We start from the raw sequence: 223,133 nt of genomic DNA, 5'->3' as shown, positions 1-223,133 counted from the left end.
CAGCGGTCGGGGTCTGCGGCGCGTGAGACTCCCTTCCCCATCCAGGAGGGTCACCCTGCCCTCACCCTTCACCGGGGCCGAGGGGTGTCCATGGAGTTGGGCACAGAAGCCTCCGGCGTGTGCTGCCCTGGGGCGGGGTTGGCGGCCCGTCCAGTCTGGACACATTCGAGGGACAGGCGGGAGGTTCAGTTCTCTGCACGCCTTCAGGGGCAGAGGAGGGCAGCCCCTGGCGGGGGTGGTGTTGGCCATGGGCCGTCTGGAGGAGGCCTTGGCCCCCAGGGCCCGGGCTCAGAACCTGTGCCTGTGCGGGGGAGTGGGGGAGACCACTGCACTGACCCCAGCCGTGACAGCCCCCTCCCTGCGTTTTTTTTTTTTTTTTCTTTCCTGGTAATGCTCCCAAGTAATTAAATCTGGCACATGTCTAAACTAACACATTTTATATTAAATCTCAAATCATGATTTATTCAGACACTTGCAAATTCAGTCAGATTTGTTGCTAAATATCACTGATTCTGTTATCAAATGTGCTGTCAGCCGCTGAGCTCCACCAGCCGAGCAGCCCGGCTTTTGCCACTTGAGGATTGGCAGACACTTGTCTGCAAGGCAGCTGAGACAGTAAACCCTGGGGGACCCGCTCGGCTGCGTCCCTCCAGGAGCGCCGGCTCCCCGGCCCTGGTGCCAGCCTGCTACGCTGCGCCCGGTGGGTGCCCGGGCAGCTTTGGGCAGAGCCCTTGCAGACATGGCCTCCCGCCCTGCCTCCTGCTGGCTGGCGGTTTGGGGCCGGGCCGACGTAGGCACTCACACAAGGGACAGCGTCCCCCCTGCCCTTGGCCTGTGGTGCCAGCCCTCTGAGGCTGCTGGCCAGGGGTAGCCTGGGTCACGCCAGAGCTCGCCAGCCACCCAGGAGCAGGCAGAAGACTGGGCGGTGAGTGAGGGCCGCAGCCTGTCGAGGGCCCAGTCACCAAGGCTTGGTTGGTGCCTGTCGGGGAGGGGCTGGGCTCTTCTGAAAGGGTCAGCCCCGCGGGTCGGCAGTTGTGGGCTTCCTGGCTCGGGTTTGAACCTTTTAAGGGGTGGGGAGGGGGCTGCTGGGCCTGGGGCTCCTCCAGCAGTATCTCTGGATGCTCCCACAAGGCGCAGGCTGCCCTCCCAAGGGCCCCGGGTCGGAGGCTGCTGAGCAGAGCAGTGGACTTGGGGCCTGTGCTCATCTTCACACTCAGAGCCGCTTGTCCTCGTGCGCCGCCAGGAAGGCAAGGAGGGTGCGGGCGGAGCTGCACGCCAAGTGGTCTCACAGAGGACCGCGTGCCTGGCTGAGAGCCGTCTGCCGAGCCCCGGCCCAGCGTCCCTGGGGCCAGCGGCAGCCGGTGGTTGTGGCACCTCTGCAGCCCCGGAGGCCTCCTTTGCCGGCAGCTCGGGTGTGAGCAGGGCCCAGGCAGCCCCGTGTGTTGCAGAGGAAGGCAGGGCCCCGGCTCGCCAGGGCTTCCCCCGCAGATCAGCCCAGGCCCGGAAGGCCCAGCACTGTGCTGCCTCCTAGGGGCGTGGGCGGCCTGCCCAGGGCCTTGCTGACTCCTGCCCCTCCCCAAGTCCCCTCTGGGGGGAAGGAGAGGAGTTGCAAGAGCTTGCCAGGTTCCGGGGTTTAGGGGGGCGGGGCAGAGGCAGCTGTGGGGAGCCGTGTGTGTCAGTCCTCCACGGGGAGTGGGTGCAAGGTGGCCCCTTGGGGCTCAGGTGTGGCCCGGGCTGCCTTACCCAGGAACGCCCCTCACGCCCTGGCGTCTGATGCCGCTGGGCCAGCACAGGTGGCGCTGACTGGTCTGTGGGAGTGGGCGGTAGAGGGTGCAGCTGCTTTTGCCACGAGCGTTGGGCTGGCCCAGGTGAGCTGAAAGGCCGCCGGGCTGGCCCACTGAGCTGGAGCAACAGGAAGCGGCTGCCCTGACCCAGCCCCCTCTGGGCCACCCCCAGCACTGGCTGAGCAGCACGGTCCAGGCCATGGGCCCCGGGGCTTGTGCGTGCTGGGCAGTGACTCAGGCCATGCTAGGGGCATGCAGGGGCAGCTCCTGCCTTCGCCTCGTGTGCATGGTCATCCACAGACAACTCATGGCCACCCCTGGGCCCGCCCTCCAGCCTCGCCGCCGGCTCTTGGCCTGGCACGCTCCGTTCCTGTCTTGTCAGCTGCTTTCAAAGGCTGGGCCACAGGTCCCAGGACACAGGATCCTGGCTTTCCCAGAACTCCAGGACTAAACCTGGAATTGCGAGTTTGCCCGGGGGAAACCATCCGATTATGCTCCTCTGAGCCCCTGTAGCGATGGCCAGGGCAGTCACGGGGGAGGCGGGGCACGGCCACTGCGGCTGGTCTGTGTGCCCCCGGCCAGAGGGACCACCTGTCCCCTGCAATGTGGTGGCGAGTGCAGGCGGTGTCCTGGCACCTGGGTTCCTTGTACCTGGAATGCCTGCCTGTCCCCCACCTCCCGCCAGTGTCCGACCCTGAGAGGTGACCTTGATGGTGGAGCAAGGACAGGAAGGGGATGAAGTCCTGGACTGCCGTCTCTGGACCTCACACAGGGCTCAGAAATAAGTCAGCTCTGAAACCTGTGACAGCCCCTGCCTGTGGCCTGCGCCCCCGACAGCTCCCCTGGGATGGGGATCATCATGAGTGGGGTTTCTGGGGGGAGGGTGGCCCGTCTCCCACGCGGCATGGACGTTCCTTCAGCCCTGAGGGCCTTACCTCACACCCTTTTTTTCTCAAAGGAGAAAAAGGGCAGATCTCAGAGCTGGTGGTGGCACAGGCCTCTGTGCAGACTGAGGGCGCCCTGCTGCAGGCCCGTCGGATGCAGACGCACATCTGGACAGCCACAGGTCTCCCTGGTCTGTCTCCTCCCTGAGCCCGGCAACCCCAACAAGGCTGCAGGCACAAAGGCTGCAGCGCCTGCCAGGCCGCGGGGCCCCAGCAGCTCTGCCGCCAGCCTTTTCCTGCAGACAGGCTTCAGCCACAACCACCCCCAAGTGTGCTTTCTGTAACAAGAACTAAGTGACGCGGCTGGTGCTGTGGCCTAGTCAGTGAAGCCTCCCCCTGTGGCACCAGCGTCCCATATGGGCGCCGGTTCTAGTCCCAGCTGCTCATCTGATCAGCTCTCTGCTATGGCCTGGGAAAGCAGCAAGAAGATGGCCCAAGTCTTTGGGCCCCTGCACCCACGTGGGAGACCTGGAAGAAGCTCCTGGCTCCTGGCTTTGGATGGGCTCAGCTCCGGCTATTGTGGCCATCTGGGGAGTGAACCAGTGGATCAAAGTCCTCTTGCTCTGTCTCTCCCTATCTGTAACCCTGCTTCTCAAGTATGTAAATTTAAAGAAAAAAACTAAGTGATGAGTTTGAATAATTTTTTTTTTGACAGGCAGAGTGGACAGAGAGACAGCGAGAAAGGTCTTCCTTTTGCCGTTGGTTCACCCTCCAATGGCCACCGTGGCTGGTGCACCACGCTGATCCAAAGCCAGGAGCCAGGTGCTTCTCCTGGTCTCCCATGGGGTGCAGGGCCCAAACACTTGGGCCATCCTCCAATGCACTCCTGGGCCATAGCAGAGGGCTGGCCTGGAAGAGGGGCAACCGGGACAGAATCCGGCGCCCCGACCGGGACTAGAACCCGGTGTGCCGGTGCCGCAGGCAGAGGATTAGCCTATTGAGCTGCAGTGCTGGCCAAGTTTGAATAATTTTTTAAAAATAAGAAAATTATTGAAAGCTACTTCTGGGGCTGGCGCTGTGGCTTAGTGGGTGAAGCTGACACCTGCAGTGCTGGCATCCCATATGGGCACCACTTTAAGTCCCAGCTGCTCCACTTCCAATCCAGCTCTCTGTATGGCCTGGGAAAGCAGTGGAAGATGGCCCAAGTCCTTGGGCCCCTGCACCCACATGGGAGACCCGAAAGAAGCCCCTTTCTTTGGATCAGTACAGCTCTGGCCATTGTGGCCATCTGGGGAGTAAACCAGCGGATGGAAGACCTCTCTCTCTCTCTGCCTCTCCTCTCTCTTGTGTAACTCTTTCAAGTAAATAAATAAATCTTAAGAAAAAAAGCTACTTGTAGCTTTCGTAAACTTTGAGAGACTTCTAAAAATCCAAATGAGAATTGTTTAAAACGATGATAGCCCACGCTCACTTGGTTGGAGGCTGACTCACTTTCTCACTTGTTTTGAACCTGTTCCTCATGGCCATGGATTCTCGCAAAGGGAAAACTGGGTTCCTGCTTTTATTTGCCTGAAACTCGATGAGAAAACCTGTTTGGTCTGCAGTGACACATCCGAGGCAGAGTGCGTGGGTCCCCACAGCCTTTATTTTCTGGTCAGAGTCCCAGTGTGCTTCCTGTGTGCTCAAGACAGGGGGTGGACACCGGTGGTCGTCCCTGACTGTCCTGGCGCTGGTGCCTGCTCCAAGGCGCAGGGTGGGAGTGGAGGACCGTGCTCCAAGGCTGGCCACCTGCTTCTGGAAGGTATCTGGCACGAAGCACAGCCCAGGGACAGCTCAGCTGGCCACGGCACCCACCCCCTCGGGAGCAGCACCTCCTGGGCTGCACTGGAAAATAAGTCTCAGCACCGAGTCACAGCCGACATCCTTGCTCCAGACGGTGGTTCTCGACTTCTCTGCCCACTCCCTGCAGCCCAGGGGACCTTGCCACGGCTCACCCCTGCTGGCGTCTCACTTCCTCCCCAGGGGAGCTTAGTGTTGTAAACACGGACAGGTCACCGGCCCCGTCCCTGTGGGAGCTCGTGCAGATACCCAGTGGCCCAGGTCAGCTCGCCACCCAGGGCAGCCCCGCCGGCACACACGGTGGGACCCACACCGGGGCTGGGAGCATGGGTTCCGGCAAGTCTGCCTTCAGAGCTGTGGCACGCTGGTTTCTGGGTGAGGGCACCGACACCCTGGGTCCGTTCTGTGCAGACCGCCTCGATTCTTTCACAGCCACCGTAGAAAACGGGGATTCAAAACGACGGACGACAGCAACCCCAAGGCAGCGGAGGCACAGGCATGCACTGGCTCCTGCCGCCCTTGCCCGGCGGCAGAGGGCGCCTCATCGCCCCTCCTCCGAGGTGGGTGGCTGCAGGTGGGCGAAGCTTAGGAAGACCTGCTCCAGCGAGATCTGGCTCACCGAGTAGTCGTCCACTCCGTACTTCTCCTTGGCCTTCTCCAGGGTACCAAACACCTTTGGGAAACGGTGAGGTCGCTGGTGAGAGGACCCAGGGCTTCTGTGCTGGCCTGGGGGTCCTCCAGCAACAAGCACTGGCAGCCCCGCCCCCAAGATCTGATCATCGCCAGCCCTGCCCTGGAGCCCCCGACAGGAGGAGAGGAGCGAGTCCTCCCAGGGACAGGACGCTGGCTATGCGGGGCAGCCGGGCAGGGGGCCTCCGCCCACAGCTCAGAGTGTGGCCCGAACAAGCCGGGTCTCCCCTCCGGGTCACTGCTCCTTTCTGCACGGAATTATTTTCCACCAGATGTTTTGGGGATAAAACCTAAAGGCTGGTAGGTGGTGAGATTTGGAGGAAAAGCAGTGGTTCTCCGCTGGAAAGAGCCTGGTACCGACCTAGAGAGAGCCCTGCAGGGACTCTGCTTGGCCCGGCCAGCATCTGGAGGGCCCCAGGTCCTGCACTCACCTTCGCCCAGCTGAGGTCGTGGCCGGGCAGGTGGTAGTGGACCATCCCCTGGTGCTCATCTTCCAGGACGCTGCCTGCACAAAGCACAGGCGTGTTCCTGTGAGGAGGGGGCCGGGGCCAGCGGAGGGCGGTCCGGCCCCAGGGATCAGGGATGTGGGAGAGGCAGAGCGGCCGGGAGCGGCTCAGGCAGGCCCCGGGCAGGCTCGCACCTGGGAAGGTCAGGTCCACAAAGGCCTTGAAATCCCGCAGCGCCTCCTGCTGCCCTCTGCTCCGGACCTTGGCCTGCAGGGAGTAGCCGCTGCCGAACTTGCTCTTGAGGTGCTGCGGGCTGCCCAGGCACTTGAACTGACCCTGCACCATGATGGCCAGCCGGGTGCACAGGGCCTCGCACTCCTCCATGCTGGGGACAAGGGGGCAGGCCTGAGACAGTGCTGGGGGTGCCGATGCCCGCCCTGAGAGCCAAAGTCTTGTGCGGACAGGAAGGTGCCGACGCCCAGGCCAGGCCGCTCCCGGTTCAGAGCATGGCCCGTGGGCAGAGGCTGGGAGTCTCCTGGTCGGCTCCGGGCACCTCGGGGTCCCACCCTGCCCAGCCCGTCTGGCTCCTCCACGGACGCACAGGGACACCCCGGCTCTACCTGTGGGAGGTGATGACGACGGCCTTGCCAGACTCGCGGGCCCGGGCCACGGTGTCCCAGAGCAGGCGCCGGGCCACGGGGTCCATGCCCGTGGACGGCTCGTCCAGGAAGATGACCGCAGGCTCTCCGAGGAGGGCGATGCCCGTGCTCAGCTTGCGCTTGTTGCCTCCGCTGGGCACCAGGTGCAGGGCAAGGCTGACAGTTAGCAGGGGCTCCCCAGGCCCCACGACTGCCCCAGGCCCCAGGCTGGGCCTGGCCCCATGCACAGCGGGAGCGCCACCTGTCTACCCTGAAGCAGGGCCTCACGGGAACCGGCAGGGCAGCCCCTGTCACCTGGCACTGCCAGGGTCACGCTACCCGATCCCCACCTGAGCCCCGAGTCGTGGGCAGGAGCTCAGGCCACGGCCTGTGTACCCACTCCCCAGCTCTGTGCTAACAGAGATCCTGGCTCCAGCCCGATGGGCCAGGGCTCAGCTCGCCACAGGGACGCAGGCCGCACCTGTACGTCCTGACCAGCTTGTTGGCGTGCGGCTCCAGGAGCAGGCCCCGCAGCGTGTTCTCCACACAGGCCCCGATGTGGCGCTCGGGGATGCCGCGGAGCCGGGCGTACATGACCAGCATCTCCCGGCCGGTCATGTGGTCCAGCAGGGCATCAAACTGGGGGCAGTAGCCAATCCGCTGCCGCACCTGGGGTTAGGACAGAGCCCCCGAGGGGTGGGTCAGAAGGAGGACAATGGAGACTCCCACCCTGGTCTCTTCCTGCGAGGCTGGCCCGGAGCTGGGCACGGCCCGGGCGGCTGCCCACGGCTGCCATGCGGCCACAGCAGTGCAGCGAGGACGGAGGAAAGACCCGGCTGGCACAGAGGCTCCCGGCCAGCAGAGACGGGCCAGTGAGTGGCCTGGGGCAGCCCTGACCGTGCCGGGCTGCACTGACCACAGAAAGTGATAGCCACGCAGAACTTCACACGGACGCTGACAACAGGTGGGCCCTCGTCTGCTCACAGGCCCCCTACCAAACATCCGACACGAGCGGTGGGGCCCGTCTTGAGAGAGGGACAGCAGCTGGTTTCTGGGTGAGTGCCTGTGTCTGGCAGAACCAGGGGGCTCCGTGGCCTCTCAGTCGCCACCACCTGCCCTGCCGCGGTCAGGCCTGGTGGGGCCAACACTGCTTGGTGCTGTGGATTTGGAGACGGGATTTCCTTTTCTTTGCCTTCCCAGACTTCCAGAATGTGCTTTGAATTGGCCTGGGAAAATGCTGGGCCATTTGCCACCTCATTCTCTCTCCTCCTCCTGGGACTCAGGTTAGATGCAGTCAGGACCCCTCGGGCCGCCTCCGAGCTTCTAGGCCACGCGGTTTTCTGTCCCCTGTGCATTTCCAGCCATTTTGTTTCAGAATCTGGGCCTGACACCTGCGAAGCCGGCCTGTGGGTTTGTTCCCTGGGGGCTGGCCGCTGTGGAGTCTCCCCGTGGTGCCCCCACCCTGAGGCCTTCAAGTCCGACTCGGGAGGTTCTGTGAGGCCTGGGCTGAGGCCTCCCCCGGGAGGGCCCGACCCGGTCACAGGCGTGCTGCTGTCCCTCTTCCCCTGGGCCAGGGGACACAGGGACTTCCTGTGCCGTCCCCGGGAGGGAGCAGGAGTGCTGCCTCTGGTTCAGCCTGATGTGGGGAAAGGGCGGTGGCCCTGGCCTTTCCTTGGGACCCTCTCAGCGTCCACCCCACCCCCCTCCCTGCCCGAGCCTTTTGGGGTTCTCAGATGTTGGCCCCACTTCTCTCCTCTCGTCACCTGCTCAGCTCTGGCCCCGAGCACCGTCTCGTGCTGGCCGTGACTGAGTGCTGTGCCCACTCTGAGCCAGAGAGAGCCCCGCTCCTGTCTCGGGGCTCCCGCTCCTGCCTCGTCTGCCCCTCCCCAGCAGGCCCGCCCCGCACCCACCTTTCCGATGTCGGAGCTGATGCTGTGGCCCCCGACGAAGGCGTCCCCAAAAGTGATGGATTCCTCCCCGGTCAGCATCTTGAACGTGGTGGTTTTCCCGGCCCCGTTGAAACCAAGCAGGCCGAAGCACTCCCCCCTCTGGACGGCGAGGGAGATCTTGTCCACGGCGAGGAGGGGAGTCCGCTGCTCATACACCTGCAAGACGCCCGCAGAAAACCTGCCGTGAAGAGGCCTGGGGGCCCCAGGGGCAGGCAGGTGGCCCGGCGGGGGCAGGGCCCATGGCCCATCACCTTGGACAGCTCCTTGATGATCAGCGGTGCGTCGAGCAGGGGGCCCAGGCTGGGGGCCAGGACCCGGCTCCTCTCTTCAGCCACATCCTGGTCCTCAGGAAGCAGCGCTGTCTGGGCGCACAGTTCTGCCTGGTGGTTCGAGACAGAGACGGCACCACTGAAGCCCGGCACAGGCCCCTCTTCCGAGGGACACAGGGCAGGGGCAGAGGTCCCCCAGGGAGGTCTCAAGGGTCTGAGGTCTCCGAGGTGCACCCCAGCCTCAGGGCCTGCAGGCGGGAAGGGGTGAGGGGCCGCCTGTGCTGGATCAGGAAACACGAGCCCCGAGGGTCTCACAGCAGCCATCGACGAGGGGCTTCGTGGAGAGAAGCAGTGTTGTCTCAAAGAGGCCAGCCGGCCCCGTGGCTCTGTGCAGCAGAGAAACCTCAACAGGCTTTGTTTGAGGGCGGGAATGGAGACGGAACGGACGTGGGAAACACCCCCTGGGGCCCTGCACCCCTTCTTCTGGGCACTGAGGGGCCCCAGACACCACCTCTGCAGGGCACAAAGTCCCAGGCCCCCAGGGCTGATGCTGTGGCACCAGGTCTGGGCACACAGGGCAGCCCCTGTGGGTGGAGGGAGCCGGGCGCCCTGCCGGGTTCGAGTGCTGACACGGAACTGGGCCTCCTGGCTGTGTTGGGTCGGTGGTGATGAAGCCCCTCGTCTCGCTGACCCAAAGCAGCCCGTGAGGCGTCCAGGAGCCGCTCACCAGCGTCCACCTCCTCCGGAAGGCACAGACGGAGTTCCTCAGTCTCCACAGCAGGTCGGTCTCGATGAGGAAGAGCAGGGTGAGGTAGGCGCACCCCGAGGCGGCCATGGAGGTCACAAATCTGCCGACCCCGGGCGCGCTCCACGCGAAGAAGTTCTCCTGGTACACGATGTCTGCGGGCCGCGGGGAGACGCGCTGTGCTCGCAGCCCGGCACGTGTGGCCCCGGCCCCACTGCACGCCCTCCTCCCCGGGTGCCGCCCACGAGCCCGGACACCTCCCATGCTTCCTGGGGATCTGGCTGCAGGAAGTGCCCCTCGAGGCTGGGACGAGTGCTGACCACGCCTCGTCCACTCACACACGCGCGTTCCAGGGTCGGGCGCTGTGCGTGGCCACGGTTTGGAGGGGGTCAGGCTCACACAGTGAGCGATGGCAAACCCAATCCCGTGAGTGATGCAGCAGGCGCAGGGCAGGGACTGGGCTTTGCGGGTGGCCATGGGGCTGCCGTCCGACACACAGTGGGGGCAGCTCCAGGCACAGGGCTCAAGCCCTAACCCCTGAACCTGTGGCTGCGATCTTGTTCAGAAGTAGGGTTGCCGGAGACGGAATTGGTTAAGGGTCTTAAGGTGACAGGTGCCCTCGTAAGAGAAAGACAGAGGATCTGAGATACACACGAGGAAGAGGCCGTGTGAGAACAGAGATGAGACTGGAGCGGCGAGGCCTACAGCTCCCTGAAGGTGTGAGGGACAGAAGGCCCCTCCCCAGAGCCTCTGGAGGGGGCACAGCCCTGCCCACACCCTGGTCTTGGGCCTCCGGCCTCCGGCCTCCAGACAGGGGGAGGACGTGTTCTCTGGTCAGAGCCCTGGGTCCTGGATGCCAGGACAGGTGGAAAGGAGGGCTAGGACGGGCGGGCGGGACGTGGGGCCCAGTGGCCCCGAGTGCGCAGGATGGACGCTGTGGCCGGCCGGGGCGGGTCCGGACACTCACTGAACTTCTTGCAGTAGTGAGCGGCAATCTCCGAGGAGGTGCAGTAGCGTTTGGTCTCATAGTTCTCGTAGAAGCTGCTGACCGCCATTCCCAGGCAGTGGTTGGGCAGCACCAGGAACACCCGGTCCAGGGTTCTGGCAAGTTCTTCTAGTTTTACCGCTGCGGTGAGGAGAGAAGAGGCCAGTCAGCGCAGACGGCAGACGGCGGCAGGGAGGCGCTGGTCTCAGGCGTCCTCGTAGGTCGGGGACCTCCATGGAGAGGACCTTGGCCACAGAGGCCCAGCGAGGCCGCAGCTCCCAGGGTGGCCTTGCGGAAACCGCACGGGGCAGGGAGGCCGCAGAGCCGGCTGGGGCTGGCCGGGAGGCGGGGCGGGGTGCTCCCACCTGGGATGCGCATGATGGTGACCATGAGGAAGGTGGCGATGCCCGACAGGACGTTGAATATGGTCAGCCTGGTGTAGGCGGTGGCCGCGCTCGAGAACAAGAAGCTCATCAGGTACATGAGGGGGATGATGGCCCAGCCGTACAGCAGCAGCAGCAGCAGCGTGCCGGCTGCGTGGCCGTCCCACGTGAAGGCGCGCACGTCAAAGGCCCGGAACACCGCCTGCCATGTGGCACAGACGGGGAGGGGGGACTCAGGCCGCGCAGTGCAGCAGGCGCCCCCCGGGGGCCGGGGAGGGACTGATGGTCACATTCAAATGCCCTCGGGCCCTGGCCAATAAGCTGGCCCCTGTGGTGGCCCTTGTCCCTAGCTGATGCAGTCACTATCAGGATCTAGGGCCCTGCCCACCCGAGCTGGGCAGCGGCTGGGGGTGGGGGGGAGAGAGGAAATGGAGGGGCAACTGTCCTCCGAGAACCAGGGGCTGGGCCTGGCCCAGACTCCCCATCCGGCTCCGGTTCTGTGCACGGGTCCCCTGGGTGACCACCCCCGGCCGTGGCCTGCGGGGAAGGACCCCACACTCACGAGCAGCAGCAGGCTGGGGACGAGGAAGGAGATGAGGTCCCACAGCAGAGCAGAGAGCCAGTAAGTGGCCACGCGGACTCCGCTCACAAACTGGACGTGCTTGGCCTGGACGGCCCTCTCGCTGACCGCCAGGATGGAGAACGTGCTGGTCAGGAAGGCCATGGCAAAGAGCAGGTTGAGGGCGATGTCAAAGCCCTTCCGGCCCCTGCAGGGGACAGGGCCGCTCAGCGCCAGCGCAGCGCCTCTGGGCAGCAGGAACCACGCCCCTGCCCCCCGCGCTGTGCAGCACACGCGGCTGAGGGAGGAGGGCACTGCAGCCCGAGGGTCTCTGTCCTTCTCGTCAGCAGGGACAGCTGTGCCCCTCCCCCAGCCCAGCCGGCCCCAGCCACACCCAGGGACACCACCATCTGCCGTCTCCCCTGGGGACACTGCATGGTCCCAAGCCAGACCTGCCACTAGGCTCCTGGAGTGACCAAGCCCACTGTGTCCTAGCTTCTGCCTCTGGTTGCCCCCAGCACCTGGCCTCTCCGCAGATGGTGCTGGGACAATGAATAATATGTGGCAAAAAAAAAAAAAAAAAAAAAAAAGGAACTCTGAACTCATCATGTTGAGAAATGTGTGTACAGGAAGTGCCTAGAGCACGCACGTCCACAGTGGACAGACGCTGCCTGACCACGACAGCGTGACGACGGCTCCCTCTGGACGCACCATCGGCACCTGACCCGGAATTACAAACGGGCGGGTTCCATGCTGGCTCAGTGACGCCTCCTACAGCTGCTAAGGCAAACCAAGACAGCCTTGTGTCTGGTCCACTATCCCCGGCCAAGCCTGAACCCCTGGGCTGACCCGCGGGTCTCCTAGACTCTCCTAGACTGGGCTACCATGCGGGCAGCACGCCCCCTGCTGGGAACAGAAGGCAGAGCAGTGAGGCCATCTGGGAGCCCGGTGGGAGGCAGGGCGGGGCCCACAGGTGTTTGCTGGCCCTGGGCCGTGCGTACTCGCTGAACTGGTCCTTGGCAGCCTGCAGGGCGCTCCGGGGCTGGGGGTAGTTGGAGACCTCGATGGAGGCGCGGGGGCCGCATAGGAGCTGGAACAGGAGGTTGTCGACGACGGCCAGGGCGGTGGCTGGGGAGTGGTAGGCCTGGTTGTTGAACAGGGCGGTGACCACCGTGTGCTCCCCTGCATCTCCGAAGGACATGGCCACCAGGCACCGCTCGTTGAAGCCGCCCCCCTCCACCGAGGCCCTGAAAATCAGGAACTCCTCCAGGTCACCTGGGGAGCGACAGCACGGTCAGGGGACGCGGGGACCTCACGGTGCCGCTCGGGGGCCTGGCCGTGGGCAGGGCCTCGCGGGGCCTCGCCAGCTCTTCCCTGCTGTGAGGGCCCACCGTGCTGGCAGCCGGCCCCGAGCAGCCAACACCGTCAACCGCGTCCTAAGACGTGCTGGACTCCCGCCCAGGCTTCATCGTCTTTCAGTCCTGCTGGTCAGGGAGGGGGGGTGAGAAGCAAAGCGTCCACCACGTTCTGTTTAACCACAGCACAGCCTGTTGCACGCCTGCGGCGGCTTCCAACCAAGGCCGCCAGCGTCCTGACGGCTCTAAGTTTTCCCACGTCACACGGAGGTGGTTATGACCAGGAAGCACACGGAAAGTAACAAAGACCACGAACTTCCTAGTTTCCGGGAACCAGCACCTGAGGAGGCCTAATCCCAGGGGACAGCTGGCCAGGTCCGGAGCATCTGTGGTTGTCGTGAGGGGTGGGGGCGATGCCAGGGACGCCACTAAACCTCCTATAGCACGAGGGCCGTCCAGGAGCCGCGCCCTGGCCGCACCCCGGCCCCCCACCCCGGGCCCTGGGGGATGCCCCTTACCCAGCACCTCTCGGGGCTCCTGTCCTTGGGCCTGCAGCATGTCTTTCAAACGCTCCGACAGCTGCTGGTCCAGCCTGGACGTCCCAGGAACGGAGAAGGGCACCACGGTTCGGCCGTACTCGCCCAGGGTCAACCTCAGCAGGGGGTCGTCGAGGATCTCCGAGGAGTAGTTGATGGCCAGCAGGGCCAGGGTGACACAGGTCAGGGGCACGAGGATCTGGGCGGCCAGCATCTTCCACTCCCGCCAGCTGTACGTGGCCTTCTTCAGGAACATGGCCCAGAACTGCTGCCAGTGCAGGGCCAGCTGCAGGGGAGACACCGTGGAGCCAGCGTCTGACCCCCACCTCCTGGGAGCAGGTGCTGCCCCCAGGTGGCACCTGCAGCCACACCAGGAACCACGGGGCTGGTCGAGGGGCCTGGGGGCGGGGGAGGCTCAGGACACCACACAGAGCCGTGACCACACAACTCTGCAGGCCCTGTCACAGCCTGTGGGGAGCAGGTCCACCCCCACTGCTGACCCTGTAGCCTGTGGGGGGGAAGTCCACTCCCATTGCTGACCCTGCAGCCTGTGGGGAGGAGGAGGTCCACCCTCTGCCCGACCCTGCAGCCTGTGGGGAGGAGGTCCACCCCTGCCCGACCCTGCAGCCTGTGGGGAGGAGGTCCACTCTCACTGCCCGACCCTGCAGCCTGTGAGGAGGAGGAGGTCCACTCTCACTGCCCGACCCTGCAGCCTACTGGGAGGTCCACCCTCTGCCCGACCCTGCAGCCTGTGGGGAGGAGGTCCACTCTCACTGCTGACCCTGCAGCCTGTGGGGAGGAGGTCCACCCCCTGCCCGACCCTGCAGCCTGTGGGGAGGAGGTCCACCCCCTGCCCGACCCTGCAGCCTGTGGGGAGGAGGTCCACCCCCTGCCCGACCCTGCAGCCTGTGGGGAGGAGGTCCACCCCCTGCCCGACCCTGCAGCCTGTGGGGAGGAGGTCCACCCCCTGCCCGACCCTGCAGCCTGTGGGGAGGAGGTCCACTCCCTGCCCGACCCTGCAGCCTACTGGGAGGAGGTCCACCCTCTGCCTGGCACAGACGCCCTTGTGGACCCTCCTCTGCCCCTGGGGTCAGGGCGGCCGGCCCCGCACAGCGTGCCTACCCCAGTGTTGAGCTTGACCATGCTGGGCTCCTCCTCAATGAGGGCGCCGATGCCATCCGTGGGGTCCAAGGCGCCACACAGGCTGCTGTCCACAGCCCAGTCACTGGCCCTCCTCTCGTGCTGGTACTGTAGGGCAGGCAGCTGGACGGCCTGGATGTCCATGCTGGTGTCCACCAGCTTGCCGACCCTGTGACGGACACACGGGGCACTGCTCATGACCCAGCCCCCTGGGGAGGCAGGAGCCAAGCTGCCCTTCCACTGAGGAGGGGGCGGGGAGAAGGGCAGAGGGCAGCGGCCCTGACGCGGAGCCACCGCCTGACTCCCTGTCTTCATCCACTGTGTCCACTCATTTATTCAGCAGGACTTCCTCTGGGCTATCAGAGTCCACAGCCAGCCAAGCCCAGGGGAGGGGCAGCCAGACGGGGCCCCTGCCCCAGGGAGACCGCCCAGACTCAAGCCAGGGCCTTGCGAGATAGACGGGGGCTCAGGGCTCAATGGCAGCACTGGGGCAGGCTCGTCACCGAGCTGGCCCCTGGTGGTAGAAGGTGTGTGTCTGGGGCACGAGCTGCCGAGGGTGGGGGGAGGCTCGGTGCCCCGGGAGGGACTGGCACCGCGGGAGAGCAGGCGGCAAGGACAGCAGGGGCCTGCCCTCAGTCCATGCTCGAGCCACAGGGAAGCCTGAGCGCCTCCTGACCCTGGCTCTCAAGGCCAGGGCTTCCCGGGGCTGCCCTGTCGTGCCCTGGTCATCAGCGCCACCTCCGGCCGGTCTGCGCCAAGGCTGGAATCTTCTTGGAGGCACGGCCCCCACGGCGGTCTTTGCCGGGACCTTGCTCGCCTGTGAGCACCCCGGTGGTCTCCAGGTGGACGTGACCGAGTGAGGGGTGGCTGCTTTATCGCCCACAGCGCCGAGAACGGGAGTGACCCCAACCCCCAGGACTGACCGCAGGAAGACCTCCTCCATGGTGGTGACGGAGGCCCCGAAGCTGGCGATGCCCAACTCCTTCTGCCGCTTCTCCAGCTTGGCAAAGAGGCTTTCAAACCTAGGAAGGGACCGGCAGTGAAGACAGCGTCTCAGAGACCTTCTAGAAAATTCCCCACACGGCATCCCCTCCCTGTAGGTGGGCGAGGGGCAGGGGACAGCCAACTCCTTGAAATGCCTTTCAAGAAACAGCCAAGGCCGGCTCACACAGCTCAGTTCCCTTTTTTGAGAACCATTTCAATTCATAGCAAAAATCGAAAATCGGGAGGAAGGGAGGGCCCTGTCCAGTCCGCTTTTCTTGGCAACGTCCTCGGGGCACCGGGGGTGCTCACGTGGAACCACAAACCCGGCCGCAAGAAAGCAGCGATTATGCGTTTGATCACAGGGTGGAGAAACCACGGCGCACGGCGCACGGCACACAGGCGGTGGGGCCCCGCGGAATGAAGCAGGTCTCAGGGCCGAGCCGAGGCAGCAGGGTCCCCGTCAACGCTGGAGCAGGCGGCACAGACAGGCAGCACCCGCAGCAGCAGCAGGCGTGGAAACCCCTGCCGCTCACGGCGCGGACGGCACAAACGCCGGCCAGGCCTGCGCCGTTTTCACCCATCCATCCCACAAATATCGGGGAGAAAAGTCCATGCCAGGCTCCCATCCTGCCAGTGGGGAAGGAAGCTCCTGGGGCATCATGGGAGTTTTCCAGAAGGTTCTTTACTGGCCCATTTTCTAGGGGGAACAGGAGTGCATGATGACGGAGTGGGCGTGGAATCGAGGTCAGGGGCCTGGAACAGGGAGTGGCCTCAAAGCCACTTCTCGCAAGGACAGTGAGGTACTTCCGAGACAGAGCCCAGCGCTCTGAGGGTGGCCATTCCCTCCTGTGTCCCGTGTGTGAGTGCACGGGCCTCAGGTCCGAGGTCCAGAACACACACACACACGGTGTCTGAGTCCGGCGGCTCTCCTGAGCAGGGCAGCCCTGCGTGTAACCCATCAGGAGGGAGCCACCTGGCTCACAACGTGTTCCTTCCAGCCCTGCCCAGGGGGCCGGGCACACTGCACCCCGCCAGGGAAACTGACCAGGGATGACCGTCCTGGGGCCCCAGGGCTGACAGCCACACCGAAGAGGGGCAGGGAGACTGGGAGCACTGGGCCCTCCCGGCCCACAGCTGCTTCCCCGTCTGTACCTGTGCGTGCTCTCCTTGGGGAGGATAAAGGAGAGCTCGGCCCCGGCGCTGCTCTCCAGGGTGGCGTTGGGGACGTGGTGGCGCACCAGCTGGGACACGCCTGCGGGGTTGCAGTGCGGCTCCTTCACCAGCGTCATGTGATAGCCGGCGCCTGGAACACGTGGCCAGTGTGAGGCTCTGGGCCACTCCCACTCCTCCAGTCCACACTAGGGGCTCTGGGGCTCAGGCTGGGCAGGTGCGCAGGAGAGGCTGGAGAGGCAGGGTTAGCGGAGCCAGAGCGACGTTCTGTGCTGTCCCCGGGTGAGGCCTCCCACATGCTGGCCGGGGAGAGCTCTCCAGACCCTCCAGGCACTCGGGCAGGGGCTAACGTGGTCATGCGTGTGTGCTGTGGGTTGACGCTGCCCAACACGGCAGGAAGACACAGGTGCGGTGACACCACGCACGCTTCCTGGGCCCCCACCTCACCTCCCCAGCACCTTCTGCAGGAAGTGGGACAGCCTCGTCCACTTCAGAGACGAGGATGCTGGGCCCTGCCAGAGTATACCTTGGCCAGCTGGGGGGCCCGGGCAGGGAACAGCCAACAGCGTTCCTGGGGGCTGAGGCGCAGACGGCACCTTGGCTCCTGAGGCCCGCGCCCCCATTTCTTGTTAACAGAAGAAGCCTTAGTATCTTCACTGTAAGTGGCCCCCCGGACAAGGGGCCCTTCCAGCCTGCTACTGACCACACCGGGGCACCCTCCAGTCAAGAGGGCTGTGCGCTGGTCACAGAGAGGCCAGAAGTGAGGTGGGGCCCCAGGGGTGCTCTAAAGGAAGGGAATGTGGGGGCTAGACACACGACAGCACCACGACGGACCAGGAGGTGACCCTGAGAAGGAAGGCCTGGGTCCTGATCTAAGTCACCACCCCCTGGTCCAGGGCGGTGCGGGAGCCACGCTCACGTGGGAGCTGCCGCGTTGGCGAGGGCACTGCTGTTCTCAGTGGCCCTGGCACTGACCCTCAATGAATCGTTTCTGCTCCACTCCCTCCTCGTCCTCACGGCCCCTCCACCTGGGCCTGGGTTCTCCCTACACGGGCCTTGAGTCCAAGAAGGGCCCTTCACAAACACCAACAGTGGGCAGCTGCCCGTGCACAGCAGGCCAGTGGCATTGACCGCCTGCCCACCTCCCACCTTCACCGTAAGGCACTGACCCTATCCTAGGACAGAGGCCAGACCGCCCACCCGCCTCCCGCGCTCACTGTAAGGCACTGACCCTGTCCTAGGACAGAGACTGGACCGCCCGCCCGCCTCCCGTGCTCACCGTAAGGCACTGACCCCATCCTGGACAGAGGCCGGACCGCCCACCCGCCTCCCGTGCTCACTGTAAGGCACTGACCCTGTCCTAGGGCAGAGGCTGGGCCGCCCGCCCGCCTCCTGTGCTCACCGTAAGGCACTGACCCCATCCTGGACAGAGGCCAGACCGCCCACCCGCCTCCCGTGCTCACTGTAAGGCACTGACCCTGTCTTAGAACAGAGGCTGGACCGCCCACCCACCTCCTGCACTCACCGTAAGGCACTGACCCCATCCTGGACAGAGGCCGGACCGCCCACCCACCTCCTGTGCTCACCGTAAGGCACTGACCCTGTCCTAGGACAGAGGCCGGACCGCCCGCCCGCCTCCCTCGCTCACCGTAAGGCACTGACCCATCCTGGACAGAGGCTGGACCGCCCACCCACCTCCTGCGCTCACTGTAAGGCACTGACCCCATCCTGGACAGAGGCTGGACCGCCCGCCCGCCTCCCTCGCTCACCGTAAGGCACTGACCCATCCTGGACAGAGGCTGGACCGCCCACCCACCTCCTGTGCTCACCGTAAGGCACTGACCCCATCCTGGACAGAGGCCGGACCACCCGCCCGCCTCCCGCGCTCACCGTATTTCTGCTTGAGGAACAGCGGTGACCCGCAGCACTGTAGCTCCCCCTTGGCCATGATGGCGATGCGGTCCCCCAGCAGGTCGGCCTCGTCCATGAAGTGGGTGGTTAACAGGATGGTGCGGTCGCTCTTCTGCTGCTGCAGCAGGTCCCAGACAGCCCTCCTGGAGATGGCGTCCATGCCCGAGGTGGGCTCGTCCAGCATCAGCACCTGGTGGGCAGAGGCACGACCCGGGCCCGGCGGGGTTGAGCTCCACGGCCCGCCGTCCCCGGGGCCCTGCTGTCCCCGGCTTGTGCCCAGTGCCTGCAGATCGCTGGCCCGTGCTGCGTACCTTGGAGCCCGCGATGAGGGCGATGCCGACGGACAGCTTGCGCTTCATCCCCCCGCTCAGGAACCGGCAGCGGGAGTCACGCTTGTCCTCCAGGCTCAGCACGTGCAGCATCTGCTTGACTTCCTCGGGGCACTTGTGGGGCGACAGGCCTTTCAGCTGAGACCACAGGACCAAGGGGGCGTGAGGCAGGCCTTTCTGGCGGGAGGCTGACCCTGTCCGCCCAAAGGCCCTGGCCTGGGAGAAGTCCTCCCTCGGCGCCGCTTTGCTGGAGTCTGCCCGCCCTTAGCCCAGCCCTTCCAGAACAGCTCTCCCTAAGAGGGCCTGGACGCCAGGCAGGTGAAGCCTGGGCCTGCCGGCACCGGCACCGGCACCGGCACCTCTGCGGTCCCGCCCGGCGGCTCACCTGGGCGTAGAAGGAGAGGTGCTCTTCCACGGTCAGGTTGTCAAACAGGACGTCGTGCTGGGGGCACAGGCCCAGGCTCTTCCGGATCTGGGCCATGTCCTGGGAAATCTCGTACCCGCTGATGTACGCCTGTCCGCTGGTGGGGGGAAAGAGACCTGGGGCCAAGCAGAAGATCCCCAGCCCCGCATGAGACTTAACTCACCGGCACCAGGCAGAAGGAGCCCCTGCCTCAGCACACAGCTCCTTTTGTTGAACCCAAGGACCTTGCCCACGAGAGACAGGCCTGCTGACCCTGCTGACCGCCACAGTGGGCTGTGAGGGGCCTGCAGCTGTGAGGAGGGCGGGGGACACAGCCCCGCTCCAGGGCACCCCGGCCGGCCAGAGATGAGAAGCACACACCCAACAGTGGCTCCTTTGAGTCATGTGCGTGTGCCGAGCAAATCGCCTGCACCGAGCCTCGCCCCAGAGCTGAGCCTGTGCCAACCTCAGAGCCGGGGTGACAGGCCAGGGCCGGGCCATGATCACCAGGGGGCGGACCTGCTCCTGTCTGGTTCCAGTCAGCCTTTGGTTCACAGAGCTGGAGGGGCGAGGGTCACTGCGTGTCCCCCTGGGCCTGTGGGCTGGGGCTTACTCCTGGTGGCTGGGAGTAGGCGGAGGGGGTTGCCGGCCCTCACCTGTGAGCATGGACAGGGTGGTGGTCTTCCCCGCGCCATTGTGTCCCAGCAGGACAGTCACCTGCCCCTCGTACAGGTTCAGGTTCAGATCTCTGACCGCTGCCCTGTCCTTGTTCCCCACGCGGAACACCTGTGGGAAAGGCAGAGGCCGCTCTGGACTTCCGGGGCCCTTGGGGGCTCACTCCACAGCCCTCCTGCCCTCTCTGGAAGGCTTGTCCCAGCATCGCCCAACCAGAGAGCCTGGGCGTGAAGTTTCGGGAAGCGCTGCTTCTTCCTGCCACTCCCACCTCCCATGCATCCTATGAGTGCCTCAGTGTCCCTCAGGGACCAGAGGACCCAGGAGGCCAAGGTGTCCAGCACGGCTAAGCAGAATCAGCATTACGGAGAAGCTGGGAGGAGGTACAGCCAGGAAAGCGAGTGCTGACCCCACACCGGGCACTGCCGATACACAAGGGCACGTGGGCTGTGCCTGGACAGCGGTCGGAGAGCACCTGCTGGTGGCCCCCAGGGAAGTGGTACCTTGGACAGGTGTTTGATCTTGATGCCGGCCACCAGGGCCTCGGGTTCGGCCTCACAGTGCTCCGTGGGGAGAGCCTTCTCGGGGTCGGCGTCCTCTTCTTTCCCCAAGGCTGCCCGCGGGCTCCCACACCAGTACGAGGGCTGAGCGGGGGCAGACGTGTCGTGGTGTGTGTGGTGAACAAGGCAACAAGCACACGTCACGGCAAACACGTATCGGCGTTCGACCACACCCCAGCCCTCCAGGCACCCAAGACCAAGCCCAGCCCTCTCCCTAGTCGACTGCTCTGCGACACTCGCTCTTCTGATGTGATGAGGACACAAGCGCCACAGGCCCGCTGTGACACAGAGAGAGGCGTGTGTCAGCGGGATGTTGACACAGGGAGAGGCGACTGCACGGTCCAGGCCAGGAGCCCCGTCTAGTGCCTCCCCCAGCTGCGTCCTCACCCAAGCTGCGCTGGGACCCTGAAGACCAGCGAGAGGCCAGGGGGCCGAGCCCCCCTCTGCCGTGAGGAAGCCTCTCCCCGCCCCGTCTCCGGCCACCAGGCGGCAGGGTCAGTGCCGGGGGCCGGAACCCACCACCGACCCCACACTCGGCCCTTAGGGCAGCCTGGTGCCTACAGAGACCCCTTGATAGCACGGCTGTGTGGGCAGGGCGCTGGGAAAGGCGTTCACCAGAGGGCGAGCCCGGAGCGGTGGTGGCTTGTTCAGCCACAGCCCTGGGACACCACATCCCACTGGGGTGCAGGGACACAGGTCCCACACGGACGTGGTTTTCAAATCAGAATGTGTCTTTCGTTACAAAGCACCGTGGCTTAGCTGCAGGATGTTTCTAAGTGATGAGAAACAGGTGCTTCCGGCAATCGGCATCACCAGGTTTGGTGAAATGCAGTAATATCAATACTCGTCAAATCGAAGAATGAAGAGAGAAGTGACCCTGGGGGCCGGCACCGTGGCACAGTGGGTAAAGCCACCGCCTGCAGTGCCAGCCTCCCATATGGATGCCAGATCGAGTCCCGGCTGCTCCACTTCTGATCCAGCTCTCTGCTGTGGCCTGGGAAAGCAGTAGAAGATGGCCAGGTCCTTGGGCCCTGCACCTGCGTGGGAGACCTGGAGGAAGCTCCTGGCTCCCGGCTTTGGTCTGGCCCAGCCCTGACTGTTGTAGCCAGTTGGGGAGTGAACCAGAAGCTGGAATATCTCTCTCTGTTTCTCCCTCTCTCTGTCACTCTGCCTTTCAAATAAATAAAATAAATCTTAAAAAAACACATAAAACAAAAATGTTTATGTATGTTTAGATAAAATCCTAAAGCTCTACTTAAAGTATATGCATTTAAAGCATCTAAGATGTATTATTAGGTTTCACAAAAAGCAAATTTCTTTTTTCTTTTTTTTGACAGGCAGAGTGGACAGTGAGAGAGAGAGAGAGACAGAGAGAAAGGTCTTCCTTTGCCGTTGGTTCACCCTCCAATGGCCGCCACGGCTTGGTGCGCTGCGGCCGGCGCACCGCGCTGATCCGATGGCAGGAACCAGGTGCTTCTCCTGGTCTCCCATGGGGTGCAGGGCCCAAGCACTTGGGCCATCCTCCACTGCACTCCCGGGCCACAGCAGAGAGCTGGCCTGGAAGAGGGGCAACCGGGACAGAATCCGGCGCCCCAACCGGGACTAGAACCCGGTGTGCCGGCGCCGCAAGGCGGAGGATTAGCCTAGTGAGCCGCGGCGCCGGCCTCAAAAAGCAAATTTCACCCACGTTTTACCACACAACCCCACTTGGTAAAGCAGATGCAGCTCAGGCCCCAGGGGCCACAGGGCGTGGGGTGCCAGGCGTTAGCGCCTCCTGGGGTGGGACGCTCTCGCTTCTCCAGCCGCGTGGCCGCCTGCCCAAGACACTGCATCGTTGTGGCTGGGGCAGCAGGGCTGCCGGTGTGGGTCCCTTCTGCTGGGCCACTGCGGGGGAAGGGCTCACACCTCTCTCTGAACCCATCCCAGGGCCCTGGGGACACACCGTTCACTGCCCTGGACACCGGGCAGGGTTTTCTCTCCCAGCCCAAGCAGGCATCGTGCGTCAGGGGCTTGGAGGGGGCCCCCACCCCAGTGCCGGGGACCCACCCTGCCGCGGTGAGCAGATGGACAAGGAAGGCGCGGGCACTCACCATGATGAAGAAGTACCACGGCTGCGGCACGCCGAACTGCCCCGGGAAGACGGCCTCCACGTACCAGGTGACCAGGCCATAGAGCACGGAGTCCAGCAGCAGCAGCCCCAGCACGTGGCCAAAGCAGAAGTCATCGTCCACGCTGACCGGACTCAGGAGGTCTCGCCACTGGATGCCCGTGCCTACAGAGTGCACCGGGAGACCAGCCGGCACTGGGCAGGCGGGGAGGGCCCAGGCACCCTGAAGCCCCATGTCACACATGTGACCCTGCCAGTCTCTGCGAAGGCGGCAGGACTCTTGCCCGCCTAGCTTTCTAAAGGTCTGGCAACTTTCTCCAAGTCGTTAAGACAGCAGCAGTCACAAAACTGTGTGATACAGCCAGCCAAAGCTCACTACTGACTAGACAGGCTCAGACTGAGTTGATCTCCCTCCCTCTCTCTCTCTCTCACACACACACACACACACGCACACACACACACGCATGCATGCACAGGGCCAGCACTGTGGTGCAGAGGGGTGAAGCCCTAGCCTGCAGCGCTGGCATCCCGTACGGGTGCAGGTTCTAGTCCCAGCTGCTTCACTTCCAACTCAGCTCCTTGCTAATGTGCCTGGAAAAGCAGCAGAAGACGGCCCAATGTCTGGGCCCCTGCACCCATGTGGGAGACCCAGAAGAAGCTCCTGGCTTCAGAGCGGCTCAGCTGTAGCTGGAACAGCCATTTGGGAGTGAAATAATGGATAGAAGACTTTCTCTCTCTCTCGTCTCTACCTATCTCTGTAACTCTTTTAAATAAATAAAACTTAAAAAAAACCCACATGCAGGCCGGCGCCGCAGCTCACTAGGCTAATCCTCCGCCTAGCGGCGCCGGCACACCAGGTTCTAGTCCCGGTCGGGGCGCCGGATTCTGTCCCGGTTGCCCCTCTTCCAGGCCAGCCCTCTGCTGTGGCCAGGGAGTGCAGTGGAGGATGGCCCAGGTGCTTGGGCCCTGCACCCCATGGGAGACCAGGAAAAGCACCTGGCTCCTGGCTCCTGCCATCGGATCGGCGCGGTGCGCCGGCTGCAGCGTGCCAGCCGCGGCGGCCATTGGAGGGTGAACCAACGGCAAAGGAAGACCTTTCTCTCTGTCTCTCTCTCTCTCTCACTGTCTACTCTGCCTGTCAAAAAAAAAAAAAAAAAAAAACCCGCATGCACACAGCGTATGTGTGTGGAAACACACATAAACATGCACACATGTACCAGCACAGAGGTGCATAAACACACATACATGTAAACACATATACATGTAAACACACACACATGCACACATGTAAAAAGTGCCATCTAACGGAGTCCACGACATTTCATCTCTCCGTGGTTTGTCAAGGTCACGGTCCCTGTGTGTCCCGAGGTTCCAGGCACCGGATAGAACTGGCTGCCTTCCAGCCAGGCCAGCATCCACCCTCAGGCCCCGAGAGATCTCTGCTCACGGAAACTCACTGCAGAACTTTGGGGGGAAGGCCTCCCTTTGGAAATGGCTTTTACAAAGCATCTGCACCCCGGACAATGCTCGTCTGCACTTGGTCACGCGCCCCTGCGCACGGGCACACACGCGTTCAGAAGTTGCAGTGCTGGAGGCCTCGGTCAGCGGAAGGGAAACTCTCGCTAGACACAGCAACACTGGGAGCTCCCTGCACAGCTGCAACGGGAGCTGCACCATGCCCGGGTCTCAGGGCACCTCCCAGCCCACGCGTCCAAACCCAAACCCCACCTCAAATAGGTTTGGTGCTGCTCTCGAAGGCCTTATGGGGGCGGGCTCTCTCCTACGGGCACCTGCTGTGTGGGGACCAGGGTTCTTCCAGGCGCCGTCCTGGGAGCACAGGCTGAGCCTCACCAGACGCTGCACCTGCGGGCGCCGTGACCTGGGACTTCCCAGCTCCATACAGCTCTGTTCTTTATAAACTGCCTGGTCCCATGTGTCCTTGTGTGGCAGCACAGACGGCCTAAGACACACGGCTGCAGGAGGGGAGAGCATTCGGCCTACAGAGGACTGCTGGACGGGGAAGGGCAGGGAGTGCGGCTCAGCCCTGGGGAGGGGAGGCTGCCCGGGGGGGCGGAGGCCAGCACAGCAAGGGCCCCCCACGCCCACACCATTCTCAGCCTCCTCTTGGAAGCAGAGCAAGGAGCGGAGAGGCCAGGCCCCAGCGGCAGCCTCCTGCCTGGGAGAGGGGTTGGGGAAGCTTGGAAATGAAATGGGGCCTGTCCTCCACCTCCGGAGAGAGAGGAGGAGAGGGGCTACACAGGCGCCCTCCCCCACCCGTCCAGAAGGCTGGACTCCCTCTGCTGAAACCCAGCGCCCACCGCAGTCAGCCAAGGAGGCGTCCTGTCCGGCCCTCCTGACATCTTAGCCATCAGGAAATTCTACAAAGGACAAGGAAAACGTGTATTCCTGGCTTCACACTTCTCTCCTGGGCCTCCCTACCCTCATCACACGGCTGCAGGAGGTCCTGGGGGAGTAGGGAGGGGCTGTGGTCTACCCTGACCGAGGGCTCTGCATTGACCAAGGCCTTCAGAGGGTTCAGCGCTGTGGTGCAGAGGGCTAAGCCATGGTCTGTAACGCTGGTATCCTGTAAGCACCAGTTCAAGTCCCGGCTGCTCCACTTCTGACCCAGCTCCCTGCTAATGTGCCTGGGAAGGCAGTGGAGGACGGCCCAAGTGCTGGGCCCCTGCACCCACATGGGAGACCCACAGGAGGTTCCAGGCTCTTGGTTTCCACTCTGCCATTGGGGAGTGAACCAGAAGATGGGAGATCTTTCCTTCTCTCTCTCTCTCTCTCTCTCTCTCTCCTTCTGTAACTATGCCATTCAAATTAATAAATTGATTAAAAAAGCCATCAGACACAGTTGCCACCGGGCATCCTGCCCTTTGCCCGCTGAGCCCCAGGCCCCGGCCCACGCCCCGTGGTTTCTGCGGGCTCTGGGACTGCCCCGGACTGCAGCTCCCACTGCTGCTCTGTGCAGCGCCCTTGCACCCGCTCAGCCCCGGCAGCCATCTCTGGCCGTGGCCGTCCCCAGTGGCCGCCGCCGGCCGCACTTCCCACGAGGGAAAGAGGACAACACTCACCTTTGGCTTCAAATTTGCCTATGAGCTGTGCTCCCATGGCCATGGCCACGTTGGACAGGAGGCAGGAGAGGAGTTTCTGGCTCAGCGCCATCCAGTTGTATCGAGGTGCCACAAAGAAGTAGGGGGTGTAGGTGAAGAAGTAGAGGAAGCCGCCTATGGCTGCTGCCATGTTGGCTGCGGGCAAGAGGGCAGCATAGTGCGTGGGTGTGCACGGTCACAGGGTGCAGGAAGCCACCGGTGGGAGGAGCTGCTGACCCCTGTGCCAGCTGTCCACCTGGGGACAGGCGTCCCAGTACTCAGCCTGCTGCCTCCTCTCCCCTGAGACAGCGCCTGCCTGGGGCTACACCTAGTCCCACCCTGGGACCCCCACAGCCCAGCTGCCTCCGACATCGCCACACACCTGCTCCCCACGCTGCCTCACTTCCCGCCGGGTCCACTTGTTCCTTCACTCACTCACCGAGTCCCCAGCTCGCACCCCGCGCTGAGCCCCTCCCAGCTGCACGTCCGTGTCCGGTGAACGCCCTGGGCACAGGGAGAACCCAGACACCACCAAGGGTGGCAGAAATGTGAGACGGGCACACGCCTCACTAACTCGAGGGAAACATGGCCGTTTTGCATATGTATGTAAACTTACAGCAGGTTTACGGTGGCTATCCCTTAAATTGAAAACATCTAGATTTTCTTACATTCATTGCTCTAGAATAAATACAGACAGATATGTCACATAGGAAAAGCCCTTTGGGGCTGGCATTATGGCTCAGCAGTGTAAGCTGCCACCTGTGACGCCGGCATCCCACGTGGGTGGCTCCACTTCCAATGTGCCTGGGAGAGCAGCGGAAGACGGCCCAAACACTTGGGCCCCAGCCAACCCCGTGGAGACTTAGGTGGAGCTCTGGTTCTCGGCTTTGGCCTGGCTAGACTAGCTGTTGTAGCCACTCGGGGAGTGGACCAACAAATGAAAGATTCTCTCTCTCTGTGACTCTGCCTTTAAACAAATAGACCTTAAGAATACAAAGAAAGAAAAGCACTTTGGTGAACTCAATTTTTAAGGACACAAAGGGTCTTAGGATCAAGGAGCCCCAGCAGCTGGACTGAAATCTGTCCCTCCTGCTCCTGTGAGATCGTCCACAGGCAAGGACGAGTCCAGGGGCGGGCAGCGGGAAGGGTGGAGCCGCCGCAGAGGCGGGGGACACACAGCCTGAGAACTGGGCTCTCTGGGGCTGAGACGGCGGAGGCTGCCGGGCGTGGGTCTGACTCCCCGGACGGGAGGCTCAGCTGCAGCCCCACCTCTGGGCACGCGGGCACGCTCACAGGGCTCCACGGGCATCAGAGTGAGCAAACAAGACACAGAATAAGCCGGCCGTGGGACGGAGAGACGCTTCCCCCAAACAGGAAGGGTTTCCCCCAAAAACCAGGTGAAGAAGCAAGACCGGGGGATGTGTGCGAGCCGACCGAGGGTTCACAAAACACGACCACCGTCTCGGAACGAAAGCCGCGTCTGCAGGATGCGCGCTGAGCACGCACAGGCCGGGGCGGGGGCAGGCCGGGATCCGCTAGGAGAGGTTTGTCAAAGCACACATAGGAGCCAGGGGCAGGCCGGGCTGGGCGGCATGGGCGATGCCTCCTCTCGCCCACAGGATGCCGAGCACAGAACAGACATGCTGGCGAGGTGTGGGGAAGAAGGAACCCTGGCGAACTGTGGTGCCAACTCCGGCTGCTCCACGGACCGTTAAACACAGACTCGCTGCCTGGCCCAGCCACAGCCCCGCCGGGCCACAGCCAGGAGGACTGGACAGGTGTTTCCACGCTCTCAGAGCACCGTTCAGAGCAGCTCACACACAGACGACCAGGCAAACAGGAGGGGCTCTGGCTGTGGACTGTCCTCCACCTGCAGAAGGGGAGGGATCCGCACACTCGGTGCTAGGTGAGACCGGCCGTCCCGACAGGACAGACGCTGTGCGATTCCACCTGGGCCGTCACACTCACCTGGACAAGGGAGCCATGGTTCCCAGGGACGCAGGGAGGGGCGGCGGGGCCAGAGTTTCAGCTGGGAGCCATGGGAAAGTCTGGAGCGGGGCAGTGGTGATGGCCGCTCTACAGTGTGAATGCACTGTAGTGTGCACTTGGGACGGCTAAGGAGACACAGGCAGCGCCCACCCCACTGCCCACACACCCACACGCACACACGCACCAGCCACAGAGGTAAAGGGCACTAAGGACAACAGAGAGGCTGGAGCCAAGGCCCAAGAGGAGAGCATTCCAGCGATGCTGGCAGCAGGATCCAATGGGCCCTGAGGGCGGGCGGGCAGGAGCCTTCAGATCATAGCACCCACGCACCCAGGCCAGCGCCAGGCTCCTGCCAACAGGGATGGCCGTGGGCTCGGACAGCGATGGCTGCCCGACAAACCTGCCGTCCGCTCAGGAGGGAGGCAGAATAAAGCCGCCTTTGGGCATACAGAGTCCAAAAACACTTGAGCAACCGCTCACCCACGCCAGTCAAAGAACCATTCCCCAGGGAACGACAATAGAGTGAGTCAGAGGAGCAGGTGCGCGGGGGACGGCTGGCAGCAAACTGCCTGCATTTCCCCCAGGGGTCACATGGACCAGACACAGTGAGACGCCCGGGCGGTGCTAACGAGGACGCGGTGTGTGGGAAGGTGCCAGTCAGAGCTGGGAGGAAGCGGGACAAGGCAGGCAGCTCAGTGGCTCGCACGGACGCCGTGTGTGTGTGTGTGGGGGGGTATGAGGCGGACGCTGGAACAGAGGCACTATCTACACCCTCCGAAGCGCGGGATAAGAGGTACCGCGGGAAACGCCATCAGTCCCCGGAAGACGGCGCAGAGGGAACGGAGCTGGACAGAGGCACCGCTCAGGCAGCACGAGGCCGCCGGACGTCGGAGCACGCCGGGTGGCACGAGGCCGCTGGACATCGGAGCTCACTGGGCAGCACAAGGCCGCCGGACGTCCGAGCTCACCAGGCTCTCCGCCCGACCCCGCACTCTCCTGTCTGGGCCCGCCCGTGTGCTCTGGCCTCTGGCCTGTTTTCAGCGCCGTCCTGTGAGGCTCCCTCGCTGGCCTGCCCTGTAGCCCTGTGACCTGCCGCACACACCGCCGTCCCTGCCTCTCCCCCCCACTGCTCTGCCGTAACTCAGTGCCTGGCTCACCTCCACTCAGATGTGGGGACCCCTTAACCTCCCACAGCCCAGACAAGCCCCCGGCTTCCCCGAGACCTGGTCGTCCACGGTCTCCGGTCCAGGGCAGCCAGACCACTGACCTTTACTGAAGAAGGTGCTGACCATGAAGCTGAAGGAGATGGAAGAGGTGGCGAAGCAGAGCAGGAAGGCCAGCACCAGGGAGGGGTCACTGTTGGTCAGCACGGCCACGCCCGTCTTCACCTGCAGGGGCACGGGGCAGACCGGGGGCGGGGGAGGCCCAAACATCCACAGTCACCAAGGACGCAGCCCAGGGCTCCACACTGCGCCGGCAGCCCGGCTGCTCCGTTGCCACGGGGACCACGCTCACCTTGACGCAGAAGAGCAGCGTCATGAAGGAGACCACGACGAGGAGGACAAGGAAGAACATGAGGAACCATGCGCTCCAGTGCAGCCAGCTGTCCAGTCCCAGCATGCGCATGTACTCCTGCGGGGGGGGGGCTTGCGTCACACCTGCAGCCCTGCACACGCGAGTGCGGCTGTGACCTGGACACCCACGCCGTGGCCTGCAGGCAGCAGCCAGGTGGCAGGGCGCAAGGAATGCCGCCCGGCCCCCTCCCCGTCCTATGCACTGCCCCACTGTCAGGAGGGAGTGCGGCTACTGCGCAGACTCAGCCGCCGCGTGAGCGCCTGCCCTACCTGGTTCACCCGTGGGTCTGCGCTTGTGACTGAGGCGCAGCCTGCTCTACGGCCGCCTCGGTCAGGTTCGTCACAGCACCCAGCGGACCCCCGTCCTCCCGTCGGCTTTCCCGGCCTTTTACGACCTCAGTCGTTACAGACTCCTGCCCTGAGAAGGCTCTCAGTGGCGCGTGGACATTTGCAGCGGAGGAAGCTGAGCGACTCCCGGGTGTCGGCAGGTGCCAAGTTCACCCAGGTGGTCTTTATTGAGGCCGCGTGGCCGCGTGAGCACGCTTCAGGCGGCTCCGAGAAAACGGGACCGAGAGACGTTTGAAACCCACAGCTGGTTTCTCGCAAGACGCATTTCCCGCAGGCTCTGAAGACTCCTCGGGAGACACCATGGTGCCCTTCACGGCTTCACTCCCCACTCACTCACGCCCAAGTCTGCAGCACAGTGGCCCCTGATCCGCACACGGTGCTAGTTAGCCTCCCGTTCAGCCGTCACCGTCCAACAGAGCAAAATCAACATCGTGCAGCCGGCACTGTCGGCCAGGGCCTGTTGCGATGCACCACGCAGCTCCAGGGCCACCCTTCCCTCCTGAGCGCGCCACACAGGAACCGGCACACTCTCCCAGGGCCTGAAAACCCAGACACGTGGCCTGATTTCAAGGAAGCCCCAAGACCGGCGGGAGCCACAGAGCAGTGGGTGTGGGCGGACGGCGGGGCAGCCTGGAAACCACGACCGCGGGCCTCCCGGCGGCACCCTCCCCCCAGAGCACGCGGGCTCACCTTCAGCTTGCGCTCCTTCTCCTGCACCACCGCCCGGATGATGGTGAGCGAGGCGTAGGTGAAGCTCAGCAGCAGCAGCAGGGGCAGCTGGTACTGGATGGCCACCAGGAAGGGGTCGGAGATGAAGGGCGGGTACGGGAACCTCTTCACGGTCACCGTGAGCTGCTGCAGGAGCTGCTGGGCAGAGGCGTTGGCGTGATAGTGCATGATGGCTCTGTCCACGGCGTGCTGCACGGCCAGGAAGCCCTCCCGGACGTACCCTGGGTGTGGAGCAGAGGACAACCGGGGTCGGGAAAGCCACATCTCGGTGCTGCTCACCGGGAGAGCCGCCAGCGCCCAGCTGTGCTGGGGCATCCCTGGAGGGGCCACAGAGGGACTTTGCCTGATGCCCCCTCTGCGGACCCCGGGGTGCCTTGCACTGCCCAGCGGTCCCATGGGAGAAGGGGGGGAGACACATCCCACACCCACAGCAGCTGAGAGGGTGACCCCTAGCAGTCTGGGAGCTGCAAAAAGAACGTCGGCAGGGCAGGCGGAGGTGGAGGGCGGCGCTCTGAAAGGCACCTCCAAGGGGTGGGGGTGGAGGAGTGTCCCCAGGATCGCCATGCCCGTGGCAGCTGAGAACGGCAGGCCCTGCTGAGTCTGGGGGTCGGAGCCGTGCAGGGGCCTCACTGAGCTACAGAGCTTGCAGGACAGCGTCCCCGGGTCCCGCCCCCGTGGCCTCTCTTCCACCCCTTGCTTGCTTTCAAGGGCCGAGGGATGATGCTGGGCCTACGGGGGCAGCTGGCGACCACCCTGCCATCCTGAGCTCCGCGTCACCCGGCAGTCACAGGTTCCGGGGACGAGGCTGTGGACCACGCTGGTCGGGGGGGACTGCGGCTGTGCCGGCCGAGGTCACACGAGGCTTGTGTGCTCTGTAACGTCCCTGCGCCTGCCTCGGGACAGAGGGGACTCAGGCCACAGGAGTGGGTGGCATGGCGCCCTCGGTTACACAGTGCAGTGACTCTCAGAATACCTGAAGTCCTGGGCTCCAGCCTCCCAAAGAGCGAAGGCCCAGCCGCCCACGCACGGCCAGCGTGGGGCTGCCATGTGCGCACTTCTGCTGTCCCCTTGGCTCAGCCTTCTTGTGGCTGCAGTCAGAGCAGGCGCTCAACGAGCGTCGCCTGCTGCGTGCTGAGGCCAGGGCTGGACGGGGGTGAATTCTCATCGCCGCCAGCTGCTCTGCCCCCTTGGACAGATGGGGACACAGAGGCCCGGGAAGTCGCCACACAGCTGAGCTCGGGCCCTGTCCTACAAGCGCCTGGCTGCCACGTGCTGGCACAGTTCTCTCGGGAGGTGGCAGGGGTGCGGACTTGCACCCTTTGTCCTCCTGGCTGGTGGCTGCCCGGCACCAGCCATCACCTGCGATCGGTCTTCCTCCCCATGCTGTGTCTGTGGTCATAAATAAACCACAGAGAACAGCCCTGGGCACTGAATTCTCATCGGGGCATTAATGGGCCCAAGACATGAACATCCAGGGGGCAGCGGGGGCAAAATGGGCCTGGGGTGGAACAGGTGGCTGCAGGGTACCAGAGACCCCATCACAAGACGTCTGCCCGCCTCCGTCACCTGCCACAAGGTCTCCCTGGTCTCCCCTTGCTCTAAGATTCAGAGACCCCATCACAAGACGTCTGCCCGCCTCCGTCACCTGCCACAGGGTCTCCCTGGTCTCCCCTTGCTCTAAGATCCAGAGACCCCATCACAAGACGTCTGCCCGCCTCCGTCACCTGCCACAAGGTCTCCCTGGTCTCCCCTTGCTCTAAGATCCAGTTGCGGCTTCTTCTCTTCTGGAAGACTCTGAGCTTGCTCTGAAGTCTGCCAGCCTTTACCCTGGGGATGTCTTCCGACGTGTTCTAAGCTTTGGAAGTTATCCCTAACGGGAGGGGGATGAGGAGCCCCCAGCCCAGCCCAGGGCTCAGGAGCCAGCGTCTCCTGCTGCAGCCACAAGTGGCCCAAGGGACAGCTGCACACGGTCCGTCCTGAGCCCTGGGTTTGGGGACCTGTCTGGGGCCTTCTGGGGTGCCTCAGACCTCACACCCTGCCTGGCCCTCTTCAGGGTCTGAGGTCTTGCTGTGGGACGTCAGTCCGAGGACAGACCCTGACGTCTCTGAACAGCGCCCTCTGCCTCCCCCGTGCTTAAGGTCTCAGACGCTACTCCACGGAAGGACGTTCGTGCACCCTCCACTGAAACCTCTCACAGACCCTGCTGCCTGCCAGACGGGTTCTCCAGACAACTGGAATGGCCAGTTCAGAACGCCCTGAACCCTGGACCACAGCCTGCAGCTGGCCACGGCCCAGGGGCTTCTTCTTGCGCCGCGTCCTGGTCACTTCCCGGCTCTCCCTGGCTGGGTTCCAAGACACACCAAGCTTCAGAGGAGGCAACCACACCAAGCGCCTGCCAAGGCCAGGCAGTGCAGCGCGTGCAGTGCCGGGGTGCCGGAGCAGCCCAGACGCAGCTCAGAGTCAAGTCGCACTCAGTGGGTTGAACCACGGGTCAGACACGTGAGGACTGCGGAGCTTAAAAAGCCCCTGAAACCATGCACAGAGGCGGCCAGGGGGAGAGGGAGATATGCAAAGCCAGGCCCAGAAGATTCAGCGCCAGCCAAAGCATCCTCAAACCCGAGACGCCAGCGTCTCGCTGGAGGACAGGGGAGACAGCCCGGGCTGTTTTCGGAGTTATCCGAGATTCCCAGGAGCCGATCCGTGATGCTCTTCCTCCCCAGGCCGCAAGGCAGGTGCTCCTGCAGAGGAAGGCGGCCCGTCCCTCAGACAGTGCCCCGGCGCTTCTCACCGGGCTCTCCGCCGTCGGGCGACGCAGGCTCCCTCGGTCCCGGGTTCGGGAACAGTGGGAAGAGGGAGTTGGTGTGCCAGCCCTCGGTGTCTCTCAGGAGAAAGGTGCCTGACTGGGTCCACATGTAGTTTCTCCGCGTGTAACTGAACCGCAGGTGGTATTTCACCTGCAGAGACAGACAGACAACGCGCGTTCTGAGCTCCAGACCGAGGAGCAGACGCCTGCTCAGACGAGGGAGAAGTCGGGGTGGGGGGCATCACCACAGCTGTCACACCTTGAACTCACCCCCCAAGAACACCGCAGGTCCCAGGTGCCTGGAATGCGGGGGCGGGGGAAGCCCTCGGGACACCGCTGGGACACCTAACAACGCGCGCTCACGGGTGACTCGTGGCTGATGGCCCCTGCTCAGGATCACTGGGGCCCCCCGCCCCACCCGAGATGGGACTGACAGCTTTGCAATCTCAGTGCTGCCAGGCAGGCACCAAAAAAAGGTCTTTCCTTTTGCTTTCTCCTCTGGGTCAGACTGACGTCCCAGTACCAGTTCCCTGTCTTTCCTACTCAAGTCTACCCAGAGGCCTGGAGACGGAAAACCTTTTACAAACAAGGGACCCAAAGGGGTGGAAAGGCAGTGTGTACAGGCTGACAGGTTTTCTAGATTGTTCCAGACCAGGCTGAATGTCATCAGGCCCCCTTCAGCAGGGATCGAGGTGGCACTGTGGGACCCAGAGGACTGTCTCACGTTTACTCCCATGCACACAGAGGTGCCTGGAGAGGGTGGACTGGCCCCGGGGAGGGGGCTGAGGCCCTGGTGCCTGGACAGGGGGACCGGCCCCGGGGAGGGGGATGAGGCCCTGGTGCCTGGACAGGGTGGACTGGCCGCCAGGGAGGGGGCTGAGGCCCTGGTGCCTGGACAGGGTGGACTGGCCGCCAGGGAGGGGGCTGAGGCCCTGGTGCCTGGACAGGGTGGACCGGCCCTGGGGAGGGGGCTGAGGCCCTGGTGCCTGGACAGGGTGGACCGGCCCTGGGGAGGGGGCTGAGGCCCTGGTGCCTGGACAGGGTGGACTGGCCCCGGGGAGGGGGATGAGGCCCTGGTGCCTGGACAGGGTGGACTGGCCCCAGGGAGGGGGCTGAGCCCTGGTGCTGGACAGGGGGACCGGCCCCGGGGAGGGGGCTGAGGCCCTGATGACCCGTGTGACAACTTCAGAGCAGGGCGGGTGCAGCGCGAGTCTCACCGCCAGGGGCAGGGGGTCCGTGCTGTGGCTGAATTCGTTTTCGAACACCAGGGCGGCCAGCACGTTGGAGGAGCGGTTGTCGTACCTGATGTAGTCCTCAAAGTGCTTCTCCGAGGGAAAGCCACGGACTGCGGAGAGAGCATGGGAGCCCGCTGCCCACCCGGCCCGTCCACGTGAGGGGCCTGGGAGTTTCGGGTCTTCTGCAGACAGAAACTAGATCTCCGAGGGCTCCGTAAGCCTTCCCTATGACTTGAACCAGCCGCCATCTCTGGCACAGACAGGCGACCCCGAACCCTCACCCTTCTTCAAAGCCGACAGCCGGGCCACATCTAGAAAAGGTGGCTGGCCACGCGCTCGGCCGCGTTTGCCCCGCAGTTGCACTGCTTCCCTTGGCTGGGGCCTGCTCAGGAATCCCTGGGGATTCCTGTCTCCGCTGCTGTCATCGGCCGCACCCCAGAACCAGGCACTGCTTCCCTGGCCCCCCACAGCTCTGGGCAGACGGCTGGCCAGGCCCCAACCCGTCGTAACTGAGAGTCGAGTCGGACAGAGAGGTGCCCGGGGGTCCACGGTGACTCGGCCGGGAGAGGAGTTGCTGGGCACGGCGGCTGCGGGAACCCCTGTGCCCCGGTCTCACCTTTCATGTTGACCACCAGCGCCCTCCTGGCCCACTCGGTGATGGCCCTGGCAGCGTCACTGTGGGAAGGGACGTAGGCGAGCTCCCAGGCGTCCCCTGGTGGCGGGAAGTTGAAGAACAAGGGCAGCTCCTGGATGGACTGGCCCGGGTAGACGGTGGCGTTGGGCACGTTTTCCGACTGGATCTTCAAGCGAAGCCAGATCAGGATCCCGGAAAACAGCAACGGCAGGAAGAGTTCCAGGGCGGTCACCAGCACCTTCCGCTTCTGGAAGGAAAGGCAGCCCCCGGCTGACGGAGCAGTCCTGCCCGCGTGTGCCCGCCCAGCGCCCTCCTGGGCCACACCCACCTGCAGGGTGTAGTTCTTCCAGAGCAGCAGTGCCAGCTGCCGGAGCACGGCCATCTTCGCCAGCAGGGGACGGCGGCCCTGCAGCCAGGACAGACAGCGTGGGCACGCGACGGAAGCACCGTGTCTGTTCTCACCTCCTCCTGAGACAGCTGAGCGCTGGACGCCCCCTCTCCTGCGGAGTCCAACAAAAAGCCTGTCTGGAGGCGTCTCTGCTCCTTATCGATGTGCAGTCCACCACGCTCCGTGACCGCTGAGGGGGACTTGTCCTCTGACCCTCACTCTCCAGGCACCGTCTGTGGTCACTAGGAATTCTCTAGCAGCAAATGCTCCAGCCTGTGGGAGTCCCCTCTCTGACCACTCCATCCTCCACTGAGAGACCCCCGGGGAACAAGACCCGCCCGGGAGTCCCAGCTGTGGCGATAGCTAAGACTTGGAGAGGGCTGTGGGGGAGACGGACGCACAGGCCTGGAACGGGGGACCAGGAGCGGGCGGAGGACTGGTCACCTTGTCCTGCTGGCGTCTGAGGACAGGTGCTCTGGCCACCGTTACCAGCGTGGTGCCGGCACAGGACTAAGCCATGCTTGCCGATTTACGTGATGTGTGAATGTAACGTTTAAATTTGGAGGAGAAAGCTGCTGAGAGATGATGACCAACCACAAGTGATGGCAGAATTTAGATTTATAAAGGCGTCCTCCATTGGTAAACCCACAGCACCAAATTTAGACAGAGCACTTAACCGGGGTTCGCCAGATGCTAACCTGTGAGAGAAGGAGGTGGTCCGAACTAGCTCAGGGAGAGCCCCCAGCGCCCAGGAAACCAAAGGAGGCGGCTCCACCGGCTCAGGGCGTAGAGACAGAGCTGTGCAGCCTGGGGGTGGGGGCAGGACCCTGGACAACTCCTGGGCTCCCCAGGAAAGATGAGCCCCTCCCCACTCAGTGTCCTGGCCCTGGGGAGTGGAGGGTTCCAGGTTCAGGTCATCTACGGCAAACCCTGACCAAAAGCCACCCTCGGTTAGACGCAGGGCGCACAGCACGCAAAGGCCGGCCCCAGAGCTGGGGGCAGAGCTGGTTTGTTTACAGAAGCGATCTCTCTCCCTGCTGGCTCCAGCCGGCGAGCATCACTTCTCTCGGGCGGGCGGTCAGCCTCGCAGGTAAGGCGCCACGGAGGAGGCCGCCGCCCCCATGCCCACGTCCCCCCTGGGAGACCCCTGTCAGTGCAGAGCCGGGGGCAGCAGTGAGGGCTCACTGAGCTCTCAGTGCTCATGGGCAGGTGGGGATGGGACCAGCGGACAGCAGCTCCCTGTGTCTCTCCACCTCTCAAATAAGTACTTTTTAAAAAAGACGCAGCTGGGGCTGGCACTGTGGCATAGTGGGTAAAGCCACCGCCTACAGTGCCAGCGTCCCATATGGGTGCCAGTTCGAGTCCCGGCTGCTCCACTTCCAATCCAGCTCCCTGCTGTGGCCTGGGAAAGCAGTAGAAGATGACCCAAGTGCTTGGGCCCCTGCACCCACCAGGGAGACCAGGAAGAAGCTCCTGGCTCCTGGCTTCGGATTGGCGCAGTGCGCCGGCCATAGCAGCCATCTGGGGAGTGAACCAGTGGATGGAAGACCTCTCTCTCTCTGCCCCTCCTTCTCTCTCTAACTCTGACTTTCAAATAAATAAATGCCTTAAAAAAAAAAAAAAAAAAGAAGTGGGCTGCCGCCGCGGCTCAGTAGGCTAATCCTCCACCTGCGGCTCCAGCACCCCGGGTTCCAGTCCCAGTTGGGGCACCGGATTCTGTCCCAGTTGCTCCTCTTTGAGTCCAGCTCTCTGCTGTGGCTCGGGAGTGCAGTGGAGGATGGCCCAAGTGCTTGGGCCCTGCACCCGCATGGGAGACCAGGAGGAAGCACCTGGCTCCTGGCTTTGGATTGGCACAGCGCGCCAGCCATAGCAGCCATTTGGGGAGTGAACCAACGGAAGGAAGACCTTTCTCTCTGTCTCTCTCTCTCTGTCTAACTCCGCATGAAAAAGAAAAAAAAAAGATGCATCTGTCGATGTGTCTCTCAGACTACTTAAACACGGATGCTTTAAGCAGCAGCCAGTGAATGTCGGTAGAAGACACAACTGGAAGGAATTATTTCAGATTAATTTAAAATCACTTTTTCTTTTCTTCTTTTTTCTTTCTTTCTTTCTTTTTTTTTTTTGACAGGCAGAGTGGACAGTGAGAGAGAGAGACAGAGAGAAAGGTCTTCCTTTTCCGTTGGTTCACCCTCCAATGGCCGCCGTGGCCGGCGCACTGCAGCCGGCGCACCACGCTGATCTGAAGGCAGGAGCCAGGTGCTTCTCCTGGTCTCCCATGGGGTGCAGGGCCCAAGCACTTGGGCCATCCTCCACTGCACTCCCGGGCCACAGCAGAGAGCTGGCCTGGAAGAGGGGCAACCGGGACAGAATCCGGCACCCCGACCGGGACTAGAACCCGGTGTGCCGGCGCCGCTAGGCGGAGGATTAGCCTAGTGAGCCGCGGTGCCGGCCTAAAATGACTTTTAATTAACCACATGGTCCAAATGTGCGGAAATGGAGGCTGACACAGTACGCAGCGATGCTGAGTGGCAGCTTCATGAACCAGCCCACTTCTAGAACTGACGGGGGAGAGACTGCAGTCGAGCAGTGCCGATGACACACACAGCCCGTGGCTATGAACGGCTTCCAGGGGTGCTTCAGGCAAAGAGGGGAGGGGGCCATGCCTGCAGGTGGGGCCGTCCAGACGGGCAGCTGGTGTGGCCAAGGTGAGCTTCCTGCCTCCACCAGGGAGGACCAGAAAGAAGCCTCTGGGCAGAGAAGCCGGGCCGAGAAAGGAAATGCCTCGGCGCTGAACCCTGTCCCCCCCAGGCCCAGGCAGGGAGGGGAGGGCACAAGTCGCGCCGTCCAGAACTGACCTGAATCTTGGAGAGGCTCGGGCCGTGGGTCTTCCTGCAGGGTTATGCGAGCACCGTCTGGAAGGCGGCGGCCCCGTGCAGAGGGCTCCGGGGCGGGGCCGGCAAGCCTCTCGAGTCTGGCAGGGTGGCCCAGGGGTGTGGGAGAGCTGAGGCCTCCAGGGGCATCAGGAGGGGCGGGAGCCTCCCCGGCATGACTGTCCGTCACCTTTGGGCAGATGGAAGGCACGTTCATGCCATCTGCAAAATGGTCAGGAAGCATCTCTCCCCTTGCAAGCATGCTGGCTGACCCGGGGCAGGCCGGAGCGCAGGTGCCTCCGCGGTAGCTCTCGGGTGCCGCCTGGTGCACGGCTACGGAAGACGCTTTGGTGTACGCAGCGCGCTTCCATAGCCTCAGAGCTCAGCCCCGGCTTCTGCCATCAACCCCCTTTGCCAGACGAAGAAACCAAGAGGAAGTCCTGTGGCCCGAGGAGACAGGACAGGGAAGCTGCAGGGCCAGGATCTGAACCTCGGCCCATTGTAAACGCCAAGTGTGTGTTCTTAACCACCGTGGAGCCTCCAAAGGGACTGTCTTTGTAAAAACCTTACACACGGCTCCCCGAACATCAGACACCAACAGGGAACACGCAGCCCGCGAGCTGTACCGCCGCACCAGGCGTCTCACCGGCCTGCTGCCTCGTGTGTGTGGCGCTTCAGCTAAGTCTCACTGAACTCTACTTGCGTCTGCTGTTTGAGCAAAAGCAGCGGAAAAGAGGAAATCCCAGAATTACAAAATCTGGAAAGCTCTCTGGTCATGAAAGCAAATGTACATGGGAAAAGGAAGTCAGAGTGTCTGAAAACACTCCACACGGGCAGCAGGGGCCCTGGAAGCGGGGATGGCCGCGATCCAGGCCTGGCCGCTACTCTAAGGCAAGCAGGCTTGACTCTGGCCGCCCCTCGCCCCCCGCCCCTCCGCCCCACAAGAGCGCCTCCGAGAACTTCCCTCTGAAGAGGGGTCACTTCAGGCCTCCCAGGGACACAGTCAGGAAGGGGAAAGCCAATCACCACCCCCGCCCCGCCCTGAAAGCCCTATTTGCTTACTGTTGAGAAATTAAACATTACTCAAGCCCTCGAGTATCTCATGGTTAGTTTTTAGGTGAGCAATTGGCCGGGCGCAGAGCTACTGCAAACCTGGGGCTCTAATCTCTGAGAATGCTCTGACGGCTCGCCAGGATTCCTCCAAAAACAGTTTTTCCTGTAACTGCCATTGGCTTAAGAGCTACTGGTCGTGCCAGTCTGTGGGCACCTGGTCTTCAGGTGCCACGGCTCGGCAGCCTGCTGGAGAAATGCCAAACACCTCCACCTCTGTGTGTGTGTGCTTTCTCCTCCATTGTGGGCTTGAATTTGACATCTAATTTCTATGTGCCCATTCAATTAAAAATATTTAATATTTATCTTCTTTTATTTGAAAGGCAGAGAGAGAGAGAGAGAGAGAGAACCTTCCACCTGCTGGTTTTCTTCCCAAATGCCTCCAACAGTCAGGGCTGGGTAAGGACGGAGCCAGGAACCCAGAATTCCATCTGGTTCTCTCCGAAGGGTGGCAGGGATCCACGTACTTGAGCCATCACCTGCTGTATCCAAGGTTGCACATCCACAGGAAGCTGGAATCAGGGTTGAGCTGGGACTCAAACCCAGGCACTGATGTGGGACAGGGGTTTCTCAGCGGCACCTCAGCTGCCGGCCAAGAGCCCACCCCTCTAGGTACTCATCCATACGAAGTTATTGTCTCTGTACGTGTGGAGCAGCGTGGCGGTAATGCTTCACACAGGTCACTGCCGAGTGGCCTGGAGACCAGTGAGACGTGGACGGGGTCCCGGCGCAAGGCACAAGGCTGCCCCACCACAGCACACGTCCTGCTGTGTTCTGAGCTCAGGTGTGCCTCCCTCCACAGATGCAAGGCCCAGAGGCCGGTATGTGGGAAGGGGGGCCTCAACAGAGCCCCAGACAGATGTCCCAGTGCCACAGGAGACCGCCAACCACGCTCTGCTCATGCTGCCAAGGCGTGAAACACGCGGCCTGGCAGGCGACCTCCTCAGCTGGGAAAGCATCCTAATATCTGCTGGGGGTGGCCATGGACGCTGCGGGTACACCACCCAGAAGAACTCGTTCAGCAGGCATCTCCCTGTGCTTGCTGTGTGACCGGCACCGGCTAAAGACGTGGGCATGAAAACGCTAACATTCTCAGCCCAGAGTGTGCGGCCTGCAGGTGTACCTGCTGTGACCGGAGCTACGTATCACACGAGACTGGAGGGGACAGGGACCCACTCTGGGCGCCCATGCAGCAGTGACACACAGGGATGGCCCTGGAAGGCTCGGCGAGGAGTGGGCACAGGGTGCCAGCCACGAGCAACTCAGTGGTCAGGCTGGTGAGGGGAACAGCGAACTGTGCCGTGCGGTTGGAACTTCCACACAGAGGTGGCAGCAGGGAATGAGCCAGAAAGACCGGACCCAGGCCCACCTGGCCAAGGCCTCAGGTGCTGTACTGAGAAGGGGGCTGGATGCGTCCCAGGTGCGGCCAACATGTGATCTCTGGGCAGACGGGCAGGGTGCAGGCACTAAAACTCTGTTTTCTTTAAAAAAGGGAAAAAATGGCTGATATTTAGCACTGCACACGGTGGGCCCTGGTGCTTTTGCTGGCCTGTGCGTCTGTGGCTGCAGCATCCCAGTGGGGGGTCCCCGTCTACACGTTTCCTTGCAGTGGCTCACACAGTGGTGGAGTTTACATGCCACAGGGTATCACGGCTGGAGTCAGTTAAAAACAGTATGGGGGGGGGGGCTGGCGCTATGGCGCAGCCTCTTAAATCCCTGGTCTGCAGTGCCGGCATCCCACATGGGCGCTGGTTCAAGTCCCAGCTGTTCCACTTCTGATCCAGCTCTCTGCTATGGCCTAGGAGAGCAGTGGAAGATGGCCCAAGTCCTTGGGTCTTTGCACCCATATGGGAAACCCAGAAGACACTCCTAGCTCCAGGTAGGCGCAGCTCCGCTGTTGTGGCCATCTGGGGAGTGAACCAGCAGATGGAAGACCTGTCTCTCTGCCTCTGCCTGTCTGTAACTCTGCCTTTCAAAGAAATACATAAATCTTAAAAACAAAAACAACAGGCCGGCGCTGCGGCTCACTAGGCTAATCCTCCGCCTGCAGCGCCAGCACCCCGGGTTCTAGTCCTGGTTGGGGCGCCAACCGGATTCTGTCCCGGTTGCTCCTATTCCTGTCCAGCTCTCTGCTGTGGCCTGGGAAGGCAGTGGAGGATGGCCCAAGTCCTTGAGCCCTGCACCTGCATGGGAGACCAGGAGGAGGCACCTGGCTCCTGGCTTCGGATCGGCCATTTCGGGGGTGAACCAATGGAAAAGGAAGACCTTTTTCTCTGTCTCTCTCTCTCACTGTCTAACTCTGCCTGTCAAAAAAAAAAAAAAAAAACAAAACAAAAAAACAAAAAACAAAACAGTACAGGGTTGGCGTCTGGCCTAGGGCTTAAGCTGCTGGTTGGGAAACCTGCAGCCGGTACTGGCGTACTTGGGTTCAAGTCCTGGCTCCACCACTAATCCCAGTGTCCTGCTGAATGCATTCCAGGAGCCACTAGATGACGGCCTGAGTTGGCTCCCTGCCACCCCCTGGATGGCAGACCTGGATTCCGTCCCTGCCTTGTGGCATTGGCCTGGCCCAGCAGTGCTGCTGTGGGCCTCTGAGGAGTCAGCGAGCGGACGCAAGCTCTCTCCCCCTGTCTTCTGCCTTTCAAATAAAGGTCTTAAAAAATAAAAAAAAGTTTACAAAAAGCAGGTGCACTTGACCACAAGGTTTTGTTTCAGACAAGCAGGTTTGCAGGCCAGCTCTTGTACCGGTGACCCGCTGGGGGTTTGTTCACGTTGACTTCTCCTCGCTGCCCTTTGAAAGGCCCACAGGTCCACGACACATCAAGACAACTGCACGACTATGACTCACGTGTAACATACGTGGAGGTGCACAGAGACAAGTCCCAGGTCGACTTGCTCACTCAGCCGCCCCTGTGTGGCTGAGCAGGGACAAATCCCAGCTGCAGCTGCCGCCCCAGAGCCTGGGGGCAGGCCCAGGTGGGGACCTAGCTCGAGGGTCCCCGGCTCTATCCACGGCCGGAGGCGCCGTCCCCCCAGAACCCCCAGCTCTGGGTTTACTGTGATGCCTCAGGCAGAGGCTGGACCGGCCTAAGCCAAGGGGGGCTGTTGGGAGAGTCCCACGAAACGTGGGCTGCCGTCCGTCCACCGTCCTGACCTTTGTGGCGGCCTCAGCCCCACCCCTGCCCTGCTGGCTGCGGAGCTCCTTCAGGCGCAGGGAATGAGGTCAGGAGGCCATCGGCGTCCCTGGGGAGGTTACGTGGCTCTTCGGTATCCAGCAAGGCCTCGCCACAGGCTCCCGGGAAGCAGCCCAGCAGCCTGTGGACGCCAAACCTCTCCAGGTGCACAAATGCCTCTGAGCCACTCAGGGGAGGGGGCACTGGCAGCACGGATGGGGGCTCCCAGGCCTTTCTCTCTGCCACAAGGTGTGGACCTGCAGTGTTCCCGCCAGCCTGGACTGCCACACACACACACACCTGCCTGTCACTTCCCAGCCCACTCTCAACGCCAGGCCCTGGGCACTGGTCTTGTTGCACAATTCACCGCCTGGATCCCCTATCAGAGGGCCTGGACTGGAGCCCTGCCTCCACCTCTGATTCCGGTTTCCTCCTAGTGTGCACCCTGGGACACACAGACCACAGCTCAAGTCCTTGGGTCCCTGCCGCCCATGTGGGAGACCTAGATTGAGTTCCAGGCTCCTGGAACTCGGGCTCCACAGCCTGGCCCAGCTGTGGCTGTTGTGGGCATTTGGGGAGTGAACCAGCAGATGGAAGATTTCTTTCTTGTTTTTAAGATTGATTCATCTATTTGAGAGTCAGAATTATAGAGGAAAAAAACATGGTCTTCCATCCTCTGGCTCACTCCCCAAATGGCCTCAACAGCCAGGGTGGGGCCAAACTGAAGTCAGCAGCCAGGTCTCCCACGTGGGTGCCAGAGGCCCAAACACTTGGGTCATCTTCCACTGCTTTTCCCAGGCCCTTAGCAGGGAGCTGGATTGGAAGTGGAGCAGCCAGGACAGGAACTGGTGCCCATATGGGATGCTGGCACTGCAGGCAGTGGCTTTACCCGCTACACCACAGCACTGACCCCTGGAAGATTTGTCTCTCTCTCTGCCTTTCAAATAAAATGGAAATTGATCAATAAAAATTAGGAAAACAACAACTAAAGTCTGAGGTCCCTGGAGATTCTGGGCTCTGGGGTGGATACAGGGACATTTCCCCAGGGAGTCTAACATCCAGCCCGGGGTGGGGCCTTGTGCTGTCGCTGAAGCTGCTCCCCCCAGCCCCACCTGTGGCCACCACAGCTACTTTGCTGGACAAGCTGTGGCACTGATCTCATCGACATTACGGCTCCTTCTGAATGGACCGTCCCTTCCGCTCCATCCTGAGGCTCCCGGGGCAAGGACCCCATCCACCAAGAGGCCGTCCGCGGGGGCAGGCTCCACAGACCAGGCCCCGGTCATGCTGGGAAGCAGGGCTGCTGGGGCAAAGGCCAGCCCAGGAGTCTACCCAGGCCCTTGCATCCTGCCAGGTCAGGACAGGCTCCCCGGGGTGCCTGGCACAGGCACTACCCCTCTCGTTCCTAAGGCTGTCCTGTCTCAGCGTGGCGGGCGGAGCAACCGGTGTCCCGTGTGTCAGAGTAACCAAGTGTGCAACTGAAAAGCAGTCTCGAGTAAATTTTTAAAGAAGTGGGGTGAGGGGCATTCTCGCGGCACTTTTACCTATTCCCCCCTTTCTCTCACGCTTCCACGAGGCAAACTTTCAAAAACGGCCGGAGTCTTCCCAAGTGTGCAAGAGGCAGGAGCAAAACTTCCTGATTCAAACGCTTCGGGTGCTCAGGAGGACTCAGAGGAAGGTGACCCCTGCGCCACGCCCGGGTCTGCACCCGACCCCGTGACTCGCTGCGCGAGCATTTCCCGGTGCCTGTCTCGCGTGGAGAGCCTGGCCCACAGGCCAGGAGGCACAGAGCAGCCCTCGGAGGCGACAGCTTTCTCTGTGTCACTCCCAAGGAGGCGCAGCGGGCCGCGCCCCACACAACGCACACAGTGCACCTGCCGGAGCCCCGCGCCCAAACCGGGCCCTGCCCTCTGGGGCTTGGGGCCCACCGGGAAGAGAGCCCCAGCTGTAGGCGCACGCACCCCGCCCGCGCCGGGGGCTCCCGCGCCCACCCCAGGGAGGGTGGCGGACACTCACGCCACTCAGGCTGGACCGTCGGGAATGAGGCGGGCGGGCGCAGGCTGAGTCCGGCAGGGCAGGGCGGGGCGGGGGCGCTTCCCTGCCGCTGCGGGCACCTGCGCCGAGAGGAGCGGGGCGTCCCCGCGGCCCCGCCTCGCCCCAGCCGGGGACGCGGGCGCCATGCCAGCCCCCGGCGCGCGGAGGCCCGCGCCCTGCTGCGACGGCGCCTTCGTCCACCTCTCGGCTCCGCACGCACAAAGGGCTCCGCGGGCACCAAGTTTCTGCAGCAGCGCCCGCAGGGAAGTGGACACACCCAAAGCGCCCCGAATCTAACAGCGCGGCGGGGGCTGCGGGAGACGCCTCGGGGCGGGGGTGCGGGGCTGCGGGAGAGGACGAGGGCGGGCAGAGCCGACCGGGCGTGGACGCGGCCCCGGAGCCGCGAGCCTGGGAGCGAGCGCGCGAACAGGGGTCCCGGCGGCACTCACCGACGCTCAGCGCCGGGGCGGCGGCGGCCGGCGCGCGGCCCTCTCGCAGTGTCCCCTCCCTCGGCACCCCCGGTTCTGCTCCAGCCCTGCAGGGGCTGCGGCGGCCGGCGGTGACAGCGCCCAGGCCGCCCCGCCGGAGAGCAGGCACCTGCCACCAGCGACCTGCGGGCGCACGGGGCGGCTCCGCTCCTGCAGGAGGAGCGCCGGCTCGCGCGTGCGCAGACCGTCGCCCCTGCAGGTGCCGGACCACCCCCGCCAGCTTCAGCCGCCTCAGCCTTACCGACCCGCGCCTGCGCAGTGCTCCGCGCCTGCCCTCCGTCCGGAGGGGGGCGCGCTGCACGGCGCGTGCGCATTCGGTCCTCCCTGCGGGTACGCGGCTCCCTCGCACCCACTCAACTGCGCGTGCGTAGTGCCCCGCCCGCGCCCGTGTCCGACAGGGGGCGCGCGGCGCGCGGGACGCCCGGGAAGCCCACACGGGCGGCGAGGCGGACGCCGGCAGGACTCGCTGGCCTACATGTGCTTCCGAAACAGAACTTTGACGCCTCTGGGCCGTTTTTCCGTTTCCCGTTCCTCGCTGTCTGTGCGTGGCCTGGCGCGTTACTCTTGTCACTAAGGACAGCGAGGAACCCTCTGGATCCGGCCCTTCCGGGCTGGCCGCGGGTTTAGGGGCGGTCCGGCATCCCCAGGTGTGGCCGCGTGGTGTCACCACAGGCAGGAGGGTCCCAAAGGGTCGGGGTCTGCTCAGGCCAGGGGGTCCCGGGGGTAGTTTCGGGCTGCAGGGGGGTCGGGGAGGCGCTGGGGTCACCTCAGGCCAGGGGGTCCCGGGGGTGGCCTGGGGTCTAGGTCACCTCAGGAGGGCGGGGGGGGGCACGCCGGGGTCACCTCAGGTAGGAGGGCGGGGGGTTCGCGTGACGGGGTCAAAGGCCACAGCCTCAGGGGCTCGGGGTCACCTCAGGAGGGCGGGGGGGGCACGCCGGGGTCACCTCAGGTAGGAGGGCGGGGGGGGGGTCCCTGGTGACGGGGTCAAAGGCCACAGCCTCAGGGACTCAGGGTCACCTCAGGAGAGGGGGGGCACGCCGGGGTCACCTCAGGTAGGAGGGCGGGGGGTTCGCGTGACGGGGTCAAAGGCCACAGCCTCAGGGGCTCGGGGTCACCCGGGCGTGGCGGGGGCTGGGCGGGTGGGGCCGCCGGACGGAGAGCTGGGCAGCGCGCGGCCAACAGTTTCCGCGGACCGGGTCCAGTGGGTCCCCGCTCCCCGCCGGACCCGACGCCGAGTCGCGCCCCCGGTGAGAGGCCGGCGGCCTGCGCCCCGCCGCTCCTGGGGCTCCTTCGGGCCGTGGGGTGCGGGCGTGTGCCCCTTTTGTTGTAGCCCTGCGCTACCTTGCGTGGTGGTCTGTGGGCCCCGAAGCGGACGCCGAGGACGGGGCTGTGTGTGCCGCCCGGGGTGTCCCGGGTCCCAGGGCGCCTGGCGCGGGGAGGTTCCAGCCAAATGCCTGTTAAACGGAGTCAGGGGGGCCTGCCCGGACTGGTGTGGCGGTGTCGTGTCACCTGTCTGAAGCTCCATGTCCTTATCCCTAGATTTCAACCGGTAACAATACTAATACTAATACTAATACTAATACTAATACTAATACTAATACTAATACTAATACTAATACTAATACTAATATAATGCTAATACTAATACTAATACTGGAGGGTTTTGCTTTTGTTTTTGAGGGTCGTGGGAGCAAATGCCTGTTTAACTGCTTATCACAATGCCTGGCACATAAATGCCAAATACATGATAGAATATTTTCCGACTAGTCTGTCTCATGAGCATGCGGGGAAAAAGATCATCGAAGGCAGTTACCGGATGGGTGGAGGGGAGCAAACACCTTAAAAACGTTTCCCCCTCGGTCACAGATTGCACAGCCCATGTCCCCAGACCCTGTCCTCTGGGCCCTGCCAGAGTGTGTGACCCTGGCCCACTGACTGGCTTTTCTCTTCACCTTGCCTCTTCTTCAATCTTTTTTTTTTCCTCCCAAAAAACCTGTTTTTGTGATTTCCAACTTGGATTGGTTAGAACTTGAAGTTTTCCCCAGCCTTTCCAGTTGTGTATAACCAAATGGAGGAACAAAGCTGTCGGACTCAGAATTTCGCTTAGATGAAAGGTGAGAGGCAGGTTACTGGAAAAGGGTATTTCCTAGATGAAGAGCTGCAAAGAGTACTACTTTTGTATCTTTGTTCTCAACTCTGCTGCCGACATTAGTATAAGCAGTCTAAGCGGGGAGCTGGAGCTCACCAGCAAAGAGGTGGCTGGTACACAGATTTCCGGCTCGGGGTTCCTGTTAAAAATTGTTGCCTACAGTGAGCTGGACCCTTCTGATGCCCTTTAGCAGCTAGTGAAAAAGTCATCAAATTGGACTCAATGCCCAATATTAAAAAAAAAAAAAGCTAGATGCTCCCTCTCTAAGTGGGGGCTGAGTATATAGTATATATGATCATAATTTGTTCAGTCACCCAGGAGAGCTGAGACTGTTCAGGTTGCTGGACTCCTAACACGTCGTGGTGCCTGAATTCTCAATCACATTAGTATACTGCAAATAATCAAGTCTGCCAGGACATTGCTGAGTATACCCCTTGAGGTTACCAGGGCTCAAGTATGTCTTTCCTCAGAATCAGTAGCGAAAGCTATAGTGGATGGCGACACAAATCCTATAGCTTTACAAAAGGTAGAGGACCTAGCTATTACACCAATTGACATATATATATATATATATAAATATAATGATGTGTATATATTATATATTTTATGACATTTTATGTTTTATTGAAGCCAGTTTGGCAGCTCCTAATTTCTTTCAAAGGACCACAAATACTATCTATAATCTATGACTCTGTCTATTGTATACCAGTGCCCAAGTTGCTGGTATTCAGTGTAGCATTTGGGACTAGGACTTCTCTGATTATTTCCACAGGAATGATGTTATAATTCGGGGATGAATTCTAGACTAATGGCTGCACACATATTCCTTCATTCAGTGACTAAGAGGCATTATATAGTGATGCTTAAAACTGCTTATGTACTCTGGCCACACTGCCTCAGACTGAAGTTCAGCTTTTAATGTCTTCGGGCAAATTACTATTTTGTAGCTTAGTTTCCTTATGTAAAACGGGGATCATACATATAGTGCCCACTTCCTAGAATTGTAAGGATTAAGTACTTAGAAAGGTGTTTGGCACAAAGCAAGGGCTGCATAAGTGATCTATCAGTTACTTTCTGAGGGGCTGGCACTGTGGTGTAGCGGGTGAAGCAGCTGCCTGCAGTGCCAGCATCCCATGTGGACACCTGTTCGAGTCCCAGCCGTTCCACTTCCGATCTAGCTCTCTGCTATGGCCTGGTGAAACAATAGAAGATAGCCCAAATCCTTGGGCTCCTGCAGTTGCATGGCAGACCCAGAAGAAGCTCCTGGCTTCAGATCAGCTCAGCTCTGGCTGTTGCAGACATTTGGGGAGTGAACCAGTAGATGGAAGATCTCTCTCTCTCTAACTCTCTGCCTTTCAAATAAATAAATCTTTAAAAAATTACTTTCTGTGCTAAGGATAAAAACATGAATGAAATATATATTTTTAAGATTATTTATTTGAATTAATAATACAGATAAATGGAGAGAGTTATGGAGAGGCAGAGGCAGAGAGAGAAAGAGAGGTCTTCCATCCGCTGATTCACTGCCCAATTGGCTGCAATGGCTGGAACTGAGCAGATCCGGAGCCAGGAACCAGGAGCTTCTTCCAGTCTCCCACACAGCTGCAGGGGTTCAAGGACTTGGGCTGTTTTCTGCTGCTTTCCCAGGCCATAGCAGAGAGCTGGATCAGAAATGGAGCAGCCAGGACTTGAACCAGCTCTCATATGGGATGATGGCACTGCAGGTGGCGGCTTTACCCGCTACACCACAGTGCCGGACCCAAAACGTATGTGTTTTACAGCATCTCACAAAACACATGCTGAAATCAGTTTAACTTTCACTGTGTGCTTCCTCTATGACAGATGAAACTTTAAATAAAAATATGAACAAAACTCTTTCTTTAATAGGGTGATAGTACTCAGCAATATATTGTTAGAAGCAAGGATGTAGCCGGCGCCGTGGCTCAATAGGCTAATCCTCCTGTGTGGTGCTGGCACACCGGGTTCTAGTCCCGGTCGGGGCGCCGGATTCTGTCCCGGTTGCCCCTCTTCCAGGCCAGCTCTCTGCTATGGCCAGGGAGTGCAGTGGAGGATGGCCCAGGTGCTTGGGCCCTGCACCCCATGGGAGACCAGGAAAAGCACCTGGCTCCTGGCTCCTGCCATCAGATCAGCGCGGTGCGCCGGCTGCAGCGGCGGCCATTGGAGGGTGAACCAACGGCAAAGGAAGACCTTTCTCTCTCTGTCTCTCTCTCACTGTCCACTCTGCCTGTCAAAACAAAAACAAAAACAAAAAAAAAAAAAAAAAAAAAAAAAGAAGCAAGGATGTAGCCTGCACCACAGCTCACTAGGCTAATCCTCCACCTGCGGTGCCGGCACCCCGGGTTCTAGTCCCAGTTGGGATGCCAGATTCTGTCCCAGTTGCTCCTCTTCCAGTCCAGCTCTCTGCTGTGGCCCAGGAGGGCAGTGGAGGATGGCCCAAGTGCTTGGGCCCTGCACCCGCATGGGAAATCAGGAGGAAGCACCTGGCTCCTGGCTTTAGATTGGCGCAGCGCGCTGGCCGTAGCAGCCATTTGGGGGCTGAACCAACGGAAGGAAGACCTTTCTCTCTGTCTCTCTCACTGTCTAACTCTGCCTGTCCAAAAAAAAAAAAAAAAAAAAAAAAAAAAGAAGCAAGGATGTGGCAAATAATATAAGCTATAAGTTGTATAAAATAGGAACAACATGAATACCCTACAGTGATTTCTATTGGTGAAAAATTCAAGTGAGGCAGAAACTATAAGTTGTGTCATAATTGTATTTGTCTAAACCAACTCACTTGCTTAAAAATATGGTTATTTTGCTTAGCTTTTGAACTGTTTATAAAATTCAAGGAAATTATTTATATGAACCAGTTACACATTCTCAATTTTAATTCTAGCAAGTGTTACATGATACATGCTTGTTGAAAAATTCAAACTATAAGTCAAACCAAAGTTTTTTTTATGACCACCATCCTCTTCCTTGAACCTTCTCCATGGTCATAGGTTTGTTAAATACACTTCTTAGCATTTTTCTGTTTATTTGCATACATATGTGAGGGTACTTCACGAGGTTTGTGGACAATGAAATTGAAAGATAAATTTATTGAAAAAATTTTGAAACCTGTGCCTATTTTTTTTAAAGATTATTTATTTATTTATTTACAGAGTTAGATACAGTGAGAGGGAGAGACAGAGAGAAAGGTCTCCCTTCCATTGGTTCACCCCCAAATGGCCACTACGGCTGGAGCTATACCGATCTGAAGCCAGGAGCCAGGTGCTTCCTCCTGGTCTCCCATGCAGGTGCAGGGCTCAAGCACCTGGGCCATCCTCCATTGCCTTCCCGGGCCACAGCAGAGAGCTGGACTGGAAGAGAAGCAACCAGGACTAGAACCCAGCGCCCATATGGGATTTCGGCGCCGCAGGCGGAGGATTAGCCAAGTGAGCCACAGCGCCAGCCCCCATGCCTTTTTTTTTTTTTTTTTAAGATTTTATATATTGATTTGAGAGCTAGAGTAACAGAGAGGCAGAGGCAGAGAGAGAAAGAAGTCCTTCATCGGCTGGTTCACTCCCCAGATGTCCTCATGGCTGGAGCTGAGCTGATCCGAAGTCAGGAGCCAGGAGCTTTTTCTGGGTCTCCCACGAGGGTACAGGGACCCTAGGACTTGGGCCATCTTCCACTGTTTTCCCAGGCTATAACAGAGAGCTGGATCAGAAGAGGAGCAGCTGAGATACAAACCGGTGCCCATATGGGATTCCGGTGCTGCAGGCAGAGGGTTAGTCCACTACATCACAGCACTGGTCCCTACTTTTTTTCATAATAGGCATTTCTATGAGGTTTTTGAAGATCCCTTATATGCATGGATTCAAAATTTTTTGCATCAAAATTATCTTTTAATTCCATTTTCCATGAACTTATTTGAAATCCCCATGTATTGATTATCCTATGGATATATAGCATTATTTTATGGTTTTCATAAATGGTTTTCTCTATTTTTATCCTGCAGTTTTCAGATATGTAAGTTGGACATTTGTACCTCTCTCCTGTGTTTGAGAAAGTCGTGGTGGACGGTGGGATCAGGCTCAAAATAACAGGTGTGTTGCAGGTGTTTTCCCTGGATTCTCTTTTGGCTTTTTTCAAAGGAAAGTTGTTGCTGTTTATGTAATTAGATTTATTAGTCTATTTCTTTATAGTTTTCAGGTCATGGGTCATGTTTATTTAAAAAAAACTGTTCCAACACTAAGAATATAAAAATATTTACCCAGTTTGTTTTACAGTGCTTTTATAATTATATTTTATATGTTTAAATCCTTATCTATCTGATATTTATTTTGCTGGAGTGAGTTAGCCAATTTTCTCAACACTTAAAAAATTAATCATTAAAATTTCGATTTACATATAGTAAAATTCACTCCATCTGGTTGCACTGCTATGAATTTTGTCAAATACAGAGTTGTGTTGACTGCCACCACAACCAAATTCAGACACCATCCCCCAAGTTTTCTTGTGATGTCCTTTTCCCCCCACCTCTTAGCAAGCATTTTCTTCTCTGTCCCTACAGTTTTGTGTTTTCCAGAATACCATGTGGATTGAATAATGTAGTGTGTGATCTTTTGTCTGGCATTCTTTACTTAATGCACTTAAGATTCATGGATATTAAGTAAATCAGTAGTTCATTCCTGTTACGACTGAATAGAGTTCCACCAAATGAATGCATCGATTTATTGATTCATGCATCAGTTAAAAACATTTGGTTTGCTTCCAGTTTTTGGTAATTACAAGTAAAGGCTTCTGTAATTATTCATGTGCAGATTCTTGTGTAAAAATAAGTTTTCATTTCTCTTGAGTAAAAACTTAGGCATGGGATTGTTGAGTTGTATGATAGGCATATATTTAGCTTTATCAGAAACTGCCAACATGTTTTCCAGGGTGCATGTACCATTTTACATTCCCACTGGCAACATCTAGAGTTCCAGTTGCTCTGTACCTACCCCAGTGCTTTAGACAGCGTATTAGTCATTCTTACAGTTACGTGGGAGTATTTTATTGTGGTTTGAATATGCATTTTCCTAATGACTAATGATGTTGAGTGTCTTTCCATGGTCCTGTTTGTCATGTATATATTCTTTTTGGTGAAACAACTTCAGATCTTTTCCCATTTTTAAAAATTGGGTTGGGGAGGGCACTGTGGTGTAGCGGGTAAGGACGCTGCCTACAGTGTCAGCATCCCATATGGGCTACAGTTTGAGTCCCAGCTGCTCCACTTCCAATCTAGCTCTCCGCTATGGCCTGGGAAAGCAGTAGAAGATGGCCCAAATCCTTGGGCTCTTGCACTCACGTGGGAGACCCAGAAGAAGCTTCTGGCTCCTAGCTTTGGATCAGCACAGCTCCAACTATTGCCGCCAATTGGGGAGTTAACCAGTGGATAGAAGACCTCTACTTTCAAATACATAATAAATCTTTAAAAAATAAAAAAATGGGTTGTTCATTTTCTTATTGTTGAGGTTTTTCTTTTTAAAGATTTATTTTATTTATTTGAAAGACAGTTAGAGAGAGAGAGAGAGAAATCTTCCATCGTCTGATACAATCACCAGATGGCTACAACAGCTGGACTGGTAGCCAGGAGCTTCATGAGGGTCTCTCACGTGGGTGCAGGGGCCCAAGCACGTCACCCTCTGCTTCTTTCCCAGGGGCATTAGCAGGGAGCTGGATTGGAAGTGCAGATCTGCGACTCAGACTAGCACCCATTACCCACTACACCACAACGCCATCCCCCATATTGTTGAGTTCTGAGAGTTCTATATTCTAGTTCAACTTTTAAGATTTATTTATTTATTTGAAAGATAGAGTTATAAACAGAAAGGGAGAGAGAGAGAAAGGTCTTCCATCTGCTGGTTAACTCCCCAAATGGCTACAATGGCCAGAGCGAGCTGATCAAAAGCCAGGAACCAGGTGTTTTCTCTGGGTCTCCCATGCGGTACAGGGCCCAAGCACTTGGGCCATCTTCCGCTGCCTTCCCAGGCCATAGCAGAGAAATGGATCAGAAGAGGAGCAGCTGGGACATGAACCAGTGCCCGTATGGGATGCCTGTGCCACAGGCGGAAGCTTAGCTCATTATACCACAGTGCCGACCCCAGAGCAAAGGTTTTTAATTTTGGTAAGTTCTTGCCAATTTTTCTTTTAAACTTTTTAAAAATATTTATTTATTTGAGAAGCAGAGTTCCAGACAGAGAGAGGGAGAGTGAGAGTGAGAGAGAGCTTCCATCTTCTGGTTCACTCTTTAAATGGCCGCAACAACTGGAGCTGGGCATATCTGAAGCCAGGAGGCAGGAGCTTCCTCTGAGTCTCCCATGTGGGTGCAGGGGCCCAAGCACCTGGCCCATCTTTCACTGCTTTCCCAGAGAGCTGGATTGGAAGTGGAGTAGCCAGGACTCGAACTAGTTATACATATGGGATGCCAGCGCTGCAGGCGGAGGCTTAACCTGCTACGCCACAGAGCCAGCTTGTCTTTTAAGCTTTTGATGGCATATTTAAGAAACGTTAACAGAGACGTTCTCATGTGTTTTCTTCTGGATGTTTTATTATAGTTTTAGATTTTGGATTTAAGTCTATTATCTACTTTGCATTACTTTTGTATGATCATTTGAGATATTAGTTTGAAGTTTTTGTTTTTTCAAACATGGATGTGTAGTTATTCCAGCACATTTTTTTTTTTTTTTTGGACAGGCAGAGTGGACAGTGAGAGAGAGACAGAGAAAGGTCTTCCTTTTCCGTTGGTTCACCCTCCAATGGCCGCTGCGGCTGGCACACTGTGCTGATCCGAAGCCAGGAGCCAGGTGCTTCTCCTGATCTCCCATGGGGTGCAGGGCCCAAGCACTTGGGCCATCCTTCACTGCCTTCCTAGGCCACAGCAGAGGGCTGGCCTGGAAGAGGAGCAACCGGGACAGAATCCGGCACCCCAACTGGGACTAGAACCCGGTGTGCCAACACCGCAGGCTGAGGATTAGCCAAGTGAGCCACCGTGCCGGCCCCAGCACATTTCTTAAGATTACTATTCTTTGCCAACAATTTGAACCTTTTTCAAAAGTTAAGTGGTCATATTTATGTACCGTCTATTTCTGAACTCACTATTCTGTTCCATTAATCTGTGGCCTTCAATAAAGGGCAGAAGGTAAATGTTTTAGGTTTTGCATGCCAGGAGGCAGTCTAGGACATTGCATAGTTAATTACATAGCAAGAGACAAAACAAGCTTCCATAAAATTTTTATTTATAAAATTCAATAAACAACAATAGAATATAATTTTTTAGTAATGTATACATCTACCAGGAAAAATGATGGAATTCCTTTGTAGGGATGATATATTACTTAACTGAGGTTCAACGTTAATATTCTGTGTCATTAAACCTGATTATGCATGTTAGTTGGTTAGTGCTGATCTATGTGAGATAACTGAGTTTCCCATGAACACATGATTTTAAGTGAGTACACGTGACCTGAAAGAATGCAGACTCATGCTAGATTGTTCTCTGGTGTTTACCTTTTGCCATGTAATTACCCTGCAGATTAGTCACTTCTAATTGAAAGGCAAATGGAGGCTCTTCAATTACACTTTAAAATGATTTTTCTCAGAAAAGATTTATCTGTCTATTTGAAAGTCAGGGTTACAGAGAGAGGGGGGAGAGATAGGGAGAGATCTTGCATTCACTGTTTCACTTGCGAGATGGCTACAATGGCCAGGCTTAATCCAGGCGGAAGCCAGGAGCCAGAGCTTTATCTGGGTCTCCCACATGGGTGTCAGGGGTGCAAACATTTGGGCCATCTTCTGCTTTTCCCAGGCCATTAACAGGGATCTGGATTGAAAGTGGAGCAGCTGGGACATGAACTGTCACCCAAATGGGATGCCAGCGTTGCAGGTGGTGGCTTTCCCGCTACAGCACTACTCTGGCTCCTGAAATGGATTTTGAAATAAGGAAATTTCCTTTGCACTTGGATTGAAGTCCAAAACAAACAAACAAATAGTGTTGAACTGCAGTTTGAGCTTGGAAAATGTATGTGCTACAAATTTGTGTAGGAATGGAGGTTTCATTTACTGTTTTAACTTTTGACAGCATGCATAGTGTTGTGGTTTTACTCTTTCTCCCAGAGTTCACTTTTTGGCAACTTAATCCTCAGTGTAGCCTCGTTTTTAATTTGCCACCTCTTCAAAAGCCTTGCCTCCAAGTATATTCCAAGTATATTTGTCCACGTATATTTTGGACAAACACATTCATCCCAAAACAACACCTTAAGCCAAGTTGAGCTAATCACAAGAAAAACAGCAGAGCCACAGCTGGCCTGCAGACTATGAGCTGGAAATAAATGCTTGTTGTTATAAGTGACTGAGTTTTGGTATTATGTGTCACAGAGGATAATTGCAGCTATAGTGTTATAAATGTATGATTGCATTCGCTCTATTTATCAAGAGGTAGAGAGAGCATGTGCAACTCCCATCTGTTGGTTCACTCTCAAAAGCCCACAAGAGGCAGGGCTGGCACGGAGCAGTATGTCCTTCCCTTTTACGGCAGAGTAATGTTCCGTGGCATGTATATTCCACACTTTGTTTATCCCTTCATCTGCTGATGGGCGTGCCTGCTGTTTCCATAGTTTGTGAATAATGCTGCTGTAAACATTTATGTCCAAGTTTCTGTGTGGACATATGTTTGTGTTTCTCTTTTGTGTATACTTAGGAGTGGAATTCCTAGGTTGTATGTTGTTCTGTTTGACTTTTTGAGGAACTGCCAAACTGTTTTTCATGGCAGCTGTACCCTCTTACATTCCCAAAAAATGCAGCAAGGTTTTAACTTCTCTGCGTCCCTGCCAACACTTATTTTCCACTGTTTTAATTAAGCCGTCCTGGTGGGTGTGAAGTAGCATCTTGCTGGTTTTGATTTGTGTTTCTCTGATAACCAATAGCGAGCCTCTTTCACATGGTGCTTCTTGGCCATTTTCTTTAAGTGATTGTCATTGATAATTTTTGAATTACAACTTTTTTTTTTTTTTTACTTTTTTCTTGTACTCTGAAATTGCTGAATTATTTATTAGCTCCTCTAGTTTTTTGGTGTGTGCATGTGTATTTAATCTGCAGATATAAATAGTTTTCCTTCTTCCTTTCCAATTCATATGCCTCCTGTTTCCTTTTTTTTGCCTAGTAGCTCTGCTAGGAGAGTCAGTACAAAGTGAAAGCAGGTATCTTGTTTCTCATTCCTAACCTTAGGGAGAAGGTTTTTAGTATTTTATCATTAAGTATGATGTTAGCTGTGTGTCCATCATCAATGCCCTTTGTCATGTTAATGTATTTTTTCTTTAAAAAATTATTTTATGGGGACCTGCGTTGTGGTGCAGTGGGCTAAGCTGCTGCCTACGATGCTGCCATCACAGATGAGGGCTGGTTCAAGTCCCATCTGCCGCACTTCCAATCCAGCTCCCTGCTAATGGGCCTGGAAAAGCAGCAGAAGATGGCCTGAGTGCTTGGGCCCTGCACCCACAGAGGACTCCAGCTAGTTCACAACTGCTCTTCAGCACCCTGTCTTGTGATGTGATCCTTCTCTCGCACGTGTGTTCTCGCGCCTGCCTTTTGCCATAGGTTAGGGTCCACAGAAGCTCTTGCCAGTCTGTAGTATGGTTTTTGGCTTTCAGCCTCTAAAATTACTCTTAATTACAGATCTACAGCTTTAGGACTTTTGTATATAGTAATAAAGGATTTACTAATACCATGTGCTTTTTGGATTTAGTTTGGAATTGGAAGCAGAGTCAGTGCTTGAACCCATATACTACAATGTGGGATGCAGGAGACCCAAGCAGCGACCGCTGTGCCAAATGCCCATCCCCTTTTAAATTTATTAAAATTTGTTTTGTGGCTCAACATGTGATCTCTCTTACAGAATGGTCTTGTGTACTTGAGAACAATGTTTATTTTTCTATTTTGGGTTTCAGCTTTATATATACAACCTTTTAAATCTTGCTGGTTTGTGCTGTCGTTCAAGTCTTCTAGTTCCTTATTGATCTTTTGTTCATCTCTGTCCGTTATTGAATTCTCCAGTTGTTATCATATCACTATTTCTCTATTTTATTCTGTCACTATTTGCTTATTTATTTTGGGTACTCCATTCTTTGATGTGTGTATATTGATTGTTGTTATATGTTCTTAATGATTTGGCCTTTTCATAAGTATAAAATGTCCTTTGTCTGTGGTAATAACTTTTTACTTAAAATCTATTTTGTCTTTTATTATAGCCAGCCCATTTTTTAGGTACAATTTACTTATGATATCTTTTCCATCCTTCCACTTTCTGTGTGTTTTAGCATCTACAATGCACATCTTGTGAGTAGCATGTACAGTAGCATGTTCCACATCTGAGAATTCAGCTGACCGCAGCCCGTGAGCTGTGTGGAGACAGTTGTATCTGTACTGACACATATAGACATTGTCATTGTTCCCTGAACAGTGCAGTGTAACAATGGTTTACATAGTATTTATATTATAGTAGGCTTGTAAGTCATTTAGAAATTGTTTTAAGTATATGGGAGGATGTGTCTAGGTTATATGCAAATGCTGTACCATGTGAGAGATTTGAACATCTGCCTTTTTTGGCATGCGTGAGGGGTCCTGGACCAATCCCCCTCAGATACCAATGGACAACTTGTAGTTGTTCCAGGCGGTTTGTGCCAGCCTAACAGGTTTGTCAGTGGAGGGACCCATTTCTGAGATGTCACTCCATATTCACTTCCAAAGATGCTACTTCTGAGAATTTTTTAAAAAGATTTATTTATTTTATTTGAAAGTCAGAGTTACACAGAGAGAGGAGAGGCAGAGAAAGAGAGAGAGAGGTCTTCCAGCCAATGGTTCACTCCCCAAATGGCCACAACTGCCGTAGCTGCACTGATCTGAAGCCAGGAACCAGGAGCTTCTTCCTGGTCTCCCACGTGGGTACAGGGACCCAAGGACTTGGGCCATCTTCTACTGCTTTCCCAGGCCATAGCAGAGAGCTGGATCGGAAGAGGAGCAGCTGGGACTAGAACTGGCGCCCATATGGGATGCCGGTGCTTCAGGCCAGGGCTTTAAACCGCTGTGCCACAGCGCTAGCCCCTTGAATTTTTTTTAAGATTTATTTACTGGGGCTGGCACTGTGGTGCAGTGGGTTGATGCCCTGGCCTGAAGTGCCGGCATCCCATATTGGCGCCGGTTCAAGAGCTGGGTGTTCCACTTCCAATTCAGCTCTCTACTATGGCCTGGGAAAGCAATAGAAGATGGCCCAAGTCCTTGGGCCCCTGCACCCGCATGGGAGACGTGGAAGAAGCTCCTGGCTTCTGGCTTCGGATTGGCGCAGGTCCAGCTATTGTAGCCATTTGGGAAGTGAACCATCGAATGGAAGACCTCTCTCTCTTTCTCTCTCTCTCTCTCTCTCTCTCTCTCTCTCTCTCTCTGCCTCTCCTTCTCTCTGTGTAACTCTGACTTTCAAAAAAATAGATAAATATATCTCTAAAAATATTTATTTATTTATTTGAAAGTTAGAATTAACCCAGTGAGAGAAGGAAAGGCAGAAAGAGAGAGGTCTTCCATCCACTGGTTCACTCCCCAGTTGGCCACAATGGCCAGAGCTGCACCAGTTTGAAGTCAGGAGCCAGGAGCTTCCTCTGGGTCTTCCCACATAGGTATGGGGGTCCAAGATCTTGGGCCATGTTCTGCTGCTTTCCCAGGCCATAGCAGAGAGCTAAATCAGAAGTGGAGCAGCTGGGACTCAAACCACCAGCCATATGGGATGCCGGCACTGCAGGCAGCAGCTTTATGCACTGCACCAAAGCGCTGGCTCCTGAAATTCGTGTTCCTGAGGAAAGGGCCGTGTCCCTATCTTTAAGGATGTAGCATTGTAGGAAGTAAAGCAGAGACAACAGACGCAACATAGCCAAGGTTGATAACGTTCTAGGAACAATAATCATATTCCCCCCGTCCTTATAGGATCCCTGTTTCTTTCATCTCTCTCTCTCTCAAGATTTACTTATGTATTTGAAAGGCAGAGTTACAATGAGGCAAACACAGAGAGAGAGGTCTCCTATCTGCTGATTCACTCCCCAGATGACTGCATTGGCAGGAGCTGGGCTGATACAAACTCAGGAGCCAGGAGCCAGGGATTTCTTCTGGGTCTCCCACGCAGGTGCAGGGGCCCAAGCACTTGGGCCATCTTGTAGTGCTTTCCCAGGCCATAGCAGGGAGCTGTTTCGGAAGAGGAGCAGCTGGGTCTCGAACTGGCACCCATATGCTTCAGGCCAGGGCATTAACCTGCTGCTCCCCAGCGCCGGCCCCAGGAATGTTTTACTTTTATATAAGATGGTTGATAAAAGCATCACAGAGAAGGTGAGTTTTGAACAAAGATCTAAAATAAGTAGGTGCACTAGCCGTGTCCACATAGGAGGGAAGTGGGTACTTGTCCTTGACAGAGGAAATGCACATTTTAAGGCCACGGTTATTTGGTGTGTTCTGGGATTAGCAGCAAGGAGAAAGGAGATGAGTGGAGAGGCGACAGGAAAGCTAGAAACATCTGCTTGCTGGAGAAGTCTGCAGGTCGTTATAAGGCCACACTTTTGCCTGGAGAGACATGGGAAGCATCAGAGTTTCGAGCAAAGGAGTGGATGTGATCTGATCTGAACCACATTGTTATTGCTAAGTGAAAAATAGATTGCAAGGTGGCACTGGAGAAGCTACTGCAGAAACTGAGGCAGGGGGTGATACTGTAAGTGTGGTGACAAGGTATTGAATTTTGGGAATATTTTAAAGGTAGACCCAACAGGATTTGCTGAAACACTGGATTTGGGCTGTGAAAGAGAAAAAATAAGTGAAGAAATAATCCTGGCCGGCACCACGGCTCACTAGGCTAATCCTCCGCCTTGCTAGTGCCGGCACACCGGGTTCTAGTCCCAGTCGGGGCGCCGGATTCTGTCCCGGTTGCTCCTCTTCCAGGCCAGCTCTCTGCTGTGGCCAGGGAGTGCAGTGGAGGATGGCCCAAGTGCTTGGGCCCTGCACCCCATGGGAGACCAGGAGAAGCACCTTGCTCTTGCCATTGGATCGGCGTGGTGCGCCAGCCACAGCCCGCCGGCCGTGGCGGCCATTGGAGGGTGAACCAACGGCAAAAGGAAGACCTTTCTCTCTGTCTCTCTCTCTCACTGTCCACTCTGCCTGTCAAAAAAAAAAAAAAAAAAAAAAAAAGAAAAGAAAAAAGAAAAGAAAAGAAATAATCCTGTCCAACTCAAAAAATGTGACATTAACTGAGGTGAGAGAGACCCTAGGGTGATATTTCTGTTTTTGTTTTAATTTATTTATTTGAGAGGCAGAGTGACAGAGACAGAGACAGAGAGAGATCTTCCATCTGTTGATTCACTCCCCAAATGACCAATGATTGGAGCTCGGCCCATCTGAAGCCAGGAGCCAGGAGCTGCTTCCTGGTCTCCCATGTGGATGTGGGAGCCCAAGCACTTGGGCCATCCTCCACTGCCTTCCCAGGCCACAGCAGAGAGCTGGATTGGAAGTGGAGCAGCTGGGACTCTCACCAGTGCCCAAATGGGATGCCAGTTCCACAGGCAGAGTCTTGACCTACTATGCTACAATGCTGGCCCCAGATAATATGTTTTAGGAAGAGTATGAATAGACCAGTTTTCCCTTGTCCCGTTTGAGATGAAATGTGTGGAGATGGTTTAGGGCTACAGGCGAAGTGCAGGCTAGAGATAAAGGTTTTGAAGCCATCAGCATGTAGATGGATTCAACCCAAGAGCAGAGTGAGGTCACCTAAGGAGTGTCTGGGAAGAAGAAATCTGTCCACAGACTGTGGCTTGGGGGCACAGGGATGTGTGCTGGTTGAGGGAGGTGCAAGAATCATAAAGAAAGAAGTCAGGAGCTGGCTGAGGAGACGCAGTCTAGCCTAGTATCCTAGTCACAGTGAGCTTTCAGGATGAAAGGGCACCCCTTGGCATTCTCTGTTATGCATGACACCCCTGCTTGCTTCCTGACTAGACATGAGCCCTCCTCCAGCTGGCAGAATGGCGGTGTTCCAGAGGCTGAAGCTGCTTCTCTGGAAGAACTTCATCCTGAAGGTGGGTGTGCAGATCTCGGGAAATGCAGTCTGTTGGGAAGGACTGAATGTTTAAGATAATTTGGTTTCTAATGAGTTAAAGAATTAAGAACTTGTGAAGGCCTGTTTCCTATAGTTGAATCATGTTTCCATAGTAATTCCATGAACCTGAGTTACGAAAGATGACATCATTGTTACTGATTTCCTGCCACTGGTGTTATAGAAAAGCTAAAAGTGGATGTTTCTAGCTACTTCTCATTCTGTTTTTTCTTTCTCCTGTGTTGCAAAGGAAACTGGAAGAAGTGACAGGTTCTCCGAGGAAGACATCCCACTCCGAGATTTTGTCTTGTGTCCCTGTTGGCTAACGTGCAGCTTTTGTTTTGGTTTTAGAAGCGGAAGACGGTGGTGACAGTCCTTGAAATCTTGATGCCATTCCTGTTCTCTGCGATCATATTGTACCTTCGTTTCAACAGTGTGCCAAGAAGAAGACCAGCTTCTAACTACAGTGCATTCGATGTCAATTCACTCCCAGAACTCTTCTTTAATTATCCTCAGAAAAGCAGACTTCAGCTAGCTTACATCCCTTCCCAGAGCGAGGCTGTGAAGGCTGTCACTGAGAGGGTGGAGCAAGACTTTGACGTTGAGCTTGAAGGTTAGACACTACATGGGGGGATATTTTTATACAGTACCAGTTGAAGTTTTTTTCTGAGAATCCTTGCAGTAATGATTCTGAATCTGGGGTTCTCACATTTTAAAGAGCATAGAGAATTAATAGTTAAGGGAGGTCTGTCCATGTGGTGCTTTTGTTATTTTAAGCAACACACTGGAGACTTGTATATTTATGTCACAAGGCTAATTAAAATGTTGAATGTTGGCTGGAGCTATGGTGTAGTGGGTTAATCCTCTGGGGCCTCAGCATCCCATATGGGTGCAGGTTTGAGTCCTGGCTCTTCCACTTATGATGCAGCTCCGTGCTAATGGCTGGGAAAGCAGTGCGAGATGGCCCAAGTGCTTAGGCCCCTGTACCCATGCAGGAGACCCAGAAGCAGCTCCTGGCTCCTGGCTTTGGATTGGCCCAGCTCTAGACTTTGTGGCCATTTGGGGAGTGAATCAGTGGATGGAAGACTTCTCTCTCCATCTCTCCCCTTCTCTGTCTATATAAAAACAAAAGTTAAATGTGAAGTTTTTTTTTTTTTTTTTTTTTTTGACAGACAGAGTGGACAGATCGTCCATTTACTAGTTCACTCCCCAAATGATCCCAATAACCAGGATTAGGCCAAGCTGAAGCCAGGAGCCTGGAACTCCATCCAGGTCTCCCATGTGGTACAGGGGTGTAAGTACTTGGGCCATCTTCTGCTGCTTTCCCAGGCACATTAGCAGGGAGCTGGATCAGAAGTAGAGAAGCTGGGGCTCCAAGCTGTGCTCGTATGGAGTGCTGGCATCTCAACACACTGTGCCACAATGTAAGCCCCTATTAAAATTTTAAAAAGCTATTTATTTTAAATATTTTTTGGATTTTGTTCATTTGAAAGGCGGTTACAGAAAGAGAGAGATACATTGCATCCACTGGTTGACTCCCCAAATGCATGCAACAGCTGGGGCTGGTGCAGGCAGAAGCCAGCAGCCCAGAACTCTATCCAGGGTCTCGAGTGAGTGGCAGGGACCCAACTACATGAGCTGCCTGCTGCCTCCCAGAGTGCGCATCAGCAGAAGCTGGACTGAAAGAAGAGTTTCCAGAATTCAAACCTAGATACCCTCTATGGGATATGGGTATCCCAGGTGGAGATTTAACTGCTGTGCCAAAAGCCCGTTTTTACTAATAAATTTTTAGACACAGAGAGAGGTCTTCCTTCTGCTGGTTCACTCTCCAAGTGGCCAAAGTAGCCAAGGCTGGGCCAGACCAAAGCCAGGAGCTAGGAGCTTCATCTGGGTCCCCCACGTGGGTGCAGGGGCCCAAGTACTTGAACCATCTTCCACTGCCTTTTCAGGTCATTAGCAGAGAGCTGGATCAGAAGTGGAACAGGGCTGGTGCCGTGGCTTAATAGGCTAATCCTCCACCTAGCAGCATCAGCACACCGGGTTCTAGTCCCAGTCGGGGTGCCGGATTCTGTCCCAGTTGCCCCTCTTCCAGGCCAGCTCTCTGCTGTGGCCTAGGAGTGCAGTGGAGGATGGCCCAAGTGCTTGGGCCCTGCACCCACATGGGAGATCAGGAGGAGCACCTGGCTCCTGCCTTCGGATCAGCGCGGTGCGCCGTTGGAGAGTGAACCAACGGCAAAGGAAGACCTTTCTCTCTGTCTCTCTCACTGTCCACTCTGCTGGCACTGTAGGCAGCAGCTTAATCACTGTGCCACAACGCCGGCCCCAAACCTCAACTTTTAAGGAAAACAAACCGCAAGGCTTGATCTGTGTCAGACCTGTGTGACTGGGACTTAACTTCTTTCTTTGTCTTCCTTCACGTGACTTCCTTGATGTCCCAAGACAGGTGCTGCAGTTCCCGGGACCACAGACTAAAGTTCTGAACTGAATAACAAGAATCATACGTCTCAACCTCTTTACCTCATTTTCTGTTGCCCTTAAAAAAAAAATCTCTGGTGGCCGGCGCCGCGGCTCACTAGGCTAATCCTCCGCCTAGCGGCGCCGGCACACCGGGTTCTAGTCCCGGTCGGGGTGCCGGATTCTGTCCCGGTTGCCCCTCTTCCAGGCCAGCCCTCTGCTGTGGCCAGGGAGTGCAGTGGAGGATGGCCCAGGTGCTTGGGCCCTGCACCCCATGGGAGACCAGGAAAAGCACCTGGCTCCTGGCTCCTGCCATCGGATCAGCGCGGTGCGCCGGCCGCAGCGCACCGGCCGCGGCGGCCATTGGAGGGTGAACCAACGGCAAAGGAAGACCTTTCTCTCTGTCTCTCTCTCTCACTGTCCACTCTGCCTGTCAAAAAAAAAAAAAAAAAAAAAAAAAAAATCTCTGGGACCAGCTCTGTGGTGCAGCGGGTTAACGCCCTGGTCTGCAACGCCGGCATCCCATATGGGCGCCGGTTCTAGTCCTGGCTGCTCCTCTTCCAATCCAGCTCTCTGCTATGGCCTAGGAAAGCAGTGGAGGATGGCCCAAGTCCTTGGGCCCCTGTACCCATGTGGGAGACCTGGACGAATCTCCTGGCTCCTGGCTTCGGATTGGCACAGCTCTGGCCATTGTGGCCATCTGGGGAGTGAACCAGGGGATGGAAGACCTCTCTCTCTCTACCTCTCTCTGTAACTCTTTCAAATAAATAAAATCTTCAAAAAAAAAACTCTGCACTGGCATGTTTGCTGAGTGAATGGTGGAGTTAGCTGGCACTCTGAAGTCTTCTTAGGCAGAGATGAAGGATCTGGGGAGCTTTGCCTTCACACTAGCCACTCACTGATTGGATTTTTCTCTGTAGTTCTAGGCTTCTCTTCAGTACCTGTGTTTGAAAATTACATAATTAAGGATCACAAAGCTTTCTACATTCTGACAGGAATTGTTTTTCACCATAGATTCAATGACAGCAATGACCCTTTGCCACTTGAGGTGAGAATCTCTTTCCCGTAATAGTCTTGTTGAGCCACTCACCCTTCATGTTCAGGAAACTGATGCTCTCCTGTTTCCCTCGGTGGCCTCGTGGGCATTTCAGTTGCAAGGGGATAAGCGAATGGTCCTATGACAACTTAACACTTTGAGGTCCCTTCTGGTTTTCAATCTTTGAAAGAAAAGGCTTGTTCTGAGCAAGCAACCCCAGGTGTCCAAGAGTTCTCACGGCAGTTGGTTGACTCCAGCACCAGGCACCAGATGTGAATCCCAGCCCTGCAACTTGCCAGCTGTGTAACCTTGGAGAAGTTCCTGGTACTTGTGAGCCTCAGTGTCCATGCTCGTGTGGTAGGGGTATTATTAGTCCCTAACTTACAGAGTTGTTCTGAGAATTAAATGAAGTTGTGCCTGTAAAGTGCTTAGAATAGACACTAGCACAGAGGAATTTTCCAGAGAGATTAGTTATTGTTGTCATCATTACTAATATCACAGACTTCAGATATGGTAGGTCTGTGTGTATATTCAAAGAAAAATCAGTATTTTCAACCCTGAAATATTTGGTTTATGTTTGGGGATGAGAAAACCCTTCATTTATAGCTTTTTGCTCTACTACAGTTTCTCTGATGATTAGCTTTTTTTTTTTTTTTTTTTTTGACAGGCAGAGTGGACAGTGAGAGAGAGAGACAGAGAGAAAGGTCTTCCTTTGCCGTTGGTTCAACCCCCAATGGCTGCTGTGGCTGGCGCACCACGCTGATCCGAAGCCAGGAGCCAGGTGCTCCTCCTGGTCTCCCATGTGGGTGCAGGGCCCAAGCACTTGGGCCATCCTCCACTGCACTCCTAGGCCACAGCAGAGAGCTGGACAGGAAGAGGAGAAACCAGGACAGAATCCGGTGCCCTGACCGGGACTAGAACCCTGTGTGCTGGCACCGCAGGCGGAGGATTAGCCTAGTGAGCCGCGGCGCTGGCCTCTGATGATTAGTTTTTAGAAATATTTTTATTTATTGAAAGGAAGAGTTACAGAGAAACAGAGAGAGAGAGGGAGAGAGGGCGAGAGAGAGAGGTCTTCTATCTGCTGGTTCACTCCCCAATTGGCCACAACAACTGGAGCTGCGCCGATCAGAAACTAGGAGCCAGGAGCTTCTTCTGGGTCTCCCACATGGGTGCAGGTACCCACGGACCTGGGCCATCTGCTGCTGCTTTCCCAGGCCATAGCAGAGAGCTGGATCAGAAGTGGAGCAGCCGGAACTCAAACTGGCGCCCATATGGGATGCCGGCACTGCAGGCAGCGGCTTTACCCACTATGCCACAGCACCGGCCCCTTGATGATTATTTTGAGAATGTAGGTGTTATGTTGGTAGATGGAAGGAGATGTGTTAATACAAGAAGCAGCAGTATGTTTCAAGGACTTACTAATGCCAGGCCATTGCAGGCCCTGTCTCATTTGACCCCACTGTGGTCTGAGGTGAGTGCTGTTGTTATCCCCATTTCCCTGATGAGGAAACTGAGGCACAAAGATGAAGAAACTTTCCCAAGGTGATGTGGGCTCAGGCCCAGGTTGCGTGGATCCAGAGCTCCAGCTCTTCACTCCTGTGCGCTCCCTTCCCGAGGCTGGCTCCGCAGGCCAGTGTTGGTTCTCCAGGATGATATCCAGAGAACACAGGAGGAACCCTGCTGTGGTGTCCTCGCCCTCCCACAGTGGTCGCCGGCACTGGGAGCCCTTCCTCCAGGCACAGCTCTGCGGTCCTGCGCCTTTGCTGAATTCCGGGACCTCGTGACTGAACTGGTTTTCTCTCTGTCTTTCATAGGTTCAGTATAGTTTGCGCTTCAGTTACATTCAGAGGAATTTTTTACCACTTAGGCATTTGTTCATTCTTCAAAATGACCCTGAAGGCTGGTGCACATCCTTTCTTTATCCTCCGAATCCACTCCAAGAACCCCGGATGTACAAGCAAGCTGACGGCGGAAGCCCTGGTAAGGAAGCCCTGAAGTCTGCTTCTCACCGCGGTCCTGCAGTGTACTTGTGGGCTCTCTGGTTTTTCCTGCCTGACATCTAGCTGGACCAGTGTGTCCCCGGCCACTGAGGAAGTAACCTTTCAGAATGTGATGTTCAGTAAAATGCTTACATTCTTTTTTAGAGATTTTATTTATTATTTGAGAGGTAGAGTTATAGACAGGGAGAAGGAGAGTCAGAGAGAAGGGTATTCCATCACCGATTCTCTCCCCAAATGGCTTCAGCCAGAACTGAGCCAATCCAAAGCCAGGAGCCAGGAGCTTCTTCCTGTCTCCCATGAGGGTATAGGGACCCAAGCACTTGGGCCACCTTCTGCTTTCCCAGGCCGTAGAGAGATTCTGTTCCTGCTCGGGGGGTATCTCCAAGCTCTACCTCCAAGGTCCTTAAACTCTGGCCTGTTCATGGGCTGATGTCTCACTTTGATTCTGCTCACCCTGGCTAGAGTCTTCTGTCCCCACTGCCCTATGCCTACCAGGACAGGAAGAGGAATGCCAGGCCCTCTCCTTCCTGGCCTCATTGTCTTTGCTGGATGTGTTGTCGCCACTCCTTTGGTCCCCATTTAGAACTCTTGCTTGGAAAAATGTCCTTTCTTCTCCCCATCTTGCTCAGGATGAGTGGATAGAAAATTAATTCCCGAGGGTTGTGATTTTCCCGTGAGTCCCTCCTTGTCCTGAGATGCAGGTGTGGTCTCAAAGCTGGGGCCCTGGCCTCTGCCATTCTCGCTCCTGAGGAAGATGTGCTTTCTGCCGCAGCACCCTTCAGTGAGGGTGGGGGACAGCCTTGACAGTGACTCCTTCCATCAGCCTGCCCCCTCCCATGGACACGATCCAGCTGGATCTGACAGCAGACACCTAAATGTGTTCCCTGAGCATGCTCCCTGCATTATTGCCGCCCTCAACTCTCACCTCTGGCCACCTCTGGCTTCTGGAGAAGTAGAGGGGCAGCACCAAGGTCAGTTTATCCTCCGCCCTTCACAGTGAGTGCCATGTCCTGAAGAATGTCTGTGTGCCCATCCTCTCATGGTGGCCTCGTGCCCTCCAACTCAGTCTAGGTTTTTGGTGGCTCTCCTTGTGAGGGATTTAAGGTGATGCCCTCCAGGGAACTAAGTGTTCCTAGAAAAACAAATTGGTAACATGGACGTCATTGGAGCATGGCCTCACAGTGGCTTGAGGCCTTCGGCCTGCCTGCATACCCGCAGGGAATCTGAATCCAAATGCTTCCAGTCCCCTGTGCTGCTCCAAAGGTTTCAGCACACAAAATCAAGAATGTGCAAGTTTCCGGAGCGTTACCAGCAGTTTGTTCCCCCCTTTTCTGTCTTGGCAGCGTGGGGGTCTGCTGGGATCTAGGCCATCGGGAGAGCACAGTCCTCGGCTCCAGGGCTGGTGTGCCTCACGTTGGGGCCTGGCCATCCTGCTTGGTGCTGGGGTCATTGTCTCAGAAAACCCCAAAACAGGAATCTTTGTCTTTCTGAAGAGCTGACTCCAGCATACCAATTGCACTGTGTTGAAATGAGAGTTGCTGTGATAAGGCTTGGATCACAGCTGCGGCAGTGACCCAGAAACAGGTCACGGAAGGCCAGGGTGGCTGCGTCTGTCAACTGCTTTGAGTGTAACTCTCTTGTACATGCTGGATGATTAAAACTATAGAACAAGCACCCTTTCCCCAAAGCCTGGGCACTAAGGGAAGATGATGTGGCCCCATGGAAAATTCTTGCATTGTAATCCCTTGTTGTGGCTGCCCGGACTCCTTTACCCTACTTTCTGATCACAGGTGTCATCCCCTCGACCCCGGGGTCTGTGCTGTGACTTCTCGCGCATTAGCATGTGGTCTGTAGGGACACCTTTCCTACTGCTGTCTTGTCTGTCTCTGAATGACTAGCCGTGATCCCTCTGAGGTACCAGTTGCTTTGTGCCCTCAGTCTTTTTAAATTTCTTATGCTTGATATGCACTGTTCTCTTACAGGATACAATAGAGAAGGCTTCCTGGCCATCCAGCATGCTGTGGACAAGGCCGTCATGTGGCATCACGCTCACAACACGGCAGCCGACATGTTTGGCAGTCTCAGTGTGCTGCTGAAGCGATTCCCGTATGGGCCCTTCATTCAAGACAGGTTCTTCCTGGTGCTTCAGAATGAGTTCCCGTTGCTCCTCATGCTCAGCTTCATCTGTGTGGAGCTCGTCATCATCAATTCCATTTCGCTGGAGAAAGAGAAGAAACTGAAGGTAACTCAGTCTCCTGCCCAGATGCTTGTCCTGGGCAGGTCTGTATGGATGCTGCTAATGAAACAATCACCAGAGTAGAAACGAACCCACAGCAGAGGTCACTTAGGTGTCACAGTGATGTCCCAGACTTCGCTCAGTTTGACCTGCCTGCGAGTGAGGTGGTGCATCTGTTCTTACTCTGTGAATCCTTGCTTCCAGCCTGGAAATGTGCAGCCAGGTCATTCCTGGATGGCTAGTACACTGCCTTCCACGGGGAAAGTGTCCAGAAAATGCTTGTGGGATGACTCACTACTGAGTGTGTGCAGGGTATAAAAGCCCACACGAACGCACACTTCTTGCTGTAAGGTAGACAGGAAGTGTTCTTTGGAAGGACACAGTTTAGACAATGGTTGATCTTGCTGAATTGCTCCTGAAGTCTGATTTTACTGTACTTTCAACTCTCCTCTGTTTGTCTACTTTGTCCTTTATTTCTCTCTTCACCTTCTCCTTTGAAAAAAATCTCCTTAATTTTCTTCTCCTTCTGTTGATTCCTGTGACTATTATTTAAGTAGCCTGGTGCTGTCTCCCTGAACCTTGTGTACCCTCACTGACAACGTCTGAGGCTGAAGAGTGGGCTCCTGGCGTGCTGTGTCGACAGTCAGTTGTGAGGAGCAGGGACCAGCAGAAGTTGCCTTGTGAGGCCATCAGTGGTGGGGATGCACTGGGTTCGCGTGATGTTGGTTGATAGTGAGACAGGGGCCAATTGGGAGGCTCTGCACCTACTGAAAAATCCCAGGGTGATGAGGAGTTCCTGGTGTATTCCTGGACTCCCCTTTTAGTTTCCAGACTCAGGCTGTAGATTTACTTTCCCTGTTTGTTAGATTATTTTAGGAATGAACCGGTGGAGAGAGATGGTGGTTATAAAATGTGCTGTTTGTCATTGAATTGGTCACATGTTTCCTATTTTGTCCTTGAGTCTGTTCTGTAGGTTAAAGAATGCTTTTTTTTTTTTAAAGATTTATTTATCTACTGGACAGTCAGAGTTGCACAGAGAGAGAAGGAGAGGCAGAGAGAGAGAGAGAGAGAGAGAGAGCGAGCTTCTATCTGCTGGTTCACTCCCCAATTAGCCACAACGGCTGGAGCTCGGCCAATCTGAAGCCAGGAGCCAGGAGCTTCCTCCAGGTCTTTACCCGCTACACCACAGTGCCCACCCCCAAGAATGCTTTTGAAAAACCGATAACCATCAATAGACTTTTAAGTGAGGACCCAGTAAGGAGTTCAGGTGTTTACCCTCAGGACCGCTGGAGTCATGCACTTATAGTAGGCCTTCTATGAATGAATGAACCAGCAGTATACTTGCGATTGCAGGAGAAGAATCATTTTAATACAAAGTCTGCCTGTACCATAACTAAACCATTGAATGCGGCTCCCTGGCTTGTGCCATTCTTGTAACTCGCTCAGTCTCCATCGCCCTCTACTAGCCAGCTCTCTTTAGTGTTCTCATGCAGTTCTTCATCCCAGTGTGCCAGACCCGTTAGAACTGTAATGTCAGCCTCTTTCCTCCTCTAGGAGTACATGTGCATGATGGGACTGGACAACTGGCTGCACTGGGTTGCTTGGTTCATCATGTTCTTCATCTCTGTCTGCATTGCGGTTTTTGTCATGACCATTCTCTTCTGCATAGAGGTACATGTCTCTTGTCCCTGAAGATGTGCTAAGCTGTGAGTAGGTGAAAAATAAATGTGGTATGGTGTGGGTGGAGGTGCTGATATCCAAAAGGTGACGGAAACACAGTTACGGATGACCACGTGGAAAACCTCGGGCTGAGAGGTGGTGACTGGGGATTTACGCGGTTGGGACCTTAGGTTCAGGGAAAGCTTCACCTTCCCTCTGGCTCATTTGTCTTCAAGTAGTGGATATGAGTGCAGTAATTGTGTTACAGGAGATTGTCGAGATGTATTTTTTTTTACGATTTATTTTATTTATTTGAAAGGCAGAGTTACAGAGAGAGGGAGGGATAGAGATAGAGAAATCTCATGGGGCCGGCACTGTGGCATAGTGGGTAAAGTCGCTGCCTGCAGTGCCAGCATCCCATATGGGCACCAGCTCGAGTCCTGGCTGCTCCACTTCTGATCCAGCTCTCTGCTATGGCCTAGGAAAGCAGTAGAAGATGGCCCAAGTCCTTGGGCCCCTGTACCTGCGTGGGAGACCTGGAGGAAGCTCCTGGATCCTGGCTCCTGGCTTCAGATCAGTGCAGCTCCAGTTGTTGCAGCCAACTGGGGAGTGAACCAGCAGATGGAAGACTCTCTCTCTCTGCTTCTCCTTCTCTCTTTGTGCAACTCTGACTTTCAAGTAAATAAATAAATCTTTAAAAAAAAAGAGAGAGAGGGATAGAGAAATCTTCCATCTGCTGATATACTTCCCCAATGGCCACAATGGCCAGGATCCAGGAGCTTCATCTGGGTCTCCCACGTGGATGGCAGGAGCCCAAGGACTTGAGCCATCTTCTGCTGCTTTGCTTTCCCAAGCACATCATCAGGGAACTGAATCAGAAGTGGAGCAGCCGGGACGTGAACCAGCGCCCGTATGAGATGCCAGCATTGCAGGTGGTGGCTTAACATGTAAAGCTACAACACTGGCCCCCAAACATGTATTTTTCATAAACTTGAGAACATTAAATGTTGTACCCCACAATTACTTGAAAATAGTTGTAAAAAAATAAGAACATTGGGCTGGCACTGTGGCTTAATAGGCTAATCCTCTGCCTGCGGCGCCGGCATACCAGGTTCTAGTCCCGGTCGGGGTGCCAGATCCTGTCCCGGTTGCCCCTCTTCCAGGCCAGCTCTCTGCTATGGCCAGGGAGTGCAGTGGAGGATGGCCCAAGTACTTGGGCCTTGCACCCCATGGGAGACCAGGATAAGTACCTGGCTCCTGGCTCCTGCCTTCGGATCAGCGTAGTGCGCCGGCTGCAGCGTGCCGGCGTGGCGGCCGTTGGAGGCTGAACCAACGGCAAAAGGAAGACCTTTCTCTCTGTCTCTCTCTCTCACTGTCCACTCTGCCTGTAAAAACAAAACAAAACAAAACAAAACAAAACAAAACAAAACATTGTTTTATGACCATGTGCTGTGGTCTGGATAATTAGATGTTGAATGTCTCCCAAAGGCCCATGTGTTAAAGGTATGGTCTCCAAAGTGTCCTGTTAATGGTGCTAAGAGGATGCAAACTTAATCCAGTTGTAGTGTCTAAAGGTGGGGCCTTTGGAAGGTGATTGAATTGAATTGGGTCATCAGGGTGGAGTGTTCATGATTATTTCCTGGTGGCTTCATAAGAGATCATATAGACATAGACCCACGTGCTCCCTCCTGTCACGTGGCAAAAATTCCCTCACCAGATAACCACATGTAACCATAACCCCAACCAGTGTAACCACATAATCTTGGACTGTGGACCTCCAGAAGTGTGAACCAACATAAACCTTTTCTCTTTTTCTTTTTTTTTTTTTTTTTTTTTTTTTTTTTTTTTTTTTTTTTGACAGGCAGAGTGGATAGTGAGAGAGAGACAGAGAGAGAAAGGTCTTCCTTTGCCGCTGGTTCACCCTCCAATGGCCGCCGCTGCAGCCGGCGCACCGCGCTGATCCTGGCAGGAGCCAGGAGCCAGGTGCTTTTCCTGGTCTCCCATGGGGTGCAGGGCCCAAGCACCTGGGCCATCCTCCACTGCACTCCCTGGCCATAGCAGAGAGCTGGCCTGGAAGAGGGGCAACCGGGACAGAATCCGGCGCCCCAACCGGGACTAGAACCCGGTTTGCCGGCGCCGCAAGGTGGAGGATTAGCCTATTGAGCCACGGCGCCGGCTCCTTTTCTCTTTATAAAGTTAACTTTTCTCTGATATTTTGTTGTGGTAGTGAAAAGCTGACTGATATACTACAGCACTGTTATTTTTTATGTTTATTTTGTTAATAGAATTTGGTGTTAAAATTGCCAGCTTTCAATTAATGACTAAATTATAACCCACTATTTGGATATATGAAAATTATCTTCTAAATTACCCATATTGTGGTAGTTTGGACAAAACAAAGACAAAAGTAGCAGGATATATAAAATAAAGGAAATGGCCAGAAGACATATCAAAAGAGATACCAAAATTATCTGTAATAACGATAATGACAAATGGAATAAACTCACTTTTTAGAAGCAAACAACAGGGGACCCACGTCATGGCACCGAGGGTTAGGCTGCCATTTACAATGCTACCATCCCATATCAGAGTGCAGGTTGGAGATCATCTGGTAATGCTTCCACTCCAGCTCCCTGCTGTGGCCTGGGAAGGCAGTGGGCTATGGCCCAAGTGCTAGGGCCCCTGCACCTGCATGGGAGACCGGGGAGTTCTGGTCTCCTGGCTTTGGTTTGGCCCAGCCCTGGCTATTGTGACTATTTTGAGAGTAAATGAGCAGGTGGAAGATAGATAGATTTCTCTCTCTCTCTCTTTCTCCCTGTGTCAGTCTGCCTTTCAAAGAAACAAATAAATACTTTACAAAACGATTTATATTGGTTCAAAAATTAAATCCAAACGTAGGCTTTTCAAAAAAGATACATGCACAGAACGTAATATGTAAATGGCAATAGATGCTAAACTAAAGATTTGCCTTAAAAATCTGTATAAATCATTTCGTTTAAGATAATCTTGAATTTTAAAAAATATTTTCCGCATTGTTTTCAGATACTTTATGCTTTCACCTCATTCCTTCTGTGTAAAATTTTTGTCATTTGTGATTGTTCTGTAGGTGAATGGTGTTGCGGTGTTCACGAGCAGTGACCCTATTTTGATATTTGTTTTTCTGATGTGCTTTGCCATTGCCACAATTTTTTTTGCATTCATGGTCAGCACATTCTTCCAAAGAGGTGAGTCCTGATTTGACTTTCTGTCAGGAAGGGTTTGTGACTTTCTGGCAGCATTGTAGTTCCCATTAACTACAGCATTAGTTATTATTGCTCCAGTGCCACGTTTCCACTTTGATGATTATATCAGCAATGGAAGAATTGTATTTCCCAATAGAAGCCTATGGGAACATCTCAATAGTCTCATGCTTTTATGCTTCATTTGATGATTTAATAAGATTTCAAATGGAGGTAAATAATAAGTCTCAGTTTGTAAGGAAATGGAAGGGTTAGACAGTCAGAGCAGATGATTTTTCTGGTTTTGATTGTGAAGCTGGGCTATAACACTAGGGTGCATTCCAGGCACCACAGGAGGAAAGGAATTCCTGGGAATTTGTTCCTGTCAGGAGGTGTGTTATGTCTGAAACTATTGCTGTAATAGTTGATAAATCTCAAGATACAGAAATGATAGGAAGAGTGCAGGAGAACTGAGCTGTGGGTCAGCCTAGAGCAGTATAGACAAAAACGTTAATGGAGAACAACCCAAAAAATGGGGGGAGGGTTCAAGAAATCAAAGTGTGATATAACCGAAGGCAGTCAGCTTATCATTTACATTTATGAATATTTTTACATCAAATAGCATGAGCTAATAAGTAGGCCCTGGCAAATATCGACTCAGCCAAGATGAAGGAGGGTTCTTTGAGAACTGAATGGTCCAGAATGCTGTCTTCTGTTTCCCCTCTATAGTGTTAGGGTGAGCGTGGCGTAGATACAGAGAGCTGTGACGGGAGCTTGCGCATGAGCAGCATGCTAGAGTGCCTGTGTCCTGAGACTTAAAGGTTGCTAATGGTTAAAAACTGAAAACCCAAACTTGTGGACAAGAGTAAGAAATAAGCAGGGGGCCAAAAATAGAAAGAACTAAGACCAGTGAGTTCAGAAACACAGTTAACTAGAGTAGAAAGCAAGTGCAGTGAGGAATGCCAAGTGACAGCAAAACCATGTCATGCAAGCCGACCCTGTGGCCAGTCGGGCCAGGCAGCTCAGTGTCTTTCCAGCAACTGTGCTGGAGCAGCTGGATATCTGCAGTCCAAAGAATGGAAGGGCATTTACATCACTCAGATGCAGAGCCGTCTCAGCGCGGGTGATAGACCTAAGTTGAAGAACTGAGCTATGGGAGTCAAAAGAAAATGCAGGAGAAAATGTTCATGTTCTTGGGATAGACAGTGATTTCTTAGAAAAGATACCAAATTACAAAGAAAAGATAGAACAGAAAATTGATAAATTAGACTTCATGAAAATTAAAGTTTTGTGCTGGGGCCAGCCCTGTGGCGTAGCAGGTAAAGCCACCACCTGTGGTGCCAGCATCCCGTGTGGCATTCAAGTCCTGGCTGCTCTTCTGATCCAGCTTCCTGCTAATATGCCTGGGAAAGCAGTGGAAGATGGTCCATATGCTTGGTCTCTTGCACCCACGTGGGAGATCCAGAAGAAGCTCCTGGCTCCTGGCTTTGGATTGACCCAGCTCCGGCTGCATTTGGGGAGTGAACCAATAGATGGAAGATCTTTTTCTTCTGTATCTCTCTCTTTTTCTCTGTAATTCTGACTTTCAAATAAATAAATAAATAAATAAATAAATCTTTTTTTTTTTTTTTTGACAGGCAGAGTGGACAGTGAGAGAGAGAGACAGAGAGAAAGGTCTTCCTTTTCCATTGGTTCACCCCCCAATGGCCGCCATGGCTGGTGCGCTGCGGCCGGCGCACCGCGCTGATCCGATGGCAGGAGCCAGGTACTTATCCTGGTCTCCCATGGGGTGCAGGGCCCAAGCACTTGGGCCATCCTCCACTGCACTCCCGGGCCACAGCAGAGAGCTGGCCTGGAAGAGGGGCAACCGGGACAGAATCCGGCGCCCCGACCGGGACTAGAACCTAGGCTGGCACCGTGGCTCAATAAGCTAATCCTCCACCTGCGGCGCCAGCACACCGGGTTCTAGTCCCAGTCAGGGCACCGGATTCTGTCCCGGTCGCTCCTCTTCCTGTCCAGCTCTCTGCTGTGGCCTGGGAGGGCAGTGGAGGATGGCCCAAGTGCTTGGACCCTGCACCCGTGTGGGAGACCAGGAGAAGCACCTGGCTCCTGGCTTCGGATCAGTGCGGTGCGCCAGCTGCAGCGTGCTGGCTGCAGCGTGCCGGCCGCGGCGGCCACTGGAGGGTGAACCAACGGAAAAGGAAGACCTTTCTCTCTGTCTCTCTCTCACTGTCCACTCTGCCTGCCAAAAAAAAAAAAAAAAAAAGAACCTCGTGTGCCGGTGCCGCAAGGCGAAGGATTAGCCTAGTGAGCTGCAGCGCTGGCATAGATAAATCTTTTTTAAAAAACATTGTGTGCCATCAAGAAGATACCATCAAGAAAATACCCTACAGACTAGGAGGAAGCATTTGCAAATAATATAAGAGACTTGTATCAGAATAAATAAAATAGCCTTGCAATGCAAAGATCAAAACAAATATATTCCTAATTAATAATATATATGGTCAGCATTAACTTGATACCAAAGCTGGAAATGACATCACAATAAAACTACATACAGTTTTCCAAATGAATATAGATGGAAAAATCCTCAACAAAATACTAGTAAACTGAGTTAAGCAGCATATTAAAAGGACTATACAAAAGGATTATGGCAAATAGGATCTGTCCCAGGAATGCAAGAGTGAGTCACCCTGTGAATCCATCACTTAATAGAACGAAGGAAAAAATAAACACGGAGTCTTCTCAGCTGCTGCTGGAAAAGCATCCGCCACTTCCAGCAGCTGCACCAGAGGGGGCAGAGGGGCAAGCCACTGCCTGTGACGCTGGCATCCCATGTTGGAGCACTGGTTTCAGTCCTGGCTGCACCTCTTCGAATCCAGCTCCCTGTCAATGTTCCCGGGAAAGCACCGGATGATGGCTCAAGTGCTTGGGTCCCTGTCATCCACGTGGGAGACCCAGATGGAGTTCTAGGCTGCTGGCTTCAACCTGGCTCAGCCGCGGCGCTGTGGCCATTTGGTAAGTGAAACGACAGATAGATGATTCTCTCCTCTCTCTTTCTCTCTCTCTCTCTTTTTACTCCTGTTTCCCTATAACTCTGCCTTTCAAATAAATAAATCTTAAGAAAAAGATCAAAGACCTAAATCAGTGGAAATCTTGTGCTTGTGGATTAGAAACCGTGATACTGTTAGGAGGACAATAGTCCACGAAATTGATACGGGTTAAGTAGAATCCCTATTAAAATCTCAGCAGCATTTCTTTTGTTCCCCCTAGAAACGGACAAGCTGATCCTAAAATTCATGTGGAATCGCAAGGGACCTTAAAAACCAAAACAATATTGAAAAGTGACAAAACTGTGGGATTCACATTTCCTGATTTCAAGCTCACTGCAAAGTTACAGGGATCAAAACAGTATTATTTAGCCGTAGGATAGATGTACAGATGAAAGGAATGGAATTGAGGTTTGAGAAGCAAACTCAGACGGGGAGACCAAGTGATGTTTGGCGAGAGTGAGAGCAGTCTCTTCAGCAAGCGGTGCCGGGACAAATGGAGAGCCGCTCTGGAGGAGCAAGACTGGACTCTGCTGCCTGACATTTGTTTGAAAGGCAGAGTTTGAAAGAGAGAGATACAGAGAGGAGAAGATCCTCCATCCTCGGTTCACTCTACACATGGCTGCAACAACTGAGACTGGGCCAGACCACAGCCAGGAGCCAGGAACTCCAGTCCCGTCTCCCACGTGGGTGGCAAGCACTGTATCCTGCACGCCGCTTCTAGGTGCATTAGCAAGGAGCTGGACTGGAAGCGGAGCAGCTTAGACTCAATGGGACACTGGCATTGCAGGTGGTAGCTGAACCTACCGCACCACAATGCTGGCCTCACCATGCACAAAAATTAACTAAAGATGGCTCCGTAGCCTAATTGTAAGAGTAGACTAGGGGCCAGTGTTGTGGCACAGCGGGTAAAGCATCACCTGGGGTGTGATGCTGGCATTCCATATGAGCACTGGTTCGAGTGCCGCTGCTCCACTTCCAATCCAACTCCCTGCTAATGTGCCTGGGCAAGCGGCAGAGGATGGCCCAAGTCCTCGGGCCCCTGCACCCGCGTGGGAGACCTGGAAGATGCTCCTGGCTCCTGGCTTAGCATGGCCCAGTTCTGGCTGTTGCTCTCTCTCTCTCTCTTTCTCTCTCTCTCTCTCTCTCTCTCTCAAACTGTGCCCTTCAAATAAATAACATAAATCTTAAAAAAAATTGAAACTGGAACGAGCACCGTGGCATAGCGGGTAAAGTCGCCACCTGCAGTGCTGACATCTCATCCGTATGCCAGTTCCATCCATATAGCCAGTTCTAGTCCCGGCTGCTCCTTTTCTGATCCAGTTCTCTGCTTTGTCCTGGGAAAGCAGTAAAAGATGGCCCAAGTCCTTGGGCCCTTGTACCTGCATGAGAGACTTGGAAGAAGCTCCTGGCTCCTGGCTTCGGATTGGTCCAGCTCCGGCTGTTGTGGCCATTTGGGGAGTGAACCATCAGATGGAAGACCTCTCTTTCTCTCTCTGCCTCTGCCTCTGCCTCTCTGTAAGTCTGCCTTTCAAATAAATAAATAAATCTAAAAAAAAAAAAAAAAAAGGAAGTAGAATGGCTGGGACTTGAACCAGCATGCTGATACGGGATGTGGGCACCCAAGTAGGAGCCTAACACACTGTACCACAATGCCTGCTCCTGTCTTGTTTCTTTACACAGATGAGAGTCCATCGTCTGTTTCAGTAATAATCCTTTCACTTACACTCATCAGCTGTCCATTGATCTTTTTTTTTTTATTTTTTTATTTTTTGACAGGCAGAGTGGACAGTGAGAGAGAGAGACAGAGAGAAAGGTCTTCCTTTGCCATTGGTTCACCCCCCAATGGCCGCCACAGCCGGCATGCTGTGGCCGGCACACCGCACTGATCCGATGGCAGGAGCCAGGTACTTATCCTGGTCTCCCACGGGGTGCAGGGCCCAAGCACTTGGGCCATCCTCCACTGCACTCCCAGGCCACAGCAGAGAGCTGGCCTGGAAGAGGGGCAACCGGGACAGAATCCGGCGCCCCGACTGGGACTAGAACCCAGTGTGCCAGCGCCGCAAGGCGGAGGATTAGCCTAGTGAGCCGCGGCGCCGGCCCCATTGATCTTTTATTGCAAAACCTTAGCCTGGTGAGACTCAGCTTCTTGCACCCTCTGCGCCTGTACCCCAGCAGCAGAAAGCAAGACTTGGGGAAAACGCCTGTTGTGCCACTGAGCTCTTCATCTGGGTCCCTAATCCTCGAGTGAGTGCCCTGAGCATGCCTAGGACCCAGGCACATTCCCTCAATACTCTGCCCCTGTCTCTCTGAAGCAACTGTTTGAAACCTCCTGCTCCTCAAGTGGCCAGTGGCCTTTGCCCCTTCCTCACGGAGGCTTCTCAGTGCTGAGCTTGTGTCCAGTGTGGTCCCTGCCTCTAGTCTCTGTTCATCCCCCGTCTGTGAAATTGTGAGAATGGTAGCACTTACCTCAGAACTTAGTTATGAGGATTAAAAGGGGTATTCCATGTACAACACTGAAAACAGTAAGAGCTTACTAGAGATTAGTAATTACTATAAACACTTACAAAAGAAGTGCAAGTTCAGAGAAACTATGGAAGAATAGGCCATGGTGCATGTGGAAAGCTTCAGCCATGGGCTGTCTCATGCCTAACTGAAGCTCCCTCTTTACATACACAGTCCTCACAGCTTCATTGTTATTTTAACTTCTTAGAAGTTAAACATTTGCAAGCTTGAGTTTGGTTTCCAGACTTCAGTAATATTGGCCTTATCTCCAAATCTAAAGCCACTATGTGTGGGACCTGGAACACCTTGAATCCTTGACCATAGTTACCAAGCTTTGTGAGTTGGTTCACTCCCCAAGTGGCTGCAACAGTCAGGGCTGAACCAAACCAAAACCAGGAGCCAGGAGCTCTGTGGGGTTTCCCATGTGAGTGACGTGGCTCCAAGTACGTGGGCCATCTTGTGCTGCTTTCCCTGGCACCTTATTGGGGAGCTAGATGTGTAGCAGAGCAGCTGGGACTCGGGATGCCAGTGTCACCTAACCTGCTGGCCCCGTGCTGAGCAGGTGTATCCAGCCTGCTCAGATGCAAGATGGAGATTAGGAAGGGGAAAGGATGGCCGGCGCCGCGGCTCACTAGGCTAATCCTCCGCCTAGCGGCGCCGGCACACCGGGTTCTAGTCCCGGTCGGGGCGCCGGATTCTGTCCCGGTTGCCTCTCTTCCAGGCCAGCCCTCTGCTGTGGCCAGGGAGTGCAGTGGAGGATGGCCCAGGTGCTTGGGCCCTGCACCCCATGGGAGACCAGGAAAAGCACCTGGCTCCTGGCTCCTGCCATCGGATCAGCGCGGTGCGCCGGCCGCAGCGCGCTGGCCGCGGCGGCCATTGGAGGGTGAACCAACGGCAAAGGAAGACCTTTCTCTCTGTCTCTCTCTCTCACTGTCCACTCTGCCTGTCAAAAAAAAAAAAAAAAAAAAAAAAAGGAAGGGGAAAGGAAGTGATGTCTGTGAGGGGCTTGCCTCAGGGCCCGGCAGTGCTTGATGGATGCTACGTAAACCCACTGCTCTTCTGAAGACAAGGGAACGTTCATATGGATTCAGGGAGAGGAGATTTTAGACAGATATTTGTGCCTTTACGTGAGGATCCATTTCTTTTTTTACGTGCCAACATGTTCTTTATCTTTGCCTAGTAAGAGTGCAACTATAAACGATCTTCAAAAAGTTCATAGGAATGAGTACTATGGAAAAACTGTGTGTGGATTTCTAAAGATTTTTATTTATTTATTTGAGAGGTAGAGTTATAGACAATGAGAGGGAGAGACAGAAAGGTCTTCCGTCCGTGGGTTCACTCCCCAATGGCTGCAATGGTCAGAACTGCGCTGAACCAGAGCCAGGAGCCAGGTGCTTCTTCCTGGTCTCCCATGCAGGTGCGGAGGCCCAAGCACTTGGGCCATCTTCTACTGCTTTCTCAGGCCACAGCAGAGAGCTGGATTGGAAGAGGAGCAGCCGGGACTAGAACCAGTACGCATATGGGATGCCAGCACTGAAGATAGAGGATTAACTTACTGTGCCATGGCGCTGGCCCCAGGTGTAGATTTCAAAAATATTTGCACCAAAATAAACTTTTCTTTTTAAAAGATTTATTTATTTTTATTTGAAAGTCACAGTTACATAGAGAGAGGAGAGGCAGAGAGAGAGGTCTTCCATCTGATGCTTCACTCCCTAATAGGCCGCAATGGCCGGAGCTGCTCTGATCTGAAGCCAGGGGCCAGGAGCTTCTTCTGGGTCTCCCACGCGGGTGCAGGGGCCCAAGGACTTGGGTCATCTTCTACTGCTTTCCCAGGCCACAGCAGAGAGCTGGATTGGAAGTGGAGCATCCGGGTCTTGAACCAGCACCCATATAGGATGCCGGCCCTTCAGGCCAGGGCGTTAACCCGCTGCGTCACAGTGCCGGCCCCCAAAATAAACTTTTCATTCCATTTTCCACAACCTTTTTAAGTACCCTCTAGCAAAAGGTTGTTTATTTACTTGAAAGACAGACAGACAGACACACAAAGAGAGTGAAAGAGAAAGATTTTTGGTCTGCTGGTTCACTTCTCAAATGACTACAACAGCCAGGTCTGGACCAGGCTGAAGCCAGGAGCCAGGAGCTCCATGCAGGTCTCCCCCAGGAGTGGCAGGGGCCCACATACTTGGGTCATCTTCTGCCTTCCCACTGAATCAGAAGTTGGGGAGCCAGACTCACACAGGAGCTGCAGTACGGAATGCGGGCGGCACAGGCAGCAGCTTAACAAATGCTGCACCACAGCGGTAGCCCCTATCGAAAATTCTTAAAAGCTCTCTTCCTTTGTGAAAATCTGAGGCACATGCAGAGACATTTTGCTTACTGTGGCAGGGAAAGGAGGGTTTGTCGTTGCTGGTTCACTGTTGACAAAGCTTTTCGTTCCCTGGCCTCGCAGCCCATGTTGGAACCGCCGTGGGAGGCATCTTCTTCTTCCTCACCTACCTCCCGTACCTGTACCTCACTTTCAACTACCAGCAGAGGAGCCACCTCCAGAAGATCCTCTTCTGTCTCCTGTCGAATGTCGCCATGGCACTGGGGGTCCGATTCATCTCCGTGTTAGAAGCAGAAGGTGAGACTTAGCTTGTTTATCTTCCCCAACTCTCTAAGCTTCGGGGTGCTTTGCCCCAGTTGAAGCAGACGCCAGATAAACATGACTGGCACGTTTCACGCTGCAGTCTGAGCTTTCACAAAAGACTTGCAAATCTGTAGGTACTGGGTAGAGACACTGAAGCCACGCAGAATAGGTGGGGAGAAAAGCTCAAGTATATTAAAGAACTAAGAAATCGTATGCCTGTGTAATTATGAGAAGAAGTTTTAAGAAATTTACTTTTTACTTGCTTGAAGAGTTAGCTCTCCCATCTGCTGGTATACTCTCCAAATGCCTACGACTGCCAGGGCTGAGTCAAGGCTGAGACAGGCGTCACTGTTCAGAAAATGAATGGACCAGCGCCATGGCTCAATAGGCTAATCCTCCGCCTGCGGTGCCGGCACCCAGGGTTCTAGTCCCAGTTGGGGTGCTGGATTCTGTCCCGGCTGCTCCTCTTCCAGTCTAGCTCTCTGCTGTGGCCCAGGAGTGCAGTGGAGGATGGCCCAAGTACTTGGGCCCTGCACCCCATGGGAGACCAGGAGGAAGCACCTGGCTCCTGGCTTCGGATCAGCACGGTGCGCCGGCCACAGCGGCCATTGGAGGGTGAACCAATGGAAAAGGAAGACCTTTCTCTCTCTCTATCTCACTGTCCACTGTGCCTGTCAAAAAAAAAAAAAAAAGAAAGAAAGAAAGAAAGAAAGAAAGAAAAAGAAATAAAGAAAATGAATGAACAGGAACCTTGGCTTCCTGGTAAGGAAGTGTCCACCACAGGTCTGTTGAGAGGTTGAAGCTGTGAGAGCTTCCCCAGGAGTTCCTGGGTCTTGATAACCCAGATATCCCTCATGTTGAAAACAATGACAGGAATGACATAAATTTCTAACACTTGGGAGCACTCCTTTAGAAGACCAGAGTTAGTACAGGTAGTAAAGGCCAAACCTCAGGGAAATTTGGTGATTCCAAAAGGTAAGCAAAGCAGCAGAGCCGTGTTTTCTCTGGAGTCATTGACTGGCAGTACAACTGCACTTTGATCTGATGGCCTTTCAGCACAAACATGGTTACAGACCCTCTAGACCCCAGAGGACTACACCTTTAGGATAAATGTGACCCAGAAATAAACCATTCACCACAGGTTAGCCTGTCTGTGGATTTTAGTGTGCAAGGTGCTTATTAGGGAATGCCCTTGAGACAGTGCCCATGGAAGGAAGCAAGACTGGGTTGAGGGAGGTGTTGAACTGCAGTCCAGTCCCGACAGCCTTGGGCATTACAGAGCTCACAGCGCCCGTCTGAGTGTCCCAACTGGGCCCATAAGACCAGACTGTTGCACGTCCATCAGTCACTGGATATCAGCCACCCAAGAAGTGGCATAACCTCAAGCTAGACTGCTCTGTAACTGAGACAGCCTCAAGGTGTTGACAGCAAATAGGCTTTTGCCATAATACTGACAACTGTTGTACAGGGAGGTGCATCTCTGTGTCCACAGCCCCTCCAGTCACAGGCCGGCGGTCCTCAGGGAAGGCTGCCCTGAGAACTTGTCACAGGTGAGTTCTGCAGAAGTGCTGTGTCTGGGCTGGTGTTGCAAGAGTGTAGGGAGCTTTATTTAGTTTTTCTTTGTTTTATTTGAGAGGCAGAGAGATGCAGACACACACACACAGAGGTGGACAGAGAGTTTCTGACTCCTGGATCTCTCCTCCAAATGCCATAACAGCCAGAACCAGGAGCTGGGAACTCAGTCCAGGTCTCCCAACTACGTGAGCCTTCACCACGCCCCTGCCCGGGGTCTCCATATGAGTAGGAGGCTGGATTAGGAGCCAGACACTCTAATGAGGGATGTGGGTGTCTTCAAACTAGACTGCACGCCCGCTCCCCGGTGATTTTAAGCACTGTTGTCGGGGAATGACGGCACCCCCACCTAGGTGCCTGGAAGAAGTGACGTCCTTCCTGGAGGAAGGCGCTTTCATCCCGTACCGTGAGGGTCTTCGCAACTGGCTTTGGAAGAGCAATAAGCAACACAGGGAAACAGTAATTAAAGATGGAAGGGAATGGAACCCCATAAACGAGAACCAGACAGGAGGGAATGAGACCCCAGAAATGAGGACCAGACAGGAGGGAATGAGACCCCAGAAATGAGGACCAGACGGGAGGGAATGAGAACCCGGAAATGAGGACCAGACGGGAGGGAATGAGAACCCAGAAATGAGGACCAGACAGGAGGGAATGAGACCCCAGAAATGAGGACCAGACAGGAGGGAATGAGACCCCAGAAATGAGGACCAGACGGGAGGGAATGAGACCCCAGAAATGAGGACCAGACGGGAGGGAATGGAACCCAGAAATGAGGACCAGACGGGAGGGAATGAGACCCCAGAAATGAGGACCAGACGGGAGGGAATGAGACCCCAGAAATGAGGACCAGACGGGAGGGAATGGAACCCAGAAATGAGGACCAGACGGGAGGGAATGAGACCCCAGAAATGAGGACCAGACGGGAGGGAATGAGAACCCAGAAATGAGGACCAGACGGGAGGGAATGAGACCCCAGAAATGAGGACCAGACGGGAGGGAATGAGACCCCAGAAATGAGGACCAGACGGGAGGGAATGAGACCCCAGAAATGAGGACCAGACGGGAGGGAATGAGACCCCAGAAATGAGGACCAGAAGTAATAGAAACAGAACAGACTCACAAAGGCTTCACATTTCTTAATTAACAGAACACACATGCTAAAATGACAATACTGATCATATTTTTAATTGTTTTTTTAAGATTCATTTGTTTGAAAGGCAGAGCAACAGAGAAAGAAAGACTGATCTTTCATCTATTAGTTATCGCCTCAAATGGCCACAACAACCAAGGCAGGGCCAGGCTGACAGCAGGAGCCAGGAACTCCCTCAGGATCCCCTGCTCGGCTGGCAGAGGCCCAGGCACTGGGGCGTCCTCTGCTGCCTTGCTAGGTGCATTAGGAGGAAGCTGAAGAGAAAGTGGAGCAGCTGGGACTTGAACCTGCACTCTGATATGAGATGCTGGTACAGTAGGCAGCAGCTTAATCCACTGTGCCACAACATCAGCCCCAATCTTTTCTTTATTTTTCATTTACCTGAAAGGTAGTGCAACACACACACACACACACACACACACACACACAGGGTGGGAGGAGAGAGGTCCCCTATCTGCTGGCTCACTTTCCAGGTGCCTGCAATACCCAGGGATGGGCCAGGCTGAAGACAAGTGCCAGGAACTCCATCTGGGTTTCCTAAGAGGGTGACAAGGATCCAAGTACTTGGCTGCCTTCCCAGGATGCAACAGGAGGAAGCCGGATCAAAAGTGGAGGAGGGGGATGCCTGGCGCCATAGTATAGCAGGTAAAGCCACTTGCTGCAGCACAGCACTGGCATGCCATATGGGCACCAGCTGCTCTGCTTCCCATCCAGCTCCAGTCTTCTTCTTCTTCTTCTTCTTTTTTTTTTTTTAAGATTTATTTATTTGAAAGTCAGAGTTACTCAGAGAGAGGAGAGGCAGAGAAAGAGGGAGAAACAGCAAAGTCTTTAATTTGGTGGTTCATTCCCCAATTGGCCGCAATGGCCTGAGCTGCGCCGATCCGAAGCCAGGAGCCAGGAGCTTCTTCTGGGTCTCTCACATGGGTTCAGGGCATCCAGCTCCCTTCTAATTTGCCTGGGAAAACAGTGGAAGATGGCCAAGGTGCTCAAACCCCTGCACCCACATGGAGACCCAGATGAAGCTCCTGACTCCTGGCTTTGGATCCGCCCAGCTCTGGCTGATGTGGTCATCTGGGGAGTGAACTACCAGATTTAAGATCTTGGTGTTTCTCCCTCTCTCTATTACTCTGCCTTTCAAGTAAATAAATAAATCTCAAGAAAAAAAAAGTGGAGTGGAGCTAGCATTGTGGTATAGCCAGCAAAGCCGCCACCTACAAGGCCAGCATCCCATCTGGGTGCCAGTTAAAGTCCTAGCTGCTCCACTTCTGATCCAGCTCCCTGCTTGTGGCCTGGGAAATGCAGTGGAAGATGGCCCAAATACTTGGGCCCCTGATACCCAAGTGGAAGACCCAGAAGAAGCTCCTGGCTCCTGGCTTTAGCCTGGCCCAGCGTGAGCCATTGTGGCCATGTGGAAAATGAACCAGCAAATGGGAGATATCTCCTCTCTGTCCCTCCCTTTCTCTCTGTAACTCTTTCAAATTAATAAATCTTAAAAAAAAAAAAAAAAAAAGTAGTAGTGAGTAGCCAATGGAACCAGTAATCTCGTATGGGATGCAGGAATCCCAAGCAGTGTCTTCACCCACTGCACCACAGCGCTCACCTCTTATGTTTTGTTAAAGGACAAACTCGAAAATACTGCAGGAACGGGAACTATTAAAGGTGACCTAGGAAGGAGTGTGCATTTGGCACAGCAGTTAGGACACCACTTGGGGCACTGCAGATGGCAGTGCCTGAGTTTCAGCCCCAGCTTTTCAGCTTCCTGAGAATACAGATACTGGGAGCAGCAGGTACTGCTCAGCACTTAGGTCCCTGCCGCCCGTGTGAAAGACCTGGGCAGAGTTCCTGGCTCCTGTCTTCAGCCTGGCTTAGCCCAGGCTATTGTGGGCATTTGAAAAGTAAGCCAGTGAATGGAAGGTCTCTCTCTCTCTCATCTCTTTGTCTCTCTCTCGTGCTCTTAGTTTTTCTCTTTCTTCCTGTTACTCTGCTTCACAAATAAATAATTAAATATTTTTTAAAAATGGAATCATGCAAAGTTCTCCATTAATGCAAGAAAAGGCAGAAAAGAAGAAATGAGAAAGAACCATTTGGAACAAATAGAGAAGAGCTGACATGCTGGTAGATTCATTATGATCAATAATTAAATTAAATGTGGATAATTTAAGCTTGCCAATTAAAAAAAAAAAAAAACTATCAGATTGGCTAAAAAGGCAAATCCCGGGACCATGTTATGGCACAGTGATACCAGCATCCTACTTCCAATTGCTTGTTAAAGTCCAGCCGCCCTGTCTCTGATTCAGCTTCCTGTTACTGCACCTGGGAAGGCAGCAGAAGATGGCCCAAGTCCTTGGGCCCCTGCATACACATGGGAGACCAGGATGATAGAGTTCCTGGCTGTTCCTGCCCCAGGCCTGGCTGCAACCATTTAGATGGAAGATGTTTCTCTGTGTGTGTCTCTCTGCCTTTCAAAAATAAACCGTTTTTTTAAAAGGCAGAACCCGAGTATGTACAGCCATGGACATCAGTGTAGGGGTGGGATTACAACCGGGATGTGTACATTTGGGTTTTGGGGGTACCTGATTTGGGTAGTAGTTTTTCACAGATGTTTTCCTTGTAAACGCTTGTTAAATTTTATGCAGTTAACTAACAATCTAATGTCCGATAAAATAGGAAGAGGAGCTTTGTCTTTTCTATTTGGACATTGCAGAATTTGTTGGATGAGATTGTGCTTAAGAGAATATTTGCTACAACTTTGGAATCCGTCCTGAGATGTGTAGCATTGGTTTGTAACCTGGAGCTCAAAAGATAGAACAAGAGGCAACAGACAAACCAGGATCTCATTCTTGCAGGGGCTTCAAGGCCACCTGGCCTCACATCTCACAGTGTGACTTGTGTACCAGCAGCCTCAGTGCTGCCCGAGGTCTTTTTTAGACATGCAGTACCCAGGGCCGACATTGTGGCCTAGTGGGTAAAACTGCTGCCTGTGACGCCAACATTCCATGTGGGTGCTGGTTCGAGTTCCAGCTTCTCCACCCCCCCCCCCCATCCAGATCTCTGCTAATGGCCTGGAAAAATCAATGGAAGATGGCCCAAGTGCTTGGGCCTTTGCTATCCCCGTGGGAGACCTGGAAGAAGCTCCTGGCTTCTGCCTAGCCCAGTGCTGGCTGTTGCAGTTATCTGGGGAGTAAACCAGCAGATGGAAGATCTGTCTCTATGTAACTCTGACTTTCAAATAAATAGGTAAACCCTCCCCCAAAAAAGACAAAGAAAAAAGAAATGGAGAGCTTGGGCCCTGAGGTGCCCAGACCTACCTCATCAGTGTCTTCATTTTGACAAAGCCACCAGTGGTCAGTGAGCACAGACATGATCCCTTTCCCGAGTGTTGCTGCCTCCCTCCCCCCTTCTGTGCCCAGCCCAGGTGGCATAAATGTGCAGCATCTTGGATGCTCTAAATGGGAAGCTCTAGTGTATGTGTTCCGGTTAGACGTTTGGCCAACACAGGACACGTGTGTGCCTGGGACCTGGTCCCAAGCCCCTCCTCCACGCTTTCCTTTATTCATGAAGTGAGCGTTATGGAGTGTCTGCTGCATAATGGACCCTGAACCAAACATTGGAGATACTGAGATGAAAGACAGCCCCTGACCCCAGAATCCACACACAGAGGTGACTGTGATAAGTGATAGATTCACACTGTCGTACAGGACCGTCTGTAATCAGCATGCGGTAGTCCAGGTGCCCATGGCTGGGCATCCAACCCAGACCAGTGGAGTGGGTGTGCATGCTTCTTGGTGAGGCACTGTCTGTGCTGAACTTTGATGTAAAAATTAGCCAAGCCAAGAAAGGTGGGATATGTTCCAGATAACATGCCCAGGAGGAGGGACAGATGTCTTACATAGCCATAGTTCTTACTTCTTGGTGCCAGGGGAAGTACTGCCACCTTTTGTCAATTAAAAAATGTCGTATCTCATGGAAGGAACTTTCAGTTTTCCTCTTTCCTGTTCCCAGTGTTGATCCCATAATGCCCCTGGACACGGCCGTGCAGCCTTGTCATTGGCCTGCCTCCTTACAATTTGACTGGAAAGTTCTGGGGACTCTTTTCTGCCTTCGGTGTCGGGACTGCTCCCTTCCTTGGTCACAGGTCTGGGCGTCCAGTGGAAGGACGTGGGCAGTGTCCGTGGAGAGTTCAATTTCACCCACGTGCTGCTGATGCTCCTGCTGGATTCTTCCCTCTACTGCTTGGTGGCCTGGTACGTGGAGGCCGTCTTCCCGGGCAAGTTTGGCACGCCCAAGCCATGGTACTTCTTTGCCATGGTGAGTTCTGATGCTGCTATTTTATAGACTGATGTTAGAGTTAGACTTTTTTATTTTCATCCGTATTGTTACCCTTCTTGGTGATGTGTTGATCAAAATCTCATACTCCAAGAAATCTGTAATCTGGGTTCATTCTAAACCTTTTGGCTTGTCGTTGCCGACAGAGCGTAATCAACAGCGAGTGACATTCCTGAGTCTTGCCTGACTGCTGGTGCAGTGTGCTGGGGTTTGGGGTGGGGAGAGTCATGCTCTCAGGACTGCCTGAGGATCTCTCACAGCTGCCCATTTGAGCACCAGCCCCACGTTGTCTGGGGGACTCAGGTCCCACAGTGCTAGAGCCCTCATGTGGTACCATTAGAAGAGCCCTTGAACGTCTGAGATCTCTGTGACCCCAGGGCACTAGTGAGGAACCGGCTTTCCTTGACAAGCATATGAGGTCCTCAGAATCACTGTCCCATGGCGGCTGCTTTTCTTACAAAGTTGACTTCTCGTGGCTGATTCAGTCCTGCCGAATCTTCCGGTGGCCACACCTCACAGGCTTGCCATGTGACCCACCTGTCTCAACTGCACGAGTGCTCAGCCTGGACCTCTGTGGAGACTGCTGTGCTGATCCTTCTTGAGGTGTGGGGAAACAGGCAGGTTGCCAGCTCCCGTGCTTCTCCAGATCTCAGCTCCCCGGGTGCTGACTGTTGATAGGATGCTGCCTCACCTGCACCGGGAGCCTGGAGATGAGGCAGCTTTTGCCGCTCTGTCCTTGGGAGCAGGGTTTTGGATGAAATGCAGATGATTTGTGTGAGTCCATGTGAAAGTTGCTTGACTTCTCCAGGCACCGTTAAATATGTGATCCAACAAGTATGCTGTGGGGCAGTGAAATCTAGTTCAACAAAACACTCCCGCTCCAGAAAGGAAAGTTCACCTAAATGATTAATGTGCAAGTAGACTTCCTCTGCAGCCCTCCTACTGGCGTGGAAAACCTGCACCTGTTACCCAGACACGGCTGGCTGTGGGCGTTCCTGAAAAGTCTGTGACCGGCAAGGTCCTTCAGGAAGAGCCGACCGACTTGATGAAAGGAATCGAAATCCAGCAGCTGTACAAGGTATCAGCTCAGCTCTCCTTCCAAGAACATAAGAAATTGTCCAGATAAGCATCTGTCAAGTTGTTTTTAAAAATGTATTTATTTGAGAGACAGGCAGAAAGAGGGAGCTCTCGTCCACTGGTTCACTCCCCAAATGCCTGCAACACTTAGGCCTGGGCCAGGGCTGAAGCTGGGAGCTGGAAACTCAATCATGGTCACCCACATGGGTGGCAGGGACCCAAGAACTTGAGCCGTCACTGCCGCCTCCCAGGGTCTGCACTAGCAGGAGGCTGGAGTCAGGAGGCAGGTCCAGAAACTGAACCCAGGTGCTCCGATATGGGACGTGGGTGTCTTAACCACTAGGGTGAGCATTCACCCCTTCTGTTGCATTCCTAGCCCAGGGCTTACCATTTCTTGGTTGCAAGATGGCTACTGTAGCTACCCATGGAAACCATAGAGGTTACAGTCTTTTCTTTTGGCAAAATTTATCCTCCCTTCCTCCTTGGTTCCGTTCTGTAGATTACCTCTTACTCTTGTTGCTCAAGATTCAGTCCTGTAGCCTCCTCTGCTGTAAGGGACTGTCAGGGATGACTTAAAACAATCAAGACCATGTGAAGGTGGGAGTAGAGGAAGTTTGCCAATTTCTTTTCTTTCTTTTTTTTTTTTCTTTTTTTTTTCTTTTTTTTTGACAGGCGGAGTGGACAGTGAGAGAGACAGAGAGAAAGGTCTTCCTTTGCCGTTGGTTCACCCTCCAATGGCTGCCGCAGCTGGTGCACTGCTGCTGGCGCATCACGCTGATCCGAAGCCAGGAGCCGGGTGCTTCTCCTGGTCTCCCATGGGGTGCAGGGCCCAAGCACTTGGGCCATCCTCCACTGTACTCCCGGGCCATAGCAGAGAGCTGGCCTGGAAGAGGGGCAACTGGGACAGAATCTGGTGCCCCGACCAGGACTAGAACCCAGTGTGCCGGCACCGCAAGGCGGAGGATTAGCCTACTGAGCCATGGCGCCGGCCCCAATTTCTTTTCTTTTTTATGTCTTTTATTTTTAAAAAATTTTTAAAGATTTTATTTATTTGAAAGAGTTACAGAGAGTTAGAGACAGAGGGAAAGTTCAGTCCCCAAATGGCTGCAACGGCCAGAGCTGCGCCAATCCGAAGCCAGGAGCCAGGAGCTTCTTCTGGGTCTCCCACATAGGTGCAGGGGCCTAAGGACTTGGGCCATCCTCAAGGCTTTCCCAGGCCATAGCAGAGAGCTGACTCAGAAGAGAAGCAGCTGGGATTAGAACTGGCGCCCATATGGGATTCTGGCACTTCAGGCTGGGGCTTTAACCCACTGTGCCACAGTGCCGGCCCCTTATGTTTTTATTTTAACTTTTAATGTTTTTAGCAGATTCAATATAGTTCATAGATACAGTTCTAAGAATATAATGATATTCCCTTCCTCCCTGCCTCCCACTCCCTCTCTCCCGTTGCCAACTTCTCAGCAGCACCCTGCTCCCTGGCGTAATCAGATAGATTTTGAGACAGAGTTACAGCTGAGTCCCACCTGGCTACAGTACAAGTGCAGCCCAAATGCCAGCAGGACAAAAACTCAGGCATATACTGAAGTGCAGTGCTCTCCCTTAGGGTGGCATAATGGGTGGTTTTTACTCATTATAAGGATTACTTATGAAATCCTGTATAATTTTTAAAAATGGAATTTAAGATAGTGAAGACATTTGGCTTGGAAACTACCTGTCCTGAGATTCCTTCTCCAGATCACCACCTCTGGCCAAGCAGACGAGTACCTTCTTCAAGGGCTCAGCAGAACAGAGACGCAGGGGGGATACAGCCTGCTGGTCGTGTTCCAGGGACCTCAGCCTTGAGCGCCGTCCCTGTGTGGTTCAGGGTCTCCACCACCAGGTTGCAGGGGTCAGGGAAAGGCCCTCATAGGGTTGCTCCCAGTTGGCCTCCTCCATAGGTCCAGGCACATGAACTGAAAGAATCGGCCCCGAGTGCCAGGAGCTCCGCCGCAGGCTGCGTTCCCACTGAGGAGCTTGAAGGGAAGTTGGTGCGGGTGCACAGCCTGTCGCAGGCGCCTCTGAAAGGTCACCTGTGTGTACACATCCGGCTTTGACTTTTCCACAGGTGTTTTACAAGGGAAGGAGCGAGCACATAGCAGTGAAAGGTCTCACCGTGAATCTTTACAGGGGGCAGATCACCGTGCTTCTGGGACACAACGGAGCAGGGAAAACCATGACCTGCTGGATGCTCACAGGTACCCGTGTCGAGATGGCCCTCCCGGGGAAGCCCTAGGAACTCATGGAGCATGTCTGCGTTGCTGGCTCCGTGTCCCCTCACTGACGTTCACTACACTGTAGTGTTAAGCGTTGCTTGTGTTTTGCTTCACTATCTGTGTATTATCTGGTCTTTCACTTACCCTGTCAGTCGGCAGGACTTGGTTGCATCCCTGTGGAGCAGCTGTGAATGACGCTCACAGTGTATTCCTCTCTAGTGGAACCTGCCTGGTGGGATGGGGCACCTCTAGCAACTCAGCCAGAAAATCCGCCTGTTCACTTTTGTTTGCTAGAAACCTTTAGAATGACATCTGATGAATTACCCTAAAATGATTTCCACTTCAGAATAATTTTTATGCTTACTTATTTTATGTTCCATCAACTAAAATCATATTTTTGTGAAATTTGAAAACTTAAATTTTTTTTTTTTTGACAGGCAGAGTGGACAGTGAGAGAGAGAGACAGAGAGAAAGGTCTTCCTTTTGCCGTTGGTTCACCCTCCAATGGCCGCCACGGCCGGCGGGCTGTGGCTGGCGCACCACGCCGATCCAATGGCAAGAGCCAGGTGCTTCTCCTGGTCTCCCATGGGGTGCAGGGCCCAAGCATCTGGGCCATCCTCCACTGCACTCCCTGGCCACAGCAGAGGGCTGGCCTGGAAGAGGGGCAACCGGGACAGAATCCGGCGCCCCAACCGGGACTAGAACCCGGTGTGCCGGCGCCGCTAGGCGGAGGATTAGCCTAGTGAGCCGCGGCGCCGGCTTGAAAACTTAAATTTAAGAAACATTTATTGAAGGCTTGGTACATGGAAAGCTTTGTACAAAACTGGGAGAAGGATTTCCAACCTTCAGGAAGTTTCGAAGGCCAACCAGCTTCTCATCACTGCACACAGAACTCTAGACTGTGGGAAGTCAGACTGCCACGACACTCCCCGCATTGCTCATGTGTCCTTCTGTAGAACCGTTAAGAGCAGCAAAATAGTGAAGCTTGTTGGGAGGTGCCTCCGCCACCCCACCGGTACTAAGACATTAAAAACCAAGTCTCCTCTGGCAGGTGCTCACTGGATGGACTCAGTGTCAGGAGTGGGCCTGAGCCGGGCCACTCTCCTGGCTGGGGCTCAGCAGTGCTTCTCAGACGTGGGCATTGCTGCTCCTGCAGTGTGGTGGTGCAGGGGCTCTGTGCAAAGTGATCCAGCTGGAGCCCCCAGGTTGAGTGGTCAAGGAGGCAAGTCAGTCCTCACATTGCTTAGGGCGGCCAGCAGATAAAAACACCCACAGAGCCTTCTCTACTGAATGTCTGTTTGTCTTGTTCTCAGTAACCTTTGATGTCAGTAATTATCTCATTTGAGTGTGTGTCGTTATTTCTGTCTCCCCACCATCTTGCTCCCCAAAGAACCTATTCCATTTACTTGTGGAACCACAGTGCTTGGACAAGGCTCAGCAGAGAACAGGCTTTCAGTAATATCACTGAGTGAATGAATCCATTAACGTGATTGTAAAATCTTCTGGAACTCAGACTGGTAGTGATAATTAAAATGTTTTAAATTTATGTATTTGAGAAGCAGAGTTACAGAGAGAGAGAGAGAGACAAAGAGAGAGGTCTTCCTTCCTCCGGTTCACTCCCCAAATGGCCGCAATGGTCAGAGCTGGGCCGATCTGAAGCCAGGGACCAGGAGCTTCTTCTGGGTCTCCCACATGGGTGCAGGGGCCCAAGGACTTGAGCCATCTTCCACTGCTTTCCCAAGCCTTTAGCACGGAGCTGGATTGGAAGAGGAGCAGTTGGGACATGAACTGGCACCCATGTGAGATGCAGGCACCGCAGGCAGAGGCTTAGCCTACTATGCCACAGCAACAGCCTGTGTTAATGATATTTGTCCGAGAATCTCTGTTACAGATTGGTTTAGTGTGACAGGGCTCAGAGAAAGCCAGCTCCGCCTGGAAAAAGTAGCAGTGCTGAGACACAGAAGCACACCCATGTGGGCTCAGTAGCCCAGACAGTGCAAAGCTGGGAGAGAAAACCTGGCTGTTGCCCAGAACATCAGACAGCAATGGGCATTCATATCATAATCTTTTGCAAGGAGGCCCAAAATTTGACACAGGCATGCTTTGTGTCTTAAACCCCATTTCTCTGCCCAGTTAATATGGTTTTGGTTCTTCTATGAATTCTTCTGTTCAGTTCTTCTGTTATATAATTTTACCTAAAAAGACTTGTTACATTTACTACACGATAGTATCACCTTTTTTTCCTCCCTCTCCCAATGATAGATGCCTTATTGTTCACAACCAAAATGGAAGATCTAAGAATCTATTTAGTGGGTGCTTTGTTAGTATCTAAAATTTTTCAAACCTTGTCCTCCCATCAGTTGACATGCCAAATCTACATATATTGATTTAGAGTAAGGAAATAATTAGAAGAAGTAGATAGAATTGTGAAAAATTGCAAATAACCTAAGTATCCATCAATGTGAGTTGAATAAATAGATAAATAAGATATATTAATAACAATTAAATCATTTTGGTTCTTAAAAATCATGTAGATTTTGTTGATGTGAACAAAAACCCTTAATGGATTGTTACATGAAAAAGCCACTTTAAAAACAGTAATGGAGGCCGGCACCGTGGCTCACTTGGTTAATCCTCTGCCTGTGGCGCCAGCATCCCAAATGGGTGCTGGGTTCTAGTCCCAGTTGCTCCTCTTCAAGTCCAGCTCTCTGCTGTGGCCCAGGAAGGCAGTGGAGGATGGCCCAAGTGCTTGGGCCCCTGCACCCGCATGGGAGACCAGGGGGAGGCACCTGGCTCCTGCTGTGGCGGCCATTTGGGGTGTGAACCAACAGAAGGAAGACCTTTCTCTCCGTCTCTCTCTCACTGTCTATAACTCTACCTGTCAAATAAAAAAATAAATAAAAAGGCAATAGAAAAAAAACACATAAAAACAGTAATGTATATTTTCCCATTTTTTAAAAGATTTATTGGGCTGGTGCTGTGGCTCACTTGGTTAATCCTCCGCCTGCAGCGCCGGCATTCCATATAGGTGCAGGTTCTAGTCCCAGCTGCTCCTCTTCCAATCCAGCTCTCTGCTATGGCCTGGGAAAGCAGTGGAGGATGGCCCAGGTGCTTGGGCCCCTGCACCCATGTGGGAGACTGGGAAGATGCTCCTGGCTCCTGGCTTTGGATCGGCACAACTCCGGCCATAGCGGCCATTTAGGAGGTGAACCAACAGAAGGAAGACCTTTCTCTCTGTCTCTTCCTCTCACTGTAACTCTATGTTTCAAATAAATAAATAAATAAAATCTTTAAAATAAATAAGCGTTTATTTATTTGAGAGGCAGAGTGCCAGAGAGAGAGAGATTCCATTCATTAGTTCACTCCCCAAATGGCTGCAACAACTGGAGCTGGGCCAGGCTGAAGCCAGGATCCCAGAACTTCGTCCACTTCTCTCACGTGGATGGCAAGAGCCCAAGCACTTGGCCATCTTCTGCTGCTTTCTCAGGCCCATTAGCAGGGAACTGTTTCAGAAGCAGAGCAGTGGGGATCACAAACCAGCGCCCAGAATGGGATCCTGGTCTCAGATGAGGTGTCTTAACGTGCTATGTCACAGCGCTGGCCCCAAATTTTACCATTTTTGTTCAAAACAAATGTGTAAACCAATTATATATAAACTCTACATAAGGCCAAATAGCACAGTGTTAACAGCAATCAGGTATTGATGATGGGACTTGTATGGCCTTCATTTTCTTTGATTCACATTTTTAAACTTTGCTGCAATAAGCATTCATGGCCTCTTTTGATCTAATGAGAATAAAGACAAAGATCCTGCAGTGAGCAGGCTGCCGGGTTCACCCTGTGCCCGTTTGGCAGTACATGAACTCATTTGTTCACTGAGTGGTTACTGGGAATCAGAGACAAGATTCTCAATCAAAACTGCTAGAATCCCAGAATACATTTCTCCTTAGACATATTTCCTAGGCATACAAATTATTATTGAACACTTACAGTAATATGGGGCCAGTGATGTGGCATAGTGGGTTAAGCCACCCCCTGCAATGCTGGCATCCCATTTGAGTGCCAATTTGAATTCCAGCTGCTCGACTTCTGATCCATCTCCCTGCCAATGTACCTGGGAAAGCAACGGAAAATGGCCCAAATACTTGGCCCTTGCCCTCATCATGGGATGGAGTTCCGGGCTCCTGGCTTAGGTCTGGCCCAGCAATGGCCATTTGGGGAGTGAACCAGTGGAAGGAAGACGTCTCTCTCTTTGTCTCTTCCTCTCTCTGTAACTTTGCTTTTCAAATAATAAGTAAATTTTTAAAAAGTAATAATTTGCTTTACAAATGCCTTGTGTTTTACTTATTTAACCAGGTTGGAATCACTCAAACACAGGAAGGACATTGCCTGTCCCTCTACTAATCCCCACACATTACGTACATGTCATGCATCAGACATATGCTCCTTAGGTGTTACTGGTTGTCTGTGGGGAAAAAAAAAAACAGGATCAGGCTATCGGTGTGAGAATGAGCAAACAGAGCAGGGGTATAATTAAACCTTTGCACTGCTGTGTGCTCTGATGTTATGATGTTGCCTCCCTTGCTTCTAGGTCTTATTCCCTGTTCAGGTGGAAAGGCATATATCAACGGATACGAAATTTCACAAGACATGGCTCAAATTAGGAAGAGTATGGGCTGGTGCCCCCAACATGATATCTTATTTGATAACCTCACAGTGGCAGAACATCTTTCTTTCTATGCCCAGGTGAGTTGGTGGGTAACAAGGATTTATTTTCTCTACATCCGTTCCTGGGAATGGGAAGGCCAACTGTGCTCTCTGACACAACCTGGGAGGGTTTTTCAGGGAAAACTTGTGTTTCCCTAATCTCACCTCTTCTGACATCAGATGTGTATGGGATTTTCCTACACCATTCAGTTCTCTAAGTCTCCAGACACCAAATGGGTGTGCTTCAATTCAGTTGTGACACCAGCTGCGGGGCTGCAAAAAAAGAGTTAGGGTTAGGGTTAGGGTTAGGGTTAGCCCTCAGCCCACAGCTGAGGGCTCTGTTCCACGGATTGCCCCCACTTTGGATGCCAGTTGTAAGTCCCAGGTGTCACCTGTATTTATGCCAATTGGGTATCAATCAAAAGTTGCCAATAACCTCCTGCTTAGGTTCCACTATTTTCTTTAGTAGCTCACAGAACTCAAGGAAGCATTTACATTGAATAGTTTATTTAAAAGGATGTTATGGATACAAGTGAGCAACAGGTGAAGAAGTAAGTGGATAAGGTGTTCAACACCTGCTCAGAAATACACGGAGCCCTTGGATTAGAGATTTTTATACAGGCTTTGTCACAGAGGGGTCATCAGTTATTAGCTCAGTCCCTAGAGGGTGTGGAATGGGGATGAGAGTTCCAAGCTTCTAATCATGGCTGGGACTTTCTGCCGACCAGCTCCCACCCTGAGGCTATCCAGGACCTCACCAAGAATCACTTCCTTAGAACAAAAGACATTCCTGTCACAACGGAAATGCCAAGGGATTTAGTTCTATGTAATAAACCAAATCAAGTGTTCAAAATATCAGAGGAGCCGGTGTTGTGGTACAGGGGGTTAAGTAACGCCTGCAGTGCTGGTATCCATATAGGCTCCAGTTCAAGTCCTGGATGCTCTACTTCCAAACCAGCTTCCTGCTAGTGTGCCTGGGAGAGCAGCAGAAGATGGCCCAAGTGCTTAGGCCCCTGCACCCACGTGAGAGACCCAGATGAAGCTTCTTGCTCCTGACTTCAGGCCGGCCATTTCAGGCATTTGCGGGGTGAACCAGCAGGTGGAAGACTTCTGTTCTCTCTGCCTCTCTCTCTCTCTCTGTAACTCTGCTTTTTTTTTTTTTTTTTTGACAGGCAGAGTGGACAGTGAGAGAGAGAGACAGAGAGAAAGGTCTTCCTTTTTGCCGTTGGTTCACCCTCCAATGGCCGCCGCAGCCGGCGCGCTGCGGCCGGCGCACCACGCTGATCCGATGGCAGGAGCCAGGAGCCAGGTGCTTTTCCTGGTCTCCCATGGGGTGCAGGGCCCAAGCACTTGGGCCATCCTCCACTGCACTCCCTGGCCACAGCAGGGGGCTGGCCTGGAAGAGGGGCAACCGGGACAGAATCCGGCGCCCCGACCGGGACTAGAACCCGGTGTGCCGGCGCCGCTAGGCAGAGGATTAGCCTAGTGAGCCGCGGCGCCAGCCTGCTTTTCAAATAAATAATAAATAAGAATCTTCAGAGGCTGGTGCTGTGGCTCAGTGAGTTAAAACCCTGACCTGGGGCGCCAGCATCCCATATGGGCGCCGGTTCTAGTCCTGGCTGCTCCTCTTCCAGTCCAGCTCTCTGCTGTGGCCTGGGATAGCAGTGGAGGATGGCCCAAGTGCTTGGGCCCCTGCGCCTAGATGGGAGACCCGGAGGAAGCTCCTGGCTCCTGGCTTTGGATCGGCGCAGCTCTGACTGTTGCAGCCATCAAGGGAGTGAACCAGTGGATGGAAGGCCTCTCTCTCTCTCTCTCTCTCTCTCTGTCTCTGCCTCTCTCTGTAATTCTTTCAAATAAATAAAATAATTCTTTAAAAAAAGAATCTTCAGGCCGGCGCCGCGGCTCACTAGGCTAATCCTCCGCCTAGCGGCGCCGGCACACCGGGTTCTAGTCCCGGTCGGGGCGCCGGATTCTGTCCCGGTTGCCCCTCTTCCAGGCCAGCCCTCTGCTGTGGCCAGGGAGTGCAGTGGAGAATGGCCCAGGTGCTTGGGCCCTGCACCCCATGGGAGACCAGGAAAAGCACTTGGCTCCTGGCTCCTGCCATCGGATCAGCGCGGTGCGCCGGCCGCAGCGCACCGGCCGCAGCGGCCATTGGAGGGTGAACCAATGGCAAAGGAAGACCTTTCTCTCTGTCTCTCTCTCTCACTGTCCACTCTGCCTGTCAAAAAAATAAAAAATAAATAAAAAATAAAAAAATAAAAAAAGAATCTTCAAAACAGCACTAAATATCAGAATAAAAGATGTTTCTAGAAGCCTTTCACTCAGAAAATTACAGGGGCTGTAGAGGCTCTGTCAGTCATCAGGACAGAGGCCACATTTTCATTTCTTCCTATGTTGGTTTTTTTTTTTTTTCTTAACAGGCGGAGTGGACAGTGAGAGAGAGAGACAGAGAGAAAGGTCTTCCTTTTCCATTGGTTCACCCTCCAATGGCCGCTGCGACTGGCGTGCTACAAGTGCACAGTGCTGATCTGAAGCAAGGAGCCAGGTGCTTCTCCTGGTCTCCCATGGGGTGCAGGGCCCAAGCACTTGGGCCATCCTCCACTGCACTCCCGGGCCACAGCAGAGAGCTGGACTGGAAGAGGGGCAACCAGGACAGAATCCGGCGCCCTGACCGGGACTAGAACCCGGTGTGCCAGCGCCACAGGCGGAGGATTAGCCTATTGAGCCGGGGTTCCAGGCATTTCTTCCTATGTTATACCCTTTAAACCTTTCATGGGTACTAGACCTTCAGGAAGAAGAGGTGTGGCATTTAAGATTTCTGAGTTAAAGTATCTCTAAAAACTATTTTAATTTTTTTACTATTTATTGAGGTAAGATTCACCATTCTGTTTTTTTTTGCAATGTCCAGATCTGTGGCTTTCACTGTGCTCACAGTGGTGTGTGATCGTCAGCACTGCTGCACGGTCCGGCACTCCCATCACCCCAGAGTGCACTGGGTCCCACTCAGTGGTCGCTGCATCGCTCCCTCCCCCACCCCTAGCAGTCACTCCTCTGCTTTGTCTCTGTGGATTTGCCTGTCTTGGCTGTTTCATAGAGATGGAGTCAGACAATATGTGCCTGGCTTGTTTCCCAGAACTTGCTGTTTTTAAGTTTCATCTGTGTTTAGCATGTACAAATACTGTGCTCCTTTAAAAAAAAATGATTTCTTTACTTATTTTGAAAGGCAGAGTTACAGAGAGAGATTTTTCCAATTCTGATTGACTCTCCAAATGGCTCCAATGGTCTGGGCTGGGCCAGGATGAAGCCAGGAGTCAGGAGCTTCCTCTGGGTCTGCCATGTGGGTGCAGGGCCCCAAGCATGTGGGCCATCTTTTGCTGCTTTCCCAGGAGCATCAGCAGGAAACTGGATCAGAAGGAGAGCAGCCAGGACTCAAACCAGCACCCATATGGGATGCCGGCACTGCAGACAGAAGCTTAACCTGTAACACCACAACACCAGCCTGAATACTCCTTTTGATGGTTGAATAATATGCCATTGCGTGGACAGGCCACATTTTGTTTATTCACTCATCAGCCGGTGGACTTATTTCCATTCTGTTGTGTCCTGGCTGTTCCTCTTCCAATCCAGCTCTCTGCTATGGCCTGAGAAAGCAGTAGAAGATGGCCCAAGTGCTTGGGCCCCTGCACCCATGTGGGAGACCCAGAAGAGGCTCCTGGCTTCTGACTTCAGATTGGCTCAGCTCCATCCATAGTGGCCATTTGGAGAGTGAGTGCTGGGGCTGGCACTGTGGCATAGCAGGTAAAGCCGTTGCCTGCAGTGCCGACATCCCATAAGGGCATTGGTTCAAGTCCTGGGGAGTGAACCAGCTTCTCCTTTCCTCTGTGTGTAACTCTGGCTTTCAAATAAATAAATGAATCTTTTTAAAAAATAAAGACAGCCGGCGCCGCGGCTCACTAGGCTAATTCTCTGCCTAGCGGCGCCAGCACACCGGGTTCTAGTCCCAGTTGGGGCGCCGGATTCTGTCCTGGTTGCCCCTCTTCCAGGCCAGCTCTCTGCTGTGGCCAGGGAGTGCAGTGGAGGATGGCCCAGGTGCTTGGGCCCTGCACCCCATGGGAGACCAGGAAAAGCACCTGGATCCTGGCTCCTGCCATCGGATCAGCGTGGTGCGCTGGCCGCAGCGCGCCGGCCGCGGCGGCCATTGGAGGGTGAACCAATGGCAAAGGAAGACCTTTCTCTCTGTCTCTCTCTCTCACTGTCCACTCTGCCTGTCAAAAAAAAAATTAAAAAAAAAATAAAGACAAACACTGCTTTCTTAAAGATTTATTTTTATTTATTTGAAAGAGTTACAGAGAGAGGTAGAGACAGAGAGAGGTCTTCTATCCACTGGTTCATTCCCCAGATGGCCACAACAGCCAGAGCTGAGCCGATCCAAAGCCAGGAGCCAGGAGCTTCTTCCAGGTCTACCATGTGGGTGCAGGGGCCCAAGGACTTGGGCCATCTTCTACTGCCTTCCCAGGCCACAGTAGAGAGCTGGATCGGAAATGGAGCAGCCGGGACTAGAACCATCGCCCATATGGGATGCTGGTGCTTTGGACCAGGGCTCTAACTCTCTGAGCCATAGTGCTGGCCTGGATAAACACTGCTTAAAAAAAAAAAAAAAAAAAAAAAAAAAGAGAGAGAGAGAGAGAGAGAGTGCACCATCGGATGGAAGACCTTTCCATCCGTCTCTTCCTCTCTCTGTAACTCTCTTAAATAAATAAATAAATAAATAAAATCTTTAAAAAAATGAATAGTGCTTCTGTGAACATTAGAGTTTTTCAATTGAACACCTATTTTCAGTTCTGGGTGTATACCTAGGAGAGAAATTCATGGGTCATATGTCAATTCTGACTAATTTTTTTTTAACTTTTTGAGAAACTGCCATTATAGTGGGTATGGGGTTGTATCTCCTGGGTTTGAGTTGTGTTTCCTTGATAACCATTTTTCTTGTGTCTGTTTCCATTTATATTCTTCAGAGAAATGTCTATTCAAGTCTTTAGCTCATTTTTAATTAAGTTGTTTACATTTTTGTAGGTTTTTTTTTTTTTGATAGAGTTAGACAGTGAGAGAGAGAGAGACAGAGAGAAAGGTCTTCCTTTTCCCATTGGTTCACCCCCCAAGTGGCCACCACAGCCAGTGCGTCGCAGCCGGCACGCTACACCAATCCGAAGCCAGGAGCCAGGTGCTTCCTCCTGGTCTCCCATGCGGGTACAGGGCCCAAGGACTTGGGCCATCCTCCACTGCACTCCCGGGCCACAGTAGAGAGCTGGCCTGGAAGAGGAGCAACTGGGACAGAATCCGGCGCCCCAACCGGGACTAGAACCAAGGGTACCAGCGCCGCAGACAGAGGATTAGCCTAGTGAGCCACAGCGCCGGCCTACATTTTTGTAGTTGTTATCAGAAGTTTTGAAAATTATTTTCCAGATGCTAGACCCTTATCAAATATGATTCACAAATAGTTTCTCTCATCCTCCAACTTGTCTTTTCCCAAGTGTTCTTTGATGCACAAGTTTTACATTTTGACAAAGTGTAATTTATCTATTTTCTCATTTGTACTTATGCTTTTGAAAAACATTGTCTAGGATTTTCACCTGCATTTCCTGTTAAGATTTTATTGTTTTAGCTCCAAATTCAGATCAGGGGCCCATTACGAGTACATTTTTTGTAAATGGAATGAGGCGGGGGTCTGAAATTACTCCCGTGTGTACATCCAGTTGTCTCGGCACCGTTTGTTGAAAAGGCTATTCTTTTCCCCCACTGAATGGTCTTGGAACCCTTGTCAAAATCACTTGGTCACATAAGTCTGAGATGCTGCCTGGACTCTCAGTTCCGTTTTATTCTGTGTCTGTCTGCGCACCAGGACCACGGTGTTTTGATTATTTGTAGGCAGCTTTGAAATCAGAAAGTGTGAGTCCACCAACATTGTTCTTCTTTTCAAGATTGTTTTGGTTATTTTGATTCCCTAACATATTCTTGTGAATTTTGGGATCAGCTTGCCCATTTCTATTCAAAAAAAGCTATTGGAATTTTTATAGGGATTGTATTCAACTTTATAGGTTGTTGTGGATGGTAATGTTATTCTTTTTAAAAATAAATAAATAAATATTCCCCATATGGTGATTAAAGACCTTTTTTTGTAATGGTCTTTTTTTTAAAGATTTATTTATGGGCCGGTGCTTTGGTATAGCAGGTAAAGCCATTGCCTGCAGTGCTGGCATCTCATGTGGGCGCTGGTTTGTGTCCTGGCTGCTCCACTTCTGATCCAGCTTTCTGCTATGGCCTGGGAAAGCAGTAAAGGATGGTCCAAGTTCTTGGGCCCCTGAACCTGTGTGAGAGACCTGGAAGAACCTCTGGGCTCCTGGCTTCGAATTAACCCAGCACCGGCCATTGTAGTGAGTGATCAGCGGATGGAAGACCTTTCTTTCTCTCTGCCTCTTCTGTCTCTGTGTAACTCTGACTTTCAAATAAAAAAAGAATGAGCCAGCGCCACGGCTCACTAGGCTAATCCTCTGCCTAGCGGCGCCAGCACACCAGGTTCTAGTCCCTGTCGGGGCGCTGGATTCTGTCCCGGTTGCCCCTATTCCAGGCCAGCCCTCTGCTGTGGCCAGGGAGTGCAGTGGAGGATGGCCCAGGTGCTTGGGCCCTGCACCCCATGGGAGACCAGGAAAAGCACCTGGCTCCTGGCTCCTGCCATCGGATCGGCGCGGTGCGCTGGCCGCAGCGCGCCGGCCGCAGCGCGCCAGCCGCGGCAGCCATTGGAGGGTGAACCAATGGCAAAGGAAGACCTTTCTCTCTGTCTCTCTCTCTCACTGTCCACTCTGCCTGTCAAAAAAAAAAAAAAAAAAAAAAAAAAGAATGACAGGGAGAGAGAGATCTTCCATTTGGTGGTTCACTCCCCAAATGACCACAATGGCTAGGGCCTGGCTGAAGCTAGGAGCCAGGAACTCCATCTGGTCTCCCACAGGGGAGGCAGGGACCCATGTACTTGAGGCATCATCTGCTGCCTCCGAGCAAGTTAGCATGGAGGGGGATCAGAAGCAGAGCAGTGGGTCTCAGACTGGCAGTCCATCAAGGGCTGCCGGCATCATGGTGGCAGCTTAACTCAACATACCACGTCTGCTCCAGTAATGTTATTTTTAACAATATTTAAGATCCCAATCTAAGAACGGGAAATGTATTTCCATTACTTTTGGTCTTCTTTATTTTCCTTTAACAATGTTTTATAGTCTTCAGTGTACAATTATTGTACTTCCTTGGGCAAATCTATTCACAAATACTTTATTCCTTGTGACGCTAATGTAAATGCACTTGTTTTTGTAATTTCATATTTGATTGTTCATTGCCAGCATGTAAAGAAACAACGGAAATTTGTATATTTATCTTTTATCTGGAACTCTGTTGAACTCATTTTTTAGCTCTAATAATCTTAGTGGATTTCCCACTTGGCCATGATGTGTAATTCTTTGAACAGCTGCGTTATGCTTACTTTTAATCAAAGTTATGTGTTCATTGACATGATTCAAAATGCAAACGCCTTTTGTCTGTCCTCTTCCCTGAAGGTAGTACGTTTCTAGTTTATCTTTCTTTTTAAAACTTTTTTATTTTTTCAATTTTTTATTATTTGAAAGGCAGAGAGACAGGGACAGAAACAGAAACAGGGTGAAATCTTCCATTCACTGGTTTACTCTTCTAGCCTGCAAAAGCTGGGGCTGGGCTAGGCCAAAGCCAGGAGCCAGGAGCTCACTTTGAGTCTCCCACACGTGTGATGGGAACCCTACTACATGATTATCTGCTGCTGGGTCAGAAATGCAGCTGTGACTCGAACCCAAACACTCCGACACGGAAAGTGTCCCAGCCACCTTGCCTACTGCCTGCCCTGTGTATCCCTCTCATGTGTATTTATGTATATACAAGCTAAATGTTGCTCAGGTGGGTCAGCCTCCCATCAGAGTGCCTGCCCTGTCTCTCCTTGGTCCTGTGGTCTCAGCTGAAAGGCCTGTCGCCCCACAAGTGCCCCGAGGAAGTCAAGCAGATGCTGCACGTGCTGAGCCTGGAGGACAAGCGTGACTCCCGCTGCCGGTTCCTGAGCGGGGGGATGAAGCGCAAGCTGTCCATCGGCATCGCCCTCATCGCAGGCTCCAAGGTACGCAGCACGGGCCAGGGCTGCACTGGTGGTAGACACATATACCGAGCAGCAGGGCCCGTGGACAGTGGGCTCTAGCTCCTGCTGGGCCTAGGCTGGCCTTTAGCCATGGCCCAGACATTTCAGCCCTTGGTTCCCTGGATGCACAGTCTTGCATGGGCAGTTGTGTCTCTTCTTTGTAGAACTGAAGCCAGCTTGACAATCCCTGTGAAGCCACAGGGGCCTATTGCACAACCAGCCTGAGCTTTGGGACTTAGCTCTGCTGTCATCACAAGGCTGTGTCTCCCCCTCTACCTCCAGGTGTTGATTCTGGACGAGCCCACCTCGGGCATGGACGCCATCTCCAGGAGGGCTGTCTGGGACCTGCTGCAGCAGCAGAAGAGCGACCGCACCATCCTGCTGACCACCCACTTCATGGATGAGGCCGACCTGCTGGGGGACCGCATCGCCATCATGGCCAAGGGGGAGCTACAGTGCTGCGGGTCACCGCTGTTCCTCAAGCAGAAATACGGTGAGCGCGGGAGGCGGGCGGGTGGTCCGGCCTCTGTCCAGGATGGGGTCAGTGCCTTACGGTGAGCGCAGGAGGTGGGTGGGTGGTCCAGCCTCTGTCCTAGGACAGGGTCAGTGCCTTACAGTGAGCACAGGAGGCGGGCAGGCGGTCTGGCCTCTGTCCAGGATGGGGTCAGTGCCTTACGGTGAGCACAGGAGGTGGGTGGGTGGTCCAGCCTCTGTCCTAGGACAGGGTCAGTGCCATGAGGTGGGCAGGAGGTCTGGCCTCCGTCCAGGATGGGGTCAGTGCCACTGGACCACTGTGTGCAGGCAGCCGCCCCCTGTTGGTGTTTGTTAAGGGCCCTTCTCTGGACTTCCTGCTCCAGGGCCCGTGTAGGGAGACCCCAGGCCAGGTGGAGAGGCTGTGAGAAGCAGGAAGAAATGAAGTGACAAACAGTCTCTGAGATGCTGGAGTCAGAAGGACGGTGCTTGGGTTCCAGTCTGCCACTTTACTGCCTTTACCCAGGAGGCCATGTTAGTTTTGCCTTTGCTTTCTTTCTTTCTTTCTTTCTTTCTTTCTTTCTTTTTTTTTTTTTTTTTAGACAGGCAGAGTTAGGCAGTGAGAGAGAGACAGAGAGAAATGCCTTCCTTCCATTGGTTCACCCCCCAAAATGGCTGCTAGGGCCAGCGCGCTGTGCCAATGCAAAGCCAGGAGCCAGGTGTTCCTCCTGGTCTCCCATGTGGGTGCAGGGCCCAAGCACTTGGGCCATCCTCCACTGCACTCCCTGGCCACAGCAGAGAGCTGGACTGGAAGAGGAGCAACCAGGACAGAATCCGGCGCCCCAACCGAGACTAGAACCCGGGGTGCCAGCACCGCAGGCGGAGGATTAGCCAAGTGAGCCACAGCGCCGGCCTTGCCTTTGCTTTCTAATCAGTGAATCAGAGAGGGAGCTGTTGTGTTCCTTTGGGAGGGATTGTGGGTGTAAAGGCACTGCACAAGTGATGTTTCTCTGCTGTTGCCATCCTTGTCCCCTGCAGGCATCCCCCACTGTCCCCCTGCTCATGCAGGCCAGGTTCCCTCCCTCTCTACCTCTCTACCTGCCTCTCACCAACTGCTCTCTGCTTTCTGTGCTGGCTGACCTGGTGATCTCTAATCCCTTCTCTGTGTGAAACATTCGTGTGTATCCCCTGGCCTGAGCCCTGTGTCTGCAGCTCAGACTGCCTGTCCCAACTCTGCTTGGGAGCTGACTTACTCCACTTCCTGTTGCGGCACCAACACCTGGGACTGACTGACCTATGAGACAAGGTTTGTTCTGGCTCATGGTCTGGAGGCTGGGCAGTCCCATGTCGTGGCCTCATTTGTGAGGGCCGTGGGCTGCTTCTGCTGCTGGCAGAAAGCAGGATGGCACGTAGCTGTGTCCATTAAGAGAAGGGAGAGAGAGCGGGAGAACCTGAACTTGCTTTGCGACAACTTGCTCTTCCAGTGGATGATGCAGATGCCTGAGAGCACGAGCTCACTCACCCCAGAAAGGCATTGATGAAGTCATGAGGGCTGTGCCGCACCGAGTGCACCACTCGGACCCCTGCAGAGCCTGTGCAGAGCTGAGCTCTGCTCTCCTACCCCGCGTGCTCTGCTACAGGCTTTGTCATCTTCGGAAAAGCAGCTCCATCTTCCTAGGTGCTTGGCTAAAACCCTGGAGGCTCCCTGCCCCTGTCTTTCTCATACTGCATCTGCAAACCTCACAGGTCCTACCTTCAGAGTACGTCCAAGCTGTCTCCTGCCTCTCTACCTCTAACAGCGTGCTGGCGCCTGGGCGCAGGGCCCCGTCTTCTCCCACAGGGGTCACTGCAGATGCCTCTGCTCTTGCCCCACCTCCCTCTATTCCCAGCCCACCAGGGGCACGTGACAGTGCATGCCACCTGCTGATGCTGCCCAGTACCTCTAGGGACTTTGCCTCCCACTCAGAGTGAAAGCTGGAGTTGGGAGTGGCCAGTAGGACCCGACTGGCCTGGCCCTGCTACTCTGGCCTCATTCCTGATCCTCCCTGTCTCCTGGCTGTGCTCCTCCCCTGAGGCCCCTGCTAACCAAGCCTCTGAGACTACCCACGGCTGTGCCCTTTTGTCCCTTCCACAGCGGTCACTCTCGGTGAGCTTCCTCCATCAGTTTAAAGTCACACCCCCCTCCTGTGCCCTCCTCTGTTTCTTTCTCTAACGCTCTATAAATTGTACCTATATATCTTGTTTTTTGTCTGCCTCTCGTTCCTTAAATGAAAGTAGGGATTCTTTAAAAAAATTATTTATTTATTTGTATTTATTTCAAAGGCAGAGAGGCAGAGACAAACAGGGATCATCCATCCGTTGACTTATTCCCCAAATGCCTGCAAACAGGGCTGGGCCAGGCCAAAGCCAAGATTCTGGAACTCAATCTGTGTCTCTCATACGGGTGGCAGGGACCCAGGCGTTTGATGTGTCACATACTGCCTCCCTGGCTGTGCCTTAGCAGGCAGCTGGACTGAAAACAGGCAGCACGTGGACAGTGCTCTGGTATGGGCATCCTGAGCAGCAGCTTAACCTGCTGAGCCGCAGTGCCAGCTCCCCGCTCCCAGAGTGGGAGTGTTTGGTTCAGTGCTATTCCCTCAGCAGTGCCTGTCCGTCCTGGGCCTCAGGAGAGGTTTATGGAATGAGTAATGTCCAGCACGTGGTGACAAGTGTTACTGACTGCTGAAGCAGTGTTTGTAGTACCGTGAGGCGTGCGTCCCCAGGAGCATGAAGTGATTATTACACAGGCTGCTTTGTACTTTGCCTCAACTTTCAAGGCCCCTGCCTCCTCACCTTTCACTTCCCCTGGTTACACTTGAAGCACATGTTGTCCTTAATGTAGCCCCCCTTCCTTTTGGGTGGCTTTGCTACTTCACCATTGTCACCTCCGTGTTCTGAAGCAGAAAGGGAAGACTCACAGGAGCGCTACTGGGCAGGCTGTGGCACAGCAGTTAAGAGGCACTTAGGGGCCGGCGCCATGGCTCCCTTGTTTATCCTCTGCCTGTGGTGCCGGCATCCATATGGGCGCTGGGTTCTAGTCCCGGTTGCCCCTCTTCCAGTCCAGCTCTCTGCTGTGGCCTGGGAAGGCAGTGGAAGATGGCCCAGGTCCTTGGCCCCTGCACCTGCGTGGGAGACCGGGAGGAAGCAAATGGCTCCTGGCTTTGGATTGGCATAGCTCCAGCCATAGCGGCCATTTGGGGGGTGAACCAATGGAAGGAAGACCTTTCTCTCTGTCTCTCTCTCTCACTGTCTAACTCTATCTGTTTAAAAAAAAAAAAAAAAAAAAAAGAGGCCCTTAGAATGCCTGCATCCTGTGTTGCAGTGCCTGGGCTCAAGTTCTTGCTCCACTTTGATTCCAGCATCCTGCTAATGCTTGTACTCAGAGGCAGGAGGTAGTAGATCAAATACTTCAGTCCCTGCTACCCTCCTGGTTTAGCCTGTCCACACCCCAGATGTTGCAGGCATTTGGAGAGAGAACCAGGGGGTGGTGCTGTGGCACAGCAGGTATTAAAGCCCCAGCCTGCAGCGCCACCATTCCATATGTGCACTGTTTCAAGTCCCAGCTGCTTCTTTTCCAATCCAGCTCTCTGCTGTGGCCTGGGAAAGCAGTAGAAGATGGCCCAAGTCCCTAGGCCTCTGCACCCACATGGGAGACCCTGAAGAAGCTCCTAGCTCCTGGCTTCAGATCAGCTCAGCTCTGACTGTTGCAGTCTTTTGGGGAGTGAACCAGCAGAATAGAAGGCCTCTCTCTCTCTGGCTTTACCTCTCTCTCTAATTCTTTCAAATAAATAAAATAAATGCTTAAAAAAGAGAGAGAAAGAACCAATAGATAGAAGCTCATGCTCTCTCCGTCTCTCTCTCTTTCTTTCTTTGTCTTTAAAAAAATAAAATAAATTAAAAAAATTTTATACAAGACTAGCACTACAAAACTTCCCAGGTGAGTTCCATGTGGTTTCAGTTTGACTGCATGTTTCTCTCCATGTGGTCTGAGACGAGAAGTATGAAGAGTGATGTTGCTTCATGGTCTTTCCAATGGTGTTTCAGGTGCAGGATATTATATCACTTTACTGAAAACACCTCGCTGTAACACAGAGGCACTTTCTCACCTGATGTATCATCACATACCAAATGCTGTTTTGGAGTCCAGCGCTGGAGAAGAAGTAATATTCATACTTCCTAGAGAGAGCGTGCACAGGTATGTGCTCCGTGTCCCCCCCCCCCCCCCGAGTGTGCTCTGCCTGAGCTCTCAACACCTGAGGGGCCTGGGCCCTAGGCCTGGGATTTGCTGGGAGCTCTCAACACCTGAGGGGCTGCGCCCTAGCCCTGGGATTTGCTGGGAGCTCTCAACACCTGAGGGGCCTGGGCCCTAGGCCTGGGATTTGCTGGGAGCTCTCAACACCTGAGGGGCTGCGCCCTAGGCCCTGGGATTTGCTGGGAGCTCTCAACACCTGAGGGGCCTGCGCCCTAGGCCTGGGATTTGCTGGGAGCTCTCAACACCTGAGGGGCCTGCGCCCTAGGCCCTGGGATTTGCTGGGAGCTCTCAACACCTGAGGGGCTGCGCCCTAGCCCTGGGATTTGCTGGGGAGTTAGCACCCCACAGCCGAGTGCACACTGGATACAGGGTTGTGTTGTGTCAGCTCCCTCCTTTAACCCGCACGGGCTCCCAATTGCCTTTAGTTTAAATTCTGTCATATGGCAGAGTTCCTTGATTGTGTGAATTATAATTCCTTGTGCCCACGTTACTGAGTTCAGGTGAAGAACTTAATTGATTTTCCTTTTGATTGATTATTTCAGACCTCAGATTCCTGACACTAGCCTCTTTCCTCTTCGCTCCTTGCTGTTACTTTCAGATCAGAACATTACCTTAGGGGCTGGCGTTGTGGCAGAGCGGGTTGGGCCTTTACCAGCATCCCATGTGAGTGCCCGTTCGGGTCCCGGCTGCTCCACTTCCGATCCAACTCCCTGCTAAACTGGCCTGGGCAGGGCAGTGGAGGATGGACCAAATGCTTAGGCCCTTGCCACTCATGTGGGAGACCCAGATGAAACTCCTAGCTACTGGCTTCAGGCTGGCCAGCCCTGGCCATTTCGGTCATCTCTGGAGTGAACTAGCGGCTGGAGGATTTCTCTCTCACTGTCTGTCCCTTCCTTTCTCTCTCTCTTTTTCCCCTTTCCTTGTGACAATTTTTTTTCCTTTTCTTCCAAGATTTTTTTTATTTGAAAGGCAGAGTTAGAGAGAGAGAGGGAGAGATAGAGAGAGAAAGATCTTCCATCTTCTAGTTTACTCCCCAAATGGCCATGACTGCTGGGGCTGGGATGAGGCTGAAGCCAAGAGCCTGGAACTTCATCTGAGTCTCCCACATGGGTTGCAGGGGCCCAGGAATCTGGGCCATCCGCCGCTGCCCTCCTAGGCACATTATCAGGGAGCTGGATTAGAAGTGGAGTGGCTAGGACTCACACTGACAGCTATGTAGGATGCCAGCCTCACAGGTGGCAGCACCCAAGCACCAGGTCTTGGTGTGACAATGGCATGTATGAGAGCAGGAACTGTGAGGCCATCTTTGCAGACTGGCAGTGCTCCAAGGTAGACAGTGCACCGTGGAGTCATCGCAGACCTATGTGAGTGTGCACCTCACACCGGAGCTTCACAAGCATGTGAACGTGAAACTGAAGACCCCGTAACCGTGCTGGGGATCACAGCTCTCCCCTCGGTTGTTGACTGAACAAGTGGAACCAGAAACTCACTAGGGACGTCGCATGCCCTTGCTGTCAGTGTGCAGGGCTCACCACAGCTGCAGAGCCCCGTCCTCTCCAGGTGCCTAGCGGATGCTTACTGCAACGTGCTAGGCTGTGAAAACTCCAATAAACTCCAGATAAACTCCAAAAATTTGAAATGTGGATTATGATCTCTGACTAAAGAAATAAATTATGATCTCTAACAATGGAATTAAGTTAGAAATTATTACAGTAAGTTCTCTAGAAAATCTACAAATATTTGGAAGCTAAAAAATATACATCTTGAATAACTCACAGAACAAAGTGGAAAATATTTTGAACTGAATGATGATGAAAACAACATCAGAAATATTGAGGAGGGGCCGGCGCTGTGGCACAGCAGGTTAACACCCTGGCCTGAAGCGCCAGCATCCCATATGGGTGCTGGTTCAAGACCCGGCTGCTCCACTTCCAATCCAGCTCTCTATTATGGCTTGGGAAAACAATAGAAGATGGCTCAAGTCCTTGGGCCCCTGCACTCGCATGAGAGACCAGAAGATGCTCCTGGCTCCTGGCTTCACAGCTCCGGCCGTTGCAGCCAACAGGGGAGTGAACCAATGGATGGAAGACCCGCCCCCACCTCTCCTCTCTCTGTGTAACTCTGACTTTCAAATAAATAAATAAATCTTAAAAAAATGTTGAGGAGCAGGCATTTGATGTAGGGGTTCAGTTGCCACTTGGCGCAGCTCAAGCAGTTGAGCCCCTGCCAGCCATGGGGGGACCTGCATTGAGTCCCCAACTCCCAGCCTCGCCTGACCCAGCCCTGTTTGCTGTGGTCATATGGGGAGTGAACCGGTGGATGGGAGACTCATTCTCTCTCTCTCTGTTTTTCTGTCTCCCTCCCTTCCTCCTTCCCTTCCCCCCTCTTTCCCTTCCTCCCTTTCAAATAAAATGAATTAATTTGAAAAATTTTCAGATGCTGAAGGAATGCTTTAAAATGTACTTTTTAAAGCTTACATTAGAAAAAAAGAAAGGCTTATCATCACTTGACCCAGGGTGTGTAGAAGGGAAGAAATTGTAAGGAAAGAAAACAATGAAATGGGAAACAAACAAATGGAGAAAACTTTAAAAACTTGAAGTTATTTGTTTTAAAAGATTAATGGACTCTTAACAGGACCATTAAAGAGAAAAATATTAACCAACATCAAGAATGAAAGAACTGCTGTAATTGCAGAGAGCCTGGAGTCAAAAAGGGTAATAAAATATCACAGTTAAATAACTTGGATAATTTAGGAAAAGATGAGCTGATTCCTTAAAAAAAAACACACACACAAAAACTGATACAAATGGCACAGAAAAATATGAATAATAATATATCTAGTTATGAAATTGAATTTTCTTTTTGACAGGCAGAGTTAGACAATGAGAGAGAAAGAGAGAAAGGTCTTCCGTCTGTTGGTTCACTCCCCAAATGGCTGCTACTGCCGATGTACTGCGCCGATCCGAAGCCAGGAGTGAGGTGTTCCTCCTGGTCTCCCATGGGGTGCAGGACCCAAGCACCTGGGCCATCCTCCACTGCCTTCTCAGGCCACAGCAGAGAGCTGGACTAGAAGAGGAGCAACCAGGACAGAACCAGAGCCCCAACTAGGACTAGAACCCGGGGTGCCGGCGCTACAGGCAGAGGATTAGCCTAGTGAGCTGTGGCGCCAGCTGAAATTGAATTTTCAATAAAAGTATTCCCAGAAAAGACACCTCTGGATGACCAGTATTGCAGTAAGCTGACACCTACAATGCCGGCATCCAACATGGATGCTGGATGAAGTCCTGGCTGCTCCACTTCAATCCTGTTCCCTGCTAATATGCCTCAGAAAGCAACAGAAGATGCCCAAATGCCTGGCCCCTGCACCCGCGTGGGAGACCCAGAAGAAGCTCCTGGCTCCCAGCATCTGCCTGGGCCAGCTCTGGCCATTGTGGCCATCTGAGGAGTAAAGCAGCAGATGGAAGGTATGTCTCTCTCTGCCTCTGCCTCTCTCTCTAATTCTGCCTTTCAAATAAATGAAATAAATCTTTTTGGAAAAAAGAAAACAAACCTCTAGATCCTGTCAAACATCAAGGGAAGAAATAGTCCCATGCTGTAAGAAAATAGAGAAAGGAGCACTTCTCAACTCATTTTAAGGACAGCACAACCCAGATACCGAAACCTGGAAAAACTGAGAGCAGAAAACCAGGCTAATATTCCTCAGGAGCACGGACACAAGGGTCTCATGGAATGTGAGTCATCTGGAAGGTGCAAGGTAGCCTCATTCGTATGTCTGTGCCTTGCAGGGATGTCTGGAAGGGTAGGCCCAGCTGGCACTGTTGCCAAGGACATCTCCAGCATGGGGGACGCATGGTAGTGCGACCATTTGGGGACTGAACCAGTGGATGAAAGAACTCTCCTCTCTCTCTTCGCCTCGCCTCTCCTCTCCTCTCTCTCCTCTCCCCTCCCTTCTCCTCCCCTCCCCCCCTCCCCTCCCCTCTCGTCTCTGCTTCTTTCTTGCTCTGCCTTACAAATAAATAGATCTTTAAAAATAATTACCTTGCATCTGTCACGTGCTGATGGAGCCGTCCTGAGGCAGATGCTGTTGCCTCACTGTTTGGGTTCGCGTCCTGCAGGGGTGAAGCTAGGGTGACAAAGGTGGGACTGAGCTCCTCACACAAAGCTCACGCTTTTTCTGTAGAGAGCTAAGCAGAGTGCTGAGGGATCCACCTTCCATCTTTCAGAAATAAAACTGCTTTCCTTCCAGGTTTGAATCTCTGTTTAACGACTTGGAACTGAAGCAGGCGGAGCTGGGCATCGCCAGCTTCGGGGCCTCTGTCACCACCATGGAGGATGTGTTCATTCGGTGAGTGGGGAGGAAGTGATGGCTCTGGAGACCTCCGGCTGCAAAGAAAGGCTTTTGAGGACCATCTGTCTAAGCAGTGCCCACAGTGGTGGTGGCTCAGACCCAGGGCCTCCAGCCCAGACTAGTACTCCAGTAGTGGGGACGTTGGATAGTGGAGGCGATGTTAAATGTAATTTTCAACAGTTTTAACAGAAATTTCTAGAAATGAAAAAAGCATTGTGTTGTATTAGTTGGAATGTTTTTGCCTACCTGTAACAGATAACACTGGCTCAGCTGGTATAAACAATGAGTATTTTTCACTTCATTTAAAAAGAATTCCTTGGGACCAGCACCGTGGCTCATTAGGTTAATCCTCCACCTGCGGTGCCGGCATCCCATGTGGGCACTGGGTTCTAGTCCCGGTTCTTCTTCCAGTCCCGCTCTCTGCTGTGGCCCAGGAGGGCAGTGGAGGATGGCCCAAGTGCTTGGGCCCTGCACCTGCATGGGAGACCAGGAGAAGCACCTGGCTCCTGGCTTCAGATTGGTGCAGTGCTGGCTGTAGCAGCCATTTGGGGAGTGAACCAAAGGAAGGAAGACCTTTCTCTCTCTCACTGTCTATAACTCTACCTGTCAAATAAATTAAAAAAAAAAATCAGGCCGGCGCCGCGGCTCACTAGGCTAATCCTCCGCCTAGCGGCGCCGGCACACCAGGTTCTAGTCCCGGTCAGGGCGCCGGATTCTGTCCCGGTTGCCCCTCTTCCAGGCCAGCTCTCTGCTGTGGCCAGGGAGTGCAGTGGAGGATGGCCCAGGTGCTTGGGCCCTGCACCCCATGGGAGACCAGGAAAAGCACCTGGCTCCTGGCTCCTGCCATCGGATCAGCACGGTGCGCCGGCTGCAGCACACCGGCCGCGGCGGCCATTGGAGGGTGAACCAACGGCAAAGGAAGACCTTCCTCTCTGTCTCTCTCACTGTCCACTCTGCCTGTCAAAAAAAAAATAAATAAATAAAAATCTTTAAAAAAAGAGAATTCTTGTGGCTGTGCATTGTGGCACAGCAGTTTAAGCCATGCTTAGGAGGCCAGCACCCAGCATGGGAGTGATGGTTCAGTGCCGGCTGCTCTGCTTCAGGTCCCGCTCTTGGCTGGTGGTTCTGGGAAACACCTGAGCCCTGCCATCCGTGTGGGAGATCCAGCTGGAGCTCCTGGCTCTTGACTTCAGCCTGGCCCATATCTGACTGTTCATTTGAAGAGTGAACCAGCACATAAAAGATTCATTCTCTCTCTTCTCTCTCTCTCTCTCTCACTCATACCTTTCAAATAAACTTTTTAAAAAACCTGCTGGAATACTACTTCATCAATTATAGCAAAAATGGCAAATACAAGATAACTAATGAAGGGGAACATAGTGGGGGGTGAGAAACTCTTCCTACTTTCTGCTCTTGAAAGTGAATCTTCCAGCCCCAGTCAGGTCTTTCTGTGACCACAGCCCTGGGCAATAGCTTGAGACAATCACTTAGCTAAGCCACTCCCAAACTCCTGATCCACAGACACTGTGAGAATATAAATGTTTAAGTTATCTTGTGCTGCTAACTTTTGGAATAATCTGCGTCACAGCAACACACCCTTTATGGACCATACTGAGCAAATGATGAGCTACAACGTGCTGGGTTACTTTGCTGTGACAAACTGAGCAGTGGAATAATGGCCCAGAGACTTGGACAGGAACGTGTTTCCTGACCACTACCCCTTTACTGCCAACAACGAAGCATCTTTTTGCCTAGAACAAGATATTAGCAACTTTTTTAAAAGGATCAGATAGTATTTCATGCTGTGTAGGCGTAGTGCATAACATTTGATATTAAGTAGATTATATAACCATGTAGCATGTTATTATGTACTTTTTTAAAGATTTATTATTTGAAAGAGTTATAGAGAGAGGGAGAGATAGGGAGATCCTCCATATGCTGGTTCACTCCCCAAATGGCTGCAATGGCTGGGGCTAGGCCAGGCCAAAGCTAGGAGCCAGGAGCTTCATTTGGGTCTCCCACATGGGTGCAGGGGCCAAAGCACTTGGGCCATGTTCATATGTTGCTTTCCTAGGTACATTAGCAGGGAGCTGGATTGGAAGCGGAGTAGCCAGGATTTGACCCATATGGGGTGCTGGCACTGCAGGCATCTGCCTAACTCATTAAGCCAGAACCCTGACCCCACGTAACCATTTCAAAATGTAAAATCTGGGGTCCAGTGCTGTGGTGTAGTGGGTAAAGCCACTGCCTGCAGTGCTGGCATCCCATGTGGGCACCAGTTCAGGTCCTGGCTGCTCCACTTCTGATCCAGCTCTCTGCTATGGCCTGAGAAAGCAGTGGAGGATGGCCCAGGTCCTTGGGCCCTGCACTCATGTGGGAGACGCAGCTCCGACCATTGTGGCCAATTGGGGAGTGAACCAGTGGATGGAAGACCTCTCCGCCTTTCTCTCTCTCTCTCTCTGCCTCTCCTCTCTCTGTTTAACTCTGACTTTCAAATAAACAAATAAATCTTTTAAAAAATGTAAAATCTGGCCAGTGCTATGGCCCTGTGGTGCCAGCATCTCATATGGGCACTGGTTTGGGCCATCTTCTGCTTTCCCAAGTCATAGCAGAGAGCTGGATCAGAAGTAGCACAGCTAGGACTCAAACTGGTGCCCATATGAAATGCAGGCATTTCAGGTGACAGCTTTACCTTTGTTAATGTTGGTTTAGGCATGATTCTTTGGCAATGGCATTGGTTAATTAACTGAAGGCTTAGTACTTGTTTAAAACCTTTATAGGATATCGCTATCTAGTATGTAATTTTTAAAAATATTTTATTTATTTTATTTGAGAGGTAGAGTCACAGACAATGTGAGGAAGAGACAGTGAGGAAGGTCTTCCTTTCTTTGGTTCATTCCCTCAAATGGCCGCAGCAGCTGAAGTTGTACTGATCTGAAGCCAGGAGCCAGGAGCCTCCTCTAGGTCTCCCACGTGGGTTCAGGGGCCCAAGGATTTGGGCCATCTTCTACTGCTTTCCCAGGCCATAACAGAGAGCTGGATAGGAAGTGGAGCCGCGGGACTAGAACCAGCACCCATATGGGATGCTGGCACTGCAGGTGGAAGATTAACCTACTGTGCCACGGTGCCAGGCCCCTAGTATGTAATTTAAGTGTAGGTTCTTTTCCCCTCATTATTCTTAATTTCTTACTGTTCTGAATTTTATATGACTTTGATTCCTTTGATTCAAATGTGTTGTGTTATGAGAATTTGTATTTGGTTTTGATATTTTTGTTTTGGTTTAGGGTTTGTACGTTGGCAGACTCCAGTGTAAATCTTCCAGGCAGCAAACGCTCCTCTCTCCGTCCTCATCCCCTGGTTAGCAGAGTTCCTGTTGACAGAATTAAACACATTCATTCAAGGATCTACTCCATACACAGTGGCCTCCCGATCAGACTAAACACTGGGGTAAGCAGAGCATTCCAGGTATAAGCAGATTTCGGTCAAGTTCTTAGAACCAAGTTGTCATTCTATCAGGAAGTGTGCATTGGGCCGGCGCTGTGGCTCAATAGGCTAATCCTCCGCCTGCGGCACTGGCACCCTGGGTTCTAGTTCCCCCGGGTTCTAGTCCCGGTCGGGGTGCCGGATTCTGTCCGGGTTGCTCCTCTTCCAGTCCAGCTCTCTGCTGTGGCCCGGGAGTGCAGTGGAGGATGGCCCAAGTCCTTGGGCCCTGCACCAGCATGGGAGACCAGGAGAAGCACCTGGCTCCTGGTTTTGGATTAGCGTGGTGCGCCGGCCACAGCAGCCATTGGGGGGTGAACCAACGGAAAAGGAAGACCTTTCTCTCTGTCTCTCTCTCTCACTGTCCACTCTGCCTGTCAAAAAAAAAAGTGTGCATCAACCTTTTACAAGAACCTAAAAAAAAGTGTGCAAATTTTAGGCATAAAAGACAGCAATATCATAATCTCTGTTCTAGTTTTTTTTTTTTTAATATTTACTTATTTATTTGAAAGGCAGAGTTACAGAGAGGCAGAGGCAGAGGCAGAGAGAGAGAGAGAGGCAGAGACAGAGAGTCAGAGACAGAGAGAGGTCTTCCATCTGCTGGTTCACTCCCCGATGTCCACAATGGCCAGGATGAGGTCAAGCCGAAGCTAGGAGCCAAGAGCTTTTTCCAGATCTCCCACATAGGTGCAAGGGCCCAAGCAATTGGGCCATCCTCCACTGCTTTCCCAGGAACATGGTCAGGGAGCTGGATCAGAAGTGGAGCAGCTGGGAATTGAACTCTTACGAGTGAGAGATTAATTTCATTGCTTCATAATCTTGAATCGTCTATTAAAGGGGAAGCTGGAATGCATGGAGCCTCCACACTGGGAAAGGTCTTGGGGTCATCCAGGCCAGCCCCTACTCCTGTACAAGAGGCTGTTCCTCGGTGTTTGTCTGGGCTCCCCTTGACCAAGCTCTGTTTTGGGAGACAGTTCTTGTGTCTTCCTGGTAGCTCTTTCTCAGTCCAGCCGCAGACATGGGCAGTGGGGCCTTGACGAATGTGAGGTGGACGCAGGCTCCGTCGTGTTGAGTGCAGAAACCTAAGAGGGTGTTGACAGACTTTTTGGTGTTTATTGAAATTTTGGGCCAGGAACCTAGAATACTTGCCTCAGACCTGGCCACCAGGGTTCTTCTCAGAGAACTTCCACAGATAGACTTGTGCATAAGGAACACTGGCACCTGAGTCCTGAAGGCCCTACAGGCAGCACCACAGGGAAGCCGAGGAGAGAGGGCAGTACCAACCTGGGGAAGCCGAGGAGAGAGGGCAGTACCAACCTGGGGAAGCCGAGGAGAGAGCGCAGGACCAACCTGGGGAAGCTGAGGAGAGAGCGCAGGACCAACCTCGGGAAAGCCGAGGAGAGAGCGCAGGACCAACCTCGGGGAAGCCGAGGTGAGAGGGCAGTACCAACCTCGGCCGTCTCTCTCCCCTGCAGCCTGACTCAGTGCACAGTAATGCATTCTTTGGCATGGACTGTCTTTGTGCGTGGGTCCTGTATGCATACAAGTGCAACTTCAAGGTTAAACTAAATTTTATGTATCCAGATAAAAAGTGGCAGTTCATTAAGACCACACCAACAGTGACATTTTCCCCACATTCCCATCAAGTTTGAAATTTTGCAAGTCCTCTCTCTCTGTCTCTACCTCTCTCTGTAACTCTTTCAAATAAATAAAATAAATCTTTTTTTTAATTTTGCAAGTCTTGTAGGTAAAAATATATGTTCTGTAGATTGTTTATAAAAATATATGTTTGGGGCCGGCGCCGCGGCTCACTAGGCTAATCCTCCGCCTAGTGGCGCCGGCACACCGAGTTCTAGTCCCAGTTGGGGCGCCGGATTCTGTCCCGGTTGCCCCTCTTCCAGGCCAGCTCTCTGCTGTGGCCAGGGAGTGCAGTGGAGGATGGCCCAGGTGCTTGGGCCCTGCACCCCATGGGAGACCAGGAAAAGCACTTGGCTCCTGGCTCCTGCCATCGGATCAGCGTGGTGCGCCGGCCGCGGCGGCCATTGGAGGGTGAACCAACGGCAAAGGAAGACCTTTCTCTCTGTCTCTCTCTCTCACTGTCCACTCTGCCTGTCAAAAAAAAAAAAAAAAAAATATATATATATATATATATATATATATATATATATATGTTTGGGGCCGGCTCCGTGGCTCACTTGGTTAATCCTCCACCTGAAGCACCAGCATACCATATGGGCGTCAGGTTCTAGTCCCAGTTGTTCCTCTTCCAGTCCAGCTCTCTGCTATGGCCTGGGAGGGAAGTGGAGGATGGCCCAGGTGCTTGGGCCCTGCACCCACATGGGAGACCAGGAGAAGCTCCTGGCTCCTGACTTTGGATCGGCGCAGCGCCGGCCGTAGCAGCCATTTAGGGGGTGAACCAACGGAAGGAAGACCTTTCTCTCTGTCTCTCTCTCTCACTGTCTAACTCTGCCTGTCAAATTAAAAAAATACGTATATACATATGTTTATAAAAATATATATGTTGCTTACATTTGAGACCTATTTAGGCTAGTCTTCCAACCTCTTTCTAATATGTGCCTTTGCTTTCCTCCATTAAGTATCAGTCAAATCATATTTAATAATTGAATAATCATATTCAAATAATTTAATTTGAAGTGTATGTTTAACAATATTGGAAAGCTAGCGAGGCCTGTTCTAAGGGAATACAGCTGGGCATGCGCCGTGCCTGTGGCCATGTTGGTGCTGTGTCCGCCCTTCTTTCTTGTAGTTCCGTCTTCTGTGCCAGCAGTTCCTCGCCATGCTCCTGAAGAAAGCAATGCACTCCTGGCGCGGCTGGATGCTGATGCTGTCGATGCAGGTCCTGGTGCCTCTGCTGGTCATTGTGTTAAGCCTCTTCCTCTTCAGCTTCAAAGAAAGGAGCATGGCAAGCGTCCCCCTGGCGCTGAATCTGAAAGCATACGGCCGGACCGTCGTTCCATTCTCTGTTCCTCAGAACCCCAGGTTGGACCCTCAGCTTTCAGAACGCTTTGCAGACATGCTTGTGGCCCAGGGGCAGGTTCCCCTGGAGGTCCCAGGTAAGCGTCAGGCGAAGGAGGGCATGGCACACGCTGATCATTCTCCTCTCGGCCACGTTCTGCTCACTGAAGTCAGACTGAGCAGTCAGAAGCCTCAGAAAAACACCCTTCAAGCTGGCGCCGCGGCTCACTAGGCTAATCCTCCGCCTTGCGGCGCCGGCACACGGGGTTCTAGTCCCGGTTGGGGCGCCGGATTCTGTCCCGGTTGCCCCTCTTCCAGGCCAGCTCTCTGCTGTGGCCAGGGAGTGCAGTGGAGGATGGCCCTAGTGCTTGGGCCCTGCACCCCATGGGAGACCAGGAAAAGCACATGGCTCCTGGCTCCTGCCATCGGATCAGCGCGGTGCGCCAGCCGCAGCGCGTCGGCCGCGGCGGCCATTGGAGGGTGAACCAACGGCAAAAGGAAGACCTTTCTCTCTGTCTCTCTCTCTCACTGTCCACTCTGCCTGTCAAAAAAAAAAAAAAATTAAAAAAAAAAAAGAAAAAGAAAAACACCCTTCAGACCCCAAATGACAGGGAAGGGAAAGTTCTTAGAAACGACAGTGTCATGCCACAGATGAAACCAGCGAATCGTCCTTTGTGTCTGAATGTTTTGAAAGGAGATTTGCATGTCTGTCCAGGGCTGTGGGTGAGTTGATGGTGTGCATGTAAAGAAAACTGAGCAAATGAGAAAAGAGAGACATGATAACGGGGAGAATTGTACAAAGAGGAAACACAATAGACGACTTAGTCCAGCTGTGAAAAATCCTTGCTTGGTCATAATAATATCAAAGCTGACGAATGATGTAACCAAAATTGTGATTTAACTCTCGTGGGAAGGGTAAGCGGGGGATGGGGTTGGCAATGATCACAAAAGAACAAGGTTGTTGCTTCCATAATAAGACATTAACCAAAAAAGTGCTGCTTAGCAACCTGGGGGGACGCTGACTGATGCACGGGAAGGGGTCGCCTCTGACGAGCAGGCACTGAGGAGGGATGTGGCAGGGAAGGGCACCGCTGCTCCTCCCGTCTCATGTAAGTCTCCGACTTGAAATCAAATTCATGTATTATTTTGATTCAGTTAAACTTTGGGGTGATTACGTTTTTTAAATAAAGAGATCAGTTGCAGAACACAATGAGCAAAACGGTTTTTCTCACTGTGCACTCCACCTCTGAGCCCAGGAGGATGTTGCCCACGGAGCAGTTTGTGCCGGTGGCGCCCAGTGAGCTTCTTGCCCTGTGGCGCTGTTGTCACGACATCTTTGGGACTGAAGGTCCCTTCCAGCACCAAACATCCCATTTGCCCATGTGACCTGTGTGCTGGGATTACATGACGAGTAACATGACTACCAGTCCCCAAGGAGCTTCTAGAGAAGTCTGTGAACATCTGACAGCACCATGGCTACAGAAAGAAAGCCTTGGAGGGTCAGAGCCTGGGGTCTGAGTAGGAATTGGCCGTTGGAAAGGGAAAGCGACACAGAGAACATTCCAAACAGCATGAGTCCTCAGCTGTGGCTGGAACAGACACGAGGCTTAGAGCCCGGGTCTTTGTCCTCCGTGTCTCAGTCTGCTTTTGTCACTGTATCGGCGTACCACAGACTGGGTGATTCATACAGATGAGAAGTTTATTTTGCTCATAGTTCTGAAGGCTGGGAAGTCCAGTGGGCAGCCCTGGTCCCTGCTCGGCTTTGGAGGAGGGCCTCCTGTTGCTCCATGAGCTTGACCTGGCCGGAGGGCAGAAGGGCTCATCTGGTGAGAGAAGCACCAATAGAAAGCCAAGGAAGCAGAGCCCACTTTTTAACCACCCCCGCCACGTAAGAGGCACCCCCACCCTGCCTTGAGAGGTCACGCACTCCCATAAGAGCAGCATGAAAGACCCTTGTGGCCCAAACACCTCTTACAGAGCTCGTCACATCTCAGCACTCACACGGGGACCAAGTTTCAGCATGAATTTCGAAGGGGACCAGCCACACCCAAGCCGTGGCAGGCAGTAAATGTGCAGAGATTTGGCTTTGCTGGGAGGGCCGTGGAGGATCTCTGGGTGTTGTGGGTGGGCTGTGATGCTGTCAGATATGTGCTCTCGGTAGATTGCGAGGGGCTTCGGTAGAGCCCACGGAGTCCTGGCAGAGATGATGATGACGGGGTGTGGACCTGGAGAAGGTGGACAGAATTGAGAGTGACAAGAGGAAGAGACAAGACTTGGAGACTGACTAGAGCTCCCAATGGGGCATGGATTGGATGTGGGTGTGGCAGGGGTCGTGATGAGCCCAGGAGGCGCAGCAGGTAGGGGCGGGCAGCAGGCTGAGCTGGTGTGACACTGCCCGTAATTCTTGCCATGCTGCATGTCATGTTCCCATCTAGGTTCTCTAGAGACATTCCTACTGAAAAAGGCAAAAGAGGAACCCGAGAATTTTAATAAATTCTACCTTGTGGCAGCCTCCTTCAAAGACGATGGGAACCAAACCATAGTGACTGCGCTGTTCAACAACCAGGCGTACCACTCCCCTGCCCTGGCTCTCAGCCTGGTGGACAATTTCCTCTTCAAATTGCTTTCTGGTAACAGGGCTTCGATAATCACCTCCAACCATCCTCAACCTCAGTCAGAGACGGAGATCTCCGAGAGTGTCCTGTACCAGTACGTGAAATTTCTCTCGCTGCAGTGAGAGCTCACCTGTGCCTGTACCTGTGTGTGCACCTTCCCTCCCTGCAGTGAGAGCTCACCTGTGCCTGTACCTGTGTGTGCACCTTCCCTCCCTGCAGTGAGAGCTCACCTGTGCCTGTACCTGTGTGTGCACCTTCCCTCCCTGCAGTGAGAGCTCACCTGTGCCTGTACCTGTGTGTGCACCTTCCCTCCCTGCAGTGAGAGCTCACCTGTACCTGTACCTGTGTGTGCACCTTCCCTCCCTGCAGTGAGAGCTCACCTGTACCTGTACCTGTGTGTGCACCTTCCCTCCCTGCAGTGAGAGCTCACCTGTGCCTGTGTGTGCACCTTCCCTCCCTGCAGTGAGAGCTCACCTGTACCTGTACCTGTGTGTGCACCTTCCCTCCTGCAGTGAGAGCTCACCTGTACCTGTACCTGTGTGTGCACCTTCCCTCCCTGCAGTGAGAGCTCACCTGTACCTGTGCCTGTGTGTGCACCTTCCCTCCCTGCAGTGAGAGCTCACCTGTACCTGTGCCTGTGTGTGCACCTTCCCTCCCTGCAGTGAGAGCTCACCTGTACCTGTACCTGTGTGTGCACCTTCCCTCCCTGCAGTGAGAGCTCACCTGTGCCTGTGTGTGCACCTTCCCTCCCTGCAGTGAGAGCTCACCTGTGCCTGTGTGTGCACCTTCCCTCCCTGCAGTGAGAGCTCACCTGTACCTGTGTGTGCACCTTCCCTCCCTGCAGTGAGAGCTCACCTGTACCTGTACCTGTGTGTGCACCTTCCCTCCCTGCAGTGAGAGCTCACCTGTACCTGTACCTGTGTGTGCACCTTCCCTCCCTGCAGTGAGAGCTCACGTGTACCTGTACCTGTGTGTGCACCTTCCCTCCCTGCAGTGAGAGCTCACCTGTACCTGTGTGTACACCTTCCCTCCCTGCAGTGAGAGCTCACCTGTACCTGTACCTGTGTGTGCACCTTCCCTCCCTGCAGTGAGAGCTCACCTGTGCCTGTACCTGTGTGTGCACCTTCCCTCCCTGCAGTGAGAGCTCACCTGTACCTGTACCTGTGTGTGCACCTTCCCTCCCTGCAGTGAGAGCTCACCTGTACCTGTGTGTGCACCTTCCCTCCCTGCAGTGAGAGCTCACCTGTACCTGTACCTGTGTGTGCACCTTCCCTCCCTGCAGTGAGAGCTCACCTGTGCCTGTGTGTGCACCTTCCCTCCCTGCAGTGAGAGCTCACCTGTGCCTGTACCTGTGTGTGCACCTTCCCTCCCTGCAGTGAGAGCTCACCTGTGCCTGTGTGTGCACCTTCCCTCCCTGCAGTGAGAGCTCACCTGTACCTGTGTGTGCACCTTCCCTCCCTGCAGTGAGAGCTCACCTGTGCCTGTACCTGTGTGTGCACCTTCCCTCCCTGCAGTGAGAGCTCACCTGTGCCTGTACCTGTGTGTGCACCTTCCCTCCCTGCAGTGAGAGCTCACCTGTACCTGTGTGTGCACCTTCCCTCCCTGCAGTGAGAGCTCACCTGTACCTGTACCTGTGTGTGCACCTTCCCTCCCTGCAGTGAGAGCTCACCTGTACCTGTGCCTGTGTGTGCACCTTCCCTCCCTGCAGTGAGAGCTCACCTGTGCCTGTGTGTGCACCTTCCCTCCCTGCAGTGAGAGCTCACCTGTACCTGTACCTGTGTGTGCACCTTCCCTCCCTGCAGTGAGAGTTCACCTGTGCCTGTACCTGTGTGTGCACCTTCCCTCCCTGCAGTGAGAGCTCACCTGTACCTGTACCTGTGTGTGCACCTTCCCTCCCTGCAGTGAGAGCTCACCTGTACCTGTGTGTGCACCTTCCCTCCCTGCACTGAGAGCTCACCTGTACCTGTGCCTGTGTGTGCACCTTCCCTCCCTGCAGTGAGAGCTCACCTGTACCTGTACCTGTGTGTGCACCTTCCCTCCCTGCAGTGAGAGCTCACCTGTACCTGTACCTGTGTGTGCACCTTCCCTCCCTGCAGTGAGAGCTCACCTGTGCCTGTGTGTGCACCTTCCCTCCCTGCAGTGAGAGCTCACCTGTACCTGTACCTGTGTGTGCACCTTCCCTCCCTGCAGTGAGAGCTCACCTGTACCTGTGTGTGCACCTTCCCTCCCTGCAGTGAGAGCTCACCTGTACCTGTACCTGTGTGTGCACCTTCCCTCCCTGCAGTGAGAGCTCACCTGTGCCTGTGTGTGCACCTTCCCTCCCTGCAGTGAGAGCTCACCTGTGCCTGTGTGTGCACCTTCCCTCCCTGCAGTGAGAGCTCACCTGTACCTGTACCTGTGTGTGCACCTTCCCTCCCTGCACTGAGAGCTCACCTGTGCCTGTACCTGTGTGTGCACCTTCCCTCCCTGCAGTGAGAGCTCACCTGTACCTGTACCTGTGTGTGCACCTTCCCTCCCTGCAGTGAGAGCTCACCTGTGCCTGTGTGTGCACCTTCCCTCCCTGCAGTGAGAGCTCACCTGTACCTGTGTGTGCACCTTCCCTCCCTGCAGTGAGAGTTCACCTGTGCCTGTACCTGTGTGTGCACCTTCCCTCCCTGCAGTGACAGCTCACCTGTGCCTGTGCCTGTGTGTGCACCTTCCCTCCCTGCAGTGACAGCTCACCTGTACCTGTACCTGTGTGTGCACCTTCCCTCCCTGCAGTGAGAGCTCACCTGTACCTGTACCTGTGTGTGTACACCTTCCCTCCCTGCAGTGAGAGCTCACCTGTACCTGTACCTGTGTGTGCACCTTCCCTCCCTGCAGTGAGAGCTCACCTGTGCCTGTACCTGTGTGTGCACCTTCCCTCCCTGCAGTGACAGCTCACCTGTACCTGTACCTGTGTGTGCGCCTTCCCTCCCTGCAGTGAGAGCTCACCTGTGCCTGTACCTGTGTGTGCACCTTCCCTCCCTGCAGTGAGAGCTCACCTGTACCTGTACCTGTGTGTGCACCTTCCCTCCCTGCAGTGAGAGCTCACCTGTGCCTGTGCCTGTGTGTGCACCTTCCCTCCCTGCAGTGACAGCTCACCTGTGCCTGTACCTGTGTGTGCACCTTCCCTCCCTGCAGTGAGAGCTCACCTGTGCCTGTACCTGTGTGTGCACCTTCCCTCCCTGCAGTGAGAGCTCACCTGTACCTGTACCTGTGTGTGCACCTTCCCTCCCTGCAGTGAGAGCTCACCTGTGCCTGTGTGTGCACCTTCCCTCCCTGCAGTGAGAGCTCACGTGTACCTGTACCTGTGTGTGCACCTTCCCTCCCTGCAGTGAGAGCTCACCTGTACCTGTACCTGTGTGTGCACCTTCCCTCCCTGCAGTGAGAGCTCACCTGTGCCTGTACCTGTGTGTGCACCTTCCCTCCCTGCAGTGAGAGCTCACCTGTACCTGTACCTGTGTGTGCACCTTCCCTCCCTGCAGTGAGAGCTCACCTGTACCTGTACCTGTGTGTGCACCTTCCCTCCCTGCAGTGAGAGCTCACCTGTGCCTGTGTGTGCACCTTCCCTCCCTGCAGTGAGAGCTCACCTGTACCTGTACCTGTGTGTGCACCTTCCCTCCCTGCAGTGAGAGCTCACCTGTACCTGTGCCTGTGTGTGCACCTTCCCTCCCTGCAGTGAGTGCTCACCTGTGCCTGTGTGTGCACCTTCCCTCCCTGCAGTGAGAGCTCACCTGTGCCTGTACCTGTGTGTGCACCTTCCCTCCCTGCAGTGAGAGCTCACCTGTGCCTGTGTGTGCACCTTCCCTCCCTGCAGTGAGAGCTCACCTGTACCTGTGTGTGCACCTTCCCTCCCTGCAGTGAGAGCTCACCTGTGCCTGTACCTGTGTGTGCACCTTCCCTCCCTGCAGTGAGAGCTCACCTGTGCCTGTACCTGTGTGTGCACCTTCCCTCCCTGCAGTGAGAGCTCACCTGTACCTGTACCTGTGTGTGCACCTTCCCTCCCTGCAGTGAGAGCTCACCTGTACCTGTGCCTGTGTGTGCACCTTCCCTCCCTGCAGTGAGAGCTCACCTGTACCTGTATCTGTGTGTGCACCTTCCCTCCCTGCAGTGAGAGCTCACCTGTGCCTGTGTGTGCACCTTCCCTCCCTGCAGTGAGAGCTCACGTGTACCTGTACCTGTGTGCACCTTCCCTCCCTGCAGTGAGAGCTCACCTGTGCCTGTGTGTGCACCTTCCCTCCCTGCACTGAGAGCTCACCTGTACCTGTACCTGTGTGTGCACCTTCCCTCCCTGCAGTGAGAGCTCACGTGTACCTGTGTGTACACCTTCCCTCCCTGCAGTGAGAGCTCACCTGTACCTGTACCTGTGTGTGCACCTTCCCTCCCTGCAGTGAGAGCTCACCTGTACCTGTACCTGTGTGTGCACCTTCCCTCCCTGCAGTGAGAGCTCACCTGTACCTGTACCTGTGTGTGCACCTTCCCTCCCTGCAGTGACAGCTCACCTGTACCTGTGTGTGCACCTTCCCTCCCTGCAGTGAGAGCTCACCTGTACCTGTGTGTGCACCTTCCCTCCCTGCAGTGAGAGTTCACCTGTGCCTGTACCTGTGTGTGCACCTTCCCTCCCTGCAGTGAGAGCTCACCTGTACCTGTACCTGTGTGTGCACCTTCCCTCCCTGCAGTGAGAGCTCACCTGTACCTGTGTGTGCACCTTCCCTCCCTGCAGTGAGAGCTCACCTGTACCTGTGTGTGCACCTTCCCTCCCTGCAGTGAGAGCTCACCTGTACCTGTACCTGTGTGTGCACCTTCCCTCCCTGCACTGAGAGCTCACCTGTACCTGTGCCTGTGTGTGCACCTTCCCTCCCTGCAGTGAGAGCTCACCTGTACCTGTACCTGTGTGTGCACCTTCCCTCCCTGCAGTGAGAGCTCACCTGTACCTGTACCTGTGTGTGCACCTTCCCTCCCTGCAGTGAGAGCTCACCTGTGCCTGTGTGTGCACCTTCCCTCCCTGCAGTGAGAGCTCACCTGTACCTGTACCTGTGTGTGCACCTTCCCTCCCTGCAGTGAGAGCTCACCTGTACCTGTGTGTGCACCTTCCCTCCCTGCAGTGAGAGCTCACCTGTACCTGTACCTGTGTGTGCACCTTCCCTCCCTGCAGTGAGAGCTCACCTGTGCCTGTGTGTGCACCTTCCCTCCCTGCAGTGAGTGCTCACCTGTGCCTGTGTGTGCACCTTCCCTCCCTGCAGTGAGAGCTCACCTGTACCTGTACCTGTGTGTGCACCTTCCCTCCCTGCAGTGAGAGCTCACCTGTACCTGTACCTGTGTGTGTACACCTTCCCTCCCTGCAGTGACAGCTCACCTGTACCTGTACCTGTGTGTGCACCTTCCCTCCCTGCAGTGAGAGTTCACCTGTGCCTGTACCTGTGTGTGCACCTTCCCTCCCTGCAGTGAGAGCTCACCTGTACCTGTACCTGTGTGTGCACCTTCCCTCCCTGCAGTGAGAGCTCACCTGTGCCTGTGTGTGCACCTTCCCTCCCTGCAGTGAGAGCTCACCTGTACCTGTGTGTGCACCTTCCCTCCCTGCAGTGAGAGCTCACCTGTGCCTGTGTGTGCACCTTCCCTCCCTGCAGTGAGAGCTCACCTGTGCCTGTGTGTGCACCTTCCCTCCCTGCAGTGAGAGCTCACCTGTACCTGTACCTGTGTGTGCACCTTCCCTCCCTGCAGTGAGAGCTCACCTGTGCCTGTGTGTGCACCTTCCCTCCCTGCAGTGAGAGCTCACCTGTACCTGTGTGTGCACCTTCCCTCCCTGCACTGAGAGCTCACCTGTGCCTGTACCTGTGTGTGCACCTTCCCTCCCTGCAGTGAGAGCTCACCTGTACCTGTACCTGTGTGTGCACCTTCCCTCCCTGCAGTGAGAGCTCACCTGTGCCTGTGTGTGCACCTTCCCTCCCTGCAGTGAGAGCTCACCTGTACCTGTGTGTGCACCTTCCCTCCCTGCAGTGAGAGTTCACCTGTGCCTGTACCTGTGTGTGCACCTTCCCTCCCTGCAGTGACAGCTCACCTGTGCCTGTGCCTGTGTGTGCACCTTCCCTCCCTGCAGTGAGAGCTCACCTGTACCTGTACCTGTGTGTGCACCTTCCCTCCCTGCAGTGAGAGCTCACCTGTACCTGTACCTGTGTGTGTACACCTTCCCTCCCTGCAGTGACAGCTCACCTGTACCTGTACCTGTGTGTGCACCTTCCCTCCCTGCAGTGACAGCTCACCTGTACCTGTACCTGTGTGTGCGCCTTCCCTCCCTGCAGTGAGAGCTCACCTGTGCCTGTGTGTGCACCTTCCCTCCCTGCAGTGAGAGCTCACCTGTACCTGTACCTGTGTGTGCACCTTCCCTCCCTGCAGTGAGAGCTCACCTGTGCCTGTACCTGTGTGTGCACCTTCCCTCCCTGCAGTGACAGCTCACCTGTACCTGTACCTGTGTGTGCACCTTCCCTCCCTGCAGTGAGAGCTCACCTGTACCTGTGCCTGTGTGTGCACCTTCCCTCCCTGCAGTGAGAGCTCACCTGTGCCTGTACCTGTGTGTGCACCTTCCCTCCCTGCAGTGAGAGCTCACCTGTGCCTGTACCTGTGTGTGCACCTTCCCTCCCTGCAGTGAAAGCTCACCTGTACCTGTACCTGTGTGTGCACCTTCCCTCCCTGCAGTGAGAGCTCACCTGTGCCTGTGTGTGCACCTTCCCTCCCTGCAGTGAGAGCTTTCGCTCCTGCAGTCTTCTCTCTTTACTGCCTGTTTCTTTCCTCTTTTTTTCTTCTAATAACAAATTGTTGTTTTATAAAACGGCTGCTCTTAGCTGTTCTGCTTGAATTACCACCTCTCTCCTCATATTCTGTTTTTTACAGGGGCCCTAAAGGACATTACCTTGTTGTCAACTTGCTTTTTGGAATAGCCTTTCTGTCTAGCTCGTTTTCCATCTTGACTGTCAGAGAGCGCCGAATTAAGGCCAAGCACATCCAGTTTGTCAGTGGTGTTTACTTGTGGGCTTACTGGCTCTCCGCTCTGCTCTGGGACCTCATCTCCTTCCTCGTCCCCACTCTGCTGATGGTGGTGAGTGCTGGGTCAGATCACAGGGAACTTGCCTGGGGGTCCCCCGTACAGCTCCAGAACCAGCCGGAAGCTCAGCCCTGACTGAGATTGGGGTGTGAAGCTCCTTCGTCGCTGCCCCTCAGGCATCACTGGGAGCAGAGGGACCTGCCATGGGGCCTTTTTTTCTTTTAAAGGGCTGTGATTTTTTTTTCAGTTTTATTTGTTTGCTTGAAAGAGTGACAGAGAGAAGGAGAAACTGAGAGAGAGAGAGAGAGAGTCAGAGAGAGAGAGAGAGAGAGAGAGATCTTCGTTCACTGGTTCACTCCCTAAATGTCTGCAGAAGCTGGAATGAACCAGCTGAAGCCACAAGCAGGAACTCTTTCCAGGTCCCCCACGTGGACGGCAGGGAGCCAGGGTTTTGGGCCATCATCCGCTGCCTTCCACACACATTAGCCAGAAGCTGGCAGAGGCTTGAGGAATAACATTTCCGTGAAATGCCTAGGAGCAGAGGCAGGCCTGGATTCCAGGCCCTCTGGAATAGGGTGTGGGTGTCCCAAGCATCGGCTTGATCTGCTGGGCCCCAGTGCCCACCCCTGCCCTAGGATCTTTAAGTGACAACACGGAGTCGCGGCCTCAAGCTAATCAGAGGCAGTGCTTTGAGGATTTGAGTTTGTTGTGCAGAAATAGCTCACCAGGATATTGATGGGCTGAAATATTTGATTAGGATTGAATTGAGTAATTTGAGGGTTTCCTGGTTACTTTTGTAAAGGTTATCAGGAAGATTTTTTTTAAAGATTTGTTTATTTCATCTGAAAGGCAGAGCTGTAGAGAGAAAGGGAGACACAGAGAGAGAGAGAGATTCTCCATCTGCTGGTTCACTCCCCAAATGCCTGCAACAGCCAGGGCTGAGCCAGACTGAAGCCAGGAGCCCAGTACTCCACCTGGGTCTCCCATGTGGGTGGCAGAGAACCAAGCACTTGAGCCATCACCTGCTATGTCCCCCAGATTGCATTAGCAGGAAGCCGGATCAGGAACAGAGTAGCCAGGACTGAAATCTGCATTTTGATATGAGATGTAGAATGTCTGAAGTGGCGGCTTAATCTGCTATTCCAGATGCTGGCCCCTGCCTATGTGTTTGTTTCTGTTTGTTTGTTTTTAAGATTCATTTATTTTTTATTTTTTATTTATTTTTTATTTTTTACAGGCAGAGTGGACAGTGAGAGAGAGAGACAGAGAGAAAGGTCTTCCTTTTGCCGTTGGTTCACCCTCCAGTGGCCGCCGCGGCTGGCGCGCCGCAGCCGGCGCACCGCGCTGATCCGAAGGCAGGAGCCAGGTACTTATCCTGGTCTCCCATGCGGGTGCAGGGCCCAAGCACTTGGGCCATCCTCCACTGCACTCCCGGGCCACAGCAGAGAGCTTGCCTGGAAGAGGGGCCACCAGGACAGAATCCAGTGCCCCGACCGGGACTAGAACCCGGTGTGCTGGCGCCGCAAGGTGGAGGATTAGCCTAGTGAGCCGCGGCGCCAGCATTTATTTTTATTTGCAAGAATTAGAAAGAGAGGGAGGGCCATATCCTCTACCAGCTGGTTCACTCCCCAAATGGCCAGAACAGCTGGGGCTGGGCCAGGCTGAAGCCAGGAGCTAGGAGCTTACTCTGAGTCTCCCATGTAGGTGCAGGGGCCCAAACACTTGGGCCGTCCTCCACTGTTTTTCCCAGGCCATTAGCAGGGAGCTGGATCAGAAGTGAAGCAGCTAGGACAGGCACCGATGCCCATACGGATGCTGGCACTGTAGATGGTAGCTTAGCCCACTGTGCCACAATGCCAGCTGCTGCCTGTGTGTCTTGTAGACACCTCTGGACCACTTATCTCCCTGCACTGTGGCAGGTGCTGGTCGTCTCTGCCTTGCTGGGGGAAGGGAAGGGAGGTACCTGGGCGTGTGGCAGGTACCTTCCTTCTGAACCTGGGATGATTCTGTTCTTTCTCCAGCTGAGGACTGACTGACAGTGGCTTTTCCCAATTCTTCCCACTCCCCCTTCCTGAGGTGGTGTTTCTGTACTACAATGAAGAAGTGTTTACACACCGTGGAAACATCCTTGCTCTTGTCTTGATGTTGATTCTCTATGGCTGGGCTATCATCCCCCTCATCTACATAATCAGCTTCTCCTTCGAAAGTGCCAGCCACGCCTGCGTCAAGCTGGTCGTCATGCTCACCTTCTTGAGCATTGGCCCCATCATGCTGGTCACCGTCACAGCCGAGCAAGGTGAGCACTGCTTAGCCACATCCCACGGAGCTTTAATTCCCCCTGTGGCAGCCGCAGGGGTTGTACCTGCCCCAGAGTGTGTCTCCCAGGGCAGCTGTGGTCTGGAACACACACTTCGAGGAGAACAGATGAACTAGCGGTGTATTCCTTCTGTGGATTGCTGTGACAACAACACAAGAGCGTGCACAGTGTGGAGTGAGAGGGAACACCATGTGGGGGCGGTCTGTGCAGTCCACAGACACACTCCTAACGCTAGGCTAGCATCTGGAAAGCAGTCGTGTCTGGGTTAGGGAAGGGCATTGACTGAAAAAGAGAGGTTAGTGAACTTCGTGAAGCGATGAAATACCCTTTTTCTCCTTGGGGATACTGGTTATGGGAACTTACATATTTACCACAATTTATCCTAATTCATCACATTTTCTACTTTTTTTGAAAAAAGGTGTATTTATTAGAAAGTCAAGAGTTGGCTGGCGCCACAGCTCAATAGGCTAATCCTCCGCCTTGTGGCGCTGGCACACCAGGTTCTAGTCCCGATCGGGGCGCCGGATTCTGTCCCGGTTGCCCCTCTTCCAGGCCAGCTCTCTGCTGTGGCCCAGGAGTGCAGTGGAGGATGGCCCAAGTGCTTGGGCCCTGCACCCCATGGGAGACCAGGAGAAGCACCTGGCTCCTGCCATCGGATCAGTGTGGTGCACCGGCCACAGCGGCCATTGGAGGGTGAACCAACGGCAAAGGAAGACCTTTCTCTCTGTCTCTCTCTCTCACTGTCCACTCTGCCTGTCAAAAAAAAAAGAGTTACAGAGAGACACAGAGGAAGATCTTGCATCTGTTGGTTCACTCCATAGATGGCCACAATGGCCAGGGCTGGGCCAGGCCAAAGCCAGGAGCCAAGAGCTTCATCCAGGACTCCCACGTTGGTGACAGGGACTCAAGTCCTTGAGCAATTCTTTTGTTGCTTTCCCAGGGAGCCAGATCAGAAGTGGAATAGCCAGGACACGAGCCAGCACCCACATGGGGTGCCAGTGTCACAGGCTGCAGCTTTACTTGCTATGCCACAACACTGGCCCCAGATTTTCTACTTATGACCTATGCATTTCACTGAAATGTTATTCCTCAAGAGAAAGATAAAACATCAGTAAAGAAAGACAGCTGGTGCGGGGAGGGGGCTGCTTGGTAAGTGTGTCATTGGAGTAGAGGAAACCAAGGTGGGCATCGTCCACGCTACGCACCTGCAGCTGGCCCTTTCTGGTCAGCGTTGGGCACACTGATGTTCTGCCTCTGTAGTGCTCTTTTTCATTTGCATTGATGAACACCTCTTTCAAATTGACTTTGGATTTTTGTTTTTGTTTTTTGGTTTTTTTTTTGCTTAAAAGTAGGTTAACAGGGATGGGTGCTGTGATACAATGGGTTGGATGCCCAAACCCCATGAGAGTGTGGTCCAAGTCCCAGCTACTCTGTTTCTGATCCAGCTATCTTCTGGCGAGGCAGCAGATGATGGCCCAAGTTCTTGGGTTCCTGACACCCATGTGGGAGACCCAGGTGGAATTCCTGGCTCTTAGCTTTGGCCTGGCCCAACCCTGGCTGTTGTAGGCATTTTGGGGATGAATCAGTGGATGGAAGAGCTCTCTCTTCTTCTCAGTGCCTCCCTCTCTCTCTCTCTCTCTCTTTCTCTCTTTCTCTCTCTCTGTCATTCTGCCTTTCATATAAATAGTTTAACAGCTTCCCTCTGCTTAAAAAACAAACAACAAAAAAAGACCTTTTTTTTTTTTTTTACAGAAAAGTCTTTGAGAGACAGAGGGAACTGTCATCTGTTTGTTCCCTCCCCAGATGCCTACAACAGCTGGGCTTGGGCGGGGTAGAGGAGAGGGTGGCTAGGGAAGGGCGAGGCTGGGACTCTAGATCCCCAGCTGGGTAACAGGAGCACACTCACCTCAACCTTTACCATGCCCTGGCTTTTATCTTGGAGTCATTGTTTCTTTTTTTTTTTTTTTTTTTTTAATTTTATTTGAAAGGCAAAGTTATAGAGAGGCCGAGACGGGGAGGGGGTCTTCCATCCATTGGTTCACTCCCTAGATGGCCACAATGGCCAGAGCTGCACCAATCCGAAGCCAGGAGCCAGGAGCTTCTTCAGGGTCTCCCAGGTGGGTGCAGGGGCCCAAGGACTTGGGCCATCTTCTACTGCTTTCCCAGGCCACAGCAGAGAGCTGGATCGGAAGTGGAGCAGCCGGGACTCACGAACTGGCGCCCATATGCGAAGCTGTTGCTTCAGTGCTGGGGGGCCCCCTCATTGTTTCTTAAGTGTGTGCAAACGACAGTGTTGTTCCCACAGGGTGTAAAGGCAGGGACTGTGTGTGCACCTGTCCTAATGTGAAGCTCATGCACCCTGGAGGTTGACCCAGCAGACCCTGCTCTGTCTGGGCCCAGCTCACTTGTCCACCTCTGCAATGCAGCCATGCTCCTGCTGGTGTTCCCACACACAGTGCCCGCTCTCCTGCTCTGTGCGTGACCAGGTGCTGGTGTTCCCACACACAGTGCCCGCTCTCCTGCTCTGTGCGTGACCAGGTGCTGGTGTTCCCACACACAGTGCCCGCTCTCCTGCTCTGTGCGTGACCAGGTGCTGGTGTTCCCACACCCAGTGCCCGCTCTCATGCTCTGTGCGTGACCGGGTGCTGGTGTTCCCACACACCCAGTGCCCGCTCTCATGCTCTGTGCGTGACCACGTGCTGGTGTTCCCACGCACCCAGTGCCCGCTCTCATGCTCTGTGCGTGACCGGGTGCTGGTGTTCCCACACCCAGTGCCCGCTCTCATGCTCTGTGCGTGACCGGGTGCTGGTGTTCCCACACCCAGTGCCCGCTCTCATGCTCTGTGCGTGACCGGGTGCTGGTGTTCCCACACACCCAGTGCCCGCTCTCATGCTCTGTGCGTGACCGGGTGCTGGTGTTCCCACACACCCAGTGCCCGCTCTCATGCTCTGTGCGTGACCGGGTGCTGGTGTTCCCACACCCAGTGCCCGCTCTCATGCTCTGTGCGTGACCGGGTGCTGGTGTTCCCACACCCAGTGCCCGCTCTCATGCTCTGTGCGTGACCGGGTGCTGGTGTTCCCACACCCAGTGCCCGCTCTCATGCTCTGTGCGTGACTGGATGGAAACACGGTGCTCTGGAGCAGCACAGCAGGAGAGAAACACGCACGGCCTGGAGGCTGAACGGCCACAGAGGAAGGGGGACAACCTAGAGATGCACAAGTCAGGGAAAGCCTTGCAGGCCTGGGAGTGTGATGGTCCAGTGACGGGGCAGGGTTAGAAGATATGTGGGACAGTGTGCCCTTTTCTTTTCTTTTTTTAAAAAATTATGATTTTATTTGAAAGGCAGAATGACAGAGAAACAGAGAGGTTTTCCATCTGCTACGTCAGTCCCCAGATGGCTACAACGGCTGGGGCTGGGCCAGGCCGAGGCTAGGATTCTGAAGCCCAGAGCTCAGAACTCATCCTGGTCTCTTACATGGGTGGCAGGGGCCAAGAACTTGGGCCGTCTTCCACTGCTTTCCTAGGCACATTAGCAGGGAGCTGCAGCAGAAGTGGAACAGCCGGGACTCTGAAACCAGCACTCTGATAGGGGATGCTGCACCACAAACAACAGCAGCCCCAAGGATATGTTTTTTAAATATTGATTTGTTGGTTTATTTGAAAGGAAGAATTAGAAAGGGCAAGATGGGGGTGCGCAGAGAAAGAGACTTCTGTCCATTAGTTCACTCCCCAGAAAGCCACAATGGCCAAGGCTAGGCCAGGCCAAAGCCAGGAGACTGGAATTCCATCCAGGACTCCTATGTAGGTGGTAGGGGCTCAGTCACTTGGGCCATCTTCTACTGCTTTCCCAGGCACATTAGCAGAGAGCTGGATCACAAGTGGAACAGCCAGGACTTGAACCGGTGCTCATACGGGAGGCCAGCATCACAGCCACGGCCTAACCCACTGTACCAAGGATGTGCTTTTCTTTTCCGTCAAGTAAAGTTACTATTTTCTGTTCCTTTCAGACCTGGGTTATGAAGCAATCTCAGAGAACCTGGATCACGCGTTCCTCGCACTCCCGGGCCACTGCCTGGGGATGGCTTTCTGCAACTTATATTACAACTTTGAACTACAGAGGTTTTGTAGTGTCAAGAACCTGAGCCAGACTGAGTGCAATGAAGCTTGTAGGTAGAATAAGTGGAATTACTGTATTTTCATTTGAGTCTTGCAAGTAGTATAAATGGAATTTATTTTCATTGAGATACAGTTCACATAAAATGCATCCTTTTTTATAAAATAGCATAATGCTTGCATGTAACCACCCGTACCATCCCGTGTACTCTAAACCATCTCTAAATTATTGATAGTACTTTATACAATGTAAATGCTATGTAAATTGTTGTCATACTGTATCATTTAAAAGAGAAGAAATTCTATATATGTTTAGTAGACAGTTTTTTTCTGAATATTTTCTACCTATGGTTGGTTGACTCCACAGATGCAGAACTTATGGCTATGGTAGATGAGTTGATGTAAAAAATGTCATTTTATATCAGATACTTGAGCAGCCACAGCTTTGGTATCTGCAGGGAGATCTGGAACCAATCCCACAAATACTAATGGCCAGTTGTAACCTATATGTACCCAAAAGAGACTGATTAGCAAATTACAGTATAAGCATCAAGATAACATGATGCAGGCATCAAAAAGAATGATTTTGATCTCTATGTCCTGATATGTCAATGTCCATTATATATTATTAGATGAAACAAGTACATTGGAGAAGTGAATGCATAGTATCACTCCATTTTTTTGTTTCAAAAGATAATACCTAGGGGACCAGTGCTGTGGCATAGTGGGTAAAGCCACCACCTGCAGTGCTGGCGTCCCATATGGGCGCCGGTTCTAGTTCTGGCTGTTCCACATCTGATCCAGTTCTCTGCTATGGCCTGGGAAAGCAGTAGAAGATGACCCAAGTCGTTGGGTCCCTGCCCCTGTGTGGGAGACCTGGAAGAAGCTCCTGGCTCCTGGCTTCAGAACAACCCAGCTCGGCACATTGCAGCCGTTTGGGGAGTGACCCAGTGGATGGAAGGCCTCTCTCTCTGTCTCTCTGCTTCTGCCTCTGCCTTTCTGTAACCCCGCCTTTCAAAAACCTAAATAAATCTTAAAAAAAAGATAATACCTAGAAAATGTAGAAGAATTTTACATAAAACTATAACATTGGATTTGGCTAATGGAAAAGCACCTTTACTTTCTAATTCATGTATTTCTCCTTTTTGCAATGAATGTATATTTATTGTATAATTTTATTTTATTTATTTATTTTTGACAGGCAGAGTGGACAGTGAGAGAGAGAGAGAGAAAGGTCTTCCTTTTGCCATTGGTTCACCCTCCAATGGCCGCATGTGCCGGCGCATCGCGCTGATCCGAAACCAGGAACCAGGTGCTTCTCCTGGTCTCCCATGTGGGTGCAGGGCCCAAGGACTTGGGCCATCCTCCACTGCACTCCCGGGCCACAGCAGAGAGTTGGCCTGGAAGAGGGGCAACTGGGACAGGATCCGGCGCCCCGACCGGTACTAGAACCCAGTGTGCTGGCGCCGCAGGCGGAGGATTAGCCTATTGAGCCACGGTGCCAGCCTAATTTTATTTTTTTAAGATTTATTTATTTGAAAAGCAAGATAGAGAGAAGGAGAAACAGAGAGCTTCCATCCACTGGTTCATTCCCCAAATGTATACAACAGCTGGGGCTGGGACAGGCCAAAGCTGGACGCCTTGAATTCCATCCGGGTTCCCACATGGGTTCAGGGGCCTATGGACTTGGGCCATCTTCCACTACTTTCCCAGGTGCATTATCAGGAATCCGGATGGGAAATGGGACATCCAGAATTCATACCAGGGCTCATATGGGATACTGACATTGCAGGTGGTGGCTTAACCTTCTGTACCACAATGCCAGACCCTGTTTTAAAATACTGTAAAAAATTTTAAGGCAGACCAGCTTAAAAAGAGAATAGAGACTCCTGAGTATTTTTTTTTTTTTACAGGAGTGGTTAGTTGAAGTTGCAGGGTAATTATTGATTGAAAGAAGACCTTGGCCGGCGCCGCGGCTCACTAGGCTAATCCTCTGCCTTGCGGCGCCGGCACACCGGGTTCTAGTCCCGGACAGGGCGCCGGATTCTGTCCCAGTTGCCCCTCTTCCAGGCCAGCTCTCTGCTGTGGCCAGGGAGTGCAGTGGAGGATGGCCCAAGTCCTTGGGCCCTGCACCCCATGGGAGACCAGGATAAGTACCTGGCTCCTGCCATCAGATCAGCGCGGTGCGCCAGCCGCAGCGCGCCAGCTGCGGCGGCCATTGGAGGGTGAACCAACGGCAAAGGAAGACCTTTCTCTCTGTCTCTCTCTCTCACTGTCCACTCTGCCTGTCCAAAAAAAAAAAAAAAAAAAAAAGAAGAAGAAGAAGAAGAAGACCTAAACATATAAATAATTTATATTTCAAGTGTCAAATGGACAGGATGAAGTCTTTCATTTTTTTTCCAAAGATTTATTTGTTTGCAATTCTGAAAGCCAGAGAGAAGGGGAGAGACAGGGAGTGACTTCCATCTTCTGGTTCACTTCCCAAATGCTGCAACAGCCAAGGCTGGGCCAAGCTGCAGCCAGGAGCCTGGAACTCCATCCAGGCTTCCCATTCAGGTGCCCAAGCACACGGGCCATCTTCCCCTGTGCTCCCAGGCAAATTAGCAGGGGACTGGACAGGAAGTGGAGCAGCCAGGACTTGAGTCAGTGCTCCAGTCTGGGATACTGGTGGCACAAGTGGTGTCTTCACTCCCTGCAGTACAACACTGGCACCTATTTTTTTATTGACAAAAATCATGTATATTTATCATACACAACATGACAGGTCTTTTTTTTTTTTTTTTTTTTTTTTTGACAGGCAGAGTGGACAGTGAGAGAGAGAGACAGAGAGAAAGGTCTTCCTTTGCCGTTGGTTCACCCTCCAATGGCCGCCGCGGCCGGCGCGCTGCGGCCGGCGCACCGCGCTGATCCGATGGCAGGAGCCAGGAGCCAGGTGCTTTTCCTGGTCTCCCATGGGGTGCAGGGCCCAAGCACCTGGGCCATCCTCCACTGCACTCCCTGGCCACAGCAGAGAGCTGGCCTGGAAGAGGGGCAACCGGGACAGAATCCGGCGCCCCAACCGGGACTAGAACCCGGTGTGCCAGCGCCGCTAGGCGGAGGATTAGCCTAGTGAGCCGCGGCGCCGGCCGACAGGTCTTTTTATTGTACTGTTTTTACAGAACATTAATTATAGGAGGGAAAACAAAATGTCACTGTTGACCACCATCTGCAATGTGGGAATAGCGATGATGAAAAGAACACTTCTTTTAAACTATATTCGTTGTAATAGGAATTTACCTACTAGGTGTACAGTTGAGGAATTGCTTTGAAAATTACCCAAAGTTTTTAAATATCTATTTACCCCATTTTAGCAGAAAAATATGTGGTCCAAAAGAACATCTACGCGTGGGAGTCCCTAGGGATAGGGAAGTACCTGACCGCCCTGGCTATCTCGGGACCTGTGTACATCATCCTGCTTTTCCTCATCGAAACCAGCGCATTCTGGACGCTGAAAGCCAGGCTCTCTGACTTCTGCGGGAAGCCAAGTTTGGTGAGTGCGTCCGAGTGCAAACTGCACAGACTCCCAGAAAGGAGAACACTCTGGCTGAGCCCCTGTGACCTCGTTCCATGCTGGTCATCTGTGGTGCTTCCAGGGTCTGCTCCTCAGCACAGCAGAAACAAGACCTGAGTTTCCTCAGACCAGTCACTCTTCCCCAGCTCCACGAGCCAAACAAGAAGTCTGTTCAAAGAAACCCAGAAATGAGCTTTTGTTAAAGCTTTTTTTAAAAGATAGATTTATTAATTTGAAAGAGTTACAGAGAGAGGGAGAGAAAGAGAGAGGTCTTCCATCTGCTGGTTCACTAACCAAATGGCCACAATAGCCAGGGCTGGGCCATACCAAAGCCAGGAGCCAGGAGCGTCTTCCAGGTCTCCCGTGTGGGTGCAGGGGCCCAAGGACTGGGGCCATCCTCCACTGCTTTCCCGGGTGCATTAGCAGGGAGCTGGATCAGAAGCTGAGCAGCCGGGACTCAAACCAGGGCCCACGTGGGATGCCGGTGCTGCAGGTGGGGCTTACTTCACCTGCTGTGCCAGAGCACCAGCCCCATTGTCATATCTGATATCCCTAGTTGTAAGTCCTAGTTTTCCTCCGAAGTCGATGCCGCGTGAAGTTTTCCTGATGGCCGTAGCTGCTCCTGAGATGGGGTGGTGGTGTGTCCATGAGAACCAGGGTCAGCCCAGACACCTTCCAGCCTTCCCAGGGAGGCTGCGGTCTTCATGGTTCCCCTCAGTCTCCATCTTGTGCCCTCACAGCAAGTCCTAATTTTTTCACCCTTGTCTTGGTGATGCAGGCAGTGCCGCTCAATGTGCCATCAGCACCTGAGGACCAAGATGTGGCCAAGGAAGCAGAAACTATCAAGATGCATTTGGAAAAGTTGTGCAAGAAAAATCCCCTGGTTGTTAAGGAAGTGTCAAAGGTAAAGTCAAAAGTCAAGAACATTCTCCCTCTGGGTCACGCACCAGCAGGCACTTGGCCTATTGGCAGGTGACTCAGATACGTGACTCCCCGTGGGGTTTCCTCTGGGAGTGATCACAGTAGAATTCATTGGTGTACGAGACAAAAATTAGGAACTCGGTCCTCTACTGTCTGTTGTGTGGCCCTCTGGAGGCGAGAGGCCTGGGGTGGGAGCGGGAGCAGGCAGTGCCAGAGGCTGTGCCTGATGCAGCGACTCTCCAGGATCTGGAAGACAGTTTGTGGAGGAGTCGGGGCCTCAGCCTGCCTCGTGCCCCCGAGCGTTTTAAGAGCCCCTTCCAACATCAGGATCTTGGTAACATTTCCCCAGGTTGCTAGTCTTACTGTTTCTCTATAGTTTTAGTTTAAAACTTAAATAAACCTTCCTGTAACATCAAAAGTATGCTTTGGGGATGAAAGAGTTTATCTTGGAAACAGCATTCTCAGTATGGAAGGCAAAGAGAAACCCCTCCTATCCTGCTGGGCTAGCACTGAGAGGAGGCAGCGCTGAGCCTGGGTGCAGGACAGGCCCCGAGCCCTGGGAGCCCTGAGAGCCCTGAGGCGGCCTGGACCTGTGCTAGAACAGACTGCAGTGAGCACAGGGAGCTCCCGGACTGCACCGAGGCGTCCTAACCGTGTCTGCTCTCTCATGTGTCTCAGGTCTATGAGAACAAGGTGCCCGTGGTGGCTGTGAACAAGGTATCCTTCACTGTTCAAGCGAAAGAATGCTTTGGCCTTCTTGGCCTCAATGGAGCAGGGAAGACTTCCATTTTCAAAATGCTGGCCGGGGAGAAGCCAATAACTTCTGGGGAGGCCTTTGTCAGGGGTATCAGCATCAGCTCTGACCTAGAGAGAGTGAGTATGACTACAAACAAACCTAGGGGTGTCACACAGGATTCGGGGTGGGGGGGGGGAACTGGGGTGAGAGTTGATCTCTGAAAATTCCGCGTATCCGTTTCTTTTTTTTTTTTTTTTTGACAGGCAGAGTGGACAGTGAGAGAGAGAGACAGAGAGAAAGGTCTTCTTTTCCCGTTGGTTCACCCTCCAATGGCCGCTGCAGCCAGCGCACCGCGCTGATCCGAAGCCAGGAGCCAGGTGCTTATCCTGGTCTCCCGTGGCGTGCAGGGCCCAAGCACTTGGGCCATCCTCCACTGCACTCCCTGGCCACAGCAAGCAGAGAGCTGGCCTGGAAGAGGGGCAACTGGGACAGAATCCGGCGCCCCGACCAGGACTAGAACCCCGTGTGCTGGCGCCACTAGGTGGAGGATTAGCCTATTGAGCCACGGCGTTGGCCCCGCGTATCCGTTTCATCTTGACCCCAAATCCATGTCTCCATCCTGGAGCACTTCTTTGGAACTATGATACTTGCATCTACCTCTTATTTAACATTATCTCTCTTTTTTTATTTTAAATATTTAGTTATGATGAGGGGCTGGCTTTGTGGCGTAGCAGAATAAGCTGCCGCCTACAGCGCCAGCATCCCATTTGGGTGCCAGTTCAAGTCCCGGCTGCTCTGCTTCTGATCCAGCTCCCTGGTGCACCTGGGAAGGCACTGGAGAATGGCCCAAGTGTGTGGGCCTGTGCTGCCCACACAGGGGAACCCATGTTGAGTTCCAGGCACCTGGCTCCAGCCTGGCCCAGCCCTGGCAGTTGCGGCCATCAGGGGAGTGAGGAAATCTTTAAAAGATTTATTTTATTTATTTGAAAGGTAGAGTTACAGAGAGAGAAGGAAACAGAGATCTTCCATTATCTGTTTCACTTCCGCAGTAGCTACAACAGCCAGGGCTGGGACAGGTCAAAGCCAACTCATACGGTCAAACTGCATCTAATATAGGATGCCAGCGTTACAAGCAGCAGCTTAACCTGCTATGCCACAGTGCTGGCCCCTGGAAGCTGCCATCTGGGGAGTAAACCAGTGGATTGGAGAGAGAGAGAGAGAGTGTGTAACTCTGCCTTTCAAGACAATGAAAAGAAATAGTATAAATAAACTTTAAAAAAAAAATGCTGGGGCCGACATTGTGGTACAGCGAGTTAAGCTGCTGCCTACGAGGCCAGCATCCCATATAGGTGCCTGTTTGAGACCCTACTGCTCTACTTCTGGTCCAGCGCCCTGCTAATGCACCTGAGAAAACAGTGGAAGATGGCCCAAGTGCTTGGCACCCTGTACCCATGTAGGAGACCTAGAAGCTCCGAGCTCCTGGCTTCAGCTTGCCACAGCCCCGGCCATTGCTGCCATTTGGAGAGTGAACCAGTGGATGGAAGCGTGCTTTCTCTCTCTCTCCCTCCCTCTCCTCTCCCATCTCTTCCTCTCTCTCTCTCTGTAACTCTGCCTTTCAAATAAAATAAAAAAATAAATCTTAATAAAATGCTTGAGCCAGCATTGTGGCTCTGTGGGATAGGCTATCACTTGTTACACTGGCATCCCATATGAGCACTGGTTCAAGTCCTGACTTCTCCACTTCTGATCCAGCTCCCTGCCGGTGTGCCTGGGAAAGCAGTGGAAGATGGCCCCAGTGCCTGGGCCCCCTCCATCCACATGGGAGACCTGGGTGAAGTTTCAGCCTCCTGGCTTCCACCTGGCCCAGCTCCAGCCTCTGTTGCCATTTGGGGAGTGAAACAGTGGATGGAAGGTCTCTCTCTGTATATGACTCTGACTTCGAAGTGACCAAATAAATCTTTTTAATAAATAAATAAAACAGACAAGGCAGCACCTAGAATGAACCCCAGGTCAGCTCTGAGATATTTACTATACAAATGCAGTGTTATGTCAAAAGGATAAAAAGTGTAAGTCAGGTTTATACCAGAATTGTTAGGTCCAGAAATAAAATCCACCAAAATAAATCATTATATTTATCCCTAGATGCTGAAAAGGCATTTGACAAAAAACTTAGTATCAACTCATGATTTTTAAAAATAGAAATAGAATTAGAAGAAACGTCAAAGTAATACGGTGGGGGCTGTTGCTGTGGTGTAGTGGGTAAAGCCGCCGCCTGCAACGCTGGCATCCCTTACGGGTGCTGCTGGTTCAAGTCCTGGCTGCTCCACTTCTGATCCAGCTCTCTGCTATGGACTGGGAAAGCAGTAGAAGATGGCCCAGGTCCTTGGGCCCCTGCACCCACGTGGGAGACCTGGGAGAATCTGCTGGCTCCTGGCTTCAGATCAGCACAGCTCCGGCCATTGCGTCCAATTGGGGAGTGAACCAGCAGATGAAAGACCTCTCTCTCTCCCTCCCTCCCTCCCTCCCTCTCTCTCTCTGCCTCTCCTTCTCTCTGTAACTCTGACTTTCAAATAAATAAATAAATCTTTAATAAAATAAAATAAAGTAACACAGTGAAGACCACCCACCAGCAGGTTCACGTTTTATAAAGAAATATTTGAAGTATCTGCGTTCCAGTCCTGTGTGTCTTTCTCAGCTGTTGGCTTGGTGCCAGGGACAGGGATGTCCCCAGGAAGCCACATTCTGGAAGTGCAGCCTGGCCTGAGCTGTGTGGGCCCGTCTTCCTCCTCCTCCCCAAGACAGACGCTCTGGTAGTTCTGTACTCTGCACGCTGTCAGATCTTCCCCCACCCTGCGGCTGTCCTGCAGCTTGAGGGGAAGAGGGAAAAGAAGAAAAGCGAGGGGAAACAAGTTGATTATTTTTTCAAAAATAGTAGCCCACTGTTTTATGTCTCTACTTCAGGCTAGCCTGTGAACATGGTCATAGACCATAGCTATGAGTTTATAATGGCAAAAACAGAAATGACTCAGTGTGTGTGAATTTTTTTATTTTTATTTATTTATTTATTTATTTATTTATTTATTTATTTTGACAGGCAGAGTGGACAGTGAGAGACAGAGACAGAGAGAAAGGTCTTCCTTTGCCGTTGGTTCACCCTCCAATGGCCGCGGCGCCGGCCCAAATACATACTTTTAAAAATAAAAAAATTTGGCCGGCGCCGCGGCTCACTAGACTAATCCTCCACCTTGCGGCGCCGGCACACTGGGTTCTAGTCCCGGTTGGGGCGCCGGATTCTGTCCCGGTTGCCCCTCTTCCAGGCCAGCTCTCTGCTGTGGCCCGGGAGTGCAGTGGAGGATGGCCCAAGTGCTTGGGCCCTGCACCCCATGGGAGACCAGGAGAAGCACCCGGCTCCTGCCATCGGATCAGCGCAGTGCGCCGGCCGCAGCGTGCCGGCCACGGCGGCCATTGGAGGGTGAACCAACAGCAAAAAGGAAGACCTTTCTCTCTGTCTCTCTCTCTCACTGTCCACTCTGCCTGTCAAAAAAAAAAAAAGTATGTATTTGAGGGTTGGCATCCTGGCACAGCCGGTTACACCTCAGCCTGTGATGCCAGCAGCCCAGGTGCGCATCCTTTTGAGTCCCAGATGCTCCACTTCAGATGCAGCTTCCTGCTGATGTGCCTGGAAAGAGCAGAGATGGCCCGAATGCTTGGGCCCTGGCCATCCTCATGGGAGATCTGGATGAAGGTCCTGGTTCCTGGCTTTGGCCTGGTCCAGCTCTGGCTGTTGTGGCCATTTGGGGAGTGAACCAGTGAATGGAAGACCTCTCTCAGTCTCTGTAACTTTGCCTTTCAAATAAATATTTTTAAAAAGATTTATGTAGTGAAGGCAGAGGGCCGAGGCCGAGGCCGAGGCAGACAGCCTGTGCCTGTGTTGGAGCAGGCATGGTTAACCTGGCAGAAGTGGCCTTCCTTGAAGTGCCTCCATGTTCTCATCTCAGGTGCGGAAGTGGATTGGCTACTGTCCCCAGTTTGATGCTTTGCTGAACTTCATGACAGGCCGTGAGACGCTGGTCATGTACTCCCGGATCCGAGGCATTCCCGAGCGCCACATCAGCACCTGTGTGGACCAGATTCTTGAGGACTTGGTCTTGTACATGGATGCTGACAAGCTAGTGAAGACCTACAGGTAAGATTTGGGGCTTCCCCTGGCCACCCCGCCTCCAGGCACCAGCATAGGAGGTGGGAGTGCTGGAGGGGCCCTACCTTCCCTGTACGAAAGGGCCAGTGCCTCAGCTTCCCCAGCAATGCTTTGTGTTGGTCCTGGGCTCCCAGGCGCATTGTGGGGCCACCGCAGGGCAGAGGCGTTGCTGTAGCTGGGGACAAGCAGATGGACCGCGGCGTTATCTACCTGACAAGGCCACTTGATGAAGGGCTCCCCGTTTTTGGCCGGCTTGCGTTTTAAGCCCACAGTTAGCTCAGTCTGCTGTGTCTGTGGCACCTGAATTTCAGGTGTTCTGCTGGGAAACTTGGCGGGGTCCTCAGGCTACTGTTGCTAGGGTCCCAAAGGGCCCCTTGCGCTGAGCGCAGCGCCCCTAGAGGTGCACGGTGGAACGGCAAGCTCGGGACACCTCTGACCTCCGGCAGAGCAGGCTTGGGATCAGATGATGACGTCCTCGGCTCTTCAGTTTCCACAGGTTTTCTTGTATCCCTGTGTCCTTTGATGATCAAAGGAGTGTGCACTTGCAACGTTTAGAGCAGTGCCTTACACACAGCAAATGTTCTATGTATTAAAAAAAAAAAAAAAAAGCTTGCTAAATGGTCCTGTGCCCTATGTACACAGAGGGGAGCGTCCCCAACCCTAGAAAGACCCTCACAGAAGATTCCTCGGCTGTGTGCTCGCCAGGACCAATCCTTGTCCATCCTTGGGAATGGACACAGAGTGCACAGATGCAGCCCCCGTTCAACCTGGGGTGAAGGCGACGGGGCTGTGTTTCTGTAGGCCGCCCCTCCCCAGGTGCACAGAGCAGCACTTCCTGAACAGAGCAGAGGGGCCGGTGTTGGACAGCAGGATCACTGTGGAGGCTGATGCTGACCAGTCCCCTGACCTCTCCTTCTCTGCCTCCAGCGGGGGCAACAAGCGCAAGCTGAGCACGGGCATCGCCCTCCTCGGAGAGCCTGCGGTCATCTTCCTGGACGAGCCGTCCACGGGCATGGACCCCGTGGCCCGGCGCCTGCTCTGGGACACTGTGGCCCGGGCCCGCGAGTCTGGCAAGGCCGTCGTCATCACCTCCCACAGGTAGAGCCGGGGTGTCCCTGTGCGTCCGTGGAGGAGCCAGACGGGCTGGGCAGGGTGGGACCCCGAGGTGCCCGGAGCCGACCAGGAGACTCCCAGCCTCTGCCCACGGGCCATGCTCTGAACCGGTAGCGGCCTGGCCTGGGCGTCGGCACCTTCCTCTCCGCACAAGACTTTGGCTCTCAGGGCGGGCATCGGCACCCCCAACACTGTCTCAGGCCTGCCCCCTTGTCCCCAGCATGGAGGAGTGCGAGGCCCTGTGCACCCGGCTGGCCATCATGGTGCAGGGTCAGTTCAAGTGCCTGGGCAGCCCGCAGCACCTCAAGAGCAAGTTCGGCAGCGGCTACTCCCTGCAGGCCAAGGTCCGGAGCAGAGGGCAGCAGGAGGCGCTGCGGGATTTCAAGGCCTTTGTGGACCTGACCTTCCCAGGTGCGAGCCTGCCCGGGGCCTGCCTGAGCCGCTCCCGGCCGCTCTGCCTCTCCCACATCCCTGATCCCTGGGGCCGGACCGCCCTCCGCTGGCCCCGCCCCCTCCTCACAGGAACACGCCTGTGCTTTGTGCAGGCAGCGTCCTGGAAGATGAGCACCAGGGGATGGTCCACTACCACCTGCCCGGCCACAACCTCAGCTGGGCGAAGGTGAGCACCCTCGTGACCGAGGTCCTGTCTCTCGGGTGGTCTCGTGCACTGGTGCTGCGGCGCCCTGGCTGTGTCTGTAGTGACCTTCAGGCACATTTCATGGGCATAAGGGACTTCCGGGATAAGCTCCTGCACACCTCACGTCCGAGAGGGGCGCCACGTGCCCGAGGTCACACAGGGAGTCGGGCCAGCCAGGCCTCTGTCCTGCCTACACTCCCAGCAGGAAGCAGAGACTGACTTCTCGAGAGGGGCTCTGCAGGAGCCGAGGGCCCCTGGGTGCCGGCCCCAGCGGCCAGATCTCCCTGTGTCCCCTCTGGGTGCGCCGGTGAGCGGGCGCTTCCTCCCCACAGGTGTTTGGCCTTCTGGAGGCAGCTAAGAACGAGTACCAGCTGGACGACTACTCCGTCAGCCAGGTCTCGCTGGAGGACATCTTCCTGAGCGTCGCCTACCCCATGTACCGCACACAAGGCCAGGACCAGCGTGGGCAAACGCCGCCTCCGCCTCGCTCTTCAGCCCCTCCCCCAGCCCCTGCCCTTCTGTAATAAAGACTCCCTGGTGCCCAGCTGGCCCAGGGGTGCGCAAGGCCGCTCAGCGAGGCTCTCCCCGGACGCAGTTCACTGGGCAGGGTGGGCCAGTGGCTCAGCGGCTGGATGAGACCAGTGCACAGGGATACCCCGAGTCCCTGCAGTGGGCTGTGGCCTCCGCAGGTCCTCTCACCAGCAGTGACTGTTGGTGACACAGCAGTGACCACTCTGTGCCCCGTTCACATCCTGTCCCTCGGCCGTACCTCCCTCAGGGCCAGGTACGGAGCGCGTCCTGGGCCTGGCTGTGCCCTGCCCGGTGGGTGAGGGTCTGCAGGCACGGCACAGGCACGAGGTGGCCGCATGCGTGAGGCTGGCTGCTCGGTGCACCGCCTGCACGTGCAGCTTCGCCCGCGCTGGAACCCCAGCTTCAGGTTTGCCTCCGGGTGCGGGGACAGCACGCGTCTGCTGTCTGCTCACCCAGGGCAGCACTTGGATTCCTGGGCCTTCCTGGGCGTGGCCCTGGCTCGCGGGGGCTGCGCGGGACCCTGCACCAGGCCTCCCTCATTTCCCAGGGGAGCCAGTGGACTGTCCACGGCCAGAAGCCTGCAGCAGAGGTGGGGAGCCCCACACTGCAGACCGACCGCACCTGGGCGGCTGTCCGAAATGCTGGCCGGGTCCCCTCAGCCCTGTGGAGTCAGAAGTCCTGGGGCAGCGCCCAGCCCTGTCAGGGGCGCTCCTGATGTCCTGGGCCTGGGTGTGCCCTCAGGTGGCCGTTGGGCTCCCGGGAAGAGTGGCCCACAGGCCTGGCACACATCAGCACACCCCCGACCTGTTCTGAGCAGGGGCTCCCACTTCGACCCCGCCTGACTGCGAGGGGACGCCCCGGGCCCCCAGCACCGCTCCCTCTCGACCCGACTCCCCCTCCGGGGCGGCTCATCCCGCAGCGCGACCCGCGGACCGGGACACTGTCGCAGCCTGATCACCGCCTTCCAGGCGCCAGCCAAGCCGCCCCCGGCCGCGAGGGCAGCAGTCGCCCTTCCCGCCCGGGGCCGCTGGGGCTTCCTGGCGCCGGCGAGGGCCGAGTCGCCTGAGTGCGGGGAGCGTGAGGAAGGGGCTGCGAGGGGAGGGGTGGGTGGGAGCCCGACCCCAGGGCCCCCGCGGGCCCTGCCCTCCGGGAAGAGCTGCAGGGCGGCGGCGAGGGTCGCTCCGGGGAGGCCACGTTTCGGGGTAGAACGGACCGAGACCCCAGCCCCGTGCCTGGGGCCCTGTGGGCACCGCAGCAGGCGGCGAGCGCTGGGCACGCCTGGGCACCGGGAGCGAACTTCCGAACCCGCCGCGGCGCTCGGGGACCCCGGCCCGGGACCCAGGGGGCGGGGCGGGCGTGCGGGCTCCGCCAATCAACGGCCAGCGTTCGAATTCGCGTCCCGGCCCGGCCAATTGGGCGGGGTGAGCGGGGCCCCGCGGCGCGGCCAATGGGAGCGCCGGGCGCGTTTGAAAACGAGGGCGGGCGGTGCGGCGCCATCTGCGCCTGCGCGGGGCGGCCGGCGCGCAGGAGCCGAGCGCGGGCGCTCGCGGGCGGGCTCGGGGTAACCGCGGCACGAGCGGGGCGATGGGGAGCGGCGGCGGTGAGTGCGGGGCGGCCCCGAACCCCTTCTACCTGGGATGAGGAGGGGGGCGTCACAGGCGCTCGCAGCCTCCAGCTCGCCCGCGTCCGGGACGCGCGGTTTAAATGCCCGCGGTGCGCCCGCGCCCCGGCCGGCGGCTGCGATCCCTGCCCTGAGCCCCGGGAGCGGCGGTGCCGACGATCCGTGTCGCCGGTGCGGGGACTGCGCGTGGCTGCCGTTGGAGGCGGGGGCGCGCGTGGTCGCACGCAGCGGTGCGGTCTGCGCGGGGAGCTCGCGCCTTGGCCGCGCACCTGGCGCCGCGCACCTGGCGGCTCTCGCTCGGCTGCGCCGGGCCCGGCGCCGTGGAGGAGCGTCCTGGCTGGACGTGAGCTGCGATTCCGGTGACCCGGGAGCGTCGCCGAGTGTCAGTCCTAAGACAAGTGAAGGAGGGAGCGTTCTGAGTGGTGGAGTCCGTGTGGTTCCTGGGAGTTCGTCCGCCGGTGCGCGCCTGGCTCCAGCGCTGGCGGGGAGACCCTGCGCCAGAGGGGCTGGGGGTGGCCGGGGAGCTGTGGAAGGGAGGAGGATGGGCAGGAAAACGCGAGTTCGCAGGAGAGGCAGGGTCTTGACGTTCGTGCGGACCCTCGCGATTTCCTGGGAAATGCGGAGTCGCCTCCTCTGCTCGGAGTGAGGAGGGGGCTGCGGGGCGGAGGCTGGGCCGACCGGCCGTGGGGAGACCGCTCACCTGCCCAGGTGGCAGCCCCGCCGGCCCGTGGTGGCTGCGTGGGCGTGGGTCGGGTTTTGTGTGGGATCCTTGTGGCCCTGAGCTCTGTCATTTACAGAGGATGCGGGGGTGGCGGGGGGCAGACAGCGCTGGCCTCTGCAGAGCCGGCTTGACATGTCCTGGCCTGGCCTCCTGGCTCTGCCTCTGTGAGGGGCTGCCCTCCTGATTCGGGCTCGGAAACCTGGCTGTTGAAGCCGGACGACCCGTGTTACGCATGCCCGGTAGCCCAGTGTGCGAAGAGAGGCAAAGCCCCAGCCAGGGCCCCGGGAGCTTCCCTGGGGTGAAAACCGCCCTGGGCCGCAGCTGCCTTCCCCACACCCGGCGGTCCCGTGGGCCCGGATCGAAGGTTTCCCAGCGCCTGCCACGCGCCTCCTATACGGGTCGGACGTCCGGCCGCATGAGGTGGTCGGCGGTGCTGGCATCCTGCGCGCTGGACGGGGAGTCAGTGCGGCCGGCTCACCGAGCCTTGTGGTCCTCCCCGCAGTGGTCCACTGTCGCTGTGCCAAGTGCTTCTGCCACCCTGCCAAGCGCAGAACGCGGAGGCGGCCCCGGAACCTCTCCATCCTGAGCCTGCCCGAAGACGCGCTCTTTCACATCCTGAAATGGCTCTCCGTCGGCGACATCCTGGCCGTCCGAGCCGTAAGTCCCACCGGCATCCCGGATCGGGGTCAGCGTTTTCTTTTCTTCCTTTTCGTTTTAATGTAAGAAAGCGCCCATCCTCTGGTTTACTTCCCAAATGCCCGCAGTGGCCTGAACTGGGCCAGGCTGCAGCCAGGAGCCAAGTACTCAGCCCTGGCCTCCCATGTACGTGGCAAGAACCAAAGCCCTGGAGCCATCACCGGTGTGCGCTGGCGGGAAGCTGCGGTCAGGAGCGAGCAGTAACCCAGGTGCCCCAGTGTGGGGCGTCCACATTTTAATCCCTGGGTTTATTCTAGGGAGAGGGAGATCTTCCATCTGCTGGTTCACTCCCCAGTGGCCGCAATGGCCAAGGCTAGGCCAGACCAAAGCCAGGAGCTTCTTCCCGGTCTCCCACATGGATGCAGGGGCTCCAAGGACTTGGGCCATCCTCCACTGCTTTCCCAGGCCATTAGCAGGGAGCTGGATGGGAAGTGGAGCAGCCGGCATTTGAACAGGTGCCTGTGTGGGTGCCGGCTGCAGGGGGCGCCTGCTCCCGCTGTCCCACACTCGGGCCCAGGCCTCGTGTTCTTAAATGTCAGGACGACACTTTGCTGCCAAGGGAGGACCGTGGAAACTGGACGTCCTCAGTAGATGCGTGACGATGTTCCGATGGCAGTGACGGCACGGCAAGCGTGACTCGTCCATCGTCATTCTAACAGAAAATACCCTCCTGCCAGTAAGATGGCCGTTGCTCAGGAAATAAGATGTGGGGCCTGCGTTGTAGCGCAGCAAGCGAAGCTGCCGCGTGGGACACGTCGGCCGGCACCCCGTGTCCGAGTGCCAGCTGAGGGGTCCACGCCCCACTTGTAGGACCCTGTCCCTGCCCCTCCAGGCCCTCGGGGAAGCTCGTTTCTGGGCCCTTTGTTCAAAGCAGCGGTCACTTTTATGCACAGCCTAGTTCCTTCCTTACCTGGATCAGGAGGGAGACAGAGACCACACATCTGTCTGCATCCGAATCCCAGGAGCCTCCGGGGCAGGCGCTGTGTGGCAGGGTCAGTCCCTGTCTCGGAATCCTGCTTCCCGGCTCCCAGCTCCAGTGCGTGGGCCTCTGCCACCCACGTGCGAGTCCCAGGTGGCGTTCCCGGCTCTCGACTTTGGCCTGGCTTTTGTGAATGAACCAGCGGATGGAGGATCTCTCTCCCCAGGTCCTTCCCTCCCACCACCCCGCCGTCATTCTGCCTCTCCAGTAAATGTATCTTTAAAAAAAAAGAAAGTGCCCCGGGAGGTGGGCTTTCAGGCTGTCCCTCAGGCGTCCGCCCTTTGCTCCCGTGTTCTGCAGGTGCACTCCCACCTGAGGGACCTGGTGGACAACCACGCCAGTGTGTGGGCGTGTGCCAGCTTCCAGGAGCTGTGGCCTTCCCCTAAGAACCTGCAACTCTTTGAAAGGTATCCCCTGAGAACGGCTCCCTGTCCTGCCCCGGCCCCGCTCTGGTCCAGGATCTGACGCAGGAGCTGTCCTGCCGCTGTTTGCCCTCCCATTACCTTGCGGGGTGACCGAAAGCTGTAGACGGCCCCCGTCAGGCCCCTTGTCCCGGGCCCCGCCTCCTGCACTCCCTGAGCGTCCTCCGAGGCCGTCGACTCGCTCCCACGTGACAACACAAGTCGTCTGCGTGCTGAGATGTTTAGGTCTTTTCCTAAAGTCAGAGCCATGTGATTCAGTCTTAATGGGTTTTACTCACTGCTGATTCTGCCCGCTCACCATCCCCTCGCCAGTGTCCGCACTGGGCCCAGTGTCCACCTGGGCTCCCGTCAACCAAGTATCAGCACCCAGCCCACTGTCCTCACGGGCTGGGGCCGCCCTGGGGCACCCATCAACCAAGTGTCCGCACCGGGCCCACTGTCCTCATGGGCTGGGGCCGCCCCGGGGCTCCCGTCAACCAAGTGTCCGCACCGGGCCCACTGTCCACTTGGCCAGGGGCCACCCTGGAGCTGCCTTGTTGTGACAGACTAGGGGACCACAGCTGGGCGGTGTCCTGACTCGGTTGCCGTGCACTCCGGAGTTCATCCCCCGGCTGCGCAGCGCCCCTGTCTGACTGCAGGGCAGCCCCCTGCCCCGTGGACACTCGCGGCCCCTCTCCTCAGCCATCCCCGAAGCCCAGGCCGCCTCCTAGTCAGCTCTGTGTGTCTGGATTTGCCTGTCCCAGACGTCTGCATACATGTGGTCCTGTGTTCTCAACGTCCGTCTGCCGTAGGCTGATACGTGACTGTTGGGGAGGGGACGGCAGGTCTAGCTACAGCTGGATGCCGTGTGTTCCTGTTGCAGGGCTGCCGACAAGGGCAACTTCGAGGCTGCCGTGAAGCTGGGCATCGCCTACCTCTACAACGAAGGCCGTAAGTGCCGCCCGGTGCCGCCACGTGGGGTGCGTGTGAGGGACACGCCCGGCTGAGCCGCGTCCCTGCTGCGGCCGGGGTGTCCCTCGCTCTCCTCTCGGGAGCCTGTGCCCAGGGCCACCTGCTGTCATGTTGGTGAGCGGCCCGGGCACACCGCCTTCCCCGGGCTCCCTGCCCTCTGGCCGCCAACACCGAGGCGCCTGTCCTCAGCCGTCTGCTCTGTGCTCTGGGGCGGAGGCGTCCATGGCACCCAGGTGTCTGCAGCTGAAGTGGGAAGCCGGTCGAGGCCGGCCTCTGCCTGGACTCCTTCACCCCCGGAGGCCAGGCGCGCCCCTCTCAGGCCCTGTGCAGCCTTCTCTTGACCAGTCCCTGCCCACCCAGGAAGTGAGCCCAGGACACTAAGGACTAGGGTGCAGCCAGCTGTCCTGCTGCTTCTGAGAGTTCTGGGGTCTCGCTGAGGGTCCCTGCAGCAGGCGGGCTGGGCGCGCCCCGCCCATTGCCCCACTCCCAGCAGCAGCGGTCCCCACACCTTGCAGGGTGCAGTCCAGCGGGTTTAGCAGAATTGCACAGCCACCGCCACTGTCCCGGCCCCTGGGTCCTCCCTGGGAAGACCCTGGAAGATGGGCTTGCCACCTGCAGGGGGCACTTTTCCCTGATCTTCAGAATTGAGGCTTCTGGACCCCTGAGGGAGCAGGGGAGGAGGAGGGGGCGGCGTGGAGGTTCCTCGACCCTCGTTCCTGCCACGTGTGGTGGCTCCGGAGGACTTTGCGCGCCCTGTCCCCGGAGACATGGCCGGGGTGTTCTGTCCACAGTGTCCGTGTCCGATGAGGCCCGCGCGGAAGTGAACGGCCTGAAGGCCTCGCACTTCTTCAGCCTGGCCGAGCGCCTGAACGTGGGCGCCGCTCCCTTCATCTGGCTCTTCATCCGCCCGCCGTGGTCCGTGTCTGGCAGCTGCTGCAAGGCCGTGGTTCACGAAAGCCTCAGGGCGGAATGCCAGCTGCAGAGAGTAAGTGCTGGCAGCCTGGGACCCGCGGGCCACGGGAAGCCCGGAGCCTAAGGCAGAGGGCGGTGCAGGATGTGGGGGCTGTCAGCTGTGCTGGCCCCAGTGCCAGGTGGGGGGACCTGGGTGTGGTCCGCAGAGGCCTCTCTGTCCTCCTCCTTTGATAGAATGTGGGGTATGGTCCACACAGGCCTCTCTGTCCTCCTCCTTTGATAGAACAGTGTAAGTTGTGTTTATCTGCGAGAGGCCCTAGTCATGTGTGTACTCTGCACACGCGCACAACTGCTGGTGCTGGTCCAGGCCGAAGCCTAGAGCCAGGAGCTCAGCCCGGGTCTCCCACGTGGGTGGCAGGGGGCCCTCACCGTTGCCTCCCGGGGTGTGTGTGTTAGTGGGAAGCTGGAATGAGACCCAGAGCCGAGACTTGAACCCAGGCACTCCCGTGAGGGACGTGGGCGTCGTGGCTGCTGGGCCCAGCACCCACCCCGTCTCTTCTCTTTGCAGACTCACAGGGCGTCCATCCTGCACTGCGTGGGGAGAGTGCTCAGTCTGTTCGAGGTGAGTGAAGTGGCCACTGCACCGGCCTTTGCCGTGTCTGACGCGTCCGTGGCCGGCAGAACGAGAGGGCATCCAGGCCCGAGGTCAACACGGAAGCCCAGTCCACCCAGGAGACCCACGGAGCTGGGCAGCTCCTGGGCAGCAGTGGGGGAGGGGCGTGGCCGAGTGGCCGGGGAGGAGCTGAGCTCCCCGTGCTGCTGCCGTCTGGTGGCCTCCGTGGGACCCATGCTCCGCTTCCTCTGGGATCCGTGAGCCCCCCTGCAGCCGGCTTAGGGAAGATGGTGGCTGCCAGGGGCAGAGCCAGGAGCTGGAGCAGCCAGGGGCCTGCGGCTCCACCCTCTGGGCGGTGTGGCACAGTTCCTTTGGCAGCAGGCAGGGAGGCGGGTCTTGGGGTGGCCCGGGACCTCAGTGCGCTTCCCTTGGCTGTGGGGTCTGTTTCTGGGTGAGGCGGTGGGTGGGGGCTGCAGAGCGGCACACGCGGTGCAGGACTGGGAATCCGCCGCTCGGTTGTTCCAGGACGAAGAGAAGCAGCAGCAGGCTCACGCCCTCTTTGAGGAGTCGGCTCTCCAGGGCTGCCTGGCCAGCTCGTACCTCCTCTGGGAAAGCGACCGGAGAGCAGACGTGAGTGGCCGGGTCTGTGGGGAGGCGTCGTGGTGGCCAGGGGCACGGCCTCCGCCCTGCCCTGGGACTAGGCCACCGCTCCTGGCCTCTAGGGCAGCTACCGTCCCGGAGGCCAGCGCGGTGGGGAGCCGTCTGGGTGTTGGGGACGTGGCAGCGCCCCGAGAGGGTTCCGGGTTGCTCCTAGGACAGCGCTTCACGGTTCCGTGACTTCTGTTGACAGATGTCTGACCCTGGCCGGTGCCTCCACAGCTTTCGGAAACTCAGGGACTGTGCCGCCAAAGGCTGCTGGGAAGCACAGGTGAGGCTGGTGCCTTCGTCTGCGGCCTGGGGCAGGAGACGCCGCGGGCTGGCGCCCCTGTGCGCCCAGGCTCTAAGCCCGCAGCGCCTTCCTTCTCTGGGCCACACCCGCTCACTGCCCACAGCCGGCCTGGCAGTGGGCAGCGCAGGGTCCTGTTCCCGCTGCGCCGTGCTCACCACGTCACCTAGCCTCAGGACCAGGAAACCCAGGGTTGTGGCTGTGTTCGCCCGACCCCCGCCCCTACAGCCGTGAAGCAGTCACAGTTCAGGGCGAACCTCAGAGCACATTCTTGCCGCCCACCCTGCAAACACTGGGGAAGGGAGGCGGAAGCCGCAGGTGGGTGGACAAGCCCCGGCGCGGCTCGGTGCTGGCTGTCCTGTTCCAGAGGTCGGCAGCACGGTGACCAGCGGAGCTCCAGCCCGAGCTGAAGGACCCCGAGACATTCAGAGGCCCCGTGGGGCTCTCCAGAAGGCGCGAACACAGCTGCTCCGTGAGTGCAGCCGCTCCGCCTTCTGCCGTCCAGAGTGTGCCGTTAACTGAGGTCCTCTGCACGTAGCACGTGGGGAAGTTACCCTTTATGTCTACAGCTTTGTGTTTCTGAGAGCTAGCCAACCCTGAAAATAGAGTTTTTATTTAATTTCCAGAGGCAGAGAGAGAGCTCTCATTCATCTGTTCACCGTTCAGAGGTGCATGGTGGCACGGAATGCAGCCAGGACCGGGGGCCTAGGAGCTCAGTCCGGGTCTCTGTGGGCGGCGCCTCCCTGGGTCTGCGTTAGCAGGGAGCGGAGTTGGAGTTGGGAAAGGGATGCAGGCACCTTAATTTTATTTTTAAGATTTATTTATTTATTTAAAAGTCAGAGTTACACAGAGAGAGGAAGAGGCAAAGAGAGAGAGAGAGAGGTCTTCCATCTGCTGGTTCACCTTGCAAATGGCCGCAATGGCCAGAGCTGTGCCAATCTGAAGCCAGGAGCCAGGAGCTTCTTCCAGGTCTCCCACGCGGATGCAGGGGCCCAAGGACTTGGGCCGTCTTCTGCTTTCCCAGGCCGTAGCAGAGAGCTGGATCAGAAGTGGAGCAGCCGGGACTTGAACCGACGCCCATTTGGGATGCCGGCACGACAGCTGGCAGCTTTACCTGCTATTCCACAGTGCCGGCCCCAGGATGCAGGCATCTTAGCTCCAGGCTAAATGCTGCCCCTGTAGAAACTGGTTCTTTTCCTGGTTTTTATTGTGTTTATTTGAAAGGCAGAGACACAGAGATCTCCCATCTGCTGGGCCACTCCCCAGACTCCTGCCACAGCTGGGGTTGGGCCAGGCTGAAGCCGGGGTCTGCATGTGGACGCCAGGCACCCTGCTACTTGCTGCCTCCTGAGGTGTCTGGCAGAGCTGAGGCAGACCCTGGCTCTGCCAGAGGTTGCAGGTGTCAAGCAAGTGCCTGCCCTCCTTGTGGATTGTTTGCTTGTTTGAAGGCAGAGAAACAGGGCTCCCACCCCGATCGCCTGCCCAAGTCCCCACAGCTGCCAGGGCCGGGCCAGGTCGAGGCCTGAGCCTGAGCTCACTCCAGGTCTGTGTGGGTGGCGGGGCCCACCCCCGCCGCCTCCCGGGGTTCAAAGGCAGAAGGGCGGAATGCAGTGGAGACGAGATCCAAACCCAGGCACCCGGAGACGGCTGTGTGCATCCCAAGAGGTGTGACCGCCTCCCCACCGTGCGTGCTTCTAAGGATAGTTTCTGCTGGCAGAGATGTAGACTAAATGCCCCCGTCAGTGGATGTGAGAGCTAGCACAGCCTCCGACAGAGTACGTGGCACGTGTGGCAAGAACCCGCCACAGCCGCTTCTGCGGACTCGCGGTGTGAGGAGCGAGGTTCAGCTACCGAAAAGGCTGCACAGAGAAGCTCAACGAGACACTGAACGAAGAGCCGCTGGAGAATGCTTATCTGCGGCCTCACTCCCCGAATGCCTCAGTAGTGAGACCGGGCCAGATTGGAGCCAGGACCCAGGAACCCGGAACCCCACCTGGGTTTCCCACGTGCACCAGCAGGAAGCTGGCTCGAAAGTGCAGAGTGAGGGGCCGTTGGGTGACAGTGCAGCTGCTTCCTGCATGGCTGGCGTCTCCTCTGAGCCTGGGTTCGAGGCCCAGCTCCCCGCTGGTGGTCCTGGAAGGGCAGTGGGAGGTGACTGAGTGCTTAGGTCCCTGCACCCACCTGGGAGACCCAAATGCAGCTCCAAGCTCCTGGCTTTGTCCTGGCCCAGCCCTGGCCTGTGCGGCCATTCGGACGCTTTAACAGCAGATGGAAGCTCTCTCTGTTGTAAGTGCCTTTAAATTAAAGAAAAAATAGTGCAGAGTAGCCAGGACCTGAAGCAGGCGCTCCGACAGGAGGTGTGGGTGTCCCTGGCCGTGCCACACACGCCTGGCAGCATAGGAAGCCCGGGCATTTCTGTGAGGTGGACGGAGGTGCACGTGTGCTCGTCACGAAGCTGACGGGTGAGCAGCCCGGGAGGAAGCAGCGCTGCCCGCGGCATCCTGGGAGCTGGCTCCAGGACCCACCTCCAATGCGGACGTGCGGGGTGCTCGAGTGCCTCGTGGGTGACAGTGGCTGTCTGCACGTCCTGTGTGCCCGGCCTCATCTCCAGGGTACTTGGGACCGCGTGCGATGCAAACAGTCGCGCTGTGTTCTCACGGAGTAAGGACAGGAAGGGGCGTTGGTAGGCATCCAGTGTGGACATGGGTGTTTTCCCGAACGTTTTCGTCCAGGAGGTGGTGGGGAGTGCCGACCACCACGTGGTGGAGGAGACCGAGGGGCCACAAGGTAGCCCCTGGCACCATTTGCTCGCGGTCCCACAGAGGCCCGGGTTTTAACGGCAGCCCCAGTGAGCCCCCATTCAGCTCCTGGCCACTCTTGGAGTGTGAAACCATCCCTGGTGGGTGAGCAGTGTTGCACAGCGCAGGCGAAGACTTAAACTGGCTGAGGCCCTGTGCCCGCCAGGGGCAGCCGACACTTCTCTGCTGACCCCAGGCACGCGGCCCAGCGGTCGAGACGCGTGCGTGCCATGGAGAACCTGGCTTGGGTGCCCTGCTGCGCTCTCAGTCCCAGCCTCCTGCGGACGCAGACCCTGGGAGGCAGTGGTGCTGGCGCCAGGGACAGCGGCTGCTCCCCGTGGGGGTGGGGCACGCCTGGGCCGTGTCCAGCTCTAGTCTGGTCTCTCTCTGTGTCTCTGCTTCTCGGATAAATAGCGTTTGAGAGCTATGTGTGTTACTTAAATCAGAGTAGTAATCAAGGTCTTAGCCACCTGTCTAGAAGGCCGGGAGGTTTGTGTTGAGGTGGACGAGAGCGTGTGCCAGTGGTCACCTGACAGCCCAGGGCCCGTGGGAAACCTCAGAACGGCCACTGCTTCCACTCACTGTCTTTCCCTCCTCAGCTGGCCTTAGCCAAAGCCTGTGCAAATGGGAACCAGCTGGGGCTGGAAGCCAGGGGGTCCGCGGAGACCGTGTGCCAGCTGTTCCAGGCGTCCCAGGCCGTCGGCAAGCAGCAGGTGTTCTCCGTGCAGAGGGGGCTCAACGACACCATGAGGTGAGGCTCTGGGCGGGGGCGCCCGGCTGGCCGCCCACCAGCCCCACTGCTCACATCACACGAAGTTCCTAAGTTTTCCGGAATCTGAGGAAGAAAGTGCCGAACGTGGCTGTCTCGTCATCTCTAACACGTTAAACCGTGGTGAACGCCCTGGGAGAGCCGGCCGTGCAGTTCCTGAAGCTGGGACACAGCCTTGCTTGTGACCACGGTCAGGGGCATGGGCGTGCTCTGTGCGGGCCAGTGGCTGCTGGGGCCAGGCCGCACCCAGGGAGCTGTGCCCTCTGGGACGGCCAAGGAGTGTCCTCTGAGGTTGGCAGTAACACGCTTGTACACTGGGCCAGTGTGAACAGGACCTGGTAGAGGGTCAAGTGGACAGTGCTGGCTCCTGAAGCTCATGAGCTTTAGATCACCTGGATTTGCGGAGGGAAAGCCTGGGTCCAGCCCTGCAGCAGGCGATGGCCGGCACGCGGTCGCCCGTCTGGGCAGGAACCCGCCTCCTCACCCTCGGGCTGCCGTGCAGCGCAAATGTAGCCGTGTCAACGAGGCAGTGTCCTGGTTGTAGAAGTCAGGTGATTAAACTGCTGAAGTCCCTGCTCAGAGGCGCTCCCTGGTCTGTTGGCAGTGGTGACTGGTTTGCCCCTCAGGCCGTGGCCCGGTGCCCGTCCCGGGGGTGCAGAGAGGCTGTCTGCTCCACCCTGCAGCGCGCCACCTCGGCCGCCGGCCTGCTGTGCCCGGCTGAATCCTGCCCTCGGCAGCGCTGCTCTCTGCTGGCGCAGGCCTCCCTGCTGTAAGAGACGGTCCGCCGGCTCCGGGGTGCACGCGGCATTCTGCCTCCGCCCTGGCCGCCTGGTGGAGAGGCGCGGGCCTCGGGCCTGGGCTGTCCGTCGGAGGGGGGGGGGGTTGGGAAGCTCAAGAGCCCTTCCTCTCCTTCCTGGCTCTGTGCTGTTGGGAAACTGCGCAGCAAATGCCCTGGGTGAGAGCCGTCTCGCCCGAGTGAGGGGAAGGGGCGGTCGGGGTCTGCCTGACAGTCAGCGCTCGTTCTGCCTTTGAGCGGTTTCTCTCTGGTCCTGGGACCTGTGAGCCAGCCCCCGCCTGCCCCTACCCGAGAGTCAGACCCGTCCAGTGCTGGGAGAGGCGGGGGGGGGGGGGGGGGCTGTTCCCTTTGTGCTAGGATGAGGCCCCAGGCGTTTGTGTGTGTGAGCACCCTCCTGTGCTAGCCCCCCCCCCCCCCGCCTCCCAGGAACACAGCTGGAGATGCAGGGCGTGTGGGGTGGGGGCCGGCACTCCCACCCACTCGTCCCTGGAGCCCAGCAGAGATGAGGTGGGGATGGTTGGAGGGCTCTGGTGTAGCGCGGTGCCGGCCCTCTGCCCACAGGTACATTCTGATTGACTGGCTGGTCGAGGTCGCCACCATGAAGGACTTCACGAGCCTGTGCCTGCACCTCACGGTGGAGTGTGTGGACCGGTACCTGCGGAGGCGGGTGGTGCCGCGCTATCGGCTGCAGCTGCTGGGCATCGCTTGCATGGTCATCTGCACGCGGTGAGGACCCCCGGCCGCAGGGGACCCGAACCTCCCGTACTGACAGCGTGAGCCCGAGTGGTGCTGTCCTGCAGGGCGCCTGCCTCCCGGGGGCTCACTGGGGTGTGACTGGATCATGCTTCCCCAACCCCCGAGGGCACCCACCACCTGCCCGTGTTCTCGGAGTCCGAACGGAGAACCGCCTCACGGCGTCTCAGTGCTGGGGTGACACCGCTCAAACCTGCCTGCCTCTGAGCCGCCGTCTGCCCAGACGCAGAGGTCCCGGCTAGGCTCACGGGGTTGGGCTTCCGTTTCATGAGGTCATGGCTTGTGGTCTGGCCCTGTCCTACCGCAGGAGCCCCCCCGGCCCTGTGACACCTACAGGTGTCTCTGCTTCACCCCTAAGCTGGGTCACAGGGGACGTGTAGTCTAGCTGCTCAAAGCAGCAGCACATCCGGTGGGGGGGACGCGGGTTCCAGGTCAGTGAGCAGAGCACTCCCCGGTGAGCTTGTGAATGGACCCAGCCGTGGGTGTGCCCACCACCTGCAGCTGGACAGGTGCAGCCTCCACAGTCCTGTGTCTGATGGCCCAAGACCACGTGACCGGGCCGCCGGCCGACTCCCAGTGGGAAACTAACTGCTTAGAAATGTCTTTAGGGCCGGGATGCCCCGCCTTCCCTCTCCGCAGCGGCTGCCTCTGCCCGCGTGTAGGCCTGTCCCTACACACCAGCCCCTCCCATCCTCTGCCAACCCATGACGAACGTGCAGACTGCAGAGTTCGGGACACGGCCTGCCCCGGCTGGGGAAGGAGTCCTCCGGGCCCTGGGGGCAGCGTGCTCCCTGATGGCCGATGCGGGGAGCTGGTAGAGAACAGGGTGTCTGCTGCCTCGGGCACCCGGCCGGGCACTTCTTCAGCCCTCTTCCAAGTCCTGGTCCCAAGAGTGCTCCACCTCCAGGGCTTAAATCGCTTGATAGTCGCTGTCACACGGCGGGGCCAGCCCTTGTCCCCAGGGTTGTTGGGGGCAGAGGGCCCAATGGCCGCACTGACCACCTCTGCCTGTGCCTGGTGGCTCTAATGCTCGTTCCAGCACCGTCTCCCTTTAGATTCCCCCCACCCCCCCGCTGGCCACAGGCAACAAGTCCGGTGTAACCTCCTCCTGCCGCTAAAGCCAACCCTCCCCGCTGACCTGGAGGCGTCCAAAGGCCCCAGGCCTCGCCCCTGCCCCAAAAAGTAGGCTGAGGGCTGAGCCCCCACCTGTGCGCTGCAGGTTCGTCAGCAAGGAGATCCTGACGATCCGGGAGGCCGTGTGGCTCACGGACAACACCTACAAGTACGAGGACCTGGTGCGGATGATGGGGGAGATCGTCTCCACCCTGGAGGGGAAGATTCGAGTGAGTGCCGGCGCCGTGTCCTTTGAAATCCACGTTACTGGGTCTGAGGCTGCGGGAGGGGCGGGGGACCCAGCATCCCTTGCTCCACGAGTCCTCGGGGACCCAGAGGCGGCAGCTGCTCTGCCACGCCCGGAGCGGTGTGAACGTCGTTGGGCCAACCCTAGACCCCCCATAGCGTGAGAGGGAGGGACCCTCCAACACGGAGCCCTCATGCCCACTACCCGCCTCTGCAGATCCCCACGGTGGTCGACTACAAAGAGGTCCTGCTGACGCTGGTGCCCATGGCGCCCAGGACCCAGCACCTGTGCAGCTTCCTGTGCGAGCTGTCGCTGCTGCACACCAGCCTGTCCGCCTACGCCCCGGCCCACCTGGCCGCCGCGGCCCTGCTGCTGGCCAGACTGGTACATGGGCAGGGTGAGTGCTCCGAGGGGAGGGGAGACACCAGAGCGGACCGCAGGCGTCGCCGGGGGGGCAGAGGCCCCAGAGCCACTTCAAGGGACTGCAGCTTTCCGGGAGTGTGGGACGGAGCTGTCAGAGCTGTGGGGTGGCAGTGGTCAGGCGGCCGTCATGCCGGCCCTCGTTTCCAGCCTGCTTCCCTCCCTCCCTCCCCAGCACAGCCTTGGCCCACTCGGCTGTGGGACTTCACTGGGTTCTCCTACGAAGACCTCATGCCCTGCGTCCTGAGCCTTCATAAGAAGTGGTGAGTCTACACAAACCCTCCCGCCAGACGCCAGGGCAGGGGGAGCCTCGGATGCCACGGCGGGTGCCAGCCTCCCCTGCCCACAACAGCTGGGGCAGGGTACGAGAGCATCGGGCCACAGGCAGAGGGCACAGCTGTTCCTAGCCTGAGTGCGGACCGGCCGGGGCCAGGGCTGGGGCCGGGGCCGGGGCCGTTAGTGGAGCAGTGAGCTGGGAACAGCAGGGGCCGGGGCAGGGACTGCCTGGTGCTGAGTTGGTTCCGGCTGCGGCCATTTCCCTCGCCTTCCTCTCAGCCTCTCTGCTCCTCCTGCTGCTTAGTGCCCCTCCCTCTGGGGTCCCCCTCACCACCCTGGGGTCCGTGGCCTGGTGCTGCCTCTGCCCTGCTGCCCCAGACTGTCCCACTGAGCCTCCCTCCGGCCCGTCCCCGGTGTCTGAGCGGACGCCCGCTCGCTCGCTGGCTCCGCCTGTGGGCTGCATTTGGTGACCGCAGAATGTCTGCCTCTGTCACCCCTGGAGCCAGGCAGCTCTTGGGTCTGGTGAACTTCCTGACACACGGAAGTTCACACTCCCGCAGAGGGATCAGGGCCTTGGGCGTGGCCGCCTGGCCACCTGTGGGCACCTCCCTTGCCCTTGTGCTGACCGGAGCCTTGTCTCCGGCTTCCAGGATGGCAGCACCCTGCAGCCAGCCCCCTCTTTGGTCCGTCCGGTCGGGGGACCCACTGCCTTGGGCTTTTCCCGCTCTTTTCTCCTGAACTGCCAGGCTCCTCTGTAGCGGGCAGATGAGGAAGGGGGTGAGGATCAAGGGGCAGCGTGTCTGTCCCCCCCACCCCGCTCACCCCCGGAACAAGTGGACACCAAAAGCGTTGCATGGCAGCGTTCAAAGAGAAACTGGAAGGTTTTATTCAGGAACCGTACTTTTAAAAAGTGTCTAATAGTAAGCTTTTAAGATACAGAGTCCTGTAACCACCACCAGTGAATTTTAGTACATTTTCTCTCACACACACACACACACACACACACACATACACATACATACACACATGCACCCCCACCCCAACCCCCCAGAAAGAAACCCCAGGCTTGGTTCACTCCGGCTTCCTTGGCCCTTGGTAATCAATCTTCCTGCCGCTGGATCTGCCTATGCCGGCGTTCCATACCAAGGAGTCCCCGTCCGTGGCCTGTGTCTGGCTGCTTTCTCTTGCCATCATGCGTTGCTTCATCCGTGTTGTGGCATGTGACTGGATAACATCCCGGTGTGTGGCCACATTGCCTTCGGTGACCCACCCATCCATCCACTGCACTCGAGAGTGGGAGAGACCACTGGGCACGTGGAGGCCGTCTGCCCGTTGTTGGGGGGACGCTGGGCACGTGGGAGCCATTTGCCCGTTGCTGGGGGGACGCTGGGCACGTGGGAGCCGTCTGCCCGTTGTTGGGGGGACCGCCAGACTATTCCCCAGCATGTCCTGTTATGGCTGGGATGGCTCTGAAAGTGTTGTCCCCTCCACGTCAGTGAGTTGAGGCTAAAGACAGGGTGGGGGCCAGCGCCGCAGCTCAATAGGCTAATCCTCCGCCTTGCAGCGCTGGCACACTGGGTTCTAGTCCCAGTCGGGGCGCCGGATTCTGTCCCAGTTGCCCCTCTTCTAGGACAGCTCTCTGCTGTGGCCAGGGAGTGCAGTGGAGGATGGCCCAAGTGCTTGGGCCCTGCGCCCCATGGGAGACCAGGGAAAGCACCTGGCTCCTGCCTTCGGATCAGCACGGTGCGCCAGCCGCAGCGCGCCAGCCGTGGTGGCCATTGGAGGGTGAACCAACGGCAAAGGAAGACCTTTCTCTGTCTCTCTCACTGTCCACTCTGCCTGTCAAAAAAAAAAAAAAAAAAAAAGACAGGGTGGGGAGCTCACGAGTCTGCCTCCATGCCCGTTTCCAGCTTCCACGACGACGCCCCCAAGGACTACCGGCAAGTCTCCCTGACGGCGGTGAAGCAGCGATTCGAAGACAAGCGCTACGAGGAGATCAGCCAGGAAGAGGTGCCTCCTCCTGCTCACCTGGGTGTCGGGGGGCCAGGGGGAGGAGCCTCCTCCCACTCACCTGGGTGTCTGGGGGCCAGGGGGAGGAGCCTCCTCCCGCTCACCTGGGTGTCAGGGGTCAGGGAGGAGCCTCCTCCCGCTCACCTGGGTGTCTGGGGGCCAGGGGGAGGAGCCTCCTCCCACTCACCTGGGTGTCTGGGACCAGGGGGAGGAGCCTCCTCCCGCTCACCTGGGTGTCAGGGGTCAGGGAGGAGCCTCCTCCCGCTCACCTGGGTGTCTGGGGGCCAGGGGGAGGAGCCTCCTCCCCCTCACCTGGGTGTCTGGGGGCCAGGGGGAGGAGCCTCCTCCTGCTCACCTGGGTGTCGGGGGGCCAGGGGGAGGAGCCTCCTCCTGCTCACCTGGGTGTCTGGGGGCCAGGGGGAGGAGCCTCCTCCCACTCACCTGGGTGTCTGGGACCAGGGGGAGGAGCCTCCTCCCGCTCACCTGGGTGTCAGGGGTCAGGGAGGAGCCTCCTCCCGCTCACCTGGGTGTCTGGGGGCCAGGGGGAGGAGCCTCCTCCCCCTCACCTGGGTGTCTGGGGCCAGGGGGAGGAGCCTCCTCCCACTCACCTGAGTGTCGGGGGCCAGAGGGAGGAGCCTTGTCCCGCTCACCTGGGTGTCGGGGGCCTCATCGGCCTGTGGGCTCCTCTCCACTCCCTGCCTCGGGCCCCCAGGTGCTGAGCTACAGCCAGTTGTGTGCAGCCCTGGGCGTGAAGCAGGAAAGCCCGGAGCCCGCGTCCTTGGTCAGCGCGGGAGACATCCACGCCTTCCTCAGCTCTCCGTCTGGGAGGAGAACCAAACGGTGAGTGCTCCGGGCCGGGGCTGTGCCGCAGACTGGCCTGCGCCCCTCAGCCACGCTGCGGCCCCCAGAGGGGGTTTGTGGGCTCAAGCCAGGCAGCCTGGGTCGGGCCATCCTCCTGATGACCGCCCTCCCCCGGTGGCTCCCGTTCTCTGTGCTGCCTCTCGCTGGCCAGGCAAAGCTGAGCTGACCATGGCACTGCGCCACCCCCTTCCCTCGCACCACTGCCCCGCGGCCCTCAGTCCGGCCTCCGTGTCCCTGCTGTGCCTCCTGGGATAAGCCCCCCCATCCTGTCCGCCCTGAAGAACTCCCACTGATCCTGCAAAGCCCACGTGAGCAGGGCCTCTGACTCCCCGCACGCACCCGTGAGCTGCTGTGGGCAGGCCCTGGGTGGTTTGTCACCCTTGTCACACACAGGGCCGTGCAAGGCCACCTCCACAGCTGGTTTCTGGGGCACGGGCCCTGGCAGCAGACGCCCGCGTGCTGCTCCCCTTCCTCCCTGGGAAGCATGGGAGGCCTCCCTGCACTGGGCCCCTCCCAAGCTGACTACACGCAGGCTGAGACCCCCAGCACACACGCACACATGTGCACGCACTCACACGTACTCACGCATGCACTCCGGGAGGGGGTTCCTGGGCTGCCCATGTGCGCCTGTGTCTGCCTGCTCTCCTCCTGTCCGTTCCCAGGGAGACCTGGTGCCGCCTTTGCCAAGCGTGGCTGGCCTGCAGCTCCTGTTCTCGGCACCCGACAGTGCCATCGTCCTCCCAGCTTCCAGAGGGGCCGAGTGGTTTTGTGGGGTCCTGCAGCACAGTGGGCCAGGTTCACACCCTGCCCCAGGCTCGGTTTTCTCCAAATCGCCCTTCCCCCAGCCGAGCCCCTGCCCTCGAGGCCTTCCACCCATTCTACCCACAAACCTCTCGGGAGCACATGGCCATGAGCCCAGGGTGTGCAGGTGCGGAGGACTGGGTGGGCCCCCGACACTGCCGCCTCTGACCAGGCCTCCTGGGCTGTCCCCCGCTACAGGAAGCGTGAGAACAGCCTGCAGGAGGACAGGGGCAGCTTTGTCACCACCCCCACTGCAGAGCTGTCCAGCCAGGAGGAGACACTGCTGGGCAGCTTCCTGGACTGGAGCCTGGACTGCTGTTCTGGCTACGAGGGTGACCAGGAGAGCGAGGGCGAGAAGGAGGGCGACGGTGAGTGTCACCGGGGAGGGGGTGTGCAGAGGGCTGAGCCTGGGGCCAGGCTGGGGCCAGACACAGGGAGGCATGAGGGCAGAGCCCCTGAACACCAGTGCGGGGTGGCGGCAGTAGGGAGAGGGAGGCCTTAGGACGGCCAGTGTCTACGTATATGCTACAGGCAGGCATATCGGTAGACCCTCTCCGGGGTGGGACAGAACTCCCTGCCTGGAGTTCATAAGATCCTTTAAATTAAAGACACACTTGGAAGTCACAGGGGTGACAGATATCTTCCATCTGCTCGTTCACCCCAAATTCCCGCAAGGGCCAAGCCAAAGCCAGGAGCCTGGAGCTCCATCCAGGTCTCCCACGTGGGTGCGGGGGCCCAGTCCTTGGGCCATCTTCCGCTGCTTTCCCAGGTGTGTTAGCACTGAGCTGAGTCGGAAGTGGAGCAGCTGGGACACAAACTGGCGCTCACGTGGGATGCCACGTCACGGGCGGCAGCTTAACCTGCTGTACCCAGTAAAATCTTTCTAGAATGTTTCTGAGATGTGTGCTTGTGTGCATGAGCCCTGCTGTGCCGTGGGCTCTACCTCCCGGCAGGTGAGTTCCTGTGGATTTTCAGTTTTGTGTCCACCAGTGGTTAGGTGAGGTGGCCATTTGTTGTCACCCGCCACTGCCCAGAGTCGGCAGGCAGCTCGTCCACGTTACGCAGAGGCGAGCGGTGCAGGGGCTGACACAGGTGGGGCAGCGCATTTGGCATGGGGTCCGCCTGCTGGCTGAGAGCCGGGACCTGCCCCCACCCCACGCCCCAGCTGTGGTGTGACCTCTCCTGCCCCGACATTTCCCACAGTGACGGCTCCCAGTGGCATCCTGGACGTCACCGTGGTCTGCCTGGACCCAGAGCAGCACTGCTGCCAGGCGTCGAGTGATGAGGAGGCCTCTCCAGAGGCCACGGGGCGCCGGGCGCCGGGCACCCTGGCAGCTCCCTCCGCAGGGCCCGAGCCCCACGCCCGCAGCAGGACCGCGCCGGGCAAGGACATCACGACCTCAGGGTACTCCTCCGTCAGCAGCGCGAGCCCCACCAGCTCGGGGGCCGCGCCCCCATCTACCTCAGTGCCGTCCCCGGGCAGCAGCCCGCACACACAGCCTTGCCACCATCAGGCCAGGAAGTCATGTTTACAGTGTCGGCCCCCGAGCCCCCCGGAGGGCAGCGTTCCCCGGCCGCAGGTGAAGCGGAAGAACCGGTCGGCGCACAGTGAGGAGGACGAGGACGAGGACATGAACCTGGGCTTCCTGCGGCTGTGAGCTCGCCAGTGCCTTGCTGGGTGCCTGACTACTGAGGGGGGCTGGCCTGCAGGCCATGCGCGGGAGCAGAGCCCGTGGCCCACGGGTACGGGGGCCCTTCCTCCAGGAGCCCCGGGGGAGTGGACAGCCGGGGTCTGCTGCTTTGGAAGGTTCGGCCTCACAGCAGTCACGCACACCATGAGCCTGTCTGTCCAGACCCCTGTGTCCACCGTCTCCCAGCCCCTCTGAGCCCCGTGCCGGAGCCAACAGCTGCCAGGCTCAGCCGCCGAGAGCCTGGCGCAGCCTGGTCCCTGCCCGCGTGTTTGGCCTCGGGCTGCTGAGGGGAGCTGATGGCCGCCTGCCCCCTCCCGGGCTGTGCCGCCCCCAGCCTGGCCCCTCCTGAAGTCTGCCCTCCCTCGGAAGGGCTGTCCTCACCAGTGGTGGCCGTGGGCACATCTCGCACTGATTTTTGGGCCATTCTTTTTCCATTTTTACGTCTCTACTCCCTTCTTCCTCCAAGAAGAAAAAACCGTGAATGAGAAGAAAAAAATGAGGACTCGACTGAAAACCGACTCCGGGCCCTCGCTCTGGACTCAAAGGTTTTAGCCGGAAAAGCATTTTTTAAAGGAATTTGTCGTTCTTTGAGGGAGCCCAGAGGCAGAGCAGCAGGGCCCTGGGAGCCCTGCCTGCCTGCGGCCGTGGCTCTGCCGTGTTCCCGTGGAGTGGAAGCTGTCCCCTGCCCTGGCTGCCAGCCGGCAAGAGAGCCTTGGAAGTTGCAGCCGAAAGAGGAGGCCTGGGAACCTGCAAGGCCGGGCTGACCACTGACCGCGTCCCGCCTGCTGTCATGATTCTGTCCCCGTGTAGAAGGAGCCACGTGGCCAGCAGTGTCCTCTGCGTGCCCTGAGCCAGAAGCCAGGAGTACAGACTGGTGCTTCCCCGTGCCCGCGTGTGTGTGCCTGTGTCCAGCGGCCGCTGTCTGGGTGGGGTGGGCTTGGGCAAGGCCGACCTGGCCTAGCAGCTGTGTCCCTGGACTTGTGTGAGCCTGTGTCCCCGTCTGTGAGGGGCAGGGATTCCTACCTCGCAGGGGTGCTGTGTGGATTAAACGTGATGACTGGCACAGGGCTGTGTGCGTCTCACTGCCGTCCTGGGTGCCGCCGCCCTGCACCTGCCGAAGGAACCAGCCCGGGGTGTGGGCCTCCTGCCCCTGCCCCCACTACAGACCGCCCCCGGGGGGCCCTCCCCCCCACCTTCTCCCTTGACCGCGAGAGTCCTTGGCTGCTTAGGGGTTTGAATGAGTTGTTCATGGTCATGTCCGGCACCCCGGGGCCCCTGCACCGTCAGCCCTTCCAGCAGCGTGGGGGCAGCTCCTGCGGCTCCTGGTTCCCGTGACCCCGCTGCACGCCCCCGCCAGGCCCCGCTCCCCCAGCCGCCTCGCCCGGGTTCCGGGGACCCACCTGGCACCACCCGCCCCCGGGTGCAGGCCGAGCGCGTCCACGCGTGCAGCATCCTCGCTTTCACGCGCCTGGCCCTGTGGAGGGCGGCTTGAGGACGCGAAGTCGACAAAGGGCCACAGGCGGCCAGCGAGAGGAGCCTGGGAGCGAGGCCTCGGTCACCCGAGTCGCGGCCAGCCCTGGGGGCGGGGCGGGCCGTGGGCTCGGCCTGGGATTGGGCAGCTGGCCGGAAGGGGCGGGACTTCCCGGGGGGCGCCAAATTGCCGAGAGCTGGCGCTGCGGCCGCGGACATGCTGCCGGCCGGCTGCTCCCAGCGGTGAGGCCCACGCGCGGGAGGGAGCGGGCGTGGGCGGGCGGGGGCCCGAGGCCGGCCCGGGCGCTGAGCCGTCGGTGTCGCCCCCAGCCTGGTGGCCGAGCTACAGGGCGCCCTGGACGCTTGCGCAGAGAGACAGAAGCAGCAGGAGCGGAGCCTCGGAGTCTGCCGGCGGCTGCTGCAGGCCTGGTACGCGGGCCCTGGGGCCTCTGGCCGGTTCTCCCTGGACGCTCAGAGTTCCGCACAGAGCACCCCCGCGGCCGGGAGGCCTGGCCCAGCCGCCCGCCTTGGAACCGCGGGTTCCAGTGCGCCTCCCTGCACCCGGACCCTGCCGGCTCCGAGGCCGGGGCTCGGCTGCAGAACCTCGGGCCCTGACTCCTAGTCGTGCTGTGGCTCCCCGCGTCTTTGCAGGGAACCAGCGAGGACCTGGGCTCCAGATCCACCTCCGGGGCCAGAAACTACCGAAGAGGACCTGACCCCAGGTACACCGGGCCGCCCGCCTTCACGGGCTGCCCCTGGCATGTGCTCAGGGGCCTCTCCTGGGGGCCGGCGGAGAGGGAGCCTTGCATGACTCTTGGCTTTCGCAGCGCGCACCCCCAGCCCCCAGGACCTCAAGGAGCTGGAGCTCTTGACGCAGGCGCTGGAGAAGGCTGCACGCGTGCGAAGAAGTGTCTGCAGGGCCGGAGGAAGAGGCGAGGCCGCCGGCCTGACGCCCGGCTCTGCTGCCGCCTCCGCTGGCACCGCGGCGCCAGGGTCCGGCCAAGGTGGCCCAGGGCCCGCCAAGGGCATCCGCCAGGCCAGGACGCCTGCCACGGACCACCCGGAGCTCAGGCCTCTGCCAGGCAGGGACAGGGCCGGTGTGGGGACAAGAGCCCGAGCCACCGAGCCTGGACGCAGCCTCAGAGACCAGCGAGTGGCCCCATCGCCTGCCCCTCAGGCCCCGGGAGCCTTCACGCTGAAGGAGCAGGGGTAGGTTTCCCAGCCCCTCGCTGGAGGAATGGCCGCGTTTGCCGGCTCCGATCCCGGCCGGCCGCAGGAGGCTGAGGACCGGTGAGAGAGCAGCGCACTGAGCAGGACGCGGGCCCGGGGAGCCCTCGGCAGCGCCTGGTCAAGTGTGGGCTCAGGAGCTGCTGGCTGGACTTGACCTGCGGGAGGCTGGCCTCCTGCCCCGCCCCCAGGCCGGCCCAGGGGTCCTGGGGGCCCTGTCCCTGTCCCCAGGCCATGCTGGGCTGAAGCCCGGTCCAGAGCCTGTGGAAGCGCGGGGGTGGGGGAGGCCTCGTGCTGACGGGGCTCTGAGCGGCGAGCCGGGCCACCCCGAACCCCCGCTTCTCTGCAGGAGGCTGCTGCGGCTGCCCGCGGCCCTCAGGAAGGCGGCGTCCCAGAACCAGCGGTGAGACGGTGGGGGCAGAGGGGAGGCCACGGTGTGCCAGCAGCCTGGGGCCGCGCGGGCAAGGGTTTCCCCGGGGCCCCTGCTGGTCTGCTGTGCGGGTCACTGTTCAGAGGGTCACCTTCAGTCCCGGCTCTGAGCCCCCCCCCCCACACACACACACACAAGGCTTGAAGAGTGTGAGGCCGAGTCGCCGTCCTCCGGAGGCCACTGCAGCGGGACACCTCCACAGAGGGCTTGCCGGGGCTAAGCGCAATGGCGCCCTCGGGTTGCCCTGTGCCTGGTCTGCAGTACCAGCCCTGTCCTCTGAAGCAGACACGCTTACAGCAGTACGGGGTCTTTTCTCCTTCCGTGAATTCTCCCCACTTCCTCGGGGGGTCAGCTCTGCCCCCACCCCACCCCGGCCCTGCCCACCCCCAAGGCTCAGCTCTGGGGGCTAGAATAACCCGCCCCTGCCCGGTTCCCGGGCACCCGTGTGTGTCCCCCAGCCTGTGGGCCCAGCTCGAGTCTGCACAGACCAGGGACCCCGCAGATGCCGCCGCCGCTGCCAGAGCCCGGTTCCTGCAGAAAATGCAGACAGCTGTATCCTTGCTGGGCTCTCCGGGGCAGGGCGGGGGGGGGGGGGCTGGCCGCAGAGGACGTTCCCTGACCCACGTGCAGTCCAGCTGGCCCAGCCCCAGGCCCAGTGGCGCGGAGGTGGAGGCGGAGGGCCGGCGCCTGCGGAGGGCCTGCGCGCTGATGAGACTGCACATGTGGGAGGCGCTCTCGGCAGGTCAGTGAGGGCTCTGACGCGGTCCGGCCGGGCGCAGGCAGGGGCCAGGAGTGCCCTGGACCCGACCCGCTCCCTGCCCTTGCACAGCCCGCTCTGACTGGACGCAGGAGTACCACTGCCTGCTCACCCTGGAGGGACTGCAGGCCATGGTGGGGCGCTGTCTGCAGAGGCTGCAGGAGCTGCCGGCAGGTGAGGCCCAGACCCGGGTCGGGCCCTCGGCTCGGCTCTGCCGGGGACCCGAGGCGGGCGGGCTCTTCCGTGCCCCCGGCACGGTGTGCTGGCCTCTCCCCGGCTGTGCCCCCCAGCCCCCCGCCACCCAGCAGACGTGGTTCATGGCTGCGTGTGCTGGTTTGTCCAGTCCTGGCGTCTTAGCAGTTGAGAGCCACGCATGCTGGGAGGTGGTCACTCGTGGGCCGGGTAGCGCTGCTCTGTCCTTCGTGGTACTGAGTGGCTTCAGGGGGCTTTGGTTGTTCTTGTTTGTTTGTTTGTTTATTTATTTGAAAGACAGAGTGACAGAGGAACAATGCCCGCAACACCCGAGACTTGGCCAGGCTGGAGCTGGGAGCCAGGAACTGCAGCCGGGTCTCTCACGTGAGTGGCAGGATCCCGCCCACTTGGGTAACGGCGTGAAGTTTTAAGAGTGAAAAACCAAGTCCCCAGAAGTCCTGTGTAAGCACAGTGGGAAATGCGAGGGGTAAAGGGGGCCCAGTCCACCAGGCACGCACCTGAACAGCTGTACCTCGTCCTGCGGACAGGCAAGGCGGAGGGCTGGGCAGAGGGTGTGTGGGAGCCAGGGGCTGGCTGCCGCCCCACGAGGACACGGCCCCTGGCCTCAGCGGTGGGCAGAGGGTGTGTGGGAGCCAGGGGCTGGCTGCCGCCCCACGAGGACACGGCCCCTGGCCTCAGCAGTGGGCAGAGGGTGTGTGGGAGCCAGGGGCTGGCTGCCACCCCATGAGAACACAGCCCCTGGCCTCAGCAGTGGTGGAACAGCCTCCAGGGCCGTGTCTCGCGGGATGGCGCCCCCAGCCCTCGTCGCCCTGTGGGGGCAGAGCAGGCCCCACCTGGAGCCCCCGGCTGCTTTGCTACTCCAGCCCCCAGGAGCTGCAGACCCTGGCCGCCCTCAGGCTGCGGGTGGCCATGCTGCACCAGCAGATCCACTTGCAAAAGGTAGTCCCAGAGCCCAGCCCCCCGGGAAGCACCAACCATGACCTGGGGTGTGCTGCCCACTCCCCGAGGACCTGGGCTCATGGGGAGGAGTGGGTCTGTCCTGGGCCTGCCCTGCGCCCTAGGCCACCTGCTGGGAGCGCTGGACTCCTTGCCCAGAACTGGGCTCCCCGAGACCTTGGCCTCATGCTGCCCTCCCTGTCCCCCAGGTCCTGATGGCCGAGCTGCTGCCGGTGCTGAGCACCCAGGAAGCACGCGGGCCGCCCTGCCTGGCTCTGTGCCGCGCGGTGCACAGCCTGCTCTGTGAGGGCGGCGAGCACTTCTTCAGCATCCTACGGGACGACATGGCTGACTGAGGCCGGCGCCCGGTGCCCAGAGCCGCTGGAGCCCGCCGGGCGGCGCTCCACGGGTGGGCCAGTGAGCGGTGGCCTCCTCACAAACCCGTGGTCAGGGCTCCTCGCCGGGGCCTTGGGAGCCTTTCCGGGCCACCTGGGTTTGCTCCCACTGGAGACCTGAGAGCTGCCTGTGTGACATTAAAGCCACTGCAGAGTGCGGGCGTGTGAATCCCGCTGCGCCCAGACCTGCCGGCTCTGCTGTTTGGTGTCAAGACGAACATCCCTTGTGTATGAGGGGAGGGCCCAGGGCACCCCACAGGGACACTGGCTGTCTTCCCCCAAGTTCCTAGAGCTGTGGTGGGCGCTCAGGGAACCGCTGGCCCTTGTGGACTGGGCCTGCCACCAGGAAAGCCCCCAGCCCCTGCCCCACAGGGCCAGGAGGTGGGTGGTGGTACCAGGTCTCCCACCAGCCGGTGGAGTGCTGCGGCAAAGCACCTTTGGGGTGGCTCCCTGGCCCCGGCAGGAGGTGAAGTCCCAGCAGGCCAGAACTGACCTCCAACGTGGAGCCCGGGGTTGGGGGCTGCTGGGAGCCCAGAGCAGGACACGGAAGACCATGGGCCTCACTGCACTGGAGGCCCCGCTCCCCGGCCACTGCCTAGGGACTGGGCTGCTGGCACCCGGCCCAGGGGACCACAGGCCAGCCACTCCCCTGCTGCCGCCAGAGCTTATGTCCAGGTGCCCCCTTCGTGCCCGTCCACCCCAGTGTGTCCCACAGCGGGCAGTCTGCCCAGACCCCTCGCAACTGGTTCACTAGCCTTACTCTCCACCACCCCTACCGGAGGCCAGCTCCCAGGACAGCAGGTGCACAGCCACCTCCCTCTGGCCAGGCCCAGATGAGAGCCAGCAGCTGCAGACTCCATAACTCCTCTGTCTCAGGGCCAATCCGGGGCGCATCCCTGTGGACACACAAGGGCCCTCTTGGGTGGAGATGGGGGTTCCGAATTCAAGGGTGCAGAAACAAAGGGGAGCACCCCCTATTAACTCCCACCCTCTTTGATGGCCCACCAAAACGAGGAGGGGGCGGGTGAACTCCCAGGCGTCCCCCATGGCGTCACCGCGTCCCGGGCCAATAGGCTGTGACGTGGCCGACGCGAGCAGGGGCTGCGGTGGGTGTCCACTCCAACCCGCACTCAGCCACTGCGTCCACAGCATGAGCGTGCCTGGGCCCCGGCCCGCGGAGCCCGCCACAGCACCCGCACCCTCCCCGCCGGGACCCGCGCCCCCGGAACCCCTCGGGGCCCTGCGCGCGCTGCTCCTGGCCACGGGCGGCGCGGGGCGCTCGTGGCCTCGCTGCGTCCTGCCGTTCGGCGCCCTGGCCGTACTGGCTGGCGCAGCCGCCACGGCCATCACCTTCTCGCTGCGCGGACCCCGCCTGGACTTGGCCCAGGGCGCGTCGCTGGCTGCGCTCGGCGGGGGCTTCGGGCTCCTGACCGCCGCCTTCCTGTGCTGGCGCAGGCGGAGGGCTGGGCGCGGCGGGCGGCGGGAGCTGGGGACACCCTGAGCCCGCGCGCGAGGCCCCCTCCCAGCAAGGTCAAGGCGAGCCTGGCGCCGCCCCCCTCCGGCTTGGCTGGGCCTGGCGCGCCGGTCGCCGAAGCCCCCTCCCACACCCCGCCTCAAACCGTTTCAGTCCTTGGTCCTCCCGAGGCGGCCGGGTGGGGAGGTGGTGCTGCGGGCCTTCTTCCCCTCTCCGCCCTCCCCTCTCGCCCGCCCCCAGCCACCCAGTGCTGCTCTGGCGCGCAGAGCTGATGGCGACCGCAGAGCGGGCCTGGCGGAGCGCGCGGCGGGAGGGAGCCCTCGCGCTACCGGGGTCCCGCCTGGAGCGCGGGAGACGCGGTGGGGGGCGGTGTAGGGACGTGGACCGGGCGTGACCACCCCCGTGGGCGGGAGGCCAACCTGCTATGTCGCCTCCCCGGAGCTGTCTCCCGCGCTGGTTTGGAAGCCCCTCAATAAACGTCTGTGCAGTGTACGCGAACAAGTGGTGGCTTGCACTGTCTCTCGAGGGGCCGGGGGTCCTGGGGCCGGGCGGGGGATTCTTTGATCAGTCTCAGACGCCTTTTAAGAGGGACCGACCTCCAGCCCCCTGCGGGCTTGGTGCTAGCAAGCCCCCCTGCCCCTCTCCCCAACAGGCCCGCAGCTGTCACTGGGGTGGGGGCCCTGGGGAGATGCAGGTGGGGGAAGGGGACTGTGGGAGGGGCTGGGGGCAGGTGGCTGCGCCCTCTGGGGGTCTGTGGGGGAGGGCCTCCGTGACTGGCACCATCTGGAGGCAGCTGTGTGCGGGAGAGGGCTCAGCCGCAGCCTCCTCCCAGGGGAGCAGTGGGTGGGGCGCCTCCTCCCTGCTGACCCACCTGCACCTCCAACAGCAGGGCTGAGCCCCCGGCAGGCCACCAGTCGTTCTGGAGACCCCAGCCCGCTGGGCTGGAGACAAAGCGGCTGCTGCCGCGGTCCTGTGGGGCTGGCAGCCTGGGTTTCTCTGGGGCCTGCGCTCAGGCCCAGTGGGACCCCAGCGTCCCAGCCAGCTCCTCCCCACTGCCCTAGAGGGTGGATCTCAGCCCCCCGGCCCCCCCCCCCCCCCGAGCTCACTGTGGAAGAGGGTCACCAGGAAGGTGTTGGTTCTGAACTTGACCTGTGCCAGAGTGGAGTGTAAACGCCCTGCCAGACCCCTCCTTCTCGCTGGCCTGCTTGCTGTAAGGTCAGATCTCGGGGTGAAGTGGAAGGGCAGGGCCCTGTGGCACCCCCATCTCGTGTTTGTGGGCCCGGCTGGAGCGTGTTAGATGGTCCAGGAGCCCCGCCAGGGCCCCCGTCACCGCCCTGCTGTTCTCGCTCCTCGAGGTCAGGCCCTCCTCCCTCCTCTGTCTCCTGGCACTCTCCCAGCAGCGGACTGGACTCTGCTTCTCCCCCATCCTCTTCCTGTTGGTCCTGGGGGCACCTGTGGCCCTGACCAGGTTGGCAGCTCTGCCTACACAGACACTCCCGAGCTGCGGTCAGCCCCGGGCCCCGGCGTGGTGCCCACCCCGAGCCCTCCCTTGGATGCTGGGCCTCCTCTGCCAGCGACCTACAGGTTCTCAGGAGCTGGGTGGGTGTGTCCACAGCTTTCCCCGGCCCTCGTGGCTGCCGCTGCCTCAGTTTCCCGGCACGTACCTGCTGAGGCATGAGCCACTTGTAACCAGGCACTTCCAGAGGGTCAACCCACGTCCCCTGCCTTCCACAAGTCCTCTGCAGCATGCAAGGGGCCACCTGGCGGGCTGTGCCCACCCAGCTCCCATTTCCCTCCTGCCAGCTCCAACTGCCGGCCAGAGACTCTTGGAGACCCAGCCACGTTCTGGGGTAAGACTTTGGGCAAGGGGCGGGCATTGTGGTACGGCAACACCAGCGTCCAAATGGAAGTGCCAGCCATGCAGCTCCCGGCTAAGGTGCCTGGGAAAGCAGCAGAATGAGGCCCTACCACCCACGTGGGGAACCCGGACGGAGCTCCAGGCTCCTGGCTTTGGCCTGGCCCAGCCCTGGCCATTGTAATCTTTTGGGGGGATGAACCAGATCTCTCTCTCTCTCTCTCTCTCTCTCTCTGCCTTTCAAATAAAATAAATTTTTGAGAGAAAGAGAGAGAGATAGCGCAAGGCTTGGCCAGACCCCACTGGGCACGGCTGGCCTGATGCGTTAGCTGTCCCAAGGCTGCCACGGAGACTCCAGTGTGTCCAGCTCCCCGCTGGGGCCTCCCAGCAGCTCAGAGAGCCCGCCGGCGACACTGACAGCCACGCCACGCCGTTTAGCCACGCCGTTCACGCAGCACACAGGGCGCGGGGACTCAGAATCAGACCTGCCCATATCCTGGGGGCTTTCACTGCCGCAGGCTGCTTGCTGCTTTGAGGACGCCTCGCCCACCCAGGGGAGAACCCTCAGCCGCCCGGCCCCGGGCTGCCCGCCTGATGGCCCTCACGCAGGAGGCAGCCCGACCCCTGCCCTGCGCGTGGCAGAGCCCCAGGAGCAGTCAGGCCTGGCTCCAGGCCGGAGACCCGGCTGGGTGGTCCCCCACGGGCTGCAGGGTTGAGCCGCCCCCTCCAGACCCCTCCCGCCAACGCATTCCTGGCGCCCGGGCCCCTCCCCCGGCTCCGGGGCCTCCCAGCCCCCTCCCCCGCCGGCCCAGCCTGAGCCTGAATCTGCTTCTGATTCCGGCTGTGCCGACCAGGCCCCCTCCCCTCTTCTCCCTCCTCCCGGCCGGGCAGCCCCGCCCCCGGCTGGGCCCAGGCCTGCGCCTGCTGCGCCCCCCACCCCCTCTTGGCACAGCTCGTCCGCCCTCACTGCAGCCGGGAGGAGGCGGCGGCCCCGGGCGCCCCAGGCCCCGCCCGCCCACGGCCCTTCCCGGGAGGCCGGGAGACCTGCTCGGCCCGGCCCTCGGTGGGTGAGTGCGAGCGCAGGGCAGCGGGTGGGGCCTCCGCGGGCGGAGGCACCGGGAGCGGGGGCGCAGCCTGTCATCGCCGCGGGCCCAGCGGGAGGACGCGCCAACATCCCCGCTGCTGCGCTCGGCCCGGGGCGCGCCCGCCGCCGCTCCCACCTCTGCGCCCGGGCTGGGGCCGCCCGGGGGCTTTGCACGCTCGGCACTGCGAGGCCGGCGGGCAGCGTCGTGGGACCCTGGCCGGCTGGCGCGCTCGCGGCGGCTCCGGCCATGCCCGGCTGGCCGTGGGGGCTGCTGCTGACCGTGGGCACGCTCTCGGCCGCGCTGAGCTCGGGGCCGCCGGCGTCCGCCGACCCCTGCCACGACGAGGGCGGCGCGCCCCGCGGCTGCGTGCCGGGCCTGGTGAACGCAGCCCTGGGCCGAGAGGCGCTGGCGTCCAGCACGTGCGGGCGTCCGGCCACTCGGGCCTGCGACGCCTCGGACCCGCGGCGGGCGCACCCCGCGGCGCTCCTGACCTCGCCAGCGGGCTCGGCAAGCCCCCTGTGCTGGCGCTCGGACGCGCTGACGCAGGCCCCCTTCAACGTGACCCTCACCGTGCCCCTGGGCAAGGCTTTCGAGCTGGTGTTCGTGAGCTTGCGCTTCTGTTCGGCTCCGCCAGCCTCCCTGGCCCTTCTCAAGTCGCAGGACCACGGCCGCAGCTGGGCCCCCCTGGGCTTCTTCTCTTCCCACTGTGGCCTGGACTACGGCCGGCCGCCTGCCGCCGCCCGCGGCCCTGCTGGCCCTGGGCCTGAAGCCCTGTGCTTCCCTGCACCCCAGGTGCAGCCCGATGGGGGTGGCCTCCTGGCCTTCAGCGTGCAGGACGGCAGCCCGGCAGGCCTGGACCTGGACAGCAGTCCCGTGCTGCAGGACTGGGTGACGGCTACCGACATCCGAGTGGTGCTCACAAGGCCTGCCAGGCCCGGGGACGCCGGGGACGTGGAGAGCACGGCGCCCTACTCCTACTCGGCCACCGAGCTGCAAGTGGGCGGCCGCTGCAAGTGCAACGGGCACGCCTCGCGCTGCCTGCTGGACGCCCAGGGCCGCCTGACCTGTGACTGCCGGCACGGCACCGAGGGGCCCGACTGCGGCCGCTGCAAGCCCTTCTACTGCGACAGGCCGTGGCAGCGGGCCACAGCCCGGGAGGCCCACGCCTGCCTCGGTGAGGCCTTGGAGGGCGGCCTGGGGGATCTCGGACCGGGCCGGCCTGCCCCTGACCCGTGCCTCCCCACAGCTTGTTCCTGCAACGGTCACGCCCGCCGCTGCCGCTTCAACATGGAGCTGTACCGGCTCTCGGGCCGCCGCAGCGGGGGCGTCTGCCTGAACTGCCGGCACAACACCGCCGGCCGCCACTGCCACTACTGCCGGGAGGGCTTCTACCGCGACCCGGGCCGGGCCCTGAGCGACCGGCGCGCCTGCAGAGGTGAGCCTGCCACCGGCCACCCACACCCCCTGGTTTGCCTGAACCCCAGGCGGCTCCTGACCAGGTCCTGCCTGCCTCCGCCCTCAGCCTGTGACTGTCACCCGGTCGGTGCCGCTGGCAAAACCTGCAACCAGACCACAGGCCAGTGTCCCTGCAAGGACGGCGTCGCGGGCCTCACCTGCAACCGCTGTGCCCCCGGCTTCCAGCAGAGCCGCTCTCCGGTGGCACCCTGCGTCAGTGAGTGACCGCGCCCTGCCTCAGCCCCGTCCCGAGCCTGCAGCTCCCCCCGCGCCAGTATCACAGGTCCTTGTGCCGCCTTCTCCGCAGAGACTCCTGTCCCCGGCCCCACCCAAGAGAGCCGCCCCGTGGAGCCACAGGGTGAGTGGACACGGCACAGGGCCCCAGTCTGGGAGGAACCGGGCGGAGAGAGGTGGAGCGGGGGAGGGGGGAATCCGTGCCAGCCTTCGCCCACCCCTCCCCGCAGACTGCGACTCGCACTGCAGGCCTGCCCGCGGCAGCTACCGCATCAGCCTGCGCAAGTTCTGCCGCAAGGACTACGGTAGGCTGCCCCCCGGCCCGCCCCCCGCATCCCCTGACCCTCGCGGGGCACCACAGCCCGCGCGGCCCCCCGGGCTCCCCTCCTCCGGCGGCTGTCCCCGCGTCCCCCCGCGCCCCTACCGCGGGCCGCCCCGTCTGACTCCGCCCCTCCCGCCCTCCCCGCAGCGGTGCAGGTGGCGGTGAGCGCGCGCGGGGAGGCGCGCGGCGCGTGGACGCGCTTCCCAGTGGCCGTGCTCGCCGTGTTCCGGAGCGGCGAGGAGCGAGCGCGGCGCGGGAGCAGCGCGCTGTGGGTGCCGGCCCAGGACGCGGCCTGCGGCTGCCCGCACCTGCTACCGGGCCGTCGCTATCTGCTGCTGGGGGGCGGGCCGGGGGTCTCGGCCGGAGCCGGGGGGGGCCGGGGGCCCGGGCTCAGCGCCGCCCGCGGAAGCCTCGTGCTACCCTGGAGGGACGCGTGGACGCGGCGCCTGCGGAGGCTGCAACGGCGCGAGCGGCGGGGGCGCTGCCGGGCGGCCTGAGCCCGCGGGCCGCGCTGGCCTGGGCGGGGCCCCGCTGCGCGCCGGGGCGCCCGTTCCGCCCCCGCTGTCGCGGGTCCCCGAGTCCCCACTCGTCACCGCCGGCGCTTCCCTGGGCCCCTAGGGATGTGACAGACGCCGCGGCGACCCCGAAGGGCTGCGCGGGGGCTCCCTGGGCGGCCGAGACTCCCGAGCGCGCTTCGCGCACCCCCACGCCGTCTGCCGACCCCTCAGGGCCGAGGGCACATCCAGGGCCACTGGGGGCCAGCTCGCCCTGCCCCACGCACTGTGGTCCGACAGAGCGCGCACTGGCCTCCCCGCAGGCGCCGTGGCCACTGACTGCGCTGCCCACGGCCCACGGCCCGCAGGGGGCGCTGCGGCGCCTCCTCCCGCCCACCAGGACCGCCGCCTCTGTCCAGCTGCCCACATCGGGTCCGCGCTCTGCCCACGACCCTGTGCCCAGCTGCCTCTGCCCGTGACCCTGACTCCAGTCTGGACCTCAGCCTGCAGGGCTCCTCCGCGCCTCCCTCCCCCCGAAGCCCCTGCGCCCCTTGTCCGCCAGATCGGGACCGGGCCGGGAGGCGCTCCGGAGGACGGCCATCCGAGCTCCCGGCCCTCGGACACCGCGGCCGCCGCCTCGGGCTCCCCGCGCGGGGCCCGGGGCTCCGCGGGCGCATGCTCCGGCCGCCGCCGCGCCTCAGCGCGCATGCCCAGAGCCGGGCCGGGCCGGGACCCGCGGGCGCGGCGGGGTGGGCAGCGCGGCGCGCGCTCGGCGGGGGCGGGGCCGCGCGCGCGCGTGCGCAGACAGCCGGGGCGCCGTCGTGCGGCGAGCGGAGCAGGCGGCGCGGCTCGCGGAGGTGGGTGTGCGGCGCGGTGCGGGGTGGAGAGGCCGGCGCCGGGCCGCTGGGCTGGGCGCGGCTGTCATCGCGAGGGGGTGGTGCCGGGGTCGCGGCGCGCGTCCCAGGCTGCGGGGCCTCTCCGCATTCGGGGTGCCCTGGCCTTGGCGCGAGTCGGGGGGCTCCGCCCCGGCCGCGGGGCGCGATGCGGGGGCCCTGGCGGCCGGCGGGCCCCGCAGGGCGAAGCGGAGGGGGCGTCGCGGGAGTCGGCTGTGTGTCGCCCTCTCCCGGGGCTCTTTCCACTCTCGCCCGGTCGGAAGTGCAGCAGATGTCCGCGCGGACCGGCCGCCCCTGTCGCCCGTTACCTGCCCCAGGGTGGCGCCTGGGGGGTCCCGCGCCCCGGAGCCCCTGCCGCCGCGCGCAGGTGCAGCTGCGGGGTAGAGCGGGCGGGGGCGCCACGGCCTGGTGAGCAGGCTCGGGTCACTGCCCCAACGCAGTTGTGCCCTGGGCCTCTGGTCAAGGCCGAAGGTTGGTCCGAGGACCCGCGGGGTGGTGCGCAGGGCCAGCCGGGCCGCTGGGGCCGTTGGATCTTCAGCCCGGGGTGTGGTCCCCCGTGCCCGCGGGCAGCTGGCGGGGAGGGGAGGGCCGCCCCGGGATTAGCAGGGCTGCGGCGCCGCTGCTCCGTGCCCGGCACACGTGCGCCGTGGCCGCACTTAAGGGACCGCGGCTGGTAGAGACCGACCCAGATCAGAGGAGACGGGGAGGCTTCACCCAGGGGGACCCCTCGGCCCCCCTCCGGCCTTTGCTGCCCCCGGCCTGGCGTGGCGTGGGGGGGTTCTGAGTGGTTTGAAAGGAGCCCCGGCGCGGTTGCCAGCAAGACGTGAACTGGTGCGGATCTCGCCGGGGTCGGGGTGACCTTGCCGCGTCGGCTGGGAGGGGCGAGCGTCTGGGGGTGCGGACATAATCTGGTAATCCGGCAGGCTCTGCGCAGCGGCGATTACATCCGGGCCCGGGTCTGCGTGTCCACCTGCAGGTGGGCCTTGGGCACCCGAGCCGCTCCGTCCTCCTCGCGGACGAGCCAGCCTCGGGCGACACACTTGAGTGTTTGCCGGAGTCTGGTTTAAGGTACATAACGACTTCGAGGCAGGCTGTAAACAAGCACTTAGCATTCCCGTTCAGTGTTCTCCCTGTCTGAGCCGCCAGCTGTGTGTGACACCCTGTGAACACGGAGAAGCCCCTGCCACCGAGGCAGCCGCGTCAAGTGTCGCCTTCCAAACCAAGATAAAATCAAAAAAAAGCCAGCCTGGGGCTTTGTGCTGAGAACCGGTGTGAGTTCATTATTCAGTGACGTCCTCTGTCCTCAGCCTGCGTGTTTTTGTCACGTGAACCGGCGCTGTGACGGCGCAGTGCCGCGCAGGATTTGGCCTCTGCCTGGAGCTTGCCCGGGCACAGGGGCGGGCGAGAGGAGCCCTCCGGGCCGGGGGCAGCGTGTGCAGTGACAACGGTGGCTTGGGGGGCCGCGGAAGAAGGCGTTAGGGAGCGGGGCTGACAGCGTTGACCCCAAGTGTGACTCGTGTTCTGAGTGGTGGCAAGCCGCCCAAGGAGCTTAGCTTTGTGAGTGACCTGGTCGCGGTGGGGGGCTGCCCGGGGCCACGGCGCCCCCAGACGTGTAAGGACGCAGGAGGGCAAGACGGCAGGACCAGGGGCTCCCGGGCGGGGGGAAGGGCGGGCGCTGGCGGGTTCCCCACTGCTCCCCACCCCCGGTCGGAGCTGCCAGCATCCAGGCAGCAGGTGGGCGTCCGTGGCCTGGAGCTGGGCCGTGGGTTGGGTCTTCCTGGGAGAGCCTGCGGACTGGCAACAACACCGAACCCGGCAGGCCCCGGGAGACGGCAGCAGGCCGACGGCTCTCGGGGGAGGAGGAGGGGCTGGGCCCTCGTGTCTGTGACGGACGGACTTTGCTTCTTGGGCTGAAGGGCGGGACTGGGCTGCCGCAGGTGTGCCTGGGGCCTCCTGTCTCACGTGCCCCTTCCCCCTTTGGGGCCCTGGGTTGGTGCCCCCAGGACGTCCTCCCCTGTGGGAGCGCAGGGCCTCACAGCAGGTGGACCTTGGGAGCATTGGCCCAGTGTGGGGCCCCGGCCGTGTTCCTCCCAGGGTGAGGAAAGGAGCCCGTGTGTCCCCATCCGGGCCGCCGAGCTTCTCCCCGTGTCTCCCGGGACAGGAGGTCCTGGTCCCAGGCCGTACCTGGGCAGGGAAGTCCTCCCTGCATCTCCCCTGGGCGGCGCCTGCCGGTGGTCGCGCGGGTCTGACGGTGCCACGCACACTCCCGGGTACGGCTCTCCGGTGGGCGACTGCTGCCGGTGGAAGCCCTGGACTGCGTGGAGTGCGTGGCCTGTCCTGTCGTGCTCCCCGTGCCCTCCCCGGCCAGGCCCCTCCTGACAAGGGTCCCCCCGCCCCCGTCCCGGCACACCCGCGGGTGGCAGAGGGCCGAGGCTCGGGTGGGGCTCCTGCTCTCGGCACACGGGGGCGCCGTCCTTTCTCGGGTCCTCTGGGTCCTTGGAGCCTGCAGGGCTGCGCCGACTCTGAGCCAAGTGGCCCCGGACGCCCAGCGGGCCCTGCCCTCCGTGCTGTCCCGAGGAGCCGGGGCCCCCACGCTGGGGGACCCCGCTGAGCCAGTCTCCTCGTGGGCCAGGGCCCGGCGCTTGCCAGTTGTAGCACCCACGCCTGAATCGGCATGATCGGTACCCCTGGCCCGAGGCAGGACTCACGGGAGCTGGGCGGGGCCTCGCACTCGGCACGCTGGCATGCAGGAAGCGTGGCTTGGATGCCTCCTGCAGTGGTGGGGTGCGCGTGACTGGGTGTGGGCGGCTCTCAGCACGAGAGTCTGAAGGCGCTGGCCCAGGGCCTCCTGGGGGCAGAGCGCACTCCTGCCCGGGCTGTCGTTCGGAGCTGCGGCCGGCAAGGCCTCCTGAGCCCAGAGAGAGAGATCCTGCAGCCCGGCCTGCGAGGCCGAGACGGCGCCGCGTGGCTCTGGAGACCTGCCTCTGAACCGGCAGGCGGGCCCGCCCCCGGCCCTGGAGCCGTGACTAACACTTGTCGCACCTGGCACGTGCCCGCCTTTGTCTGCCCGGCACGGGCCCACTATCAGGTTTCCCGCAGCCGGCCGCGCGGGCGTCGCTGTGGAATGCCGGCACCGCTGATGCTCTGCGTGGCGCTCCCCGTGCCTGCTCGGCCTTCAGAATTAAGTTTCCCCCTCCGGCCCGAGTGGTTTGCCGTCGTCCTTGGTGTGTGCCTGTTTCCTGGCTCTGGGTTCCTCCTCCCTGGGGCGTACAGGGTGCTGAGCTGGGCAGATGAGCAGGCCACTGCCCCGGGTCCTGGAGGCGGAAATGGATTGGCGGGCTCAGCCCTGCCCCGGGGGCAGGGGCGGGGAGGGACAGGCCATCCCTCTGAGTGGAGCGTGGCCACTGCCCTGGGCACCGGCAGGAGAGGCGGGTCCAGGGAGGATCGTAGGTGGGGAGTCTGCGCCGAGTGCCGTCGCCGAAGCACTCGGGAGGCACTCTGGGCAGCGGCTGTAGGGGCCGGGCCATCCGCACCAGACGGTGCTGGCCAGGAAGAGGGTGGACCCTTGCATGTCCCAGAGGACCTGGCCGGGAGCAGCAGAACTGCGAGAGGTGAGGTGTGTGCGGGTGGGCAGCCTCGTGCTTGGTAGGCGAGGGCCCCAGGGTGTCCTGGGGAGAGGCAGCCGGGGTGGAGGGGGCCGGCGCTCCCGCCAGCAGCTGCCGTCAGAGCCGGGGAGGAATCTCGGGTTTCTGTCCCGCCGGGTTCGAGGCTGGCATGTGCAGCGGAGAGCCTAGGTCCCCAGGAAGTGAGAGCCAGCACCGGGAGGGGCATCAGGCCAGGCCCACGGCTGCGCTGGTCACACAGAGGGCCGGCCAGGCCCACGGCTGCGCTGGTCACACAGAGGGCCGGCCAGGCCCACGGCTGCGCTGGTCACACAGAGGGCCGGCCAGGCCCACGGCTGCGCTGGTCACACAGAGGGCCGGCCAGGCCCGTGGCTGCGCTGGTCACACAGAGGGCTGGCCCGAGAGGAGGTGCTTCCCGGCAGCCCCCTTCCCCCGAGGGGAGTGGAAGGGTGAAGCCGTGAGCCGTGAGCCGGCACCGGGAACTGGAGAGGGTGCTGGCAGGTGGGCCAGGGAGGCCTGCCAGGCGGCGGCGGCTCACGAGCTGGCACCAGCAGGCCCGCGGCGTGATTCCTCCCCGCCCAGGCTGCCGTCTGGTGCTTCAGCCTGGCTTCCTCTGCTGGTGGCTGAGGTGGGAGGAGGGGCAGAGTAGGAGCTGAGGCTGGGCTGGGCTGGGAGGCGGTCCCTGGGCCCCACGTGGCGGGGGGAGTTTTGCCCCCTGAACTCAGGGGCCGGGTTCCTGGGCTGCCACACTGTACATAAAGAGGTGGGAAGTGGAGCCAGGCTCCCCGGTGATGGCAGCACGGCGAGGAAGGCAGGTGCCGGCGGAGGGGGCCGGCGCTCCGACAAGTCCCAGAGGAGGGGAGGGGGGGGCAGCAGGTGAGCTCGGGAAGCCTGGCGGCCGTGGCCACCCCGGTTAGTGACACCGCCGCCAGCCGGCCACGTGGCCAGAATCTGCTGCCTTCCTAGATGGCAGTGGCCCCAGGCAGTGGGGCCAGGAGGGGGCAGGTCTCCAGAGGAGTGTCCCCAGACTGGTCCTTGGGGTCTGTGCACGGGAGAGCGCCAGCCTGCGCCCAGGCCCCTTCCCCGCACCGTGTCCCTGGCCGAGTTTCTGACGGCTGCCCGCTGTGTGCCCGACAGATCTTCGTTCGAGGAAAGCCAGGTGGTGCCTCTGTGTGCACTACCCTGATGGCCCCTCAGGGGTCCGAGGCCCTCATACTTGCCCCTCTGTGTGGGGCAGTTGGGTGCCTGTGGTCCCTGGAACCCACGTCTCCCTCTCTGCCCGTGCAGCCACCTCCAAGGGGCTTCCGGAACCTGCACAGCTCCCCCGAGTGTGGCGTGCGCCCTCACGCGTCCCAGCCCTGCCGCCCGGGGTCTTCCCGGCATTGCTCTGTGCCCAGCTCAGTGCCGGGGCCCAGCAGGTGCTTTGGAGAACGGTGGATGCCACTGGGAGGACGGAGGGGGCCGGTGGCCCGGGCTGCGCTGACCTGTTGTTCCCGGGCTGAGGCCTGGGGGTGGGGGCCGAGCGTCCCCTGACCTTGTCTGTGGCCCTGGCAGATTCCTGGCAGGTGGGATTCAGCAATTCCTGACCGACCCTACCCCCATAGGAGTCAGACCCCGTCAGACCTGGGAGGAAGGTCCCTGGCCCGGGAGGGTGACTTACCTGAGTGCTGGTTTCCACCCCCAGCCCTCCACCTGAACGTCCAGCGACACTCAGCTGGCCAGCCATGCCCACCCCGTCCTCCCCACCTGGCCCTCTGCCTGGCGTCCCCGCGTGGGCTCGCTGCTCGTCCCAGAGGCACTGGGCGGCGAGGGACTGCAGCTGGCTTGTCCGTGGGGCGTCTCCTCCCCACACCCCCAGCGTTCAGCAAAGCAGGGGCTGCCGTGGGGAGCGAGGGGTGTTGAGCCCCGTCAGGGCACGCACGTGGCTCCGGCGCCTGGGACGCCCCGCTCCCCACGGGCCCCTCGCGCTGCCTGGCTCAGAGTGGAGCTGAGCCTGAGCCCTGTTGTCGCCCTTCCTGGGCCAGGGCGGGTGTGGCCGTTGAGCCGGAGCTGGCCAAGGAGTCCCTGGTGTGCCAGGCTCCCGTGGCTGGGGCTGCCTCGCCCACGGGGCCACAGATGGCCTTCAGGTGGCGTCAGATGTGTGCCGGACCCTCCGTGCCACCGGCGTCACCGCTGGCTTGCCCGCTCTGCCCTGAGCTAGCGCTGCCTGACACCGCAGGGTGGAGCTCCCTGGGCATTCGTGCCCCCACCCCAGCAGAATCCTTGAGCGGCTTGGGCACCGCCTCCACTGGGCGGAGTCCACCCCATGCACTTGTGGGCACACCCCACCTTCCGTGGCCTCCAGGCACAGCCTGGCCCTGGCGCCCTGCCCTCCCCCTCCAAGGCCAGCTTCTGCGTGGACTCTCCTCTGGCCTTCGTGTGGGGCGCCCCCACCCTGGGCACCCCCTGCCCCTTCCTGCCTCTCCTGCTGTGCTCACGGGGGTGCCCTGTCTCCACCCTGCACCAGGCCGCTCCTGGTACTTGGGGTCCCCCTGCCCATCCGCACACCCTTCCTGCTGGTGATCCGTCTGCTCTTTGCGCCGTCTTACCCAGAGGAGGCACCGCTGTGGGGTGGGTCGGAGTCTGGGGCTCAGGGGCCGTGGTCAAGTGCCGGGATCCCATTCCTTGGGACGCGCACCCCAGGAGGGGCACCCAGGAAGGAGCTGAGCCGGCTGCAGAGGGGACCCTGGGGCTCAGCTGCGGCCCCGTTTCTGTCCCATGGAACAGTTTGTCTTCACATCCGGCCGCTTGTGTGGAAAAAGCACCCTCCCGCCGGGGAGGTGAGAGGCACAGGGACCGGCAACTCAGGCCTGGAGCAGAGTCCTGGGGCTCCGAGCCTGCTGGGGGCGCGCAGGGCAGGGCTGAGCGTGGGCGGCCCCGGGCATCCAGTGTCCTCGCCTTAGGGAGAGCAGACGTGCACGCGCACACGCGCACACACATGTGCACGTGCACACGCATGCACACACATGCCCAGCCGTCACCAGCGTCACCCAAGCTGGAAGGGGAAGCCCACCACAGGGGTGGGCGCTGGCCCTGGGCGTCTCCCAGCCTGCTGTCCGCTCTCCTCCCCACAGACCCCATGGAGTGAAGCCCCCAGGCTCAGGGGAGTGTGGACCCCTGCCCGCCAGCCCTGGCGCCTTCCTCGGGCCGCTGTGGGAGAAGACCCCGGAGCCTGTGGTCTGCAGCCTCACCCTTGGCAGGGCCGGCACTGGGCGAGGGACAGCAGTGTCGCCCAGCACAGGGAGAGAACGCTCGGGAGAAACGGCAGTCGCTCGTTTCCGCCGCTGGCTTTCCTTGTTTTTAAGACGTGCGTAGGATTCCCCGACGGGGGCAGAGGGCTGATAAGTGCGGAGACGGGAGAGACTGAGGCCACTGCGGGAGGCCGTGAGCATCGGGTGCTGTTGCTGGAACGCACACGCGGGGCCCCGTGCCCACCCTGGCCTCCGGTGGCTGCACCCCCCACGGCTGGCGCGGCGTTGGCCCCGGGTCTGTCACCCCAGCTGTCGCTGTGCATCAGCTGGTGCCCAGCCGGCTGAATGCCCTTGGTGGGGGCGTGGTCCTCACGGAGCATCAGGTGGAGCCCGCGCCCCAGGCCCACGGCGCTGGCGCTGCCGCTCGGCCTCGCGTCCCCGACCCCAGGGCCTTTGCCTGCGCCCCCCTCCTCGGTCCTGCTCAGCTGTTCGGCTCAGAGGCCATCTCCCAGTAGAGGCCACCCCGGGGGTCCTCAATAAAGGCGCCCTGGCCCCCCGATGCTGTGTGGGGCCCCCAGCGTCTGGAGTCGCCAGCAGCGGGATCTGCAGGCTATACAGGAAGTGGGGACACGGGACGCCCACTGCTTCCTGTTTAAACGTCCACATCCAGGGCGCTGCAGGCGCCGCCCCTCCCCCGCCGTGAACTGGGCTCGGAAAGTGGTTTCCTGGGAGGACCGTCCTCGCTGGCGTCTGCCCAGGCTGCCCTGCGGGGAGCGGGAGGCCCGACCCAGGAGCCCCCGGGCTGCTGCAGGGGCTCAGGCGCCTGGCGGCGGCCACGCCACACTCCACACACACACACACGCTCGCACGCACATGGACACCCATGCACACACACATGGACCCACACACACACACATGGACACCCACGCACACACACACATGGGCACCCACGCACATGCGCACATGGACACGCACGGACACACACATGGACACCCATGCACACACACGTGGACACACATGAGCGCATGGACACCCACGCACACGCGCACAGCACACACATGCACACACACATGGACCCACGCACACACACACACGGACACCCACGCACATGCGCACATGGACACGCACGGACACACACATGGACCCACGCACACACACACACACATGGACACCCACGCACGCACACACATGGACACCCACGCACATGCGCACATGGACACACACACGGACACACACATGCACACATGGACACCCGTGGACACACATGAGCGCATGCACACACATGGACACCCACGCACACGCGCACAGCACACACATGGACACATGCGCACACACACATGGACACGCACACACATGGACACCCATGCACATGCGCACATGGACACGCACGGACACACACATGGACACCCATGCACATACATGTGGACACACGCACATGGACACACATGAGCGCATGCACACACATGGACACCCATGCGCACAGCACACGGACTCGCACACCCCCCCACACACACGGACACACGCACGCACACACATGGACACCCATGCACACACGCACACACATGGACACACGCACGTGGACACACATGAGCACACACACACATGGACACCCATGCACACACGGACACATGCACGCCCACGCACACACATGGACACCCACGCACGCACACACATGGCGCACACACACGAGGCCGCCGCGGGCTGAGGCAGGGGCACAGCTGCCCAGTCTGGGGAGCAGGAGGCGGAGCCGGACTTGGACTGAGTCGGGCTGACTCATGCGACCCTGGTTCCTGCCTCCCGGCCCCTGGGCAGGACACGGAAGCGGCTGCCCGGGGCAGGGTGCCTGGGGGAAGCCGGCGAGGCCTTGCTCACAGGAGGCAGGCAGGTGGGCTCGTTCAGCGGCAGCCCGCCTGGAGGGTGGGTCCACTCAGCGGGCAGCCTGACCGGAGGGTGGGCCCACTCAGCGGGCAGCCTGACCGGAGGGTGGGCCCACTCAGCGGCAGCCCGCCTGGAGGGTGGGCCCACTCAGCGGGCAGCCCGCCTGGAGGGTGGGCCCACTCAGCTCCGTCCCAGGAGCCGGGTTTGTTGTGCGTGCCGGGCTGAGGGACAGGTGAACCTGGAGTTTTGCTCTGTCACTGGATCGTGTTTGACCCCCATAACTGTGCGTTCGTACAACCCTCACGTAGTAATAAAAACTTTTAAATCAAGGAAGCCACTCTGGGCCTGGTTGGTTGGGCTTTTTTGCTTTTTATTTTCTAGTGTATTTATTTGAAAGAGAAAGAGAGGCCCCCCCCCATCTGCTGGTCCACACCCCAGTGCCGTTCAGTCAGCCCAGGCCTCCCAGCGGGGCGGAGGGACCCAGGGGCCCGTCCCCCCACTGCCTCCCGGAGTCTGCGCAGGGGCTGGAGTGGGGGGTGAGCCCAGGCAGGGACCCGGGGGGGGGTGAACCCAGGCAGGGACCCAGGGGCAGGGGTGAGCCCAGGCAGGGACCCGGGGGGGGTGAGCCCAGGCAGGGACCCAGGGGTGGGGGGTGAGCCCAGGCAGGGACCCAGGAGTGGGGGGTGAGCCCAGGCAGGATCCCAGGGGTGGGGGGTGAACCCAGGCAGGATCCCAGGGGTGGGGGGTAAGCCCAGGCAGGGACCCAGGGGTGGGGGGTAAGCCCAGGCAGGGACCCAGGGGTGGGGGGTGAGCCCAGGCAGGATCCCAGGGGTGGGGGGTGAACCCAGGCAGGATCCCAGGGGTGGGGGGTAAGCCCAGGCAGGGACCCAGGGGTGGGGGGTGAACACAGGCAGGACCCAGGGGCGGGGGGTGAGCCCAGGCAGGGACCCAGGGGTGGGGGTGAGCCCAGGCAGGGACCCAGGGGCGGGGGGTGAGCCCAGGCAGGGACCCAGGGGTGGGGGGTGAGCCCAGGCAGGGACCCAGGGGTGGGGAGTAAGCCCAGGCAGGGACCCAGGGGTGGGGGGTGAGCCCAGGCAGGGACCCAGGGGCGGGGGGTGAGCCCAGGCAGGGACCCAGGGGTGGGGGGTGAGCCCAGGCAGGGACCGGGGGGGGGGGGTGAACCCAGGCAGGGACCCAGGGGCAGGGGTGAGCCCAGGCAGGGACCCGGGGGGGGTGAGCCCAGGCAGGGACCCAGGGGTGGGGAGTAAGCCCAGGCAGGGACCCAGGGGTGGGGGGTGAGCCCAGGCAGGGACCCAGGGGTGGGGGGTGAGCCCAGGCAGGGACCCAGGGGTGGGGAGTAAGCCCAGGCAGGGACCCAGGGGTGGGGGGTGAGCCCAGGCAGGACCCAGGGGTGGGGGTGAGCCCAGGCAGGGACCCAGGGGTGGGGGGTAAGCCCAGGCAGGGACCCAGGGGTGGGGGGTGAACACAGGCAGGAACCAGGGGTGGGGGGTGAGCCCAGGCAGGGACCCAGGGGTGGGGGGTGAGCCCAGGCAGGATCCCAGGGGCCTCTCCCCACCGCTGCCTCCCGGGGTCTGCACAGGGACTGGAGCGGCTCCGACCTGGGAGCCACACCTCTACTGCTGGGCTCCATGCTGACCTGGAGGTCCTCACAGCCCTGGCTACCCACCCAGAAGCAGCAGGCTCTCTGTTTGGGACAGAGGAAGGGGGCTCCTTCTCGGTCTCCGGCTTGGTCCTCGCCCTGGGTCCCTCTGGATCCCGTGTGTCCCTGACCCCCGGGCCTGCTGCTCCCTGCGGGGACTTCGCACCCGGGGTGTGGTCGTAACACTCAGGGCGGCTGGGCGGGGGCTGGCGCTCCTGGAAAGGAGCCGGCTCTGCTCCCTCTGCGGTCGTACTGGGGGTCAGTAGCAGTGGACACACGCGTGGGAGACCTGCAGCGTGGCCAGGGCGACAGCGACCCCACTGCCTCCTGGCCCAGGACAAAGCAGACTTACCAGGGGCCCCGCGGGGCTCCTCCCCCTGGGGAGCAGGGGCCGGCCTGGCCGCGGGCTTGCCCAGGGGCACACGTTGAGGTCGGCTCCCTGTGACTCTCAGAAGGCCTTGTTGTAGTTCAGGTTTCCCGTAGGGTAGCCCCGTGAAGGCAGGCTCCGTGGGTTTATGCCTGAAAACATTGAAAGCAAGAACTCAGATTTTTAAAGCCGGTGGCGCGGCTCACTAGGCTAATCCTCTGCCTTGCGGCGCCGGCACACCGGGTTCTAGTCCCGGTCGGGGCGCCGGATTCTGTCCCGGTTGCCCCTCTTCCAGACCAGCTCTCTGCTGTGGCCAGGGAGTGCAGTGGAGGATGGCCCAGGTGCTTGGGCCCTGCACCCCATGGGAGACCAGGAGAAGCACCTGGCTCCTGCCATCGGATCGGCGCGGTGCGCTGGTTGCAGCGCGCTGGCCGCGGCAGCCATTGGAGGGTGAACCAACAGCAAAGGAAGACCTTTCTCTCTGTCTCTCTCTCTCACTGTCCACTCTGCCTGTCAAAAAAAAAAAAAATTCAGATTTAAAAAAAAATACTTATTTAATTATATTTGAAAGGCAGAGTTAGAGAGAGGGAGAGAGAGAGAGATCTTCCATCTGCTGGTTCACTCCCCAAATGGCTTCAAAGGCGGAGCTGGGCCAGTCAGAAGCCAGGCGCTTATTTGGGTCTCCCACAGGGGTGCAGGGGCCCAAGGACTTGGGCATCTTCCACTCCTTTCCCAGGCCATAGCAGGGAGCTGGATCGGAAGTGGAGCAGCCGGGACTCGAACCGCGCCCATATGGGATGCGGGTCCTGCAGGCGGCGGCCTTACCCGCTGAGCCACAGCGCCGGCCCCAGGACTCAGAGACTTGAACTATTTGCGTAGCAGCCTTGCTCACAGCAGCCGAGAGGCAGAAGCCGCGTGGGTGTCTGCGCAGAGACTACAGCCGGAACGTGGTCTGTCCACGCAGCCGGGGTTAGCGTCCAGCAGGAAGGGATCCCGACACGGCCGCAGCAGTGAGGGCTCCGTGCTCAGGGAGGCAGCGCGGGGAAGGGACAGGCGCTGTGCGCCGCTCCCCGGGGCTGCCGTGCAGGGCCGGCAGGGGCCGAGCCGCCCGGAACGGTTCACGTGCAGGACTCCCATCACGGGGACTTGCCGTCCACAGACCTCAGTGGCCGGGTGCGTGCTGGAAGCAGATGGTGCTTCTCTTGTCTGTCTGTAAGACTTGTTTATCTTGCCAGGCAGAGAGACACAGAAAGGGAATTATCTTTGACCGGCTGGTTCCCTCCCCACGGGCCCCCAACAGCCAGGAGTTCCTGGAGCCAGGAGCTCCACCCGGTCTCACACGTGTGGCGGGGGCTCCACCCGGTCTCACACGCGTGGCCGGAATTCCAGCCAGGTCTCACGCGTGGCGGGGGCTCCACCTGGTCTCACATGCGTGGTGGGGGCTCCACCTGGTCTCACACGTGTGGCCGGAATTCCAGCCAGGTCTCACGCGTGTGGCAGGGGTTCCAGCCAGGTCTCACATGTGTGGCAGGAGCTCCACCCGGTCTCACACGCGTGGCGGGGGCTCCACCTGGTCTCACGCGTGTGGCGGGGGCTCCACCTGGTCTCACGCATGGCAGGAGCTCCACCCGGTCTCACGTGTGGCGGGGGCTCCACCCGGTCTCACGCGTGTGGCGGGGGCTCCACCTGGTCTCACGCGTGTGGCGGGGGCTCCAGCCGGTCTCACGTGTGTGGCGGGAGCTCTACCCGGTCTCACGTATGTGGCGGGGGCTCCACCTGGTCTTACACATGTGGCGGGGGCTCCACCTGGTCTCACGCGTGGCGGGGGCTCCAGCCGGTCTCACGCGTGGCGGGGGCTCAGGTACTTGGGCCGTCTTCTGCTGCCTCCCGGTGCGTCAGCAGGGAGCTGGCTCAGAGTGGGCGGTGATGTGGGATGTGGAGCCCCGGGCAGCGGCTTAACTGGCAGCGCCGCAGGTAGACGGGAGAGTGGGGCTGGAGGGGGCCATTTTAGCAGAATCCATACATCCCTTATGTAACGAATTTTTTGCAGATTTCTGTAATTGTAATTTTTTATTTGGTTATTTTTTTAAAATGTATTCATTTATTTATCTGAAAGGCAGAGTTAGAGAGAGAGAGAGAGAGACAGAGACAGACAGAGAGAATCTTCCATCTGCCAGTTCACTCCCCAAATGATTGCAATGGCCAGGGCTGGGCCAGGCCGAAGCCAGGAGCCTGGAGCTCCGTCTGGGCCTCCCATGTGGGTGCAGGGCCAGCGCTTGGGCCATCTTTCGCTGCCATCCCAGGTGCATTAGCAGGGAGCTGGATTGGAGCAGCTGGTGCCCAGGTGGGAGGCTGGAGCTGCAGGCAGGGGCTTTGCCCGCTACACCCCAGCCCCCCCCCTTAGTATTTATAGTAGCTCGGTCTTCCCTAGTTTTGGTGAATGTTCTAGATGCCAGAGAGGCCGGGACAGTGTGGTCCAAAACTCACTGAGGCAGTCCTGCCGTGTCTCAGGACTCGTGGCATCGCAGGTGGGAAGGCTGTGTGGTGCGCAGCTGTGCCCGGGACAGCAGCCCCAGCCGAGGCAGGTGGACGGCTGCTGTGTCTGGACCTCACTGTCCCCGTCCAGTGACCCTCACCCCGGCTCCGTGGCCCATCTCACCATTTCTTCTCTTGTCTTTTTGTAAAATTTGTTTATTTTAGTTGAGAGGCACAGTTACAGAGAGAAAGGGAGAGACAGAGAGAGGTCTTTGATCCACTGGTTCACTCCCCAAATGGCTGCCACAACCAGGGCTGGGCCAGGCCAAAGCCAGAAGCTTGGAATCCCATCCGGGCCTCCCACGTGGGTGCAGGGCCGAACCACTTGGGCCGTCTTCCGCTGCTTTCCCAGGCACATGAGCAGGGAGCTGGACCAGAAGTGGAGCAGCTGGGACTTGAGCCGGTGCCCATGTGGGATGCCGCACCGTGGCGCCGGCCCGGGGAGCTGCCCTGAGCCGGTTGTGCCTCGGAACCTGGGTGAGCCCTCCGGTAGCTTCCTGCGCAGCCGCAGTCCAGGACTCGGACGCCCGGGAGCGGTTGTGTATCTTGGATGAGGGGCCTTCTGTCGCTGCGTCGGAAGTTAACCGGGGCAACAGGTGCACTAAAAATGTCTTCTACCCCTCCAGGGTGCAGGATGGCAGGCAGGTGTACAGAAAGCCCTCGGCGAGGGTGCTGGACGACCTAGCCGGTCCCCACGGCCCCGCCCCCGGCAGCCCGGGGCCCTCCTGACCTGGCCACGCCGGGCGCTATGGACTCCCCCGGCTACAACTGCTTCGTGGACAGGGACAAGATGGACGCTGCCATCCAGGACCTGGGGCCCAAGGAGCTGAGCTGCACGGAGCTGCAGGAGCTGAAGCAGCTGGCACGCCAGGGCTACTGGGCCCAGAGCCACGCCCTGCGGGGCAAGGTGTACCAGCGCCTGATCCGGGACATCCCGTGCCGCACGGTCACGCCCGACGCCAGCGTCTACAGCGACATCGTGGGCAAGATCGTGGGCAAGCACAGCGGCAGCAGCCTGCCGCTGCCCGAGTTCGTGGACAACACGCAGGTGCCCAGCTACTGCCTGAACGCGCGGGGCGAGGGCGCCGTGCGCAAGATCCTGCTGTGCATCGCCAACCAGTTCCCCGACATCTCCTTCTGCCCGGCGCTGCCCGCCGTGGTGGCCCTGCTGCTGCACTACAGCCTGGACGAGGCCGAGTGCTTCGAGAAGGCCTGCCGCCTGCTGGCCTGCAACGACCCCGGCCGCAGGCTCATCGACCAGAGCTTCCTGGCCTTCGAGTCCTCCTGCATGACCTTCGGGGACCTGGTGAACAAGTACTGCCAGGCGGCGCACAGGCTCATGGTGGCTGTGTCTGAGGACGTGCTGCAGGTCTACGCCGACTGGCAGCGCTGGCTGTTCGGGGAGCTGCCCCTGAGCCACGTCGCCCGCGTCTTCGACGTCTTCCTGGTGGAAGGCTACAAGGTGCTGTACCGCGTGGCCCTGGCCATCCTCAAGTTCTTCCACAAGGCGCGGGCCGGGCAGCCGCTGGCGTCGGACAGCGTGAAGCAAGACATCCGGGCCTTCGCCAGGGACATCGCCAAGACCGTGTCCCCCGAGAGGCTGCTGGAGAAGGCCTTCGCCATCCGCCTCTTCTCCCGCAAGGAGATCCAGCTGCTGCAGCTGGCCAACGAGGCCGCGCTCAAGCAGAAGGGCATCACCGTCAAGCAGCAGAGGTGGGCGGGGCCCGGCGTGGGCCCACCGGCCCGGGCTGCTGTGGGTGGGAGAACCTGCAGAGCGGGGCGGGCCTTCTGGGTGCAGAAGAGGCCTTGGGAGCGAGGCCCCCGCCTGCCGTGGGAGCTCTGGCAGGGGCTGGGCTGGCGCCGAGCGTGGCTGCCGCGCGTGGCCCCTGCTCCGCCGCTGCAGCGAGGCCTCGTGGGGCAGCGGGGCGGGGACAGGTCCCCACGTGCCCAGACCGTCTCAGCAGCTGGCCCCGCGGCCTCCTGTGCCGGGCCGCAGGAGCAGGCGTCCGGGCGCCGTCACTGACCTCTCCTTGTCTGTTTTATTTTTCTTCCTCTCCGTGTCCTTGCTTCCTCCTGTTTCTCAGTGTGTCGCTTTCTAGAAGGTAGGTCAACCGCAGCCGCACGCCGGCCCCTCTGCCGGCTCGCTCCGTCCCCCTGCGCCCGGCCGACGCGCGCGTGCTGGCTTCCGCGGTGCCGCCTCAGCCTGTCTGTCTGTCCGTCTGTCCGCTTACCTGTGTCTGCTGGTGCTTGGCTGGCCCCGGCCCTCGACGTGCCAAAGCTGACTCACCTGTGCCCTGATTTCCCAGAAAAAAAAAAAAAAAAAAAAGACGCTTTTGTCCGCAGTAGGCTGGGCGCTGCCCCCTCTCAGTTACGGGTTGGGAGGTGGGCCCGCGCATGGCCGTACCCAGTTCCTCCCTGCCCGGCTGCCAGAAGTGGGCCGTCCAGCTGGCTGAGTACGAGACACGGTGCCCGGGGGGGCGGGCGGCCGGGCCGAGGCCAGCACAGGCTCTGAGCCCTGCCCGCGCTTCCCAGGCAGTTTGTGCACCTGGCCGTGCACGCGCAGAACTTCCGCTCGGAGATCGTCAGCGTGAAGGAGATGCGGGACATCTGGTCCTGGGTGCCCGAGCGCTTCGCCCTGTGCCAGCCGCTGCTGCTCTTCTCCTCGCTGCAGCATGGGTACAGCCTGACCAGGTAGCACCCCAGCCCTGCGGTCACCGGCCCTGCCTTTCCCGCCGCGTTGGCCGCAGGCCTCGCCGGGGTGGTGGTCCCCAGGTTTGGCAGGTGCACCCCCCCGGGCAGCCGGCCAGAGTGCTTCGGGCAGAGCTGGCCGTGTCCACAGGCCCACGAGCGTTTTGGCACAGCCGGAGCTGTTTCCACAGCCCCTGCCAGGGACGACAGCCAAGTGCTGGGCACCATGCTGGCCGCTGGCCGCTGGCTGCCCTGCCCCCCCCCCCCCCCCGCCGTGCGTCTGGCTTCCTGGGCCAGGGACCTGTACCCCTGGTTCCTGCTTCCCTGTGGCCCTTGGCCGAGGCTCTGCCCACGGGGCCATCCGTGGTCGGCGGGGGGGGGGTGGGGGTGGGGGCTGGGAAGGCCGAGAGCGGCCTGAGGAGCTCCCACGGGGCAGGCTTCCCGAGAGAGGCCGCGATCGTGGGCCCGGGCGGGGCCCGGCCGGCGCCGCCAGCCTGGCTGTGCTCTCGGCCCCAGGTTCTATCTGCAGTGTGACGGACACGAGCCCACCCTGCTGCTCATCAAGACCACACAGAAGGAGGTGAGCAGGGCCGGCCTGAGGCCCCCCGGGCTGGGGCCGGGCCAGGGGGTGGGCACGGGCGGCACGGGGAGCTCCTTCCTGGCCGAGACATGCCCGCCCAAGCCCGCCCCGGCCGCCACCGCCCCGAGCTCACACGGCAGCCCGGCTGCTTCTGCAGGTGTGCGGAGCGTACCTGTCCACAGACTGGAGCGAGAGAAATAAGTCCGGAGGCAAGCTGTGCTTCTTTGGGACTGGAGAGTGCTTCGTGTTCCGGGTAGGTGGGCGGGGTGTGGGCCCCGTGTCCCGCTCCCCGCTGCCCTGCAGGGAGACCTCCGCCCTTCCCCGGGACCCCCAGCCTCCTCACTCCCCGCTGCCCTGCAGGGAGACCTCCGCCCTTCCCCGGGGCCCCCAGCCTCCTCGCTCCCCGCTGCCCTGCAGGGAGACCTCTGCCCTTCCCTGGGACCCCCGGGGCCCCCAGCCTCCTCGCTCCCCGCTGCCCTGCGTGACTTGTGGGTGAGTGGGCCGTGTTTCGGGGGGCAGCAGGGGCCCAGGGGCTCACACTGCTCCCCTCAGCTGCAGCCCGAGGTGCAGCGCTACGAGTGGGTGGTCATCAAGCACCCGGAGCTGACCAAGCCGGCGCCCCTCACGCCCCCGGAGGCCGGCCCCGCCCCCTCCCAACTCGCCCACGGTGCCCCCTCGGACCCCGCGGACCGGCTCTCGCCCTTCCTGGCCACCCGGCACTTCAACCTGCCCTCCAAGACCGAGTCCATGTTCATGGCCGGAGGCAACGACTGCCTCATCGTCGGTGGGCACCTGCTGCCCTGCCGGGCTGGAGGGAGGCGGGGCGTGTGGGCGGCAGAGGGGTGGAGCAGGTCTGGGGGCTTGGAGGGCGTGAGAGGGGCTGAGTGCACTGGGCGCGGGGAGGGGCCGCTGAGCCACCCCCAGCGAGGGGCGGAGGGGCGGCTGCTGACCGGAGCGTCCCGCAGGGGGCGGGGGCGGCCAGGCCCTCTACATCGACGGGGACCTGAACCGGGGCCGCACGGGCCACTGTGACACTTTCAACAACCAGCCCCTCTGCTCCGAGAACTTCCTGGTCGCTGCTGTGGAAGCCTGGGGCTTCCAGGACCCCGACATCCAGTGAGGGGCCTGTTCTGCAGGTGACTGGGCGTGGCGGCAGGGGTGCGCTGGGGCGGGCACCACTGCCTCTCCTGGTCTGGCTTGGACTGGCCCAGGCTCCGCAGCCCTGCAGAGCACCTTCCTCCCCGGTGGGGCCTGGCTCTCCTGCATGAAGGCATCCTGTGTGCCAGGCCCTGGGCAAGGCCAAGCGCGGGCCTGTGCTGCCCCCTTGTGGTGCCACGTGGAGTTGCTCCCTCCCCAAGTCCTGAGGGAACGCAGGCTCCTGGCCACATCCCGCTGCCCCCTCCTCAGTGGGAAGCCCACCCGGCCAACCCAAGGGTCCTGGGGGCTGGGTTTCTGGCTGCAGTGGGGGGGGGTGTTTGTGCTCATCTGCGCCCTTCCACCCGGGGAGGGCCAGAGCCTGGGGGAGGGGCTGGGGGGTCATCACGCGTCCTTGTGTTTCTGCAGAACCAGAAGCCCCGTGACCCTGCTGTGCACCCACAGCCGCAGAGGTGTCCCGCGGAGTGGCCCGGGCTCCGTGTCCTGCCCCTGCCCAGAGAAGCCTGCACCCTCCGCCCTCACCCCGCGAGCTGCAGCCCCGTGCTGAGCTGCAGGGCCCTGTGGTTTCTGTGGGGGCCAGGTCTCCTTGTCGCTGCAGGGCCCCGGGCCCAGGGTCACGCTCGGACCCTGCAGTGTGGCCCTGCCCCCGCCTCCATCCGCCCCAGGCCCTGCCCCCTGGCTGCGTCCGCCTGAGTCTAAAGGTCTCACCAGGGCAGGCTGCCCACACTGCGGGGAGCACCCTGCCTGAGAACCCCCCAGCTTCCCTCAGCTGGTCCTGAGGGTCTGGGTGCCATGGCGGGGGGCTGGGCTCCACCCACGCCACGTGTGCCCGCCCTCCCCGTCACCGCACCTCTGCGTGGGGCCTCGGGAGAGAGGGTCCTGCCTGCCGCCCCTTCCTCTGAGCCCCCACAGCCACAGCCCTCACCTGGGCCGCCCCCTGTGGTGTGGTGTGCATTGACTGTGGACGTCTGAGTCTGGACCAGGCGGTGCCCCCTGCCAGCCCACGGCCGCGTCACCACTGGAACACTGAAGTCTGAAGAACGCAGGGTACGGAAGTCGACGGGTGCTGCCTGCTGGCCCGCTGAGACCCAGAGCTGGGCGCTGCTGCCCTGGCCTCACCCAGGCCCCCTGGAGTCCAGCCTGGCCTACGGAAGCCGACGGGTGCTGCCTGCCGGCCCGCTGAGACCCAGAGCTGGGCGCTGCTGCCCTGGCCTCACCCAGGCCCCCTGGAGTCCAGCCTGGCCTACGGAAGCCGACGGGTGCTGCCTGCCGGCCCGCTGAGACCCGGAGCTGGGCGCCGCTGCCCCGGCCTCAGCCAGGCCCCCTGGAGTCCAGCCTGGATCAGCAGTCGCTACTTCGTGGTGATTTCTACGTCCTGTGTGAAGTTTTGTGCACCTGTGAAATATTAGCTGTCTTTATTATCTTTTTCTTTTCTATCAACCTAAAAGGTATGTGTAATTGTTATCCTTTTTAAAGAAGACATGTTTTGTCTGAAAGGCGGAGCGAGAGAGTGGAGAGGTGATCTACCCACGGGTCCACTCCCCAGCGGCCCCTGGCGGCAGGGGCCAGGAACGCAGCCCCTGTTTCCCATGGGGGCGGCAGGGACCCAGCTCCCCGGCCACCCCTGCTGCCTCCCAGGGTGCGCACGGAGGTTGGGTGAGGGCGGCCCGGCCGCTGCGCCCAGCACCGTCCCCGCCTTGATTCGTGTTCTCACCGTCGTCCTCGTGATCTGATACGAGGCAGAACTCGCTGTAGTGGTCTGGTCCCGGCTGCTCCGCTTCTGGTCCAGCTCCCTGCTGACGCCTGCAGAGGCAGCGCTGACGGCCCGAGTCCTGGGCCCCTGCACCCACGTCGGAGACCTGCATGGTCCGGCCCCTGGCCCCCGGCTCCGGCCTGGACCAGTGCTGTTCTGTGTGGCCCCTTGGCACGTGGGGAGTGAGTCAGTGGAAGGAAGACGTCTCCCTCTCTCCCTCACTCTGCCTTTCAAATAAATGAATCTTTTAAAAACAAGAAATTAGTCAAAGTTAGGAGAAATTGCATGAGTTACTGAGTTTATTTTAGAAAGACTGAATGTTTATTTTTTTAAATTAAGCCTAATTTAAGCCAGTTTACTAAGTTAAGTGAACTCAGCCGGCGCCGTGGCTCAATAGGCTAATCCTCCACCTTGCGGCGCCGGCACACCGGGTTCTAGTCCCGGTTGGGGCGCCGGATTCTGTCCCGGTTGCCCCTCTTCCAGGCCAGCTCTCTGCTATGGCCAGGGAGTGCAGTGGAGGATGGCCCAGGTGCTTGGGCCCTGCACCCCATGGGAGACCAGGAAAAGCACCTGGATCCTGGCTCCTGCCATCGGATCAGCGCGGTGCGCCGGCTGCAGCGGCGGCCATTGGAGGGTGAACCAACGGCAAAGGAAGACCTTTCTCTCTCTGTCTCTCTCTCTCACTGTCCACTCTGCCTGTCAAAAAAAAAAAAAAAAAAAAAATTAAGTTAAGTGAACTCATTAACGCAGAATCTATGCCTGTAGGGCTTCAGGAAACCAGGTTTGAACTCGGGGCGTTTCAGTGCGAGTCTCAGAGCCCCGGTTGCGGAGCTGCCCCCAGTTCTGCTGTTCCTGGGCACTCCCGCTTCGATGTCGCCCGGCTTCGGGCACCTGGAGACGAGGCCTCCGCGCCCGCCCGGCTCCGCCGGCCTGGAGCCTCTGTAGTCTCCTTGGGAAGAGGGAAGTGCAGGCCGGCCCTGGCGCCACGCCCCCTGCGCCGCTGGGGCCCATGGGCACTGCTTGCCCACTTCCTGCTGTGGCCTGGGAAGGCGGCAGAGGATGGCCCGAGTGCTCCGGCCCCTGCACCCCCATGGGAGACCAGGAAGAAGCTCCTGGCTCCTGGGACAGCCTGGCCCAGCCTGGCAGTGTGGCCATCTGGGGAGTGAACCAGTGGATGAAAGCCCTCTCTCGCTCTCTCTTTCTCTCTGTCTCTAACTCTGCCTTTCAACTAAATAAAAAATAAGTCTTGGGGCCGGCACTGTGGCACAGTGGGTAAAGCTGCTGCCTGCAGTGCCAGCATCCCATGTGGGCACCGGTTCAAGTCCCAGCTACCCTACTCCCGATCCAGCTCTCTGCTGTGGCCTGGAAAAGCAGTGGAGGATGGTCCAAGTCCTTGGGCTCCTGCACCCACGTGGGAGACCCGGAGGAGGCTCCTGGCTCCTGGCTTCGGATCGGCGTAGCTCCGGCCGTGGTGGCCATCTGGGGAGTGAACCAGCAGATGGAAGACGTCTCTGGCTCTGTCTCTGCCTCTCTGTAACTCTGCCTTTCAAATAAATAAATTTTAAAAAATACATTGGTTCACTTTAAAAAATAAATCTTTTTAAAAATAATAAGAAAAAAGGCATTTGGAACTGTAAAGAATTAGCTTCTGTCTGCTGGTTCGCCCGCCTGAGGCCAGCGGCAGCTGGGCCTGGGCCTCTGTGCGCCTCACGCGGGCGCCGGGCCGTGCGTTGCTGGGAAGCCGGGTCAGAAGTGGAGCGGCCGGCACTGGAGCCGGAGCTGTGCTTTCACACCGACGCCAGCGTCACCGCCTGCGGCACCGTCGTGCCAGTCCCTCGTTTGGGTTCTCGGTGTTTCTCTTCCACGGCTTGCATGTCCTGTTTGCACGGAGAAGTTGGCACATGAAGCAGGGGGACCAAGCAGGCCGCACAAGTAGCTTCCTGCCAATATCCCACAGCAAAATGTGAGTTTAAAAACAACAAAAAAAACCCGTTTCTGCTTTTTAATTTGAATGACAAAAGCAGATTCCACCTGCTGGTTCACTGCCCGAGCCCAGAGTAGCAGGCCGCAGCCGGGGTCTCAGTCCACGGCTCCCACGCGCCTCCCAGCAGGAGCGGGAACCAGGGGCGGAGCTGGGGGCGGTGCTGTCTGACAGCAGGCTGAGCCGCCGCCTGCTGCCATCCGGGCTGCTCCGCTTCCAGTCTAGCCCCTGCTGATGCACCTGGGAAGGCAGCAGAAGGGGGCCCAAGTGCTGGGCCCCGGCACGCACACGGGAGGCCTGGATGGAGTTCCAGGTTCCCGGCTTTGGCCTGGCCCCGTCTTGGTCACTGGCCACCTGGGGAGTGAACCAGCGGATGGAAGGTCCTTCTCTGTCTCTCCCTCTCTCTGTGACTGCCTTTCCAATAAATCAAAATAAATCTCAGACAGAGAGGTGTGGGCTGTTATCCCGGGCTTCTAGGACTTACTGTGCCGGTAAGCTTCCCCGAAACGGGGTTTTTAAATGTCCTAAAAGATTGATTTACTTATCTGAAAGGCAGAATGACAGAAATCTTCCACCCACTGGCTTACTCCCCAAATGGCTACCCCAGCCAGGGCCAGCCCGGGCCAAAGCCAGGAGGCAGGACTCTCCCACCTGGGCGGCAGGAACTCCCAGGCACGTTACAGGCAGCGGGTTGCAGGCGGAGGGCCGGGCTGGAACCAGCACTCCCGCGCAGGGTGTGGCCGTCCTGGGCGGCGGTGGCGCCAGCCCCGGGGTTTGTGAAATCATCCAGCCCGGAGGTTTCTGTGGTCTTCGTCGTGTCGGTGTCAAATCCTGCTAAGGACGCGGTGGCTCCCTCGTGCGCACGCTGGCTTCTCAGCACCACAGCAGGACCGGTGGGGCAAAGCCGGCGCACGCTGGCCGTGTGGACAGCTTCAGCCAGCATGCTGTCCGGCCCGCAGGCCCATGCCCGGCGCAGGGCCACAGGGCTGGCCTCAGCGTGTGGAAGCTGCGCCGTCCGTGCCGGCCGTCCCCGCCTCCCCCTCTCCGTGTCCTGCTGAAGCGCGCTGCCTGGGACGCCACGTCCCGTGTCTGCGTGCCCGGGTCCTGGGCCCGGCTTGGCTCTGACTCCACTTCCTGGTGCAAGGCCACAGTGTGGCTCAGGACCTTGGGTCCCTGCTACCCGCACAGGAGACCCGGATGGAGTTCGAGGCTCCCGGCTGCAGCCTGGCGCGTCCCAGCTCAGCTGTTGCAGGTGTTTGGGAACTGAACCAACAGAGGGAACTCTCTCTCTCTCTCTCTCTCTCTCTCTGCCTTTCAAATAAAATGAAGAAAAAAATGTTACAGATTCCAGGAGAAAGCCGTGTGCGTGCAGCCCCCGTGGCTGCTGTGAGCCGTGGTCTGTGCTGAATGAATGCGTTGAAAATGCGCTGGCGCATTGTGAGCAGCTGTGGGAAGTGCACAGAAGGGACGCGGTGACCTGTTGCCCCGTGTCAGCGTGAGTCCTAAATAAAGCACAAAGCACGCCGCCGTCTCACCGCGAAACACTGGCTCGGAACACGCTCGGCGGGCGGGCGGGCGAGACGCGGCAGGTGCCAGGGCCCCCTGCCTGGGGGAGGAGGTGCCTGGCCACTGACCTGCCGGTCTTGTTTCCTTTCCTTCCCAGTTCCGCCCCTGGTGAGCAAGGGAGGCAGAGACGCCTCTGCCGGGAGTCCCAGCGGCCCCTCGGCGCTCCGAGAGTGTTTCCTTTGGGAGACTTCCCTGATAGCTTGCGTTTTAATGGTGTGTCCGTACGAGGGAAGGGAAACCCAGAGCCGCTGCAGAGCTCTGCTCCCTGTCCTAGGCTCCTCCTCCCAGGACCGGCCCAGCTGGCACAGCCCGCCGCCTCCCGCAGGCTGCCTGGGCAGTTCAGGAGGGCAGCGGTGCGGCCCCAGTGCTGCGGGCACAGCCCCACGGGCTCTGCTCTCCGGGGGTCCCTCTGGCCAGCAGGGCCTTTGCACTCAGCTCGCTGCCCAGCCCCCCCCAGCCGCCGCCCCACCACACCTGGCACCACAGGGTGAACAGAAGCCTGCAGGGGGCGCTGCCCGCACACCTGGTACCTGTGCCCAGCTGGGGCTCTGACGGGGACGTGTGCCCTTAGTGCACGCGCCTGGACCACCCGTGACTGACACCAAGACGCCCACGACGGCACAGGCCAGGGCTGAGCAAGTGGGCAGGCCCTGCGCTGGTGGGGGGCAGAGCGGCTTCACCCTGGGCCTGGTCTGACCAGGTGTCCCCGTGCTCGTCCGGCCTGGAGCTGTCTGGAAGCTGCGTTGTCGTCCTGCTGTCTAAGCAGTGGGAGCCTGGGCACCTGCAGACCTTGGGACGCGTCAGCTGACGGTCAGGCAGGTGGGCTCCTGGAGTGGGCTCCTGGCTCCCGGCTTTGCCCTGGTCCCTGCCCGGTCGGCTCGCTGTTCCCATGGGGTTGCTGCGGCCACCACCTCTGGTTCCACCACGTTTCCCACCGCAGAAGGAAGCTGTGCCCACTGAGCGTCTGCTGCACATTCTCACGGGAACACACACCTTTCTAGAACACTCTTGCAGGCCAGGAAGGTGCCCAGCAGGAGGTCTGCTTCTCCACCCAAGTCCCCAGACCACCAGTGTCCGAGAGTCTCCCAGTGGGGTCTTGGGTGGACGCTGTATCCCCACCGCGTCCGTCTGCGTCGTGTCGCCGTGGCTGGCCTGGCCTGGCATTTCCCCAGGTGCAGACCAAGTGGCCTCTCTGCCTTGGTCGAGACCCTGTCCCTTCTCGGAGACCAGCTCCCCCGGGGCCCCTCTGAGGCGGCACGGCCTTCCCTGGGGCACCTGTCCATGCAGCACCGCACTTCTAGGTTCACGCTCGTGTCCGACAGGCTGCCCGGCTGGCCCAGCAGACGTCGGGGACCCTGGCTGCTGGGGGATGAAGGGATGTGGCCCCTGGAGCAGGCATGGGCCCCCTCCCCCTGTTCCCCTTGATGAGAACCTGCTGTGTGCACCAGCTCAGCCCCGGGTTTGCCGTAGACCTGCTGCAGTGCGCCTCCACACTGCCCCCTGCTGGCCACATGCTGCCCCGCCTCCCTGCCGGCTGCTTGGATCCTGGAGCCAAGAAAGGGGCACTGCTGAGCCTCTGGACTGTCCTAGCTGTCCGCCTCTGACCTCTCGCCCCTCGTGGCACCTGGCGTCCAGCTGGGACAGCTCCAGGAAGCCCCGGCCTCCCGACACCCCTGGCTCAGCCCAAGGAGCCCCCTCGCAGCAAGTGATGCGGGGGGGGGGGGCTTCAGGTCCTACTGGCACCACATTTTATTTAGCTGTAGAATATTTTCTATTAAAAAAATCCTTTTACCATTTTATAAGCTCTAACAGTTTCAGTTTTTAAAAATCAAGAGTAAGGCCGGTGCCGCGGCTCACTAGGCTAATCCTCCGCCTAGCGGCGCCGGCACACCGGGTTCTAGTCCCGGTCGGGGCGCCGGATTCTGTCCCGGTTGCCCCTCTTCCAGGCCAGCCCTCTGCTGTGGCCAGGGAGTGCAGTGGAGGATGGCCCAGGTGCTTGGGCCCTGCACCCCATGGGAGACCAGGAGAAGCACCTGGCTCCTGGCTCCTGCCATCGGATCAGCGCGGTGCGCCGGCCGCAGCGTGCCGGCCGCGGTGGCCATTGGAGGGTGAACCAACAGCAAAGGAAGACCTTTCTCTCTGTCTCTCTCTCTCACTCTCCACTCTGCCTGTCAAAAAAAAAACAAAAACAAAAACAAAAACAAAACAACAACAACAAAAAAACTTAAAAAAACAAAAATCAAGGGTAATGATTCAAGTGCTTGTGGGAGGCCCAGGCTCTTGAAGGCATCTGGGGAGTAAACCAAGAGATGGAACATTCTCTCTCTCTCTCTCTCTCTCTCTCTCTCTCTCTCTCTCTCCACCCTCCTCCCCTTGTCTTTTTATCTGCCTTTCGAGGAGATGAAAATAAACCTTTTTTTAGAAAATAAACATAAACCTCTCTTTGAGGTGGGACTTGGCAGGGTGTTCCGAAGCCGTCACAGGTGATGGCTGCGGTACCCGCGTGAGGACCTCGCACTGTGTTCCTGGGTCCCGGCTCCAGCCTGGCCCAGCCCCCGCTGTGGACGCTCCGGGCTCTGCCTGTCAAACAGACACATGACGAACAGCTAAGTGGTCAGAGCTCCGTCAGCCCCACCCTCCCCCAAACTGTGCAGCCCCCAGGCTGTCTGTGGTGAAGACGGGTGATGGCGGCACCTGCCCGAGGCCCGGTCTGCCTGCTTCCCGGTGTTCACCATGCCGCTCCCTGCTGGGGACAGGTTTGCCCTCCACCCACTGGGGCCCTCGGGGGCCTTCTTCCCTGGTCTCTGCCCTCGCCTGGATCTCTGAAAAGCGGCGCTGACCCCATCTCTCCCTCACTCACCTGATCCAGGGCCTCTGAGTGATCCCAAGCCCCTCCTTCCCCGCGACTGGAAATCCCCGCCTGCCGTGGCGGTGACGGGCCAGGGGCTTGTGACCATGATTTCACGCAGGGGGAAGTAGCGGCGAGGGAGACAGCAGAGTCCCATGCTATTCCCAGCCCAGATTCCACGCTGCCCAGGGGCGCTGCCCAGAGAGGGGCAGTCAGGGGAAGGTGACCCGGGCCCTTCCTGTTCTGTCGCTGGTCACCGGATGCTCGCCGAGCCCCACGCCCAGGCCGGCACAGGCCCTGCGGCTGCAGTTTCAGTTCCACCACTCGCCAGCTGGCTGACCCCGGGAGGGGCCCTTGGCCTGCCTAGACCCGGTTCCTTGTGCCCAAATGAGAGCTGAGGTTGGAGGTGATGATACCCGCCATGGAATAGGAACAGAGGCCCAGGGACTCCCAGGAGGGCTTCTGGAGGAGGGGCGAATCCCCAGGGAGGAGGGCGGAGGAGAGTTGGTGCTGACGGGGACACGGGTGACAGGGAGGGTCGTGTGGCTGTGGGGAGAGGGCTGGGCTGACTGGGGTGGCGGAGGGGGCTTGGGGCAGGCCGAGCGGGCTGGAGACTGGGACAAGGCCAGGCCAGATGTGAAGGTAGCTGCAGTGGGCGGGGTGGGAGTGCAGCCGGCAGCCTGCCCGCCCCCTCAGACACCAGAACTTGGGCAGAAAGCGAGGACGGATCCTGGGAGGGAAGTGGCTCCCTGGGGCAGCGCTCTGCCCACCCTGGGCAGTGGCCCGCCCTCCCCTCCCCCACCCCAGGCGGCTACCCTGACCGGAGCCAGCACCTTCTCCCTGGTCTGGGCTGCCCTGGCCCTGTACCCCACCTGCCGGCAGTTGTGTGGGCGGCACTGGGTATTCCCTCACCAGGGCAGTCCAGACTGGAAAGGTGCAGGTAGACAGGGACAAAGCCATGATGAGGCCAGGGTCACCCCGGGGAAGGGCAGAGCCAGGGACCCGCTGTGGAGGCCGGCACCAGGGCCTGGGCCTGCCCTTGCTCCTCCCATGACCTCTGGTGGACGAGGGAGTGAGTAGGAGAGCAGGGTGGCTGCTGGGGGAGCAGAGGCCCCCTTGGACACCCTCACAGATGTCCCTCCGCGCAGAGGCATGGCCGGCATCGGTGACCTTGGCAAGGGCAAGGAGCCAGGGGGTGAGGGGGGGTGAGGCAGTGGCAGGGATCCCTCTTTACAAGAGCCAGCACCCAGCAGGACGGCTCGAGGTGGGCGAGGCTCCCAGCCGCCTCTGCTATGCGACAGGTTGCCCCGGGCACGTTTGCCGCCGCTGGTGCCAGAGGTGGCAGCCCTGGCCAGACGAGAGGGCCGCTGTGCTGTTGAGAGGCAGGTGGAACCGGTGGCAGGCCCGGGCCAGCCGTGGCAACCCCACCAGCACCCAGGCCACGCAAGGAGAGGCCTCTATCCCTGAGACCATGGGGTGGGGGGCTCCAAGGAGACCAAGGCAGGCTAGGGGCAGCCACCTAGGGCTCCTGTAGGTGGGGTGGGAACAGACAGGCAGAGCCGGCTGTGGGCACAAGGCAGCCACCGGGGCTCTGGGAACGGCTGGACTCCATTCCAGGACGGGGGACCTAAGGGCGTGGGGGCTGCCGGGACAGGCAGGAGGCCCGGGATGCCCGCACACGCGCGGACCTCCGGGACAGCTTCCTCAGTGGCAAACCGGTGGTTTCCAATCAGTCACGCACACCTCGGGGGGCAGGCACCCCCCACCACCACCACCGAGGCGTGGGTGCGGACAGGGGCGACGTCGCCAGCAGCCGGGCCAGCGGACGCGGTGCCTGGGACTGCAGGAGAGAGGGGAGGGGACCCGGGAAGACAGCAGGGCTGCAGCCAGAGGCTGGGGAGCCGCGGGCGGGTGGAGGCGGCGGCCGGCGCCCCGGCTCCTCTGCTCGCCCCAGAGACCCGAGGTCCAGCCTGGCGTCCGGGGGAGTCGGATCGTTCCTGGGCCAAGGCCGTGAGAACACAGACGCGCAAGGAGGCGCCGGGAATGCACGCCAGGAACGCGAAGAAAAGCGTCTGTCGGAACCGAACACCTGCGGGCTCCGCGCAGCCGCAGAAGGGGCGGGGCGCCAAGAGGCCCCGCCCCGCATGCTAATCAGACCCCGCCCCGGCCCGGCCCGGGAGCCGGACGAGCCCAACGCCGCAGGGTTCTGGGGGCGGCGGCGCCCGGCCGCGGACCTCGGAGGCCGCGACGGGCCGGGGCGGGGCAGGCGTCCGAGCCCGGGCGGGCGTGCTCCCGCGGCCCAGGCCCGGGGCGGTCAGCGGGGTCCCGGCGCCGTGGCTCCCCACCGGCGCGAAATGGCGCGGCCCCAGGGGCGGGGCCCGGGTCATGTGACGCGGCCGCGGCCGCCATTTTGTTCTGCGGTGCTGGTATTTAGAGCGCAGCGGCTGACGAGCCGGGTCGCTTTCCCCGCCGACGGTCCGTCTGCTTCTCGCCCGCCCGCCCGCCGCCCGCGCCCCCCGCCTCGGCCCGCTGAGCTAGCCCCTCCCCACCCGCAGACATGTCCGAGGCCAAGAACAACCCCGAGTATGCTGCGTTTTTCGCCGTCATGGGCGCCTCGTCCGCCATGATCTTCAGCGGTGAGCGCCGCGGCAGGAGGGAGCCGGGGGTCCGGGGGTTCGCCAGCGGCGCCCGCGGGGCTCGTGCCCGCAGCTCGCCGGGGTCCGGCGTGTGACGTCACTCTGACGCAATCCCGGGCTGTCGCGGGTGCCCGGGCTTCGCCGGACGGCGGGCGGGGGTCGAGTGTCCGGCGAGCGGGGCGTGCAGGCTTGCCCAGGGTGCGGGTCCCGGGGGTCCCGGGGGTCCCGTGCCCGCGGCTCTGCCCGCCGGGCCGCGTCAGTGCGGGGGTGGGGCGGCGGCGCTGCCATCTTAGCCCCGGGAGGCGAAAGGGAGGCTGGGGTGGGGGCGCGGGGGGCGGCGCGCGGCGCTGCGCCCGCTCTGCGCGGCCCCGTTTGGGGGCAGGTGTGACATCACACCTCGGACAGCTCCCCGCCCCCGGCGCCCGGCGCGGCGGGGGCGTCCCCGGCGCTGCCCTGGCCGCAGGCAGCCTGTGCCTCCCGCGAGGGTCCGCGGCCGCGCCTTTGTGGCGGCTCGGATGGCGAGGCGCAGGTGGGTCTGGACCCGGGTCAGGTGCTTCCGGTTCGGGCTCGGCTCGGTTTCCCAGTCGCGCCGTCTGTGTGGGCTGCGTGGGAAAGCTGAGTGGAGGGGCTGCCGGGGGTCAGTGCCGGGAGGTGGGTGCGAGGGGGGCCCGGGGCATGCGCGTTGCCGGCCGTGCGCCTCGGGCGGGAGTCTGGCCTCCTGGACCTGATGAATGGACACGGAGTGAATGACCTTCCTCCTCCGCCCAGCCCGGGGTGGGGGGCTGGGGGCCTGGGGGCCCTGCGCTTGAGGCTGGGCATGAAGGGTCCTGGAGAGCCCAGGCCGGGAGTGTGAACCCAGGTCGCAGCCCCTGTGGCCTGGCCTGGCCTGGGCCTCCCCCCTCCCCGAGGTTTTCACTGACCCTGCCCCGGCCCGCCCTGCCGCACCCTCCCGGTGCAGGTATGCGGAGGGTTTGAACTCCAAACAGCCTCTGCTGACTGTAAACACCTGTGGGCCGGGGGCCGGGGGCCGGGGTGCTCCTGGGCCTGCCGGGCGTCACGGGATGCCGAGCGGCCGCCCCTCCCAGCCTGCGGGGAGAAGGGGTCATTTGTGGCGGGGCTGCTGTGGTCTAGACTTCCCCTTCTCCCCAGGCGGCTCCTCGGGACAGACTGCTGGGCCGCCCCGCCCCCGCGCCTATGGAGATGCTGCCCTGGCCACCGGGTGGTCATTCATTCGGCAGCCCTTGATGGGGTCCTGGGGCAGCAGGACCCCTGTCCAGGTGGCCCCGGCGCCCCGGCCGCCTTCCGTCCACGCCCTGCACGTGGTGTCTGTGCCGCGAGGCCGTGGTTGAGGGCGGGCGGCCGCTGGCTTCAGCTCCACTCCAGCTGCCCCAGGCTGATAGGCCCGTGGAGGCCAGGCTCTCGGGCCAGATGGACCGCCTCAGACCTCGCTTCTGCGGGCCTAGGGGCCTCTCCAAGGCTCCGTGTCCGCGCGTGCGCCCAGGTGTCGCTGCCGGCCGACTGCAGGCTCCAGCCCGTGGCCTGCCTTGCACAAGGCCCTGCCCGGGTCACATGCGGCTTCCCCTTTTGTCTTATGACTGTCACCCTGTCGAAGCCTCCATCATGTCTTCCACAGAGCTGTCACTGGCTCTCCTTCCACGTTCATGACTTCCTCCTTGTGGGCACCCTCTACCTGCTGGTGGTTCCGGAACTCCTGACTCCTCTGCGGCCCCCACAGGAGGCCCGCTGTTGGCGCCTGGTCGGGCCCGGGGCCCTCCTGGACGTGCGTGGGCTGCCCAGGCCTGGGCCGCTGTTGCCTCCTGCTGCTCTGGCCCTCCCTGCCCTGCTGCCTTTGTTCCTCTGGTCTCTCCACCCACAGCCACATGACACTTGCACCTCTCCCAGGATCCTCCCGGAGGGGTGTTGCGGCAGCCTGGGTGTGGGCAGTGCTGTGGGCCTGGGCCTGCCCCACATCCGCCATGATGCTGAGTCCCCGGCTGAAGGTGCTGCCCCAGTGAGGCAGGGCCCCTCCCCCCACCGCCCCGGCCCCTCAGCACCTCCTCCCCGTCTGCTGAGGTGCTGCGCATACAGGTCGCCGGGCTCTGGACCCCGGGACGGCACTGCCGGGCACTGCCGGGGCGCAGAGGAATGGCTGCGAGCATCCCCGGTGCCCCCTGCTCCGGCCAGCAGCGGCCTTCCCAACGGCTGCGGTGTCGGGAGGAGGCCGCCTCACACTGCTGAGCAGACCCCCGGGAGCCCCAGCGGGCCCTCTGGGAGGGGGCGGCAGGCTGGGCACCCCCGTCCTGGAGGTCAGACTCGGCAGAGCAGCTGCGCCCGGCCTGGGGCCGCACCCCGGGAAGCCAGCTGGCTGACGCAGGCCCAACACCTGGGCTGCAGAGACGTGAACTCGGGCCTTCCCCGACCTGTCCTGAGGGCCTGGGGAACCAGACAACACAGGGTTCCTGGGCCCACCTGCCCTTCTCCTGAGGTCACGGGCAGTCGCCTGAGGCTCACCCGGAGCAGGGCCGGGGTTCCGTGGCCGAGCCAGAGGGAGAGTGGCGACCCCTGTGGCACTCTGTCCTGAGGGCTGCCTCCTGCCCCTCCCCCAGGGTCCTGACCCCAGTGATTAGTGGGCAGCTCTGGGCTCACCCTGCCTCCCTCCCACAGCCCTGGGTGCCGCCTATGGCACGGCCAAGAGCGGCACTGGCATCGCCGCCATGTCGGTGATGCGGCCGGAGATGATCATGAAGTCCATCATCCCGGTGGTCATGGCCGGCATCATCGCCATCTACGGCCTGGTGGTGGCCGTGCTCATCGCCAACTCCCTGAACGACGGCATCAGCCTCTACCGGTGAGTGCGGGGCTGGGCGCGCCCCCCGGCCCGCCGCCGGCCGCTGACCTCGCTCCGCCCTCTCCTCCCTAGGAGTTTCCTGCAGCTGGGCGCGGGCCTGAGCGTGGGCCTGAGCGGCCTGGCAGCTGGCTTTGCCATCGGCATCGTGGGCGACGCCGGCGTGCGGGGCACTGCCCAGCAGCCCCGGCTGTTCGTGGGCATGATCCTGATCCTCATCTTCGCCGAGGTGCTCGGCCTCTACGGTCTCATCGTCGCCCTCATCCTGTCCACAAAGTAGCCCCCTGCGCACCCACCAGCCAGAGCACGGTGTCGACGCCCCCTCATTCCAGAATGAACAGCCTGACCATGCACGGGCAGCCGCCCCTCAGTAGTTGGTCTTGTAAATGCGCAGTGTCCTAGTGCCCCTCGTCCGTCGCCCCCGCCTCGCCCCGCCCTGTGCTGTGGACATCTGGGCCGCGCGCCCCCATCAGCCCCGCCCTCGAGTGCTGTGTTTGAGGATGAATCGCAGTTGTCATTTCTCTTCACTGGATGTTTATTTATACGAGACCTGACCTGTCCATACGTCTGTGGAGCAGCCCTGCCTCCCAACGCTGTAGTGACCCTAGGTAGAGTGTCGCCCCGTGGGTCCCGTGTGCCGAGACCGGCGCGCCCGGGGCCGCGTGGCGCCGGCGCGGTGTCCAATAAAGCTCTCGGATGTGACTGGAGCCTGTGTCCTGGCCGCTGCTGTGGGCGCGGGCGCGGGGGCGGGGCGGGCCCGGGCAGCCGCGTCACGGCGCGGCGGCGGTCACGTGGGCCGCCGGGTCACGTGCGCGCGGCGGTCACGTGACGCGGCGCCGTCAGCTGAGGGTCACGTGGCGCGGCCGGGGAGCGGCGGCCGCGGGGCTCGGCGCCGCCCGCTCGCCGGCGTCTAGCGGCTCACCATGCGCGGCGGGCAGGGCGCGGCGCGGGCTCCGGTGCTCCAGTTCACCAACTGCCGCATCCTGCGCGGCGGGGCGCTGCTCAGGTGGGCGTGGGGGCCCTGCCGGGGGCGGGCCGCGGGCGGGCCGCGGGGCGGACGGCGGTGCCAGCGCCCGCCGCTCGGTCCCGCTCCGCAGGGAGGACCTGTGGGTGCGCGGGGGCCGCATCCTGGACCCCGAGAAGCTGTTCTTTGAGGAGCGGCGCGTGGCGGACGAGCAGCGGGACTGCGGAGGCCGCATCCTGGCGCCGGGCTTCATCGACGTGCAGATTAACGGTGCGGCCCGGGCGGGGCGGGGCGGGGCGGGCGCCGGGGCGCGGGCGGGCAGCCGTGAGCCCCGTGCGACCCCTTCCTTTCTGTGGCCGTAGGTGGATTTGGTGTTGATTTCTCCCAGGCCACGGAGGACGTGGGTTCAGGGGTCTCCCTGGTGGCCCGGAGGATCCTGTCGCACGGCGTCACCTCCTTCTGCCCCACCCTGGTCACCTCTCCACCAGAGGTCTATCACAAGGTGAGGCCAGGCTCCCGGCCTGCGGGAAGGAGCCCGCCAGCCCCCTCGTGGTCAGTCTGCTCTGCGCCCCCCGGGGGGCACGGTCGGGGGGCCTGGATCCCGCCTCACCTGCCCGCGCCCTTGCAGGTCTCCCGGCCCCACCTGTGCCGTCTGAGCGCCCTCCTCTGCCCCAGCCCCACCCTCAGCCCACGGCCTTCGTGATTGCCACAGCGGGAGGCCTGGTGGGGCCCCTCTTCCCCAGCCTGTTTGGGAATTGTGACTCAGTGGAATGAGCCTCCCAGAAAGGGCCACTCCCCGGCTTCCCACTCGTGCTCACCCAGGGTTCCTGGGCAGGGCCTCTTTGTTGGGGCTTTGTGGGTGGCCTGGGCACCCACAGCACAGCCGGGGGGGGGGGGGAGGTTTAGCGGGCTGAGGTGCTGGATCTGCTGCAGGACCGGGGACTGGCTGCTCCGCCGGCCTGTCCCTTCCTGGGTGTGTGGACGCAGCAGGGGGCCCGGAGACTGGGCACAGCCTTCTTCCTGCCTGAGCCCAGGCTTCCTCAAACCTAGAGCAGGGCCAGGGACGGCGCTGGGCCGGTGCAGCCCCCTGGGTGCTGTAGAACAGAGGCCGCATTCAGCCTGGGCGGGTCAAGGCCCAGCTGTGCCGCCACAGAGAACTCCAACCCAGCACCCAGCTCCCCTTCCTGGGTCCTGCCGGAGGCCCTCCTGGGACGGGTGCCCTGCCCCCACCCGGCTGCATTCCCCTCCTGCCTGTCTCCCCGGGCGCATTCCAGGCCTGCACTCCTGCGCCCCCAGCTCTGGCTGGAAGGCCTGGGCCTGCCCTGGCCGCCCCCACGCCGCCTCCCTCTGCTGATCTCGCCCCGCTGGCGCTGACTGCGGCTGTTCTCCCCGGGCAGGTGGAGCGTGAGCCTTCCCCCAGCACCCGTGCCGGTGCACGGACCTGGCAGAGCTGTCGGGAGCTTGGGAGGCAGGGACGCCTTGGAAGGGAAAATGGAATCCCAGCAGCGGCCCTGAGGCCAGAGGCCCCCTTTGGGCTTCCTCCCCCCATCACACACCCGCCCTCCTCTGGGCCTGCGCAGGGCGCGTGGACTCCCGCTGCTCCCTGGCCGGAGGATCTGGCCCTTTTCTGGGTCTGGGAGGCAGATCTTATCACGTTGTCCTTTGCTTCCTGCTCTGTTGGGAGCTGCAGCCGGGCCAGGCACCCCGCGGGCCGGCAGCCCCTGCACTTTGACCTCAGCAGCTGCTCCCCTGCCCTGCGTGTGCCTCGCCCTCCCCCCTTCTCTGCACTTGGTGTTCTGGTTTCCCCTTTAGAGCTCCAGTCTTGAAGATGCGGCCTTTCTTTTCTTTAACTCTTTGGTGAACTTGGCTGTGGCCGGGGTCATCCATGGCTGAGCTGACACGGCATCTGCCTGCCCGCTGCCCTTGGGGCTGTGCGCTCAGCGGAGATGTTGGTTGAGGGCGGCCTGTGCTCCATGCCAGGAAGCTGGGGACGGTTTCCTGCTTCCCGGACCCCTCCCTGTGGTTCTGATGAGTCAGCCCCCGGGGCCCATGCAGGAGCCCCCAGCTCTCACGTCTGCACACCTGAGTCCCTGCCGAACGCGGAGGGAACGCTCTTTGCTCAGAGCACTCGGCTCATGCATGCCGGGTGGTGCCGCCTGCGGTGCCCTCCAGGGCCAGGCTGTCTGACGCGCGCTCGGCCTGGGCTCCTGGCTCCGAGCTCCTGTGCCTGCTGCTTGCCGGCTTCTGCCCTCATTCTGGGGTTGTTCGCTCGCGGGAGGTGGCAGGGATCTGAAGGTGTGGACCTGGGTCCCGGATGTGGCTGGGTCGGAGTTCTGCCCCAGGAGACTTCTCCAGGCCACGTGGCGTTGTCTTCTCATTTCCAAGGTTGCTGAGCAGTCGGAAGGCAGGTGACCCCCGGCCGTCTGTGGGGGCCTCTTTCCTCCCTCTGGAAGCTTGGGGTCTGTCCCGTGTCCCCGAGTCCTGAGGCTCAGGGACTGGGGCTGTTGACCCGCTTGCCTGGCTGTTGGGAAGCCGGCCTCCAGTTCAGCATCGTGGCTCTTCTTGAATTCCTTTTCTGAGGCTCTCGTACCCGGTCTCTGCGCGCGTGGAATCCTGGGATCCCGTGGCCGTCGCGGGGCCCCGCACCGGCGCTCAGCTGCTCCTCTGCCTCGGTGCCTCGCGCTGGCCTCCGTTCCCCCTGGGTTTTCGCCCTGGTGCCCGTGTGCGGGAGGTGCTCCCTTACGCCTGAGCGTGTGTGCACCTGCTTGTTCCTTCTCATTCTTTCCCTTTCCTCAGTTTGTTTATTTTTAAAGGTGGAGGGACAGAGAGAGGAGGAGAGACAGACACGGCTTCCATCTGCTGGTTCACTCCCCAAATGACTGCAGTAGGCAGGCAGGGGCAGGCCAGGCCCGGGAACCAGGGACTCCTTCCAGGTGCCTCACGGGTGCAGGGGCCAGGCACTCGGGCGGTGCATCCGCAGGGAGCAGGTTGGAAGTGCAGCAGCCAGGCCTGGGGAGGGGTCTGCAGCGTGGGATGGGGGCCCGGCTCCTTTCTCCTAGCGTCGTCCTGCTTCGTGGAAGGCAGGGCTCTTCCTGCCCGGAGGGCGGCCGTGCTGCCGCGTCCCTGTGTCTGCTGGCTGCAAGCTATTTTCTCTGGAAGCTTCCACGCTCCCGGGAAACTTGGTGCTGTGCTCCGAGCACAGGCTGCCGGACCCCCGCAGCAGCCGGCCCCTTGGGCCGCTCAGATCCGCCTCCAGCAGGGGAAGAGGCGGGGCGGCCCCCTGCTGGGAGAGCCCCCTGCTGTGCAGGGCGGGCACAGCCCTGGGGAGGGGGCTGCAGGGGCCCAGCTGCTCTGCTGGAGCGGCTGGAGAAGCTGCAGCACCCCGCTTTGTGCCAGCACGAGGCCGTCTCCTCCGGGGCTCCCGGCGCCCTGTGTCCTGCCCCGAGTGTGACGGCCTTTCGTCGTCCTCTGAATCTCTTAATCCCCTTCCTCGAGTTTGTGGTGGGCGTGACAGTGTGGCTGGGTCATTTGGCCTCCCCCTGCCCATGGCTCCCGCCACGCGTGGGCTGCCCCGTGTGCTGAGCCCTGTCCAGCTGTGCCGAGAGCGCCGCCTGCAGGCGTCCTGCGTGGCCTGGGCCCTGTGGCTTCAAGCTGCTGCCCAGATGGGGCCACCTCAGTGCCCCCGCTCCTGGCCTCAGGGGAGGTCATCCAATGTCCGCTATCCTGGCCTCAGGAGAGGTCATCGGTGCCCCCGCTCCTGGCCTTAGAAGAGGTCATCTAGTGTCCCCGCTCCTGGCCTCAGGGGAGGTCATCCAATGTCCGCTATCCTGGTCTCGGGAGGTCATTGGTGCCTCCGCTCCTGGCCTCAGGGGAGGTCATCAGTGCCCCCGCTCCTGGCCTCAGGGGAGGTCATCCAATGTCCCCTATCCTGGCCTCAGGGGAGGTCATTGGTGCCCCCGCTTCTGGCCTCAGGGGAGGTCATCTAGTGTCCCCGCTCCTGGCCTCAGGGGAGGTCATCAGTGTCCCCTCCTGGCCTCAGGGGAGGTCATCGGTGCCCCTTCTGTCGTCTCTTCCTGTTGCAGACAACAAGTCTGGAAGCCTCCGAGAGATCTGCTTCCCTTACTGTGAGGGGGTCTCCATTATCTTCTAACAGCTGAGAGGCAGCCGGGGGGCTGGGCTGGGTACTGGGCCCTGCGGCCTGCGCTCCGCCTGGGGCCTCTGCTGGTGGCTGCGTCCTGACCTCTGGGCACTGGGCTGTGGGGGCGGGGCTTTAACAGCTGGTTCCCCCCAGGTCCTTCCTCAGATCCCCGTGAAGAGTGGTGGTCCCCATGGGGCAGGGGTCCTCGGTGAGTGGCTGACTCCCCCCCCCCGGGAGGCCCCCGCCCTGCCCCAGATGCCCAGTTGGGGAGGGAGGGCGGGCACCAGGGCCAGGGCGAGGTTGCGCAGTGGGGGTGCCTGCCGGAACCACCCTCGCTCCCCTCCCCCAGGGGTGCACCTGGAGGGCCCATTCATCAGCCGGGAGAAGCGGGGTGCGCACCCCGAGGCCCACCTGCGCTCCTTTGAGGCTGACGGCTTCCACGATGTGCTGGCCACCTACGGGTCCCTGGACAACGTCCGCATCGTGACACTGGCCCCTGAGCTGGGCCGCAGCCGTGAGGTCATCCAGGCGCTGACGGCCCGTGGCATCTGCGTGTCCCTAGGTGAGCGGGTCTCCCGGGCTGGGGGGGGTGTCTGCCTCTGGCTCCCAGGACAGGTGCGGGGTCTGAGCCCAGTCCCCCCTACACAGGGCACTCGGTGGCCAACCTGCGGGCAGCAGAGGAAGCCGTGCGGAGCGGGGCCACCTTCATCACGCACCTCTTCAACGCCATGCTGCCCGTGAGTGTCACCCCGCCCTGGGCAGGGCTGGGGCCGGGTCCCGCTGCCGCTCAGCCACTCCCTCTCGTGGCCCTGCCAGTTCCATCACAGAGACCCCGGGATCGTGGGGCTCCTGACCAGTGACCAGCTGCCGCCTGGCCGCAGCATCTTCTACGGGATGATTGCCGATGGCACCCACACCAACCCTGCTGCCCTGCGAGTTGCCCACCGGGCCCATCCCCAGGGTGAGCTGCCTGGCGGGCTGGGCAGAAGGGAGGCCTGGGCTGGCCAGGTCCTGAAGCCCCTCCTCCCCCAGGACTGGTGCTGGTCACCGACGCCGTCCCTGCCCTGGGCCTGGGCAATGGCCGTCACACACTAGGGCAGCAGGAGGTTGAAGTGGACGGGCTGACGGCCTACGTGGCAGGTGAGTGGGTGACAGAGGCCCCAGGCCCCTCGCAGGAGGGAAGCCGCCCAGCCCCTGCCAGCACCCCCGGTGGCCCACATCCCTCCAGCACTTGGCCTTTCTGCTCTCCAGGGACCACGACACTGAGTGGCAGCATAGCTCCCATGGACGCGTGTGTCCGGCACTTCCTGCAGGCCACGGGTCAGTGAGAGGCGTGCGCGTGAGCGGGTGTGGGGCAGAAGCTGAGACCGGGGGAAGCTGCACCCTACAGGCGTCTGCCTGTGCGGGGGGAGTGTGGCCAGGGCCCTGCCCATAGAGCGCTCTCGGCTGAGAGGACAGTGAAGCCCCGGCACCCTGGAGGCCTGGCCGGGGTCTCTGGCGGCCACTGTGCCGGGTGGGAGGTGAGGTGGCTTACCCGAGCCCAGTGGTGGTGTGAGCGGGTGGACGGGAGACGGCTGAGGCTGACGTGGTCTTGCTTGTTGACGTGGTCGACGTGGCGGGGCGGAGGCGTCGCTCCCTGTGGGCCCGGCGGAGCTGGAGTGACCACGGGGCTCGAGCAGAGGGCTCAGAGGGGCGCTGGCTAACCCGCTGGCTGCGCGAGGCGCGCGGGCCGGGCTCACGGCCGCTGTGCTTGGAGCAGGCTGCGGTGTGGAGTCCGCCCTGGAGGCTGCGTCCCTGCACCCCGCCCAGCTGCTCGGCCTGGAGAAGAGCAAGGGGAGCCTGGACTTCGGTGCGGATGCAGGTGCGGCCCGGTGTGGGGCGGGCACGGGGCCAGGCGCCGGTTCCAGGGGCCCTGCCGGCCTGTGAGGGGTCGGGGGTGGGGAGCCCCGCCCCTCCTGACCACCTGGCTCTCCCCAGACTTCGTGGTGCTGGACGATGCCCTCCACGTGCAGGCCACCTACATCGCGGGCGAGCTGGTGTGGCAGGCAGAGGAAGCCGGGCCGTGACCGAGGAGGTCGGCGGGAGAGGAGGGCCGGCGTGCGGGGAAGGCGCCCTCTTGTGCGGCCACCCTGGCGGGGGCTTGGAGACCAGCACCCTGCGGGGCCCTCCTTGTCTCAGCTGCTGCTTGCTGTGGCCCTGAGGCCCTCCTGGAGGGGTCTGCAGGTGCAGGGGTGGCTGGAATCCAGCCCGTCCACAGGCTCCCGGGAGGGGGTGGGGTCGCGGCGCACAGCTGGGGGTGGACAGGGAGTGTGGACGGAGGCAGCTGCCCTCTGGCGCCTGAGCTGACGGCGGCAGAGGGGAGGCCCGGAGCCCAGTTCTGGGTGCGGGGGCCAGGGCTCCGTCCCACCACCTTTCCCCCGTGGGTAACCAAGATTCCATTCTCTGATGTCTCCTCTCCACTGCACCCCGCGCTGCGCCCTGTGGCTCGCCCAGCCTCGCCTCTTCACACGGAAGGCCTGGGCACCTCCTGTCTCAGTGGACGGCTGTGACGGGGCCAGACCCTGAGGGCTGGGAGCGTCCTCCACACAGAGTCCTGAGTGGGCCACACAGTGCTCGGCGCAGGAGGGGTGGACACATCTCCCTGCCCTGCGGCTGTCCAGGCCACAGCCATAAAAGTGGACAGCAGCCTGGGGAGAACCAGTCAGGCAGGGCCTGGCTGCTGGGGCCTGAGGGAGGGCCCCCGGGCATGGGGCACCTGTGGTCGGGGTCTCAGCCTGCGTGCCCCCCCGTGAGCAGCATGCCCCTGGGCTCTGGACCTGAGGTGCAGGTGCCACGCCGTGGAAGGTGGCAGGGAACGGCCCCCAGGCCGACTCCTGCCAGACGCTGGGGTCCCGCCCGCCTGCCCCGTTCCACCTGGTGCCACCACATACCTCCTTCCGCTGCAGGGCACGGAGAGGGGTCAGCCGGGCCAGGCATGGGCAGGGCTCTGGACCTGTGCTGGGCGTCTGGATTTGATTTGCAGTTCAGGAGAAAACTGGCAGTCCATTTTTAAAAATTGTGATAAAATATATATAACAAAATTTGCCATTTTGGTCGTTTTTCAGTGTATGGGTCAGTGTCGCTGAGTAACACTTGTGCAACCATCCCCACCACCCTCTTCCGGAAATGAGACTGCCCCTCCCCCGCCCCGGCACCGCCCTGCTGCACCCTGGGCCAGCGACCCGGAGTCCAGGAGCTTGTGTCCCCTGGTTGTGGATGTCAGTGCGTCCATGACGGGCCCAGGGGAAGGTGGCGCCAGGTGTCCTGAGTCACCGGCTTGAGAATCGGGTGGGGTGCGGAGGAGGCCCTGGCTTGCTCCCAGCATCGCGGCCCGTGTAGTCCTGCGCGTGGGTGGGAGGGAGCGCTGCGGTGCGGGTGCCCCCTGGCGGCCGAGCCCGAGATCACACGCCCCGTCCTGGAGGCGCACGGAGCTGAGCGAAGTGGGAGGGTTCGAGTCCTGGAGCTGACCTGCCCGCGGCTGTTTTTACTCTTCCGTCCTCCGGGCCTCGTGGGCCGTGGGGCGATTCGGGCAGAAGGGGCTGGGAGACTGCGCGGTGCTCACGGTGAGGTCGGGCGGCCACCGTGGGCTGGCCTGGTAAGGACTGTGGCTGGGCGGGGCTTCCCGAGGACCAATCCTGATTGGCGTCGGGAGGGTACCGCGGAGGCCCGGGAGCGGGGCTTCTGCCCTCCAAACCTTGGAAGCGCGGCCGGCCCTTGTGCCATGCCCGCTCGTTCCCTCAGGCCTGCCCCAGCTCGGAGCTGGTTGGAGTTGGTGGGGAGTGCGGGTGGGCCCCACTGGGGATGGCCATGGTGGGTGGAACGAAGTGGCCTGCCCCCCTTTCCTGCCTGCAGAGGGCGCACTCCCAGACTGGCCGTTCTGCTCGGGGGTATTGCCCCTTCTGTGTCAGCTGTGTCAGGAGGTGCCCAGAGCCCTGCCATCCGACACGCGGGCCAACTCCTTCCCTGACCCGGGCCTGGCCACGACAGGAGGCTGGGAGCGGGGCTTTGGCACTCTGGTTCTGTAGTGTGGAGGTGGGAGCAGCTTTGTGACTGCCGCATTCCCCCTGGAGGGCAGCGGGGGCCGGCGGTCACCACATGTCCCGCCAAGCCCTGGCTGACTCCCCTTCATCTCTCAGGGACCTCGGTGAGTGGGTCAGGGCCACTGGTTCATCCTGGCTATGCTGTGTGTCTGTGCTGCAGAGAAACTGGGGTGTGGGGGAGAGATCTTCCCTCTGCTGGTTCAGTCCCCAAAAGGCCATAATGGCCAGGGCTGGGCCAGGCTGAAGCCAGGAGCTTCACCGAGGGCTCCCGGGTGGGTGCAGGGGCCCGGGGACTCGGGCCGTCCTCTGCTGCCTTCCCAGGTACAACAGCGGGGAGCTGGACGGCACGTGGAGCGGCGGACACTGCAACAGACGCCCGTATGGGATGCGGGCCCCTGGGCCCATGTGCTTCGGTCAGCTGACGAGTGGCCGCAGTGCCCCTT

At 58.7% G+C, this 223,133-nt stretch overlaps 8 protein-coding genes and 1 long non-coding RNA gene across 29 annotated transcripts; 7 read left to right on the top strand and 2 right to left on the bottom strand.

Annotated features, from left to right (window-relative positions):
* Positions 1-4,291: 4,291 nt before the first annotated feature.
* ABCA3 (ATP binding cassette subfamily A member 3) lies at positions 4,292-45,046 on the bottom strand. 6 transcript variants are annotated; one of them, XM_089321421.1, is made up of 33 exons: positions 44,773-45,046; positions 39,474-39,628; positions 37,993-38,196; positions 35,077-35,154; positions 34,731-34,995; positions 34,097-34,224; positions 32,865-33,030; positions 30,038-30,297; positions 28,941-29,057; positions 28,693-28,813; positions 25,419-25,592; positions 22,322-22,533; positions 20,175-20,315; positions 19,656-19,785; positions 18,982-19,136; positions 18,579-18,734; positions 18,247-18,457; positions 16,339-16,489; positions 15,126-15,224; positions 14,185-14,371; positions 13,045-13,348; positions 12,173-12,446; positions 11,175-11,379; positions 10,595-10,814; positions 10,212-10,370; positions 9,227-9,399; positions 8,482-8,610; positions 8,192-8,386; positions 6,763-6,950; positions 6,264-6,434; positions 5,838-6,028; positions 5,629-5,702; positions 4,292-5,180 (listed from the first exon to the last, which is right to left on the bottom strand). In XM_089321421.1, the coding sequence occupies exons 4-33, from the start codon at positions 35,128-35,130 to the stop codon at positions 5,049-5,051; spliced, it is 5,142 nt and encodes a 1,713-aa protein (XP_089177547.1). In that variant the 5' UTR covers positions 35,131-35,154; positions 37,993-38,196; positions 39,474-39,628; positions 44,773-45,046; the 3' UTR covers positions 4,292-5,048. The 6 variants fall into 6 exon arrangements, with proteins under 6 accessions (XP_089177547.1, XP_089177548.1, XP_051692146.3 ...); XM_089321422.1 differs by having other exon boundaries at positions 22,322-22,503; XM_051836186.3 differs by lacking the exon at positions 39,474-39,628 and having other exon boundaries at positions 35,077-35,248; positions 37,992-38,196; positions 44,773-44,977.
* A 16-nt stretch (positions 45,047-45,062) lies between these two features.
* Positions 45,063-149,805, top strand: LOC100346422 (ATP-binding cassette sub-family A member 17). Its single transcript, XM_051836195.3, has 33 exons — positions 45,063-45,458; positions 46,838-46,925; positions 50,964-51,051; positions 61,001-61,080; positions 61,449-61,710; positions 64,472-64,599; positions 66,402-66,567; positions 68,570-68,829; positions 70,378-70,494; positions 73,589-73,706; positions 81,705-81,878; positions 88,745-88,917; positions 89,870-90,013; positions 92,117-92,246; positions 96,856-97,010; positions 104,998-105,153; positions 105,454-105,664; positions 109,726-109,876; positions 114,180-114,278; positions 117,566-117,728; positions 120,529-120,835; positions 123,173-123,446; positions 130,262-130,466; positions 132,489-132,708; positions 136,737-136,895; positions 140,193-140,371; positions 141,171-141,296; positions 141,992-142,186; positions 146,048-146,235; positions 147,175-147,345; positions 147,581-147,771; positions 147,906-147,979; positions 148,330-149,805. The coding sequence occupies exons 4-33, from the start codon at positions 61,003-61,005 to the stop codon at positions 148,519-148,521; spliced, it is 5,166 nt and encodes a 1,721-aa protein (XP_051692155.3). The 5' UTR covers positions 45,063-45,458; positions 46,838-46,925; positions 50,964-51,051; positions 61,001-61,002; the 3' UTR covers positions 148,522-149,805.
* Positions 149,806-150,012: 207 nt separating this feature from the next.
* Positions 150,013-169,987, top strand: CCNF (cyclin F). The gene is made up of 17 exons (XM_008251987.5): positions 150,013-150,128; positions 151,373-151,527; positions 152,846-152,952; positions 153,830-153,897; positions 154,710-154,903; positions 155,399-155,452; positions 155,969-156,073; positions 156,294-156,371; positions 159,787-159,938; positions 161,314-161,478; positions 162,725-162,848; positions 163,082-163,262; positions 163,461-163,548; positions 165,472-165,571; positions 166,284-166,411; positions 167,432-167,601; positions 168,437-169,987. Exons 1-17 carry the CDS (start codon positions 150,113-150,115, stop codon positions 168,889-168,891), a joined length of 2,340 nt encoding a protein of 779 aa, XP_008250209.3. The 5' UTR covers positions 150,013-150,112; the 3' UTR covers positions 168,892-169,987.
* Positions 164,424-170,518, bottom strand: LOC108176024 (uncharacterized). Of its 8 annotated transcripts, XR_016226030.1 has the most exons (6): positions 170,325-170,499; positions 169,948-170,035; positions 169,306-169,379; positions 167,018-167,208; positions 166,222-166,392; positions 164,424-165,396 (listed from the first exon to the last, which is right to left on the bottom strand). It is a non-coding gene; the product is annotated as an uncharacterized LOC108176024 (long non-coding RNA). The 8 variants fall into 8 exon arrangements; XR_007915650.3 differs by lacking the exon at positions 169,306-169,379 and having other exon boundaries at positions 164,424-165,400; positions 170,325-170,518; XR_016226027.1 differs by lacking the exon at positions 169,306-169,379 and having other exon boundaries at positions 164,424-165,400; positions 167,014-167,208; positions 170,325-170,502.
* A 7-nt stretch (positions 170,519-170,525) lies between these two features.
* Positions 170,526-174,539, top strand: TEDC2 (tubulin epsilon and delta complex 2). 3 transcript variants are annotated; one of them, XM_089321419.1, is made up of 11 exons: positions 170,526-170,637; positions 170,725-170,823; positions 171,046-171,116; positions 171,222-171,603; positions 171,971-172,024; positions 172,510-172,603; positions 172,682-172,793; positions 172,881-172,982; positions 173,298-173,384; positions 173,773-173,960; positions 174,167-174,539. In XM_089321419.1, exons 1-11 carry the CDS (start codon positions 170,612-170,614, stop codon positions 174,311-174,313), a joined length of 1,362 nt encoding a protein of 453 aa, XP_089177545.1. In that variant the 5' UTR covers positions 170,526-170,611; the 3' UTR covers positions 174,314-174,539. The 3 variants fall into 3 exon arrangements, 2 of the variants coding, with proteins under 2 accessions (XP_089177545.1, XP_089177546.1); XR_016226026.1 differs by having other exon boundaries at positions 170,527-170,637; positions 173,302-173,384; XM_089321420.1 differs by lacking the exons at positions 170,526-170,637; positions 170,725-170,823; positions 171,046-171,116; positions 171,222-171,603; positions 171,971-172,024 and adding an exon at positions 172,154-172,350.
* A 3,971-nt stretch (positions 174,540-178,510) lies between these two features.
* Positions 178,511-181,274, top strand: NTN3 (netrin 3). The gene is made up of 6 exons (XM_017339584.4): positions 178,511-179,940; positions 180,013-180,201; positions 180,289-180,438; positions 180,529-180,579; positions 180,686-180,760; positions 180,925-181,274. The coding sequence occupies exons 1-6, from the start codon at positions 179,013-179,015 to the stop codon at positions 181,272-181,274; spliced, it is 1,743 nt and encodes a 580-aa protein (XP_017195073.4). The 5' UTR covers positions 178,511-179,012.
* Positions 181,275-181,989: 715 nt separating this feature from the next.
* TBC1D24 (TBC1 domain family member 24) lies at positions 181,990-203,204 on the top strand. Of its 5 annotated transcripts, none has more exons than XR_016226024.1 (9): positions 181,990-182,128; positions 196,084-197,170; positions 197,542-197,559; positions 197,994-198,148; positions 198,662-198,725; positions 198,883-198,978; positions 199,278-199,509; positions 199,691-199,861; positions 200,289-203,204. XR_016226024.1 is itself a non-coding variant. In XM_070064100.2 (9 exons), the coding sequence occupies exons 2-8, from the start codon at positions 196,206-196,208 to the stop codon at positions 199,843-199,845; spliced, it is 1,689 nt and encodes a 562-aa protein (XP_069920201.1). In that variant the 5' UTR covers positions 181,990-182,128; positions 196,084-196,205; the 3' UTR covers positions 199,846-199,861; positions 200,289-203,204. The 5 variants fall into 5 exon arrangements, 3 of the variants coding, with proteins under 3 accessions (XP_069920201.1, XP_069920203.1, XP_069920202.1); XM_070064100.2 differs by having other exon boundaries at positions 197,990-198,148; XM_070064101.2 differs by lacking the exon at positions 181,990-182,128 and adding an exon at positions 184,445-185,775 and having other exon boundaries at positions 197,990-198,148.
* A 7,236-nt stretch (positions 203,205-210,440) lies between these two features.
* On the top strand, positions 210,441-214,216 carry ATP6V0C (ATPase H+ transporting V0 subunit c). Its single transcript, XM_070064099.2, has 3 exons — positions 210,441-210,664; positions 213,329-213,512; positions 213,585-214,216. Exons 1-3 carry the CDS (start codon positions 210,586-210,588, stop codon positions 213,787-213,789), a joined length of 468 nt encoding a protein of 155 aa, XP_069920200.1. The 5' UTR covers positions 210,441-210,585; the 3' UTR covers positions 213,790-214,216.
* A 127-nt stretch (positions 214,217-214,343) lies between these two features.
* Positions 214,344-221,691, top strand: AMDHD2 (amidohydrolase domain containing 2). Of its 3 annotated transcripts, XM_002723504.6 has the most exons (11): positions 214,348-214,515; positions 214,607-214,743; positions 214,836-214,975; positions 218,765-218,819; positions 218,961-219,173; positions 219,260-219,348; positions 219,428-219,572; positions 219,644-219,751; positions 219,863-219,931; positions 220,371-220,472; positions 220,589-221,691. In XM_002723504.6, the coding sequence occupies exons 1-11, from the start codon at positions 214,433-214,435 to the stop codon at positions 220,675-220,677; spliced, it is 1,230 nt and encodes a 409-aa protein (XP_002723550.4). In that variant the 5' UTR covers positions 214,348-214,432; the 3' UTR covers positions 220,678-221,691. The 3 variants fall into 3 exon arrangements, with proteins under 3 accessions (XP_051692187.3, XP_008250215.4, XP_002723550.4); XM_051836227.3 differs by lacking the exon at positions 218,765-218,819 and having other exon boundaries at positions 214,344-214,515; positions 214,862-214,975; XM_008251993.5 differs by having other exon boundaries at positions 214,345-214,515; positions 219,644-219,931.
* The last annotated feature ends 1,442 nt before the right edge of the window (positions 221,692-223,133 follow it).

This window comes from Oryctolagus cuniculus, chromosome 19, assembly GCF_051225735.1.
Source record: "Oryctolagus cuniculus isolate XC-2025 breed Fujian yellow rabbit chromosome 19, ASM5122573v1, whole genome shotgun sequence".
Taxonomy (NCBI): Eukaryota; Metazoa; Chordata; class Mammalia; order Lagomorpha; family Leporidae; genus Oryctolagus; species Oryctolagus cuniculus.
This window is presented reverse-complemented; position numbering and strand designations above follow the sequence as displayed.

Bases quoted from the DNA above. Each gene is read 5' to 3' on its own strand.
- ABCA3 (XM_089321421.1), bottom strand. From the start codon at position 35,130: ATGGCCGTGCTCCGGCAGCTGGCACTGCTGCTCTGGAAGAACTACACC. The intron at 11,380-12,172 runs GTACGCACGGCC...TGTCCCCTGCAG, and splicing joins GCCAAGGACCAGTTCAGCGA to GGGCCGGAAGGGCTTTGACA. The intron at 5,181-5,628 runs GTGAGTGCAGGA...CGTTTCCCAAAG, and splicing joins ACGACCTCAGCTGGGCGAAG to GTGTTTGGTACCCTGGAGAA.
- LOC100346422 (XM_051836195.3), top strand. From the start codon at position 61,003: ATGAGCCCTCCTCCAGCTGGCAGAATGGCGGTGTTCCAGAGGCTGAAG. The intron at 61,081-61,448 runs GTGGGTGTGCAG...TTTTGGTTTTAG, and splicing joins GGAAGAACTTCATCCTGAAG to AAGCGGAAGACGGTGGTGAC. The intron at 61,711-64,471 runs GTTAGACACTAC...TTTTCTCTGTAG, and splicing joins CTTTGACGTTGAGCTTGAAG to TTCTAGGCTTCTCTTCAGTA.
- CCNF (XM_008251987.5), top strand. The intron at 161,479-162,724 runs GTGAGGACCCCC...TGTGCGCTGCAG, and splicing joins TGCATGGTCATCTGCACGCG to GTTCGTCAGCAAGGAGATCC. The intron at 163,549-165,471 runs GTGAGTCTACAC...GCCCGTTTCCAG, and splicing joins CTGAGCCTTCATAAGAAGTG to CTTCCACGACGACGCCCCCA.
- TEDC2 (XM_089321419.1), top strand. From the start codon at position 170,612: ATGCTGCCGGCCGGCTGCTCCCAGCG. The intron at 170,824-171,045 runs GTACGCGGGCCC...GCGTCTTTGCAG, and splicing joins CGGCGGCTGCTGCAGGCCTG to GGAACCAGCGAGGACCTGGG. The intron at 171,117-171,221 runs GTACACCGGGCC...TGGCTTTCGCAG, and splicing joins CGAAGAGGACCTGACCCCAG to CGCGCACCCCCAGCCCCCAG.
- NTN3 (XM_017339584.4), top strand. From the start codon at position 179,013: ATGCCCGGCTGGCCGTGGGGGCTGCTGCTGACCGTGGGCACGCTCTCG. The intron at 179,941-180,012 runs GTGAGGCCTTGG...GCCTCCCCACAG, and splicing joins GGAGGCCCACGCCTGCCTCG to CTTGTTCCTGCAACGGTCAC. The intron at 180,202-180,288 runs GTGAGCCTGCCA...CTCCGCCCTCAG, and splicing joins CGACCGGCGCGCCTGCAGAG to CCTGTGACTGTCACCCGGTC.
- TBC1D24 (XM_070064100.2), top strand. From the start codon at position 196,206: ATGGACTCCCCCGGCTACAACTGCTTCGTGGACAGGGACAAGATGGAC. The intron at 198,149-198,661 runs GTAGCACCCCAG...TCTCGGCCCCAG, and splicing joins CATGGGTACAGCCTGACCAG to GTTCTATCTGCAGTGTGACG. The intron at 199,510-199,690 runs GTGGGCACCTGC...AGCGTCCCGCAG, and splicing joins CAACGACTGCCTCATCGTCG to GGGGCGGGGGCGGCCAGGCC.
- ATP6V0C (XM_070064099.2), top strand. From the start codon at position 210,586: ATGTCCGAGGCCAAGAACAACCCCGAGTATGCTGCGTTTTTCGCCGTC. The intron at 210,665-213,328 runs GTGAGCGCCGCG...TCCCTCCCACAG, and splicing joins GTCCGCCATGATCTTCAGCG to CCCTGGGTGCCGCCTATGGC. The intron at 213,513-213,584 runs GTGAGTGCGGGG...TCTCCTCCCTAG, and splicing joins GACGGCATCAGCCTCTACCG to GAGTTTCCTGCAGCTGGGCG.
- AMDHD2 (XM_008251993.5), top strand. From the start codon at position 214,433: ATGCGCGGCGGGCAGGGCGCGGCGCGGGCTCCGGTGCTCCAGTTCACC. The intron at 214,744-214,835 runs GTGCGGCCCGGG...CTGTGGCCGTAG, and splicing joins CATCGACGTGCAGATTAACG to GTGGATTTGGTGTTGATTTC. The intron at 218,820-218,960 runs GTGAGTGGCTGA...CCCCTCCCCCAG, and splicing joins CCATGGGGCAGGGGTCCTCG to GGGTGCACCTGGAGGGCCCA.